Source organism: Tachyglossus aculeatus, chromosome 21 (assembly GCF_015852505.1).
Source record: "Tachyglossus aculeatus isolate mTacAcu1 chromosome 21, mTacAcu1.pri, whole genome shotgun sequence".
Taxonomy (NCBI): Eukaryota; Metazoa; Chordata; class Mammalia; order Monotremata; family Tachyglossidae; genus Tachyglossus; species Tachyglossus aculeatus.
Window position 1 is genome coordinate 5647142 of NC_052086.1, and position 288358 is coordinate 5935499.

General features: G+C 47.3%; 1 protein-coding gene across 1 annotated transcript; it reads right to left on the reverse strand.

Moving 5' to 3' along the window:
* Window positions 1–74270: 74270 nt before the first annotated feature.
* Window positions 74271–205004, reverse strand: LOC119941870. The gene is made up of 9 exons (XM_038762392.1): window positions 204895–205004; window positions 196298–196409; window positions 145790–145887; window positions 145594–145689; window positions 111750–111861; window positions 102825–102884; window positions 99862–99900; window positions 74458–74565; window positions 74271–74375 (listed from the first exon to the last, which is right to left on the reverse strand). The coding sequence occupies exons 2-9, from the start codon at window positions 196331–196333 to the stop codon at window positions 74271–74273; spliced, it is 654 nt and encodes a 217-aa protein (XP_038618320.1). The 5' UTR covers window positions 196334–196409; window positions 204895–205004.
* Between the last annotated feature and the right edge of the window lie 83354 nt (window positions 205005–288358).

The following is a 288358-nucleotide window of genomic DNA, read 5'->3' on the forward strand; positions in this document are numbered from 1 at the left end:
CGGTTATGATCATGGCTGTTGGTCGTTGTTTTTGGAAGCTTGACTTGGCTTTGTCGGGGTGGGGAGAGGTGAGGGGGCCTGCGGGTCGCTGGGGAATCCTTCCTCTTAAGAACGAAGAAGAAATGCCACCTCTACGTCCCCCTCTTTTTTCCTCCCGGGCCGAGCCCAAAACGGTCCCCGGTTTTGCCCGCCGCTCGCCCTCTGTCCAGATGCGCTCGGGAAGGGGGTCGGGGAGAAATCAAAGTCTGCAAAGAGTTAAAACCCTGCTTTGCCAGACTGCAAATTCTCCCCGAGTCTCCCGCATGCAGCCAAACAACAGCTTGACATTTTCCATCCTTCACGAGAAAGACAAAGGCGTGAAGATATTCCCATGATCCCTTTCTGCATGCCTAACTATGAGCTCAGGTGCAGAAGCATTTGCCCCGGACTGGCCTCATCAACATGAAGGGCTAACGCATCGTCTCTGCATCTTTTCTCGCTGCTGCTTGATTAATTGGCTCACAGCTACACCGACAGAATACCTAATGCCGCCCCTGTCCCTATTCTTTCTTCGCAGCCTCTCGTTGCATTTACATATACTTTATATTCCATAATTTTCACTAAAAAAAAAAGAAAAAAAAAATGGGCGCCCGTCTCAGTAATTTGATGTAATGACGGCATGTCACCAAAAAGAGGAATTAGAAAAATCTGTAGGTATTTAATTTATTCTTGTTTTTTTCAAGTAGATATCTCTGAGAAAAGCATTAATATTCATGGGAAGGGCGCGGGGGAAGGGCCCTCGGTAGGAAAATTTCAGCATTTTTAGGCCAAATTAAATACATTTTTAAGAAACGTAATCTCACCGATAAGCGCCGAAGCGCCCCGATATTGGTAAATGCAGCCTTTCTTGGCGCGGCTTGGTGATTTTTCTAGTTCTGGGACCCTCACCCAGAGGGCTCCAGTGGGGAAATGATCCCGGGCTTTTCCCAGGCAGAATTCCGAGTCCCGAGGGGGTGGCCCATCGATCGCGGGGCCTTTTCGCCAGACTGAACCGCGGGCTTTCCCTGGCCTTTCCCCCGGAGACCAACAGTCGAGAGGGGCCTGGGGTTATAACCGTTTAGGTCATAAGAAAAATTAAAGTAAAAATCACTGTTGAGGGGTTCTTTTGGTTGTGTGTTGGTTCCCTGAGCCCTGAAGTGGACTGAGGAGAGCGAGGGCAGAACGGGAGGGACTGCGAGCAGAGAAAGCCAGGTGACAGGAGCTGTGTGCGGCTGGCTTCTTAGTGGGTCCATTCACTCTCAGAGCAGGGACAGGGAGATGGCTGAGCCCCCTCCCACCCTCCCCAGTTCGCCCCCTCCTCCAGCAGTGGCCAGCAGCCCCCCGGGAGGACGTTTGTTAAACTCCTGTCTCCCTCTCGCCCACATCCCATCTCTGGCCTGCATGGCCCTCCCTCCTCACATCTGACAGATCACCCGCTTTCCCCTATTCGCAGCCTTATTGAAGGCCCATCTCCTCCAAGAGGCCTTCCCTGACTTAAGCCCACCTTTCCTCTTCTCCCACTCGCACCCGTGTCACCCTGACTGGCTCTCTTCATTCATTCTCCCCCACTCCCAGCCCCACAGCATTTATGTTCCTATCTGTCCTTTATTTATTTCTATTAGTGTCTGCCTCCCCCTCTGTAAGCTTGTTGTGGGTGGGGAATGTGTCTATTTATTGTTATATTGTCCTCTCCTAAGCGTTTAGTACAGTGCTGCAGTGCTCTGCACATAGTAGGTGCTCAGGAGATACGACTGACTGACTGAACATTGCTCTGAGCCCCTTCCTTCCTCGCCCCCTCGTCCCCCTCTCCACCCCCCATCTTACCTCCTTCCCTTCCCCCCAGCACCTGTATATATGTATATACGTTTGTACATATTTATTACTCTATTTATTTATTTATTTACTTTACTTGTACATATCTATTCTATTTATTTTATTTTGTTAGTATGTTTGGTTTTGTTCTCTGTCTCCCCCTTTTAGACTGTGAGCCCACTGTTGGGTAGGGACTGTCTCAATATGTTGCCAACTTGTACTTCCCAAGCGCTTAGTACAGTGCTCTGCACACAGTAAGTGCTCAATAAATACGATTAATTGATTGATTGATTGCTCTGCATATCCTAGGTATACAACTTGTTCCGAAAGCAGGTTGCCGTTGGGAGCTATACCATGCTCATCATGCAGGGCTTGCAGTAATAATAATAATAATAATGATAATGGCATTTATTAAGTGCCTACTATGTGCAAAGCACTGTTCTAAGTGCTGGGGAGGTTACAAGGTGATCAGGTTGTCCCATGGGGGGCTCACAGTCTTAATCCTCACTTTACAGATGAGGTCACTGAGGCACAGAGAAGTTAAGTGACTTGCCCAAAGTCGCACAGCTGACAATTGGCGGAGCCGGAATTTGAACTCATGACCTCTGACTCCAAAGCCCGTGCTCTTTCCACTGAATCACGCTGCTTCTCCAGTGCGCACCTGGTGCTGTTTGCCTCTTCTCCCAGTTGACCCTAGGTCCATCTACTATTCAACCCATTTCCAAGATAATGATGATAATAACAATGATAATATGAATAATTGTGGTGTTTGTTAAGCATGTACTATGTGCCAGGCACTATAGTAAGTGCCGGGGCAGATACAAACAAATCAGATCGGACCCAATCCCTGGTCCACACCGGGCTCACAGTCTAAATCCCCGTTTTACAGCTGAGAGGTCTGAGACCCAAAGAAGTGAAGTGACTTGACCAAGGACACACAGCAGACAAGTAGCGGAGCCGGGATTAGAACCCAGGTCCTTCTGATACCCAGGCCCGGGCTCTATCATTTAGGCTACGCTGCTTCTCCCATGATGCCTGTGTGTGTTGAAAGGAAACAAAGAATCTGGGAGATCGATCAGGGGTGTGTACTGAGCAACTGTGCCTCAGTTACCTCAATTGTAAAATGGAGATGAAGACTGTGAGCCCCACGTGGGACAACCTGATCACCCTGTATCCCCCCCCCCCAGTGCTTAGAACACTGCTTCGCGCATAGTAAGCACTTAATAAATGCCATCATTATTATTAAGAGATTGAGCTTGTAGGGATGGAGGCAGCGTGCCTTAGTGGAAAGAACACAGAACTGGGAGTCGGGAAACCTGGCTTCTAATCCCAGGTTTGTCAATGCCTGCTGGGTGACTTTGGGTAAGTCACTAACCCTCTCTGGGCCCCAGTTTCCTCATCTGTAAAATGGGGGAAAAAATCCTTGTTCCCTCTCAGCCTGTGAGCCCTGTGTGGGACAGAGACTGTGTCCCATATGATTATCTTACATCTAAGCCAGTGCATAGCACATTGTAAGAACTTACTAAATGCCATTATTGCTGCAAAAGAAACAAGGCACAGGCTCCTCCCTCCATCAAAAGTGGGAGACAGATAAACACCATTATAGGCAGGGAATGTGTCTGTTTATTGTTCTACTGGACTCTCCCAAGCTCTTAGTACAGTGCTCTGCACACAGGAAGCGCTCAAGAAATACAACTGAATGAATCTATCAGAAAGAGTTATGAGGAAAAACAAAAGAATACAAAAGACCATCAGTGGGTGGGGACTGTGTCCACCAACTCTTCTTCTGTCCTCTACCAAGCACACAGTAAACGCTCAATAAATACCACTGATTGATAATAAACAAAATAAAAGTGATGGCATTTGTGAAGCACTTACTCTGTGTCAAGCACTGTTCTGAGCCCTGGAGCAGGCACAAGCTAATCAGATAGGACACAGACCCTGCCTCACAAGGGGCTCACCGTATTAGTCCCCATTTTACAGATGAGGTAACTGAGGCCCAGAAAAGTGACTTGCTCAAGGTCCCCCAGCAGACAAGTGGTCTCGAGAGCTGGGGTTAGAACAAAGGCCCTTGTAACTCCCAGACTAGGTTAATAATAATAATAATAATAATATTTGTTAAGTGCTTACTATGTGCAAAGCACTGTTCTAAGCACTGGGGGGGATACAAGGTGATCAGGTTGTCTCACGTGGGGCTCGCAGTCTTAATCACCATTTTGCAGATGAGGGAACTGAGACACAGAGAAGTTAAGCGACTTGCCCAAAGTCACACAGCTGAGAGTTGGCGGAGCCGGGATTTGAACCCCTGACCTCTGACTCCAAAGCCCGGGCTCTTTCCACTGAGCCACGCTGCTTCTTGTCCACTAGGCCATAAAACCCCACGATCGCTTGGTTCAGTTCTGGTGTGTTGATTTTTTTGGTTCACAGCCTCCCTCGGCCAAGTCCCATGGCTCAATGACTGATTGAAATAATAAATTACAAATATGTACATACGTGTTGTGGGGCTGGTATAAAGGGATAACCTGAATCTGAAACCAGCATATTCAATCTGTCACCAAATCCTGTCATATACGTATATATGTTTGTACTTATTTATTACTCTATTTATTTATTTATTTATTTATTTATTTATTTATTTATTTATTTTACCTGTACATATCTATTCTATTTATTTTATTTTGTTAGTATGTTTGGTTTTGTTCTCTGTCTCCCCCTTTTAGACTGTGAGCCCACTGTTGGGTAGGGACTGTCTCTATATGTTGCCAATTTGTACTTCCCAAGCGCTTAGTACAGTGCTCTGCACATAGTAAGCGCTCAATAAATACAATTGATGATGATGATGATGATGATGGGTAGGGACCATCTCTGTATGTTGCCAACTTGTACTTTCCCAAGTGCTTAGTACAGTGCTCTGCACACAGTAAGCGCTCAATAAATACGATTGATTGATTGATTGAATAATGGTCCCTGTGTTTACAGAGACCTCGGAGCCCTAATATTTGTTCCCCAAATTCTTTCTCACCCTTCTCTTCTCAACGAAACCCAAGGTAGGGGCTTTCAGGGTTCCCCTCCCCCAGAACCTGGCTCCAATTATGCCCTGCTGAGAGGAAGTGTGGTGAAGGGGAAAGAGCCTGGGCCTGGACGCTCTGCTATTGGCCTGCTGTGTGACTCTGGGCAAGCCACTTAACCTCTCTGGGCTTTTGGGATCCAGGAAAATAGGGAGGCCGACCCCTGTCTCCACACTTCACAGGTACGGTGAGAGGACAGAGATAAGTCACGGGAATGTGACTGCTATTCCTGTTGCACTGTACTCTCCTAAGCGCTTACTACAGCGTTCTGCACAAAGCAAGTGCTTAGAGAAGCAGTGTGGCTTAGTGGATACAGCAAGGGCCTGGACGGCAGAAGGTCCTGGGTTCTAATCCCAGCTCCGCCATGTCTGCTGTGTGAACTTGGGCAAGTCACTTCACTGCTCTGGGCCTCAGTCACCTCGTCTGTAAAAGGGGGACTGACAGTGTGAGCCCCAAGTGGGACAGAAACTGTGTCCAACCTGATTAACTCGTATCTACCCCAGTGATTAGACCAGTGCTCAGGACATAGTAAGTGCTTAAAACGTATCATAATTATAATACTATTCATTCATTCATCCAATTGTATTTATTGAGCACTTACTGCATGCACAGCACTGTACTAAGCACTTGGAAGAGTACAATACAATAAACAGACACATTCCCTGCCCACAAAGAGCGTACAGTCCAGAGATCTTGGTTTGCTATATCGCCTTTATTAGTAATAATAATAATGATGATGGCATTTGTTAAGCGCTTACTATGTGTGAAGTGCAGTTCCAAGTGCTGGGGAGGATACAAGGTGATCGGGTTGTCCCACATGGGGTTCACAGTCTTCATCCCCATTTTACAGATGAGGGAACTGAGGCCCAGAGAAGTTAAGTGAGCCCTCTAGACTGTGAGCCCACTGTTGGGTAGGGACTGTCCCTATATGTTGCCAACTTGTACTTCCCAAGCTCTTAGTAGAATGTTCTGCACACAGAAAGTGCTCAATACATACAGTTGAATGAATGAATGAAGTGACTTGCCCAAAGTCATACAGCTGACAAGTGGTGGAGCCGGGATTAGAACCCATGACCTCTGACTCCCAAGCCCGTGCTCTTTCCACTGAGCCATGCTGCTTCTCTATTACCAAAGCGCTCTCATATAATTAGTACATTTTAACCCTCACAACAACCCTGAAAGGTAGGGAGACAAGGCAGGTATTATTATCCCCATTTTACAGATGGGGAAACTGCAGTACAGGGATGCTAAATTACTTGCCCACGGTCACCCGGCAGGCTAACTGCATGGCTCACATTCGAACCTGGATCCTCTGGCTTCTAGACTGGCATCCTGCCACTTTGCCACACAGCTTCACTGATCAATCGACTGATTGATTGTGCTCTTGATAATAAGAGCGCTCCAGGAAATCAAGGTATCGTCCTTTTCTTTGCTGGACAGGTGGTCCCGGGAGTGAGTTGTGGGCCCAGGGCACAGAGGCCACGATTGTCTGATCATCATCATCATCATCATCATCAATCGTATTTATTGAGCCCTTACCATGTGCAGAGCACTGTACTAAGTGCTTGGGAAGTACAAATTGACAACATATAGAGACAGTCCCTACCCAACAGTGGGCTCACAGTCTAAAAGGGGGAGAATAGAGAACAAAACCAAACATACTAACAAAATAAAATAAATAGAATAGATATGTACAAGTAAAATAAATAAATAGAGTAATAAATATGTACAAACATATATACATATATGATGAAAGAGATGCCACCAAGCCCGTTCTAGGGCCAGAACGGGGTCACGGCCCGAGGAAGCCTGAGTTGCAGGAGATGCCCTGCCTCCACAGAAAGGGCTCGGGAGCCAGGTGGGAGCTGCTTCCTGGACACTCCGGCTTCCAGGGAGCTCATCCCAACTAAAATCTCTCCCTGATGTGCAATGGAAAGGGAGGAGGAAAGGGACAGGGGGAGGAGGAAGAGAAGGAGGAGAAGGAGGAGGAGAAGGAAGAGCATGCCGGGGAGGAGGAGGGTGGATGGGGAAGAATAGGATGGGGGGAGGATGGGGGAAGAGGAGGGGGGAAGGAGGAGATGCAGGAGGAGGGGTAGGATGGGGAGGAGAAGGAAGAGGAGGAGGTGGGGGGGAAGGAAGGGGGAGAAGGAGGGGGAGGACGGGGAGGACAGGAGGAGGAGGAGGAGGTGGGGGAAGGAAGGAGGAGAAGGAGGGGGAGGACAGGAGGAGGAGGATAAGAAGGAGGACAGGGGAGGAAAGGGGAGGAGAAGGAGGAGGAGGAGGAGAGCCAGGGTAGCTGATGCTTAAATATGGATTTGACTCCCTTGAGGGCAGAGGAGGGCTTCCTCCCCACCTCTCAAGTCATCTTCCTCTGGTCTCGAGGAAAGAGAAAAAAAAATTCCCATCTGTGTTCTGGAACATTACAGGAAGATTATCCCGTGGATTAAATAAAATTATAGGGTTTATTTCTCAAGTGTGAAAGGCTCAGATTGCTTGAGTCTCCAGAAGCACTCGCTGGATAAATGATAGGAGGAGGCGGAGAAAGCTGGAGAGCAGGGCCCGGCCGACTGACAGGCAGGTGATGGGGGTTGGGAAGGAGAGAAGAGGGAGGAAGAAAGGAGAGGTGGCCTAGTGGAGAGAGCACAGGCCCAAAAGCCAGGAGGACCGGGGTTCTAATCCTGGCTGCACCATTTGCCTGCTTGTGTGACCTTGGACAAATCATTTAACTTCATCTGTAAAATGGGGTTTAAGCCTGTGAGCCCCATGTGTGTCACGGACAGTGTCCAACCTGATTAGCGGGTACAGTACGGTGCCGGGCACATATCAAGTGCTTAACGGATACCTTAAACAAAAGAGAAAGGAGAGAACGAAGGAAGAAGGGAAAGAGAGGTGAAGAGAACAAAAGAAGGAGGGAAAAGGTAGAGGAGAAAGAAAAAGAGACAGAGAAGGCAGAGAAGAAAGAAGAGGCAGAAAGGAGAGAGAAAGAAGAGGCCGAGAGAAAAAAAGGAGAGAAGACAGAAGAACAAGGAGAAGGAAGGAGAAGAGATGGGCAGAGAGGAGAGTGAGAGATGGAATCAGGGAAGAGGAGGAAAGACAAGAGATTAGGCGAGAAAATGAGAGATAAAGGAGCAGAGAATCAGAAGGAGCCGGAGAGAGAAGGAGAGTCGGACTGAGACAGAGACCGACGGCAAAGAAGGGCTCGCTTTTAAAATTGGTCTCTTGATAGTTTATGAAACAATGTCCTTTTTTTTAAAGTGCTTCTTGATATTTTTATGTTTATATATTTTAACCTGGGCTTGGACTCATGGAAAATGCATGAGGTGTAAGTGGTTTCCGTAAATGTTTTCTCCGTGATTGGGGAGCGGAAAGGCTGCAGAGGCGGGAGAAGAAAGAGCTTGCTCCCTTCGCTGGCCTCACCCCAGCAGGGGAGAGCAAAGGTCAACAGCGAGCAGGTGGCACTTGTGATGGGGGGAAGGGGTGGAGACAGCAGATTAGTACAAGGAGACTGCTCCTCTTGGGCAGAATTCCCTCCCCATCCACACATTTGGCATTCCTTTTTTTTTAAAGGGCATTCATTAAGGCTTACTACGTGCCAGGCACTGTACTAAGCACTGGGGTAGATCCAAGCTAGTCAGGTTGGACACAGTCTTCGTCCCACTTGGGGCTCACAGTCTAAATTCCCATTTTCCGGATGAGGGAAAGAAAGACCGGAGAAGGACTTGCCCGAAGTCCACCCAGCAGATGAAAGGCGGAGCGGGATTTAGAACCCAGGTCTTTCTGACTCGCAGGCCCGGGCTCAATCCATTAGGCCACCCTGCTTCTCCTTCTGGTGGTCTTCCCTTGCTTCTAGTGGGCAGGGCCCAGACCACCGATTTGAACGATGGTTGTTTTCACAGATGCTCCAGGGGCGATGATTTTCTACCTCCCTTGGGGCTGGAAGCCAGGAAATGGACTTGACTTGCAGCAGGAGGGTTGCGAGTAAGAGATATTAGGAAGCATTTCCCGGCCCTAAAGGTGGGCACACGCTGGACTCGCAGAGAAGATGTGGAACCTCTGCCCTCAGGACCACCCACCTCTGGCTGGGCTGGTGAGGGGGGTGGGGGGATCTACAGGCAGGGGGATGGAAGAAGAGGTCACCAGGGGCCGTGTCAGGTCAGTCACCGAGATGACAAGCACACGGGAAACGTCCTCTGTCAGTTGGATATGGAATTGATTAACGGTTTGCCATTCAAACAGGGAAGCAGCATGCTGTGGTAGATAAAGCACAGGGCTGGGGGTCAGAAGATCATGAGTTCTAATCCCAGCTCCACCACTCATCTGCTGTGTGACATTGGCCAAGTGACTTCACTTCTCTGGGCCTCAGTTACCTCATCAGAAAAATGGGGATTGAGACCAGGACCCCCACATGGGACAGGGACGGCATCCAACCCGATTTGCCTGTATCCGCCCCATCTCTTACTGCAGCACCTGGAACCTAGTAAGTGCTTAGCAAATACCACAGTTATCATTATTATTATTATTCACGTCTGTCTCCCCGGCCAGATTGCAAGTTCCTGGAGGGACCATATCTTCTATCTTTGCATTTTCCCAAACACTTAGTACAGTGCTCTGCACACAGCAGGTTGTAAGCTCCTCACGTGCAGAGACTGGGTCTTCTCATTCTACTGCCCACCTCTAAGCACTTAGTCCTGTGCTCTGCACACAGTAGGCTGAACGCTTCTCGAGGGCAAGGACTCTGTCTGCTAATTCTATTAGGCTCTCCCAAGCACTCAGGCCAGTGCTCTAATAATAACTGTGGTATGTGATAAGTACTTACTAAGTACCAAGCACTGTACAAAGCGCTGGGGTAGATTCAAAGTAATTGGTTTGGACACAGTCCCTGTCCCACATGGGGCTCACAATCTTCATCCTCATTTTCCAAATGAGGGAACTGAGGCCTAGAAAAGAGAAGCGACTTGCCCAAGATTGCACAGCAGACAAGTGGCAGAGCCGGGATTAGAACCCACATCCTTCTGACTCTGATGCCCAGGCTCTAGCCACTAGGCCATGCTGTAAGCTCGTTATGGGCAGAGAACGTGCCTCCTAATTCTGTGGTATTGTACTCTCCCAAGTGCTTGGTACAGGGCTCGGCACATAGTAAGTGCTCAATAAATACCATTGACGAATTGATGGCACACAGTAGACTGTAACCGTCTTGCAGTCAGGGACCGTACCTTCTTTCTCTATTGCAAGCGTTCAGCCGGGTACGTGTGCCCAAACCTACTACTGATTGACTGCTCGGAAGTTAGTCCAAATTAGGGGAGAAGGGTGGCCTAATAGAAAGAGCAGGGGCCTACGAGCCAGAGGACCTGGGTTCTAATCCCTGCTCCATCGCCTGCCTGCTCTGTGACCTTGGACAAGTCACTTCTCTGGGCCCCAGTTTCCTTATCTGTAAAATGGGGATTTTCTCCCGCCTGTTCTCCCGCCTACGTAGACTGCGAGCCCTACATGGGACCTGATGATCTTGTACGTCCCCCAGAGCTTAGAGCTTAGAGAAGCAGCATGGCTCAGTGGCAAGAGCCTGGGCTTTGGAGTCAGAGGTCAGGGGTTCAAATCCCAACTCTTCAAATTGTCAGCTGTGTGACTTTGGGCAAGTCACTTAACTTCTCTGGGCCTCAGTGACCTCATCTGTAAAATGGGGATTAAGACTGTGAGCCTCCTGTGGGACAACCTGATCACCTTGTGACCTCCCCAGTGCTTAGAACAGTGCTTTGCACATAGTAAGCGCTTAATAAATGCCATCATTACATTACATTTACAACGCTTGGCACAGAGTAAGCACTTAACAAACACCACAAGAGTTATTATTAGTACAGATTAGATACGGTCCCTGTCCCCTGAGGAGCTTGTTAACAGAGAGGGAAGGAGTGCAAGTATTTAGCCCATTTCACGGATGAGGAACTGAAGACCTAGGGAGACCTCCGCGTAGGCAGGGAATGTGCCTTCCAACTCTGTGGCCTGCTCTCTCCCAGAGAAGTCAGCACGGCCTAGCGGAGAAGAGAAGGAGCCTGGGAGTCCGAAGATCCCGAGTTCTCATCCTGACTCCGCCACCTCTCTGCTGTGTGACCTAGGGCAAGTGCTGAGGGAGGGGTGAATAAAAGTTGCAAATCCAAGCATGAGGGTGACGCAGAAGGGAGTGGGAGAAGAGGAAAGGAGGGCTTAGTCAGGGAAGGCCTCTTGGAGGAGATGGGCCTTCGTTAAGGCTTTGAGCAGGGGAGAGTCATCGTCTGTCGGTTAGGAGGAGGGCGGGCGTTCCAGGCCAGAGGCAGGATGTGGGTGAGAGGTTGGAGGCGAGATAGACGAGATGGAGGCCCAGTGAGTAGATTGGCATTAGAGGAGCGAAGTATGTGGGCTGGGTTATAGCAGGGGAGTAGTAAGGTGAGGCAGGAGGGGGCAAGGGGATTGAGGGCCTTAATGCTGAGAAAGCAGAGCAGCAGAGAAGAGCAGAGAAGCAGCACAGACTAGGGCCTGGGGTTCAGAAGGACTAGGGGTCCAAACCAGACTCCACCCCTTTTCTGCATGTGACCTTGGGAAAGTCACTTCACTTCTCTGTGCCTCAGTTTCCTCATCTGCAAAATGGGGATTAAGGCGGTGAGCCCCATGTGGGACGTGGACTGCGTTCAACCTGATTATTTGAATCAACCTTATTCAAGAAGCAGCGTGGCTCAGTGGAAAGAGCACGGGCTTTGGAGTCAGAGGTCATGGGTTTGAATCCCAGCTCCGCCACATGTCTGCTGTGTGACATTGGGCAAGTCACTTAACTTCTCCGAGCCTCAGTTACCTCACCTGTAAAATGGGGATGAAGACTGTGAGCCTCACGTGGGACAACCTGATCACCTTGTATCCCCCCAGTGCTAAGAACAGTGTTTTGCACATAGTAAGCACTTAATAAATGCCATTATTATTATTATTATTATTTAAATATACCTGAGTGCTTTAGTTCACGGCCAGACACATTAGCAAGCCCTTCACTCATTCCTTCATTCAGTCATATTCACGGAGTCTTTACTGTGTGCAAAGCACTCTACTAAGATCTTGGGAGAGGGCAATCCAACAATAAACAGACATATTCCCTGCCCACAGCGAGCTTACAGTCTAGAGGGGGAGACAGACATTAGTAGAAATAAACATACTACACATATGGATGTAAGTGCTGTGGAGCTGGGAGTGGGGGACTGTGAGCCCTGTATAGGATGGGGACTGTGTCCAACCTGACTACCTGCTATCTACCCCAGTGCTTAGAACAATGCTTGGAACATATCAAGTGCCTAACAAATGCCATTATTATTATTAATGGGAGAAAGTCAGAGCAACACAGAGGGGAGTCGGAAAAGAGAGCTTAGTCAGGGAAGGCCTCTTGGAGGTGATGTGCCTTCAATAAGATGTTGAAGCGGGGGGAATATTTAATGGATACCAATAAAACTACAACAATGCTTGGAACATAGCAAGCGCTTAACAAATGCCATTATCATTATTAAAGGGAGCAAGTCAGGGCAACACAGAGGGGAGTTGGAAAAGAGGGCTTAGTCAGGGAAGGCCTCTTGGAGGCAATGTGCCTTCGATAAGATGTTGAAGCGGGGGGAATATTTAACGGATACCAATAAAACTATAACAATGCTTGGAACATAGCAAATGCTTAACAAATGCCATTATTATTATTAAAGGGAGCAAGTCAGGGCAACACAGAAGGGAGTGGGAAAAGAGGGCTTAGTCAGGGAAGGCCTCTTGGAGGTGATGTGCCTTCAATAAGATGTTGAAGCGGGGGGAATATTTAATGGATACCAATAAAACCACAACAATGCTTGGAACATAGCAAGCGCTTAACAAATGCCATTATCATTATTAAAGGGAGCAAGTCAGGGCAACACAGAGGGGAGTTGGAAAAGAGGGCTTAGTCAGGGAAGGCCTCTTGGAGGCAATGTGCCTTCGATAAGATGTTGAAGCGGGGGGAATATTTAACGGATACCAATAAAACTATAACAATGCTTGGAACATAGCAAATGCTTAACAAATGCCATTATTATTATTAAAGGGAGCAAGTCAGGGCAACACAGAAGGGAGTGGGAAAAGAGGGCTTAGTCAGGGAAGGCCTCTTGGAGGTGATGTGCCTTCAATAAGATGTTGAAGCGGGGGGAATATTTAATGGATACCAATAAAACTACAACAATGCTTGGAACATAGCAAGCGCTTAACAAATGCCATTATCATTATTAAAGGGAGCAAGTCAGGGCAACACAGAGGGGAGTTGGAAAAGAGGGCTTAGTCAGGGAAGGCCTCTTGGAGGCAATGTGCCTTCGATAAGATGTTGAAGCGGGGGGAATATTTAACGGATACCAATAAAACTATAACAATGCTTGGAACATAGCAAATGCTTAACAAATGCCATTATTATTATTAAAGGGAGCAAGTCAGGGCAACACAGAGGGGAGTGGGAAAAGAGAAGCAGCGTGGCTCAGTGGAAAAGAGCCCGGGCTCTGGAGTCAGAGGTCATGGGTTCAAATTCCGGCTCCGCCACATGTCTGCCATGTGACCTTGGGCAAGTCACTTAACTTCTCTGAGCCTCAGTTACCTCATCTGTAAAATGGGGATTAAGACTGTGAGCCCCACGTGGGACAACTTGATCACCTTGTATCCGCCCCCAGCGCTTAGAACAGTGCTCTGCACATAGTAAGCGCTTAACAAATGCCATTATTATTATTATTATTATTATTATTATTATTATTATTATTAAAAGAGGGCTTAGTCAGGGAAGGCCTCTTGGAGGCGATTTGCCTTCAATAAGATGTTGAAGCGGGGGGAATATTTAATGGATACCAATAAATCTACAACAATGCTTGGAACATAGCAAGTGCTTAACAAATGCCATTATTATTATTAAAGGGAGCAAGTCAGGGCAACACAGAGGGGAGTTGGAAAAGAGGGCTTAGTCAGGGAAGGCCTCTTGGAGGCAATGTGCCTTCAATAAGATGTTGAAGCGGGGGGAATATTTAACGGATACCAATAAAACTATAACAATGCTTGGAACATAGCAAATGCTTAACATATGTCATTATTATTATTAAAGGGAGCAAGTCAGGGCAACACAGAAGGGAGTGGGAAAAGAGGGCTTAGTCAGGGAAGGCCTCTTGGAGGCGATGTACCATTAATAAGATGTTGAAGCCGGGGGAATATTTAATGGATTCCAATAAAACTACAACAATGCTGGGAACATAGCAAGTGCTTAACAAATGCCATTATCATTATTAGAGGGAGCAAGTCAGGGCAATACAGAGGGGAGTGGGAAAAGAGGGCTTAGTCAGGGAAGGCCTCTTGGAGGCGATGTGCCTTCAATAAGATGTTGAAGCGGGGGGACTATTTAACGGATACCAATAAAACTAGAAAAAGAGAGGCCCGCAGTGGAACTCAGCCCTGGCAAACAGAACCCGGGAGATCCAGCGCGAACCCAGACGAGTGAGCAAGACAGCCGGGCACGATGGAGCCCTCGCCCAGCCTCGGCCACACCTCCGACGGGGCCCCGATCCGCTGCCAGGAGAGAGCCAGCCTCTCTAGGCCTTGGCACCGGCTCCGTGCCCGTTGGCCCTCGTCCGCGAGCGCGGAGGCGCCAGGCCCAGGGTGGAGCCAGCTGGCAGCTGGGCGGGAGCGAGCCGTCGGGCCGGCCAGCCAGCGACCCCATCTGCTCGCCACTGCCAGGTGCGGGACCGCGGGAAGCCGGGCTCGCGGCCTACCCGTCTGCCGGGAGGTGCCAGCCGCCGGGCTTCGGGTGCCAGCTGGCACGAGGACGCCAGCCGGCTCACCGGCCGGCCCGCCTGCGGGGCGGGGAGGGAGGTGGCTCTCAGATCCCAACACGACTGACATTTTGGGCCGGGAGCGTGTCTAACGAGTGTACCGTGTTCTCCCAAGCGCTTAGCACAGTGCTCGGTGCCCAGCAAGCACTCAATAAATCCCACTGAGTGATGGTTTTTTCATGCAAATTCCTGTATTATTGTTCCGCCCACCGTGAGCAGAAAGCTTTCTTTCCAACCTTGACACTCGTTGCTATTTTACTCTTCTTAAATACTGTACAGATGCAGAAATGTGACAGATTCCCCGACGCCAACTGGTCCTGCTGAGTGTGAGAGGCCATCCCCATCACACCCCACCCCACCCCCGGACATGTGGCAGTCTCTTCCAGTCATTCATTCCGTCGTATTTACTGAGCGCTTACTGTGTGCAGAGCACTGTACTAAGCTCTTGGGAGAGTGCGATATAACAATAAACAGACACGTTCCCCGTCCCCACTCGACTGGCGCTGACGCGTGGACTGTGTTGTACCCAAATGGTCTCGTGCTGTGGGGAGAACGCTACTTAATTCTTTCATTGTGTTCCACTCAAAGTGTGCAACAGAGACACGTTCTATAATAATAATAATAATAATAATGGCACTTATTAAGCGCTTACTATGTGCAAAGCACTGTTCTAAGTGCTGGAGTGGAAGCGGGTGTACTACTATGCATCAGCCCCCCTCAACCCCAACCCCGCAGGACAGCAGGAGCAGGTGATGGGATTTTTGATCACAAAGCGCAATAATTAGAATGGAGAGAGCCCTGCTCCGGCAGTCAAGAGGACCTGAGTTCTAATCCAGCAGCTGCATGGAGTGGTGGATAGATCACAGGCCTGGGGGTCAGAGGATCATGGGTTCTAATCGCGGCTCCGCCACTTCTCTGCTGTGTAACCTTAGGCAAGTCACTTTACTTCTCTGTGCCTCAGTTACCTCATCTGTAACAACGGGGATTGAGACTGTGAGCCCCACGTGGGACAGGGACTGTGTCCAACTCGAATTACTCTATCCACCCCAGCGCTTAATACCGTGCCTGGCATATAGGAAGCTCTTAACAAATACCATAATAATAATAATAAAAAAAACCATAATAATAATAATCCCAGATTTGCCACTACTCTGCAGTGTGACCTTGGGCAAGTCACTTCACTTCCCTGGGCCTAAATTCCCTCATCTGGAAAATGGGGATTAAGATTGGGAGTCCCGTGTGGGACAGGGGCTGTGTCCAACGTGATGACTGAGTATCCACCCCAGCACTTAATGCAGTTCAACAGTAAAGCGCTTCACAAATTCCTCAATTATTATTATAATAATGAGTGGAGGGCTTGACCCAGCGAACCACCTGGAGAGGAGGCTCTGCTCTGCACAGGGCTGGGAATCGGGAGACCTGGGTTTCTGGTCCTACATCCGCCACTGGCCTGCTGTGTGACCGAGGGCAAGCCAGTTAACCTCTCCGATCCTCAGTCTCCTCATCTGTAAAATGGGGAATAAATACCTGTTCCTCCTCCCGCTCCACGTGGGACAGGGGCTGTGCCCAACCAGATTATCTCGCGTCTACCTCGGCACTCGGCACGGTACCTGGCACAGAGTCTGGCTTAACAAGGACCGCCACGGTTATTATTATTAAGGCCGAGCGTTCCACTTCGCCACAGCGCTCCGGAGAACGTGAGACCCAGGTGCGCTCCCAAGGCTGACGGAACGCTGACGAAGAAGGTCTTAAAAGAAATTATGGCCTGTGTAAAAATATTCACTCCAGTGGAGGGCCTTTAAATATCCCCCAGAGGCCCCGGACGGGAGATGGAAAGTCTATTACGCCGTACTTAAGGGTACCGTTCTAATCCAAGGTCAAAGACTGCAGCATTTCAACCGGATGAAGACCGGCCCCGTTTAGCTTTGGGCCGAAAGGGTGACAGTCCTGAAAAACACGAAAGATTTCTTTCCCCGCTAGGTCCCATGCCTGGTTTCATCCGGCTTGGCAGAGTTGATTCTGCTTCTGAAGGTGCTACCTCTTAGAGAAGCAGCGTGGCAGGGTGGAAAGAGCATGGGCCAGAGGGTCTGGGTTCTGATTTTGATTCCACCACCCTGGTGCTTGAAGTCCTTGGGCAAGTCTAGATTTCAGTGTCCTCACTGGTAAAATGGGGAGTCAATCAGTCAATCATCAAGTATTTATGGAGCGCTTACTGCGTACAGAGCACTGTACTGAGCACCTGGGGGAGTATGATGCTCAATTCTGTGAGCTCGCCGTGGGGCAGCGAATGTCACCGTTTATTGCTGTACTGTATTTTCCCAAGCACTTACATGGCTCTGCACACAGTAAGCGCTTAATAAATACGACTGAATGACTGATACGAGAGAACTAGTGGGCTTCAGCCGATACTGATACAATCGGCCAGTAGTAGGGATTGAGCCCCTACTATGTCCAGAGCACTGTACTATGCTTGGGAGAGTACAAGAGATTTAGCGGATATGATCTCTGCCCTCAAGGCTCTTATAGTGTGTTGTGTGTAGAGCACTGTACTAAGTGGTTGGGAGGGTCCAGGAGAGTTAGTTGACATGATTTTTGCTCTCCAGAGGCTAATAATCTACTGGGGGAGAAGAGCCGTCCTAAGCATTTGAGAGAGTCCAACAGAGTTAGCAGACACAATCCCTGGCCTCAAAGAGTTTGCAATCTACCGTGTGAGGAGCACCGTAGTAAGCGCTTAGGTTAGAAGACACGCTTCCAGCCCTCAAGCAGCTTACAGTCCAAAGTTGGGGGCAGACCCAAAAGAGGAGAAAGACACGTGGCTCAGTGGAAAGAGCCCGGGCTTTGGAGTCAGAGGTCATGGGTTCAAATCCCGCCTCCGCCAATTGTCAGCTGTGTGACTTCGGGTGAGTCACTTCACTTCTCTGTGCTTCAGTTACCTCATCTGTAAAATGGGGATTAAGACTGTGAGCCCCACGTGGGACAACCTGATCACCTTGTATCTCCCTAGTGCTTAGAACAGTGCTTTGCACATAGTAACTGCTTAACAAATACCATTATTATTATTATATGCTCCAGTGGAAGAGCTTGAACATTACTCAGTGTGTTGAGCAGTTTTAGGAGCTGCTGGGTGACCTCTGACCGCCTCCACTGTCCCGCACCTGGGGCATTCTCTGCCCAGTTCCCCAAAAACACCCTGGCACGTCTGAGCTATGGGACTCACCTCAGTGGAGGGAGGCCGGACGTTGGGAATTACCAGATCAAAAAGGGGCCTGACTGGCTGGAAACTGAGCTGTCTGAGAATAATAATAATCATTAATAATAATAAATTATAATTATGGTATTTGTTAAGTGCTTACTATTTGCCAGGCACTGTACTAAGTGCTAGATACAAGGTAATCAGGTTGGACACAGTCCCGGTCCCACAAACGGCTCACAGTCTTAATCCGCATTTTATAACTTAGTTAACTGAGGCCCAGAGAAGTGAAGTGACTTGCCCAAGGTCACGCAATAGACAAGCGGTGGAGCCAGGGTTAGAACCCAGGTCCTTCTGATTCCCAAGCCTGGGCTCTATCCACTAGGTCACTGTTTCTTAAGCCAAGTCTGGCCGAGAAAGGTTGAGGCAAGGAGAGAAGGTTTTCCAGTTGTTTCCATGAAGGTGGGCTGGGGTGGGAATCAAACAAAGTGTGCCCTAATTAGACCATCAAGGCAGGGAATGTGTCTGCTCACTGTTTCATTGTCCTCTCCCTATTGCTTAGTACAGTGCACCACACATACTAAGTGCTCAATAAATATAACTGAACGAACGACTGAAAGTAGGTCTTTAATATTATTTGGGGTGACTTTATTTCAGATAAAAGCAAACCCAAATGAGCCACCTGGCCTCTAGATATTCATTTTTATTCAACTTCCCTTTCCTGAGTTAAGGGTAGAAATTCAACGCAAGTCAGTCTGAAAGTTTCTGGACTGAGGCTTGGTAGGATGGACGGGAACTATTTGGGACTAGCTATAATATGTGTGTGCGTATGTACGTGTTTGCGTGGGTGTTCCCTATGCAAAACATTGGTGTCTTTCCATTTACATTCTAAATTTATGTTTTATATTTTCACTACTTTATCTGCAGCTCTGCAGAGAGCACAGAAGGACGAAGAAGGGTCTGTTTGCTGTTGCTGCTGCTGCTCTGAAGGATCCCCAAAGGTCTCCTGTCCCCCGGCCCCAGCCTCGGCCGACCGTTTCCCGGTGCCCGTTGCCGACTGGCCAGGAGAGTGAGGATGGCTCTATGCAGGCCCTCACGACTCTCTTCCACCCTGCGAACCTCACAGTTGGGCAAGGAGGTAGCTCGGGACGGTGGCCTTTGGCTCGCCGACGAGGGCACGGCTTCAATTGGTCCACCCCGAAGTGGTGGAACCCCGAAGGGGGTTCCCCCTTTTAGACTGTGAGCCCACTGTTGGGTAGGGACTGTCTCTATATGTTGCCAACTTGTACTTCCCAAGCGCTTAGTACAGTGCTCTGCACACAGTAAGCGCTCAATAAATATGATTGATTGATTGATTGATTGGGGGAGGAAGGAGGGTCCAACCAGCCCCACGAATGGAGCATCAGTCCCCTTTTCCCTCTCCTCCTCCCCATCCCCCCCACCCTACCTCCTTCCCCTCCCCACAGCACCTGCATATATGTTTGTACAGATTTATCACTATTTATTTTACTTGTACATATTTACTATTCTATTTTGTTAAGGACGTGCATCTAGCTTTATTTCTATTTGTTCTGTTGACTTGCCACCTGTCCGCATGTTTTGTTTTGTTTACTGTCTTGCCCTTCTAGACTGTGAGCCCGTTGTTGGGTAGGGACCGTCTCTATGTGTTGCCGACTTGTACTTCCCAAGCGCTTAGTACGGTGTTCTGCATACAGTAAGTGCTCAATAAATATGATTGAATGAATGAATCAGCTCACCCCTGATGGGGGAGGGGATAAAGGAGGAAGCCCCTGTGCCTTGTCCGTCTCCCCAACCTCAAAGCTGGGGTGGGGGTGGGGGGGTGCTCACTGGAGCCTTCCTCTTGTCACCTGGATAAGGGCCTTACTGCCCAGAGGGCCAGCTCGGGAAAGCAAGCAAGGAGGGCTGCTGGGGGAAGTGTGACAGAGCTGGGGAATGTGAGCAGGTGAGCTAGGAGAGAGAGAGAGAGAGAGAGTGTGTGTGTGTGTGTGTGTGTGTGTGTATGTGTGTGTACTAGTATCCATGCGTGAGAGTGCATTTGAGAGAGCTGGTAAATGCGCATGTATGAGCTAGTGTGCGTGAGTGTGTGTGTTTGTGTGAGAGTGAACTGATGAGGGTGAGTAGGCAAGTGTGTGTGTGTGTGTCAGTTTGGGTGTGAGCATACGCTAGTGTGTGGGGTGTGTGTGTGTGTGTGTGTATGTATGAGAGAGAGACACAGAGAGAGAGAGAGTGTACACGTGAACAGGTGTGAGTGGGAAACAGTGGGCCTTCACATTTTCCCAACGTGTTTTCCACTTTCTTCTGGGATCCATCAGGCCCCAGTGGAATCCAATGAGAATGTATACCCCGCCCCAACCCCACTTAGAAAGTTCACAATTTCACCGCTCCCCAAGCCCTCCCTTTAACCGCGGCTAAATTGTCTCTTGCCAGGGGCTTGCCGCAATTTTATCTCCTGACATTTGATTTACATCTGATCTTTAAGCACTGGGGTCTGCTGTAATAGCTCTTTGGTTAATATTCAAATCACTCCGTGATGTCACATACCTTGATCGGTCATTTCACTGCGGCGGGTGCAAACTGCGCAGGAAAAATAAATGTCTACCTAGTGAAATAAACTGATTAAGGGGAGAAATCAATCGCTTTATGGCCGGAGAGAAGACCCCGCTCGTTAATTTTGGCTGGGTCTGTAAGGAGAGCCCTTAGTAGAAGAGGCTATCTCCTAATTGGGGAAAAGAGCCCGGGCCTCGGAGACAGAAGGTCAGGGTTCTGATCCTGGCTCCACCGTTTGTCTGCTGTGGGACCTTGGGTGAGTCACTTCACTTCTCTGGTCCTCAGTTCCCTCATCTGTCAAATGGGGATTGAGACTGTGAGCCCCACATGGGACCTGATCACCTTGTATCTCCCCCAGGTCTAAGTACAGTGACTGGCACACAGTAAGCACTTCACCAATACCACAATCATTATTACCATGAGTTTCAAGTTTCTTTCCCAGCTGCCTTGGAGGGCTTCATTCCAGCCTAGACAGATTTTAATAGTACAAGGAATAGTCAAAGTTTCTAGTAAGTGCCTCCTAGGTGCAAAACACTGTACAGAGCTTTGGGAAAAACTACATGAGGGACAGCCAGACCAGTTCCAATTGAGAAGCAGCACGGTCTAGTGAACAGAGCCCAGACAGTGAAAACTGTGAGCCCCGTGTGGGACAGGGACTGTGTCCAACCTGATTAGCTTGTACCTACCCAATTACTTAGTATAGTGCATGGCACATAGTAATCGCCTAACAAATACCATAACAAAATCGTCCCTGGCTGTTTGTTCAGCTCTACGCACAGTAAGTGCCCAATAAGTTTGATCAATCGATCAGTTGATAGCTAAGTGCCAATATAGGGGAGATGGTCATAAAGATATTAACAAACAGTGCCGCCAAGAAACGTTCAAGTAAATTAACGTCTTTACAGAAGTGTTTCTGTTACTCCTGGTACCCAGAAGGAAATCCATCAATTCTACTGGTGGATGGATTCACCTCGGTTTTCATCTTCGAGTCCCTTTCGAAGAAGGGAGATCCTGTCCACGCTCCGGGTTGCCTGATTTGAGAACAGAGACTTGCTTCCGTTTGACGAGGGAGGACGTGTCCACGGATGGGTAGTTAATCATAATAATTGTGGCTCTTGTTAAGTGTGTACTATGTGCCGAACACTGTACTAAGTACTGGGGCAGATACAAGCTAATTGGGTTCCGCATAGGTGTCAGAGCCTAAGTAAGAGGGAGAAGAGGTATTGATTAAATCCCCATTCTGCAGATGGGGAACTGAAGCCCAGAGAAGTGAAGTGACTTGCCCAAGGACACCCAGCAGACAAGTGGTGGAGTAGGAATGAGAGCCTAGGTCCTTCTGACTCCCATTCATTCATTCATTCATTCAATTGTTTTTATTGAGTGCTTACTGTCTGCAGAGCACTGTACTAAGTGCTTGGAAAGTACAATTCAGCAATAGAGAGAGACAATCCCTGTCCATCCCAGGCTTACAATCTAGAAGGGGGCAGACAGACATCAAATCAAGTAAGCAGGCATCAATACAAATAAATAGAATTAAAGATATATATATATACATAAGGTTTTTGTTAAGTGCTTACTATGTTCCAAGCATTGTTCCAAGCGCTGGGGTAGATACAAGGTAATCAGGTTGTCCCATGCGTGGCTCACAGTCTTAATCTCCATTTTACAGATGAGGTAACTCAGGCCCAGGGAAGTTAAGTGGCTTGCCCAAGGTCACACAGCAGATAAGTGGCAGAGCCGAGATTAGAACCCAGGTCGGTCCTTTGACTCCCAAGCCCATGCTCTTTCTACTAAGCTCCGCACAGAGTGAGTGCTCGATAAATACCATCGATGGATTGACTGAAGAGGCCTTCCCTGACTAAACCGTCATTCCCCCATCTTATTTCCCCTCCCTTCTATATAACCTTTGCACTGGGCTCTGTTCCCCTTCCCGTTGTTGGGTAAGGACTGTCTCTATATGTTGCCAAATTGTACTTTCCAAGAACACAGTAAGCACTCAATAAATACAACTGAATGAATGAGTGAATGAATGAATTATAATAATAATAATAATAATAATGAGGGCATTTGTTAAGCGCTTACTATGTGCAAAGCACCGTTCTAAGTGCTGGGGAGGTTACAAGGTGACCAGGTTGTCCCACGGGGGGCTCACAGTTTTCATCCCCATTTTACAGATGAGGGAACCGGGGCCCAGAGAAGTGAAGTGACTTGCCCAAAGTCACATAGCTGACAGTTGGCGGAGTCAGGATTCGAACCCATGACCCCAGACTCCAAAGCCCGGGCTCTTTCCACTGAGCCACGAATTATGGACTTTGACAGTCACCCCACTGTTCCCCCACAGCACTTCAGTCCATATCACTCATTCATTCATTCATTCAGAGGTATTTATTGAGCGCTATTGCATGCAGAGCACTGTACTAAGCCCTTGGGAGAGGACAATACAGCAATAAACAGACACATTCCCTGCCCACAACGAGCTTACAGTCTAGAGAGTATATCCTCATACTCTGCCACTTCCCCTAACTGTCACTTATTTTCAGGTCTGCCCCCTCCTTCATATTTTAAATTCAAAGGCCAGGGATTGTATCTACCAAATATTACTAATTATGGTACTTGTTGAGCACTTACTTTGTGCCAAGCACCGTTCCGAGCCCCGGGGAAGATACGATTTCATCGGATCGGATATAGTCCCTGTCGCACAGGAATATCGCAGCCCAGACAGGAGGGAGAACGTGCAGTGAAACCCCATTTTACAGAGGAGGCAACTGAGGCCCAGAGAAGTTAAGGGACTTGCCCACGGAGAAGCGGCAGGCAGGATTAGAACTCAGCTCCTCCACCTCCCAGGCCTGTGCTCTTTCCACTAGACCAGGCTGCTCCTCCCAAGTGCCGAGTACAGTGCTCTGCACACAGTCAGCGCTCAATAAATACCTCGATCGATGAACAAATCCCATTATCATCATCATTAGTATCACTGTTCGTCTGTCCCGGCTCAGCTCACCTGGTTGCCCTCTGCTTCCCAAACTCTCTCCTGGTGCTTTTATTTTCTCTCCCCCACCCCCTTCATTCTTCTGTGGCTTCCGCCCGGGTAAACTTTACAAAGACTAGCAACAGCGATAGTAAATAATAGCACTCCAGAGGGCTGTGTTAATTTCCCAGACATTTAATCAACATCCTGCTGCCCGGTTCATTATGGCTGTCAAAAATATGCAAAAACCCCCATCTGCTCCTCCAGGTACGGTCTCCGAAATCTCCGATCTATAGAACGATCAGTTGCCTGACTAATTACCACACCCCATTTCCCCTAATTTAGGGGTCTTCCCATTAAGGATGAGTTACCAGATCAGGGAAAACAATAAATATTTGAAATATGCACACTGAGGTCCCGGCGGGGTTTGCTCGGGGTTGTTTGGTTTGGTGGAAACAGGTGGGAAAAAAGAACGAGGTTGAGCTGTCTGGGCAAACAGGTCTCATTCCCAAACTCATCCTGCGTCCGCCTCCCCCGCCTTCTCTCCCGTTACCCAGCCCGGCTCTGTCCCTAAAATATGTAGCGCTATTAAAGAACAAAACCAAAAAAAAATAGGGAAAAATGATCTATATCAAAGCTTTGCATAAAAAAGTGATCAATGCAAATTCCTCTGAGAAAATTGCATCAACAGATGGGATCAAGCCCATTTCCAGCAAATGCCTCTGGCTCTGCAGATGGTAATTATAGAATGTATGTAAATAAGCGAGCACCAGGAAGCGGCGCAAAAAAAGCCTCGCCGAACTGAGGCATCGTCTACGGTGGCCACCCTGGCCCTGGCCCCAAGCAGCTTGACCTAGTGGAAAGACCACGGCCCTGGGAGGCGGAGGAGCTGAGTTCTAATCCTGACTTCCCAAGAGCTTAGGACAGTGCTCGGCACACAGTAAGCGCTCAATAAATACGACTGAATGAGTGAATCCTGCCTGCCGCTTCTCTGTGGGCAGGTCTCTCAGCTTCTCTGGGCCTCAGTTGCCTCCTCTGTAAAATGGGGCTTCACTGCACGTTCTCCCTCCTATCTGGGCTGCGATGTTCCTGTGCGACAGGGACTGTATCTGATCTGATGAAATCGTATCTTCCCCGGGCCCTGGAATAGTGCTTGGCACAAAGTAAGTGCTCAACAAGTACCATAATTACTAATATTCGGTAGGTACAATCCCTGGTCTTAAAGTTTAAAATCTGATGGAGGCGACAGACCTGAAAATAAATGACAGTTAGGGGAAGCGGCAAAGTCTGAGGTTATACTCTCTAGACTGTAAGCTCATTGAGGGCAGGGAATGTGTCTGTATATCACTGTATTTTCCTCTCCCAAGGGCTTAGTTCATTCATTTAATCGTATTTACTGAGCACTTACCGCGTGCAGAGCACTGTACTAAGCCCTTGGGAAGTACAAGTTGGCAACATATAGAGACGGTCCCTACCCTAGTTCAGTGCCCTACACGCAGTAAGCGCTCAATAAATGCGACTGAATGAATGAATGAGTGTGGGAGATCCCGGTTCTGTCCGCACGGTCGGATAGGGGAAGGGGGTCGCAAGTGAAGCGCGGGACATGCACTCCGCTTTGGGTCTACGGAGGAGCAGTGCAGCCTAGTGGAGAAAGCCCAGGCCTGGGCATCAGGGGATCTTGGGTTCTCATCCTGGCTTTAAAAAAAAAAAATGTTATTTGTTAAGCACTTACTATGTGCCAGGCACTGTACTAAGCGCTGGGATAGATACAAGCTAATCAGGTCGGACAGAGTCCCACCTGGGGCTTATGGTCTTAATCCCCATTTTACAGATGAGGTAACTGAAGTCCAGAGAAGTGACGTGACTTGCCCAAGGTCACCCAGCAGACAGATGACAGGGCCAGGATCATCTGATTCCTAGGCCCAGGCTCTATCCGCTAAGCCACACTGCCGCTCCTTCCCCAGGCACCCTATTTTTCCCTCCCAAGGCAACCTCCAGACTGTATCCCACTCTCGATTCTCTGAGCTCTTCTTCAAACTGTACCCCGAATCGGCCAGACCACAACTCTCCCCAACGTCACAGCTTTCCGAAGAAATCCAACCTTCTCTGGGAATCCTTCCTCTGTTGATTTAACTCACCACGAATCACATCAACCCAACAGCTACCCTTAGGATGTCTATTCTGTTACTCGGAGAAGAGTCCGGAGCAGTGAGAAGCAGCCTGGCCTGGTGGCTAGAGCCCGAGCTTGGGAGTCAGAAGGTCACGGGTTCTAATCCTGGCTCCGCCACTTGTCTGCTGTGTGACATCGCGCCAGTCAACATCACTTCTCTGTGCCTCAGTTACCTCATCTGCAAAGTGGGGATTGAAACCGTGAGCCCCACTTGGGACAACTCGATTTGCTTGTATCCACCTCAGCAGTCAGTACAGTGTCTATCGCAAGATAAACGCTTAACAAATACCATAATCAATTCATTACTCCAGACATATGTGCACTACCGCCTATTGTATTCTTATTTTTCCTCCTGTTCCCAAAGATGAAGATATTTTGTGACAGTCTGTCTCTCCCATCAGTCAACCAATCATATTTATTGAGCGCTACCTGTGTGCAGAGCACTATACTAAGCACTTGGGAGAGGACAGTACAACAGTTGACAGACATGCACCCTGACCACAATGAGCTTACAGTCTAGAAGGCAAGACAGACATTAATATAAATAAAATAAATGACAGACTGGTACACAAGTGCTGAGGAGCTGAGTATGGATTCAAGTGCATAGGTGACACAGAGGGAGAGGGATTTGGGGGCAAGAGGGCTTAATCAGGGAAGGCCTCTGTATATATGTATATATGTTTGTGCATATTTATTACTCCATTTATTTTACTTGTACATATCTATTCTATTTATTTTATTTTGTTAGTATGTTTGGTTTTGTTTTCTGTCTCCCCCTTTTAGACTGTAAGCCCACTGTTGGGTAGGGACTGTCTCTATATGTTGCCAATTTGTACTTCCCAAGCGCTTAGTACAGTGCTCTGCACATAGTAAGCGCTCAATAAATACGATTGATGATGATGAAGATTCATTCATTCAATCATCTTTACTGAGCACTTACTCTGTGCAAAGCGCTTGGGAGAGTACAATATGTCAATAAACAGACACATTCCTGCCCACAACCAAGCTCACAGTCTAGAGGGGGAGACAGACATTAATATAAATACATAAATAAATGAATAAATGACAGATATATATATATATATATATATATATATACATATGTGCTGTGGGGATAGGAGGGAGGATAAATGAAGGAGCAAGTAAGAACGGCGCAGAAGGAAGTGGGAGAAGAAGCGAGGAGGGCTTAGTCAGGGAAGGCTTCTTGGAGGAGATAATAATAATGATGATGGTATTTGTTAAGCACTTACTATGTGCAAAGCACTGTTCTAAGCGCTGGGGAGGTTACAAGGTGATCAGGTTGTCCCACTGGGGGCTCACAGTTTTAATCCCCATTTTACAGATGAGGTAACTGAGGCACAGAGAAGTGAAGTGACTTGCCCAAAGTCACAGAGCTAACAGTTGGCAGAGCCTAGAATTGAACCCATGACCTCTGACTCCAAAGCCTGTGCTCTTTCCACTGAGCCACGCCGTTACCTGATTACGAATATTACTACTATTACCACCACCATCATTCACTCATTCATATTTACTGAGCACTTACTATGTGCACAGCACTATACTAGACTATACACAGCACTATACTAAGCACTTAGGAGATTACGGGAGAACAATAAACAGACACATTCCCTGCCTACGAGCTATTATTACTGTACCATTACCACCATTATGATTACTACTCCTACTACCATATTATTAGTACTCTAAAAATGTTTAACAGAATGAGTATGAGAAGTCAAGACTCTCCAAGCAGATTTTCAGTGCATCTGTCCTGGATCAATCCACGATATGTATTGAACACCTACTGGGTGCAGAACTGCCCACTGTTAGGTAGGGACCGTCTCTATATGTTGCCAACTTGTACTTCCCAAGCGCTTAGTACAGTGCTCTGCACACAGTAAGCGTTCAATAAATATGATTGAATGAATGAACTCTGTTCTGAGCTCAGGTTTTACCTTGTTTCACTAAGGCTGTGAGGAAAACAGAATGTCTTCCGCTGTGATTTCTCGAAGATCCCCTCATATTATTGATCTTGGGGGCTTTACGACAGTGACCATGTCATCTTTTAATCGCGCGACTACATTTTTATGTCCTTTTCATTGAATATGTGTCTGACATTGGCTTGCTCGGACCAAATTTATATGTTAAATTGAAACATTTCTTTGTGAGGCATCAATACCGAGGTATATCGTTATCACTGCTCTTGTCCTCAGAGCAGAGAGAATTCATCTGACAGGCCGGATATATAAAAACACTCATGAGAGAAGGAGCAAGGCCTAATGGATAGAGCCCGGGCCTGGAAGTTGGAAGGACCTGGGTTCTAATCCCAACTCTGCCACTTGTGTGCCGGGTGATTTTAGGTAAATCGCTTAATTTCTCTGTGCCTCAGTTCCCTCATCTATAAAATGGGGATTAAGACTTTGAGCCCTACGTGGGACAGGGACTGTATCCAATGGTGGTTAGTTCAGTGCCTGGTACACTCTAAGTGCTTTACAAATACCATTAAAAATTTTTTTTAAAAAAAGATTTGTTCCAAGATGCTTCTGAACTTGGATTCCCGTTCTGCAGCAGAAGACCTCGAGCCTTGGCCTGAGGAAACCATTCCAAACCTTGTTGTTGTTTTTTTTTTAATGACATTTGTTAAGCACTTACTATGTGCAAAGCACTGTTCTAAGCGCTGGGGGTATACAAGGTCATCAGGTTGTCCCACGTGGGGCTCACAATCTTCATCCCCATTTTACAGATGAGGTAACTGAGGCTCAGAGAAGTGAAGTGACTTGAAGTTATGAATAACTGCTATTTGTTAAGCATTTATGAGAGGCAGCATAGCTTAGTGGAAAGGGTTTGGGAGTCAGAGGACGTGGGTTCTAATCCTCCCTCTGCCACTTAGCAGCTGTGTGACTTTGGGAAAATCACTTTACTTCACTGTGCCTCAGTTACCTCATCTGTAAAATAGGGATTAAGTCTGTGAGCCCCAAGTGGGACAACCTGAATACCTTGTATCTGCTCCAGCACTTAGAACAGTGGTTGGCACATAGTAAGAGCTTAATAAATACCATTATTATTATTATTTACTACGTGCCAAACCCTGAACTAAAAGCTGAGCAGAGAAAAACTTCCCTGAAGCCATTGCTCACCTTGCTTCCTAAGGCGCGCCTTGCCCACAGGATGGAAGACCATGTGACCAGTGAGATCTTTGGTCTTGCCTACAGATTCTTATTTTGTTTCTGTTCTTTTACCGTTCCTGCTGTTTCAGGTTCTCATTTGTTTAAAGCCCAAGAGCGGTTTTCCGTTGTGTGTTTTCTTTTTTCCGCATGAATAAGCAAAGTCCTGTCTCGAAATAGACTCTCCGAAGGAAATCCAGTTGCAAAGGGCGCTGCAATAGGATTGACGGATCACAGAGGGAATCCATCATTCCTATTTATTGAACGCTTACTGCGGGCAGAGCATGACACTAAGTGCCAGGGAGCGCATACTATAACAAAATTGGAAGACACAATCCCTGCCTGTTTGATCACAGCAGACTAACAACAATAATTCTGATATTTCTTAAGTGCTTTAATATCCTCACCTTCAAAGCCCTCCGAAAATCTCATCTCTTTCAGGAAGCACTTTTTTAATGGTATTTATTGAGCGTTCACTAAGTGCCAGGCACTGTACTCATTTCCTCTTCTCCTCCCCTCCTGCATCACCCTGATTTGTATCTTAATTCACCCCCAACCCCAGCACCACAGCACGTATGCCCATATCCATAATTTATTTATGTTTATTAATGTCTGCCTCCCCCTCTGGACCATAAGCTCATTGTGGGCAGGGACGATTCTGCTGTCCTCTCCCAAGTGCTTAGTACAATGCTCTGAACACAGTAAGCCCTCAATAAATATGACTGAATGAAAGATATTCAATCCCCATCTTCCAGATGAGGAAACAGAAGTAAAGGGAAGTTAAGTGAGTGGCCCAAGATCACACACAGGTGAGTAGAGGAGACGGGATTCGAATCCAGGTCCTCTGACGCCCAGGCTTGGGCTCTTCTGCTAGGCCATGCTGCTTCTTCCTGAAACAGACTGCAGAATTTAGAGGGGAATAATCTCAGGGGTGACACCGACATCAAACTGTGAGAGAGCTCACAGCCCCTAAAAGACAGCAGGGATAGGCATTAATCATCTTTTTAAACACTCTAGTTAAAAAGTCAGTCAGTCGGTCAGTCAATCAATTGTATCCATTGAGTGCTCACTGCATGCAGAGCACTGTACTGAGCTCTCGGGAGAGTTCAATTTAACAAAATAACGGCCTAATTCGCTGCTCACAATGAGCTTACAGTTTAGAAGGGGAGATAGACATTAATATTAATAAATAAAATGACAGATATGTTCCTAAGTGCTGTGGGGCTGGGAGGGGGGATGAATAAAGGGAGCAAATCAAGGCGACGCAGAAGAAAGTGGGAGAAGAGGAAAGGAGGGCTTAGTCTGGGAAGGCCTCTTGGAGGAATTGTGTCTTCAATAAAGCTTTGAACAGGGGAGAGTCTTTGTAGGATATAAAGAAGGAGCGCAATCCAGGCCAGAGGAAAGACGTGGGTTGTGTATTTTACACAATCGGCTCTTTTTTTTTTTCATTTAGTGTTTACGTTTGGGACATATCTTTCTACTTTTGGCCACACCTCAAATGTCCCAAAAGATCACCTCCAACTAGCAGGCAAAGAAAAAAAAATACTTTCACCATGGGAGAAGGTGAGGAGCAGGTAGCCTGGTGGAAGAGCATAGGCCTGGGAATCACAGGCACTGGGTTCTAATCCTGACTCTGTCATTTGCCAGCTGCATGACCTTGGGTAAGTCACTCAACTTCTCTGTGCCTCAGTTTCCTCATCCATAGTGAGGATTCAGTGTGTGTTCTCCCTCGTACTTACACTGTGAGCTTCACGTGGGGCAGGGACTGTGTCCAACTTGATTAACTTGGATTTATCCCAGTGCTTAGAAAAGTGCTTGACACAAAGTAAGCGCTTAACAAACACAATAAAAATATTAGCTATTAATGATAATGATAAAAATAATAATACCAATACATTATAATATAACCCTGGATACTCTTCTCAGCTTCTCCAAAATAAAAATATTAGCTATTAATAATAATGATAAAAATAATAATACCAATAAATTACAATATAACCCTGGATACTCTTCCCAGCTTCTCTACTTGTACTCTCCCAAGTGCTTAGGACTGTGCCCTAATCAATGTGAGTGACTGATCGATTGGTCTGCTGTGTGACCTTGGGCCAGTCATTTCACTTCTCTGTGCCTCAGTACCCTCATCTGCAGAATGGGGATTCAATCTCTGTTCTCCCTCCTACTTAGACTGTGAGCCCCCATGCACGACTGTTGATCTTGGTTCTATCCCAGTGCTTACAACAGTGCTTGGCACCTAGTAAGCACTTAACAAATACCATATTACTAACTAAAGATTTCTGCACAGAAAAAGAGAAACTCTGGCCTTTCCCGAGCCGCAGTGACTCATCTGATGTTGGATTCTTTCCCTTTGGAAACCACGAATGAGCATCAGACCAGTCATCCAGACTTGGAGAGCGAGAAAGAACATGGAGGAACTCCTACTGACTACAGCCCGGGCATGAGAGTCACAGGACCTGGGTTCTAATCTTGACTCCGCCACTTGTCTGCTGTGTGACCATGGGCAAGTCACTCAACTTCTCTGGGCCCCTGTGACCTCATCTGCAAAATGAGAATTAAGACTGGGTGCCCCGCGTGGGACATGGACTGTTTTCAACCTGATTGGCTTTTCTTTCCAGTGCTTAGAATAGTGCCCAGCACATAGAAATACTATTTAAAAAAAAAGAAAAAAGGATTGGTGAGAGCACCAGTGGTCTACATAGTCCACCATGTACACTTTCTAGTCTTGCCAGTCGCGTTCCCTCTAAGGCACGAGTGCAATGAGTGAGTCGGAGAAGCAAGGAGACAGCACTTTTTTTTTAATGGTATTTAGAAAGCATGCACTATGCGTCAAACACTGTTCTACGCACTGGGGTAGGGACAAGTCAACTAGGTCAAACAGAGTCCCTGCCCCGCCTGGGGCTCGCAGTCTAAGCAGGAGGGAGAACAGGGATTTAATTTTACAGTTGAGGAAAACAAGGCCCAGAGGAGTTAAGTGACTCTCCCAAGGTCACGCAGCAAGCAACTGGCAGAAATCCACGGAGAATATCACCAACGAAACCTACAATGATGGACCCGGTGACCCCCAGCCCAGCCCCGACGTGGGCCGCAGCCCAAAAGCCACGGCGGTCTTCACCGCGCCTGGGAGCCAGCAGCCTGTCAGCATTCCCCAAGGACCTGGCAGACAGAAGATCTGGGTTTGAATCCAAACTTTGTCAGTTACCCACTGTGTGACCTTGGGTAAGTCACTTTAACTTCTCTGGGACTCAGTTGCCTCATCGGTAAGATGGGTTTTCCATACCTGTTCTTCCTCCTACATGGAGACTGTGAGTCCCATGTGGGACAAGGACTGTGTCCAACCCGATTAACTTGTCTCTACCCCAGTGCTTAGAACAGGGCTTGACACATAGTGAAAGCTTAATAAATGTCATAATGATAATAATAACAATACTACACAATTATTAATGAAAGCTTTCGCCATCTATGGCAGAGCCCAAACAGGTATTTCCTGAATCTTCTGGTTGCGATTTTCCCATAGATTTAAGACCAAATCTATAAAAATCACCCAACAACGAGCCAAACATCAATTGGGAATTTGGGAATACAACAGAATCTAGGTAAATTTCAACTGATTTTGCATCCTAAAACTGACACGACCCCATTCCCAAGAGGAGGGGAAACAAAACCAACAATAAAAACAGTTTGCCTAGTTAAAGCTTTTTTGGGTGTAACATTTTCACTTGGACTCAAAACCCCAGTGACATTTTTTTTCTCTCTTTTGTGATAATTGCTTGAAGAAGAAGAAGGGATCTGTGGTAAAATGTTAATTGATGCCAACTAATTAAACAAAGATAGTTAGTGGTCTCGCCAAAGTAATAAGCTTTTGGGGCTTCGTTTTAGTGCTATAATAATTACTGTCATTCTACAAAATGCCTCAGCCTTTGACAAGAAGAATCCACATGGGGCTGGGCCTTCCTGGGGGGGAAATCACTCACAGGATGGGCGGAGAGGGGACGGGAGGGATGCCAGCTTCCAAGCAGTGTGATCTAGTGGAAAGAGCCTGGGCCTATTAATAATAATAACTGTGGTACTTGTTAAGCACTTATTATGTGCCAGACACTGTTCTGAGCGCTGGGGTGGATCCAAGAAAATCGGATTGGATACAGTCCCTGCCCCACATGGGGCTCACAGTCCTCATCCCCTTTTGACAGAAGGGATAACTGAGGTCCAGAGAAGTGAAGCGACTTGCCCACATCCACGTAGCAGACGAGTGGCAAAATTGGGATTAGAACCCATGACCTTCTTTCTCCCAGGCCCGGGCTCTAGCCACTATGACATTTTTTTTTATCGATCGCATTTATTGAGCACTTACTGTGTGCAGAGCACTGTACTAAGCGCCTGGAAAGGACAATTTGGCAACAGATAGAGACAATCCCTACCCAACAACGGGCCCACAGTCTAGAAGATGGTCTCACAGTCTACAAGATTAAGACATGCTGCTTCAGAGCTTGGGAGTCAGAAGACCTGGGTTCTGATTCTGGCTCCGCTGCTTGCCTGCTGCGGGCCTTGGTTTCCTCATCTGCAAAATGGGGATTCTCTCTCAGTCTCCGACCGTTAGCCCTGTGTGGCAACGTGTCCAACCTGATTATCCTGCATCTATCACAGTGCGAATACCATGGACTGCCCAAAAAAACAAACAAATGGATTGAGCCACAGTCGTCTTTGGAAGGCCAAATGACGTGACTTAGATTGGCATATTTTGGACACCTAATCAGGAGGACTAATTCTCTGGAGAAGACACTGATGCTAGGAAAAGTCCAGGGAAAACACGGAAGAGGCAGACCAGCAGCTAGATGGATAGAGACCATAACCACGATGACTGAAGAACCGTTAGAAAGGGTACGGATTATAGCAGAAGACAGGCGTTCTGGAGAAAATAGATCCACAGAGTCGCTAAAAATCAGAAATGAGTCGACGGCACTTGATAATAATAATAATACCACAGTGCCCAGCACAGAGTGAGCACTTAACATACACCACCATCACTCATTACCCTATAGACCGTAAGCCTCTTGTGGACAGGAATCACATCTACTGACTCTGTTGTACAGCCTTTTCCCAAGCGCTTAGTACAGTGCTTTGCACCCAGTAAATGTTCAATAAATACCACTGACAGATTGATTGATTACCCTAGGGCTTTATTATTAGAGGCTAGAAGTCTATTCCTTGACTAATAACTAAGACTGTGCCCATTGTTGGATAGGGATTGTCTCTTATTTGTTGCTGAATTGTACTTTCCAAGCACTGTACTAAGCGGGGGCCATTTTGCAGTAGCAGCGTGGCTCAGTGGAAAGAGCCAGGGCTTGGGAGTCAGAGGACGTGGGTTCTAATCCCGGCTCGCTGTGTGACCTTGGGCAAGTCACTTCACTTCTCTGTGCCGCAGTTCTCTCATCTGTCAAATGGGGATTAAGACTGTAAGCCCCACGTGGTAAAGGGACTGTGTCCAACCTGATTAGCTTGGATCTGCCTCAACGCTTGTAATAATGATGATGGTTTTTGTTAAGCGCTCACGGCGACTTGCCCAAGGTACCACAGCAAACAAGTGGTGGAGCTGGGATTAGAACCCAGGTCCTTCTGACTCCCAGCCCCGGCTCTTTCCATTAAGTCACGCTGCTTCCTCCGCGGAGGAACGAATCCAGAGGCCCTCGATATCAAGGCCGATTTTCAGCCCTGGATCCCAAAGCGCCTCCTTCATCCCTGTTCCCAGCTCTGCCGCCACGTTAACCTCCATCAAAGAAATAATCCCGGATTTTCCCCGGTACCAAGATACATCATCACATCGGAATTCGGCAGCTTGGTAATGAAGAAAATTCCAAACGTTACTTTGGCAGAGAATGGATTTTGTGCAGGAATTCATCTGAGGACTCTTTCTTGCTCCATGGTAATTGCCTTCACTCTCTCCCTTTCCATTAGGATTCCGAAGGAGAAGGAAGGTCCCTGCAGTCTCATTATGCAAATATAACAAGTTCCATACAAGCTGCATATAGAATATGTAAATTTATGATTGTGGCAAGGAACCTGGTTAAGACAGAAGATTTCTCAATGATGAAATGAGATTTTCTGGAAGGAGGAGTTGAGAGGCCTGTCTCCATTTCCTCTCCTTTTGTACCGTTCCAGGAGCCAAAGTGGTGCTTGGGGATATTGTAATCTGAATTACTGGTTCGAGCCTATTAAAAATACCTGAAATGGAGCATATTTCATGATCACACAATAGTTTCACACTTCACCACGGGCTCTAGGGGCTGAGGAGCGGGCTGAGGGAGATATGAGGGCAGAGATTTCAAGGCCCCTGTTTGGGTCAAGCTTGATAGCTGATATTAATGATGACGCTGGTGGTAATCATTATTATTATTAGTAATATAGTTAGATTTGCTAAGCACTTACTATATGCCAAGCGCTGTGCTAAAGCACTGGAGCAGATACAAGATGATGGTATTCGTCAAGCAATTACTATGGTAGATACGAGATAATCAGGTTGGACACAGTCCCTGTCTTATATGGCACTCACAGTCTTCATCCCCATTTTATAGATGAGGAAACTGAGGCTGGGAGAAATGAAGTGACTTGCCCAAGGTCACAGAGGGGACAAGTGGAGAAGCTGGGATTAGAACCAATTCCTAACTCCTCTGACTGCTCGCCCCGTGCTCTAACCACTAGGTCAAGTGGCTTCCCAGGGCTTCTCTTATACAAGATACAAGGTCCCTATCCCACCAAATGTTCATGGTCTAAGCGCTTAATGCAGTGCTTTGTACAAAGTAAGTGCTCAATAAATATGACAATGAATAAGTGGAGGAAGAACAAGTACTGGATGGTCATTTTACAGAATAGGGAATTGAGGTCCAGAGAAATTAAGGGACTTTCTCCCAAATTCCACAAGAGACAAGCAGAAGAGGTGGGAATAGAACCCAGATCTTCTGACTCCTAGTCCCGGGAGCATTCAGATGGGAAAATAAATTTATTTTACCTTAATCTGTAATATGTTTTAATGTCTGTCTTCCCCTCTAGATGATCAACCCATGACCTTCTGACTCCTAGGCGCCTTCTCTTTCCACTAGGCTACTGTAATACTACTACTAATAATGATGGAATTTATTAAGCGCTTACTATGTGCCAAGCACTGTTCTAAGCATTGGGGAGGATACAAGGTAATCAGGTTGTCTCACGTGGGGCTCACAGACTTCATCCTCATTTTACTGATGAGGTAACTGAGGCACAGAGAAGTTAACTGACTTGCCCAAAGTCACACAGCTGACAAGTGACGGAGCCAGGACTAGAACCCATGACCTCTGACTCCCAAGCCGGGGCTCTTTCCACTGAGCCAGGCTGCTTCTCGTGAAGTGGTGAGAAGCTGCTGTACAGAGAGCAATGTACTCTCCCAAGCACTTAGTACAGTGCTCTGCACATAGTAAGCCCTTAATAAATACCATTGATGGATTGATTGAATAAATACTTTTGATTATTGATCGGTTAAGTTTAGAGGATGAATAAAAATAAGTGGACCCGGGCTCCAATCCCCAGAGCCCCCCAGCTCTCCCTGACAACTTATTATTTTTTTAAAACTATTTATTAAGCTCTTACTATGTGGCAGGCCCTGTACTAAACGCTGGAGTAGATACAAGCAAATCAGGTTGGACACAGTCTCTGTCCCACATGGGGCTCGCAGTCTTAATCCCCATTTTACAGATGAGATAACTGAGGCCCAGACAACAATAATAATAATAATGGTACTTGTTAAACACTTACTAGGTGCCAAGCGCCATTCTAAGCACTGGGGTAGATACTGGCTAATCAGGTTGAAAACAGTCCCTGTCCCATGTGGGGCTCACGGTCTTAATCCCCATTTTACAGATGAGGCATTTGAGGCCCAGAGAAGTAAAGTGACTCACCCAAGGCACACAGCAGACAATGGTGGAGCCGAAATTAGAACCCAGGTCCTTCTTACTCCCAGGACCAGGCTCCGGCCACCAGGCCGCACTGCTGCCGCTTCGTTCCATGATCTCCATCACCCAAAGCAGCGTTCCATTTAAATTATTAAAAAAGTCATTAAACCATCTATAATTTCCACGTAACTGATATTGCCAAATGGAAACACGGAACAATATTGTGTATAGCAGCTGGTAGTGGAGCTGTGTAGGGGTTATTGTACAGCAGAAGCACAAAGAGAAGTTTCCTTGTACGGATGGCCTAATGTTTAATACATTAGCTCCCTATCTTTTCATCAGCAATCGCAGACAGATTTTCTCAGCATGAAAACTGCCATGAAAATCAGAGGACTGTACAGCAAACATTTTTTCGATGTTGCCCTAATTGTACTCACTTTCATTTCTGTAATCTGTTTTTATTAATGTCCTGAAGGCAAAAATGCTTTTGTAATTTTCCCTTAATGGCTGGTGGAACTTTTTTGTTTCCAATTTTATTAATGACTTCCATATATACTTACATATGGAGACAGAGGATTCTTCTTGGATACTTCCCAGTTTCTTCATCCCTGCCCCTTACTCACAAGGCCTCCAGCTCAAGGCAACTGGTGACTTTCCCTCTCCCAGTGAGGCTTAGTGGATAGAGCCCAGCTCTGGGAGTCAGAGGACCTGGGTTCTAATCCCGGCACTGCCGCTTGTCTGCTGTGTGACCTTGGGAAAGTCACATAATGTCTTTGGGGCTCAGTTTCCACATCTGTAAAAATGGGAATTAAATCCTACTCCCTCCTACCTAGGCTGTGAATCCTATGGGAGACAGGGAGTGTGTCCAAAACGATAACCTTGCATCCTCCCCAGTGCTTAGACCAGTGGTTGGAACATAATAAGCACCTAATAATTACCATTATTCTGGATATTATTATTGCTAAATATATATTCTTTTTCTTTCTATACACATACACACACACACATACTTGCCTCCTATGTGACCTTGGGCAAATCACTTCACTTCTCTGGGCCTCAGCTACCTCATCTGGAAAATGAAAACTTTGACTGTGAGCCCCATGTGGGACATGGGCTGTGTCCAATCTGATTAGCCTGTCCCTACCCCAGCGCTTAGTACAGTGCCTGGTACCTAGTAAGCGCTTAACCAATGCCTTAAACAAAAGCATTGTTCCAAGTGCTGGGGTAGATACAAGTTTATAGGTTTGAGCATCCACTGTTGCTCGAGAGAGTTTGCGGCTGCGAATGTCAGCTTCACAGGTGTGAGGGCTGTGAATTGTACTTTTCAAGCGCTTAGTACAGTGCTCTGCACACCACAATAAGAGCTCAATAAATACGATTGGATGAACGAATAAATGAATGAGAGGCCTACTATGTTCTCCTCTAACTGTAACCCCCCATGGGTCCAAAGCCGTGAATTTCTAAAATGTTCTAGAGCGCTTCACGGACACGAGAAACCAAGTTGCCCCTCTCCCTGAGAGCTCAGTCAGTCAGTCAATCGTATTTACTGAGCACTTACTGCGGGCAGAGCGCAATACAACAATAAACCCACACATTCCCTGCCCACAGCGAGCTTACAGCCTACAAGTCGAATGCTCTGGGGGCCTGAGGGCCCATCAGATCTCTTGTCTGTCCTCATCAGCTTGTAACTACCCCAGCGCTTACAACAGTGCTTGACCTGAAGTAAGCACTTACAAAATACAATATTAATAAGACCGGTATTAATGATTGATAACAACACTTCTCCTGGCTCCTTTCCCACTATATCCCAGGTCACACACCTCACTCTTCTCAAGCTGCCCGACTCAAAGCGCCCCATTTTCAATTCAGTTGTATTTGCTCAGCGCTTACTGTGTGCAAAGCATTGGGCTAAGAGCTTGGGAGAGGACAATACAACAATAAACAGACAGCGTTCCCTGCCCGCAACAAGCTTAGGGTCTAGAGGATCTTGTCTTTCTTGCTGCCTACCCTTTCCTCCCCTCTGCCTGGCATTCCCTCCCCCTTCACAACTGGTAGACTACCGCTCTCCCCGACTTCAAAGTCCTTCTGAAAGCATGCCTCCTCTGGGAGGCCTTCCCTGATTGATGTCTCACTCCCCCTGCCCCCTAGTTCACGACAACTACAAAATGGGTTTCTGCCACCTACTTCAACTGAGGAACCTGATTATCCTGTATCTACCCCAGTGCTTAGTACAGTCCTTGGCCCATAGGAAGCGCTTAACACATAGCTCTATCATTACCCAGTGCACTTCCTTTCCTTGGCATTTATGTATGTTTTATGTATATTATATGGAGATCGGCTATACATATTTTATGCATCTATATATTCACGCACTCAATTATTTATTCGGTATGTCATCCTGCCGCATCTGAATTTGCTCTTTGTACTCTAGCCCAATTCTTCCTCCGGCTGCTACTACTGGCAGATCCTCTCCGTCTGCCTTCCTCATCAGTTTGTAAGCTCTCTGAGGCCCTTGAGGGGGTCCCATGTCCCACTCCAACTGACCAGGCCACAGCGTGACTTAGTGGAAAGAGCCCAGGCTTGGGAGTCAGAGCACGTGGGTTTCTGATCTTGGCTCCGCCACTTATCCGCTGCGTGACCTTGGGCAAGCCACTTCACTTCTCGGTGCCTCAGTTACCTCATCTGTGAAATGGGGATTGAGACTGTGAGCTCCAAGTGGGACAACCAGATTACTATGGTCTTTATTCAGCACTCTTGATGGGTCAAGCGCAGGGAAAACAGACAGGACTGTCAAGCTGGAAAGCGTACAACATGCGACACCCAATCGAAGCAGTACAGCAAGCAGTTGCCTTACCCCCATTTCACAGATGAGAAGACTGAGGCCCAGAGAGGTTGAGCAACTTAACCAAGGTCGCACAGCAGGCCTGTGGCCAAGCCGGGATTAGAGGTTGGGGTCTGCTGACTCAGTCTTGTGCTCTATCCACCAAAGCACACCGCCTCCTCACGAATTTCGTCAAAAACTCAGCTTGAAAGGGGCTAATCCTCTTTTCTACATGACTTTGTAAAACTTCCTATTTTCGGTATGTCCCCAATTTACCTGCACTAGCTTTGAAACATCGATAGCAAGAAATACCATGACCAAGGAAAATCGTTACTGAATGGCGAGGGAGTGTGGCAATTATCCACGCTGACCACCCACAAGTCAGTTCGGCATTGGTAAATGGAAGATGTAATTTGTCGTTCGCACATAACTTGTCATACAAATAAAATAGGGTCACATCTTCCCACGTTTTAATTTCAATCCTCTCCTAGATCAATTGCTTAGTGAAAATCAGCTAGCAAGGGACATTTTTTTGAATATGAATTGCTCAGCTTCCTCAGAAGGCCTGACTTAGATATTCAAGATCAGTGGCATTATCTGTTTTCCTACATTTGCACTCCTTTCTGTCTCACTCTATCTTCCCTTTTCCTCTTCCCCTCTCTTCTCCCCCTCTCCTTTCTCCTCTCTTCCTCTAGACTGTAAGCTCAGTATGGGCAGGGAATGTATCCACCAACGGTGTTGTAGTATATACTCCCAAGCACTTACTACAGTGCTCTGCACACAGTAAGTGCTCAATAAATACCACTGACTGTTTCTTTTCCCCCCCCTCCTCTCTCCTGTCTCCTCTCTCCCCATCTCCTCTCCCTCTTGCCTTCCTCTCCTTTCTCAAATACTCTTCCGCCTGAGCCCTCTCTTTCCCAAATAAAAATCAACTCAGTCCCTTCCCCTTTCTCTTTCTCCTCAGAGAGACAGACTGGAGTTTAATCAGCAGAAGACGGCGAATGGCATTTAGCAGGCGATTGAAAAATCAGAAAGTTCCCAGCACCGATAATCTTTTCCCTCTGTTCTTCGAAGGTGAGACCGAAGCACGGCTGTCTCTTAATCTGCCTGAAGAAGTAAGAGACGTGAAGTGCTAACACTTCGAGAAAAACTTGGAAATGAAGATGGAAGGGCAGCAAATGCAGAGAACTCTAGGCATTCAATAGTGGGAGGCTTCCAGCGGCGTAAAACTACAGTTTTGATGCTAGTCAACGCTAGGATGGCCTTTGATCCTGTTTCATATTGAAAAGTCTGACCTCCAAGATTGGACAGTTTTCTGTCCCGCAATTTCTTTCTCCACCTCCTTCTTCCCGATACCAGGTTCTGGAGACTTGGAAGCGGTTCCCATGTCTAGAGATATCCAGGAAGGGAAACACCAAAATCCACTGTATTTACTGAGCGCCTATTGTGTGCAGAGAGAGCACTGTCCTAAGCTTTTGGGAGAGTACAAAGACAACAGACTTAGTAGACATGATCCCTGCCTTCAAGAATCTTACTCTGTAATGTCTCTCCAGTCTAGCATCTATCAATCAATGGCATTTATTGAGCGCTTACTGTGTGCAGAGCACTGTGCTAAGCATTCATTCATTCAATGGTATTTATTAAGCACTTACTGTGTGCACAGCACTGTACTAAGCACTTGGGAGAGTACAACACACACACATATGTACTTAGAACATTCAACCATTGATATGTATAAATATAGTCATAACGCATATATGGCCCTTGGGAGGGTGCAACACAATAGAATGGGTAGATATGATCCCCACCTTCAGTAATATTACAGTGTAATGTTTCTCCAGTCTAGTGTCTCAGTCAATCAACGGTATTTATTGAACGCTTACCGTGTGCAGGGCACTGGACTAAGCACATGGGAGAATATACTATAACAGCATTGGTAGACACATTCCCTGTCCACAATGAGTTTACAGTCTAAAGGGGGTCTAGACTGTAAAAATGGTGGTAGAAGGGACAGGGGATGTGGGGTTGAAGAAACTATGTGGGTTTGGGCAGCCTGCCACACAACACTCCACAAATGTATGACACCATCATACACTGGCTTAGTGCATAGAGCACAGGTCTTGGAGACAGAAGAACTTGGGCTTTAATCCCGGCTCTGCCACGTATCTGCTGTATGACCTCGGGCAACTCACTTCCCTTCTCTGGCCCTCAGTTGCCTCACCTGTAAAATGGGGATTGAGACTGTGAGCCCCACATGGGACAGGGACAGTGACCAAACTGATTTGCTTGGATCTACCCCAGCGCTTAGTAAGGTGCCCGGCACATAGTAAGCACTTATGAAATAACCTAATTACTACTATTATTAAGCCTCACACCAGTCAGGATCACCATTCAGGTGCCCTGCCATCCTCCCAAGGATGCTAGCTTTTGATTTTGAGCTAGAGGAATGAAAAGGTGGACGGGATTTCACAGCGGGTGGGGATGGGGAGAGGCCAGGCTCCAGAGAGCAAACAGGCCAGAAAGGTGTCATTTTACATCTTTCTAATAATAATAATAATAATAATAATAATAATGATAATAATAATAGCATTCATTAAGCGCTTACTGCGTGCAAAGCACTGTTCTAAGCGCAGGGGGGGTTACAAGGTGATCAGGTTGTCCCATGGGGGGCTCACAGTTTTAATCCCTATTTTACAGATGAGGTAACTGAGGCACAGAGAAGTTAAGTGATTTGCCCAAAGTCACACAGCTGACAAGTGGCAGAGCCGGGATTTAAACATCTGACTCCAAAGCCCGGACTCTTTCCACTGAGTCACGCTGCTTCTCCATGCTGCTTTCTGACTGGGAGCTCCCAGACCTGGTCAGGAGGCTGAGGTGAGCGAGGCCCAGTGCCCGTCTCAGATAGCCGTGGACCGGCCAACTTGGCCTTCGGCTCTCTCTGAAATTCTGCTCCACCGACCTTTGAGGAAAAGAAGTGCTTCCTAGAGAGAGATGACTCAACTCTCAAGATCCCTTCCCTTATAGGTAAACCTCATTGAAGAGGAAAAAACAAAATAGTGCGGCCTACTTGGAGAGAGCCCAGGATTGGGAGTCAGCTGAACTGAGTTCTAATCCCGGCTCCGCCACTTACCAGCTGGGTGACCTTGACTTCTCTGTGCCTCAGTGTCCTCATCTGGGATTTGAATACCTGTTCTCTCTCCCCCGAGACTGTGAGTCCCAAGTGGGACAGGGACTGTGTCCAACCTGATAATCCTGAATCTCCCCAGCACTTAATAGAGGGCTTGGCACATACTAAGTGACTAACAAATACCATAGCCATTACTATTACTACCAGAAGGTGTCATTTTCCAACTCAGCCATTAAAGTCTCAGCTGAATCCAAGCTAGAATATATTCAGTGTGAGGAATCCAGTCTTACCACAGAAGGTTGCTGTTAAAAGAAAAAAAAAAAGTCGGGGGAGTGGGAGGGAGTGGAAAGGAATCTGCCAGGTGGGAGTTTTTTTAATTATGAAATTTTTATTGTTGTCCTATTGATTTTTGATAGTTCTTGCTTGTAAAACCCAGCACCGTGCCATAGTGCTTGAAGATTAGGTTGTTTGATTTTTTCTCACATTATTGAACATTGCCTTAAATTCAGTCCCATGCCCTCTTAGTAGTGTGATAGCACTGACACTTTAGGATTCTAATTGCAAAAACAAGAGGAAGCAGCCAAGACTGAAATAATAACAATAATGGCATTTGTTAAGCACGTACTATGTGCAAAGCACTGTTCTAAGCGCTGGAAGGAAACATTTCTCTGTTTAACTGGTGGGAAAGGAAAGGACAGAAAGATAATTGAAAAAGGGAGGTGTGTGGATGGATGAGGGATTAGAGACAGAGAGAGATGGGGGAAGAAAGAGAAAGGGAGGGGTGACAGAGAGAAAGCAGGAGAGAGAAGCAAGAAACAGAGACAGAGAAATGGAGGGAGAGAGAAAGAGGGAAAGAGAGGTGTGCACGTGTATGCAAAGATTCACAAAGATACGCAAAGTTCATTGTAGCTTTGAGTCTCAACGGAGCATCTTCAGTTGAAAAGCATCAAGAAAACATTTCCTTTACATTTGGACCTAGTCTATTAACCCAAAACTTGGGGTTTAAAACAAAAGGAGCCAAACTAGGCCCGTTACTTTTTCGACCACAGTGGCAAGATCTAGTGGCTCTGTACTGACTGACACTTCTCAGTAATCTATGATTTGGGGAGTCAAAGGGCTTGGAAGAGACTCCAGAGAAGGTTCCCAAATGCCCATTTAGTCAGGAATATCAACTGGCCCTGGTAGCGACCATAATTGGGTACTCCTAGCAAGGGGGAAAAAGGAAAGATTTGCATTTGTCCTTCTCTCCCTGTCTTGGCACAACCTTTCGAGGAGAAGCAAATAGCAGAGTATGGGAAATAAGGGGAAGCAGCCACCACCACACCGTAACAATAATAATCATGATAATAATAATATTTGTTAAGTGCTTACTATATGCCAGGCACTGTATGATGGGGTAGATACAAGTTAACCCTGCTGCAAACACTCTCTGTCCCACATGGGGCTCGCAGGCTAAGTAGGAGGGAGTAGGATTTAATCCCCAATTTGCAGATGAGGTAACTGAACCCCGGAGAAGTGAACCGACTTGCCCAAGGTTACAAAGCAGGCAAGTGGCAGAAGCTGGATTAGAACCCAGGACTGGGCTCTTTTTTACTGAGCTGCTCTGCTTTCCTAAAACAGCCAGTTTGGGAGACCATACTTGGCTGTAGCTTGCTGGTGAGAATCAATAGTTAGGAACTCACAACATGGTGTTATTGAGAGGCAGCACAAAGAGCATAGGTCTGGGGCCCAGATCACCTCCTCCAAGAGGCCTTCGCTGATTAAGCCTCCTTTTCCCGGTTCTCTCTGCCTTCTGCATTGTCTATAAACTCAGATCTGTGACTTTTGGGTAATATATGTTTCCCCCACCCTCAACCCCATGGCACTTAAGTACATTTGAATAATTATATATAGTAAATGATTTATTTATAATAATGTCCGTCTCCCCCTCTAGGCAGTAAAGCTTGTTGTGGGCAGGGAATATATCTACCAACTTCTGTTGGAATTTTCCCTCTCAAGTGCTCAGTACAGATACCACAAATGATGACGATGGTCATGATGGTGAGTCTCTGCTTCCAGCCTCAGACTTCCAAACTATCACCTTGGGTAAGTCACTTAACCTCTCTAAGCCTCCATTTCCTCACCTGTAAAGTGCTCACTACCTCTTAAGCTGTGCATCCCACGTGGGGAAGGGACTGCGTCCGTCATGAAGACTTTATTACATGGCACAGTTGAACTGAATGACTACCATCAATCAATAGTATTTATTATTAATAATAATTATTAACATTATGGCATTTGTTAATAATAATAATAATAACGATGGTATTTGTTAAGCACTTACTATGTGCAAAGCACTGTTCTAAGCTCTGGGGGGGGGGGTTACAAGGTGATCAGGTTGTCCCACGTGGGGCTCACAATTTTAATCCCCATTTTTTACAGATGAGGTCACTGAGGCCCAGAGAAGTTAAGTGCCTTGCCCAAAGTCACACAGCTGACAGTCGGCGGAGCCGGGATTTGAACCCATGACCTCTGACTCCAAAGCCCGGGCTCTTTCCACTGAGCCACACTGCTTCTCTAAGCAGTTAAGCACTATGTGCCAAGCGCTGATAATAATGACGGCATTTGTTAGTGCTTCCTATATGCCAAGCACGCTTCAAAGCGCTAATTAAGGTACTTACTTAAGTGCTTACTATTTGTAGAGCACTGTTCTAAGTGCTAGGGTAGATACAAGCTAACCAGACTGGACACAATCCCTGTCCTATATCATCATCAATCATATTTATTGAGCGCTTACTATGTGCAGAGCACTGTACTAAGCGCTTGGGAAGTACAAATTGGCAACATATAGAGACAGTCCCTACCCAACAGTGGGCTCACAGTCCAAATGGGGCTAACAGTCTTAATCTCCATTTTACAGACGAGGTAACTGAGGCCGAGAAGTGAAGTGACTTGCCCGAGGTCACCAGCAGGCATGTCGCAGTGCTGAGATTAGAACCCAGGTCCTCCTGACTCCCAAATCTGTCCACTACACCACAATTTATTGAACGCTTACTAGGTGCAGAGCACTGTACGAAGCGCTTGGCAGAGTACAATATAACAGACACATTCCCCGCCCAACCCGACTCTCAGACCAAAACCTGGAAAGTATTTTGGAAGCTCTTGTTGATGACAGGACTTGAAACGACCCCCCGCCGCCCCCGCTTATCAGCCACCCCTATGTCAGAAAGCGCACCAAAAACAAACAACTGCTTTCTTTCTGTCACCGTGTGATTTAAGGGGTTGCGGGTTTGCTGCTCTAGATCATCGGGCTGACATTTCCCTAATGCAGTCCTCAGAACTGCGGCTCCTCACAACTGGCTGTCGGAACAATCCGGAGGCAGAGGGATGAGTTGTTGGAGCAGCGTGGACCCTTGGAAGGGACGGAAGGCCGAGGCTTCTCTTCCGGACCTGAGATCCGCTAGCCCTGAAGGGAAACCCCAGGCAGAGGTTGAGTTTGGTCCAGCCCTGGTTTATGGCTGACCCCATTGGGGGCAGAGGGTGGAAGGTGGGGGGCTTGGGAGAGAGTCAGGGGGTACAGCCGCTGACCTATTGCCCACTTCCTACCTCTGGCCTGGAACACCCTTCCTCCTCCGCCTCCTATCTGACAGACAAGGACTCTCTCCTCCTTCAAAGCCTTACTGAAGGCCCACTTTCTCCAAGAAGCTTTCCCTGACTTTCCCTCCTTTCCTCGTCTCCCACTCCCTTCTGATTCACCCTGACTTGCTTCCTTCATTCATCCCAGCCCCTCTCAACACCACGGCACATATGTCCATATCTGGCATTTATTTATATTCACGTTTGTCTCCCCTTCTAGTCTATAAGCTCATGTGGGCAGGGAATGTGTCTATTGTTATGCTGTTCTCGCCCAAGCGCTTAGTCCAGTGCTCTGCACACTGTAAGAACGCAATAAATACGATTGAATGAAGAGCCACAGATTCTCCTTGGGAGCGAGGGATGGACAGAGACCTGCCTAAGGACACTGAGATCTCCCCGCTGAGAGACCACAAACCAGAGCACAACATCCAACATTGCTGGGGACAGATACCTACCGGAGGACACTGAGATCTCCCCGCCGAGAGACCACAAACCAACACGGACCATCGTCTCGTTGTGGGCAGGGAATGTCACTGTTTATTGCTGTACTGGACTTTCCCATGTGCTTAGTACAGTGCTTTGCACACAGTAAGTGCTCAACAAATACAACTGAATGAATGAATGACAACTGCCCGGGACACAGACCTGCCCAAGGACACTGAGATCCCTCCACGAACCGACACGGACCACTGACCACCTCCCGGAGTAGAGACCTGCCCGCCGACGCCGAGATCTCCCTGCTGAGAGGCCCCAAAGAGGCACAGACCATTGAGTGCTACCTACCGTCCATGTGTCGGTCCGTCCTCCTGCCAGGACTTTGACGTTTTCTTCCCAAACTGCCATGGCCGTGAGGCCCCTTCCCCTTCTCCTTTCTGCCCGGCATCTGAATCCCTAGTGGAGAACACAAAACAGGTGTGGCTATCAGTCACCCAGGTGATCGATCCAGATTTTTACCTATCTGACACTCTCACTTTTAAGGATCTGCAACAATTTATTCCAGAAACCCCCTGAGATTAAGCAGTTATTGCTGCAAATAACCTCACCTATGCTTAAATTTCCCTAAACACAGGGTAACTCCCTCAATTCCCGCTCTCCAGTCAGCCCAACCTGGTCCCCCCACTTCCCAGAACCACCCTCCTCCATTCAATTCCTCCCCACCCCTTGCACTGCCCCCACCCCATCCCTGTTCATTCACTCATTCAATCATATTTATTGAGCACTTATTGGGTGCAGAGCACTGTACTACGCGCTTGGGGAGAGGACAACACAACAATAAACAGACCCAATCCCTGCCCATGAGTTTACAGTCTAGAGGGGACTGTCCCAGCGCTGACACTCATCCCTGCCCCGCCCCTCGAGAGCTGGTCCCTGTCAATTCACTCCCATCCAACCCCTCCCCAGCCCTCTTGCCGCCCCCTCCCAGAATCTCGTTCCCCCACTGCCCCCAGCCTAGCCAAGTGCGGCCTGTGGGACCCCTGCTCCATCATGGGGAAGCTTCCCTTCATCCCTGATCAGTTCTTGACACAGTCCCTGCTCCTCCTTGCCATCACTGAAACCTGGATCTCTCCAGATGACACAGTCTCCCCCGCTGTTCTCTCTAGAGGGGGCCTTAACTTGAACCACTCCCCAAGACTCACTGGGAACAGGGGGAGGAATTGGCTTCCTTCTTGCTCCCTAATGTCATTTTGCCTGATTCCACCTCCTCCCATCTCTCGGTTTCCCTTCCTTTGAAACCCCTGTCACCCGTCTCTACCACCCAATCCAGATACTATCATCTACAGCCCCTCAGGTCTCACCTCCAACTTTCTGAACCATTTTGATCCCTTTCTCACAATCCTTCTCTCTTTCTTCATCCCCATATTGATCCTTGGGGACTTCAGTAACCACACAGATGTTCTCGATGACCCTGCAAGTCACTTAACTTCTCTGTGCCTCAGTTCCCTCATCTGTAAAATAGGGATTAAGACTGTGAGCCCCCCGTGGGACAACCTGATCACCTTGCAACCTCCCCAGCAATTAGAACAGTGCTTTGCACATAGTAAGCGCTTAATAAATGCCATTATTATTATTATTATTATTATTTTATCCACTTTCTATTACTCCTCCACTACACCTACGTTCGGCTCCACCCTAGCTCTCCCTCTCACCAACTTGGACACACACTTGATCTCATCCTCTCTAGTCACTGTGCAATCTCTATCAACTCTAAAATCCCTCTATCTACCCACAACCTTCTCTCCCGCACACTTCCTCCCCGCAAATCTGTACTGTTCCCCCAGAGAGACCTCTGATCTTTTGATCTGATCTTTCGCTTGGAGAACTTATTTGCTCCCATTGCTTCAACTGCCCCCTCTATGCACATGATTCTGAAATCTCCACCTCCAGCCCTGACCTCCCTACCTCTCTGCAGTCTCGCATTTCCTCCTGCCTTCAGGACATCTCTACTTGGATGTCCTGTCATCACCTCAAATTTAACGTGTCCAAAAGAGAGCTCCTTATCATTCCACCCAAATCCTGTCCTCCCCCTGACTTTCCCATCACTGCAGACAGCACTGCAGCACGACCATCCTTCCTGTCTCACAAGCCCGTAACCTGGCTTGAATCCTCCTTCTCATTCAACACACATAGTCAATCTACCCCTAAAATCTTGTCGGTTCAACCTTCACAACGCTGCTAAAATCGATCCCCTCCTCTCTATCCAAACTGCTACCACATTAATCCAAGCACTTATCCTATCCTGCCTTGATAACTGTATCAGCCTCCTTGCTGTCCTCCCTGCCTCCTGTCTCTCCCCACTCTAGACCATACTTTGCTCTGCTGCCCGGATCATTTTTCTACAAAAACATTCAGTCCACATTTCCCCACTCCTCGAGAACCTCCAGTGGTTGCCCATCCACCTCCACATCAAACAGAAAGTCCTCACCTTCGGCTTTGAAGCCCTCAATCACCTTGTCCCCTCTCCCAAGCACTTAGTGCAGTGCCATGCACATAGTAAGCACTCAAAAAAATTGACTAAATGATTGATTGATTGATTGATTGATAGGGACTTTTAAGGGCAGGGACTGGGAAGGGTAGACTTTGAAGCAGGCCGGAAGGCCACCATTTTACATCTTTTTAGCCCTGACTGGAAACTCGCTGCTGTTGTCAGGGGGCAGGTCTGGGCTTCTACCCCCCAAAGCAGAGGGGGAACTGCACTAACCATACTAACAGAGTGGACTTTAGTGACCAGAAAGATGGAGGAGCTCAAATCAAGGCTTCCCCACCGGGATCAGGAACATCAAAATTCAGGCCGGATGGGCTGGCTTAAAGCCTCCCCGGCAAACTTGATGAGGTCTAGCACACACTCCGTTCTCCCATCCTCTTCCTCAGCGTTTTTGCAACAGCTTGGCGATATCTGCCCGTGTATGGCCAAATTATTGCGTGGGAATCAATATTAGACAGTGAAGTCTTTCTCTACCGTTCGAATTTGCATTTGAATTTCCATCTGGGAATGAGTCACCGTATATCTCCCCAGCCTCAAGGTCAAAAGAAGCTTCTCAGTAACTGCCTGTTCTACAGCCAGGGCTGATCTAGTGAGCAATTCTGGATGTAAAGTTTGTTATGGGCAAGGAACGTCTTTCCTAATTCTGTTGTTTTGTACACTCCCGAGTTCTCGGTTCACTGCTCTGCACATAGTAAGTGGTCAGTAAATACCACCGAATGATTGATTGATTGATTGATTTACAGAGCTGCCTGTTTACCTGTCTCTCCCATTAGACTGTAAGCTCCTGGAAGACAAAGCCACCTCTAATTTTCTATCACCCTGTTTGGGATGGAGACTGTGCCCGATCTGACTGCAACTACCACAGCACTTAGCACAGTGCTTGGCCCATAGTAAGAGCTTAACAAGTACCATGTTATTATTATCGATCCATCAATTGTATTTATTGAATGCTACTGCGTGCAGAGCACTGGACTGAGCGCTTGGCAGAGCATGGTATAATGGAGTTGGTAAACTTGATCTTTGACTTCAAAAAGCTGACATCTATTTTATACTCCTGTTATTATGGTATCATTATTATTAGTATTAGTGGGTGCTCAGTGAACACTAGAGCTGAAAAGGGGTGTTCAAATGAACCAGAGAACGGTAACAGGCCAAGGAAGCCTCCAATCTGCCTGTCCACTGTCATCCCCTAGTGAGGATAGTGATAAAAACTGTAGTACTTGTTAGGAGCTTACTGCATTCCAGACACTGTACTAAGCGCTGGGGTGGGTACAAGCAAATCAGGTTGGGCCCAGTCCCTGCTCACAGATCTTCATCCCCAGTTTATAGATGAGGGAACTGCAGCCAAGAGAAATGAGGCGAATTGCCCAAGATCACACAGTCGCCATGTGGTGGAGTCGGGATTGGAAGGCAGATCCTTCAGTGCCCTCTCTCAGAGAGGGAGAAGTTGCTTTTCATCTTGGTAAAATGCCTCTTCATTCAATCGTATTTATTGAGTGGGATCACATCTACGTGGTGGAAATGCCCCAGAGGATTCAGGCCGTCTGACTAGTAGCAGTAGTAACAATAGTATTTCCCAAGGGCCTACTCCCTGTGGATCACTATACTGAAGGCTGGAGGAGAACACGCAGGTGGGAATTAGATGCAGTTCTTCTCTCTCATGGGCTCGCATTCTAAGTGGGGCTTACAATCACAATAATAATAATAATAATAATAATGGTATTTGTTAAGCGCTTACTGTGTGTCAAGCACTGTTCTAAGTGCTGGGGTAGAGACACACTAATCAGTCCCTGTCCCACATGGGGCTCACGATCTTAATCCCCATTTTACAGAGGAGGTAACTGAGGCACAGAGAATAATAATAGTAACAATAATAATAATAATAACGGTATTTGTTAAGTGCTTACTACGTGCCAGGCACTGTTCTAGGCACTGGGGTGGATACAAGCAAATCAGGTTGCACACAGAGCTGGGATTTGAACCCATGAACTCTGACTCCCAAGCCTGTGCGCTTTATCAACTTGTACTTCCCAAGCGCTTAGTACAGTGCTCTGCACAAAGTGCTCCATAAATACGATTGATTGATTGATTGATTTCTACTGAGCCACGCTGCTTCCCTAAGAACTTCAGTGACTTGCCCAAGGTCACACAGGAGACATGTGGCAGAGGCGGGATTAGAACCCCTGACCTTCTGGCTCCCAGGCTGTTGTTCTATCCACTAGGCCACACTGCTTCTCTTCACTCAGAGAAGTGAAGAGAATGGCCCTAGGTCACAGAGCAGACCTGCGGCAGAGCCACATCCTCTGACTCCCAAGCCTGCGTGTACATACCCACCCCTCCAGTGGTCGCGTGAACCCCAGTTCGCCAGTGGGCATGCTGCCCCCATCACCATCCAAAGGGCAGGCACGCCCCTGCCAATTGTCTCTGGATGGGTTTGTGTGTGGAGAAAAATCAATTTTAGTTCATTTTAGGCCAGGGAGCCAATAAGATAATAATAATGCTTACTATGTGCGAAGCACTGTTTTAAACGCTGGGAGGGATACAAGGTGATCAGGTTGTCCCACGTGGGGCTCACAGTCTTTAATCCCCATTTTACAGATGAGGTAACTGAGGCTCAGAGAAGTGAAGTGACTTGCCCAAGGTCACACAACAGACATGATCTTTTAGACTGTGAGCCCACTGTTGGGTAGGGACTCTATATGTTGCCAACTTGTACTTCCCTAGCGCTTAGTACAGTGCTCTGCACACAGTAAGCACTCAATAAATACAATTGATTGATTGATCTGAGTTCTAATCCCACTCTTCCCCTGGCCTGCTGCTGGGCCCTGGGTAAGTTACTTAGTCTCTCTAAGCCTCAGTTTCCTCAACTGTAAAATGGGGGCTGACACTCCGTTGTCCCTCCGCGCTTAGACAGGGAACCCTACATGGGACAAGGAGTGAGTCTGCTTATCGTTTTTTTCATGGTATTTGTTAAGCGCGTAGTTGGTGCCGGGCACTGGACTAAGTGATGGGGGGTAGATGTAAGGATCAACAGACCCAATCTATGTCACCACACAGCTTACCATCTACTGTGTGCACAGTGCTGTTTTAAGCATTCAGTAGGCTCCAATAAAATTAGTAGACAGGATCCTGGTTTTCAAGGAGCTTTCAGCTCACTGTATGCAGAGCACTGTACTAAGCCCTTGGGGGAGTCCAGTAATAATAATAATAATAATAATGATGGCATTTGTTAAGCGCTTACTATGTGCAAAGCACTGTTCTAAGCGCTGGGCACTGATGATCCCTCCCTTGAGGAGCGACAATCTTGCACTTCCACTGCCCAGAAGAAGCTCCCTGATCCGAGGACAGCAATCTCCCTTCCCACCGCCCCTCTCCATTTCTTTAATAATAAAATAATAGTAATAATAATGTGGGTACTTGTTCAGCATGTATTATGTGCCAAACACCGTTCTAAGCTCTGGGATAGATACAGGTTAATCAGGTCGGACACAGTCCCTGTCCCACATGGGGCTCACACTCTTAATCCCTGTTTGACAGATGAGGTACCTGAGGCCCAGTGAAGAGACTTGCCTAAGGTGACAAAGCGAATGTGTGGTGGAGCCAGGATTAGAACCCAGATCCTTTTGGCTCCCAGGCCTGTGCTCTGTCCTTGTTGTTGTCTGTCTCCCGTTTCTAGATGGTGAGCCCGTTGTTGGGCAGGGAGCGTCTCTATATGTTGCCAATTTGTACTTCCCAAGCACTTAGTACAGTGCTCTGCACACAGTAAGCGCTTAATAGAATTGAATAATAATAATGGCGTTTGTTAAGTGCTTACTATGTGCAACACACTGTTCTAAGCACTAGGGAGGATACAAGGTGATCAGGTTGTCCCACGTGGGGCTCACAGTCTTCATCCCCATTTACAGACGAGGTAACTGAGGCCCAGAGAAGTTAAGTGACTTGCCCAAAGTCACACAGCTGACAATTGGCGGAAGCAGGATTTGAACCCATGACCCCTGACTCCCAAGCCCGTGCTCTTTCCATTGAGCCACGCTGCTTCTCTATATCTTGAATGAAAGATGAACTCTGGTCTCCCCAGCCGACAACTGTTCCAAGTCCACTCATATTTTTCTTGGAATCACCTGCTGAACGGCAGGGAAAATGAGCAATCGACAATCCTTCAGTCAGCGGGATTTATTGAGCGCTTCCTGTGTGCAGAACACTGAACTAAGCGCTTGGGTGAGTCCAATACAAAAGAGTCGGTAGACATGTTCCCTGCCCACAACACAACCTAAGCCAGCCTTTCTTCTCTTTTCTTTAAAGACCTTTGGCCAGTTTGAGAAGGAGCATGGCTTAGCGGACACAGCACAGACCTGGGAGCCAAAAGGACCTGGGTTCTAATCCCGCTCTTCCACTTGCCTGCTGTGTGACCTTGGGCAAGTCATTTAATTTCTCTGGGCCTCAGTTCCCTCATCTGGAAAATGGGGGCTAAGAATGTGAGCCCCATGGGGGACAGGGACTGTGTAAAACCTGATTAACTTGCATTTACCCCAGCGCTTAGCACATAGTAACCACTTAACAGATACTATAACTATTATTCATTCATTCAATCATATTTATTGAGCGCTTACTGTGCGCAGAGCACTGTACTAAGCACTTGGGAGAGCACCATGCAGCAATAAACAGACACTGTTAGTGAAAAATAATTCCAGACTTTTTTTGTTGTGGCTTTTCCCAGATCCCGACGGAACACTCCGGTTCCGGAGAAGAGCTGGGAGTGAGTTTCTCTTCCTCCTCCTCTGGCCTGGACCTCTGACCAAGGTCCTGACTATCGACAGATGAAAAATAGAAGCTATTGACCGGGCCGGGATAGAGTCTCGGCACGGAGGCGTCGGCATTTCAATGAGGTCGTGAAATCTGCACTGATCAATACTGCAGGTAGCCCAGGGAGAGGGGGCCAACTGTCCCATGCATAATGCAGAGGAAAATGAATGAGTTTAGCCTGAGCAAAAAGCTCTGCTCCACGTGGCCACAGTCCTCATCCCCACTCCGAGTGATGCTCAAGGTTATATAACAAATATCGTTGAAGATTACGATAATAAATCATAATTATGGTACTTGTTAAGCGCTAACTGTAGGCCAAGTACTGTTCTAAGGGCTGGGATAGATACAAGTTTATTCAGTAGTTCACTCAATCGTATTTATTGAGCGCTTACTGTGTGCAGGGCACTGTACTAGAGAAGCAGCATGGCTCAGTGGAAAGAGCACAGGCTTGGGAGTCTGAGCTCATGGGTTTGAATCCCGGCTTCGCCAATTGTCAGCTGTGTGACTTTGGGCAAGTCAATTAACTTCTCTGTGCCTCAGTTACCTCATCTGTAAAATGGGGATTAAGACTGTGAGCCCCATGTGGGACAACCTGATCACCTTATATCCTCCCCAGTGCTTAGTACAGTGCTTTGCACATAGTAAGTGCTTAACAAATGCCATTATTATTATTATTATTATTACTAAGCACTTGAGAGAGGACAAATTAACAATAAACGGACACATTCCCTGCCCGCAACGAGATAACTGTCTAGACGGGGGGAGACAGACATGAACAGAAATAAATAAATGACAGATACGTATATAAGTGCTTTGGGGCTGGGACGAGGGAAGAACCAAGGAAGCCAGTCAGGGCAACACAGAATCACATTGGACATAGTCCCTCTCCCACTTGGGGCTCACACTCTTAATCTCCACTTTACAGATACGGAAACTGAGGCCCAGAACAGTGAAGTGACTTGCCCGAGGTCACACAGCAGATGTGTGCCGGGGTCAGGATTAGAACCCAAGTCCTTCTGATTCCCAGGCCAGTGTTCTATCCACTACGCCACGCTGTTTCTCCGAATATTGTGATTCATTCATTCAATTGTAATTATTGAGTTCTAACTGTGGGCAAAGAACTGTACTAAGCACTTGGGAGAGTCTTATCTTGTTTTATGCTGTCAAGTCGTCTCCAATCCGTAGCAACCCCATGGATACAGCTCCCCCAGAATGCCCCACCTCCATCTGCAATCATTCTGGTAGGGTAGTCACTGAATCTTCTTGGTAAAAGAAGTGGCTTACCATTGCCTTCTTAAGTGCAATTAAATTAAGTCTCCACCCTCGACTCTCTCTCAGGCCGCTGTTGCCCAGCACAGGGGAGTTTTGACTAGTAGCAGATGGCCTGCCACTCACTAGCCACTGGCCAAGCTAGGAATGGAATGGGTAGGCCTCTGATTGACTCTTGCTCCCATAGCCGAGACTGGTAGAGGACTGGAAATTCTCCAGGTACACCCTGAGAGGGGCTCGGGAGCAGACAATATAATAACAGACACACTCTTTACAGTATAAAGGGGGAGACGGACATTAATAGAAATAAATAAATAAATTATAGATATGGACATCGGTTCTGTGAAGTACTTACTAAGCGTTATTTACTGAACTCTCCTCTCCTTCAAAACCTTATTGAAGGAACAACTCCTCCAAGGAGCCTTCCCTGACTAAGTTCCACCTTTCCTCTTCATTCAGTCATTCAATCTTATTTATTGAGTGCTTACTGTGTGCACAGCACTGTACTAAGCGCTTGGGAAATACAAGTTGGCAACATATAGAGACGGTCCCTACCCAACAACAGGCAAACAGTCTATCTCCCATTCCCTTCTCCGTCACCCTGACTAGCTCCCTTTATTCATCCTCCACCTCCCAGCCCCACAGAACTTACGTCCAGATCTGTCATTTCTTTATATTAATGTCTGTCTCTCCCTCTAGATTGCAAGCACATTGGGGTCAGAGAATGTGCCTATTATTATATTGCACTCTCCCAAGAGCTAAGAACGGCACTCTGCACACAGTAAGTGCTCAATAAATACGACTGACTGAACTAAGCTCTGGGGTAGACACAACACAAGAAGATCAAACACAGTCCCTGCCCCACAGTCTGAGGGGGAGTAAGAACAGGTATTTCACCCCCTCTTCATTGTTATTACTAAAAATAATAATCATAACAATAGTGGCATTTGTTATGCACTTATTCTGTGCCAAGCATGGTTAAATATACCCAGGCAGAGAGGACACATTCTTTCTCGCACCCACATTCTGCTCACAACCTCAGGGAGGGGAAAAAGGTTCTTTATCCCTATTTTTAATAATAATAATAATAATAATGATGGTATTTGTTAAGCGCTTACTATGTGCAAAGCACTGTTCTAAGCTCTGGGAGGGATACAAGGTGAACAGGTTGTCCCACTTGGGGCTCACAGTCTTAATCCCCATTTTACAAATGAGGTAACTGAGGCCCAGAGAAGATAAGTGACTTGCCAAAAGTCACACAGGTGATAAGCGGCGAAGCCAGGATTAGAACCCATGACCTCCAACTCTCAAGCCCGTGCTCTTTCCACTGAGCCACGTCACAGATGAGGAAACTGAGGCACAGGGAAACTGAGTGACTTGCACATAGCAGGTGGGGGGAGGAGTCACGATTAGAACCCAGGTCCCCTGACTCGCAGGGCCAGGTTCTTTCCAACTGGCCACTGAGGGATCAAATACGAGAGGGGTCCGAACTCCTTCCAAATAATCCAAATTTTTTATGGTATTTGTTAAGCGCTTACTATGTGCCAGGCACTGTACAAAACGCTGGGGTTGATACCAGCTAATCAAGTTGAGCACGGTCTGTGTCCCAAATGGGACTCACAATCTTTATCTCCACTTTACAGATGAGGTTGTTGAGGAAGAGAGAAGTGAAGTGACTTGCCCCAGTTCACACAGCAGACAAGTGGCAGACTTAGAAACCAGGTCCTTCTATTCCAAATGAGCTGTTTTTGTTCAACTGAAGCATGGAACCACAATCCCTAACCATGAGTCTTAATTTTCTCTAGGCATCAAGCACCTTGCCATCCCCAAAGGGAGATACAGAATTTTCAATGTCTCACTAAAATTACATCTCCTCCAATAAGCCTTCAATGGCTAACCTCTGATCCATGCATAGAAAAAATGCTCAATAAACTCCCCTGAGTCGAAAGGACCTGAGTTCTAATCCCGGCTCCACCACATGTTTGCTGGGTGACCTTGGGTGAGTCACTTCACTTCTCTGAGCCTCAGTTACCTCATTATTTTACTTTATTTTATTTTTATTTTATTTTGTTAGTATGTTTGGTTTTGTTCTCTGTCTCCCGCTTCTAGAATGTGAGCCCACTGTTGGGTAGGGACTGTTTCTATATGTTGCCAACTTGTACTTCCCAAGCACTTAGTACAGTGCTCTGCACACAGTAAGCGCTCAATAAATATGATTGATTGATTGATTGATCTGTAAACTGGGGATTAAGGCTGTGAGCCCCATGTGGGACAGGCCTTGTGTCCAACCTGATTTGCTTGTAATTATAATAATAATAATAATGATGGCATTTGTTAAGCACATACTATGTGCCAAGCACTGTTCTAAGCGCGAGGGTGGATACAAGGTAATCAGGTTGTCCCACGTGGGGCTCACGGTCTTAATCCCCATTTTACAAATGAGGTAACCGAGGCACAGAGAAATTAAGTAACTTGCCCAAAGTCACATAGCTGACAGGTGGCAGCGATGGGATTAGAACCCATGACCTCTGACTCCCAAGCCCATGTTCTTTCCACTGAGCCATGCTGCTTGTATCCACCTCAGTGTTTAGAAGAGTGCTTAGTATATAGTAAAAGCTTAAGAAATATCACAATTATTATTAATAATAATAATACTAATAAGCACTTTGATAGTTGCCCCAGCACTTATGTCCATATCCTTACACTCTGCTTCTTTCTCTGGTTGTCATTTAGTTTATTGTCTGTCCTTCTAACAGACTGTAAGCTCATATATGGGCGGGTGTAATGTTTACCCATTCTGTTATACTTTCTGAAGTGCTCAGATCACTGTACACAGTAACCATTCAATAAATACCACTGATTGATAGACCTTTCCCCCTCGTCCCCCTCTCCATTCCCCCCCATCTTACCTCCTTCCCTTCCCCACAGCACCTGTATATATGTATATGTTTGTACATATTTGTTACTCTATTTATCTTACTTGTACATATCTATTCTATTTATTTTATTTTGTTAGTATGTTTGGTTTTGTTCTCCGTCTCCCCCTTTTAGACTGTGAGCCCACTGTTGGGTAGGGACTGTCTCTATATGTTGCCAACTTGTACTTCCCAAGCACTTAGTACAGTGCTCTGCACACAGTAAGCGCTCAATAAATACGATTGATGATGATGATGTCTGTCTCCCCCAGTCGACTGTAAGCTCCTTGCATGCACAGATCGCATCTACCATCACTGAGGTATTGTACTCTCCCAAGCACTTAGGACAGTGCCCTGCACACAATAGGCATTCAAAAAATACCACTGATTGATTGATGACTGATGTCTGTCTCCTCCTGTGGACTGCAAGCTCCCTGTGAGGAGAGATCACATCTACCAACTCCACAGTATTGTGCTCTCCCAAGCGCTCAGTACAGTCCTCTAGATTGGTCTATCTGATGAGTCAGTCGTGGTTGACCTGCCCTTGGCCATGAGTTTTGGATCTACAGCCTTAGGGGCGATCAAAGATTCACAGAACACCGACCTCTCCAAGTTCGAAATCGTGGAGAGGCGGGTCGGGGGGAAGCAACAGCAGAGAGTTGTTGGGCAGAGAGTTGGGCGGAGAGTTGGCTCCTGGGAAGTCCTGGGGAACTCCTCTCCCTGCTCCCCCACAGAGGGAACCCCAAAACAGGCCCAGACCCACTTTAATCTTCTTCCCCAGACCCCCACTATAGGATGTAGAATACCCCAGTGCCTAATACAGTGTTTGGTACAAAGTAAGCGCTTAACGAAAACCATTATCATTATTATTATTATTACCATGACCAGGATTGCTACTCCTACTCCTACTAGAGAAGCAGCGTGGCTCAGTGGAAAAGAGCACGGGCTTTGGAGTCAGAGGTCGTGGGTTCAAATCGCAGCTCCGCCACTTGTCAGCTGTGTGACTTTGGGCAAGTCACTTAACTTCTCTGGGCCTCAGCTACCTCATCTGTAAAATGGGGATGAAGACTGGGAGCCCCACGTAAGACAACCTGATCACCTTGTTTCCCCCCCCAGCGCTTAGAACAGTGCTTTGCACATAGTAAGCGCTCAACAAATGCCATCATCATCATTATTATTATTATTCTCTGGGCCTCAGCTACCTCATCTGTAAAATGGGGATTAAGACTGTGAGCCTGATCGGCTTGTACCGTCCCCAGTGCTTAGAACAGTGCTTTGCACATAGTAAGTGCTCAATAAATGCCATTATTATTATTATTACTAGGTGTTGAATCCTTCTTCATGTTGCTCTCAAGATTTGTGGACATTCTGCTTGTCACTCTACCCCATCAGATAGTCAGCCGGTTGAGGACGGAGAATTTGTTTCCTCCCACACTCTCCCAAGCGCTCAGCTGGGTTCGGCTCACTCTCCAGGCGCTCAACAAATCCCATTAGACAGTGGACTGAGCGATTCTTGTGTCTGGGCCACCAGCCTCGAAACCTTATTGTCGGGAAAAAGAACAATCCCCTTTTTATTCAGAAGAGCCCCCACCCGAGGCTGGATCCAGAGTGCCCCTCTAGCTCCTTGATTCCAGAGATCCTGTCGCTCCCCCTCCGCCCCTCTCAGAAACGACCTGTGGGGGAGGGGGCAGATTGTGAGGCTGGCATCAGATGGGCACAGATGGTACCGTCTGCTGTGAGCTCTTGTTAGCTCTGAGACAAGAGCTCTTGGTCCCCGTCCAGGAGACTGGCTGCCAGGAACACTACTGGTCCACCCATGTCGGCTGCCGGGGGTGAATTTTGGGGGTCTGCTCTGGGAGGCCGGATAGGGGGTGCGGTAGGGCCAGCCTCCGTGCCCACGTCCAACCCAGCTGCCTGGGTACAGCTGGGAATGGTAATAATGACTGTGGTATTTGTAAGCGCTTACTATATGCTGAGCGCTGCATCACTACTACTAATAACAGTATTTGTTAGGCGCTTACCATGTGTCAGGCACTGTACTAAGCGCTGGGGTGGATACGAGCAAATTGGGTGGGGCACAGTCCCTGCCCTACGTGCTGCTTGCTTTCGTAATCTCTATTTTACAGATGAGGGAACTGAGGCGAGGAGAAGTGAAATGACTTGCCTAAGGTCACAGAGCAGGCAAGAGGCAGAATTGGGATTAGAACCCATGACCTGTGGTCAATCCACCATGCCATGCTGCTTCTAGGAATAATAATAGAAATAATAATAATAATAATAATAATAGTAATAATAATGATAACAACAGTATTTGGTAAGCGCTTACTATATGCCAACCACTGTACTAAGTGCTGGGGAAACATAAGATCATCAGCTCCCAAATAGGGCCCACAGTCTAAGTAGGAAGGACAACAGGTATTGAATCCCCATTCTGCAGATGAGGGAACTGAGGCCCAGAGAAGTGAAGTCACTCACCCAAGGTCACACAGCAGACAAGTGGCAGAGTCGGGTTTGAAACCCAGGTCCTCTGACTCCCGGGCCCAGGCTCTATCCCATAAGCAACACTGCTTCTTAAAAGGGAGACTTGAATATACAGCTGCCTCTCAATTACTGTGAGATTAATGTGCCGTTCCTGCTGCCTTTCTACACCACTATCTGTTAATAATGTTCTGTCCGCCAGCCCCCTCATTCATTCATTCATTCATTCAATCGTATTTATTGAGCGCTTGCTGTGTGCAGAGCACTGGACTACGTGCTTGGGAAAGTACAAGTTGGCGACATATAGAGACGGTCCCTACCCAACAACGGGCTCACAGTCTAGAACGGGGAGACACATAACAAAACAAAACATGTGGATAGGTGTCAAGTCGTCAGAAAAAACAGAATTAAAGCTAACTGCACATCATAAATGCACATCCATTTGACTGGAAACTCCTTGAGGGCAGGGAGCAGAGGGCATGCTTCTGCCACATTCTCCCAATAAATCAGGGCTATTTACTGAGCACTTACTTTTTTTTAAAAGACATCTGTTAAGCGCTTTACTATGTGCCAAGTGCTGTACTCCATCCAAACTGCTCCCGTGCCCATCCAAGCACTTATCCTAGCCCAGCTTGTCTACTGTTTCTGCCTCCTTGCTGAGCTCCTGGCCTCCTGTCTCTCTCCCATTCAGTCCATATTTCACTCTGCTGCACGCATCATTCACCGACAAAAACATTCAGTGCATGTCTCCCCACTCCTCAAGACCCTCCAGTGGTTGGCCATCCACCTCCACATCAGACAGAAACTCCTTATCCTCGTCTTTAAAGCAGTCACTCAGCTCACCCCTCCTACCACTGATTCTCCTATTCCGGCCCAGCCCGCACACTCTGCTCCTCTAGTTCCAGCTTCCTCGCTGGGACCCGATCTCGTCCGTCTCGCTGCCAATCCCTTTCCCATGTCCTCCCCCTAGTCTGGAACTCCCTCCTTAAATGCCAGACCACCACTCTCTCCACCTTCAAAGCCTTATTGAGGTCACATCTCCTCCAAGAGGCCTCCCTTCTGGGTCACCTATGCACTTGGATCTGTGACCTCTGGACGCGTGATGTTCACCCCAACCCTACAACGCTTAGGTACATATCATTAAATTACATATCACGAATTATTTCCTCATATTAAAGTCTGTTTCTCCCCCTCTAGACTGTACGCTTGTTATGGGCAGGGAATGTGTCTTCTAATGGTCTTGCATTGTCCTCTCCCAAACACTTAGTACAGTGCTCTGCACAGAAATACAACTGATTGATAGTACTAAGCACCAGGGTACATTCGAGGTAATCAGATCAGACATAATCCATGCCCCACAAGGAGCTCACTGCCTTCACCCCCATTTTACAGATAAAGTAACTGAGGCCAGAGAAGTGAAGTGACTTGCCCATGGTCACACAGCAGCCAACAGGGGGAACCGAGATTAGAACCCAGGTCCTCTGACTCCCAGGCCTGTGCTCTTCCTATGAGACCACGTTGCTTCCTTATAAATGATAAAGCCCTACTGAGAGCTCACCTCCTCCAGGAGGTCTTCCCAGACTGAGCCCCCTTTTTCCTCTCCTCCTCCCCATCCCCCCGCCCTACCTCCTTCCCCTCCCCACAGCACCTGTATATATATTTGTACAGATTTATTACTCTATGTATTTTACTTGTACAGATTTACTATTCTATTTATTTTGTTAATGATGTGCATCTAGCTTTAATTCTATTTGTTCTGACGACTTGACACCTGTCCACGTTTTGTTTTGTCGTCTGTCTCCCCCTTCTACACTGCGAGACCGTTGTTGTGTAGGGACCGTCTCTATATGTTGCCGACTTGTACTTCCCAAGCGCTTAGTACAGTGCTCTGCACACAGTAAGCGCTCAATAAATACGACTGAATGAATGAATGAATGAATAAAACCAACACTCGACAACTTCCTTAGGGAAGCAGCGTGGCCTAATGGGTAGAACCTGGACCTAGGAGTCAGAAGGACCTGTGTTCTAATCCCGCTCTGCAACATGTCCCCTGTGTGACTCTGGGCAAGTTACTTCACTTCTCTGTGCCTCAGTTACCTCATCTGTAAAGCGGTGATTAAGACTGTGATCCTCATGTGGGACATGGGCTGTGCCTAGCCTGATTGCTTTGTATAATGATAAATGATAATTGCGGTATTTGTTAAGCACTTACTAAGTGCCAGGCACTGTACTACGCCCTGAGGTGGACACAAGCAAATCAAGTATCTTGTATCTACCGGAGTTTAGAACAGTGCCTGGTACATAGTAAGTGCTTAACAAATACGATTTAAAAAAATAATCTTCTCCTCTTTATCCTTATCAGCCTCCTTGGTCCACCTATGTAATGGTCCCTACAATCTATCGATTTAATGAACACCTGAAAAAATTAACAATAGTATTTTTGTAATGATAATAATAATAATAATAACAATAATAATGGCATTTATTAAGCACTTACTATGTGCCAAGCACTGTTCTCAGCGCTGGGGTAGATACAAGGTAATCAGGTTGTCCCACGTGGGGCTCACAGTCTTCATCCCCATTTTACAGATGAGGTCACTGAGAAGTAAAGTGATCTGCCCCAAGTCACATAGCCGATAAGTGGCGGAGCCGGGATTAGAACCCATGACCTCTGACTCCCAAGCCCGGGCTCTTTCCACTAAGCCATGCTGCTTCTCAATATGTAATGACTTTCATATGTCAACTTTGCCCAGTGTTGTCCAAGCGTCATCTATGATAGATGAAAAGTAAACTCCAGAATTGCCATTTACAACATATATTGCCGAGCTGATGATGTATGCTGCCCAGTGGTTCAGTAACACTTCACATGAGAAAGGAAAGGGAGGGAGGGAGTGGGAGAGAGGGAGGGAGGGGGAGAGGGGGAGGGGGGAGAGAGGGGGAGAGAGAGAGAGAGAGAGAGAGAGAGAGAGAGAGAGAGAGAGAGAGAGAGAGAGAGAGAGAGAGAGAGAGAGAGAGAGAGAGAGAGAGAGAGAGAGAGAGAGAGAGAGAGAGAGAGGGAGGGAGAGAGGTCCTGTATGTTGATTATCAGTCAGCATTAATATTCCAATTAATAATATTGCTTAGGGAAGCAGCATGCCATAGTGGATAGAGCACAGGCCTGGGTGTCAGAAGGCATGGGTTCTACTCTCGGCTCTGCCACTTCCCTGTGGTGTGACCTTAGGAAAGTCACTTCACTTCTTGGTACCTCAGTTCCCTCATCTATAAAATGGGGAATAATAATATGAGCTCTATGTGGGGCAGGGACTGTGTCCAGCCCGATGTGCTTGTGTCCACCCTGGCGCTCAGTACAGAGCCTGGCACAAAATGAGCACTTCACAAATACCATAATTATTAATTATTATTAGTGTACAGGAAATAAGAATTTCTGCAGGGCCCCTCGGCAGTCAGGGCCAGAGTGACTTCCTGCTCTGCTGGGGTGATTCTCCCTCCTCCTTACTCCTCTCCTTTGGCCATCCTGATTTGGAGAACCAGTTCCTTTTTTTTTGAAATTGTCTGTAAGCACGTTATGGGCAGGGAATGTGTCTGCTAATTTTTCTGTATTGTACTCAACCAAGCGCTTAGTACAGTGTTCTGCACATAGTAAGCGTTCAAAAATTACCACTGATTGATTGACTGAGCATTTACTATATGTCAGGCACTGTACCGAGTGCTAGGATAGATATAAGATAATCAGGTTGGACACAGTCCCTGTCCCACGTGAGGCTCACAGTCTTAATGCCCATTTTTACAGATGAGGTAACTGAGGCCCAGAGAAGTGAAGCGACTTGCCCAAATTCATAGAGCTGATAAGTGGCAGAGCCAGGATTAGAACCCACGACCTCTGGCTCCCAAGCCCACGCTCCTACCACTAAGCCACGACTTGCCCAAGGCCACACAGCAGACAAGTGGCAGAGCTGGGATTAGAACGCATGACCTTGTGACTCCCAAGCCACTTGGCCAAAGTGCTCTGCATCCGCCAGCAATCAGCCAAGGACCGTACTCGCCAATGCGTGCGCCTACAGTGTGCAATGATCCTAATGCCGGAGCACTTTACATCCTCCGAGCACTTCGCAAGCATGCGAGAAGGCAAAAGCCCTGGCGTCTTGTGAAGGGAATGTGTTCCCTGGGCTAATTCCCGCGACACCCCAAATTCTAAGCACCAACCCAGGGGCCAAGGGCCTGAAAGGGGATAAAACGGTAAGCGGTTAAAAAATACAATTACCAGTAAGAGAAATCATGCAGCGTGCTCATTATTATTATTGTTAGTTATTATTGTTAAAAATAATGGCAATAATAATGGCAGTTTCTGTGAAGTACTCGCATAAAGCACTTGAAGCGCTGGGGAGGGACGCTTTTGGAGGGGAAGTGTCTCTTTTGGTGACACTAATCCAATTGATTATTGATTCTCTAACTCTCACCATCCCTGTGCTCCACCTGCTTCCGTGTGACCCAGGAGTCTGCCCTGGAGTTTGTTCCTATTCGGGAAGGGATCACCTCCGCTTGCTCCCCAGTAACCCAAGAAACCCACCCCAGGGTTTGCCCCCACCCCTGGAGGGGCGATTTTCACCCACTCCCATGTAACTTTCATTCATTTGATCATATTTATTGAGTGCTTACTGTGGGCAAAGCACTGTACTAAGCACTGGGGAGAGGACAATATAACAACATACAGATACATTCCCAGACCACAGTGAACTCACAGTCTAGAGGGAGAGACAGACATTAATATAAATAAATTAATAACTAACACATTTACAGATATATTGCCCTCACCCACAGGGGGCTATTTCCAGCCATTCCCATGTGATTCAAGGAGTCCATCCCAGAGTTTAACCCCACTCACAGGGCTATTTCCACCCAGGCGAGGGTCACCTAACTTCTCTGTGCCTCAGTTCCCTCATCTGTAAAATGGGGATTAAAACTGTTAATCCCACATGGGACAATCTGATTCCCTTGTATCTACCCCAGCGCCTAGAACAGTGGTTGGCACATAGTAAGCGCTTAACGAATACCGTCACTATTATTCCAGCAGCAGACCAGCGGCAGACCGGGCAGCAGAAGCCTGGCGCCCCAACTCGTAGTCCCTCGTCCAACAGGGCCACGCTCTCCCCTCCACCCCTCGTGGCGTGTGAGCAGGGCAAGTGCTCACAGGGGGTCACAAATGCCAGTGATGTTCTCCCAAGCCTCCCCCAGAGTGCCTGTGGCCAATGGGGGTGGAGGGAATTGAACTCAGGACCTTCACGGAAGACAACTCGCCGTTAATCTGAGCCCAGGTTATTTTTTTAATGGTTTTTTTATGGTATTTGTTAAGCGCTTACTATGTGCAAAGCACTGTTCTAAGCACTGGGGGGGATACAAGGCGATCAGGTTGTCTCACGTGGGGCTTACAGTCTTCATCCCCATTTGTTAAGTGCTTACTATGTGCCAGGCACGGTTCTAAGCACTGGGGTAGATACAGGGTAATCAGGTTGGATGCATGTCCCACAGGGGGCTCACCATCCCCATTTTCCAGATGAGGTAACTGAGGCCCAGAGAATAATAATAATAATAATATAATAATAATAATAATAATAATAATAATAATGGTATTTAAGTGCTTACTGTGTGCCAGGCACTGTACTAAGCACTGGGGTGGATACAAGCAAATCGGGCTGGACACAGTCCTTGTCCTACATGGGGCTCACAGTCTTAATCCCCATTTTACAGATGATGGAAGTGACCTGCCTGAAGTCCCACAGCAGACAAGTGGCGGAGGCAGGATTAGAATCCAAGTCCTTCTGGCTCCCAGGCCTGAGCTGAAGTGAGCCAATTGATTCTATCGTGTCCATAAAAGCTGCCAGCCTGTTTCCCTTCCCGGCCTGGTCTGACCCCCACTAAATCTCATAAACAGAGCCAATTCTTTGGGGCCCTCTGCCCCTTATAAAGCCATTTCAGCTGCCAGTAAAGCTCCTTCCTAGTCTCCACGAACTCCAGCCTCACCATAAAACTCTAATTGAACAAAGCCTGGAGACCAACAATCTTTACGGAGTGAGGCCATAAAGAGATTTATAAAGCCCGGGACGGGGTGGGGTCGGGGAAGAGGATCCTTTTAACTCAGAGCGTGGTTCCAGAGCTTGACATGGTGGATAGAGCCCACGCCTGGGAGTCAGGGGAACCTGGGTTCTAATCCCACCTCCACCACTTTGCTGTGTGACCGTGGGCAAGTCGCTTCACTTCTCTGGGCCTCGGTTCCGTCCACTGGAAAATGGGGAATGAGACTGTGAGCCCCATGTGGGACAGGGACAGTGCCCAACCTGATTAGTTGGTATCTGACCCAGGCTTAGAAAGCCCACAAATATTATTATAATTATCATTATTATCATCATCATTATTAGACCATATGCCTGTCCTGGCCCTGGGGGGGTTCTTCCAGTGAGCTCTTCCTGGTGAGAGCTTGTGGGGGCTTTGAGGACAAATGCTTCTCTCTCTGCTTTAATGTCGGTCTTCCCCTGTAGACGGTGAGGTCCTTCAAGGCGTCTACCCACTCTGTCATAATGGACTTTTCCAAGCATTTAGTACAGTGGCCTCATAAGTGCTCAATAAATGCCCTTGGCGATTGGTTGAATTTTTTCTCTGGCTTTCTCTCTGTTCCTCTGTCTTTTTTTCCTTTAATATGGCACGCAGCGTGGCCTAGTGCGTACAGCGCCAGCCTGGGAACTGGAGGACCTGGGTTCTAATCCCAGCTCTGCCACTTGTCTGCTGCATGTCCTTAGGCACGTCAAGTAACTTCCATGGGCCTCTGTTACCACATCTGTAAAATGGATATTAAGACTGTGAGCCGTATATGGGACAGAGCCTATGTCTGATCCAATTATCTTAAATCTATCCCAGAGCTTAGGACAGTACCTAGCACATAGTAAGCACTTAACAAATACCATCATTATTATTACAAAGCACTGCAGGGGTAATCAATCTTGAGCATTTATTGAGTACCCTCTATGTGCAGCGCCCATGCTAAGAGGAAGGGTAGGCTAGCATCATCATCAATCGTATTTATTGAGCACTTACCGTGTGTGGAGCACTGCTCTAGGCGCTGGGACATAGACAATCGTTTCTTAATTTCTCTGGGCCTCAGTTCCCTCATCTGGAAAATGGGGATTAAGACCGTGAGCCCTATGTTGGGATAGGGACTGTGTTCAGCCCAATTACCTTGTATCTACCCCAATGCTTAGTACAGTTCCTGGCACATAGTAAGTGCTTAACTAATACCACAATTGTTATTATTATTATTATTATTATTATTAAGGCTATCCATTGTATTTATTGACCGTGAACTGTGGCCACAGCACTTGGGAGAATGAAATAGAATAAGCAGACATCCCAGTCCTCATTTCTGGCTGCAACTACTATTCATTCATTCATTCAATCGTATTTATTACGCACTTACGGTGTGCAGAATACTGTACTGAGCACTTGGGAAAGTTCAATACAACAATAAACAGTGACATTTCCTTCCCACAATGAGCTTACAGTCTAGAGGGCTACTACTAGGGGACTACAACTACTACTACCACTACTAGGTTTTGAGGTGCTATTTTTGCTTACCAAAAACCGACAGCATCAACCGTGGTACTTGAGCACTTACTAAGTGCTCAACACTGCATTGAGTAAGCCCTGAGGAGAAGCCGGAAGATAATTAGGTTGGACGCAGCCCCTCTCTAAGCTCTCAACTTTGCGATCCAGTAGGTACTGACCGAAGGGACCCGACTCCATTTAACGACTACGTTAGGAGGTTTTAGATTCCTCTTTGAGGCCGTTTATTACTTGGAGTTCATCTTCCATTTTATCTGTTATCTCTGCGGTAATCTGTCCTTAATTCTGCTCAGAGCACCTCTGGATTCAGGTCTTCTGCCTCACGACCACTGTTCAAGTGTGACTTTTACGAGGTTTCGCGTTCCACGCAGATGTATCTGGAAAAGCAACCTTTTTGGTGTTCTTTTCCCGTACACCTGACAGGCTCCCCAGCTTGTTGTGGGCAGGGAACCGGTCGACCAACTCTGCCCTAGCAGATCTCCCAAGCACTTAGTACAGTGCTCTGCGCTCTGTAAGCGCTCAATAAATCCCATTGATTGACTGAGTGATTACAGGACTGGAAGAATGCCTTTCTGTCACACGCAAGGCTGTCAGGTTGGACACCAAATAAGGTCCACTCCTTCCTCTCAGTGTGCTCTATTTTGATTGAGTCCACCTTTTTTTGTTGTATCTTTAAGCCCAAAGAGGCTTTAAGTAGCACTAGAGACTCCTCTGTCTGGAAACATGCATTAAGAAGAAGAATCCAGACAAGAGAAGCAGCATGGCCCAGTGGGTAGAGCCCAGGCCTAAGAGTCAGAGGGACCTAGGTCCTAATCCCAGCTCCTCCATCTTGTCAGCTGTGGGACCTTGGACAAGTCACTTCACTTCTCTGTGAGTCAGTTACCTCATCTGGAAAACAGGGATTAAGACTATGAGCTCCATGGGGGACAACCTGAATATCCTGTATCTACCTCAGTGCTGAGAATAGTGCTTGGCTCTTAGTAAGGGCTTAACAAATACCATCATTGTTATTATCTTTATTATTATTACAAGTTAATCAGGCCAGACACCGTCCCTGTCCCACATGGGACTCACTGTCTCAGTAGGGCCAAGTACCTAGCTGAGAATGGAGACTAGAGAAATAATAATAATAATAGTAGTAGTATTTATTAAGTGTATTTTAGGTGCTTAGTTAATCGCTGGGGTAGGTTCAATCCAATCCAATTGGACTCAGCCCCTTTTCTACATGGGGCTCATAATATTCATTTATTCAATCTTATCTATTAAGCACTTACTGTGTGCAGAGCACAGTACTAAGAGCTTGGGAAAGTACAATATAACAATAAACAGTGACATTCCCCACCCAGAATGAGCTCACAGTCTAGAATAACAATAATAATTACAGTTACGGTACTTGTTAAGCACTTACTATGCACCAAGCACTGTTCTAAGTGCTGGGGTAGATATGAGTCAATCAGATTGGACACGGTCCATGTCTCTCATGGCTCTCACGCTCTTAAGGGTCAAAGAGGGAAGGAGAGCAAGCATTTTAGCTCCAATGTACAGATGAGGGAAGTGGGAGCCAGGGCAGTCAAGTGATTCACCCAAGGTCACAGAGCAGGCAGGGCAGGGGGCGGGAGGCGGGAACGGCCCCTCCGGCCTCCTGACGCCCAACCTCGTCTTTCCACTAGTGGTCGAACCTCCCGACGCCGCTCCCAACACTCTCCCTGGCTCCCGTCAGCATTAATGACCCTCGTGTTCCTCTCCAGTGCTGTCACTTACACCAATATGGCCCAGATTGCTCATTAATACACTGTAAATTGAAGCAGGGGATGGTTTTTTTCTTTCAGCTGCTGCGTAGCATTATGTACCTCTGGTCCTCATACCGGGAGGGGGATCCAAGGGCGTGACTCCAAAGCTCCGGGTCTTTCACGGAAGCAGGGAAGACCCTCACTCCGGGGCGGGTGGAGAGGGCCCCTTGGACCTTCCACCGGTTCCCACCTCATGGCCCGACTCTTCTTTGGAGTCAGGTTCTCGGCCCCCTCCCTATCCCCCCACCGGGTCCCCTCTCCCGGTGAGCAGATGGGCCGAGCTAAGCCTTCTCGGATTGATGATGAAATGGTGTCAAGCGTTGGTGCCTGCCTCTGAGAGGAACAGTTCTCTAATGAATTCTGGGGCTCTCGCTCCATCTGCAGGCTGCCAATCATGGGTTTCCGGACCCCCGGAACTCACTGGGATTCGCTAACCGCTCTTCAGTTCAGACGGATGCCCCCCGACTCGCTCGATACGGCTGGCGTTTCCAAAGGAACGCCGCGGCCTGGTCGTCTTCTGGAAGGCCACAGCGGAGGCAGGAGTGTGGACAAGATGACCCTTCCTGGTTTCTTTCTTTTTTTTTTTTTTACAGTATTTGTTAAGCCCTTACTATGTGCCGGGCACTGTTCTAAGCGCCAGGGTAGATACAAGGTAAGCAGGATGGACACAGTCCATTGTCCCTCATGGGGCTCACAGTCATAATCCTCATTTTACAGGAGAGGGATCTGAGGCCCAGAGAAGTGAAATGACATGCCCAAGATCACACAGCAGACAAGTGGCAGACCCAGGATTAGAATCCAGAGGACTTCTGACTCCCATGCCCAGGCACTATCCTCTAGGCCACACTGCTCCTGAAAACTTCTGTAAGCTCCCTGAGGGCACGGATCGTGTTGGCCAACCTTGGTGCGCTTTAGTTTCCCAAGCACTTAGCAGTGTTCTGCACACAAAGCTCTCAATAAATACGGCTGATTGATTAATTCTTCTAGCCCCAAGGATCCTACAGGGGCTTGAGATGAAACTAACTCCACGAGAAGGAAACAGTACATCTTACTCCGTGACGCTCCCAACACAAACGGTGATTAGGCCGAAGATAACAGGATCATTTGGGCCGGTTCAATCAACTTGAATGTGTCTACCAACTCTGTTATACTGTCATATTGTCCTCCCCCAAGCTCTCTGCGAAGTGCTCTGCAAACAGTAAATGCTCAATAAATGTAACTGATCGATACTGTGTGCAGAGCACTGGACTGAGAGCTCAGGAAAGAGGTTTGCCTCAGGTTTCTGAGGTGATTTCTTGATCATGTCTGGGCAGAGGAACAAGTCTTCAGCTTCCAGAGAAGCGTTCATTTGCCTCCGTTAACTTTCCTTCTTAACTATTTTTTTTATGGTATGTGTTCAACACTCACTATGTGGCAGTCACTGTACTAAGTGGGGTGGTAGTTACAACCTAATTAAAGGGCTTCAATTAATCGATCATATTTATTGAGCGCTTACCGTGTGCAGAGCACTGTACTAAGCGCTTGGGAGAGTACAACACAACAATATAACAGACCAATTCCCTGCCCACGATAAGCTTGAAGTCTAAACGGGGACAGATGTTAATATATACAACTAAATTGTGGGTACGTATATAAACGCTGGGGTAGTGGATAAATGGAGCAAGTCAGGGTGACGCAGAAGAGAGTGGGCGAAAAGGAAAAGAAGGCTTAGTCAGGGAAGGCCACTTGGAGGAGATGGGCCTTCAATAAGGCATCAGGTGGCTAAACTGATTTACTTACTGAGCAGCAACATTTCTCATAAAAGTGCTTAATTTCCCAGCAATCTTGACTTCATTCATTCAATTGTATTTGTTGATTGCTTAGTGTGTGCAAAGCACTGTACTAAGTGCGTGAGCCTCTGTGAGAGGTCCTACCCATTGCTCAATCAATGGTATTTAGCGAGCACCCATTCTAGGCAGAACACTTTTCTCAGCACAAAACACCAGAGGTGGTCAACATGGTCCGGGCCCTTAGGGAGCTTACAGTCCTAGCAAGGGACAGGGAGAGCCAAGTATTCGGCTATGGAATCCCCGTTTGGTGGCTTTTGGACCTTGCTGGCTCCTGACCCTCACATCCTTCAGTTTCTACATCCACTCAACAGAAATTACATCCGGAATGATCCCCAAGCGAGCACATTTACTGGGTTGAACGTGGCCAGAGAGCGTGGAAACAGAATATGCTAGCACAGTACTGAATGGTGATAGTCTCCCAAAGCTGAAATCAGTGTGCGGTCAGACAGACAACAGTTTCCTAACAATCAGGAAACCCTCAGGCCAAATAAATCCCTTTAAATCAAAAATAATCATAATAACCGTGGCATTTGTTAGGCACGTATTGTGTGCCAGGCCCTGTACTAAGCACTGGGGGAGACAGATGGTAACTGGGTTGGACATAGTCCCTGATCCACAATGGGCACATGGTCATAATCCCCATTTGACAGATGAGGGAACCGAGGCACAAAGAAGTGAAGTGGCTTACCCAAGGTCACACAGCAGACAGGTGGCAGAGCCGGGATTAGTATCCGGATCCTCCTGACTTCTGGGCCTAGGTTCTGTGCGCTAGGCCCCACTGCTCTTGACCACGAGATAATCACTTCCAAGTCCAAAGACCTTGTCTTATTCTTTTTTTATTATTATTGTATTTGTTGAGCGCTTATTATGTGCCAGGCACTGTACTAAGTGCTGGGGTGGGTACAAGTAAATCGGCTTGGACACAGATCCTGTCCCACACATGGGGCTCACAGTTTACATCCTCTTTTTACAGAGGAGGTAACTGAGGCCCAGAGAAGTGACTTGCCCAAGGTCACATAGCAGAGAAGTGGTGGAGCTGGATTAGAACCCACAACCTTCAGACTCCCAAGCCCGTGCTCTATCCACTACACCATGCCGCTTCACACTACACCATGCTGCTTCTTGTTATATTATTAGAATGCACTTTCCCGAGCGGAGTGTAGTATGATACTTCTGCCTCCCGTAAGCGCTCAACTGACTGATTGATTGATTGGGAGCCAGGATTTCCAAGCCTAGCTCCACTGTTGGCCTACTGGGCTTCTGCAGCCCTTGGGCAAGTCATTTAACCTCTCTGGCCCTCAGTGTCCTCCTCTGTACAATGGTGATAAGATTGTGAGCCCCCATCTGGGTCAGAGATTGGGTCCCATCGCATAACCTTGCATTCCCCACAGTGCTTAGTGCGTATTAAGCGCTTAATAAATGTCATAATTACTGTAACAACAACAACAATCATAATAAAGTGGCTTAGACTTCGGAGGGTGAAAAGCACTTACTGACATCAGTGATAAAGGGGCGCATCTTCGAATATTCTTGGTTCATTTGCAGCTTGTGACGTGTCGGGAAGAACGTCAGCAGGAAAGCTGGGAAGATTCTTCCAATAATACACCTCTGTCTGGAGAGAATACAAAATCCATGCTGTACATCATAAGAATGGTAAGTGGGATACTTGTTAAGTGCTTACTATGTGCCAAATACTTGACCAAGTGCTGGGGGAGATAGGAGGTGATCAAACCCCACATGAGGCTCACCATCTAAGTAGGAGGGAAAACAGGGATTGAATCCCCCTTTTGCAGATGAGGGGACTGAGGCCCAGAGAAGTCAAGAGACTTGCCTAAGTCACGCAGCAGGCATGTGGCAGAGGTAGGATTAGAACCCAAGTCTCCTTAGACTGTGTGCCCCACGTGGGACAGGGACTGTGTCCAGCTTGATGAATCTGTATCTACAGCCTTGACCCACAGTGTCTGACAAATACCATAATAATAATACTAATAATAACTCTTCCTCCCGGGCCCACGCTCTTTCCCCTAGACCACACGGTTTTCATTGTCCGATGAAAACACGTATTACAGCAGACCTGGGATCACATCATTTCCCCTTCCCCAAACCCCACAAGGTGCTGGAACCACAATGCTGTTCTTTCCCGCTGTTTCTTTGTGGCTTTATGGTTGTGCATAATGGGGCCCAATTAAACGTTCCACAGTATACGACATTTTCTGTACTAAACAGAATTTTATTATCAGTTAACATATTGATGAAAGACTCTGGGCAAGTCAATTGAAAACGGAGTAAGTAGCGACACATACTTGAACTATTGATTCATTTACTCGCCTGCTTGGAGTATCGATAAGCAAAATGCCGTTTGGCGCTCAGATTGTTAAATCGCTCTGTACCAGATTCTTTTTCAAGGGAGCTACAGTGAGACTGAAAGGTGGAAAGATGTCCGAAGCCGGGAGGTCGTTCCCCTCTACGCCCCCGCCGACCTCCCCACCCTGGCCCAGAGTACATCCTGCTGGGAGATGTAGGGATGAAAGGGGGCGTGGGGGCTGTCGTAGTAGTAGTGACGACAGCATTTATTGAACGCCCACTTGGTGCGGTGTAATGTACTGGAAGCCTGGGAAGTATGGAATAAAGAAGTGACATGTTCCCTCCCTACAAGAGGCTTCCAAACCAATGGCAACAGAACACACACACACACACACACACACACACACACACACACACACACACACACAATCACTCAGTATATCCTGCCTTGATTACTGTCTCCACCTCCTTGCCAACCTCTCAGCCTCCCGTCTCTCCCCACACCAGTCCATACGTCACTTCTCTGGCAGGATCATTTTTTTTACAAAAAAAGTTCTGTCCATGTTCCCCCACTCCTCAAGAACCTCCGGTAGTTGCCCATCCACCTCTGCATCAAACAGAAACTCCTCACCATTGGCTTTAAAGCCCTCTAGCCCCTTGTCCCCTCCTACCACACCTTGCTACTCTCCTTCTACAACCCAGCCCACACGCTCCTCTAACGGTAACCTCCTCACTGTACCGTGATCTCGTCTAACTCGTCGCCAACCTCTTGCCCATGTCCTGCCTCAGGCCTGGAACGCCCTCCCTCCTCATATCTGACAGACAATGACTCTTCCCTGCTTCAAAGCCTTATTGAAGGGCCATCTCCTCCAAGAGGCTTTCCACACGACTAAGCCCTCCTTTCCTCTTCTTCCACTCCCTTCTGCGTCACTCGGTCTTGCTCTCTTTATTCATCCCCCCTCCCAGCCCCACAGTACTTACGTCCGTATCTGTCATTTATTTATTTCTGTTAATGTCTGTACCCCCCTCTAGACTGTGAGGTTGTTGGGGTCTCTCTACTGCCGTATTGAACTCTCCCTAGTGCTTAATACAGTGACCTGTCCACAATAAACGCTCAATAAATCCCACTTATTGACTGAGAAGGCCTGACACGGTAAAGGTTTACCAGCAGAAGAAGGGGACTGCCCAGCTGAAAGGCGGATCATTGGTGACCTTGATCAGATGCCCCACTAACGGTCTGGAGCGCAAAAAGCCTGTCACTCTAGCACTGGACAGGAAGCGTCCTGCCGTCTCTCAAATCAGGCTCTGACAGGTCTGTGGCTCCCTGAGGGGATTTTTCATACAGCGAGATGAAGGGGGAGGCAAGAAATGCGGACACCCCCTCATTCTGTTTCCTGCCTCCTGGATTTTGGGGGGTTTTGTATGGTATCTGTTAAGCGCCTAATAAGTGCCAAGCACTGGGGTAGATAAAAGCGAATCAGGTTGGACAGAGTCCCCTGTCCCATATGGGGCTCACCGTCTCAATCCCCCTTCGACAGATGAGGGGCCTGAGGCCCAGAGAAGTGAAGTGACTTGCCCAAGGTCACCCAGCAGATAAGTGGCTCTACCCACTAGATCATGCTGCTTCTGTGGAAACGACAAGGCAAGTTTGGGCTGCAGAAATTGAGCAGAGAAGGAGAGGGAGGGTCTGGTCTCATCTTATGCAGCCGACCGCAAAGCAGACAGACCAAGGATCCCACTCTCTCTCCCGGCTACAAGGGACTATTTGTTTGGATTCCGTGTCACAGATACATCTGGAGCTTATGTCCCTTAAACGCCCAGTGCCTGCTTCGGGGGGTGGGAAGGGGGGCATGCCTTGGTTCACTGGAATGGAAACATCTATGACTTCATTCAGATCGTATACAGATGATCGCAGGCCATGGCGGGGAATAGAGCAGATGTTCGTGTGTTTATTTTACCATGCTCTTTGGACCCTCCTCCTCCTCCTCCCTGATTCACCACCCCCCAACCTCCAAAAACCTCCCTTGGATTCGGATCCAGACTTGTTTCTTAGCGTCAGTCTGTCGATGGGAAGTTTGACCGCCAAAGTCGTGTCTTGAGTTTATTACTGTGCTGTATCTCCAACCAACACATTTAACAGGCCAACTTTAAGATCAACCCTCCCAGCAATGTGTGCTTAAGTGCACACGCACAAACACACACTCACATCAGCATGGTTTAGTGGACAGCATAGGCGTGGGAGTCAGAAGGTCATGGGTTCCAAACCCAGGGCTACCACTTGTCTGCTGTGTGACTCTGGGCAAGTCACTTCATTTCTCTGTGCCTCGGTCCCCTCACCTGTAAAATGGGGATTGAGACTGTGAGCCCCACCTGGGAAAGGGACTGTATCCAATCCGATTTGCCTGTACCCACCCCAGCACTTAGTACAGTGCCTGGCACAGAGTAAGTGCTTAACAAATACCAGAATCATTATTACTACCTTCTCCACCCACCCAAAGGGCAGATAAACATTTCTATCACTGGCACACAATCAATCAATTAAAGGGAGTGCTTTACTCTGTGCAGAACACTGTACTAAGACTGTGAGCCCTGTGTGGGTCATGGATTGTGTCCAACCTGATTCGTCTGTATCTACCCCAGCGCTTAGTACAGTGTCTGCCACACAGCAAGAGCTTAACAAATGCCCTAAAAAGAGAAAATAAATAAATAAATGAAAAAGAAGCAGCTTCAGAATCTTGAATGAACTTTTACAGCAGCCAAAATTCACTTAGCAGCCTCCAGATCTGATGAGCGTACTAAAAGTAGTAAGAGTCGGAGTAGTGCTGTCAATCGCACAGTTACTTTGGGTGGAGTGCTGTACTAAGCGCTGGGAAAAAATAAACAGGTGGAAATGAGGCCCAGCCCCATGCCCTCCAGGATTTTTTAAATCTGAGGATAAGGGTACAGTGTTCTGCACACAGTCAGTGTTCAATAAATGATAATAGAAATAATGACGGTACTTTGTGAAGCGCTTACTATGTGCCAAGCACAGTTCTAAATACGGGGTGAGATGCAAGTTACCCAGGTTGGACACAGTCCCTGTCCCCATTTTCCGAGGGAACTGGGGCCCAGAGAGGTAAAGTGACTTGCCCAAGGCCCCACAGTGGATGTAGCAGAGCCAGGATTAGAACCCAGGTCCTTCTGATTCCCAGGACCGGGCTCTAGCCACCAAGCCATTTTGCTTCTCAATATGAGTGACAGACAAGGGAGAGGAAAGTGGCCGGGGAGGGGGGCGGGGAGTCCTGGTGATGTGAAGGACACCTACATCAACTAACTGCTAGTATTTATTGAATGCTTACTTTGTGCAGGGTGCTGTACCAAGAGCATGGGAGTCAGAGAACCTGGGTTCTAATCCCAACTCTGTGGTGAGACCTTGAGGAAATCACTTCACTTCTCCAGGCCTTAGTTTCCTCATTCACAATACCTGTTCTCCCTCCTATTTAGAGTTAGAGTCCACATGGGACCTATCTTCGATCCATCCCACGCTTAGGACAGGGCTTGGCACTTAGTAAGCGCTTAACAATCAATCAATCAATCATATTTATTGAGCGCTTACTGTGTGCAGAGCACTGTACTAAGCTCTTGGGAAGTACAAGTTGGCAACATATAGAGACGGTCCCTACCCAACAGTGGGCTCACAGTTTAGAAGGGGGAGACAGAGAACAAAACAAAACACATTAACAAAATAAAATAAATAGAATAGATATGTACAAGTAAAATAAATAAATAAATAGAGTAATACCACAAATACCACAATTAGTATTATTATTATAATTGAACAAGTCTACACATTCCTGTCCAGCCACCCCAGGGGTGCAAAAAAGCTATCCAGGGGGGAGGGAAATCCCACTCCCCACCTCACCCCCACTCTCCTGGAAGAGACCCCAAAAGAGAAGCCTGCACATAGGATAGACGGCAAGCTAATAAGAAGAAAAATTATGGTATTTGTTAAGCCAAGCGCTGTTCCAAGCTCTGCGGTAAATACAAGGTAATCAGGTTGGACACAGTCCCTGTCCCAGATGGGGCTCACAGTTGTAATCAGATGAGGCACAGTCTCTGTTCCACAAGGTATTTCATCCCAGTTTAAATGACTGAAGAAATGCAGGGCCAGAGAAGTGATTTCAGTCAATCAATCGCATGCCCAGAGAAGCATGGCCTAGTAGATAGACCCCTGGCCTGAGAGTCAGAAGGTCATGAGTTCTAATTCTGGCTCTGCCGCTTTGCTGTGTGACCTTGGAGAAGTCGCTTCACTTCTCTGGGCCTCAGTTCCCTCATCTGTAAAATGGGGACTAAGACTGTGAGCCCCATGCACGACAGGGACTGTGTCCAATCCGATTTGCTTGCAATCCTCTCAGCGATTAGTTGAGTGCTTGGCGCTTCACAAATGCCACAGTTACTTACTGAGCGCTTACTGTGGTCAGAGCACGGTGCTTCACACATAGTAAATGCTTAACAAATGCCATCATTATTATTATTACTGAGCGCTTGGGAGAGTACAGTATAACAGACGCATTTCCTGCCCGCAACGAGTTTACAGTCTAAAGGGCCAAGGTCTCATGGTAGACAAGTGGCGGGACTGGGATTAGACCCCAGGTCTCCCGCCTCCCAGCTCCTTACTCTTTCCACTAGGCTACACTACTTCTCATTTTCAGAAAAAGGTACACAGAAATATTAGTGCCTTGTGCCTCTTTCCTATCAAACATCCAATTAACTCTAGAGCACAGATGTCAAAGACTAGACTTCCAGCTTCTAATAATTAAGCCCCAGGGTAATCAATTAATTAGCCAATCGATGGTAATTACTGAGGGCTTACTATGTGCAGAGCATTTGGCTAAGCACCTGCAAGAATACAAAACAGTCTTTCTGTGCTTCCATTACCTCATCTGTGAAGTGGGATTAAGACTGTGAGTACTATGTGGGACAGGGGCTATGTCCAAACTGATTACCTTGTCTCTATTTCAGGGCTTAGTACAGTGCTTGGCACATAGTAAGTGTTGAACAAATACCATTAAAAAAAACCCTCAAAACAATCGAATTGGCAGGTACATTCCCTGCCCACAATAATAATAATAATAATAATTATGGTATTTGTTAAGTGCTTATTATGTGTCAAGCACTGTTTTAAGCACTGGGGTAGATAAAGGGTAATCGGGTTGTCCCATTTTACAGATGAGGTAATTGAGGCAGACAGAAGTTAAATGACTTGCCCGAGGCCACCCAGCAGACAAGTGGCGGAGCTGGTATTAGAACCCATGTCCTTTGACTTCCAATCCCATGCTCTTTCAAGGAGCTTACAGTCTAAAATTGTCAAATGGGCCACAGTTCCTGCTTCAAACAGGATTTTTCTCCATCCCCGTCTTTCAAATGGGGAAACTGAGGCCCAGAGAAATCACGTGACTTGCCTTCGTCACACATTAGGCAGTGGTGGAAAACTCAAGGACTCCTGACTCCCAGTCCTGTGCACTTTTCACTAGGCCACCCTGCCCCTCACGGTGCCATCTATGATGGCGAAAAGCCATCTCTAGGCTGTCAGCTCATTGTGGGCAGGGAATGTGTCTATTGTATTGTTGTGTTGTCCTCTCCCAATTGCTCAGTCTAATGCTCTGCACACAGCGAGCACTCAATAAATATCACTGTCTATCTGACTGACTGAATGACTGACCATCATGGGAGCTAAAGGGACATTCCACCCCCGAATCCTAGTCCTGGAGCTGTAGTTGCCCCTCTTCTTAAATTATTCCCATGGCTCCACTCCACCCTTCTCCCTGCCCACACTCGATTATCTTCTCCCGCTCCATGACTCGGAAGCAGGAGGGAGATCATTTTCATCTTCCCATAATACCTTCACTGACCCAGGATCTTTCAACGGACGCAACGTGATCCCAAGACCAGGCCTCTCTCCCCCACCCTGCCTTCACGATTCCCTGACTCTCCCTTCGTTCGAGAAAGTCTCTTTTTAAGCAGCTTTTCCTCTGAACAAGCCCCAATATAAATGCCGACGGCCCTCAAAAACCCTGCCCAACTGGGAGCGAGTGCCTATCAGACCTTCAAAACATTACTAAGGTCGCATCTCCTCCATGAGGCCTTCCCCGACTAAGTCCTCTTTTCCCCAGCTCCCGCTCCCTTCTGCGTCATCAATGCACTTCAATCCGTGACCTTCGGACACTAGATACTCACCCCAGCCCTAACCCCATAGCACTCATGTACATACCTTTAAATTATATTACAAATTACTTATTTTTTCATATTAATAACTGTCAGTCAGTCAATTGAATTTATCGAGCACTTATTCTGTGCAGAACACTGTACTGAGTGCTTGGGAGAGAAAAATAGAACATTAAACAGACATTCTCTGCCCACAATAAGCTGCCTTCCAGACTGTAAGCGCATTATGGGCAGGGTAGATGTGTGTTAATTCTGCTGTATCGTACTCTCCCAAGTGCTTAATTTAATGCTCGGCATGGAAACCAGCATGGTGTAGAGGATAGGGAACGGGCCTGAGAGTTAGAAGGTTATGGGTTCTAGTCCCAGATCCTCCACTTGCCTGCTGTGTGGCCTTGGCAAGTCATTTCACTTTTCTGGGCCTCAATTACCTCATCTGTACAATGGGGATTGAGACTTACGAGCTCCATGTGGGACAGGGACTGTGTCCAACCCAATTTGCTTGTATCCACCTGAGCGCTTAGAACAATGCCTGGCACAAAGTAAGCACGTAACAAATACCATAATCATTATTAATTATTATTGTACAGTAAGCCCCCAATAAATATGACTGATTGACTGGTTGGTTGGTTCGAAGAAACCGCTTTCTCCCAAGTGAGAGAGTCATGTTGGGTTGTTCTTGGTCCACGAGGTGCAGTTTAAGAGGAAGCAGAGAGGCAAGAGAACCAGGAGAGAGCTGAGTCAGTCAGTCAATCACATTTACTCAGTCCTTACTTTGTGCAGAGCACTGTACTAAGTGCTTGGGAGTGGACAATATCACAATATAACAAACATATTCCCTACCCACAACAAGCTTAGAATCTGGAGGGGGAGGCAGACAGGAAAATAAATAAATTAAATTACAGATATGGACAGAAGTGCTGTGGGGCTGGGAGGGGAGGATGAATACAGGGAGCATGTCAAGGCAACGCAGAAGGGAGCGGGAGAAGAGGAAAGGAGGGCTTAGTCAGGGAAGCCTTCTAGGAGGAGATGTGCCTTCAATAAGGCTTTGAAAGAGGGGAGAGTCATTGTCCGTAGGAAATGAAGAGGGAGGACATTCCAGGCCAAAGGCAGGAGGTGGGCGAGATGCTGGCGGTGAGATAGACAAGGAGGTGGTACAGAGAGTAGGCTGGCACCAGAGGAGTGAACTGTGTGGTCTGGATTGAGGTAAGGACAGCGGCGAGGTGAGGTAGGAGGGAGCAAGGTGATTGAGAGCTTTAAAGCCGAAGGTAAGGAGCTTCTCTTTGATGCACAGGAGGATGGGCAACCACTGAAGTTTTTTGAGGAGTAGGGAAATGTGGCCTGATCATCTTTGTAGAAAAATGATCCCCTTTGCTCATGGCCCGGGAAACAGCCGACTGAGGGGTGGGGAGAGGAGGAAGCAGGGGGGGCTGCGTCCTCTTCTTGTCAGGATTTCAGGAAAGTGTCACTGCCACAGAAAATCCACCCGGAAGGTGGTGGTGAGGTGAGCAGACCACGCGTGGGGACAGCCCAGTGGCTGGGACACCTCACCTGAGCCCCCGATGCCCAGAAGCAGTGGGGACAGCGAAGATGAGCCCCAAGGAGCTTCTGGGGAAAGGGGTCCGGGGTCAAGAGCTTCTGGCAGGGTGCAGTGCACAAAATGGGTGCTCTCTGCCTCAGGCCCGGCAGGTTCATTCAATCGTATTTACTGAGTGCTTACTGTGCACAGAGCACTGTACTACGCACTTGGGAAAGTACAATATCATAACAGAAACTCCTCATCATCAGCTTTAAAGCACTCAATCACCTGGCCCTCTCCTTTACTTCACCGACTAAACCCCAGCCTGGAAGCATAGTTCCCCTAAAGCCAACCTTCTCACTGTACCTCGATCTCATCTATCTCAAGATCCAGTCCTTTGGCCTGAAACACCCTCCCTCTTCACATTCATTCAATCATATTTATTGAGCACTTACTGTGTTCAGAACACTGTACTAAGCGCTTGGGAAGTACATCTGACAGACAGTGGCTCTCCCCACCTTCAAAGCCTGATTGAAGGCCCATCTCCTCCAAAAGGCCTTACCAGACCAAGCCCTCCTTTCCTTTTCTCCCACTCCCTTCTGCGTCACCAAAGCTTAGTAGTCATTAGTCATTATCACACTTGGATTATTAGTGATTATTTCATTTGGATTTTCACCCTTCATTTACTCCCCCCATCAGCCCCACAACACTTATATTCATATCTGCAATTCATTTATTTATATTCACGGCTGTCTCCCCAGGGACTACCAACTCTGAACAGTTCTGTAGAAAAATGAGATGGGCAGCAGAATGAAGTATGGGCTGGTGTGGGGAAAGACAGGGGGGCAGGGAAGTCAGTGAAGAGCTCCGTGAGGATAAGTGCTTCAATCACCGTATCAGCATGGTAGCAGTTTGGATGGAGAGGAGAGGGTGGATTCTGGCGATGATGTGAGGGCTGAACCGACAGGATTTGGTGACAGATCAAATATGAGGATTGAATGAGAGAAAGGAATTGAGAATAATTCATTCATTCAATCATATTTATTGAGCGCTTACTGTGTGCAGAGCACTGTACAATGCTCTTGGGAAGTACAAGTTTGCAACATATAGAGACGGTCCCTAGCCAACAGCGGGCTCACAGTCTAGAAGGGGGAGACAGACAACAAAACAAAACTTATTAACAAAATAAAATAAATAGAATAAATATGTACAAATAAAATAAATAAATAGAGTAATAAATACCTACAAACATATATACACATATACAGGTGCTGTGGGGAGGGGAAGGAGGTAAGGCTGGGGGGATGGGGAGGGGAAGCAGGGGGAGAGGAAGGAGGGGGCTCAGTGTGGGAAGGCCTCCTGGAGGAGGTGAGCTCTCAGTAGGGCTCTGAAGGGAGGAAGAGAGCTAGCCTGGCGGATGTGCAGAGGGAGGGCATTCCGGGCCAGGGGGAGAATGTGGGCCGGGGGTCGACGGCGGGACAGGCAGGAACGAGGCACGGTGAGGAGATTAGCGGCAGAGGAGCGGAGGGTGCGGGCTGGGCTGGAGAAGAAGAGAAGGGAGGTGAGGTAGGAGGGGGCAAGGTGATGGACAGCCTTGAAGCCGAGGGTGAGGAGGAGGGTGAGGAGAATAATGCCAAGGTTTTGAGCTTGTGAGGCAGGGAGGTCAGTGGGATTGTCCACAGTCAAGGCCAAGACAGGGAGAGGATGCAATACCTGCTTGTCCTCTGACTTAGACTGTGAGCCCCACCTGGGACAGGGACTGGATCCAACCGGATTTCCTGGTACCTACCCTGGGGCTTAGCACAGTGCTTTTTGCAAAATGCTATGGTATTTGTTAAACCCTTACTATGTGCCAGGCACTGCACTAAGCACCGGGGAATATACAAACTAATCAGGATAGACACAGTCCTTGTCCCAAATGGGGCTCACAGTCTCAATTCCCATTTTGTAGATGAGTTAACTGAGGCACAGAGAATCAAAGTGACTTGCCCAAGGTCACAAAGCAGACAAGTGGTGGAGCCAGGATTAGAACCCAGGTCCTTCTTTTAGGCCTGTGCTCTATCCACTAGGCCACACTGCTTCTCGTGGCACACAGTAAGTGCTTAACAAATACCGCAAACATTATTATCCTAGTTAAAGGAAAATATCATGTTTTTGATGCCCTCCAAAAGCAACTCTCCTATCCCTCCCAGTCACCAAACCCAGGGTTAGATAGTTCAGATTGGCAGGAAATTCTGACATTTAACTTAACACTTTTGGGCAGCGGGAAGCAGCACAGCCTAGTGGTTAGAGCATATGCCTGGGAGTCAAAAGGACCTAGATTCTAATCCCGACTCCACCACTTGTCTGCTGTGTGACCTTTGCCAAGTCACTTAACTTCTCTGTACCTCAATTACCTCACCCATAAAATGGGGATTAAGACTGTGAGCCCCCTGGGGAACAGGGACTGGGCCCAACCCAATTACCTTGTATCTACCCCAGTGCTTAATATAGTGCCTGGCACTTAGGAAGCGTGTAACAAATACCACAATTATTATTATTATTAGTATGCTGCCGCATATAAATAAAAAGAATGATTACTATCTTTATTGATCACTCTCTATGCACCAAGCACTAGGGTCGGTACGTGATAATCAGATCAGACCCTGTCCGTATCTCACCCAGGGGCTCCCGGCCTTACCCTCAATTTCCATAAGTGTAAACTTAGGCCCTGAGAGGTTGAGTGACTTGCCCATCGTCACAGAGCAGGTCCAAGGCAGGGCTGGGAATATAACCCAGGTCTCCTTGACTCCCAGTCCCCCACTCTTCCCACTTAGCCACACTGCCTTTTCTCTCTCTAGTGGGGTAAAACTCTCAGAGTACACTAGACTAACTCATTACAGGCAGGGAACGTGTCCACTAATTCTGTTGTATTATACTCTTTCAAGTGCTTAGTACATGTGCTTTGCACACAGTAGGCACTCACTCTGTTGTTGGGTAGGGACTGTCTCAATCTGTTGCCAAATTATACTTCCCAAGCACTTAGTACAGTGCTCTGCACACAGTAAGCGCTCAATAAATACAATTGAATGAATGAATGAAATAGCATTGATTGACTACGCTATGTAAAATACCCTCTGATTCTATGATCATTCTTTTATTTGTACATTCTTTCTTTCAGGGTGGGAGAGAGACGGGTCTGAGTCCAACCCCATTTGCTTGTATCCACCCCAGCGCTTAGTACAGTGCCTGGCACATAGTAAGTGCTTAATAAATACCACAATTATCATTATTATTGTCATCAGCAAAGAAAGGATCTAACCTAATTTGTACCCAAAGAGGACCAGAGTTTCAGCCACATTTAACATTTTGGCCCCTCGCTGCCGACGATGTTGTCTCTGAAAATGGAAGACATTTCTCTCTGTAGACATTTCTGACTGCAGAACATTTTGTTCACAATAAATGCCTGTCAGAGCCCTATGTGGGACAGGGGCTGTGCCCAACCCGACTGGCTTGTATCCACCCCAGCACTTAGTACGGCACCTTGCACACAGTAAGCACTTAACAAACACCACAATTATTATTATTATAATTCCCATTTCTCCACAATTTTTTAGAAGGAATGCTGCGATTAAGCATGAAAATTTAGTCATCAAAATGCGGACGACCTCTTTGAATTTACCCTTGATTAGCAACGTGAGGCCTGCTGCCAGCCCTCAGTCCAGAGACGGCAGGACCAGGGACCGGTGGTCAGGGAATTGATGATAGGGGGGCAGCTTCCACCCTCCTTTGTCTCTGCCACTCATTTTCAGCCAGAGCCCGGGGTGCCAGGAGTGAGCGAACGGGCAAGAGTGTGGCAGATGGCATAGCACAGCTGCTGTCTTCCCCAACTTTAGCTGACTTCAATCAATTAGTCGTATTTATTGAGCACTTACTGTGTGCAGACCACTGTACTGAGCACTTGGGAGAGCTTGATCTAAAGGAGCTTGTTTTTTTCATGGTATTTGTTAAGGGCTCACTCTGTGCCGGGCACTGTACTAAGCACTGTATACAAGCTAATCAGGTTGGCCACAGTCCATATCCCATCTGGGGCTCAGAGTCTTCATCCCCGATTTACAGATGAGGGAACGGAGGCACAGAGAAGCAGCATGGCTCAGTGGAAAGAGCAGGAGCTTTGGAGTCAGAGGTCATGGGTTCAAAACCCAGCTCCACCAATTGTCAGCTGTGTGACTTTGGGCATGTCACTTAACTTCTCTGTGCCTCAGTTACCTCATCTGTAAAATGGGGACTGAGACTGTCAGCCCCCGTAGGTCAACCTGATCACCTTGTAACCACCCCAGAGCTTAGAACAGTGCTTTGCACATAGTAAGCGCTTAATAAATGCCATCAAAAAAAAAATGACTGGTCCAAGGTCACCCAGCAGTCACATGGCAGAGCTGCGATTTGGTCGCAGGTCCTTCTGACGCCCAGGCCGGGCTCTATCCACTAGGCAACGGTGGTCCTCCATGCCTTTAGTTACACCTGTTACCTGCCCACAAGGAGCTTATCGTCCAGACAGAGCTGGGGGAAGAACCCAGGTGTCCCCAGTCCCACTGGGCCACCAGCAGGATCCACGCAAAATGGACAGAGTCACTCATGGGAGCTTGATCCCAGCTAGGAACCGAGCTGGGAACAAACCCTGGGTGGATTGGAGATTTTCTTCCACCCGAAGAAACTGCACCTACTTTCATCTCTATTCTCCTGTTCCAGGATACCACAATTAAGTCATTTACTAGAAGAACCTGGAGATGGCAGTAACATATAATCACAAACATAAGCAGTTTTACATGGTAATTATAGATTCTATTTTTTTTTATCAGTACCGCCCAGATAGAAGATTATTTTCTGCTTGATATCATTCTAATTTTTGATCCACTTTCTCCCCCACCTGAAAAAGGATTAAGATTGGGCTGCTGGTAATTTGGATATGTGGACTTCGTTAAGTAGGAGGTTAGTATTGTACTACACCAATTATTCACTCGTTTTTTACATTGTTCACCGTGTTTTCTGTTGGGAGGTAAATATCTGACATGCACAAACTCAGGGGTCTTGGGAGGTCAGAGACATCTTCCTCTTCAGAAAAACAAAGTTTTAAAAGACAGTCTGAGGATGTTCCTTTTTCCCTTGGTGGTACGGTGATTCTGAGCAGCGAGTCTGGACTGTGTCCAACCTGATTAACTGGTATCTACCCCAGCACTTAGAACAGTTCTCCCTCCTACTTATTAGACTGTGAGCTCTATGTGAGCTCTAATTAACCTCATTATTCATTCATTCAATCGTATTTATTGAGCGCTTACTGTGTGCACAGCACTGTACTAAGCACTTGGGAAGTACAAGTCAGCAACATATAGAAATGGTCCCTACCCAACAATGGGCTCACAGTCTAGAAGGGGGAGACAGACAACAAAACAAAACAAAACACAGAACAGGGTTTGAGATACAGAAAGTGCTTAACAAATACTATTAAAAAAAAAAAAGGTGTCAGGACCTCTCTTCCCTGTGGAAACACTAAAAAAAATCCAAAGCAGGTAGCTTCCTTTGGGGGAGAGAAAAGGTCTAGAAACAGGAATCAATTTTACCCGATATCTTTATCACCAAGCAAGTTGCAGGAATGGATTCAGTTTTGGAAATGATCAAAGCCCACACGTGGTAGTTTCTGTCCTCAGTAATAATAATGATGGTACTTGTTAAGCCCTTACTTTGTGCCAAGCACTGTTCTAATAGCAGTTAATCAGGTTGGACACAGTCCAAACTCGCTGCTCACAACCACCGTACCACCAAGGGAAAAAGGAACATCCCCAGACTGTCTTTTTTAAAAACTTTGTTTTTCTAAAGAGGAAGATTTCTCTGACCTCCCAAGACCCCTGAGATTGTGCATGTCAGATATTTACCTCCCAACAGAAAACACGGTGCACAATGTAAAAAACAAGTGAATAATTGGTGTAGTACATTACTAACCTCCTACTTAACGAAGTCCACATATCCGAATTACCAGCAGCCCAATCTTAATCCTTCTTTAGGTGGGGGAGAAAGTGGATCAAAAATTAGAATGATATCAAGCAGAATATAATCTTCTATCTGGGCGGTACTGATAAAAAAAAGTAGAACAGTATCCCCACTTTACAGTTGAGGAAATGGAGGCACAGAGAATTTAAGTGATTTGCCCGAGGTCACGCAGCAAGCAATGAGCAGAGCTGGGATTAGAACCCGGGTCCTCCTGACTCCTAGGCCTGTGGTTTATCCATGAGGCCCGGCTGCTTCACAATTTTCATCTGAATGGCAGTAAGTCTGCACTCTTCTGGGACAATCACACTGATGATGGTGCTTGGGTCACCATGTGACCTGTTGAAATCAGTGAGAAGTGATAAATGTAACACCATTCATTCATTCAATTGTATCTATTGAGAGCTTACTGTGTGCAGAGCACTGTACTAAGTGCTTGGGAAGTACAAGTTGGCAACATATAGAGACAGTCCCTACCCAACAGCGGGCTCACAGTCTAGAAGGGGGAGACAGAAAACAAAATAAACTCCAGTGGGAGTTACACCCCAAATTGAGGAGAGCTCAAGAGTTGGGGACCATCCTGTCTCACATGAACCGATCACTCATTCAGTGATATTTACTGACCGTTCACTATGTGTAGAGCCCTGTACTAAGTGATGGGAAGAGTAAAGGGAATGTGACCGTTTATTGTCATGTTGTATTCTCCCAAGTACTTAGTACAGTGCTCTGCACACTGTAAGTGCTCAATAAATATGACTGAATGAATGGCCCTAAATACGGTTAGATCGATGCAGTCATGGGTATTAAGAACAGTGCTCTGCACATAGCAAGAACTCACTAATGTGGAAACTGACTGACTGACAATAAAACAAAAGTGGCAGACCGGTTCCCTGCCCATCCTTATGGTCCCACTGAAGGATTCCCTGAGGGAATCAATCAGTCAGTCCAGCAGTGGTAGTTTTTGAGCACTTATTGTGTGCAGAGCTCTGTACAAAGCACTTGAGGGAATATGCTAGAGAGTTGGTAGACATGTTCCCTGCCCACAGTGAGCTTACACTAGGGGATGTACTAGAAGACAAGATTTTTGTCAAAAATAGAAGCCCGAATGGTGACACATATTTATTACTCTATTTATTTATTTATTTATTTATTTTACTTGTACATTTCTATCCTATTTATTTTATTTTGTTGGTATGTTTGGTTCTGTTCTCTGTCTCCCCCTTTTAGACTGTGAGCCCACTGTTGGGTAGGGACTGTCTCTATGTGTTGCCAATTTGTACTTCCCAAGCGCTTAGTACAGTGCTCTGCACATAGTAAGCGCTCAATAAATACGATTGATTGATTGATTGATTGACCTGGAAGAGGGTTATTCTAGAACTTAATCTATCTCTCCAGAAAAAGGAACGTCATCAATTTCTAGTAACTTATGTGATGCTTCAGACTAAATCCCGGTGTGCTTTGATCTGCTCCTTGTTCAGCTTTGTGCCAAAGAGAGGGCCCTCTTGAGCACTTACTGTGTGCAGAGCATTATATTAAGCACTGGGGAGAGTATACTATAACAATATAATAGACGTATTCCCTGCCCATGACGAGTTTACAGTCTAGAAGGGGGGCAGACATTAAAAGAAATAAATAAAATTACAGAAGGTACATAAGTGCTGTGGGGCTGGGGGTGAGGGGATGAATGAAGGGAGCAAATCAAGGTGGTGCAGAAGGGAGTGGGAGCAGAGGAAAGGAGGGCTTAATCAGGGAAGGCTTCTCGGAGGAGATGGGCCCTTTGCTTGGGAGGTTGTGTAACTAGTTCCAATGTCCCAGTTTCACTGCTTAAAAAGTTTCCTCTGCCCTCCTCAGTTTTGGTTTGCCAGTTTCAACTCTCCACAGGGCAGCTGCTCCGGTCTCCTGCTGTCCTTCATTCTCCTCCCACCTAGTACTCAGTGCCATGTAAAGGGAAGTTTGACTGTGAGCCCCATGTGAGACAGGGACTACGTCCAACAGGATTTGTTGGTATCCACCCCAGGGCTTAGTTCAGTGCTTGGCACATAGTAAGGGCATAACAAATACCACTATTATTATCTTGTACATATTTACTATTCTATTTATTGTGTTAATGATGTGCACCTAGCTTCATTTCTATTTATTCTGATGACTTGACACCTGTCAGTATGTTTTGTCTTGTTGTCTGTCTCCCCCTTCTAGACTGAGCCCGTTGTTGGGTAGGGACCCTCTCTATATGTTGCCAACTTGTACTTCCCAAGTGCTTAGTACAATGCTCTGCGCACACTAAGCGCTCAATAAATACGACTGAATGAATGAACGAATGAATAGTAGACGGACAATGGTACCGTTTACTAAGCTCCGCCATGGGACGAGGCACCATTCTAACACTCGGGCAAGGGCAAGACAGAGAAGTGACACATTCCCTTCCCACAAGGAGCTCACGCTTTGCTTGTTCCAAGATGATTTCCACGGAAGTCTTTCCAACCCGGCCAGCTGGCCTTAAATACATTTATCGACTGCATTTTTTTTACAGTTCGACTTAAAGCTGTAGGTGGCTTTCACGTTTTAAAGCCTGTGTTAAGAACTCTATTAACAGATGACATAATAATAATAACAATAATGGCATTTATTAAGTGCTTACTATGTGAAAAGCAATCAATCAATCGTATTTATTGAGCGCTTACTGTGTGAAGAGCACTGTTCTAAGTGCTGGGGAAGTTACAAGGTGATCAGGTAGTCTCACGGGGGGCTCACAGTCTTAATCCCCATTTTACAGATGAGGTAACTGAGGCACAGAGAAGTCAAGTGACTTGCCCAAAGTCACACATCTGACAAGTGGCGGAGCCGGGATTTGAACCCATGACCTCTGCCTCCAAAGCCCGTGCTCCTTTCACTGAGCCACGCTGCTTCTCTAATTTTCCTTATCTGAAGGGAGGAAAACCAAAACTTTTCATTTGAAAGAGATTACAGCCCAGACTTCCATGGGAATTTCTTGTTGGGAAATGAACGTGGTGTAGGCATGGTCTAAGGCAAGGCCAGACCCTTCTCCTCTTGGGAAAAAAAAATCCAGTGGATCGGTACCACGGACGGATTTGGAGTTGGTAGCCTGTCTTATCCCCGAGACCTGTTACTGGATTATAATTAGGAAGGGTCTTACTGAGGTTTCCCATCTCTCGGCGGAGGGAAGAAAGCAAACGAGCCGACCGTCATTAAAAATGGATGCATGAAAGATTATTTACACTTTGAGAACGGCATCCTTAAAGAAACTTTCCATCATCTCTTCAAAGGCCCTTAGTCAAATTCCCTCCATTATTAATGCCTGTTGCCTTTATTTAGCCTACGACTACAATTATATATTTATGAGGTAATCAGCAATTGGAAAATTTCCCTGTAATGGTAACCGGAGGTTGGCATCCAAATAAAATGAACACCATTAAGAAAGTATTGTGGTCATTGGGGTGGATCAAGTCTGTTAATAGCCCAACTAACAGCAATTAAGTCAATTAACCATTCAGACATATGCTGCTCAATTTCCTTGCTTAAGCCGCCTGGTGCATCTGTGAAATTTGTGGAACTTATTTATGGTGTAAGCTGCTGGTAGTCATTATTAACCAGGGGAAACTGTGAAAGTCAGAGAGGCTTGTAAAAAACGAAGTACTGCAGCAAAAAGTCTCCGCGGAAGGCGTTCTCTTCCCCGACTCACTGGCAACTGGACCAGATAAAAGTCACTGTTCTGATCCTCATCTTTATGGATCTGCTTGAGTATACCATGGTCCATCTGGGGATAAAACTCGGTGGTATAACAATCACGATGATTAGAAATTGCTGTGTTTGTATAGTACTTATTCTGTGCCAGGCCCCACACTGAACACTGGGATGGATACGAGACGATCGGGTCAGAAATGGTCCTTGCCCCAGATGGGCCTTAGAGTCTGAGGGAGAGGGAGAGGGAGAAAGGGTACTGAATCCCCATTATACAGATGGGGAAACTGAGGCACAGAGCCGGTAAGGGGCAGAGCCAGGAGGGGGAAGGAGGATTCAGTATCTGTTCTTCAGGAGGTTTGCAGAAGACAGTAGAAGGAGCAGTAGAAGCAATGGTATTTACTGAGTGCCCACTGGGGGTGGGGGTGTAATGCTCTGTGCTAAGTGCTTGGGGAAGCAGTTTGGCCTAGTAGAAAGAACATGGGCTTAGCAATTAGAGGACCTGGGTTCTAATCCCAGCTCTGCTATTTATCATCGATGGTATTTATTGAGTGCTTACTGCGTGCAGAGCACTGTATGGAGAAGCAGCGTAGCTCAGTGGAAAGAGCACGGGCTTTGGAGTCAGAGGTCATGGGTTCAAATCCCGGCTTCACAAACTGTCAGCTGTGTAACTTTGGGCAAGTCACTTAACTTCTCTGGGCCTCAGTTACCTCATCTATAAAATGGGGATTAAGACTGTGAGCACCCCCGTGGGACAACCTGATCACCTTGTAACCTCCCCAGCGCTTATAACAGAGCTTTGCACATAGTAAGCATTTAACAAATGCCATCATTATTATTATTATTTACTAGGACCTGGGGAGAGTACAATACAACAGATTTGGTAGGTGCATTCCCTGCCCACAATGAGCTTACAGTCTAGGCTACTTGCCTTCTAGGTGACCTTAAGCAAGTTTACATACTTCTCTGGGCCTCAGTTTTCCATCTGTAAAATGAGGATTTAAGATCTGATCTCCCCTCCTCCTGCCTTAGACTTGGAGTCCTATGTGGAATAATAGCAATAGTATTTGTTAAGAGCTTACTATGTGCCAGGCATTGTAGTAAGTGCTCAGGTGGATAGAAGCAAATCGGTTGGACACAGTCCCTGACCCAAGTGGGGCTCACTGTCTTAATCCCCATTTTACAGATGAGGTAGCTGAGGCATGGAGAAGTGAAGTGACTTGTCCAAGGTCACGCAGCAGACAAGTGGTGGACCAGGATTAGAACCCGGGTCCTCTGACTCCCAGGCTATGCTGTTTCTCCAAGTGCTTTGGAGAATACCACAGATTTAGAAGGCATGATCCCTGCCCTCAAGTACCTTAGAGTCTAGTTTACAGCCTCGCTTACAGTTTAGTTGACTTTTCAGTCTAGCTGACAGTCTAGCCTCGTTTATAATCATAATTGCTAATGAAGGTTGATATAGAAGTGAAGCCTGAAGATGGGTGGAAATACAAACAGCTAAGAATGGCTAGGGATGACACCCCTTGGAGCAATGGGAATTAATCAGGGAAGACTTCTTGTAGGAGATAGGGCAGAGCTGTCATCTGGTGTGTTTCAGTGGAAAGAGCATGAGTCTGGAAGTCAGAGGACCTGGATTCCACTTTCAGTTCTGCCACTTGTCTGCTGTGAGACCTCGGGCAAGTCACTGAACCTCTCTAGGCCTGTTTCCTCATTTGCAGAGTGGGAGAGTCAATACTTGCTCTCAGTCCTATTTAGACCGTCAGCCCCTTGTGGGACAAGGACTGTGTCCAATTCGATTATCTTGTTTCCCTCTCAGCTCGACAAATAGTACGACACGACAGATAGTAAGGGCTTAACAAACTTATTCGGTCAGTCAATTGCTGTTGAACTGTTTCCGATTCACAGCGACACCCTGGACCCACTTTTCCCAGAATGGCCCACCTCTGCCTCTTTCTGGTATGCGTCTCCATAGAGGTCTTGGTAAAAAAAAAAATACAGAAATGGTTTGCCACTGCCGTTATTATTAGTGGTAATTACTATTATTATTATCTGGTGCCGGATGAATACACAGCATAAACGAAAGGGGTGGAAGTTTGAAAAATGAAGGTGACTCTGAGGGTCCCCGCCTCAACGATAACTCCCAAAAAGGAAGTTAACAGGTGTTTTGATGGGTCGCTTACTACTGAAAATCATGCATCAGCCTTGGCTGCATGCATCAGCCTTGGCCGTCCACTTTCAACAGTCCGACTGGCTAATCTTGAGGCCCAAAGACCCAGGAGAGGGCTGGGTTATCGTGACAACCGCGTCCCGACAGAATTCGGAGTCTCGCCAACCCTGGACCGAGGTGCCTCTCTGCTGACCATCTAAGCGACACGCCCCAAAAAAGGTGCGCCTCCCCACAGCCGGCAGGACCCAAACCCTCCAAATCCAAAACCCTTTTTCACTTCTCCACCCCGAGACACCCTCTGAGGAGACAACGGTGCATTCTCCAGATTCCAGTCTTTTTTTTAGACCCGGATAAATTTCAGTAGGTCCCTTTTATCATCATCATCATCATCATCAATCGTTTTTATTGAGCGCTTACTATGTGCACAGCACTGTACTAAGCGCTTGGGAAGTACAAATTGGCAACATACAGAGACAGTCCCTACCCAACAGTGGGCTCACAGTCTAAAAGGGGGAGACAGAGAACAAAACCAAACATACTAACAAAATAAAATAAATAGATATGTACAAGTAAAATAAATAGAGTAATAAATATGTACAAACATATATACATATATACAGGTGCTGTGGGGAAGGGAAGGAGGTAAGATGGGGGATGGAGAGGGGGACGAGGGGGAGAGGAAGGAAGGGGCACAGTCTGGGAAGGCCTCCTGGAGGAGGTGAGCTCTTAGTAGGGCCTTGAAGGGAGGAAGAGAGCTAGCTTTTATTTATTTTTCTTCCAAATTTCACTCCAGAAGTTATCATTATTAGTAGTATTATTAGTATTATTATTTTCAAATCACAGGCTTCGCAAGGAGAAAGGCAGATTCCCAGAGGAGATGTCAACTACATCTGGATTCTTTACCAACGTTTCTCCCCTGCGGGTCAAGGAAAAGGCACCTCCCTCCTCCCCCTTCTCTTAATCCTCCTGTTGCTCCTCTTCCTCCTTCTCCTCTTCCTCCATTTGTTAGGGGAATGTCTCCCCACCCCAAGGGGGCAGTGGCATCTCTCTCTTCCTCAGGGAAGCCTTGATTGCTCAAGTCAAGTATGTAAAGCAGATGTTGAACTTGTAAATGATCCGAGGACAAAAATAAATTCCTCCGAAAAAGTGACAGTCGCTAATGAATGTTTAGGTGGCGGCAAACGTAGCTCTTGTCAAGTTTGGGGCTGACGGGTCTCCGTGCCGGGGACACGCAACTGGATTTTTGGAAGGATTTTTTGCGGTCCTGGAGTCCCCCTGCCCTGGCTTGACATTGGCACCTTTGGGGCTCTGAGGCCTAGAGAAGCAGTGAGCAGGACTAGAGAAGGACCTGTGTTCTAATCCCGGCTCTGCCACTAGTCTGCTGTGTGACCTTGAACAATTCGCTCCACTTGTCTGGGCCTCCATTTCCTCATCTGCAAAATGGGGATCCATGGTTCTCCCTCCTGCCTAGTCTGTGAACGCTTCGTGCGACAGGGAATGCATCCAACCTGACTCCTATCTACCACAGTGCAAACATAGAGGTTGTCACATAGTAAGTGCTTAACAAATACCGTAGTTATTATTGTAAAGGGAATTCTCAGATCTCCTGTTGAGAACAGCGTGGCTCAGTGGAAAGAGCCTGGGCTTTGGAGTCAGACGTCATTGGTTCAAATCCCGGCTCCGCCAATTGTCAGCTGTGTGACTTTGGGCAAGTCACTTCACTTCTCTGTGCCTCAGTTCCCTCATCTGTAAAATGGGGATTAAGACTGCGAGCCCCACATGGGACAACCTGATTACCTTGTAACCTCCCCAGCGCTTAGAACAGTGCTTTGCACATAGTAAGCGCTTAAATGCCATCATTATTGTAATTATGATGCCCCGAAATTGTAGAGGCTTTTTATGTTCTCGGGGCATGCTGCTTGCAAATATGTTCAGATGTTCATGTTCACAGGTTCATGTCTCCTTCATGAGAGGGGAAGCTTCCTGTGGGCAGGGGCCATGTCTAGCGCTTCTGTTATCCTTTCCCAAGCGCTTAGTCTAGTGGGCTGCACTCATTAAATACTATTACTGTGGCTTGTACTATAATTACCATATCAATAGTAATAATAAGAGGGAGAGAAGATGTCATTTATACCTTTCATTCATTCATTCAATCGTATTTATTGAGAGCTTACTGTGTGCAGAACACTGTACCAAACGCTTGGAAAGTATGATTCGGCAACAAATAGAAACCATCCCTACACAACAAAAGGCTCACAGTCTTGAAGGGGGCGGCGGCGGCGGGGGGCGGGGGGGAGAGTCACAGTCTAGAAAACAAGGAAAGTGAAGCCCAGAAAGCTTATAAACAATTATGAAATTGAGTCAGCCTTCCCTGACTAAATTCTCCCACTCTCTTCTGCCCCACTCTTACTTGCTCTTTCATTCATCCTCCCTCCCATCCCCACAGCACACGTATCCCATGTATATATCTGTAATTTATCCATTTATTTCTATTAATGTCTGTCTCCCCTCTGGACTGTGAGATCATTGTGCGCAGGGAATGAGTCTGTTATTTTTTTTACACTGTCCTCTGCTAAGTACTCAGTAGAGTGCTTTGCACACAGTGAGTGCTCAATAAATAAATCAATAAATTTATATATCAATCAATAAGGGCCTTCCCAAACTGAGCCCCTTCCTTCCTCTCCCCCTCGTCCCTCTCCATCCCCCCCATCTTAACTCCTTCCCTTCCCCACTGTACCTGTATATATGCATATATGTTTGTACATATGTGTTACTCTATTTATTTATTTATTTATTTTGCTTGTACATATCTATTCTATTTTATTTTGTTAGTATGTTTGGCTTTGTTCTCTGTCTCCCCCTTTTAGACTGTGAGCCCACTGTTGGGTAGGGACTGTCTCTATATGTTGCCAATTTGTACTTCCCAAGCGCTTAGTACAGTGCTCTGCACACAGTAAGCGCTCAATAAATTGATTGATGATGATGATGAATAAATACAATTGAATGAATTTGTTAAGCGCTTACTACGTGTCCGGGACTGTACTAAAATGTTGGGGTGGAGACAAGTTAATCAGGTCAGTGCTGTCCTATATGGGGCTCACAGTCTAAGTAGGAGGGAACACGGGGATTGAATCCCCAGTTTACAGTTTATGGGATCATTTAGCCTTCTCCTCCTCCTCATCAAGGAGGTGTTCCATAACAGTGATTATTATGATATTTATGAAGTACTTGTTATGCTTCAGGCACGGTGTTAAATGTTGAGGTAAATACAATATATTCAGATTTGACGCAGTCTCTGTGCGTGAAACTCCTAATCCTAGACTTTAAAGCACTCACTCCCCTTGCCCCCTCCTGCCTCACTTCACTACTCCCCTACTACAACCCAGCCCTCACACTTGGCTCCTCTAAATGCCAACCACCTCACTGCCCTTAGTGCACATAGTAAGCGCTCAATAAATACGATTGTGTGTGTGTGTGTGTGCCCTTCGATCTCACCTATCTCGCCGCCGACCTCTCGCCCACGTCCTGCCTCTAGCCTGGAACGCCCTCCCTCTTCACAACCGACAGACGATCGATCACTCTCCCCACCTTCAAAGCCTTATTACAAGCACTTCTCCTCCAAGAGGCCTTCCCTGACTAAGCCCCCAATTCCTCTGCTCCCCCTCCCTCTGCGTCCCCCCCTGCACTTGGATTTGCACCCTTTACTCACCCCTCGCTCAGCCTCCCAGCTCTTATGTCTATACCTGTAATTTATTTATTTCTATTAAGGGCCTTCTCCCCCTCTAGACTGTAAGATCACGTGGGCAGGGAACGTGTCTACCAACTCTATTCTCCTGCACTATCCCAAGCGCGTAATACAGCGCTCTGCACTCAGTAAGTGCTCAATAAATAGGATTATTTGGTTGACTCAATTTGCCTCTTACCAAAAAAACTCTACAGATACACACACCAGAACGAGAAAAGGGGACATTCTAAAGGGGGTGTTTCCATGGAGTCGCTATGGGTTGGAAGTGACACGCCGGCATTTGAAGAAGAAGCTGGTCTCTAGACTGGAAGCCTGAGGTGGGCAGGGAACAATAACTATGGCTATTGTTATTTTGTATCTACCAAGCGCTTAGTACAGTGCTCTGCACCCAATAAGTGCACATTTCCTGCCCACAATGAGCTAGCTGAAGTCTTAATTCCCATTTTCCAGATGAGGTCCCTGAGACCCAGAGAAGTGAAGTGACTTGCCCAGGGTCACACAGCAGACAAGTGGCGGAGCCGGCATTAGAACCCAGGTCCCCTGACTCTCAAGCCCGAGCTCTTTCTACTAGGCCAGGCTGCTTCTTTTAAGACCCAGGAGGGCAGGGACTGTGTCGATTAAACCTACTGTACTCTTCCAAATGCTCAGAACAGTGGGCACTCAGTAAATAACATTGTTTGATTGACATAATGTCACCAGATCAACTGTCATGGGCTCGACTGCAACTAGAGTTTCTGCAAAACTGACATACGAGCCTTGCCCTCATGGTGTGGTTATTTCTCTAATGCTAATTTAATTTACTAATCTGTGCTTTTATTTGATCTTATTTTTGCATTCATTCTTGTCCTCTCATGTTGATTACACACTCTACAGCTTTCTCCGTCCCTCATCTATTTTAATTCTGTTGGTGTCCACTAACTCTCTTGTTTCATACTCTCCCAAGTGCTTAAAACAGTGCTCTGCACACTGTAAGTGCTCAATAAATACCACTGATGGATTCATTGGTTAAGCTCCTTGTGGGCAGGGAATGTGTCTATGAACTCTGTGTTTCAAACTCTCCCAAGCACCTAAAACAGTGCTCTGCACACCGGAAGCGCTCAAAAAATTTCAATGCTTTTTTATGGTATTTCTTAAGCGGTTACTATGTAACAGGCACTATGTTGAGTACTGGGGCGGATACCAGAGAATCGGGCTAGATGCAGTCCATGTTCCGCATGGGGTTCACCCTCTTAATCCCCATTTTACAGATGAGGTAACTGAGGCACAGAGAAGGTAACTTGCCCGAGGTCACACAGCACATAAATGGCTGAGGCAGAATTAGAACCCAGGTCCTTCTGACTCCCGGGCCTGGGCTCTTTCCACAAGGTCAAGCTGCTTCTCATTGTCTGAATGACTTCAACCTTCTCCTCAGCACCTGTCAATCAATGGTATTTACTGAGCACTTACTGCGTGAGAGAGCACTGTACTAAGCGCATGGCAAGGAGTGCTACAACAGAGTTGGTAGAAGCAATCCCAGCCCTCAAGAGCAACGCAGAAGTGTTTTGGAGTGGATAGATCCCCAGCCTGGGAGTCAGAAGGTCATGGGTTCTAATCGTGGCCCTGCAACTTGTCTGTTGTGTGACCTTGGGCAAGTCACTTCACTACTCTGGACCTCAATTCCTTCATCTGTAAAATGGGGATTAAGACTATGAGCTCTCCGTGGGATAGGGACTGTGTCCAACCCTATTAGCTTATACCTACCCCAGTGCTTAGAACAGTATCTGGCACATAGTAAGTGCTTAACAAATACCATTATTATAATTATTATAATTATTATTATTATTATGGGATGGGATAGAAAAGGGGGATGAGAATCTAAGGAAGGGTTTTCATGGTTCACGACCCTGTGAGCTCGTTGTGGGCAGGGAAGGTCACAGTTTATTGTTGTACCGTACTTTCCCAAGCGCTTAGTACAGTGCCCTGCACAAAGTAAGCGCTTAATCAGTACGACTGAGTGAATGAAGGAAGGACTGACCCTGGCCGACTGGACACGAGAGGACGGACTAAACTCTTGTTCGGGCCCTGCTTCGCCACTTCCCGGTTCGAGTTCACTCAGCCCGATAATATACGGGAGAAATCTGCCATAAATAGAGGTAAATAGAGATTGTAAAGATAAATAACAATACTGGTGGGCGAGAAGTGATAATGCACTCTACTTACTGCATGCTCATAAAAAAGAGCGGTAAAAGATACGGCCCCTTTAATGACTCACTTTCTCCTGGGCAGCAGGATTGCACTGCCCGTTACTGAGCTAAAGATGCAGTGACACAAAAAGCTTACAGATAATTAAATATTGATTTTTGTTTTCTAATCCTATATAAAAATTGTCCTGGGTCTCCCAATGGTAGTTTCATCTCACTAGGACACAGGGGAGGCTTTTAACCCTGTTTGGCTCCCGACTGCTGTGAAACAAATGAAAATGGAAGACGGCGGAGGGGGGGAAAAGCGAGGACATTCGCCCCCTCACAGCCCCCCGCCGCCATTCTCTTCCAGTCTCTGCCCACAGTTCTGAGCAGGGAAAGGAACTGGGATTAAAACTTTCCTTGAAATGAAATAAAAAAAAGAAAAACAAAAGCCAAGCAGCATGGCCTGGGAGAGAGCGCCCGGGCCTAGGAATCAGAAGACGTAGGTTGTAAGTCCGGCTCCACCACCCTGTCCGCTTCTGTGTGACTTTGGGTGACTTACTTCACTTCTCTGGGTCTCGGTTATCTCATCGTTAAAATGGGGATTAACAATGTGAGCCCCACGTGGGACACGGATTATGTCCAACCTAATAATAATCATAGTGATAATTGTGGTATGTGTTAAGCACTTACTACTACTACTAATAATAATAATGGCATTTACTAAGCGCTTACTATGTGCAAAGCACTGTTCTAAGTGCTGGGGAGGTTACAAGGTGATCAGGTTGTCCCACGGGGGGCTCACAGTCTTAATCCCCATTTCACAGATGAGGGAACTGAGGCATAGAGAAGTTAAGTGACTTGCCCAAAGTCACCCAGCTGACAGTTGGCAGAGCTAGGATTCGAACCCATGACCTCTGACTCCAAAGCCCAAGCTCTCAGTCCAAGCACTGAGCCACGCTGCTTCTCTACGCGGCAGGCACTGGGGTGGATATAAAGTAATCGCGCTGGACACAGTCCCTGTCCTACAAAGAGCTCACAGTCTTCATCCGCATTTTCCAGAAGAGGGAACTGAGGCCCAGAGAAGGGAAGTGATTTGCCCAAGGTCACACAGCGGACAAGCGGCAGAGCTGGGATTAGAGCCCAGGGCCTCCAGACTCCCAGTCCCACCTGTACCATGTGCCAAGCACTGTGCTGAGTGTTGGGATGGATGGGAGATCACCAGATTAGATGTGGTGCCTATCTCACAGTCTAAGGTTAGGCGTGAGGGGAACAGGCACAAGCAGCACTGAGAATAAATGCTCGCGACAAGAGGAGTTGCTTAGGGTAAATTCAATAGTCAATATTAACAACATTACAATAAGTAGCTAAAACAGTACTTTGAAGGGACAGTTATTAGGATCTTAACAGCGTGGCATAGCGGAAAGAGCAGGGGACTGGGAGTCAGCAGGACCTGGGTTCTAATCCCAGCTTCGCCACTGGTCTGCTGTGTGACTTTGACTAAATCTCTTTGCTTCTCTGGGCCTCAGTTCCCTCATCTGGAAAATGGGGATGAAGACCGTGAGCCCCAAGAGGAAAAGGGATAGTGTCCGAACCCATTTTCTTATATCCACTATGGGGCTTAGTACAGTGCCTGGCACATAGTAAGCAGTTAACAAATACCACAATTATTATTATTATTATTGTTAATTAGGCCACAGCCTCGTGACAAAATGTGCCTGGGGTCTTTATTCCTAAAACAAAAACTCTAACTCAAGAAAGACAGGGGAGGCCTAGAAGAAAGAGCACAGGCCCGCGAGTCAGGAGACCTGGGTTCTAATCCCAGCTCCACCACTGCCCGCGCTGTGACCTTGGGCAAGTCATTTCACTTCTCTATGGGCCTTAGTGTCCTCAATCTGAGGAGAGGCTAGATTGTGAGCCCTGTTTGAGACAGGGACTGTGTCCCATCTCAAAGCACTGTACTCTCAGTCAGTGCTGAGCACAGAGGCCTGTACTAAGTTAAAATACACACAATCCCTGCCCTTATGGAGTTTACATAATATAGTGTGCATACAGAGCCCTGTCCTGAATGTTTGGGAGAGTAGGAGACACAATTCCTGCCCTCGAAGAAATGAGTCTAGACTAAGCACTTGGAAATGTCTGATATAGTCCGGTCAGCACATAGCGCTTAGGGGAGGGAATGTGTCTGTTATAGTTTTATGTGTATTCTCCCAAGCACCTGAACAATGCTCTGCATGCAGTAAGCACTCACTATATACCTTGATTCAAGCCATAATTATTCTTATTCTTAGATCAGACACAGGCCTAATCTCATTCCAGAGGAGGTGCCGTTTGTATAGATGAGTTCAGCGGACAGCAAAACGCACCTCAAATCCCAATCTCTCTGTTTTTTTTCCTTTTGTTTTGTTTTTTGGTATTTGTTGAATGCTTACTAGATGCCAGGCACTGTGCTAAGCGCTGGGGAAGATACAAACAAATGCAGTGAGACACAGTCGCTGTCCCACCAGGGGCTCACGGTCTTAATCCCCATTTTACAAATGAGGGAACTGAGGCCCAGAGAAGTGAAGTGACATTCCCAAAGCCCCCCCAAAAAACAAGTGGCAGAGCCAGGATTAGAACCTGGGTCCTTCTGACTCCCAAGCCTGTGCCCTTTCCACATGGGCATGATGTTTCTCTTAAGTTTTAAGACTATTCCAGTCCTCCAAGACCTAACAATTTACTGAGCACAGAGGCCTGTACTAAAGTAAAATACACACAATCCCTGCCCTTATGGAGTTTACATTATATAGTGTGCGTACAGAGCCCTGTCCTGAATGTTTGGGAGAGTAGGAGACACAATTCCTGCCCTCGAAGAAATGAGTCTATACTAAGCACTTGGAAGCGTCTGAAAAAGTCCGTTGACCTCAGGGAGCTCACTCTCTAATCAGGGAGACAAGCAAAATGAGCTGACATACAATGGGAGCCGGGGAAAAAACAAGGATGGACTAGGTATTAGTATTAACATGTCTGGATGAAATAACTGACAAAATAATGGACTATACAAATGAATTACACCCGTGTCCTCGGGGCCGAGAATGGGGATAAACTCGAAGGCTAAGAATGGCTTGATGGGCTGAAGGGAAGCAGCATGGTCTATTGGACAGAGCAGGAGCCTGGAAGTCAGAAGGACCTGGGTTCTAATCCAATCTTGTCTGCTTTGTGACTTAGGGCAGGCCACTTCACTTCTCTAGGCCTCAGTTCCCTCATGTGTAAACTGAGGATTAAGACTGTGAGCCCCATATGGGACAGGGATTGTGTCCAACCTGACTAGCTTGTATCTACCCCAGTGCCTAGTAAGCAACAAATACCATTTTAAAAAAAAAAGATGCTTTCTCTTTCTCTCGATTGCCACTCCCCAAATCTTCCTCTTTCCTCCAAAACCCTTCTACTCCTGCCGTTCGGTTGGATTTGTAGATCCTAATTTCTGGTTCCTGGGCTGAAAATTCAGACTAGGTAAGGGGTGGAGGGTTTCTTCCCACTCCGTCCCTCAGCTAGTTAAAAACAGCCAGGCGACAGCAAAGACACGCTATCCCTTTCGCTATCTTTAACGAGGAATTAAAATGATAACCTCTCCAAATCTTACACTCGTGGCTATTTTTTTCTATCGCTATTGAGACAGAAACAGCCTCTAGCAAAGATCTATTTTCTAAGTCACCCATTTACAAACATCCAGTAAGTACTGTGTACACAGAATGAAATGGAAAAATCTCCAACGTACCCGCTATCTTAACTCATTCACAAAATGAAGGCAAGTGTCTTCCTTTCAGTTACCTTTTCAGAAGCTCCCTACAACAAAACGCACACTGTTTAGACTGGAGGTGCTGGGTAAATAACAGCTTCATGTCATTCTTTCCTTTTGGTAAATTGTGCCTTTTATGAACGATATTCATTCCCACACTTTTCTGTTTCTGTATGAAGATGAGGCATTTTCTCTACCGCACCAGGTGGGCCTGACGGTAGAGGAACCGCAAAACCCTTTTTTTCCCGAAACCTGCCTGCCCCATTCATTTGGAAATGTTCAATGCCTCGTGTTGAGGAAAGCAGGTCTGTAAAATATGCGGGGTTCCCCCCCGCCCCCCAGCTATGGTGAGTCCCCCGTGACATCGGCCTCCTCAGTCATCTCCTGATGCAAAAGCTTGTGAAAAAACTGAGAATAAAATTGTGACACGACTTTATGCTAATGTATGTAAAGAAAGTGATGATGGAGCAGTAAATAACACAATGAACCTAACTTTTTTTTTTTCATTTTTTAAACTGAATTATAATCACTAGCTTCCACAGCGATTACCGCCTCACCTTGTACATTCCTGGGAAAATCTGTTGCACTATTTTCCCAGTCATTCTTGTAATCGTTTCCTCCTTTTCTTCACCAAGTTTCAGGGCAAAATGTAGGCTCTCCCCATTTGGAAGGGCCCCGATCAGTCGACCGAGGCCATTTGCTGAGGGCTTCCTGTATGCGGAGCACTGGTCTAAGCACTTGGGAGAGTGCAATAAGAACAGTCGGTAGACAGGTTCCCTACCCACAATGAACTTACAGTCTAATGGGGGACACTAATATAAATAAATTTTCGATACGGATGTAAGCGCTTTGGGGCTGAGCGGGGGGATAAAAATGCAAATCCAAGTGCAAGGGAGATGCTGAGGGGAGTGGGAGAAGAGAGAATGAGGGCTTAGTTGGGGAAGGCCTCTTGGAGGACATGTGCCTTGGATGGTGGCGAGAGTGAGCCTTTAATAAGGCTTTGATGGTGGCGAGAGTGATTGTCCGATGTGAAGAGGAAGGGCAGGCAAGGATTGTCTCTATTACGGAATTGTACGTTCCAAGCGCTCAGTACAGAGGTCTGCACACAGTACACGCTCAATAAATACGACTGAATGAATGAGGGCGTTCCAGGACAGGGGCAGGATATGGGCTAGAGGTTTGTGGCAAGATAGGAGAGAGAGAAGGTGAGGGAGGAGGCGGTAAGGTGATTGAGTGCTTTAAAGCCAATGGTAAGGAGTTGATAGACACACTCTCCGCCCTGGAGGAGCTTACCCAGGGAGACAGGCATTAAAATTAATAAGAGAAAAGAGAAATGGCAGACTATGAGGTATGGATAGAAGAGCTGTGGGGCTGGGGATGGGGTGAGTATCAGTGCTTAAAGGGATCAGATAATAATAATAATAATAATATGGTATTTGTTAAGCGCTATGTGCCAAGCACTATTCTAAGTGCTGGGATCTATGTTCATGGGTGACACAGTTGGGAAGGCAAGTGGGGAAATGACGGATTAGTCAGAGTAGGCCTCTTGGAGCTGATGTGATTTTTAGGAGGGCTTTGAAGGCGGGGAGAGCGGTGGTCTGTCGGATATGAGAGGGGAGAGAGTTCGACTGCCAGAGGGAGGATATGGGCAAGGGGTCAGTGGTGAGAGAGCTGAGACTGAGGCACAAAAACAACAGTTTTGTAAATATCCTTATACTGTACTATTTTCTCTATCTGAAATTTATTTTAATGTCTGCCTCCCCAAGTAGAGTGTAAGCTCTTTATGGGCAGGGATGGCATCTAACAACTCTATCACACTGTGGAACGAGCACAGGCTTGGGAGTCAGAAGAGCTGGGTTCTATTCCTGGCTTCGCCATGTATCTGCTGTGTGAACTTGAGCAAGTCGCCTCTTTCTCTGGGCCTCAGATACTTCATCTGAAAAATGGGGATTATATTCGAACTCCTTCCTACTTTGACTATGAGTACCCATGTGGGACAGGAACTGTGTCCAACCTGATTATCACGTACCTATTCCTGCGCTCAGTACAGTGCCTGACGTATAGAATGTGCTTAACAAGTACCATTTAAAAAAAGTAAGCGCTCAAATACATATAACTGTAACCAAAACCCAAAAAAGTCCTGTTAGAATCACATAAACTAACCATATTAGTAAAAGTGTTGGTATTCATTAAGTTCTTCTTAAATGCCAAAGCACTGTGTTAAGTATTAGGGGGAGAGCACGGGCTTGGGAGTTAGAAAGTCATGGGTTCTAAGCCCAACTCTACCACTTTTCTGCTGCGTGACCTTGGGTAAGTCACTTTGCTTCTCTGGGCCTCAGTTCCCTCATCTGTAAAATGGAGATTGAGAATGTGATCCCCACATGGCGCAGGGACTGTATCCAATTCCATTTTCTTCTATCCACCCCAGTGCTTAGTACAGTGCCTGGCACATAGTAAACACTTAACAAATACCACAATTATTATATTATTTTTATTACTATGATTATGAATGGGGCAATCAGATTGGGCACAGTCCCTCTCCCACATGGGGCTCAGAGGTCTAGAAGATGTGGAGAGCAGAATGCTTATTCCCACGTGACTGTTCAGGAAACTGAGGCTCAGGGCGATGAAGTGACTAGCTCAAGGTCTTGCAGCGGACCAGGGGAAGAGCCGGGATGAGGACCTCAAAAAGCTAAACAGTGGGTAGATCATGGGCTTGGAAGTCGGAGGACCTGGGTTCTATTCCGGGCTCCTCCACTTGTCTGCTGTGTGACCTTGAGCAAGTCACTTCACTTCACTGGACCTCACTTTCCTCATCTGTCAAACGGGGATTAAGACCGTAAGCTCCATATGGGACACGAACTGTGTCCAACCTGATTCCCTTGGATTTACCTCAGTGCTTCTAACAGTGCCTGGCAAAAAGTAAGTGCTTAACAAATACCATTAAAAAAAAATAGTACATGGGGAACACATGCCTGGGACCTGAGAGCCCTGAGACCCTGCTGGCTCCCGATTCCCCGAGTCCAGATGATTTTCCTGCCTCCTCCTCTGCACCGCCACTTCCGTCTCTGATGGAGACCGACTTGGCAGTTGGGTTTTTCAGGTTAAATGAATATGGAAATAGTTCAGCCCACTGTAATTACAGATGCAGCAGTAAAATGCAAAGGTAGTTGGACTGATTCATTTCCAAGGAGAGGAGCCTCTTGACATTGCTCTAAACGCCCCCCCACAATCTCTCGTCAGGGAATGATCAACTACGAGATGCTGAGGAATCAAACGCACTAAGTGGAGCTCAAAAGGAGCCGGTTACTGAATATCTCCATTTCAGTGAAGGAGGTGGGCGATCCTGTCCGAAACGGGACCGCTTTTTTTGTGAGTTTGTCTTTCGTCCGAAATGAGCCCGCAGTGGAAAAAGCTTGGGGTGTCTTGCCCGCCCCTTTCCTAGGTGACCCCTCTCCTAGATGCCACCTGCCTGACTCTCCACACACGGCCCACCCCGAGAGGAGGGACCGAGAGCGTTAGAGCAGGGTCCGGAGTTGTAAAAGCAGCGTCTGGCGAGGCTGTGGAAGCTGGGCCCGGTAATGGCACATTCCCTGTTTTCTGAGCAGTCGGGGTGGAACAGTCTCTCGAGGCGAGAGGCGGATTCTGGGGGAAGACAGAGGAAGGAAAGCGGCGGGGGGAGACTTCAGTCAAAACAGAGTGATGGCTTCGTTTGCTTCTCCAGTGCATCAAGCTGCGAACAGAGGGGACCAAGCTGGGCAGCTGATTGCCCCTGGCGGGGTGGGAGCCATGAGGTGGAAAACAAACACACACACACACACACACACACACAATGCCCCTTGAAAGAGAGGGTGAGCTGGTTTGATGAATGGGTCACCTCTGAACTTTGGGAAAGGCCATCTGACTTGATGGAGGGGGTGGGTTGGGAGGCTGGGTTTCACTCCTCCGCGATGTGGAGCGGTTGGAACTGCCCCTCAGCGTCATGGCTTAGGGAAAAGAGCCCGGGCTTTGGAGTCAGAGGTCAGGGGTTCGAATCTCAGCTCTGCCACTTGCCAGCTGGGTGACTTTGGGCAAATCACTTAACTTGTCTGTGCCTCAGTTACCTCATCTGCAAAATGGGGACTGTGAGCCCCATGTGGGACAACCTGATAACCTTGTATCTACCCCAGCGCTTAGAACAGTGCTTTGCGCATAGTAAGCGCTTAACAAAGACCATCATCATTATTATTATTATTATTATTCTCATGGAAAAGAAAGGCTTTGGGTCCCAGGTTCCATCGGGGGACCCTCCTTCCACGGTGTCACCCGTCATTTCTCGCAACCCTGTTTCCCCCTCTGCTCCCTCCTGCCTGGGACCCCCTCTTCAAATCCGGCAGACCCCTAGCTCTCCCCATCCACAAAGCCCTACTAAAATCTCATCGCCTCCAGGAAGCCCTCCCTGACTCACCTCTCATCTCCCCACCCAACTTCCCCTCCCAGCGCTGTCATCTTTGCACCCAGCACTCATGTACGTCATAATAACAATGATAAAACAACGATGATCATGGTACGTGTTAAGCGCTTACTATATGCTAAGCATTGTACTAAGCACTGGGTAGATTCAAGATCAACGAGGGGGAGAGGAAGGAAGGGGCTCAGTCTGGGAAGGCCTTACTGAGCGCTTACTGCGCGCAGGGCACTGCACTAAGCGCTCTTGCCCCCCAGCCGCGCTGCTCCTTCATTCATTCATTCAATCGCATTTATTCATCATCATCATCATAAATCGTATTTATTGAGCGCTTACTGTGTGCAGAGCACTGGACTAAGCGCTTGGGAAGTCCTATTTTACTTGTACATATCTATTCTATTTATTTTATTTTGTTAGTATGTTTGGTTTTGTTGTCCGTCTCCCCCTTCTAGACTGTGAGCCCACTGTTGGGTAGGGACTGTCTCTAGATGTTGCCAATTTGTACTTCCCAAGCGCTTAGTACAGTGCTCTGCACATAGTAAGCGCTCAATAAATACGATTGATTGATTGATTGATTGATCAACAGGTCCCACATGAGGCTCACAGTCTAAGCAGGAGGGAGAGCAGGTATTGAAGCCCCATTTTGTGGATGAGGCAAATGAGGCACAGAGACTTGAAGTGACTTGCCCACAGTCACATGGCAGGCCTGTGGCAGAGGTGGGATTAGAACCCAGATCCTCTGGCTCCAAAGCCCGTGCTCTTTCCACTAGGCCATGCTCCAACGCACATCTCTAAGCGCTTAATAGAGTGCTTTGCACACAGTAAGCGGTCAATAAATACAAATGAATGAATGAATGAATCTCTACACTCGCTTGCTTTCGCTCCCTGCCAATTATTTTAGGGTCTGCTTCCCCTGGTAGATTACAAGCACCCTGAGGACAGGGATCATGTCGACTAACCCAAACACCCCGTTCAGCGCTACTGCACCAAGTAAGCGCTCAATAAACAGGCTGATTTGATGACTGCATCTAGAGACGCTAGTCTGTGCTCTACTTTATTGTAAGCCCCCTGAGGGTAGCTCTAGACTGTAAGCTCCCGGTGGGCTGGGAATGGATCTGTTATACTGTCCTCTCCCAAGCACTGAGTACAGCGCTCTGCACCCAGTGAGTGCTCAATAAATACGATCGATCTACTAAATAAGACTGACTGCATCTCTTACCGATCCTCCCGCAAGCATTTAGTCCTGTGCTCAGCACACAGTGAGTGCTCAATAGGTACAACGGATGGATTGATTTGAGAATACTCTCCCTACTTCCTGACTTGGCAGGAGTGCGAACTGGAAGGCCCTACTCTGAAATCCCGCCCTGTCCCAGATCCGCAGACAATGGAGACAGCCTAGGGCTTCGATCACATTCCCCACACCAGTCCCTTAGCATTAGCAGCATGAGAAGGAGTCAGTTTCCAGCGTTTCATAAAGTGCCTGGCACACAGTAAGCGCTTAACAAATGCCGTAATTATTATTATTCTTCACAGGCAGCAAAATGGGAAGAATGAGCCCCACGCTTCTCATTAAGAGCAGCAGCTCCTGCTGCTATTTGTATTATGGTATTTGTTACGTGCTTACTATGTGCTAGGCACTGTACTAAGCACTGGGGTAGATACAAGCTAATGGGGTTGACCTCCCTCCCTGTTCCGCGTGGGGCTCCCAGTCTTCATCCCCATTTCACAGATCTCAGCTGATACAAGAGCACCATCAGACCGATCCCTCCGGGAAGCGCTGCTGGGGGAAATCTCGGCAATAGGACCACTTCAACGATATCATAATCGGGATCGTCTCTGGATGTTGCCGACTTGGACTTCCCCAGCGCTTGGTACGGTGCTCTGCGCACAGTAGGCGCTCAGTGAGTATGATTGAATGAATGAGCCCCCCATCCCCCCCGCCTCACCTCCTTCCCCTCCCCACAGCACCTGTATGTATATATATACGTGTTCGAATGTATTTGTTACTCAATTTATTTATTTACTTTATTTCTACATATTCTATTTATTTTATCTTGTTAATATGTTTTGTTTTGTTGTCTGTCTCCCCCTTCTAGAATGTGAGCCCGCTGTTGGGTAGGGATCGTCTCTATCTGTTGCCAACTTGGACTTCCCAAGCGCTTAGTACAGTGCTCTGCACACAGTAAGCGCTCAATAAATACGAATGAATGAATGAATGAATAAGGGAACCGAAGCATGAAGAAGTGAAGCGGCTTGCTGTAAAGCCACCCAGCAGACGAGTGGAGGAGCTAGGATTAGAACTCAGGTCCTCCTGTCTCCCAAGCCCGGGCTCTAGCCACTTGGGCACACTGCTTCACTGCTTCTGAGCTGCCGAGCAGAGTCTTCCCTCACCTTTTTGAGACCCCAGGGAGTTTCTCTGGGCTTTCCATGGAGACCTCTTACCCCCTTCACCTCCTCTGTCCTGCCTCCCTCCAGGAGGCCTGCTTTCCTCAGGGAGAGGCTAACTCCACTTACACTGGACAACCACACTTACCAACCCAAGTGCTTAGTACAGTGCCGTGCACCCAGTAAGTGATCGATAAATATGACAATGAAAGAATGCCGAGGGCAACTATCATTCTGGGAGCGGTCACCGGAAGGCTCCATGGCAGAACTCTCCGCCCACCCCATCCAGGACTTCCCGTTTGCCAGCCAATGTGTAGGCCCACCTGGAAGTGATAAATCAATTAATCAATCAATCAATGGTATTTATTGAGCACTTAGTGTGCATGGAGCACTGTACTAAGCACTTGGGAGGGTACGATTCAGCAGAGTGGGCAGGTATGCTCCCTACCTATAACATGCTTACAATCTGGAGGGGGAGATGATAGGTTTGGAATCTCCTTTCCCCTGCTATTCATTCATTCAATCGTATTTATTGAGCGCTTACTGTGTGCAGAGCGCTGTACTAAGTGCTTGGGAAGTACAAGTTGGCAACATATAGAGACGGGCCCTACCCAACAGTGGGCTCACAGTCTAGAAGAGGGAGACAGACAACTAAACACAACATATTAACAAAATAAAATGAATGGAATAAATATGCTACTATTCTGAGAAGGACCGTGGCCAAATGGAAAGAGCCCAGACTTGGGAGTCAAAGGACCTGGGTTTTAATCCTGGCTCTGCCACTTGTCTGCTGTGGGTCCTTGGGGAAGTCACTTCACTTCTCTCTGCCTTAGTTTCCTCATCTGTAAAATGGGGATTAAGAGTGAGAGTCCCAGGTGGGACAGGGACTGTGTCCAACCTAATTACGATATATCTACCTCAGTGCTTAGAACAGTGCTTGGCACATAGTAAATGTGTAATGAGTACCATAATAATAATTATTATTAGAAGGGAGCGGATGAGAAAGACGGGGAGAGCGAAGACACGCCCTCCCTTTTTGTTTCTTCTTCGGACTGCCGACTGGAGAACAACCGTCACCTTGGAGTCGGGCCTGGGAGTCAGAAGGTCATGGGTTCAAATCCCAGCTCCACCGCTTGTCTGCTGTGTGACTTTGGGCAAGCCACTTCACTTCTCATGCCTCCAAAAATGGGGATTGAGACTGTGAGCCACCGAGGGACGGTGACCGTGTCCGCCCCGATTTGCTTGGATTCACCCCAGCCCTTAGAACAGTGCCCGGCACGTAGTAAGCGCTTACCGAGTATCATAATCATTATTATTATTATATTCTGTCTCCAATCAGAGCCCGGATGCGGGAACCAAAGACTCACCTTTGCCTTGGTGGGCAGGTCAATGGGTTGGTGGCAGTAACAAGTCAATGAGGCGTCGGTTGCTTGCCTTCTCCCTTTTCCTCTGGCCAGCGTGGGAGCCGTGCTGGAGAGACTGGAGGAGAAAGGGAGGGAAATGGCCATTCTTTAAAAAGTTAATGGAATAATGAACACAAACCACAAAAACACTTTTTAAATAAGGTTAATGGAGCTGAGTCTATTTCATTTGTTCCACGCTTTACTACTCCGGGATTATTACTCGCTCCACTTTTATTTATGCCTCTCTGAAGGCGATATGTATGCGGATAATGTGAGGTGGAAGCTTTTGTTTTTCTCTTCTGACTCTATTGAGGGATGTGGCACAGAACGGCTAGTGCCCGCGGGGCTCTAGTGGAGTTCGCACTCTTGGCTCGACCCGGCACGCATCCGCTACTGCTACAAGCGATCGAGGCCCAGAGAGGTGGAGTGACTCGCCCGAGATCACACAGCAGCGGCCCAGTGGCAGAGCTGGGACTCGCTCCCGGGACTCCTCCAAGAAGCCTTCCATAAGCCCTCCAGCTCCTCTTCTCCCACTCCCTTCTGCGCCACCCTGTCTTATTTCCTTCATTCACCCTTCCACCCATCCCCATGGCACATACGTTTATATTTCTAATTTATTTATTTATATATATTAATAATTGCAACATCTGTTAAGCACATACTATGTATCAGGCATTGTACTAAGCGCTGGGGTGGATACAAGAAAATTCATTCATTCATTCAATCGTACTTATTGAGTGCTTACTGTGTGCAGAGCACTGGACTAAGTGCTTGGGAAGTACAAGTTGGCAACATCTAGAGACGGTCCCTACCCAACAGTGGGCTCACAGTCTAGAAGGGGGAGACAGAGAACAAAACCAAACATACTAACAAAATAAAATAAATAGAATAAATATGTACAAGTAAAATAGAGTAATAAATATGTACAAACATATATACATATACACAGGTGCTGTGGGGAGGGGAAGGAGGTAAGGCAGGGGGGATGGGGGGGGGCTCAGTCTGGGAAGTCCTCCTGGAGGAGGTGAGCTCTCAGTAGGGCTTTGAAGGGAGGAAGAGAGCTAGCTTGGCCAATGAAGTGGCTTGGCCAAAGTCACTCGGCAGACATGTGGCAGAGCCAGGATTAGAACCCATGACCTTCTGACTCTCACTAGCCACTCTGCCATGCCCAGGCCCCCGCTCCCCCTCAGACCATGACCCTGGGTGGGACTGGAACCATGGCCGATCCGGTGCCTCCCTCAGTTCTTGGCCCACGGGTAGCACTTCATAAGCGCTTCATTTTGATGCCCCTGCTCTTTTTCCCTCCAGACATTCCCGTTCTTTTGGAAAACCGTGCCCAAGGAGCCTGGGCCGGATCCTGGCTGCCCGAGCACTAGGCCTAGAACCGTGCTTGGCACATAGTAAGCGCTTAACAACTACCTCATCATCATCATCATCATTATTATTATTATTCATTCATTCACTCATATTTACTGAATGCTTACTGTGTGCAGAGCACTGTACTAAGCACTTGGGAGAGAACCACACAACAATAAACGGACGCATTCTCTGCCCGCAACGAGCTTGCAGTCTAGAGGGACAGACTTCAGACGGGCGGAGATGGCTCTCCGGGGATGTCCGTGTCCCACCCATGAGGGGACTGATCTTGCCCCACTCATTTTTCAAACGTGGCATCACTCAGAGCCTTTGTGGAGATGCGCTTAGAGAACACAGTGCCCGGGTTAAAAAACAAAATAAAACAAAAAGAAACACAGGATTCAGATACAGTGATAACTGAATATTCCTGGGGTGGAAGCAGGAGGAGATTAAAGAATCAAGCTGTTCCATGACAGCCAGGAGCAGAGGTGAGTTTGTGGTCAGGGAGAGAGCAGCATGGCTTAGTGGGTAGAGCCCGGGCCTGGGAATCAGAAGGACCTGAGTTCTAATCCCGGCCCCGCCACTTGTCTGCTGCGTGACCTTGGGCGAGTCACATCACTTCTCTGCACCTCGGTTCCCTCGTCTGTAAAATGAGGATGAAGAGTGTGAGCCCCACATGAAACAGGGACTGCGTCCAGTCTGATTAACTTGTATCTACCCTGGCGCTTAGAACAGTGCTTGGCATATAGTAAGCGCTTAACTTACAGGGAGAGGAGCAGCGTGGCTCAGTGGAAAGAGCCTGGGCTTGGGAGTCAGAGGTCATGGGTTCTAATCCTGGCTCCGCCACATGTCTGCTGTGTGACCTTGGGCAAGTCACTTAGCCTCTCTGAGCCTCAGTTACCTTATCTGTAAAATGGGGATTAAGACTGTGAGCCCCACATGGGACAACCTGATCACCTTGTATCCCCCCAGCGCTTAGAACACTACTTTGCACATAGTAAGCACTTAACAAATGCCATTATTATTATTATTATTAACAAATACCATCAGTATTATTACTGTTATTAGAGAGGGGGTGGGAGGGGGCAGCCTTATCAGAATCGCTCCTCAGTTCAACTCCGAAACCCACAGCGTCCAAGAGCCGCCCATCCAAGACACGGATTTGACTCATGGCTCCCTTTATTGCGATCTATTGGGGACCGCACACTTTCTTCCCCTCTAGGTTTATTCATGGTTTAGGTGTTAATCCCGGGGTGTGGGTTAAGTAGCACAGCGGAAGCCATAGAGCCACTAATTACTCTATTATAGGCTTAGTTTACAGTGATATTAACGCCCCAACATACTGTAGATCAGGAAAATGGCATTGTGTATCATAAAAGTCAGAGTAATAGCAGCCTATTAAGAAAGGAAATGGGAAAAAGCAGGCAGCGTGGTGTGAGAGGTTACAAGCCCTGGAGAGTTGACTCTTTGTGCTGAAGGAGGGAAGTCTCAGAGAGGAGGGGCTTCCCCCAGACCCTTCTCCCTCCCCACCAAGGCTCCTCAGGTCTACTCCGATCCTCAATCACCCCAACAGAGAGAGGGGGAGCACAGGGAAATCTCCCTCCCCGCCTACGGTCAAAGAGCCACACTCAAGCCTTCCACCGTTGAGAAGAAGCAGCGTAACCTAATGGATACAGCCTTGGGCTGGGAGTCAGAGAGACCCGGGTTCTAATCCCGACCCCGCCACTTCTCTGCTGTGTGACCCTGGGCAAGCCACTTAACTTCTCTGTGCCTCAGTGGCCTCATCTGTTAAATGGGGATTGAGACCGTGAGCCCCATATGGGAGAATCTAAGTACCATGTGTCAACCCCGGCACTTAGAACAATCAATCAATCAATCAATCGTATTTATTGAGCGCTTACTGTGTGCAGAGCACTGTAGTAAGTGCTTGGGAAGTACAAGTTGGCAACATATAGAGACAGTCCCTACCCAACAGTGGGCTCACAGTCTAAAACAGCGCTTGGCACATAGTAAGCACTTAACGAATACCACTGAAAAAAGCAAAAAGCTAAAACAAATGGAATCCACATCCTACAAAGGAGGTCCAGAGAAGTGAGGTGACTTGTCCAAGGTCACGCAGCAGGCACAGCCAGGATTAGAACCCAGGTTCCCTGACCGGGAACCACTCTATCTCCCAGGCCATGTGGCTTCTCACTCTCACAGACATGTTGGTATGTGCCTGTAAGCCTGTAAACTCAGGGAAGGCAAGAATCCTTTCCTCTAGCTGACCTCTCTCAAATTCTCAGCAAGGAACTAGACACCCGGAAGGCCCGTTGCTGATCGACTGAAATCAATGGCATTTATGGAGCACTAACAGTGTGCAAAGCACTGTACTAAGTGCTTGGAGGGGTCTGATATCAGTCAGTGCTATTTACTAAACACTTACTGTAAGCTCAGCAACGTACTAAGTGCGTGGGAGTGATTGACTGCCAATCAGTCAGTGGTACTCACGGAACACTTTACTGTATGCAGAGCACTGCGCTTCAAGTGCTTGGGGTGGGGTTCAATATCAATCGATCAATGGTATTTATTGAATGTTTACTGAGTGCAGAGCACTGTACTAAACACTTGGGACACAACGTGGAATTGGCAGATCCGATCCCATCCCACAAAGGAGCTCAAAGTCTATGTGGGGAAGGCACATATTAAAATGTTTATTGAAAAGAGAAAGAGTAATTCAATACCCTACAGTTGGTAGATGTGATAATAATAAAAATAATGATAATAATGATAATACTTGTGGTATTTAAGTGCTTACTATGTGCCCAGCACTGTACTAGATAATCTAGACTGTAAACTGATTATGGGCGGGGAACTGTCTACCAATTCTCCTGTATTGTAATAATGATAGTAATAATTATGGTACTTGTTAAGCGCTTCCTATGTGCCAAGCACTGTTCTAAGTGCTGGTATCTACCCCAGTGCTTAGTACAGTGCCTGGCACAAAATAACACTTAACAAATACCATAAAATCAAAAAAGCAAATGAGAGATTACCATCTGAACTAAGAACCCCAGTAATCATAATTCTGGTATTTGTTAAGCACTTACTAAGTGCCAAGCACTGTTCTAAGCACTGGGGTAGATACAAGGTAATCAAGTCGGCCCATGTAGGGCTCACAGTCTTAATCCCCATTTTATAGATGACGTAACAGGGACACAGAGAAGTTAAGTGATTTGCCCAAGATGGCACAGCAGACAAGCGGCGGAGGCGGGATACCCTTCGAGGGGAGTGATTCTTTGGTAGCCGAGCGTCTGAATCCCTGTCAAGTGACTCAAAAGTGACTCATGAAGGCAGTCCCTGGAGGCTTCTTCTCCTGCTCCCTTCTGTGTCGCCCTTGCACTTGGATTTGCAGCCTTTATTCACCCCTCCCTCAGCCCCACAGCACTAATATTCACATCCGTAATTGATTTATTCACATTACTATCAGTCTCCCCATCGAGAATGTAAGCCCATTATGGGCAGGGTACATAACTGCTGATTCTGTTGCATTGTACTCTCCCAGGAGCATACTACAGTTCTCTGCACACCATACGTGCTCAATAAATACGACTGACTGATTGACTGGTGAGCCGAGGCGATTTATTTTCCTCCACAAGTTTCCCCCAGTTCCGGTGGGGAGGACAAAGGGAAACTCCCCTTCATCCAGACCCAGAATCAATCAATCAATCCATCAATCAATCAATCGTATTTATTGAGCGCTTACTGTGTGCAGAACACTGTACTAAGCGCTTGGGAAGTACAAGTTGGCAACATATAGAGACAGTCCCTACCCAACAGTGGGCTCACAGTCTAAAAGGGGGAGACAGACAACAAAACCAAACATCTTAACAAAATAAAATAAATAGAATAGATATGTACTGAGCCCTTACTATTCGTTCAATAGTATTTATCGAGCGCTTACTGCGTGCAGAGCACTGTACTATGTGCAGAGCACGGTACTAAGTGCTTGGGAGAGTACAACGGAATGAGCACCGTACTTGGGAGAGTACGATACCATGGAATCAGCAGTAACTTTCCCGGCCCGTGCCTTTCCCACTCTAAGCATCCGGGACATATTTATTTGCCGGCGTTTTCCTCTTTCTGCAAATGGCTCCAACCTCCTTCACGAGAGCTTAACTGTGCCAGGCTTTTTACTGGAATCTACAGAACAATCTCCAAGTTTCCTCGGGGGACTTCCCAAGGCCCATTCATTTTGATTCAGCCAAGAGTCTGGTTAAAGTGCGTGTGTGGGGTGGGGGGAGGCGGGGAGGAAAAGAGGGAAAAGGAATTTCAAGGTCATGAGGGTGACCGGCCCAGGGCCTGATTCCAGAAGACGGCGCTCAAAAAGAGCTAACACCTAGCCGGGCCATCCCACAGTGCACCAAATGCCTTCCGCTGATAAGACTGGGAGCCATGTAACCTCCAGAGCACGTGACAGGAATGGAGAAAGAACGTTTTTATTCTCGAGAACTGTGAAAGGAAGCGGCTCGCAAGGAAGATGAAGTCGGCTTCGGGAGGGGGGAAGACAGATAAGAGGTGGGAGCAGTGCGGCCACCTGGCAGATTCGCCCCCCCTCTTCTCTGTGTAGAGAGAAGGTTGTGTCCACTTGAGATGGCTGGGATAGGGCTTTGGACTTTTCAAAGGTTACGGCTGAGATAGTAAATGCGATTCTGGGTTCAGATGAATGACTTGACTTATCTCTCAGGCCTTTCGGTGACCGGCGAGAACTTGAAAATCTCTCAGAGGGACGGCTCTGGATTTTTCGGAGCACATCTGGGGGTGACGACACGGTGGGGACGCGGGGCAGAGGGACTCCTAGGTTACCTCAAACAGGGACCCTCGTCGGGGTCTGACAGGGTAGCAGCCTCCCTCTTCTGGGAGGGGGACACCATGATGATGATGATGGTATCTGTTAAGTGTTTACTATGTTCCAGGTGCTGTTCTAAGTGCCAGAGAGGACACAAGCAAACCAGAACGGCGAGGAAGGCCCAAAAGCTCCAAAGAAATGCTCTATGTTTTGGTGGGTTGGGGCTGGATAGAGCTGGCTTTCTCAGAACGGTGGCTGGAGACAGCTAGACTGTAAGGTCGTTATGGGTGGGGAACGTATCTGCTGAGTCTATTGGACTGTACTCTCCCCAGCACTTAGTACAGTGCTCTGCACGTAGTAACAATAATGGTATCTGTTAAGAACTTCCCATCTGCCAGGCACTGTACTAAGCACTGGGGAAGACAGAAGACAATCCACACAGTTCCTGTCCCACCTAGGGTTGACAGTCTTCATCCCCACTTACAGATGAGGGAACTGTGGCCCAAAGAAGTGAAGTGACTTGCTCAGAGTCTCACAGCTGACAATTGGAGGAGCCGGCATTCGAACCCATGACCTCTGACTCCAAAGCCCGGGCTCTTTCCACTGAGCCACGCTGCTTCTCAAAGAAGACACCCAGACGCCCCCCAGCCTCAGAAGCAGCACGGCATAGTGGAAAGTCTCTATCTCTATAAGATCTATCTCTATATCTCTATAAGACTGTCTCTATATGTTGCCAGCTTGTACTTCCCAAGCACTTAGTACAGTGCTCTGCACACAGTAAGTGCTCAATAAATACGATTGATTGATTGACTGATTGATTGAAAGTGCTGTGTAATCTTGGGCTAGTAACTTAACTTCTCTGTGTCTCGGTTACCTCAACTGTAAAAATGGAGATTGAGACTGTAAGCCCCACAGGGGACAGGGACTGTGTCCAATCCAACTTGCTTGCATCCACCCCAGGGCTTAGTACAGTGCCTGGCATATAGTAAGCGCTTATGTACCAGAATTATTATTATTACAATAATTATCATTATAATCATTAGAGGTATAATGCAGCCATCCTGGGGCAAGACCAACAACGGGATATAAACTTCCCGCAGAAATCTACTTTGCATTTCCAATCGGCGCACAGAGAGGTAAGTCTAGTTGCATATAAAAAGTGGCAAGGCTGGATGGAAAAAGCCTGTGGCTGGGAGTCAGATGATGTGGGTTCTAATCCTGGTTCTGCTACGTGCTGCTGAGTGACCTTGGGCAAGTCACTTCAGTTCTCTGGGCCTCGGTTACCTCATCTAGAAAATGGGGATGAATACTGTGATCCCCTTGTGGGACAGGAACTGTGTCCAACCTGATTACCCTGTATCTACCCCCGCGCTTAGAACAGTGCTTGGCACATAGTAAACCCTTAACAAATATCACAATTATTATTATTATTGTTATCATTATCATTCATAAGGTTTTCAAGGGCTGTACTCTCTCAAAAGCTCTTTTACGTGCTTTACGTGGTAAACTCTTAGCTCCTTGAAGGCCAGGTCAGGATGACGATGATGGTAATTGTTAAGCACTTACTATGTGCCAAGCACTATTCTAAGCACTGGATCATGTCAATTAGCTCTATTGTACTCTCCCGGGTGCTTAGTACAGCCTTCTGCACACAGAAGATTGTAAGTTATTTGAGAGCAGGGATAATGTCCCCTTGAACTCTCCCAAGCGCTTAGTACAGTGCTCTGCTCCTTGAGGGCGGGGATGACGTAAACTAATCCAAGGGTTTAATAGTGTTCTGCACAGGGGAAGCCCTCGACAAATACGACTGACTGATTGACAGTTTGGGAGAATTTTTTTGTGTGTCTGTGGAAGTAGCCAGATTGCCTTCCTGGCTGAAAGATCCTATTATAATTTCCTGTGCACGGAACAGCAGCTTAAGAGGCAGATTTCTTGGCAACAATTAGTGAGAGTCATCACCATCACTAAGATGTAATAGAAAGTGAAGGGCAAGATTTATAAAATATTATCATCAGAAAGGACGAGGCACCATCGACCTCCCGGATTCCACGCATTTATCAGTGCCGGGGAATTCCAGCGGAGAGCCACAGGGCGGAAAGGAGCCGGCAATTCCGCAGCTTAAATGGGGTTTGAGAATTAGAAGGCCGGTGCCTCTTCTAGTGGGGAGGTGCAGAAGGGGAGAAAGAGGCCAGAAGAGTCCACGGCGATGTGTGAATTCTTACAATTTTCTGCGTTGTGCAGGTTGAGAGGCCTCTGGCTTGGTTAACATGCCACCCCCATAGATCGACTGATCATCGGACTAGTCTGGGCTCTGCTGCTTCCCTGCTGTGTGACCTTGTGACCCCACCTCCAGTCTCTTTGGACCCCGCTTTCACATGTGTAAAACGGGGGTGGGACTGAGGGTCCGGGTGGGCTGGGGGCTGCGTTTTTCGTTTCATCACGTATCTGATCCATCACTGAATCCTGTCAGTTCCACCTTCATGACATCGTTAAATTCACTTCCCTCTTCAAACCGCTACCATGTTAATACAGTCACTTATCCTATCCCCTCTTGATTACTGCATCAGCCTCCTTGCTGACCTCCCAGCCTCCTGCCTCTCCTCACTCCAGCCTATACATCACTCTGCTACCCGGATCATTTTTCTACAAAAATGTTCAGGACACGTTTCTCACTCCTCAAGGAAGTCTAATGGTTACCCATTCATCCATTCATTCAATCGTATTTATTGAGCTCTTACTGTGTGCAGAGCACTGTACTAAGTGCTTGAGAGCAGCCAACTCCGCTTCAAACGAAAACTCCTCACAGTTCACTTTAAAGCAGTCCATCACTTTGCCCCCTCCTACAACCCAGCCCACACACTTTGTTCCTCTAACACCAACCTTCTCACTGTGCCTCCATCCCATCTATTTCGCCGCTGACTCCTCTCCCGTGTCCTGCCTCTGGCCTGGAAATGCTCTCCCTCATCACATCCAACAATGATCTGCCCACCTTCAAAGCCTAATTGAAGGCATATCTCCTCAAGAGGCCTTCCCTGGCTAAGCCCTCCTTTCCTCTTCTCCCACTCCCTTCTGTGTCACCCTTACTTGCTCCCTTTGTTCATCCCCCTTCCCAGCTCCACAGCACTTAAGTCCAGATCGGTCATTTATTTATTTCTCTTAACGTCTGTCTCCTCCTCTAGACTGTAAGCTCATTGTGAGCATGGAATGTGTCTGTTAGTTTTCTGTTGTACCCTCCCAAGCACTTAGTACAGTGCTCTGCACACAGTAAGCGCTCAATAAATGCAATTTAATGAATAAGTGCAATAACCTCTCTTTCCCCTCCCTCACAGACTGCACTGCGCCCACCCCGATGATTTTACGTCTACCTTAGCGCTTAGTACAGTGCTGAGTAGCCCAGGGCAACAGACTCCCTGCCAGATTTCACCAGATTTCATTTTAACATCTCCCCCCCTAAACTTTCAGCTCCTGCAGGTAGGGATCATATCTACCTACTCTATTGGGTTGTCTTCTTCCCAGTGCTTACATTCTCCCGGGGGAGACAGGCATTACTAGAAATAAATGAATTACAGATATGGACATAAGTGCTGTGGAGCTGGGAGGGGAGACGAATAAAGGGAATGAATTGGGGCGACACAGAAGGGAGTGGGAGAAGAGGAAAGGAGGACGTAGTCAGGGAAGGCCTCTTGGAGGAGATGGGCCTTCAATAAGGCTTTGAAGGGAGGGAGAGAGGCTGTCTGTCGGGTAAGAGGAGGGAAGGCGTTCCAGGCCAGAGGCAGGATGTGGGCGAGAGGTCAGCAGCGAGACAAACAAGAACGAGGTACAGTGAGAAGGTTGGCATTAGAGGAGCGCAGTGTGAAGGGGTAATGGCATTGTCTGAGCGTCCACTGAAGGCATTGCCCTCTACCAAGCACTGGGGAAGGTCAACAGAATCGTAAGACAAAGGCTCTGCCCAGCAGGAGCTTGTAGGAGCATTCTCTGCTAGGCAGGTCCGATTCGACCTAAGGAAATGGCATGGACAGGAAAGATGAAATGCGTGGAAAGAGGTGGGGAGAGCTCACCCAGGAGGCTTACTCACTTTGGAGCACAACACTTCCATCGGGAAGGACTTTCGTCGGTGTAGCCGACTTTGCCGGGGTAACTCAAGAAACTCTCTCGCACCTCAGAAAAGTGGCAGGGAGCACAGACGGCACCTCAACAATCCACTCCATCCTCTCCATCAAACTGCTACCCCACTGATCCAAACGCTTGCCCTTCCCCAACTCGACTCCTGCACCTGCTTCCTGTCTCTCCCCTCTTCAGTCCAATCTTCACTCTGCTGCCCGGATGCTTTCTCTAAAACTCAAAAAAATCTTTCGGCACGCGTCTCCCCACTTCTGCCAAACCTCCAACGGTTGCCCATCCACCTCTGGATCAAAAAGAAATGGATCGAACAGGACGCTGGGCAAGAGAAGCAGCCCAGAGGATGGATCCTGAACCTAGCAGTCAGAAGGACCTGGGTTCTATTCCCAGCCCCGCTACTTGTCTGCTGAGTGACCCTGGGCAAGTTACTTCACTTCTCTGAGCCCATCATCTGTAAAACGGTGAAAATGACTGTGAGCCCCATGGCGAGACATGGACTGTGTCCAAGCCAATTCTCTTGAATCTACCCCAGTGTTTAGTACGGTGCCTGGCACAGAGTAATCGCTTAACAGATGCCAATAAAAAAAAAAGACAGTTTCCCAATGACCCTTATTTTAATTGATCTTATTGTATTTCTGTGTTCATCTTACCCTATTTCTCTTATCATTCTTATCGACGTCCCCGTCTTTCATGTTGTTTTTGTGATTTTCTGGTTTCATCTTCCCTTCATGTGCCTCCTCCCCTTCCCTCACCCTTCAGGGGCAGGGGCCTGTGTCTGATCCTACCCACGGTCCTTCCGTAGCGCTTAGCACAATGCTTTAGATGCAATAGGTATTTAATAAATGCCACTACTAGTTGTAGGACACTCACGCTCTTCAATACAGTCAAATTTTTGGCAGCAACGACTTTGAGCTGAAGGACAGAATCTCTCGCTACAGATGGCTTATCCCCTTCCAAAATACACATGAATCCAAGCGAGGGAAGAATGATTATGGGTCCCCCTTATCAATTCATAACGCCAAGTGATTTGACCCAAAACACCCCTTGGCCCATGCATATTTCCTTCCTTTCCTCAGCCCTTAGGGCCGTAGCTAGATCTGTATCTCTCTCCACCCTTATATTCCATTTCTGACTGGCAATTTCACCCTGGAGCATTCACATCAGGATAAAAGCTCCTCAAAGGCAGAGAACAAGTATGTCTTGCTACAGGGCTATTCCCCCAAGCGCTCACTACAGTATCTGGCACTCATTAGGGACTTGATCAATCGATCAATGGTATTTCTTGAGTGCTTACTATTTGCAGAGCATGGAACTAGGCATTTTGGAGAGGACAGAACAGAGCTGGTAGGCCTATCCCCCCACCCTATGACGAGTCTAGAGAATAAATAGATTGATTGAGTCGTGTCTGGTCCCACTCAACAAGCAAGCGAGGGCGGGGAACGTCCAAACTGGATTCCAGTTGCAGGATCGATCAATCAATCATCAATTAATGGTATTTATTGAGGTCTTACTGTGTGCAGAGCACTGTTCTATATACTTAGGAAAATATGGTAAAGCAGAGTTGGCAGAGAGGTTCCTGGTCCACAACAAGCTTCAGAGGTTGTTTATGTCTCTCCCGAGCGCTTAGTACAGTGCTCTGCACACCAGGAGTGCTCAATAAATACCACTGATTGATTAATTGATTTGGCACCCCAGGACTCTGGCTCCAGCAGAATTCCCTCTAGACTATCAGCTCACTGTGGGCAAGAAATAGTGTCTGTTATATGGTACTGGTGTGCTTTCTGAAGTGCTCGGTACAGTGCTCTGCACATAGTAAGCGCTCAATAAATACAACCGATTGACTGAATGAGTGACAGGGCAGCCTCCCATCCCACTCCGCATCCCCAGGGCCCCGCTTCCCCTGACCTGACCCTCTCTCTCCAATTCCTGGGGATTCCTGAGAGCAGGAGAGGGAACGAAAGAACGAGTTCTTTGGGGGAATTTCACTTCCCCTCTCTCTCACGACTAACCCAGGCAGAGGCCTGCTTCAGGGCTATTCTTGCAGATCTCCAGGAAATGACATCCCATACCCCGCTCAGAAAACTCTCACCTAGTGAGGCGGCTATTTCTCTGTCTGACCTAAAGCCCTCTACCTGTGTTTCTGCCGTTTGCCGAGGGACGGGAAAGTCCGCAGGTAGGTTGGGCAGTGAAAAGACAGAGACACTGGGTCCCGCGGACTCTGGATTGGCACTTACAGAAGATCTATTTTACTACCCTAGAGGAGCAGCGTGGCCTAGAGGACCTGGATTATTACTGTGATTATTATTATAATGGTTTTCGTTAAGCCCCGGTCCCACTTGAGGCTCACAGTTTCAATCCCCATTTTACAGACGAGGTTACTGAGGCTCAGAGAAGTAAAGTGACTTGCCCAAGGTCACACAGCAGACAAGTGGCAGAATCGGGATTAGAACCCATGACTTTCTAACTTCCAGTCCACCCATGCTCTATCCACTAGGCCATGCGCTTCTAATTCCACCTCATTCTTTCTCCCTGGAGGCTAGTTCTAATTCCGCCTCCACCATGGGCCTGCTGTGTGACCTTGGACAAGTCATTTCTCTTCTCTGGGTCTCGGCTACCTCACCTATGAAATGGGGATGTAATATCTGCCCCCACTGCCCCCGACAACCTACTTACACTATAAGCCCTGCGTGGGACAAAAGGGACTGAGTCTGACCTAATTATAACAGTAATAACGACAGCTCAGTGGAAAGAGCCCGGGCTTTGGAGTCAGTGGTCATGGGTTCAAATCCCAGCTCTGCCAATTGTCAGCTGTGTGACTTTGGGCAAGTCACTTAGCTTTTCTGTGCCTCAGTTACCTCATCTGTAAAATGGTGATCAAGACTTTGAGCCCCCCATGGGACAACCTGATTATCCCGGCTCTGCCAATTGTCAGCTGTGTGACTTTGGCAAGTCACTTCACTCCTCTGGGCCTCAGTTACCTCATCTGTAAAATGGGGATTAAGACTGTGAGCCCCCCGTGGGACAACCTCATCACCTTGTAACCTCCCCAGAGCTTAGAACAGTGCTTTGCACATAGTAAGTGCTTAATAAATGCCATTATTATTATTATTATTATTATTTACTACATGCCAATCACTCTTTTAAGTGCTGGAGTTGATATAAGGTTATCAGGATGGACTCAGTCCCTGTTCCACGTGGGGCTCACAGTCTTAATCCTCATTTTACAGATGAGGGAACTGAGACCCAGAGAAGTGAAGTGACTTGCCCAAGGTCACACAGCAGACAAGTGACAGAGCTGGAATTAGAACCCAGGTCCTTCTTATTCCTAGGCCTGTGCTCTATCCCCTAGGCCATGCTGGCTTGATGAGCTTGTACCTTTCCCAGCGCTTAGTACAGTGCCCGGCCCATAGTAAGTGTATAACAAATACCACATTTAAGATGGTTATTGTCCAAAGCATGACTTGATGTGTTTGCAAGTCATTTCACACCCCCTGAGCACGGTGCTGAATTCATTCATTCATTCATTCATTCATTCATTCAACTGTGTTTATTCATTCATTCAATCGTATTTGTTGAGCGCTTACTGAATGCAGAGCACTGTACTAGCGTTTATTGAGAGGTTACTGTTTGCAGCACGCTGTACTGAGGACTAGGGAGAATGCAATACGACAATAAGAAGCCAAGAAGTGGGCAGCCGCCTACGAGTCTTTTCCCGGTTCTGTCTCGCAATTCCACTCTCTGGAAATCCTTGTTCGTTCCCTCCCCCGTCTTGGTCACAAGTAGGAAATCTGGATCTCGCTACCGCTGTACTCTCCCAAACATTCAGTACAGTGCTCAGCCCTCAGGGAAAAGTGCAGAAATACCCCTAAATGCCTCCTACTTACTACTACTATTAATGGTCTGTGTTAGGCACTTACCGTGTTATATGTTTGTACATATTTATTACTCTATTTATTTTACTTGTACATATCTATTCTATTTATTTTATTCTGTTAGTATGTTTGGTTTTGTTCTCTGTTTCCCCCTTCTAGACTGTGAGCCTGCTGTTGGGTAGGGACTGTCTTTATGTTTCCAACTTGTACTTCCCAAGCGCTTAGTACAGTGCTCTGCACACAGTAAGCGCTCAATAAATACGATTGATGATGATGATGATGTACTGAGCACCGGGGAAGATGCAAGATCATCGGGTTGGATGGAGTCCCTTTCCCACTCGGAGCTTACCAGGCCAATGGGGCAGGGGAAGAAGAGGCATTTGAGCCCCATTTTACAGAGGAAGAAAGTAAGGCACAGAGAGGATAAGTGACTTGTCCATGATAACACAGCAGGTCACGAGGCGGAGGCCGGATTATAACCTCGTAGGTAGAGCCTGGTCGTAGGAGTCAGAGGGTCACGGGTTCTAATCATGTCTCCACCACTTGTCTACTGTGTGGCCTTAGGCAGTTCACTTCACTTCTCTCGGCCTCAGTCTCCGCATCTGTAAAATGGGGATTGAAACGGTGAGCCCCACGTGGGACAGGGACTGTGTCCGTCCTGATAGGCTTGTATCAACCCCAGCTCTAAGAACAGTGCTTGGCACAGTAAGTGCTTAACAAATGCCATTATTATTGTTAGAACCCAAATCTCCTGAGGCCCAGGCCCAGACTCTTTCCTGGATGACTACGACTACTATGGTATGACCACTTGACCGGGAGTGAGGGCGATCTAGCTCTGCCACTGGCCTGCTCTGTGACCCAGGGCTAGTCACTTAACCGCTCTGGATGTCAATTTCCTCATCTGCAAAATGGAATAAGCTAGATTGGGATCCCTATATGGGAAAGGGACTGGATCTACTTGTGCAGTCTTAAACCTCCTTACGCCTCCTCCTCACAAATCTGTCCTGTTCCCCCACAGAGACCTCCCATCTTTTGACCCCATCAGATTTTCTCGTCAGCATATCCCAATTAGTCTTCCAACAAAAACTCCTTGATAACCAAACTGACATCCTCAACCCCAGCCTCTCCCCGATCCCTTCGTCGCTCATCAAAGCCTCATTGAAGGCCCATCTCCTCCAAGAGGCCTCCCCTGATTAAACCTTCATTTCCTCTTCACCCGCTCCCTTTTCTGTCACCCCTGCACTTGGATTTGGTCCCTTTATTCACCTCTCCCTCAGCCCCACAGCATTTACGTTCATAAATGGGTTGACTGTGAGCCCCCCATGGGACAACCTGATCACCTTGTAACCCCCCAGCGCTTAGAACAATGCTTTGCACATAGTAAGCGCTTAATAAATGCCATCATTATTATTATTATATATCCGTAATTTTTTTAAAGAAAATCCATTAACGACTGTCTCCCTCTCTAGACTGCAAGCTCATCATGGGCACGGACCGTGTCAACCAACTTTGTTATCCTGTACTCTCCCAAGCGCTTAGTACAGTGCTCTGCCCACAGTGAGCGCTCAACAAATACGATTGATTGATTATATCTACCTCACGCTCAGCACATCGTCGGCGCTTCTTAAGTGCCACAATCGTTGTCACCTACTACAGCTACTACTACAAATTCCCGAGTGAATAACTACTTCACTGCCACATTCGGGAATTCCTCACCCCGGCAGACACCCGGAAGCTAAGTTTATCAGCGAGAGCGTTCCTCGTTGTTTTGGCGTGTGCTTGTCGTTCACACCTCCTCCCCCCGGCAACGGCGGACCGTCGGAAGCCATCTGCCCCGCGAGATACGGGAGGGTTCTCCGGGACATCTGGCTCCCGTTTGGACTTTCTGAATCCCACTCGAGGCCCCCTCTGTCACGGACCGACCTCACCCCGGACAGAAGCACGAGGCGGGATGGCGGGGAGCGGAGGGCGCGCCAATCCCAAAAGATCGGGAGCCACTCTGACGACCATGTGCGGCGGGGCCTACTTCCAACGCACCACGAATTCTCGGGTTGTCTTCTCCAGCCTGGGCCCCATCTATTGGTGTCTTTTGATTACAAGGGTGCCTTGAAGAGACACTAATTACACCTCCCTTACAATGGTGGTAATTATGCCTATTACATTTTGATTCATTTCCATATGTCAACACTGCAGGGATGGTGGGGGGGGGAAGGGGACCGCACTTTTTAGAATCTGTTATTGTCTGCGGGGGGAAAAAAAAGAAGAAAAAAAAATCTGCGCGGAACATGAGTGAAGTGTTCTTTGTTGAGGTGGAAAATAAGATTATAAATAAAAGTCTTCTTCTGACATCCGGAAAATGGACAGTTTAAAATAAATTGCCACTGTTGATCACGAAGATTGCTAGCTCTCTTCTCCCTTTTACATTAATGAGGCAAATACTTTTCAAGCCCTTAATAGCAATATGTTTGAGTGTGTCATTTCAATAGCTTCTTTTTTTTTTTTTTCTTCATAAAGGGTGACCCCAAGGCTGCCTGGGCTGGGGAAGACGTTTTGTCCCTCCCAGACGTGTTTGTGATTTTAGACACCGGGTGAAAAAAGGGGATTGGGGTAGGGGGAGGAGGGCGAGGGGGTTGGCGGAGACTGGGATGAAGAAAACCCAGTGGTAATGAAGAACCGGGAAATGGAACGGAAACCTCAGAACTTCTGCCTCCAGACCTCTGGTTTCGGGACAAAAACATCATTTCCACTGCCATAGCATTCATTCATTCACTCATTCAATCGCATTTATTGAGCATTTAATGTGTGCAAAGCACTGTACTAAGCGCTTGGGAGAGTCCAATATGTCAACAGACACTCACATTCCTGCCCACAACCAAGCTCACAGCCTAGAGGGGGAGACGGGCATTAATATAAATAAATAGACAAATAAATGAATAAATGACAGGTATATACATATGTGCTGTGGAGATGGGAGAGAGGATGAATGAAGGGAGCAAGTCAGAGCGGCGCAGAAGGGAGTGGGAGAAGAGGAGAGGAGGGCTTAGTCAGGGAAGGATACTGGGAGGAGGTAAAGCTTTTTGGAGGAGTTAATCTCCTTAATCAATCAATTGTATTTATTGAGCACTTAATGTGCGCAAAGCACTGTACGAAGCACTTGGGAGAACACAATATAACCTGTTCCCTGCCTACAATGAGCTCCTTAGAGACTGTTCCCGAGACCACGGGACAGTGGTCCGAAAACCTGGGTTCTAATCCCGGCTCCGCCACTTGTCTGCTGCATGACCTTGGGTGAGTCCCTTCACTTCCTCCTCTGTCAAATGAGGTGCAAATCCCTGTTCTCCTTCCCATTTAGACTGTGAACCCCGTGTGGGACAGGGACTGATGACCTTGTATCTACCCCAGCGCTTAGCACATAGTAAGCACTTAAACACCACAATGATTATGATTATCATCCTTATCAGCCAGGCAAAATAGAGATCTAAGCCAGGGAGTTTAGGAAGGGGGCAGGAGTTAGGGTGAGATTTTTTTTCTCACTGGTCTTCATCTGGAAGATCCCCATGAAGCTGAAGGCCTAGAGTGGACTTTCTAGCTTTACTTATTATTATTATTATGCTATCGTATTTATTGAGCGCTTACTGTGTGCAGAGCACTGTAGTAAGTGCTTGGAAAGTACAATTCGGCAACAGAGAGAGACAATCCCTACCCAACAGCGGGCTCACAGTCTAGAAGGGGGAGAAAGACAACAAAACAAGTAGACAAGTGTCAATATATAAACATAAGCCACAGGTATGGCCAATTTTAGTGAGGGTTAGTATGGAATACAACACATAATGATAATGATGATAACTATTATGATATTTGTTAAGCGCTTACTGTGTGCCAGGCACTCTACTAAGCACTGGGGTGGGTACCAGCAAATCGGGTAGGACACGGTTCCCGTCCCTCAAGGGGCTCAACGTCTTACTATGTGCCACATGAGGTTTCTAACCTAAGAAGGAGGGAGAGCAGGTATCAAAGCTCCATTTGACAGATGGGAAAACTGAGGCCCCGAGAGGTAAAGTGGCTTACCGAAAGGCTGCCCAGTGGCAGAGCCGGAGCTAAAGCCTGGGTTTCAAGGCTCGTTGGGCGATGTGCTTGCCCACGCGACCACACTGCCTTCCATCGAAGAAACTCCTGGGTCATCTCGAGCCTGGGCTTTCAGAGCAGTTAACGACTGTGGAATTCGTTCTCTGGGCCTCCGTTCTCTCACCTGAAAAATCTGTTCAGTCCCAGTGCCGGGGTAGATACAAGGCCATCGGACCAGACACGGGGCTCTCCATGTCCATATCTGTAATTCATTTATTTCCATTAATGTCTGTCTCCTCCTCGAGACTGTGAGCTCATTGCGGGCAGAGAATGTGCCTCTTACATAGTTCTACTGCACTCTCCCAAGTGTTTAGTACAGTCTTCTGCAACCAGTAAGCGCTCAATAAATACGACTTTCTGACTGACTGACACATGGGGCGCCCCGGCTAAGGGGGAGGGTGGAAACTGGTATTTAATCTCCATTTTATGGCTGAGGCCCAGAGAAACCAAGTGGCTTTTCCAAGGTTACGAGGCAAGCAAGTGGCGGAGCTGGGAGGAGAACCCAAGTCTCCTGGCTCCCAGAACTGCCACTGGGCCACACACAAGCACAGACACACACACACACACACACACACACACACACACACAAACACAGAGTAATTCTACCAACTAATTACACTAGTTGAGAAAGTCGGAGCAAGCTTCCTTTTTAGCGGTCAATCAATACAAGTTAAAAGGGCATCCTGTTTGTTTGAGTCATAAAGGCTCTTTAGAAAATTGGGTCCTTCTCCATTTCTGGACTGACACGCCATCCGTCATAAAGCGTATGAGCCCCACCGCGGCATACTGTGGGTCGTTGGCTACGCCGAAGGGAACGAGGCATCGGGAGGTTTTGGGAAGGGGTGGTCCATTCGGTGGTCCACGGGAGGCTAGAGAGTGAAGGGCAGACAGGGGTCCCGGGCCAACGTTGAGCAGCGATGTGGCCTAGTGGCTAGAGCACAGGCCTGGGCATCGGAAGGACCTGGGTTCTAATCCCGACCCTGCCACGTGTCGGCCGTGCGACCTTCGGCAAGTCGCGCCCTTCTCCGGGCCTCAGTTCCCTCACCTGTGAAATGGGGATGAAGACTGGGAGCCCCAAGTTGGACAGGGATTGTGTCCAACCTGATTAGCTTGTATCTACCCCAGCGCTTAGTTCAGGGCCTGGCACATAGTAAGCGCTTAATAGATACCATTAAAAAAAAGTTAAGGAGAACAATCTCTAAAGGGTGCCAAAGAGGAGACCGGAGTGGCCCTTAATTGGAAATTAGCCGGAGGCCCTAGTGGCTGGAGCATGGGCTCGAGAGCCAAGTTCTAATCTCAGCCCTGCTACGGGCCGCCGTGTGATCTTGGGTGGGTCCCTTCACTTCTGTGGACCTTTGTTTCCTCATCTGTAAAATGGGAATAAAATCCCTGCCTTCCCTCCCTCTTATTCCCCTGCCTTCCTCTCCCCCTCGTCCCCCTCTCGATCCCCCCATCTTACCTCCTTCCCTTCCCCGCAGCACCTGTATATATGTATATATGTTTGTACATATTTGTTACTCTATTTATTTATTTATTTTACTTGTACATATCTATTCTATTTATTTTATTTTGTTAGTATGTTTGGTTTTGTTCTCTCCCCCTTTTAGACTGTCAGCACACTGTTGGGTAGGGACTGTCTCTATATGTTGCCAACTTGTACTTCCCAAGCACTTAGTACAGTGCTCTGCACACAGTAAGCGCTCAATAAATACGATTGATTGATTGATTGATTGATTATTTTTATGTCCGTATCTTCTATTAGAGTGTCACCTGTTTGTGGTCAGGCAATATTTCCCGTCTTCACTCCGTATTTCCCAAGCGCCTAGTACACTGGTGTTCTACTACGCAGACCATACGCCTGATATGTGACAAGGGCAGGGTCTCACCCGAACATTCGGATCTGCCCCAGGACTTAGCAAAGAGGAAGCCCTAAGGGAAAAGGAAAAAGGATCGTCTTTCAGCTTCCAGCCTACAGAGAAGCAGTGTGGTCTAATGGATAGAGCCTGGGCCTGGGATTCAGAAGGGGCTGGGTTCTAATCCCAGCTCCACCACTGGTCAGCTGTGTGACTTCGGGCAAGTCACTTTACTTCTCTGTGCCTCAGTTACCTCATCTGCAAACGGCGGTTGAGACTTTCAGCCAGGGACTGTGTCCAAGTCAATTTCTTGTAACCGCCCCAGCGCTCACTTCAGTGTCTGGCACATAGTAAGCACGTAAATACCCCAATTATTATTATTATCCTGGGCAAGTCACTTCACTTCTCTGGGCCTCAGTTCTGTGAGCCCCATGTGGGACAGGGACTGAGTCCAACCCAATTTATCCTGTATCCACCCCAGAGGGGTTAGAACAGTGCCTGACACATAGAGCTCTTAAATACAGTTATCATCATTATTATTCCAGTCTGTGCTTTATAGTAGCGGCATTCATTTATTCCATCGTATTTATTGAGCGCTTACTGCGTGCAGAGCACTGTACTTGGCGCTTAGAAAGTACAATTCAGCAACAGAGACAATCCCTACCAAACAACGGGCTCACAGTCTAGGGACAACAGGCTGACAGGCATCTTCCTGCACAGCAGCCTGGGGCTGTCAGATGGGATTTCCCTCATCCTCCTCACTGAAAGGAATTCCCCAAAGGAGACGCGGCTGTTTCGGGGGGAGAGATCAGGGAGATGATTCTTTCTGTCTCCCTGAAAGGACGGTCCTAATCTCAGCCCCACCATTTATCTGCTGTGTGCCTCTGGACAAGTCGCTTAACTTCTCTGTGCCTCATCCTCATCTGTAAAATGGGGATGGAGACTGTGAGCCCTTCGTGGGTCAGAGGGTGATTCCAATGTGATTAGCGTGTATCTACCCCAATGCTTAGTGCAGTGCCTGGCACAGAGTGAGTGGTTAACAAATACCTTAAAAAAAATTGCGCTTTGCAGAGAACCGATTGGATGCTTCAGTATGCTGCCTGGATTATCTTTCTACAGAAACGTGCTGGGCACGTCACGCCTCTCATCAAAAATCTCCAGTGGCTGCTCATCAACCTCCGTATCAAACACAAACTTCTCACTCTTGGCTTTCAAAGCTCTCCATCCCCTCGCCCCCTCCTACCTCACCTCCCTTCTCTCCTTCTACAGCCCAGCGCGCACCCTCCGCTCCTCTGCTGCTAACCTTGTCAACTGTCCCACCGTCAACCCCAGACCCACATCCTGCCTCTGGCCTGGAATGCCCTCCCTCCTCAAATCCACCAAACAATCACACTTTCCCCCTTCAAAACCCTACAGAAGGCTCACTTCCTCCAAGAGGCCTTCCCAGACTGAGCCCCCCTTTTCCTCAGCTCCCTCTCCCCTCCGCGTCACCCCTCCCTTTGTTCTACCCCCCTCTTCCCACCCCACAGCACTTGTGTATATACGTACATATCTATAATTCTATTTATTTATATTGATGCCTGTCTGCTTTGATGTGTACAGATCTATAATTCTATTTATTGATATTGATGCCTGTTTACTTGTTTTAATATTTGTCTCCCCGCTTCTAGACTTTGAGCCCGCTGTGGGCAGGGATCATCTCTATTGCTGAACTGTACTTTCCAAAAGCTTGGTACAGTGTTCTGCACACAGTAAGCGCTCAATAAATACGACTGACTGAATGAATGATACTCTCCTAAGAAGCATCTTGCTAAAGAAACATTTGGTAGACTCCTGTCAATTTTTCAGGAAGCCTTTGTATCTGTAAGACCCTCTAAGGGAGTGTGTCTTTTGCTTCTATTGTACTAACCCCCCCACCCCAGCACTTCATACGGCGCTCAGCACACTCTCCCAAATCATCATCATCATCAATCATATTTATTGAGCGCTTACTGTGTGCAGAGCACTGTACTAAGCGCTTGGGAAGTACAAGTTGGCAACCCAACCCTACCCAACAGTGGGCTCACAGTCTAAAAGGGGGAGACAGAGAACAAAACCAAACATACTCACAAAATAAAATAAATAGAATAGATATGTTCTATCTATAAATGCTTAGTATCGGTAGTAATAGCACTTACTGAACGCTCCCATGGCTCAAAACGCTAATCCCGGCTCCGCCACTTCTCTACTGTGTGACCTTAGGCAAGTCCCTTCTCTTCCCTGTGCCTCAGTTCCCCCATTTTTAAAATGGGGATTGAGACTGTGAGCCCCACATGCGACAGGGACTGTGTCCAACCTGATTAGCTTGTATCTATCCCAGTGCTTAGTACACTGCCTGGAACACAGTAAGCACTTAAAAAATACCACAATTATTATTATTCCCTGTGCCCCCGTTACCTCACCAGTAATATGGGGATGAAGATCGTGAGCCCCATGTGGGACAGTGACGTGTCCAACCTCATTACCAGGTATCTACTCTTTAGAACAGTGCCTGGCACATATTAAGCGCTTAACAAACACCATGGAAAAAAAAAAGATTGAGGGAGTACAAAACAGAAAAGGGATGTGTTCCCTGATTCCTATAGAGTTGGTAGACAAGATCCCTGGCCCCAAGGAGCTTCGATCTAAACACCTACTCATTGCCCTCTCCTCTTTGCCTTCTCTTTTTCTCCTATCTGCGCATGAAATTCTGTCGGCCTCCCCTTCTACCTCCTCAGCTCCTTGAGGGCAGGCACAGTGTCTCTGACTTCCCTTACTTTCTCCGGCGCACAATGAACTCTGCTAGGATCACAATAGCTGCTCAATCAACATGATTAATTGCTGGAGATGAACAGCTGCATTTGACTTGGATGGATGCTTAAGCTGTGTTTATATACTCCAAGTGGATTGTCCCATTTTTCTCGCTAGATGAATTTTCTCCACTCTGATTGTCTCCAAAATAGAAATAATACCTGGAATCGGTGTAGTTTGTTGATTTATTTAAAGCCCTGTTGCATTTGTTTTCTCACTCTAGTAGCAGAATACCAATTCGGTCGTGCGGTGCTTTATCAAGCGTTTAGTACGATGCCCCACACGGAGTAAGGGTTCGATAAATACCATCGATTGATTGAAGCAGCAATGTCTGTGGACTGTCCATTGGGTGGTTTGCCTGAGGTCAGACGGCAGACAAGCACATCTTAGTGGCAAGAGCGCGGGCTGGGAGTCAGAACGTCCTGGGTTCTAATCCCGGCTCTGCCACTTGTCTGCTGTGTGACCTCTGGCAAGTCACTTCTTCTTTGGGCCTCGGTTCCCTCATCTGTCAAATGGGGATTGAGATCGTGAGCCCCACATGAGACAGGGACTGTGTCCAACCTGATTTGCTGGTAACCATACGAGTGCTTAGTACAGTGCCTGGCACACAGTAGGCGCTTAACAAATACCATAATTATTATTATTGATTGATTGATTTTCCCAACACTCTGATCCTAAGACGAAATCAGACTTCACCCAGCAGGCTACTGGGCTCTGAGCTCCCAGGCGCTAGACCGGACCCCCCTCTTTCAACTTCCATGAAGCTAGGACAGCATCAAGCGCTTAGTACAGTGCTCTGCACATAGTAAGCGCTCAATAAATACGATTGATGATCATGCAGACTCACAATCTGCCCTCCCCTTGTGCATTTCCCTGCTACCAGGAGAGTGGCCTGGGGGTCCTGGGAGTCAGGAGACCTGGGTCCTAATGCCGGCTGGGCCACTGGGCAGCGGTAAAACTGTGGGCAAGCCACCGGACTTCTTCCGCCTCAGTCTCCTTGTCTGAAAAATGATGGTCGAAGACTTGCTCTCCCTCCCTCCTGGTCCCTTAGGGCAGGGCTTAGGTCAATCAATCAATTAATTCATCATGGTTAGTGAGCGCTTACTGTGGGCAGCGTACTCTTGGGAGAGTACAATGCCACAATATAACAGACATGTTCCCTGTCCACGTCAAGCGCACAGTCAAGAGGGGGAGACAGATATTAAAATGAATAAATGACGGATATGAACATGATTTACAGTGCTCTGCACATAATCAGCGCTTAACAAATACCGTCATTATTATTATATGAGTTCTGAGGGTCTGAGGTGGGGATGAATGAAGGGGGCAAGTTATTCATTCATTCAATCATATTTATTGAGCACTTACTGTGTGCAGAGCACTGTACTAAGCACTTGGGAAGTACAAGTTGGCAACATATAGCAACGGTCCCTACCCAACAACGGGCTCACAGTCTAGAAGGGGGAGACAGAGAACAAAACAAAACATATTAACACAATAAAATAAGTAGAATAACTATGTACAAATAAAATGGGGTAATAAATATGTACAAACATATATACATATATACAGGTGCTGTGGGGAGGGGAAGGAGGTAAGGTGGGGGGATGGGGAGGAAGGGGAGAGGAAGGAGGGGGCTCAGTCTGGGAAGGCCTCCTGGAGGAGGTGAACTCTCAGTAGGGCTTTGAAGGGAGGAAGAGAGTGAGCTTGGTGGATGTGCGGAGGGAGGGCATTCCGGGCCGGGGGGGAGGACGTGGGCTGGGGGTCGACGGCGGGACGGGCGAGAACGAGGCACGGTGAGGAGGTTAGCGGCAGAGGAGCGGAGGGTGCGGGCTGGGCTGGAGAAGGAGAGAAGGGAGGTGAGGTAGGAAGGGGCGAGGTGATGGAGAACCTTGAAGCTGAGGGTGAGGAGTTTTTGCCTGAAGTCAGGGTGAGGGAGGAGGGAGCGGGAGAAAAGGGCAAGAGGACATAGTAGGGGAAGGCCTTTTGGAGCAGATGGGCCTTCGATAAGGCTTTGAAGTTAGGGAGAGTCATTGGAGGGCGGTCCGGGCCAGAGGCGGGACGTGGGTGAGGGGTGGGCTGGCGGGAGGGGGGATAGACACCATGGAGGCCCAGGGAGAACACTGGCATCAGAGGAGTGAACTGTGCGGACTGGGTTGGCGTAGGAGAGCAGCGAGGTGAGATGAGATAGGTGATAGGAATTGCCAACTTGTACTTCCCAAGCGCTTAGTACAGTGCTCTGCACACAGTAAGCGCTCAATAAATATGATTGATTGATTGATAGGAGCAGGCAAGGAGACTGAGGGCTTTAAAGCCGACGGTGAGGCATTTCTGTTTGATGCCGAGGTTGACGGGCAGTCGCTGGAGGTTCTGGAGGAGTGGGGAGACACGGACCTTCTAGACCATGAGCCTGTTGCTGGGGAGGGATTATTGTCTCTATCTGCTACCGAACTGTACTTTCCAAGTGCTTAGTACACTGCTCTGCACACAGTAAGCGCTCAATAAATGACTGAATGTTAATGATGTGCATTTAGCTTTAATTCTGTTTGTTCTGACGACTTGACACCTGTCCACAGGTTTTGTTTTGTTGTCTATCTCCCCATTCTAGACTGTGAGCCTGTTGCTGGGTAGGGACCGTCCCTATATGTTGCCGACTTGTACTTCCCAAGCGCTTAGTACAGTGCTCTGCACACAGTAAGCGCTCAATATGAATGAATGAATGAACGTTTTTGTAGAGAAAGGATCCCAGCAGCAGAGTAAACTATGGATTGGAGGAGGGAGACACAGGAGGCAGGGAGATCATAATGATTCAAGCGCTGAGTACAGTTCTCGACGCACAGTAAGCTCTCAATAAATACGACTGAATGAAAGGGAGGTCAGAGAGGAGGCTGATAGTGTCATTAAGGCAGGAGATGATGAGTGACAGGATTAACACGGTAGCACTTTAGAAGGGCTCATTGGCTAATAATAATTACGTTATTTGTTAGGCGCCTACTATGTGCCAAGCACTGTTCTAATCCTGTCTGTTCTCCGCAGCGTGGCTTAGTGAAAAGAGCCAAGAAGCAGTGTGGCTCAGTAAGAAGCAGCGTGGCTCAGTGGAAAGAGCATGGGCTTTGGAGTCAGTGGTCATGGGTTCAAATCCCGTCTCCGCCAATAGTCAGCTATGTGACTTTGGGCAAGTCACTTAACTTCTCTGGGCCTCAGTTACCCCATCTGTAAAACAGGGATTGACTGTGAGCCCTCCGTGGGACAACCTGATCACCTTGTAGCCTCCCCGTTGCTTAGAACAGTGCTTCGCACATAGTAAGCGCTTAATAAATGCCATCATTATTATTATTATTATTATTTGTGTGACTTTGGGTAAGTCACTTCACCGGGCCTCAGTTCCCTCATCTGTCAAATGGGGATGAAGACTGTGAGACCCACGTGGGACAACCTGATCACCTTGTATTTACCCCAGCGCTTGGAACAGTGCTTAACAAATACCAACATTATTATTATTATTATTATTATTGTTATGTGAAGTGACTTGCCCAGGGTCACACAGCGGACATGTGGCAGAGCTGGGATTAGAACCTAAATACTCTGATTTCCAGACCCACGCTCTTTCCCCCGAGGCCACACTGCTACGTGGTGCAGATGTGACTGCAATAGGGTTTTGAAGATGGGGAGGGCGGTGATCGGTTGGGAGAAACAGCGAGGCTCAGTGGAAAGAGCCCGGGCTTTGGAGTCAGAGGTCATGGGTTCAAATCCCAGCTCCGCCAACTGTCAGCTGGGTGCCTTTGGGCAAGTCGCTTCACTTCTCTGGGCCTCAGTTTCCTCATCTGTAAAATGGGGATGAAGACTGTGAGCCCCCCGTGGGACAACCTGATCACCCTGTAACCTCCTCAGTGCTTAATAAATGCCATCATTATTATTAAATACGATTGAATGAATGAATGAACAAACGCCATCATTATTCTCTGGGGTTGGGCTGACAGCAGCCCCAATTTAGAGATGAGGAAAGTGAAGGCCGGCGGGCTGGGGGAGAACCCGGGCTTCTGCCCCCCCAGCCAATCCCGGGCGCTCAGTCCAGTGCTCTGCACACAGTAGGCGCTCAATAAATAAGATTGAATGAATGAAGATAGTGGACGCTCTTCTTACCTGCAGCTGTGTCCTGCTGAGCTGGGCCTCGGGGTGACCCGGAGGGGTCCGCGGTGACCCCGGGGGGGGGGCGGGACGTATTGATTACTACTTTATTTATTCATTTTACTTGTACATATTCTATTTATTTTATTTTGTTAATATGTTTGGTTTTGTTGTCTTGTGTCCCCCTTCTAGGCTGTGAGCCCGCTGTTGGGTAGGGACCGTCGCTAGATGTTGCCCACTTGGACTTCCCAAGCGCTTAGTACAGTGCTCTGCACACAGTAAGCGCTCAGTACATAGTATTAATGAATGAATGGAGGGAAGGGGCGGGGCCTGCGGGCGGGACCAATGGGCAGGCAGGATGGGGGCCGGGGGGCCACATGCAAATGAAGGAAAGGGGGCGGAGCCTGCGGGCGTGGACCAATGGGCAGGCAGGATGGGGGCCGAGGGGGGGGTCCACGTGCACCTGGGGGGGAAAGAGGAGGGGCCTGCGGGCGGGACCACGTGCAGGCTGTGGGGGGGGGAAGGGGCGGGGCCAAGTGCAGGTTGTGGGGGGGGAAGGGGCGAGGTTTCTAGACTGTGAGCCCGCTGTTGGGTGGGGACCGTCTCTGTATGTTGCCAACTTGTATTTCCCAACCGATTAGTACAGTGCTCTGCACACTGTACACAGTAAGCGCTCAAAAAATACGATTCTGTCTCCCCCTTCTAGACTGTGAGCCCACTGTTGGGTAGGGACTGTCTCTAGATGTTGCCAGCTTGTATTTCCCAAGCGCTTAGTCCAGTGCTCTGCACACAGTAAGCGCTCAATAAATACGACTGATTGATTGATTGATTGAATGAATGAATGAGACCTGCGGGCGAGACCAAGTGCAGGTGGTGGGGGGAAGGGGCGGAGCCTCTGGGCGGGACCAAGTGCAGGCTGTGGGGGGGGAAGGGGCGAGGGTTTTAGACTGTGAACCCGCTGTTGGGTGGGGACCGTCTCTATATGTTGCCAACTTATACTTCCCAAGAGCTCAGTACAGTGCTCTGCACACATGAAGTGCTCAAGAAATACGATTGAATGAATGAATGAGGCCTGAGGGCGGGACCAAGTGCAGGTTGTGGGGGGGAAGGGGCGGAGCCTCTGGGCGGGACCAAGTGCAGGATGTAGGGGGGAATGGGCGGGGCCTGTGGAGGGGGGCGGGGCTGGGGAAGCAGCGGCAAGAATCGGGGCCTGGGACTCACAGGTCTTGGGTTCGAATTCCGCCTCCGCCTCATAATAATAATAATGATGGCATTTATTAATAACAACAATAATAATAATGATGGCATTTGTTAAGCTCTTACTATGTTCTAAGCACTGTTCTAAGCGCTGGGGGTGTGTGCAAGGTGATCAGGTTGTCCCACGTGGGACTCACAATCTTAATCCCCATTTGACAGATGAGGGAACTGATGCGCAGAGAATAATAATAATAATAATAATAATAATAATAATAATAATAATAACATTTATTAAGCACTTACTATGTGCAAAGCACTGTTCTAAGCACTTGGGAGGTTACAAGGTGATCAGGTTGTCCCACTAGAGGCTCTCACAGTCTTCATCCCAATTTTTTTTTAATGGCATTTGTTAAGCGCTTATGTGCAAAGCACTGTTCTAAGCACTGCGGAGGTTACAAGGTGATCAGGTTGTCCCACGGGAGGCTCACAGTCTTCATCCCCATTTGACAGATGAGGTAACTGAGGCACAGAGAAGTGAAGTGACTTGCCCAAAGTCACACAGCTGACAATTGCCAGAGCTGGGATTTGAACCCATGACCTCTGAATCCAAAGCCCACGCTCTTTCCACTGAGCCATGCTGGACACAAGGTGATCAGGCTGTCCCACTTGGGACTCACAGTCTTAATCCCCATTTCACAGATGAGGGAACTGAGGCCCAGAGAATAATAATAATAATAATTCCATTTATTAAGCACTTACTATGTGCAAAGCACTGTTCTAAGCACTGGGGAGGTTACAAGGTCATCAGGTTGTCCCACGGGGGGGCTCACAGTCTTCACCCCCATTTTACAGATGAGGGAACTGAGGCCCAGAGAAGTTAAGTGACTTGCCCATAGTCACACAGCTGACAAGTGGTGGAGCCGGTATTCGAACCCGTGACCCCTGACTCCAAAGCCCAGGCTCTTTCCACTGAGCCACTCTGCTTCTCTTACTATGTGCACTTAAGCACTTACTATGTGCAAAGCACTGTTCTCTTGTCAGCTGGGTGACTTTGGGCTTTCGACTAGGCCATGCTGCTTCTCTAGCTGATCATCCGGTATCTATCCCCGTGTCTGGCACATTGAAAACATTTTTAAAATATTATTATTATTAATAATAATAATAATAGTCAATCATATTTACTGAGCACTTCCTGCAGGCAGGGTACAAAACAACAATATAAAGTTACATTTCCTGCCCACACCGAGCTTGCAGTCTTGTCTGCTGTGTGACCCTGGGCAAGTCACTTCACTTCTCTGGGCCTCAGTTATCTCATCTGTAAAATGGGGATTGAGACTGTGAGCCCCACATGGGACAGGGACTGCGCCCAACCTGGTTTTCTCGTATTTGCCCGTGTGCTTAGTAAAGTGCACGGAACACAGTAAGCGCTTAACAAATACCACAATCATTATTATTATTATTAGAGGGGGAGACTTTTATAATAAAAGAACCCCAGGTGGATTGTTTTCTCCCATTTCCCAGCTCTAGGGGCCATAGACTTGGTCCCCAACCTAACATTGACCATCCGAGGGACCCCCCCCTCCTAGAGCCGGGCCTGAAAGGCGAAATGTTTGCTCTTCATCCGCTACACAGGAACTGGCCTGCCACCTCAAACTCCGCACCAAATCACAAGCAACAGAGCAGAAAACCAAATTATTCTCAGCTGTTACACTGCTTAATTTAATATTTCCAATGAGCTCCTTCTCCTGCTCTTCAAGAATGAAATGCATATTTGTGCTGTGTCACAAAACATTAGATTTTGTCAAGGCAATCATTTTTCAATGGTAATTTGTAAGTGTTCCCCACACCACACACGGTCTAGGGGGTTTTATGGCTTCTTCCAGGAGCTCAGAAAATAAGCAGCTCTCAGCCTGTGATGGGAAGGCGGGAGCGCGGCGGGGGGAGAAAACTGAAAAGAGGAAACAATAGCAGAACGAGCATTCATCTTTTTCAGTCCCACCAGCTGAAGGAGGAAGGACTACCTGGAAAGGAAACTGACCCCCCTGACTGTCTTCCCCTAAAACAGACACCCCCGCCCTGTCTGCTGCGGACAGACCGGCGCTTAGCACAGTGCCCTGCATACAGGAAGCGCTCAATCGATAGCGTGGATTAACTGATTGACAACGGGGCCCGTCCGCTGTGCGGCATCGTAGGTTTCGTCAGAATGTTGATGGCTGATTTAATGGCGCATTAAAACAGCTACATCAGATCATCAGCTCAATAAACGACATGAAAGTCCGTCTCTTTGGAGATATTTTTCCTCAGATCTTCCGCAGGGCACGGTAAGAGCACGCTCTGATCCGTTCGCCCACCTTTCGCCAGGTTCCTCAACTTACTTCTGTTCCCTCCTCTCCTCCTCACTGAGTCTGCCTGTTCCTGTCCTTAATCGTGGCATTTCTTTAAGTGCATACTTTGTGCCAAGCGTTGGAACAGCTCTTGATCAATCAGTGGTATTTATTGAGCATTTTCTGCGTGTCGAATACGGTACGGAGTGCTTGGGAACTTACACCAGATTTGGGAGACTATTCCCACCCACGAGGAGCTTAAAGGTTAAGAGATTGGACACGGTCCCTGTCCCACCCGGGGCTCAATATCTATTTTGTCTCCGTTTTACAGGTGAGGAAAGTGAAGACCAGAGAGGAGAAGCGACTTGCCCGGGGTCACACAGCGGACTGGCGGCAGAGCCGGTATCTTGGCCTTCTCATCCCGCCTCACTCCTACATGCTCTCCACCACCTCAATGTCCTCATGCAGAAGGGGGGTCTCTTTGGCGTCGTGTGGCCTAGAAGAAAGAGCCCAGACTTGGGAGGCAGAGGATCTGGGTTCTAAACCTGGTTCTGCCACCTGCCTGCTGTAGTGTGGAGCATGAACAGTGCTTTGCACATAGTAAGTGCTTAACAAATGCCATTATTATTATTATTATTATTATTATTATTATTATTATTATCATCTACCCCGGTGCTTGGCAGGGAGGAGGTGCTAAATGAACCACAAATTATAAATTATTCATTCACACTCATGTCCGTCTCTCCCTTTAGAATGGAAGCTCACTGTGGGCATGTCTACCAACTCTGTTGTTCTCTCCCACGCACTTAGTACAGTGAGTTACTTCACTTCTTTGTGCCTCGCCTTACCTCATCTGTATAATGTGGATTAAATCCTACTCCCTCTTACCCAGACTGGGGGCCCGAAATTGGACAATCAACCAATCAATCAATCGTATTTATTGAGCGCTTACTGTGTGCAGAGCACTGTACTAAGCGCTTGGGAAGTCCAAGTTGGCAACATATAGAGACAGTCCCTACCCAACAGTGGGCTCACAGTCTAAAAGGGGGAGACAGAGAACAAAACCAAACATACTAACAAAATAAAATAAATAGAATAGATAATGTACAAATTAAATAGAGTAATAAATATGTACAAACATATATACATATATACAGGAGCTGTGGGGAAGGGAAGGAGGTAAGATGGGGGGGATGGAGAGGGGGACAGGGACCGTATCCGGCCTGATGATGTGCACAGTGCTTGGCACAAAATTGGTGTTAAACACAATAATTACTATTATGATTGTCGAAAGCAAGGAGTTCGGATCAAACCTTTGGGCTTTATACCTGCTTTGTGTGCCTCCTTGAAAAACACTGACCCAGAGGTCCATCCCCCTCTGGACTGTAAGCTCCTTGTGGGCAGGGAATATTCCCCAATTAGATGTATGTGTTTGGGCTGGAACTGGAAGGAAAGCGCTCCAGTGATCAATAAGGAAGAACTTCTCATGAAAACAGCATGGCCTAACGGAAAGAGCTCGAGCCTGGGCGTCAGAAGGACCTGGGTTCTAATCCCGGCTCTGCCACTTGTCTGCTGTGTCACCTCGGGCAAGTCATTTCACTTCTCTGGGCCTCAGTCCCCCATTTGTAAAACGGAGATTAAGACGGCGAGCCCCAAGTGAGACAGGGACTGTTTCCAACCTGATTAGCTCGCATCTACCCTACAGCTTAGAACAGTACTTGACGCATCGTAAGCGCTTAACACATCATTATTATTACTGTTATCATTATTATTGTTACTACTGGACACAGTCCCCATCCCAACTTGGGCTCAAAAGGAAGGAGGACGGGTGTTTAATTCCCATTTCACAGGTGAGGAAACTGAGGCCGAGGGAGGGTCCCACAGCAGGTAAGAGGGGGAGCCGCGATGAGACTCCTCAGTGCTGTGCTCTTTCCACTAGGCCGCGCTGCTTCTCAAGGATTGATGCAAGATTCACACCTAGAAATCAATCGTATTTATTGGGCGCTTACTGTGTGCAGAGCACTGTACTAAGCGCTTGGGAAGTCCAAGTTGGCAACATCTAGAGACGGTCCCTACCCAACAGTGGGCTCACAGTCTAAAAGGGGGAGACAGAGAACAAAACCAAACATACTAACAAAATAAAATGGATTAGATATGTACAAGTAAACTAAATAGAGTAGTAAATATGTACAAACATAGGTAGAAATCATCCCAACCCCACGGGGGACATGGTAAGAAAACCCAAAAGGACTGGAAGAGTTTGGAGAATGGCACTCCCCGCTGAGAGAGGAAAGGGGCCGCCTCTGATCAGGCTATGAATCTCCCTCAAGTGCTCAGCACAGTGCTTGGCAGAGAGTAGGAGTTTAATACATGAATCACCTATTATAAACCATTCGTTCATATTCATGTCTGTCTCCCCCTCTAGAATGTAAGCTCACTGTGGGCAGGGAGCATGTCTACAAACTCTGCCCTACTCTCCCACACGCTTAGTACAGGGCTCCACGCCCACCATAAGCACTCGGTAAATACCACTTACATTGACTGAGTGCTTACCGTGTGGGGAGCCCTGTACTAAGCGCTTAGGGGAATAAAATACAGAAGTGTAGACACATTCCCTGCCCCTAATGAGTTTACAGTCTGGAAGAGACAACTTTCATTGATGATGATACCCTCCATCGCCCACCTGACTCCTCTGTGCTGGCCGGGGGCAGGGACACCGGCCACGTTTCAGTGGTCCGCGGAAGAGCAAAATGTTGCATGCCCCTTCCCCACCCCCCTGCCTCAGAAGCAAGGGAACCGGGGGCCTGCCTCAACAGTGCTTCACAAATAATAAGCGCTTAACAAATACCATGATTGTTATTATTATTATTACCATTATCATTATTATTAATGGGGAAGCAATGTGGCCTAGTGGATAGAGCCCAGGCCCAGAGTCACAAGGATATGAGGTCTAATTCCAGCTCTGCCACTTGACCGCTGTGGGACTTCAGGCAAGTTATTTTACTTCTCTGGGTCTCAGTTCCCTCATCTGTAAAATGGGAATGTGAGCCCCGTGTGGGACAGGGACCGTGTCCAACGTGATTACCTTGTGTCTACGCCAGTGCTTGGAGGAGTGCCTGGCACAGAGTGAGTGCTGAACAAATACCATAAAAAAGAAAACTGTAAAAATCAATTTACCGTGTTTCGAGGGCTGATTCTTCATCCAGTGGGACTGTGAGCCAGGTGACAGCCTGCTCCAACCGGTCCATGCCGCTTCCTGATCGACATCTGCCCCTAGGGAGCGTAGAACAACAAGAAAATGGAATTTCCATATGTCTCAGCAGCCTCCCTGACTATCCCATTCACACTCTCCTTCTTTCTCACATGTGGCTACCTGGGATGTTTGCATCCAAGAAGCATTTTAGCTTGCCCACTTTGCTCCCGAAGCTCACATCTTCCTCTCTTGTGGTCAGACTGGCCTCTGGGAGCCCGCTGTGAAATAACAAAGGGATTGTCAGTCAAGCCTGGAGCAGCCCGGCTCTGCAGAAAAGCCAAAGAACCCCTGGATTTTTGCCGTGAAACAGGAAGGGAGAGGCAGGATGGAGGGGCCTACAAGGAGCCTTCAACTTGCTATCTTGCTGGTTTCCTCAGGATTTGTCCACTGTGCTTCAGGTCTCCTAAATCATCAACTCCTTCTCTCCACGTCAGCCCTTCAGTGTGCCCCGATGTCCATCTGATCATAGCCTGGAAGAATCCAGAACCACTAGACTACCTCATTACAGGCAGGGAACGGGTTTGCTAGTTCCGTTGTATTGTGCTCTCCCAAGCGCTTAGAACAATGCTCTGCACACAGGGAATGCTCAATAAATACCATTGATTGATTGATTAGAAGGACAGATCAGGCACCGATAAGAGAACATCAGCCAAACACAGGGTAGAGGATTTTTTTTTTTTAATGGATGTTAAGCACTTACAACATGCCAGCCACTGTACTAAGCTAATCAAGTGGGACGCAGTCCATGGGGGTCACAGTCTTAATCCCCATTTTACAGATGAGGGAGCTGAGGCCCAGAGAAGTGAAGTGACTTGCCCAAGGTCAGAAAGCAGACAGGTGGAGGAGCTGGAATTAGAATCCAGGTCCTTCTGACTCCCTGGACCATGCTCTGTCCACTAAGCCATGCTACTTCAATTTCTGACAAATTGCAGGGATGCAGAAAACCAAAAACCCAGGTAGAGAAGTGGAAGATGAAGAAGAGGAGGAGGAGGAGTTAGAAGAGGGAGAGGAAGACGAGGAAAAGGGTGTGGAAGAGAAAATGGAGGAAGAGGACGACCATTTTGGGCCGGAAACTCATCTGCCAATCCTGTTGTATTGTCTTCTCCCAAAGTGCTCAGTACAGTGCTCTGGCCATAGTAAGTGTTTAATAAATGCCACTGTTTGACTGAAGAGAATGAGAAAGGGATGCTGAGGAGTGAGAGGAAGAGGAGGAGAATGAAGAGGAGGAGAATGGGGAGGAAGATGTGGAGGAGGAGAATGAAGAGGAGGAGAATGGGGAGGAAGAGGTGGAGGAGGAGAATGAAGAGGAAGAGAATGAAGAGAAGGAGAAGAGGAAGAACAGGAGAATGAAAAGGAAGAAGAGAATGAATGAAAAGAGGAAGAGAATGAAGAGGAGGAGAAGAAGAGGAGAATGAAGAGAAAGAAGAAGAGGAGGAAGAAGAGGAGGTGAATGAAGAGGAGGAGGAGACTGAAGAGGAGGAGGTGGAGAAGAAAAATGAAGAGGAGGATGAGGAGGAGAATGAAGAGGAAAAGCTAGAAGAGGAACAAGAAAAGGAGGAGGAGGAGGAGATGAACGAGGAGAAGGAGGAGGAGGAGGAAAAAAAGGAGGAAGAGGAGGTGCACAAAAAGGGGGATAAGGAGGTGGGGATCCTGAAGACCAAACTTTGGCCAAGTTTCTTTCCCTCCCTTGCAATCAGAAAGATTTCCATCCAGAACTCATGAAGAAGTGACATTCAGGAATGATCCAGTCTCAGGAACGAGCGGAACCTTGGACACCAGGGTCCTGCCAGTTAGTAGCTCCATCAAAGAACACCGGTTATCACGAAGATCATGAACCCGAAAGGACAAATACAACGAGAAAGATGTGCCGAAGACGCATCGATGCATGGAGGTCCGAGTCAGCCCCAAACCTCCCTCTGCCGAAAGAGGATTGGATTATCGTACAGGACGTGGGCCGCAGAACGTAAATGAGACCTCCAGTCTGAGAACCGCTGCATTTTGTGTTCAGGTGCATTGAGGGTCAAATGTTTCTTTGGTTTCCTCATTATTTGCTCTGATTCTCGCCTGTCATTAGCTGCAGCAGTGCTGAAGAAAGCTACATAACAAAGGCTCACATCAATGGAGCTAATTAATTGGATTAATGGAAGGGCAGGACAAATGAGCTCCTGGCTTGGATAATTTCAATGAAAACCCCGATACCAACCCCCAAAGTCATTGGAATATGGATGAGGCAAATTGAGTTAAAATAGAGGAGATTTGCTGCATTCATTAGCCCGCCCACCCTCTGAAGTAGTTGTTTAATATGCAAACTATTAATATGCAAATCGGCACAAATGAAAAAGTGTGATTTTTTTTTTTTTTGTTAAACTCCGTTACACTGCCAGCTGCCTGGTGTGAAAGGGAATGCACTTGCGTGTGGGCGCAGGAAAAAAGGAGAAGGGCCTGAGATCGTGTATGTCAGAAATTAATTAAAAATCGTGCCGGGGACGGATCAAACCTCTATCGGTCAGGCCCCGGGAATTCAAGCGGGAGGGCGACGCAGAGGCTCCAAGGGAAATGGATGTTTTCCACGGCGCTGAGGAGCGGCTGGGTGAGACGGCCCAGAGGGCCGCTTTCTTCTTCACTCGCGCCTTCCGCCGTTTCGGACTTTGAGTCTCAGTTCCAGGCTGCCGGATGGGCTGCGGGGGGTCTCTAGACGGTTGGCTCGTTGCGGGCAGGGAACGCGTCTACCAATTCTGTTCTGTCGTCCTCTCCCAAGCACTTCATACAGTGCTCTTTTAGACTGTGAGCCCACTGTTGGGTAGGGACTGTCTCTGTATGTTGCCAACTTGTACTTCCCAAGCGCTTAGTACAGTGCTCTGCACACAGTAAGCGCTTAATAAATACGATTGATGATGATGATGATTGATTGCTCTGCACAGAACACTTAGTATGGTGTGCCACGCCGCACATACTATAGTGCTCCGCATGCTAAGGAGCAGCGTGGCCTAGAGAATAGAACCGGGATTGGGAGTCAGAAGGGCACGTGATAAACTCACAAACAATTTTCTGCGGTTACCCTATCCAGAGGACGTTCCTCCGTGGGGTACACCTGACCTCCACCCCGACTTTCTCGCTCTCCCTTCTGCCCCGTCTCTGCACTTGGACCTGGGACCTTTGGACATCTGATATTCTCCCTAGGGACTGTCCGACTTCAATATGTTGTTATCTACCCTAGCACTTAGAACAGTGCTTGGTTCTTACTAAGCGCTCGACAATTATAGCATCATTGTTATCACTATTATTATCATTATTATCATCGTAATACCTTACAACGGGATCGGTCACAGTCCCTCTCCCGTCCGGCGAATCGGCTCACAATACCACAGATGGGGGCACCGATGCTCAGAGAGGTCGAGTGACTGGCCCAAGGTCACACATTGACAAGCGACTGGCCCAAGGTTGCTGGCTCCAACTAGCCCCAACTCCACAGCACTCGTGTACACACCTTTATGTTATATATTGTAAATGGCTTATTTATTCATATTAACGTCTGTCTCCCCCCTAAACCATTAGCTCGTTCCGGGCAGGGTACGGGTCTGCTACTTTTGTTGTATTGTCTTCTCCCAAGTGCTTAGTACAGAGCTCCGCAAGTAGTAAGCGTTCAATAAATAACATTGATTGATTGATTGAATAAGCTGCAAGACCCTTTCCGGAAGGCCAGCAGTACTTGGAAAGTTGATCCGGACCCAGGAGAGTCCAAGACACCTCACACTGCTCAGTGAATAGATTTCTCTGTTGGGTGGTTCACCTTTGCTGAGAAATAATAATGATAATGATAATGATGTTACTTGTTAAGTGCTTAGTAGGTGCCGAGCACTGTTCCAAGTGCTGGGATAGATGCAAGCTGATCACGTTGGACACAGTCCCTGTCCTACATGGGGCTCACACTTTTCATCCCCATTTCACAGTTGAGGTAAATGAGGTCCAGAGAAGTGAAGCGACTTCCCCAAGGTCACACAGCAAGCAACTGGCAGAGAGGGGGATTGGAACCCAGGTCCTCTGACTCCCAGGCTCGGATTTTTTTCCTCTAGGCCACGATGTTTCCCTGGCTGTGCCTTGGCTAAAGGCAAATGGGGCTGTTGCCCATCCCCACTCCTCCCTTCCCCCCAACCCCTACCAATCAATCAATCAATCAATCAATAGTATCTATTGACACAGGGCGTTGGCAACCTAAGAACCGGAGAACAGGTCGGCCTGAATCTGGGGGCCAGCTGGGTTTGCCATCTGCTGGGGAGTTGCACCCCGTGCCTCAGTCTCCCCCCGCTAGGACCACAAGATGTGGAAGGGGACAGTGGCAAGGAGATGAGACCGGGAGACAGACCTGAAGCCCCATCCCACCTCTGCCGCTGGCCTGCTGTGTGACCCTGGGCCAGTCACTTGACCTCTCGGAGCATCGGTGCTCCCATCTGTGGTACTGCGAAACGATTCGCCGTATAGGAGAGGGACTGTGACTGACTCATTGTAAGGTATTATGATGATAATACTGATAATAATAACGGTAATAATAATGCTATAAGTGCTTAGCAAGTACCAAGCTGTTCTAAGTGCTAGGGTAGATGATGATAATAATAATAATAATAATAATAATAATAATAATAATGGGACTGGTTGAGCGCTATGTCCCAAGCACTGTTCTAAGCGCTGGGGGGGATACAAGGTAATCAGGTTGTCCCACGTGGGGCTCACCATATAGGAGAGGGACTGTGACTGATCTCATTATAAGGTATTATGATGATAATACTGATCATAATAATGGTAATAATAATGCTATAATTGGTAAGTGCTTAGCAAGTACCAAGCTGTTCTAAGTGCTAGGGTAGATGATAATAATAATAATAATAATAACAATAATGGTGGGACTGGTTGAGCGCCATGTCCCAAGCACTGTTCTAAGCGCTGGGGGGGATACAAGGTAATCAGGTTGTCCCACGTGGGGCTCACCATATAGGAGAGGGACTGTGACTGATCTCATTGTAAGGTATTATGATGATAATGCTGATAATAATAACGGTAATAATAATGCTATAATTGGTAAGTGCTTAGCAAGTACCAAGCTGTTCTAAGTGCTAGGGTAGATGATAATAATAATAATAATAATGGTGAGACTTGTTGAGTGCTATGTGCCAAGCACTGTTCTAAGCGCTGGGGGGATTCAAGGTAATCAGGTTGTCCCGCATGGGGCTCATAGTCTTAATCCCCATTTTCCAGATGAGGCAACTGAGGCATAAAGAAGTGAAGTGACTTGCCCAAAGTCACACAGCTGGCAAGGGGCGGATTAGAACCCATGACCTCTGATTCCCAAGCCTGTGATCTTTCCACTGAGCCATGCTGCTTCTCTGAGCCACGCTGCTTCTCAAGAAACAAGATAATGGGGTCGGATAGTCCCTGTCCTACATGTGGCTTACGGTCTAAGGTGGAAGGTGAACAGATATTTAATCCCCATTGTACGGATGAGGAAACGAAGGCAAGGGGGAGTGACTTGGCAGAGCCGGGATTAGTACCCAGGTCCTCTGACTCCCAAGCCCACAGTTGGTACGCAGTAAGTGCTTCACAAATGCCACGATTATTATTTGGGGGGGCAAGGACTGGATCGGATCTGCTAGTATCTGACAAGCCACACCCAGGATTATTATTATTTAGAAAGGAAATTCCTAGGGCCTCACTCATTCAGGCAGGCAATCCCGCCTTGGCCGAGAAGCCTAGCCCCCACGCTGTCTACAGATGTTTTCAGGAACCTATACATTTCCAGATTCAGCCAACCTTTTCACGCAGGAATGAAACGGCCCCCTCACTCCCTCCTCCCACCCCCCGCCGCCCCGGCCGCGGCCAAGCCAAATGGTTTCTCCCAGAGATCAGGGGTCACCCAGCCATCAGACCAGCCCACCCCCATCTCGAGGGGTGTGGGGTTGTGTGTGTTTGTTTTCCACAGCATGGCTCCAGCCCCGCCAGGGGCAATCAGCTGCCCAGCTTGGTCCCCTCTGATCGCAGCTTGATGCACTGGAGAAGCAAACGAAGCCATCACTCTGTTTTGACTGAAGTCTCCCCCCGCTGCTTCCCTTCCTCTGTCTTCCCCCAGAATCCGCCTCTCACCTTGAGAGACTGTTCCACTCCAACCCCTCAGAACACCCGGAATGTGCCATTACCGGGCCCGGCTTCCAAAGCCTCGCCAGACGCTTCTTTTACAACTCCGGCCCCTGCTCCCTGACGCTCTCGGTTGGCGCTCGCGACGCTCCCCGCACGGGCTTTTCACCGCCGGCTCATTTCGGACGAAAGACGAACACCCAAAAAACTGCGCTCCCGTTTCCGATAGGATCGCCAGCCTTCCTCGCTGAAATGGGGATCTTCATTAACCGGCTCCTTGAGAGGAAAGCGCGTGGGGAGTTAGATCCTTCGGGATCTCCCGCTTCATCTTTTGTGGCTTGAATAAAGCCAAAGGGATGAACTTCTGGCGAAGCGACTTTGCTGAAGGTTTTAGAGACGCGGCATGGCCTAGGGGATACAGCTCGGGCCTGGGTTCTAACCCCAGCTCCGCCACTTGTCTGCTGCGTGACTTCGGGCAAGTCACTTCATTTCTCCGGGCCTCAGTTCTCTCATCTGTAAAATGGGGATTGAGACTATGAGCCCTGTGTGGGACAAGAACTATATCCAACCCTACGAACTTGATATTCTACTCCGGAGCTTAGTACAGTGCCGCACATAGTAGGCGCTTAACAAATACTACAATTATTATTAGTAGTAGGAGTAGTAGCCAGAGCAGTAGCAGCAGCAGCAATGATGGAGGTCAAAGGAGCAACGGCGGCCAGTACTGATAGTAGCAATAGCAGCCACGGGAGCGAATGTTCCACCAGCAGCAGTAGCCCTAGAGGTAGCAGGAGCAGTAGTGGTAGTAGTAGTAGCAGCAGTAATAATAATAAGAAGAAAGGCATTTTTCAAGCACTTACTATGTGCCAAGCACCGCTCTAAGCGCTGGGGTAGACACAAGGTATCAGGTTGTCCCACGTGGGGCTCAAAGTCTTCATCCCCATTTTCCACATGAGGTCACTGAGGCCCAGAGAAGCGAGGCGGCTTGCCCGAGGTCACACACAGCAGACAATAATAATAATGGTAGTTTTCAAGCACTTACTATGTGCCAAGCACCATTCAAAACGCTGGGGTAGATACAAGGTAATCGGGTTATCCCACGTGGGGCTCACAGGCTTCATCCCCATTTTCCACATGAGATCACTGAGGTCCAGAGAAGCGAGGCGGCTTGCCCGAGGTCACACACAGCAGACAATAATAATAATGGTAGTTTTCAAGCGCTTACTATGTGCCAAGCACCGTTCTAAGCGTTGGGGTAGACACAAGGCAAATCGGGTTGTCCCACGTGGGGCTCACAGTCTTCATCCCCATTTTCCACATGAGGTCACTGAGGCCCAGAGAAGCGAGGCGACTTGCCCAAGGTCACACACAGCAGACAATAATAATAATGGTAGTTTTCAAGCGCTTACTATGTGCCAAGCACCGTTCTAAGCACCGGGGTAGACATGAGGTAAATCGGGTTGTCCCACGTGGGGCTCACAGTCTTCATCCCCATTTTCCACATGAGGTCACTGAGGCCCAGAGAAGCGAGGCGACTTGCCCAAGGTCACACACAGCAGACAATAATAATAATGGTAGTTTTCAAGCGCTTACTATGTGCCAAGCACCGTTCTGAGCTCTGGGGTAGACACGAGGTAAATAGGGTTGTCCCACGTGGGGCTCACAGTCTTCATCCCCATTTTCCACATGAGGTCACTGAGGCCCAGAGAAGCGAGGCGGCTTGCCCGAGGTCACACGCAGCAGACAAGTGGCAGAGCCGGGATTAGAACCCGCGTCCCCTGACTCCCAAGCCCGGACTCCTGCCACTGAGCCACGCTGCTTCACAATAATAATAATAATAGCAGCAGCGTCGAAGGCAGTTGTAGCAGTTGCTACAGCGGCATTTGCAGAAGCAGCGGTAGTAGCAAAAGCAGTGGCGCTAATAGCGTGGCTCAGTGGAAAGAGCGCGGGTTTGGGAGTCAGAGGTCATGGGTTCGAATCCTGCCTCAGCCACTTCTCAGCTGTGTGACCTTGGGCAAGTCGCTTAACTTCTCTGTGCCTCAGTTGCCTCATCTGTAAAATGGGGATTAAGACTGTGAGCCCCACGTGGGACAACCTGATCGCCTTGTATCCCCCCCCGTGCTTAGAACAGTGCTTTGCACATAGTAAGTGCTTAACAAATGCCACCATTATTATTATTATTATTAATAGCGGGAACAGCAGCAAAAATAGTGGCAGGGGTAGCAGCTGCAGGAATAGCCTAGCGCTAGTAGTAATAATAATACAGAGGAAATGTGTTCTACTTGTTCCGAGGCTCCTACAGTGTGATGCTGCCATTATCTGCTCTAGCCTTCCACACCCTCCACTGTCCCTGTCACTTCGGAACTGCTTCCTGGATTAATGGCTCTATGAAGGACTAATTCTTAAGAGGGCGATGTCTTTTGCCGGCGAGTATTGATCTTTGTCAACCTTACCCTGAAAGAAAGAAAATATTGGCTTATTTACAGGAGGGAGTTCCAGCAGCTGGCAAGTCAGCCCCAAGATTCACGGCGGCTCCGGGCCCCGAGAAATTCGGGAGACCGAGGGCGGATCTTTTTCCTCTGTCAAAATTAAGGTCCCTCCAAGGCCAAGGCCGAGGGAAAGATTCGGACGGGTGCGGGTGCAGAGTTTTCCACAGGCTGACGGAGCCTCGTGGACGGGACCGGATCTGGATCAAGGAAGGAAGCTGGGGCGAAGGGAGGCCACGGAATCCCCAGAAATGCGCCTGTGCTCTTGGAGCTTCCTCCTCTGCACCTCTTGGAATAATAAATAATAATGTTGGTATTTGTTAAGCGCTTACTATGTGCCAAGTACTGTTCTAAGCGCTGGGGTAGATGCAAGGTAATCAGGTTGTCCCACGTGGGGCTCACAGTCTTAATCCCCATTTTACAGATGAGGGAACTGAGGCCCAGAGAAGTGAAGCGACTTGCCCTAAGTCACACAGCTGACAAGTGGAGGAGCCGGGATTTGAACCCCTGACCTCGGACTCCAAAGCCCGTGCTTAATTCAGACACTTCTGGGGGACAGCGGGACACAATGGCTAGAACCCGGGCTTGGGAGTCTGTAGGATCTGGGTTCTGATGCCGGCTCTGCCACTTGTCACTTCACTTCTCTGTGCCTCAGTTCCCTCATCTGGAAAATGGGGATTAAAGACGGTGAGCCCCATGTCGGGTAGGGACGTTATTCAACCCGATGACCTTGTATCTACCCCGGTGCTTAGTACGGTGTCTGGCACACAGTAAGCGCTTAACAAATACCATGATTATTATTGTCATTATTACTGGGTGAGCTTGGGCAAGTCACTGACCCTCTCAGGGCCTCCATTTTCTTTCTGTGAAATGGGGATAAAATAGTTATCCCTCCCTTAGACTGTGAATCCTGCATAGCCAGAGATGGAACCTTTTCCAAAGATCTTGCTTCTAGCCCAGCTCTTGGCAGCATGGTCTAGTGGAAAGAGCCTGGATCTAGGAGTCGGAGGCCCTGGGTTCTAATCCCGGCTCTGCCACTTGTCTGCCGCGTGACCTCAGGCAACTCACTTAACTCCTCTGTGCCTCGGTTCCCTCATCTGCAAAATCGGGATTCAGCCCCTGTTCTCCCGCCAATTTGGACTGTGAGCCCCGTGTGGGACCTGATTATCTTGTATTACACCTCAGCGCTTAGTACAGTGCTTGGCAGGCAATAAACGGTTGACAAATATCACAGTTATTAAAAACCCTTCACCACGTGACACCGGTGCTTACTATGTGCCAGGCACTGTACTAAGGGCTGGGATAGATACGAGGTGATTGGGTTGGACACAGTCCCTGCCCAACATGGGGCTCGCAGTTTCAATACCCATTTTAAAGATGACATAGCTGAGGTCCAGAGAAGTGAAGTGACTAGCCGAAGATCACCGAGCAGACAAGTAGCGGAGCCGGGATTAGAACCCAGGGCCATCTGACTCCCAGGCTGTTGCTCTATCCTCTAGGCCACACTGCTTCCCGATTAAAGATACATTTCCTATCCATCAGTCAAAAGTATTTTTCAAGCATCTACTGTGTGCAGGGCAGTGCCCTAGGCTCTCGGGGGAGGCCTTACAGAATAATAATGATGGCATTTATTAAGCACTTACTATGTGCAAAGCACTGTTCTAAGCGCTGGGTAGGTTACAAGGTGATCAGGTTGTCCCACGGGGGGCTCAGTCTTAATCCCCATTTTACAGATGAGGTAACTGAGGCACAGAGAAGTTAAGTGACTTGCCCAAAGTCACACAGCTGACAATTAGCGGAGCAGGGATTTGAACCCATGACCTCTGGCTCCAAAGCCCGTGCTCTTTCCACTGAGACACACTGCTTCTCAACAGCTTCTCTCCAGAAGCACAATCAATCAGTGGTATATATTGAACGCTTACTGTGTGAAGAGAATGCAGTTGCCGACTTGTACTTCCCAAGCACTTAGTACAGTGCTCTGCACACAGTAAGCGCTCAATAAAAACGATTGAATGAATGAATGAATTGCTCCCTGGCATCAAGGATCTTAGAATCTGTTCTGGGAAGACGGACAGGCACAAACGATTCCCAGCTGGGGGGAAGGAAAGGGGGGGTAAAATTCTCATCTCCCCATTCTTCAGTCCCCCACTTCTGGATCACCTACGTGGCTCAGTGGAAAAGAGCAGGGGCTTTGGAGTCAGAGGTCATGGGTTCAAACCCCAGCTCCTCCAATGGTCAGCTGTGTGACTTTGGGCAAGTCACTTAACTTCTCTGTGCCTCAGTTACCTCACCTGTAAAATGGGGATTAAGACTGTGAGCCCCACGTGGGATGACCTGATCACCTTGCAACCTCCCCAGTGCTTAGAACAGTGCTTTGCACATAGTAAGCGCTTAATAAATGCCAGCATTATTATTATTATTATTATTATTCAGTCCCTCACACCTAAGCCCTGCTGCTCTTGCTTCCCCTCTTACCCTTATAACACTTATATACCCCGACTTATACTTGGTTGTTTCTCCCTACCTGCAACTTATTTTAGGGTCCGTCTCTCCCTCTAAGCTGTAAACCCCTAATCCCCAAGGTCACCCAGCAGACAAGGGCAGGCACTGTGTCTCCTATTATCCGACAGATGCTTACTCTCCGCATCCTCAACGCCTTATTGAAGGCATGTCTCCTCCAAGAGGTCTTCCCAGACTAAGCCCTCATTTCCTCCTCTCCCACTTCCTTCTGCATCGCCTTTGCATTTGGATTTGCTCCATTTAATTCGCCACCCCCGACTCAACCCCACAGCACTTGATGTTCGTATCCGTCATTTACTTGTTTATATCATTGCCTATCTCCCCATTTAGACTGAGCTCACTGCAGGCAGGGAGTGTGTCTACCAACTGTGCCATTTTAAACTCTCCCAAGGGCTTAGAACAGCGCTCTGCACACGTTAAGTGCTCAATCAATACGCTAAAAGTGACTGACTGATTATTATTTCTATCGCACTCTCTCCCAAGGACTCTGTCCAGACGAAGCACTCAGTTAATACTAATCAATCAATCAGTCGATTGTATTTATTGAGTTCTTACTGTGTGCAGAGCACTGTACTAAGCACTTGGGAAGTAAAAGATGTAATGACTGATTGAAAAAGGCTACAACTGATGGTAGCAAAAACATGGAGATAACTACATGGGTGGATAAATGGACTAATAACAGTAGCATCTGGAGATAAATAGATAGTCCAAATCTATAGTGATAGATGGTTTCAGTGTTCAGGATGAATGTACACACACACACACATACACACACACACACACACAAACGTGTGCAGGGGATTGATAGGACAAGAGGAGGTGGGGATTAATCAGGGAACGCTCCTTGAGGGTGGTGGGCACCCTCCATTGATCAATCAATTGATTGATTGATTGATTGGTGGGATTTGAGGAGTGCTCAGTCACTGACTCTTGGGTCTCTGGGCCCTGCCAGCGTTTCTTATGCCAAGCCTCAACCACTTTCATGACTAGGACATCATCATCATCATCATCATCAGTCGTATTTACTGAGCACTTCCTGTGTGCAGAGCACTGTACTAAGCGCTTGGGAAGTACAAGTTGGCAACATATAGAGACAGTCCCCACCCAACAAACTGCCAGGTGAAAATAAAACAAAACAAAATCACTGGTTCTTCCCCTCTAACGATCTCTAAATCCAACAGCACACTAGTCCAACTGGGTTCCGATTCCACCCCGTAAACTGAAAATCTCTGAGTTGAAATTGTGAGCAGAGGATTTTTTCCCCCCTGGGGTTGGGGGTGGGGGGGGAAGCAAGGCTCTGATTGGCCCACAGCCTGTGTGATTGACAGCTGCCGCCCTAGAGCGCTGGCAGAGCTTCACTTCCCTCCTAGCTGCCCCTTTCCCTCTGGAGAAAAGTACCACTGCCAAACGGCAGCCACGTTGGTTCGGCGTTTTCTATATTCAGAAGATCACTCTTTTGTTGCGCTGAGACTCGGAGCCATCTGTTGTATTAATTGCTACCCAATCACGGAACATATCGTCTCGTTTCCTGGGGTACTGACTTTGGCTCGCGTTCATCCACATAAATGCCCCCCTCTTCCCACCTGTCCCGGGAGCGGGCCGGGGTTGGGAGGGGACACCGCCACGGCCCCCCTTCTCTGTCCCCGTCTCTGTTCTCCCAGAACTCCAGCGGGGCTCCGGGGCCCGGGGGCAGTGTAGCCACTGTGACTAATTGACCGCCTGTCTCTCTTGGGCACGAAGTTCATCCTTTCCTCGGCCCTGCCACTGGCCGCACCGAAAAGGCCATTGTTGGCCCCGGGGCCAGGAGCCAGAACGGCAAGGGCCCTTAGGGAGTAATGGGCGGCGGCAGGAAGGGAATGAGAACCCAAATCCTCTGATTCCCGGGCCCCGGCTCTTCCCACAAGGCCACGCTGCTTCTGGATTTGGCGGTTGTTTCCAGAATCCCTCCCTTTTCATTAGCGAAGCAGCGTGGGAGTCAGAGGACTTGGGTTCTAATCCCAGCTCCATCACTCGTCTGCTGCGTGGTCTTCGGAAAGTCACTTCACGTCTCTGGGTCTCAATAATAACTGCGGTATCTGTGAGCCCACTGTTGGGTAGGGACTGTCTCTATATGTTGCCGACTTGTACTTCCCAAGCGCTTAGTACAGTGTTCTGCACACAGGAAGCGCTCAGTAAATACGATTGATTGATTGATAAGCGCTTACTATGTGCGAGGCACTGTACTAAGCACTGGGGTAGATATAAGATAATCAGGTTGGACACAGTCCCTGTTGCACTCGGAACTCACAGTCTGTGGGAGAAATAGAACAGAGATTTCATCCACTTGGGAAAAAAGCCAGGCCCAGAGAAGTTAGGTTCATTCGTTCTATCATATTCATGGAGCGCTTACTGGGTGCAGAGCACTGTGCTATGCAATTGGGAGAGTACTGTAGTACAAGTGGCTCTGCCACTTGTCTGCTATGTGACCTTGGACAAGTCACTTCTCAGTGCCTCAGTGACCTCATCTGTAAAATGGGAATTATGACTGTGAGCCCCATGTGGGACAAACTGTTTACCTTGTATCCCCCCAGCACGTAGAACAGTGCTTGGCACATAGTAAGCGCTTAACAAATACCATTATTATTATTATTATTAAACAGACACACTCCATGCTCACATTGAGCTTCCAGTCTAGAAGGGAAGACTTGCCCTGGGTCACCTGGAAGGCAGGGGACAAAGGTAGGATTAGAATCCACATCTCCCGACTCTCAGTCCCATGCTCTTCCCTCACGCTGCAGTAGAAGGATCCTTACCGTGCACCTTCAAGCACACAATTTGTATCATTCATTTGTATACCCAGTGACTTACCTGAACGACAAACTACTTCAACCCTGATACACTGCTTTGACATTTTGTTATATACTAGTTTTTACCCCTGGTCCCACTGACTGTGAACTGGTTGTTGGGTAGGGACAGTCTCTATAGGTTGCCAATGTGTACTTCCCAAGCGCTTAGTACAGTGTTCTGTTCACAGTAAGAGCTCAATAAATATGAATGAATGAATGAATGTCTCTATCACCCCCTTTACACTATGAACCCCCAACAGGCAAGGACTGTGCTGATCAGAAGCGGAATGACCTAGTGGCTACAGACCGGGCGCTGAAGTCAGAAGGACCTGGGTTCTAATCCCAGCGTTGCCCCTTGCCTGCCGTGTGACTTCGGGCAAGTCACTTCACTTCTCTGTGCCTCAGTTACCTCACCTGGCAAATGGGGATTGAGACTGTAAGCCAAATGTGGGACAGGGACTGTGTCCAACCCAATTTGCTTGTATCCACCCCAGCACTTAGTATGGCACATTGGCACATAGTAAGCACTTCTGAAGGTACACTAACAGCACATCTTATTGAAAACACATCTCCTCCAAGAAGCCTTCCCTGACTAAGCCCTCCTCTCCTTTTTTCCCACTCCCTTCTGCTTCACTCTGACTTGCTCCTTCATTCATCCTCCCTCCCAGCCCCAAGGCACATACGGATATATCTGTGATTTATTTATTTATACATATATTAATGTCTGTCTTCCCCTCTAGTCTGTGAGCTCACTACGGGCAGGGAATGGGTCTGTTGTGCACACAGTAAGTGCTCAATAAATACGACTGATTGATTGTTGTATCGTACTCTCCCAAGTGCTTAGCACAGTGCTTTGCACACAGTGAGCTCTCAATAAATACAACTGAATGAAAAGCACTTAACAAATGCCACGATTATTATTATTATCCGGCTGCCATTGTGCGTTCCAAAGCACTGAAGACGTGGTGCTCTGTAGACGCTCAATAAATAGCACCGACTGATTGACCTCCAGCTCTATCCATCCCAAAGCGGGGGTTCCTTCCTGCTGCTTAGCTCTCCCTCTGCCTCCTCTGGGCTTCAACTAAGCCCTCTCCTCCTTGCTCGTAATTGTGTTCTCTAAACTACTTCACCTGGGGCCTCTTTCCATCTGATTACACAGCAAGAAATCACTGGGATGTGGAATGCAATTAAATACCTTTCAGTTTTATAAGGTGACACGTTAACACCCGATGGGGACAAATCAGGATTTTGTTTCTCCCAGGCTGCTCAGCACCCACCGTCAAAAGGGAAGGCAAGGGCCTGCTTTGGGGAGGGGGTCTATATGGCGGGCCGGTTGGACTTTAGACTTTTAATGGTGAGCAACCTGGTCATTCATTCAACCATATTTATTGAGCACTTATTTGGGAAGCACTGTACTAGGCGCTTGGTAAGAGTACAATATAACAATAAATAGATGCATTCCCTGCCCACATGAGCTTACGGCTTAGATGGGGAGACCTAGTGAGTAGAGTCCGGGCCCGGGAGTCAGGTCATGGGTTCTGATCCCAGCCTGGCCACTTATCTGCTGTGTGATCTTGGGCAAGTTATTTCATTTCTCTGTGCCTCAGTTACCTCATCTGCAAAATGGGGATTGAGATCCATGAGTCCCAACTGGGACAGAGACTGTGCGCAACCCACCCCAGTGCTTAGTACAGTGCCCGGCACGTAGTAGGCATTTAACAAATAACATAATTATTATTATTAACATAAATAAATAAATTACAGATATGGACATAAGTGCTTTGGAGCTGGGAGGGGGATGAATAAAGGGAGTAAGTCAGGGCGATGCAGAAGGGAGAAGTGGGAGAAGAGGAAAGGAGGGCTTAGTCAGGGAAGGCCTCTTGGAGGAGATGCGTCTTCAGTGAGGCTTTGAAGTGGGGCTCTTCGTCTAAGCAGTACTGCTGGAGGGGTGGGAGGAAGCGCTTTCCTTGGAAGCTTCTAAATCACACAACGAGGGCCTCTCCTCCTCACCCGGAGCAATTAGGCTTGCGGTGCCAGGGAGAGGAAGGAGGGTAGACAAAGAGATGAAGGTGGTGACGATCAAAACCCACTTTGATCAGGTGCCACTGCGACTGGTTGAGAGACTAAATTACCCAGCGTTCAGAGGAGACTAAGGAAAATCCACCCGCTTCCGTTCCTCATTTTCTCCAGTCAACAAATGGCTTTCATCTGGCGAATGAATTGGAAATCCAGGGGCACCACTGCAGTGAACTCCCCGGTTTGAAATTCATTATGGACAGATGAGCCCCTTTAAAAGGCCAAAAAAAAAAAAGCTTCAATTTTTCTTTTTTTGTTGGGGGGTGTTTCAATATTATTAAACAACACTCCAGAAGCACAAGGCATGTGATAAGAGACTGACATTTTGTCAAGAGCACTTTCCCAATTTTCTCTCTCCTCTCCTTAGCAGGTGAAGATGTCATCTCTTCAGCAGCTGGGGTTCTTCAGGTAAAACTATGCAAAGCGATTCAAGGGGAAAACTTGATCCCGAACATATGAAACATTTTGGAATTAAAGGGAAAGGAGGCTTCCCAATCTTCAGGGAGGAAAATAATAATGATCATAATGCTAATAATGACTATGGTATTTGTTCAGCACTTACTATGTGCCGGGCACTGTACTGAGCACTGGGGTGGAGACCAGAAAACAGAGTTGGACACAGTCCCTGTCCAACATGGGATTAACAGTCTTAATCCCCATTTGAAAGATGAGTAAACTGTGACACAGAGAAGTGAAATGACTTGCCCAAGGACACCCAGCAGGCAGGTGGCGGGCCCAGTATTAGAACACAGGTCCTTCTGATTCCCAGGCCCAGGATCTATCCTCTAGACCACGCTGCTTCTCTAAAGGCAAATAACAAACTAGAGAAGCAAAACTGGCCAAAATCGAGCAAATTGTTCCATTCTTAACGTAGCTCCTCAAAAATAAAGTTGAAGGAAAAGAGTCACAAAAAAGTGCAATTAGGAAGGGATTAACCCTGATAATGTTCTGTTCCCTCCCAAGGGAAAAGAGATACCTGGCTTGTCTTATGCTATCGAGTCGTCTCCGACCCACGGCTATGTCATGGACATACTTATCCCAGAACGCCCCACTTCCATCTTTAAACACTCCGGTAGTGTACCCAAAGAGTTTTCTTAGTCAAAATAGCGAAGTGGTTTACCATTGCCTCTTTCCACGCAGTCAACTTGAGTCTCCTCCCTCGACTCTCTCCCAGGCCGCTGCTGCCCAGCATGGGTGAGGTTTGACTGGTAGCAGATTGCCTTCCACTCGCTAACCAGTGGCCAAACCAGGGGTGGAATGGACAGGCCTCTTCTTGACTCTCCATCCCTGGTAGAGACTGGTAGAGGACTGAAAATTCTCCCAATGCAACCCTGACAGGGGTAGAAAAGGTACTAAACTCCCTCAATTAGCAGTAGACAGTAAGTACCCAAGGGCAGGGACTGGGTATTTTGCTCAATGAGAAGCAACTCGACCTAGTGGATAGAACAGGGGCCTGGGAATCAGAAGGACCTGGGTTCTAATGCCGGCTCCCTGATTTGTCTATTGTGTGACCCTGAGCAAGTCACTTTACTTCTCTGGACCTCAGTTATCTCATCTGTAAAACGGGGGTGAAGATTGTGAGCCCCAGGTGGGACAGGGTCAGTGTCCCATCTGAGTAGCCTGCATCTGCCCAGTGCTTAGTCCGGTGCCTGGCACCTACAAGTACGTAACAAATACCAAAAAATTGCCCTCTCCCAAGGGCTTAGACTGGTGCATGACACAAAGGAAGTGCTCCGTAAATGCTATGAGTTTATTGGTTTAATTGACTGATGGTGAACCTAGATGTACAGAAAACGAGACTGAGTGTTTGAGGGAATACCAGAAAAGCTGATAGTCGCTGCCCCCAAGGAACTAATCTTCTGAGAAAGAAACGAACAAAAGGCTTGCTCAAGATCAAACTGGTAGCAGGCATTGGAGCAAGTTTTTTTTTCCCCCTCTATTTTCTTCTTCCTGGAAATTCTCAATCTCCCCCCAAATAAGCCCTCGATAGCCATAGGGCCACCTGGTGTAGACGGAGAACCCTGCTTGAACTCTGGCCACCTGATGGTACTACAGGCCTGAGTCAAACTAGTTGAATGTCCACAATAATGAACCTCGGTCTGGGGGACCCAAGGACCCGAGGCCGCAAAACCGTCGTGTTTCAGCATCGAGAAAGAGCAAAACAAACACGGCGTTATTGCAGATTTCCCTTTCCTAAAGAGGAAAGGCGGGACCAGAAGAGCCGGCCAGCGATGTCATCCAGGGAGGCCCGTAGGATGAAAAGTCCCTCCCTGAAAAGAACCATGTCCGAATTCCCCCAAAGAAAGAGCCTTCGGCCAATCCTTATAAATGGAAACCAAATCTCTTGGAATTCTTTCCCTGCTGGGGTTCTACCTTCACAACATCCCTAAAATCCTTCATTTCCTCTCCATTTAAACTGCTACCATGTTGATCCAAGTACTTATCCTATTCCACCTTGATTACTGCAACAGACTCCTCACTGACCTCCCTTGCCTCCCGTACTTCACTCTGCTGCCTGGATCATTTTCCTGAAATAAACATTCAATTCACATCTCCCCTCTCCTCAAGACTCTGCTGCAGTTGCCCAGATGCCTCCACAACAGAGAGAGACCCCTTCCACCGACTTTCAGGCACTCAACCAGCTCTCCCCCTCCTATCTTAACCTACTCGGGTCCATCTCCCTTCTTCATCGCCTATGAACTTGGATCTGTGTTCTTCAAGCCCCTGACATTCAACCTCAGCCCCACAGAACTTGCGTCCACCATTTATCTGCCTATGTTAATGTCTGCTTCCCTTTCTAGACTGTAAACTCCTCGTAGGCAAGAATATGTCCGCCCATTCTGTGGCTTCGTACTCTCCCAAGCACTTCTTACAGTGTTCTGTACACAGTAAGTGCTCGGTAATTACCACTGATTGATTGATCGACTGAAACAGGACTGTTTCTGAGCAAAAGCGCAACTGGATATTGTCTTCAAATAGATCTTGGGGCCAATTCCAGGAGGCCCAGAGGCTTATCCAAATGGCCACCCCAGCAGGAAAGAGATGGAGGCAGTCGAAAGTAGCATTTGAGCCCCCGACCTTTGACCCCCACCCCCCTGCTCACCTCACCAAGCCCTCGGTTACCTTCAGAGCAGGCTAGTTTTGGACAGTCTGGCTTCGATTAGGACGCCAGGTTTACACGGGAATATGGGCCTGTAGACCCAACTATTTTTTTTTCTTTTTTTAAACAGATTTTCTTCCTTTGCAAACAATAGGAAAGACGATACATCTGGCCCTGGTTATGGAAAAAACAAGGGGAATCCTGCTGTACAGAAAACATACCTCAAGATGTTTTTTCTAAAAGGGGAGCTCTCATATGGGAGGTAGGGAGGGTGTCCGTTTACTGAAAGTCTAAGGTGACACCCGGTGTCCCAAGGGCTTATCAGCCGGTGGAATATGTGAGATTTTTCAGAGAAAAAGTGTGGGAAAACAACAGCCAGAAAACAAGCCAAGCAAGGCCAAAACTGCAGGAAACCCTCAAATTGCCACAGATGATCCCGGGAGACCATAGGTTCGCCATGGACAGGGACTATGTCTCCCGACTCACTTCCTTTTCCAAGCGCTTAGTACCGTGCTCTGCGCATAGTAAGCGCTCAAAGAATAACATTGATTGATTGACTGCTCTGAGCCACACTAAGACTGGGATAGTGGGTAGAGAATGTGCCTGTTTATTGTTGTACTGTCCTCTCCCACGTGCTTAGTACAGTGCTCTACACATAGTAAGTGCTCAATCAATACGATCTGACTGACTGACTGACCTGAAGGCCTGCCTGATGCTGCTATCAAAAAAAAAAAGGAAAAAAAAAAGGGGGAAGAAGCAGGCCTGTCTCCATGTTCCCCTCCCAGCTTTGCCTCAATAAGAAGGCCTTAGAGCACAGGACAGGGACTCAATAGGTCATGAGTTCTAATCCCAGATCCTCCACGAGTCTGCTGTGTGACCTGGGACAAGTCACTTCACTTCTATGTGCCTCAGTTCCCTCATCTGTAAACCGGGGATTGAGACTGTGAGCCCCACATGGGACAGGGACTGCGTCCAACCCAATTTGTTTGTACCCACCCCAGTGCTTAGTACAGTGCCTGGAGCATAGTAAGTGGTTAACAAATACCACACTTATTACCATCAGCAGGCCCGGCCCCTGTCCAGGGACAAAACAGAACCGGACACTCTCGTGTCGGGCTTCGATGTCCTCCACCCTATGCAGTCGTCTGGACCTAGGAGAAGAGAGCAGAGGCTCCGGAGGGAGGGTAGGAGGGGCTGCAGAGACAGTAGCTATGACCACGGGCAATTCCCCTGCTCCTGTGAGGTGGAGCCCATGACATAACGATGTCCCACAGGGGACATCCCATGTGACTTCCTGTCCGTTGAGCGGGCGGTCCGGAAGCGGCCACCGTATGCTTCGTCCCAGCCCCTGGATGTGGGTGATGATAACAGTAATTATGGTATTTGTTAAGCACTTACTCCAGTGGCTACCAATCAACCTACGCATCAGGCAGAAACTCCTCACCCTGGGCTTCAGGACTCTCCATCACCTCGCCCCCTCCTACCTCACCTCCCTTCTCTCCTTCTACAGCCCACCCCGCACCCTCCGCTCCTTTGCCGCTAATCTCCTCACTGTGCCTCATTCTCACCTGTCCCGCCGTCAACCCCCGGCCCACATCATCCCCTGGGCCTGGAATGCCCTCCCTCCGTACATCTGCCAAGCTAGCTCTCTTCCTCCCTTCAAGGCCCTACTGAGAGCTCACCTCCTCCAGGAGGCCTTCCCACACTGAGCACCCACCTTCCTCTCCCCCTCCTCCCCCTCCCCATCCCCCCGCCTTACCTCCTTCCCTTCCCCACAGCACCTGTATATATGTATATATGTTTGTACGTATTTATTACTCTATTTATTTTATTTGTACATTTATTTTATTTTGTTAATACGTTTTGTTCTCTGTCTCACCCTTCTAGACTGTGAGCCCACAGTTGGGTAGGGACTGTCTCTATATGTTGCCAACTTGTACTTCCCAAGCACTTAGTACAGTGCTCTGCACACAGTAAGCGCTCAGTAAATACGACTGAATTGAATGAATGAATGCTGGGGTGGATGCAAGAAAATCAGGTTGGACACAGTCCCTGACCCACATGGGGCTCACAGTTTCAATCCCCATTTTACAGATGAAGGGACCAAGGCACAGAGAAGTGATGGCACAGCAGCCAAGTGGCCAAGCCAGGACTAGATCAGAGCATCTCACAGGGGACAGTCTGCGTGACTTCCTGCCCAGAGGCCAGGTGGACCAGCAGTGCTCCCTGCACGCTTTGCCCTGGCCTCCAGATGTGAGGGATAATAATAATAATAACTGCGGTATTCATTAAGCACTTACTATGTGCCGGGCACTTTACTAACTGCTGGGGTGAATAGGAGCAAATCGGGTTGGACACGGTCCCTGTCCCAGTCCCAGTCTCAATCCCCATTTTCCAGATGAGGTAACTGAGGCAAAGTGACTTGCCCAAGGTCACACAGCAGACGAGTGGAGAAGCCGGGATTAGAACCCAGGTCCTCCTGACTCTCAGGCCCGGGCTCTATCCACTGCGTCAAGCTGACCCAGCTGCGCTTTGAGGTCTCTGAGGGGCTGGCCCAGAGATGCGGCATTTAGCTGCGCGCTCAACAAATATTACCCAGTGAAGAAAAAAACACACAGACACACAACAAGGAAAAAATCCCGCCTCAGAAGCCATTACAGCGGCTCGCTCCCGCTGAGCCCGAGGTGCCAAATCAGATTACGTTGCACAGTTGCCACATTATACTGTCTCGACTTCACTAACGCTCATTAAGCTTCTAAAATCCTTTTTATGGTGTTTATAACACCTCCAGAGGAGTTTACTGTGTAAATATTATTCTACCATTAAATCCTGCAACAAGGCAACCGTCAACAAGTGGAATTTGTAATGGGCCTGTGGAGAGGGGGTTTTTGCTCGTGGGCTCCAGAGCCTGTGAAGTGAGGCCAAAGACAGCAGCCAAGAACACAGTACGGAGTGATAAAGCACTTCATTTCGAATCTTAAATCTCCTACCACTTGGGCCTGCTTAATGTAACAGGCCCACTGAGACATTAGATTTGGGCCTAGAGTCAAATGAGCTACAGGGAACCACTTACTGAAAGAAGCCTGCCATAGTGAGCCGGCATTAGCGGTTTAACCCAGTTAATCTAGCGCTGAATCTTGGTGGGTTTAAAGCGCTCATCGCGGAGCCGAGGGCTGGGCCCGGCCGGACGGCCGACCACGCGGTTCAGCGTGCGGGCGCAGTCCCTGCAGCTCCAGAGGGTGGACGGTTTCTCGGCCTGCGGCTACTAAGCAGGGTGGCCCGGTGCCTACAGCCCAGCCCCGGGCGTCAGAAGGACCTGGGTTCCAATCCTGGCTCCGCCACTTGTCTGCTGGGTGACTTTGGGCAAGTCACTTCATTTCTCCGGGCCTCAGTTCCCTCATCTGGAAAATGGGGATTCAAGACCATGAGCCCCAAGTGGAACTGGGGCCAACCAGACTGTGCCCAACCTGATTAGCTTATATCTACACCAGCGTTTAGAACGGTGCCTGGCACGTAATAAGTGCTTAACAAATACCATTATTATTATTATTCTCTGGATCTCAGTTCCCTCACCTGTTAAATGGGGATTAAGACTGTGAGCCCCATGTGGGTTAGTCTGTGTGCCACCTGATTATCTTGTATCTGCCTCAGAGCTTAGAACAGTGCCTGGCACATAGTAAGCACTTCACAAACACCATTAAAAAAACCCTAGTGCTTAGAACAGTGCCTGGCACACAGTAAGTGCTTAACAAATACTGTTAAAAAAACAGTGCTTAGAACAGTGCCTGGCACATAATGAATGCTTACCAAATAAAGTCTCTAGACTGTAAGCTCATTTTGGGCAGGGAATGTCTTTGCTAATTCTGTTCTATAGTGCTCTCCCAAGCGCTCAGTGCAGTGTTCTGCACACAAAGTGCTCGGCAAATACCACTCATTGATCAGAATCCCTGATCTTAATTTCCTGGCCTTGGTGGAGGCTCTGGGTATGGTGGATGTGACAGATCAATAGGCAGTAGTATTCTCTGTTTGGCCAAGGGGTTCCAACAGATTCTTCGAGATGAAAGCGAGCCGAAGGAAAAGTACGACACGGACCCACAAGGAGGCTTGATTTCCCTTCGACCAGATGTTTTGCTGGGATCTGCCAGCTTCCAAAGCCATTTTGGCGTTCAAGCCCAGTTCATTCTGGTCTTTCAGATGGGAAAGAGAGAGCTGGAGAGAGTGAAGAAGAGAAGGGGAGTGGGAGAGGGAGAAAGAAGGGAAGAGGTAAGGGGGAAGAAGAGAGGGAGAAAGAAGGAGGAAGAAGAAGGAAGGTAATGGATAAAGGAGAATGTGAGAAAGAGAGTAAGGATGAGAGTTTATGATGATGGTATTTATTAAGTGCTTACTATGTGCCAAGGACAGTACTAAACTCTGAGGTAGGTACAAGATAATTCGGTTGGACACAGTGTCTGTCCCACACTGGGCTCACAGTCTAAATAGGAGGGAGGAGGATTTAATCCCCATTTGGCAGATGAGGGACCTGAGGCCTAAAGAAGTGAAGTGAGTTGCTAAAGGTCAAACAGCAGACAAGTGGCAGAGACAAGAATAGAATCAGGGTCCTTCTGATTCCCAGGCCCAAGCTCTTTCCACTAGGCCAAGCTGCTAGAGATTAAGAGAGAGAGAGAGAGAGAGAGGGTGGGGGCAGGGGGAGAGAGAGATGGAGGAGGAAGTAGACAGGAGGAAGAAATGGGAGAGAGAAAGGATGAGAAAGAAAGAGGGAGGGTGGGGATGGGGTAAAGGAGAGGGACGGAGGGAGAAGCAGAGAGAAGAGAAAAGAATAACATCCCAAACCAAGCGCTTACTATATGCCAAGCACTGTTCTAAGTGCTGGGGTAGGTACGAGATAATCAGGTTGTCCCACCTGGGGCTTACAGTATTAATCCCCATCTTACAGATGAGGTAACTGAGGCACAGAGGAGTTAAGTGGCTTGTCCCAGTTCACACAGCAGACAAGTCGGGGAGTAAGGATTAGAACCCACATCGTCGGACTCCCAAGCCTGTGCTCTTTCCTCTGAGCGACGCTGCTTCTCTGATCCAACCTGATCAGCTTGTACCTACTCGAGTGCTTAGTACAGTACCTTGTACTTAGTAAGCGCTTTTACAAATCACCATAGTCAAAGATTAGAAAGAAACCAGAAGAGAGAATCTCTGAATTGAATGACAAGGACTCTCACTCCCCACAGTTACGGCAGATTTGGCAAGTGTGAAACTGTCAGCAGCTCTGCACAGAGGAGAAAATCAACAAATATAACCTGCATGTTATTTACCTCATTAAGAACCTTGGGTCATTCCCCAAACTCCACTGGAAGCACTTCCGTTATGGCAAAGCCAAACAACTGGAGCAGACTCTGAGAAAGTGGCTTTGGGTTCAAAAATAACATTTGAAGACCATCTTAATAATAATAATAGTATTTGTTAAGCACTTACCACGTACCTGACACTGTTCTAAACACTGGGACTGATAGAAGATAATCAGGTTGGAACAGTCCATGCCGCAAATGGGACTCAAGGTCTTAATCCGCTTTCTACAGATGAGGTAATTGAGAGGCAGAAAAGTTGGGTGACTTGCCCAAGGTCACATAGTAGACACGTGGTAGAGCTGGGATTAGAACCTATATCCTTCTGACTCTCAGGCTTGGGCCCTACCCATTAGGCCACACTGCTTCTCCCGTCAGACCTCGTAGCTCTGGGGGTCCTGGTCTCTGTGGTAAGGGCTGACGTTAACCTGATGGTCACGGGGTGAACAATAATAATAATAATGCTAGCATTTGCTCAACCCTTACTATGTGCCAAACCCTACCAAGTGCTGGGGTAGACACAAGATAATCAGGCTTATTACAGGTATTAGAATCACCATTTTACAGATGAGGAAACAGGCTCAGAGAAGTGAAGTGACTTTCCCAAGGTTCCACAGCAGGTAAGTGGCAGAGGGAAATCACTCTGGTTCTGGCAAACGTGCAACTTTATCTCCTCAACTCACAGGCTGTTTATCTTCACCACATTAAAATCGGGGACCAGGGTCTGAAGAAAAAGGTCAAAGAAGTGATCTGACCATTAGACACTGGGAGGGAGTAGGTGGGAATAGCAGATCAAGGGGCTCAAGATATCTTTTTTTTTTTTTTAATGGTATTTGTTTAGCATTTACTACGTGCCAGGCTTTGTACTTTGGGACAGATACAAGCTAATCAGGTTGGACACAGTCCCTGTTCCACAGGGCGCTCACAGCTTAATCCCCATTTTACAGATGAGGGAACTGAGGCCCAGAAAAGTGAAGTGATTTACCCAAAGCCCCACAGCAGATAAGTGGCAAAGTCAGGACTAGCAACAGGGTCCTCCTGATTCCCAAACCCGGATTCAGTCCACTAGTCCACACTGCTTCACCCTTGCCTTTGCTGGTGGATAGTTAGGGATCTGATCATCCAGGCTGTGATCCAGGCCGGGATCTAGGTCTTGGCAAATCCCAGAAACATGAAGGCAGAGTGATGACCAAGTTTGGAAATTTGTCTGTACTGTTTTCGCGGTGTGTGTGTGTGTGTTTGGCGGGGGTGTGTGGAGGATATGTGTATCTGTGTGTGTGTGTGTAGGCTCATGATTTCTGGAGGACACTAACCGTGTCCTCTAAAAGGCAAGATAACTGATTGCAGAAACTCTTGGGAAATTGCTCATTTAACAATAATAATAATAATAGTAATAATAACTAACTGCAACATTTGTCAAGGGCTTACTATGCACCAGGCACGGTACAAAACAGCCACAAGATAATCAGTTCGGACGAGGTCCCTGCTCCCATATGGGGCTCACAGTCTATGGGGGAGGCAAAACAGGTACTGGCCCTCCATTTTACAGATGCAGTAACCGAGTCCCGGAGGTCTCGCTGCAGGCCAGGGGAAGAGCCTGGGCTAGAATCCAAGTCCCCCAGCGCCCCGGCCTGGGCTCCTTCTGCTTGGCCACATTGTGTCTTTAAAATACCCCGGGTTTTTAAAACATTAATTGGGCCTTCCTTGTTTTCTGTCCCTCACACTTCAGGCAATCGTTGCCCTGACACTTTTGCAACAGACAGAAACTCCTTACCATCGACTCTAAGGCACTCAATCGACTTTAAGGCAGTCAGTCGGCTCGCTGCCTCCTCCCTTAACGCCCCGATTTCCTTCTACAACCCGCACACTTCCCTCCTCTGATGCCAATTTGCTCACTTTACCTCGATCTTGCCTATCCCGCCGCCGACCCCTGGCTTGGAACTCCCTCCAAGGTCAGAGGTCATGGGTTCAAATCCCGGCTCCATCGCTTGTCAGCTGTGTGACTTTGGGCATGATACTTAACTTCTCAGTGCCTCAGTTCCCTCGTCTGTAAAATGGGGATTAAGACTGTGAGCCCCACGTGGGACAACCTGATCACTTTGAATCCTCCCCAGCGCTTAGAACAGTGCTTTGCACATAGTAAGCGCTTAACAAATGCCATCATCATCATCATCATCATCAAGTCACTTCACTTCTCTGTGCCTCAGCTACCTCATCTGGAAAAATGGGGATGAAAACTTGTGAGCTCCATGTGGGACAGGGACTGTGTCCAGCCCAATTTTTTTTATCCACCCTAGCGCTTAATACAGTGTCTGGCACACAGTAAGCACATAACAACACTTATAACCATAATTTATTTTAATGTCCATCTCCCCGTTTATACTGGCAAGCTCGTTGTGGGCAGCGAACGTGTCTACCATTAGTGGAAAACGGCACGAGCTTGGGAGTCAGAGGACATGGGTTCTAATCCCGGCCCCGCCACTTGTCTGTTGTGTGACCTTGGGCAAGTCGCTTAACTTCTCTGTGCCTCAGTTACCTCATCTGTAAAATGGGGATTCGCTGCCAGTTCTCTCTCTCCCTCAGACTGGCGAGCCCCATGTGGGACAGGGTCTGTGTCCGACCTGATTAATTTATATCTTCCCCAGGGCTTAGCATAGTGCTTCGTTCACAGTAAGCACTTTACAATGAAGGAATTAATAATAGGAAGTATTTATTAATAATAAGGAGCAACTTCGAGTCAAAAGCATCGACATCCAACCCCAAAGGATAGCTCTATACAGCTGAGGAAATGAAATAGGTTGAAGTGCTATTTCTCCAAGGGAAATTCTGACTACAAGCTACTAAAGTCAGAGAAAATAGACGTAGCATGAAACGAACAGAGTTTAAGCAAACTCGTTTGATTTGTGGAGGAAGGCAGAAACAGACGTCCAGTGACTAAATAGCAGCATTCAGAGATGCAGGTGAACTTCATGTACTTATGATTTATAGAAGGACATTTATACAGGACCAAATCACCAGTAAACGGGATGAAAGTCTATCCCTCAGTTCTGCTTCATTCCATGAGTTAATTCCTGGAATTTAAGGATTGGAAAGCAATGTGGCCTAGTGGAAAGAGCCCGGGTTTGGAGTCAGAGCACCTGGGTTCTAATCCTGCCTTCGTCACTTGCCTGCCATTTGATATCGGACAAGTCACCTAATTTATCCGTGCCTCACTTCCCTCTTCCACAAAGTGGGGATTCCTCTTCCTACTTAGACCGTGAACCCAGTCTGGGACAGGGACTGTGTCCAACCTCATTATCTTGTATCTATCCCAGTGCTTATTCCAGAGATCAGCACACGGGAAATGCTTAACAATTACCATTGCTATCATTACTAAGCTTCTTTGAAACTTCAGTACGTGTCTCGTCACAGACAACTTCTTCGGCGATTTGCCAAACAGCTATCAAAATCAGTGAAAATGTTGGCGGTACAAAAAGGATAAATCTGAAAGTTAGATGAAGCTTTTACAAAAATAATATATAACACCCGCATGTAGTGAGCACTGCTCGATAGAGTTGAGACAAACAGGTATTTCACAGCCATCCTGTAGTACAGAGGAGATATTTTGACCAATCTTTCCCTCCCCTTTGAGTTTCCATCAGGATACCTCAGACTCATATGAAGGGTTTCCAAGAACGCTAGACTTGGCTCTGATTAATCTGTCAAGGAAAAACAGGAATAATCTCCTAGGAGATTCAGCCATGGCACAGGCCATCCAAAGACTTTCATCTCCTCAGCGGTGGGCATCCTCCAAGCAAGGATTATTATAACTTGCCTATCAAAACATCAAAGAATTCCACCAAGATATGTCTGCTCACAGCAAGCATCAGGTCACTTCTTTATTCTTCACTTGCCAACGGAACATGTCTACTGAGTCTGTTATATTGTACTTTCCCAAGCGCTTAGTACAGTACTCTGCACACAGTAAGCGCTTAAGTGATTGATTCTCATACTAACTGGGCGGTCAATCAACATAACATCTATTATTACTACTTCTAAGACTGCTTCCGCAACCATTACCACTAATATTCAAGCAGAGGAAAGAGCCGGGGCTTGGGTGTCAGAGTACTGGGTTCTAATCCCGGCTCCGCTACTTGTCAGCTGAGTGACTTTGTGCAAGTCACTTAACTTCTCTGTGCCTCAGTTCCTTCATCTGTAAAATGGGGATTAAGACTCTGAGCCCCATGTGGGACAACCTGATAACCTTGTATCTACCTCTACCCCAGCGCTTAGAACAGTGCTTGACACATCGTAAGCGCTTATCAAATACCATCATCAGCACCAACATCATTCCTTCTCCCCACTAAAGATCAGAGTGTATTAATCAGTCCTATTCATTGAGCACTTACTGCTGTGCTAAGTACTTAAAGTGCATGTACCCTAAAGCTTGTGTACCTGAAATTACATAGGTTTCCTAGGTCTGCGATAAGCGTAAAAGTTTCTTCTTTTTGGCGAGTTTAATTACTGAATTTAATCACGGTATCTATTAAACTCTTACTATTAAACTCTTACTATGTGCCAAGCACTGAGGTAGATATAGGATAATCAGGTGGGAAACAGGGTCTGCCCAACATGGGACTCACAGCCTAAGTAGGAGTCAGTCAGTCACTCAATTGTATTTATTGAGCGCTTGTTGTGTATAGCACTGTACTTGGGAGAGTATACTATTACAATATAACAGACACATCCCTACCAACAACAAGCTTCAGACTAGAGGAGGAAGAACAGGTATCAAATCCCCATTTTACAGTTGAGGGACTTGAGGCCCAGAGAAGTGAATTGACTTGCCCAAGGTCACACAGCAGACAAGGATTAGAACCCAGGTCCACGGTCTTTCCACTAGGCCACTCTGCTTCAAGAAGAGTCTCCCCTTCGCCTAATGGCAACGGGGAAAACGAACTCAGTGACCTTGGCACTAGATGAGAAGGAACGTGGCTTAGTCGATAGAGCCCCGGGTTTGGGAGTCAGAAGGTCTTAAATTCTAATCCAGGCTCCACCACATGTCTACTGTGTGACCGTGGGCAAGTCGCTTCACTTCTGTGTGCCTCAGTTACCTCATCTGTAAAATGGGGATTGAGACCGTGAGCCCCACATGGGACAGTGACTGTGTCCAACCTGATTAGCTTGTGACTACCCCAGCGCTTAGTATGGTGCCTGGAACATAGTATTAATGACAATAATAACAATAATAGTAATAATAATGGTATTTGTTAAGCACTTACTATGTGCCAGGCACTATACTAAGCGCTGTATTAAACACTTTTCTAGTATGTGATTTTCTTGCCTTATGCTGTCGAGTCGTCTCCGAACCATGGCAACACCATGGACACATCTCTCTCAGAACGCCCCACCTCCATCTGCAATCATTCTGGTGACGGATCCAGAGAATTTTCTTGGTAAAAATATGAAAGCGGTTTATCACTGCCTCCTTCTGCAGTCAGTCTGAGTCTCCGCCCTCGACTCCCCCTTTTAGACTGTGAGCCCACTGTTGGGTAGGGACTGTCTCTATATGTTGCCAATTTGTACTTCCCAAGCGCTTAGTACAGTGCTCTGCACATAGTAAGTGCTCAATAAATACGATTGATGATGATGATGATGACTCTCTCCTGTGCCACTGCTGCCCAGCACAGGTGAGTTTGGACTAGTCGCAGATTGCCTGCCACTTGCTAGCCACTGGCCAAGCTAGAAATGGAATAGGTAGGCCTCTGTTTGACTCTCCCTCCTGTAGTCGAGACTGGCAGAGGACTGGAAACTCTCTAGCTGCGACCCTGAGAGGATAGTAAGTGCTAACAAATACTATTGTTATTGTTATTAGATGGAAACCCTCCCCTCCGAGTCCCAGCTCACACCTGTGGTCCTTAGGCTGCCCCTAGTTTGACTTCCGTGGGCCAGTTGGGTCAATCCTGAGCCTGACTGATGGCAGTGTGGCCTAGTGGATAGTCAACAGGACCTGGGTTCTAACCCTGGCTCCGCCACTTGTCTGTTTTGTGACCTCGGGCAAGTCGCTTCACTCCTCTGTGCCTCAGTTCCCTCATCTGGAAAATGGGGATTAAGACTTTGAGCCCCACCAGAATGCTTAAATTCTCTGTACCTCATTTCCCTCCCTTGTAAAGTGGGGATTGAGGCCATAAGCCCCATGTGGGTCAGGGACTGTATCCAACCTGATTAGCTTGGATCTGCCCCATGGCTTTGAACGGTGCTTGGCACAGACAAGGCACTTAACAGATACCATCATTATTATTGGCTAATGATGCTTCTCCTCACCTGTGGCCTGGACCTTCCCCGGCCAGGACGTGCAAGGACTGGGAAGTTTCTGAGAAACTGAGCACGCGCAAAAAGTGTTCTGCCCCGGAGCAGGTTAAGAGAAGCAGCGTGGCTCAGTAGGAAAGAGCCCGGGCTTTGGAGTCAGAGGTCATGGGTTCAAATCCCGGCTCCGCGAATTGTCAGCTGTGTGACTTTGGGCATGTCACTTCACTTCTCTGTGCCTCAGTTACCTCATCTGGAAAATGGGGATTAAATCTGTAAGCCCCACGAGGGACAACCTGATCACCTTGTAACCTCCCCAGCGCTTAGAATAGTGCTTTGCACATAGTAAGCGCTTAATAAACGCCATTAAAAAAAAAAAAAGAGGGAGTCCAGAGGGAGGAAGAGGAGGAAATGGAGTGGTTCTTCATTCCGTCATCACCGATGCCAACCACCGCCTCCCCCCCGGCGCCCCCATCTGTGCCAGTGAAAATGCCCATGATCCGCTCTGCCCCTCCCTGCCCTCACCTCAACACCACCCAGAGTCGGGGGGCCGGGGGAGAAGGCGGGTAATCGAGCTTAATATGTTGTCACGAATCTATTTCTAGCAAAGAGAAACGTTACCATCCGTAATGACTGATGTGATCAAAGTGACACTATTCTCATCAAACTCATTAGCGCTTCCCTTTCGAGATAAGCGCTTTCTTAGGAAGAGTCTGGATTTGAGATGAAATCTGAACCTTAGAAAGGGAACAGCCCCAGGTTTCACAGCCCAGCCGGCCTCCATGTCCTGTGTGTATGAGTCAAGGTCAGAGGGAGGCGGCCAATGGGGCAGGTAAGGCTAATGTCCCCCGTGACCCCACGCCTCCCTCCAATTATCGCCCCATCTCCCTCCTACCCTTCCTCTCTAGTGAGTCATCTACACCCGCTGTAGCCTCTTCCTCTCCTCCAGTTCTCTCCTTGACCCTCTCCATACTGGCTTCCGCCCCATAAATCTTCAGAAACCGCCCTAAGGTCACCAGTGACCCCCTCTTTGGCTAAATCCAAAGGTCTCTACTCCATCCTAATCCTCCTTGACCTCTCAGCTGCCTTCAACACTGTTGACCCTCCCCTTCTCCTGGAAAAATTATCCAACCTCGGCTTCACAGACACCATCCTCTCCTGGTTCTCCTGTCTCTCTGGCCGCTCCTTCTCAGGCTCCTCCTCTGCTTCCCAACCCCTAACTTTGGGGGTCCCTCATAGCTCAGTTCTGGGTCCCTTTCAATTCTCCATCTACACCCACTCCCTTGGAAAACTCATTCGCTCCCATGGGTTGAACTACCACCTCTACGTGGATGATTCCCAAATCTACCTCTCCAGCCATGACCTCTCTCTTTCTCTGCAGTCTTGCACTTCCTCCAACTTCAGGATATCTCTATTTGGATGTCCCACCACCACCTCAAACCGTACATGCCCAAAACAGAATTCCTAATTTTCCCAGCCAAATCCTCTCCTTCCCATGTCTGTCCCATCACTGTGGACAACACCAACATCCTCCCTTTCTCACAACCCCGGAAGCTTGGTGTAATCCCTGACATCTCTCTAATTTAACACACATATTCAATTTGTCACCAAGTCCTGTCCACTCCCAACTCCATGTTACAGATGCGGTAACTGAGGCCCAGAGAAGTGAAGTGACTTGCCTAAGGCCACACAGCAGACAAGTGGCAGAGCTGAGATTCAAACCCATGACCTTCTGATTTCCAGAGCTGGGCTCTATCCACTACACCATGCTGCTTCTCCCCACTCCACCCCACCTTCATCTCCACACCCTTATATTAATGTCTCTCCCTCTACACTGTATTGTACTTTCCCAAGCACTTACTACAGTGTTCTGCCCACAGTAAATGCCCAATAAATACCACTGACTGATTGATTGATTAGGCAGTCTCCTGAGTTTTCAATTTCTTTTTTCAATTTCAATCGTATTTATCCAACGCTAACTGCATGCAAAGCACTGTACTAAGTTCCCTCCTTCTACACTGTAAACTACACTATATTGTACTTTCCCAAGCACTTACTACAGTGTTCTGCCCACAGTAAGTGCCCAATAAGTATCACTGATTGATTGACTGATTAGGCAGTCACCTGAGTTTTCTATTTCTTTTTTCAGTTTCAATCATATTTATCCAATGCTAACTGCATGCAAAGCATTGTACTAAGCTCCCTCCCTCTACACCGTAAACTCCACTGTATTGTCCTATCCCAGGCACTTACTACAGTGTTCTGCCCACAGTAAGTGCTCAATAAATACCATTGATTGATTAGGCAGTCTCCTGAGTTTTCAATTTCTTTTTTCAATTTCAATCGTATTTATCCAACGCTTACTGCGTGCAAAGCACTGTACCAAGCTCCTTCCCTCTACACCGTAAACTACACTGTATTGTCCTTTCCCAAGCACTTACTACAGTGTTCTGCCCACAGTAAATGCTCAATAAATACCACGGATTGATTAGGCAGTCTCCTGAGTTTTCAATTTCTTTTTTCAATTTCAATCGTATTTATCCAACGCTAACTGCATGCAAAGCACTGTACCAAGCTCCTTCCCTCTACACCGTAAACTCCACTGTATTGTCCTATCCCAGGCACTTACTACAGTGTTCTGCCCACAGTAAGTGCTCAATAAATACCACTGATTGATTAGGCAGTCTCCTGAGTTTTCAATTTCTTTTTTCAATTTCTATCATATTTATCCAACGCTTACTGCGTGCAAAGCACTGTACCAAGCTCCCTCCCTCTACACCGTAAACTCCACTGTATTGTCCTATCCCAGGCACTTACTACAGTGTTCTGCCCACCGTAAGTGCTCAATAAATACCATTGATTGATTGACTGATTAGGCAGACTCCGGAGTTTTCAATTTCTTTTTTCAATTTCAATCGTATTTATCCAACGCTTACTGCGTGCAAAGCATTGTACTAAGTGCTTGGAAGAGTACACTATAACAACAAGCAGACACATCACCTGCCCACAACGAACTTACAGTCTAGAGGGGGAGACAGACGTTAGTAGAAATCAATCAATCAGTGACAGAGTTACTGGGAGGAGGTGGCAGAGATGGCAGAGGTGCGGGCCACAGATCCCTGTGCCCTTCTCTAAGGTGGCAGCCACGGGGTTGTGCATCTGGTGGGGTGCCAGCATGCAACTCAGCAAAAGCCACCAGGAGACTTGGGCAAAGGGAGGCTGTAGAAACGCAAAACAGGGCAAGTGATGTCGCTACCTAATGGAAAGGAAGCTGGGCAGGGGGCGGGGGGAGGAAGGGGCGTTAATATCCTTCATTCATTCAGTCATTCAAATCATATTTATTCAGCGCTTACTGTATGCTTGTAATAATAATAACGATGGCATTTATTAAGCGCCTACTATGTGCAAAGCACTGTTCAAAGCACTGGGAGGTGATCAGATTGTCCCACGGGGCACTCCCAGTCTTCATCCCCATTTTACAGATGAGGGAACTGAGGACCAGAGAAGTGAAGTGACTTGCCCAAAGTCACACAGCTGACAATTGGCGGAGCCAGGATTTGAACCCATGACCTCTGACTCCAAAGCCCGGGCTCTTTTTCCACTGAGCCCGGCTGCTAAGTACTTACCTCCCCACCTCCCCTCAACGTGCCCAAATGTCTGAAGTTGATCCTGAAAAAAGCAGCTTCTGTCTCTGATTGGAAGGTCGGGGTGACCCACCAAATAATCATTATGTTTTTGTAACAAGTTTCCTGTGTGCCAAGCCCTGTACTAAGCGCTGGGGTAGAGGCAAGACAATTCAATCGTATTTATTGTGCGCTTACTGTGTGCACAGCACTGTACTACGAGCTTGGGAGAGTATGGCAGAACAATAAACAGACACGTTCTCTGACCACAACAAGCCTGCGGTCTAGAGGGAGCTTACAGTAGCTCGGTCTCTGCCTTCCACGTGACCTTGTGCAAGTCACTTAACTCGTCTGGGCCTCAGTTCCTTCCCCTGTAACCAGACCGGACATGGTCCCCGTCTCTCCTGGGGCTCACTAAGTAGGAAGCGGTTGCATTTAATCCCCATTTTACAGATGAGGAAACTGAGGCACCGAGAAGTGAAGTGACTTGCCATGGGTCACAGAGCAGACACGTGGAAGAGCCAGGATTAGAACCCAGGGCCTCTGACTCCAGGGCCCCAGCCCTTTCCACTTCCGGAAAGAAAAGGGAATCTCTCCCTCCCGGGTCACTACAGAGCTTGAGATGACCACCTAAAGAAACAGGCGCATTCCATCCTAATAATAATAGTGTTTGCTAAGCGCTTACTATGCGCCAGGCACCGGTCTAAGCGTTGGGGTACATACAAGATAATCAGGTGGGACAGTCACCAGCAAGGCAGGTGTGCACAGGTTCTTTGGAATGTTATGTTACCAACTTGTACTTCCCAAGCGCTTAGTACAGTGCTCTGCACACAGTAAGCGCTCAATAAATACGATTGATGATGATGATGATGATGATGGAATAAAAAGGTCAAGAGGCGAAACAGTTCAAATCTGGGTCGACTTTGGACTTGAAAGGATGATGACACTACCCCGGTGTCCCTAAAAGTGACATCTTGGAAGGTCTACAACACCTGACTCCAAGAGAAGGGCCGTCTCTTTCTGCCACTAAGCAGTTCTCCATCGCCCCTACTCCCTCCTTCTCTCTAACCCCCTCCACGCCCCACAGCACTTGTGTATATGCAAATAGTTATCCTATTTATTTTATTAATGAGGTGTATACATCATCATCACCATCATCATCATCAATCGTATTTATTGAGCACTTACTGTGTGCAGAGCACTGTACTAAGCGCTTGGGAAGTCCAAGTTGGCAACATATAGAGACAGTCCCTACCCAACAGTGGGCTCACAGTCTAAAAGGGGGAGACAGAGAACAAAACCAAACATACTAACAAAATAAAATAAATAGAATAGATATGTACAAGTAAAATAAATAAATAAATAAATAAATAGAGTAACAAATATGTAGAAACATATATACAGGTGCTGTGGGGAAGGGAAGGAGGTAAGATGTGGGGGTGGAGAGGGGGACGAGGTACATTATCTACAACTCTATTTATTTATTGAGATGCCATTGATGCTACTTGTTTTGTTTTGTTTTGTTGTCTGTCTCCCCCCTTCTAGACTGTGAGCCTGTTGTTGGGTAGGGATTGTCTCTATTTGTTGCTGAATTGTACTTTCCAAGCATTTAGTATAGTGCTCTGCACACAGTAAGCGCTCAGTAAATACCGACTGAATGAATGAATGAAAGGGAAATCCAGCAACTCAGTCTGCTTAACCCATTAGTCTCCCTCCCCGGAGAACATCTGTGGGACACCGCCTGCTTCATCCTAACCCGGCTCTGCCAGTTGTCTGCCTTGTGGCCTTGGGCACATCACTTCACTTCTCTGGGCCTCAGTTCCCTCATCTGTAAAATGGGGATTGAGACTGTGAGCCCCATGTGGGACAGGGACTGTGTCCAACCCAATTTACTTGTAAAATTAAAAAAATAAATAAATAATGGCATTTATTAAGCACTTACTATGTGATCAGGTTGTCCCACTGGGGGCTCACAGTCTTAATCCCCATTTTACAGATGAGGTAACTGAGGCCCAGAGAAGTTAAGTGACTTGTCCAAAGTCACACAGCTGACAAGTGGCGGAGCCAGGATTTGTACCCACCCAGGCACTTAGTACAGTGCCTGGCACCTAGCAAGCATTTAACAGATACCACAATTTCTATCGTTTTCTCCACCTATCCAATCCCTGAAGCTGCTGGCCTCTTCTCCTTGGCTTCCATACTGAAAAACGCCAATAAACGAAGATTTCTTTTTACCCAAGGAGCCTGTAGGAGAACCGTGTGAGGGGCAACGGGATTCCAAGTTGGTCAACCTTGCTGTTTTTTTCAGATATTATAAGGTGAGGTCTCCTTAAATACCCATAAAGATCAAAAGGGCCCCAGTAGTGTGGACACATTAACTCCTCCTCCTCCTCCTCCCCTTCCTCCTCCTCCTCTTCTGCAGCAGCTCTTTAACATGAAAATCTGAAAAGGGCCCTGGCCTTCACAATGGGAATTTAGCTTTGAATACTTAAAACCACAATGGCCGATGTGTGAGAAAACAAATGGAGCTTAGGGTATTACTAAGCTTATGGGACTCTAATTAAAAGGGTTTCCATCAAAGACAGTCTCAGATAAGGCTCCCAATTATGCTGACAGGGATACAGAGTTTTAATGGGCATCAACACTTTGAACAAAGATTTTTCCATGCCTCTGCTCCTGCTGCAGGATTCCATTCATGGCACTTTTCTAAGGCTGCCGGGGAGCCGGGCTTGAGAAAAAGCCCACGGATGGCAGTGGCAGGGAAGAGCGGCATTAATCGCCTGGGAGATGTGTGAAGGAGGGACTTTCTGACCATTCTTTAACCCCCAAGGGGAGGCAGTCCTCCCCTAAATAATAATAATAATAATAATAATGTTAACATGGGAAGCGGCACGGCAGTGAATAGCATGGGAATGGGAGTTAGAAGGTCATGGGTTCTAATCCCGGCTCTGCCATTTGTCTGCTGGGTGAACTCAGGCACGTCACTTCACCTCTCTGACTCAGTTATTTTATCTGTAAAATGGGAATTGAGACTGCCAACTTGTACTTCCCAAGTGCTTAGTACAGTGCTCTGCACACAGTAAGTGCTCAATAAATACGATTCATTGATTGATTGCGAGGCCCACTTGGGGCAGGGATGGTGTCCAACTCGATTACCTTGTATCTGCCATAGCGCTTAGGGCAAAACTGGTGATGTAGTAAGCAGGTGGTCGGTCCAGGCCCCCTCCCCACTCCCCCTGGGATACCGACATCCAGCAGCTCCACCCCCAAGATGTGCCTCCCACCTGGAGAACCTTCACCGACTTTCCATGTGACCTGCCTTGCCCTGCCCTGGCTCCATCCCGGCTTGAAGGACAGAGCAAGGGGCACCAAATGGAGGGCTGTAAGAAGTAAAAATCCTCAAAAATCTCCAGTGGCTACCAGTCAACCTAAGCATCAGGCAAAAACTCCTAACTCTCGGCTTCAGGGCTGTCCATCACCTCGCCCCCTCCTACCTCACCTCCCTTCTCTCCTTCTCCAGCCCAGCCCGCACCCTCCGCTCCTCTGCTGCTCACCTCCTCACTGTCCTTCGTTCTCGCCTGTCCCGCCGTCGACCCCCGGCCCACGTCCTCCCCCCGGCCTGGAATGCCCTCCCTCCCCACATCCACCAAGCTAGCTCTCTTCCTCCCTTCAAAGCCCTACTGAGAGCTCACCTCCTCCAGGAGGCCTTCCCAGACTGAGCCCCCTCCTTCCTCTCCCCTTCCTCCCCCTCCCCATCCCCCCCGCCTTACCTACTTCCCCTCCCCACAGCACCTGTATATATGTTTGTACATATTATTCTATTTATTTTATTTGTACATATTTACTATTCTATTTATTTTATTTTGTTAACATGTTTTAGTTTGTTGTCTGTCTTCCCCTTCTAGACTGTGAGCCCGCTGTTGGGTAGGGACCGTCTCTATATGTTGCCAACTTGTACTTTCCAAGCGCTTAGTACAGTGCTCTGCACACAGTAAGCGCTCAATAAATACAATTGAATGAATGAATGAATGAAAATAGCGGGACCTAGTGGATACAGCCTGGGGCCTTGGAGTCAGAAGGACCTGGGTTCTAATCCCAGTTCCACTCCTTGTCCATTGTGGGACTTGGTCAAGTCGCTTCACTTCTCTGAGCCTCAATTCCCTCATCTGTAAAATAATAATAATAATAATAATAATAATAATAATAATAGCATTTGTTAAGCGCTTATATGTGCCAAGCACTGTTCTAAGGGCTGGGGGGACACAAGGTAATCAGGTTGTCCCACATGGGGCTCACAGTGTTAATCCCCACTTTAATAATAATAATAATAATAATAATAATAATAATAATAATAATAATAATAATGGCATTTGTTAAGCGCTTACACTGTTCTACGCGCTGGGGGGGATACAAGATGATCAGGTTGTCCCACGCGGGGTTCACAGTCTTAATCCCCATTTTACAGATGAGGGAACTGAGGCTCAGAGAAGTGAAGTGACTTGCCCAAAATCACAAAGCAGACATGTGGCGGAGCTGGGATTCGAACCCATGACCACTGACTCCAAAGCCCGTGCTCTTTCCACTGAGCCACGGTGCTTCTCTATGTAAAATGGGATTAGGACTTTGAGGGACTGTGTCCAACCTGATTAGCTTGTATTGACCCCAGCGCTTAGAATAGTATATGACACATAGTAAGCATTTAACAAATTCCAACATATCTATTATTATTATCATCATTGAGGCCAGAGGAGCGCTTGGTGGTCCCAGGGACCATGGCCGTGGCCGATGAAATCCACACACTGAGGCGCCCAACCCTTTGCTCACCCTGCCGGAGCAGCCTACCGCTTTTACTTTAGTTCTGTCATCCTTGCTATCAATCAATCAATCAATGGTATTTACTGAGCATTTACTGGGTGCAAAGCACTGGACTAAGCACTTGGGAGAGGGCAATACAAGAGAATTGGTAGACCCGTCCCTTGCCCCCAACGAGTTTACAGTCTAGTAGGGAAGCAGCGTGGCTCAGTGGAAAGAGACCGGGCTTTGGAGTCAGAGGTCATGGGTTCAAATCCCGGCTCCGCCACTTGTCAGCTGTGTGACCTTGGGCAAGTCACTTAACTTCTCTGTGCCTCAGTTACCTCACCTGTAAAATGGGGATTAAGACTGTGAGCCCCCCGTGGGACAACCTGATCACCTTGTAATCTCCCCTGCGCTTAGAACAGTGCTTTGCACATAGTGAGCACTTAAGTGCCATTATTATTAGTAGTAGTAGTAGAGGAGGGGCTTTCCTGCCCTCTTCTTTTATGGGGCTTTTATGTTCTCATTGTTTTCTCTTTTTCTTACTTTGTCAGTCCCCTTTGCCCCCTTTATTCTTCAACTGCAAGCCCCTAGAGGCCCAGTGACCCTGTTGAATTTTTTCCTAGAGCGTCTGACATGTAGTAAGTCTTTTTTTTTTCTTACCAGTACTTGTTAAGCGCTTACTATGTGCCAGGCACTGTACTACAGCCACAGTAGTTATGAGTTTACCAGGTTAGACACAATCCCTTTCCCATATAGGGCTCACAATCTTAATCCCCATTTTACAGATGAGGAACTTGAGGCACAGAGAAGTGAAGTGACTTGCCCAGGGTCACACAGCAGCCAAGCGGTGGAACCAGTGTTAGAATCCAAGTCCTTGTGACTCCCAGCCCTCCATCAGGCCACACTGCTTAATAACTACCAGCCCTACTATTCCTACTACTAGTAATAATAATAATAATTATGGCATTTGTTAAGCGCTTACTATGTCCCAAGCACTGTTGTAAGCGCTGGGGTAGATACAAGGTAATCAGGCTGTCCCACATGGGGCTCACAGTCTTAATCCCCATTTTGCAGATGAGGTAACTGAGGCCCAAAGAAGTGAAGTGGCTTGCCCAAGGTCACTCAGCAGACAAGCGGCGGAGCCGGGATTAGAACCCAGGTCCTATGACTCCCAAGCCTGGGCTCTTTCTACTAAGCCATGCTGCTTCTCTCAAGCAGAAGTAGTACTCTTACTACTAACTCCTTGTGGGCAGATATGTGTCTGTTGTTATACTGTACTCTCCCAAGTGCTTAGTAACGTGCTTTGCACACAGTAAGCACTCAATAAATACGATCGAATGAATAATAATAATAATAATAATAATAGCATTACTATGTACAAATCACTGTTCTAAGTACTGGGGAGGTTACAAGGTGATCAGGTTGTCCCACGGGGGGCTCACGGTCTTCATCCCCATTTTACAGATGAGGTAACTGAGGCCCAGAGGAGTGACTTGCCCAAAGTCACCCAGCTGACAATTGGCGGAGCCGGGATTTGAACCCATGACCTCTGACTCCAAAGCCCGGGCTCTTTTCCACTGAGCCACGCTGCTTCTCATGAATGAACGAATGACTATTATTACTATTTCTACTACTACTACTATTACTGCTACTACAGAGCGGCGGTCAAGGGGCAGCCTCTGGGTAGAATTTGATTTTTGAATTGCTTTGCTGCTCTTGGCCCTTTCTGGGGATGCTCCTCTCCGGGAGCCGGGTCACGGAACACCGCCACGTGTCTGCTGTGTGACCTTGGGCAAGTCACTTAACTTCTCTGAGCCTCAGTTATCTCATCTGTAAAATGGGGATTGAGACTGTGAGCCCCACGTGGGACAACTTGATCACCTTGTATTCCCCCCCAGCGCTTAGAACAGTGCTCTGCACATAGTAAGCGCTTAACAAGTGCCATTATTATTATTATTAAGAGCTTTGACCCCCGACGGGCAAGGCAACAGAGAAGAGGGGCAATGCTCCCCGCCCCCCACCCCAAGCTGGGCCAAAGCAGCCCCCCACAAAACACTGTATCTTTCTCCACTCCTGTCCCTTTAAACGCTCAGACAGCAGAATCGGGCTCCAGTGAGTCATTCCCCAGGAATGTGGGAGTTCTCCCATTACTCGGGCTTTAAAAGCCTTTTAATTCCAGTTTGGTGATGAATGGACAGGGACCGGAGAAATGAAATGTTCTGAGGCTCAGTGTACCAGTCCTCCCGCTTGTAATTATTTCTGTACAGAATATGTCAAGTGTCGTGTGCTTCACAAGAACTCGTTTAGGATGCAAACATTTTGTGATTAAGTGAGGCTTACTTAATTAAGCACTTTGTAATGACTCTTAAACCAAAGAGTAGTGGATTAGTGCGGCCTATTTGTGTCTATCATGTTAAAGGCCCCGGTTGCGGCAGACAATTAGGGTTAGAATACAAAGTGGGTGTTGGAAAAGGCGAACCCTGGGAGAGCTCAGGGACTTACAAGTGTCCCGAAATGGGGCCTGCGACTGCCGCGACGCCCCAAACAACCTGCCCGGATTTGGGAAGGGAACAAGCGAGTAGTGGCAGTATTAGCGACAAGAGTATAATGCCGGTGGTAGTAGCAGTAGTTGGAGGGTGGTAGCAGCAGTGGTGGTAGGAGTAATGACAGTAGTGACAGCAAGACTCGTAGAGGTAGCACCAGTCATAGTAGTAATGATACCTATAAGATCCATAATTCTATTTATACGTCTTATAAAATCATTTGAGAAGCGGCGTGGCTCAGTGGAAAGAGCACGGGCTTGGGAGTCAGAGGACACGGGTTCTAATTCTGACTCTGCCACTTTGCTGTGTGACCTTGGGCAAGTCACTTCACTTCTCCGTGCCTCAGTCACCTCATTTGTATAATGGGGATTAAGACTGAGAGCCCCACGTGCGACAACCTGATTGCCTTGTATCTACCCCAGCGCTAAAAACAGTGCTTGGCACAGAGTAAGCGCTTAACAAATACCATTATTATTATTAGAACAGTGCTTCTCACCTAGTAAGCGCTGAACAAGTACCATAATTATTATTATTAAGTCACTTCACTTCTCCGTGCCTCAGTTACCTCATTTGTATAATGGGGATTAAGACTGAGAGCCCCACGTGCGCCAACTTGATTGCCTTGTATCTACCCCAGCGCTAAGAACAGTGCTTGGCACAGAGTAAGCGCTTAACAAATACCATTATTATTATTAGAACAGTGCTTCTCACCTAGTAAGTGCTGAACAAGTACCATAATTATTATTATTAAGTCACTTCACTTCTTTGTGCCTCAGTTCCCTCATCCGTAAAATGCGGATCAAGAGTATGAGCCCCATGTGGGACCGGGCCTGTGTCCAACCTGATTAGGTTGTATCTACTCCAGAACAGTGCTTGACACATAGTAAGCGCTTAACAAATACTATTATTAATATTATTATCATCAACCCCTGCCCACTGCCCTCCTTGCCGCCAACCTACGTAGTTCTATCGATAACCAAACCAAGGAGGAAGCCGGGTCAGATCTCAAGTCGGAAGGAAAGCAGGGAACGGCGTGACGGGTCTGAAGGCTGGTTGCTGGGGAGAACTCATTGCCATGGAAACCAAGCTGTCAACAGGCTCAACACAGGCAGCATCTGCCCGGGCACCAAGGCCATTTTGGAAAGCGAGGGCAGAGGCCGACGGAGAGGATGGCATTGCAGTTGGCCGCTCTCCTCAGAGGCGATATGGGAATCTCGGGGTCCCCTCCACTTCAGTTCTGCCCCCCACCCAGGCCCAGGGTCTCTCCAGAGCACCTAGGGTGCTCTGGGGTCAACTGATCAATCAATCAGTCATGTTTATTGAACCCTTTCCATATGAAGGGCACTATACTAAGTGCTCGGGAGAGGACAACACAGCAATACAAAAGACACATTTATTTATATCAACATCTGTCTCCGCCTTTAGGCTGAGAGCTCGTTGTGGGCAGGGAATGTGTCTGTTTGTTGTTAGGCTGTACTCTCCCAAGCGCTTAGTACGGTGCTTTACACGCCATAAGCGCTCGATGAATCTGATTGAACACATTACCTGCCCACAACTAGCTTACAGTCTAGAAGGGAAGACAGATATTAATAGAAATAAATTATAGCTATAGACATAAGTGCTGTTGGGTGGGGGGGGGTTAACTGAACAAATACCATCATCATATATGATGGTGTATATGTATATATGTTTGTACATATTTATTACTCTATTTATTTATTTTACTTGTACATATCTATTCTATTTATTTTATTTTGTTAGTATGTTTGGTTTTGTCTCCCCCTTTTAGACTGTGAGCCCACTGTTGGGTAGGGACTGTCTCTATATGTTGCCAATTTGTACTTCCCAAGCGCTTAGTACAGTGCTCTGCACACAGTAAGCGCTCAATAAATACGATTGATGATGACGATCATCATCATCATCCTTATCAACACCGAGTCTTCTAATGCTACCAGAGTCTCTCGAGCACTACATATAGTGCTCCACAGAGAGCAGATTGTAAACTCCTTGAGGACAGGGATCATGTCTACCTTATCCACTGTACTCTTCCAAGCTCTTAGTACAGTGCTCTGCACACAATCATCATGCAGTTGAAACTACTGATTGACCTGGTATATACTGAGCACTCACTGGGTGCTGAGAACTGAACTAAGCCCTTGGGAAACCTCAACAGAGCCCAAAGCTGGAAAACAAGAGAGGGGAGGGGAAGGAGAGCACCAACTAAAAACAACAATAATAATGATAATGACAATAAACTGTGGTATTTGTTTAGTGATTACTATGTGCCAGGCACCGTACTAAGCTCTGGGGTAGATGTAAGATAGTCGGGTTGGACACAGAAACCAAGAAAAAAAACCACGTCTTCAGCCAGATCAGAGGCTGAGGAAAGTGGGGATTTGGGGAATTAGTATCGGCGATTAGAACTCTCTAGGCTGTAAGCTCGTTGTGGGGCGGGAAGGTGTCTACCTACTCTGGTATATTGGACTCTCCCCAGGGCTTAGGAAATTGCTCTGCCCATGGTAAGTGATCAATAAATATGACTGATTGATCGATTGGAGCGAGAAAGGAGAAGGGGGAGTCGAGAGCGGGAGAAGGGAGGAGAGACGGGAAAGAGAAGGAGGCTGGAGAAGGAAGAGAGGGAGAGAACAGAACAAAATGACTGGATTGGCAGCCGTTGGCCTTTTGCGAGAACGTAATCACCGATGAGGATCGGTTAAGGTTTGGATCCAAGCCCTCTTTGCTCTCTCAGTCGGCTTCGAATGAAGCCTGAGTTCCTTGTCCAACATCTGTTCAGCCTACGAGGCGGAGTCCTAACCCATCCGAGCTGGAAAAATCACTGCGGCGGTGTAGCACCTCTCTGCCAGTTAGGGCGGTTTGCCTTTAAAGCACGGCGTTAATCAGAAACACATTGTCCACACTGTCAACACTTTGTTTAACCGCTTCTCTGAATTCAGGATTTGCCTTAAAAAGATTCTGATTTGACGGATGAAACAGTCCACGTCCAGTCAGCGGGTCCAATGAAACCAGCCGAATAATTCCCGGAAGTAAGTCAGGAGATAGTTGAAAGTTGGCAGAAAAGAGGGGCACTCGGCTATTTTGCTTCTGGTTTTCGGAGAATGACCAATGAAAGGGAGCAGTCAATCCGTTAGTAAAAATAATAATAATAATGATGGTATTTAAGAGCTTACTATGTGGCAAACACTGTTCTAAGCGCTGGGATAGATACAAGGTTGGTAGGATGTCCCACGTGGGGCTCACAGTCTTAATCAGATGAGTTAACTGAGGCACAGAGAAGTTAAGTGGCTTGCCCAAGGTCACACAGCAGAAAAGTGGAGGAGTCAGGATTAGAACATATGTCCTCTGACTTCCAAGCCTGTGTTCTTTCCCAGTTGTGTTATTTGTTAAGCACTTACTATGTGCCAGACACTGTACTAAGCACTGGGGTAGATATAAAATAATCCAGTTGGACACAGCCGTTGTCCCATATAGGCCTCCTGGTCTCCATCTCCATTTTAAAAATGAGGAAACTGAGGCCCAGAGAAGTGAAGTAACTTGCCCAAGGTCATGCAGCAGACAAGTGGCAGAGCCGGGATTAGAACCCATTCCTTCTGATTCCCAGGCCTGGGCTTTATTTACTATAATACTAATTATAGTATTTATTAAATGCTTACTTTGTGCGAGGCACTGTACTAAGCACTGGGGTGGATACAAGCAAATTGGGTTCGACACAATCCCCGTCCCACATGGGGCTAAAAGCCTCAATCCCCATTTTACAGATCAGGTGACTGAGGCCCAGAAAAGTGAAATAATAATAATGGCATTTGTTAAACATTTACCATTGTGCCAAATACTGTTCAAAGTACTGGGGAAGATACAAGGTAATCAGGTTGTCCCACATGGGGCTCACAGTCTTAATCCCCATTTTCCAGATGAGGTAACTGAGGCACAGAGAAGTGAAGTGACTTACCCAAAGTCACACAGCTGACAAGTAGCGGAGATGGGATTAGAACCCACGACCTCTGACTCTCAAGCCCATGCACTTACCACTAAGCCACGACTTACCCCCAGCCCAAGTCATCCCCTGGGCCTGGAATGCCCTCCCTCTGCCCATCCGCCAAGCTAGCTCTCTTTCTCCCTTCAAGGCCCTACTGAGAGCTCACCTCCTCCAGGAGGCCTTTCCAGACTGAGCCCCTTCCTTCCTCTGCCCCTCGTCCCCCTCTCCATCCCCCCCGGCCTTACCTCCTTCCCTTCCCCACAGCACCTGTATATATGTATATATGTTTGTACATATTTATTACTCTATTTATTTATTTTACTTGTACACATCTATTCTATTTATTTTATTTTGTTAGTATGTTTGCTTTTGTTCTCTGTCTCCCCCTTTTAGACTGTGAGCCCACTGTTGGGTAGGGACTGTCTCTATATGTTGCCAACTTGTACTTCCCAAGTGCTTAGTACAGTGCTCTGCACACAGTAAGTGTTCAATAAATATGATTGATTGATTGATTGACTTGCCCAAGGCCACACAGCGGACAAATGGTGGAGCCGGAATTAGAAGGCATGACCTTCTGACTCTCAGGCCTGGGCTCTAGCCACTAGGCCAGGCTGTAATGTAGTTTAGTGTCAGTATTCCAGACTAAAGTCATTTTGGGCAGGGAATGTGTCTGTTATATTGTTGTATCGTCCTCTCCCAAGTGCTTAGTACACTGCCTTGCACACAGTAAGCACTTGATAAATATGACTGATTGATTGACTGGCTCAAACTCCCTGAGGGCGAAGATCACTTCCACCCAATCTATTGTCCTCTCTCAAGTGTTTAGAACAGTGCTCAGTAGATTTTAAGCAGCATGGCCTTGTAGAAAGAGCACTGGCCTGAGTATCAGAGGACCTGGGTTCTAAACTGCTCCACCACTTATCTGCTGGGTGACCTTGGGCAAGTCACTTTGCTTCTCTGGGCCTCAGTTCCCTCATCTGTAAAACAGGGATGAAGACTGTGAGCCTCATGAGGGACATGGACTGTGTCCAACCTGGTTAGTTTGTATCTACCCCAGTCTGGAACATAGAATGTCCTTCACCTCCTCCAGGAGGCCTTCCCAGACTGAGCCCCTTCCTTCCTCTCCCCCTCATCCCCCTATCCATCCCCCCATCTTACCTCCTTCCCTTCCCCACAGCACCTGTATATATGTATATATGTTTGTACATATTTATTACTCTATTTATTTATTTATTTATTTTACTTGTACACATCTATTCTATTTATTTTATTTTGTTAGTATGTTTGGTTTTGTTCTCTGTCTCCCCCTTTTAGACTGTGAGCCCACTGTTGGGTAGGGACTTCTCTATATGTTGCCAACTTGTACTTCCCAAGCGCTTAGTACAGTGCTCTGCACACAGTAAGTGCTCAATAAATACGATTGATTGATTAAAAAAAATCAATTGTAAGGTCCTTGCAGGCAGAAGTAGGTCTCTATTGTGCTCTCCCAAGTGCCTAGTACAGTGCTCTGCACAGAGTAATCGTTCAATAAATAGTTTCCTCAACTGTGAAATAGGGATTCAATTTCGGTTCTCCCTTCCCCTTAGACTGCGAACCACCCGAGAGACCAAGTGTCTAACATGATTTCATTGTATCTGTTCCGGTGCTTAGCACATAGTACGTGCTTAACATACACCACTTTTACCGTGATCACAACTTTCTCAGGGGCTCCCGAGTGCAATGTGGCTTCTGTCCACGGGTTCCTGCTGGGTCATTTTGTGTTGTTGCTACTGTTGATTTTAGGGTATTTGATTTGACGGTATTTGCTTACTATGTGTCGATCTCCATAGCAAGCAAAAACTCCTCACTACTGGCTTCAAAGCTTCTCCATCCCCTTGCCCCTTCTTAACTCACCTCCCTTCTCTCCTCACCTTCCTTCTCTCCTTCTACAGCCCAGCCCGCACACTCCGCTCCTCTGGTGCTAACCTTCTCACCTGTCCCACCGTCAACCCTCGACCCAAGTCCTGCCTCTGGCCTGGAACGCCCTCCCACCTCCTCCTCATCATCAATCGTATTAATTGAGCGCTTACTGTGTGCAGAGCACTGTACTAAGCGCTTGGGAAGTACAAATTGGCAACATATAGAGACAGTCCCTACCCAACAGTGGGCTCACAGTCTAAAAGGGGGAGACAGAGAACAAAACCAAACATACTAACAAAATAAAATAAATAGAATAGATATGTACAAGTAAAATAGAGTAATAAATATGTACAAACATATATACATATCCTCACATCCGCTAATCACACTTCCCCCCTTCAAAGCCCTACTGAAAGCTCACCTCCTCCAGGAGGCCTTCCCAGACTAAGCCCCCTTTTTCCTCAGCTCCCCATCTCCTCCCCATCACCCCAACTCGCTCCCTTTGTTCTACCCGCCTTCGCACCCCACAGCGCTTATGTATACACTATACAATATATACTGTATATTCTAGATTCTACATATATTCTAGACTAGAGATAGTCTAGACTATGAGCCCGTTGTTGGGTAGGGACCGTCTCTATATGTTGCCGACTTGTACTTCCCAAGCGCTTAGTACAGTGCTCTGCACATAGTGCTCGATAAATACGACTGAATGAATGAATGAATGAATATACGGCCATATCTGTAATTCTATAGAGTCTATAATGCCTGTTTACCTGTTTTGATGTGTATATATCTATAATTCTATTTATTTATATTGAAGCCTGTTTACTTGTTTTGATGTCTGTCTCCCCCCTTCAAGAATGTGAGCCCGTTGAGGGCAGGGATTGTCTCTCTTTGTTGCTGAACTGTACTTTCCAAGTGCTCAGTACAGTGCTCTGCACATAATAAGTGCTCAATAAATACAGTTAAATGAATGAAACACTATTCTAAGCTCTGGGGTAGGTACAAGTTCATTGGGTCAGGCACACTCCCTGTCCCGCATGGGGCTGCTGGTCTAAGTAGGAGGGAGAGCAGGTACTTAATCCTCATTTTACAGTTGAGGGAACTGAGGCCCAGAGAAGTGAAGCAACTTGTCCGAGATCACACAGCAACTAACTGTCAGAGACGGGATTAGAACCCAGGTCCTTCTGACTCACAGGCCCAGGCTCTACCCACTACGTTGCGCTGCCTGTCTTGTCGGAATGTGTTGGAATGTTTCGGGAATGTCTGATCCCCTCGGCTGGATCCATCCTTGAATCTCTGCCACACCTGTTGGCTGGGAGTGACTTATTTACCTAGGGTGAGCTCACTGGGCACAATGCTCCATTTTCAACGCGCCCTTCTGAAAACTCTCCCACGGACGGATACCCGGCTCCAGATTCCCCATCTCATTGTGGAGAATGAGGGGCTTTTCAACGCTCTCTAGTTTCCACTTGGAATTCTGTTCTTCTGCGTGAAAGAGTTGCGAGATGTTGTTTTCATAGCAATGTGAGTACAGAAAAATAGCTTCGCTCCCTGAACTTTGAATCCATCGAATAGTAACCCAAACGACACAAGCTTTCTTGGCAAACCCTTTGGAGAATTCCGCTGCCCTTGGGCAAGTCAAGATCTTGTTGGTTAAAACAATATATTTGAAGGAGTAAAGCGGTTTTGCAGCCCGGTGTATAATATCAGAGTAACACGCACCTTTCTGTCGCTATGGAGAGTCAGGCTACTCAACTTCAGAAGCTCAATGGAGTTTCACCAAGTTGTAATTTCCCAAGTTCTTATTCCAATTCATTGCACCCCGGGGACATTTGGAAAATATCACTAGTGCTGTAATATACTATGGCTGATAGGTGTATTTAAATAGCCTAGAATCATCAATAGTATTTACGGTGTGCAGAGCTCTGTACTACCAGTCAGTCTGCAGGCAGAGTGCTCACTCTGTAAGCAGCATGGTGTAGTCGATAGAGATGGGCCCGGGAGTCAGATCAATCAATCAATCATATTTATTGAGCGCTTACTGTGTGCAGAGCACTGTACTAAGCGCTTGGGAAGTACAAGTTGGCAACACATAGAGACAGTCCCTACCCAACAGTGGGCTCACAGTCTAGAATGGTCATGGGGTCTAATCCCAGCTCTCCCACTTATCTGCTGTGTGACCTTGGGCAAGTCACTTTACTTCTCTGTGCCTCAGTTACCTCACCCGCAAAATGGGGGTTCAGACCCATAAGCCCCACATGGGACAGAGACTGTGTTCGACCCGATTTGCTTGTATCCACTCCAGCGCTTGACACATAGTAAGCGCTTACCAAATGATGCAATTATTATTATTATTACTGAGAGCTGGGGAGAGTACAATCCGGTGAGTGGTCCTGATCCCTGCCCTCAAGGAGCTTTTGGGGAGACAATCACTAAAATCATTTATAGGCAGGAGGAATGAGGAGAAACGATTCTGTATATGGGCTTGAACTTCAAAGTAGTAATATAAATTAATGTTGTGGTATTCGTTAAGCATTTATTAGCCCCAAGCACAATACTAAGTGCCAGGGTAGATCCAAGACCATCAGGTTGGACACCACTCCCCATTCCACAAGAAATTCACAGTTTAGGAGGGAAGACAGGTAACAAAGCCCCATTTTAAAGACGAGGAGACTGAGGCCCAGAGAAGTTGAGTGACTTGCCCAAGGTCACACAGCAGACAAGTGGTGGAGCTGGGATCATCATCATCATCATCAATTGTATTTATTGAGCGCTTACTGTGTGCAGAGCACTGTACTAAGCACTTGGGAAGTACAAGTTGGCAACACATAGAACCCATGACCTTCTTACTCCCAGGCCTGTGCTCTATCCAGTATACCATGTTGCTTCTCACTTGGTGCGGTGCACTGGACTTGTCACTGTGCTGCGAAACAATAATACTAATAATGATAATACTAATAAATAGCTGTGAGGCAGTGTAGGCACTCTCTCAGTAGCCCACACGTTAGGACTCACCATGTCTGACGCCACCTGTGTATGTATTAATCGCATCTTCCACCCCTGTGGTACGCTGGATCTTCTTGGGTTGATGTTCCTGGGCAAAAGTCTCCAACTTTCCAACAGTATCCTAGCCAAAGAAGAAAGGGAGAATCATTTTCCAACAGAACTTAATACATCCATCCATCAATCAATCAATCAGGAAGACTGAAAGATCCTAAAGGGCTTGGATCATGTTTGCCACCTTTACAGTAGTCTCCCAAATATTTGGTACAAGTGTTCTGCACACAATAAGCATTCAATGGATAATAATAATTGTGATATTTGTTAAATGCTTACTATGTGCCAGGCACTGTACTAAGTGCTGGAGTGGTTACAAGCAAATCGGGATGGACACAGTCCCTGCCCACCCTGTGGCTCACAGTCTCAATCTCCATTTTACAGATGATGTAACTGAGGCACAGAGGGGCAAAGTTACTTACCCAAGGTGACACAGCAGACAAGTGGCAGAGCCAGGATTAGAACCCAGTTCCTTTGCCTTCCAGGCCTGGACTTTTTCCAGTAGGCCTCTTTTTTTCATGTACTTGTTTAGTGCCTACTATGTGCCAGCCGTGACCAAAACCGGCCGGTCTCAGCTCCACAACATTGCCAAGATCCGCCCTTTCCTCTCCATCCCAACCGCTACCCTGCTCATTCAAGCTCTCATCCTATCCCGTCTGGACTACTGCATCAGCCTTCTCTCTGATCTCCCATCCTCGTGTCTCTCTCCACTTCAATCCATACTTCATGCTGCTGCCCGGATTGTCTTTGTCCAGAAACGCTCTGGGCATATCACTCCCCTCCTCAAAAATCTCCAGTGGCTACCAATCAATCTGCGCATCAGGCAGAAACTCCTCACCCTGGGCTTCAAGGCTGTCCATCACTTCGCCCCCTCCTACCTCACCTCCCTTCTCTCCTTCTACAGCCCAGCCCGCACCCTCCGCTCCTCCACCGCTGATCTCCTCACCGTACCTCGCTCTCGCCTGTCCCGCCATCGACCCCCGGCCCACGTCATCCCCCGGGCCTGGAATGCCCTCCCTCTGCCCATCCGCCAAGCTAGCTCTCTTCCTCCCTTCAAGGCCCTGCTGAGAGCTCTCCTCCTCCAGGAGGCCTTCCCAGACTGAGCCCCTTCCTTCCTCTCCCCCTCGTCCCCCTCTCCATCCCCCCACATCTTACCTCCTTCCCTTCCCCACAGCACCTGTATATATGTATGTTTGTACATATTTTTTACTCTATTTATTTATTTATTTATTTTATTTGTACATATCTATTCTATTTATTTTATTTTGTTAGTATGTTTGGTTTTGTTCTCTGTCTCCCCCTTTTAGACTGTGAGCCCACTGTTGGGTAGGGACTGTCTCTATATGTTGCCAATTTGTACTTCCCAAGCGCTTAGTACAGTGCTCTGCACATAGTAAGCACTCAATAAATACAATTGATGATGATGATGATGATGTGCCAGGCAGTGTACTAAGAGCTGGGGTGGTTACAAGCAAATCGGGATGGACACAGTCCCTGTCCATCCTGTGGCTCACAGTCTCAATCTCCACTTTACAGATGATGTAACTGAGGCACAGAGGGGCAAAATTACTTACCCAAGGTAACACAGCAGACAAGTGGCAGAGCCAGGATTAGAACCCAGCTCCTTTGCTTTCCAAGCCTGGACTTTCTCCAGTAGGCCTCTTTTTTTGGTGTACTTGTTTAGCACTTACTAGGTGCCAGGCCCTGTATTAAGCGCTGGGGTGGACATAAGCTAATCAGGTTGGACACAGTCCATGTCCCACATGGGGCTCACAGTCTTAATCCCCATTTTACAGATGAGGGAACTGAGGCACACAGAAGTTATGTGACTTGCCCAAGGTCACTTTTCAGCAAATGTTCCTCTCCTTCCAGGAGCTGATCACGGCCCAAGGCTCTGTTTCCCTAACCTCTCTTGCCAATCCTTTCCCACACCAGTTCTCCTATTCACGCTCTTCTCCAGCTGTGGCAGAGAGTTCTATTTTTAACTTCCAATTATGGTAACGACCAAGTGCTTACTATGTCCTAAGCATTGTGCCAAGAACTGGGGCAGTGATCAAATAGTCAGAGTAGGCACAGCCTCTGTCCCACACAAGGCTCTTGAGGAAGTGTGTGAAGTATGTGGGTAGGGGGGAAGCGGATATTTACCCCCATTTTCCTGATGAGGAAACTGAGGCATCTAGAAATTGACTTGTCCAAAGTTACCCAGCAGGCAAAGGGTTTAGCTGGGATTAGAATTCAGGTCTCCTGACTTCCAGTTTCACAAGCGCGGCCCACAGACTCACGTGCACTTCTCCACCTTCGGCGGTGCCATTTCTTCAAGCTCCAGAGAACTTAGTCATCAGTACGACAACAATCTCGGCTCTAATTTCCCTCAAACAAACCTTCCTTGCCCTTTGCAAATGCAGTAGTTAATCTGCCAATAAATGTCTCAGATTTACTGTATGAATAATAAGGACTCTAGTTAAACATTTCTTTTATTGCCTGAGGAATATGGCTAGATTGAACTGAATGTTAACTGCTTCAGGCTTGGCAACGCTCATTCACACTCCAACGTTCTCCAGGTTGGAGATTTACAACCCTCTTGTGTTCAAACTTTGGGGCTAAATCCACACGGACTCTAGATCGGTTTTAGCAAGGAGGCTGTGGTGCTTCATGGGGAGCTCGTGGTGATTAGTTCTCCACTGGAAAGGACTGGTGAACTGTTAGATTGTAAGGGCAGGGATTGTATTTCTTTCCTCTAGTGGACTCTCCTAAGCGCTTAGTACAGTGCCCTGCTTAAAGTCCTCAGTAAATACCACTGTTTCCCTGAGGGTACAGATCCCAGAGAATAAAACATCCCAATCAATCAACCTTATTGACTGAGCACTTACTGTGTGCTGAGCACTGCACTAAGCATTTGGGAGAGTACCGTATAAGAGAGTTGGCAGATATGTTCCCCGCCAACAACGAGATTACAATCTCCTCATACTCTCCTCCTCTAGACTGTAAACTCGTCCTTCTAGACTGTATGCTTGCTGCAATAATAATAATAATAATAATGATGGCATTTATTAAGCGCTTACTATGTGCAAAGCACTGTTCAAAGCGCTGGGGAGGATACAAGGTGATCAGGTTGTCCCACATGGGGCTCACAGTCTTTATCCCCATTTTGCAGATGAGGTAACTGAGGCACAGAGAAGTTAAGTGACTTGCCCAAAGTCACACAGCTGACAATTGGCAGAGCCGGGATTTGAACCCGTGACCTCTGACTCCAAAGCCCGGGCTCTTTTCCACTGAGCCACGCTGCTTCTCTGAGCCACGCTGCTTCTCTGTATATATGTATATATGTTTGTACATATTTGTTACTCTATTTATTTATTTATTTATTTATTTTACTTGTACACATCTATTCTATTTATTTTATTTTGTTAGTATATTTGGTATTGTTCTCTGTCTCCCCCTTTTAGACTGTGAGCCCACTGTTGGGTAGGGACTGTCTCTACATGTTGCCAAGTTGTACTTCCCAAGCGCTTAGTACAGTGCTCTGCACACAGTAAGCGCTCAATAAATACGAATGATGATGATGATGATGATGATGATGTGGGCAGGGAATGTGTCTGCCAACCCTAAGGCCCAAGGTCACACAGCAGACAAGTGGCAGAGCGGGGATTACAATCCAGGTTCTCTGACCCCCCAGGCCTATGGGCTATCCAATAGGCCACGCTGTTTCTCAAGGGATTTGGGGGAAGCCCACTGCATACCCCCAAAACTCAACCTATCACTCAATCACTGGTACTTATCAAATGCTTGCTGTATGTAGAGCACGGTGTTAAGCGTTTGGGAGAGGACAGGGAGTATTGGTAGACTTCACTTCTCTAAGCCTACGTTACCTCATCTGTAAAACGGGGATGAAGATTGTGATGCCTACATGGGACATGGGCTGTGTTCAGCCTGATTAGCTTGTATCTACCCCAGCGCTTAGTACAGTGCCTGCCACACAGTAAGCACTTAACCAATACCATTTAAACAACAACAAAAAATCTTACCCAGGACATTATTCCATGACTATGTGGGCCTAATGTGTTAGTCTGGGTGGCCACCCTAGAAAGCAAGTTGGTTATTTTCCCCACCTCGGGGGTGGCTAATCATCTGAAACGGCTCTTGCCCTTGGAACAAGGTAACAGAAGTCAAATGTCCAGTTCCATGTCCCCAAGGCCATTACACTCTCATGGGGGAGACAGACAGTCAAAATCCATTTACAAACTGGGGGAGCAGGAGGAAGGACAAGGGTAGAGCGGGAAATTGGATAAATATGTCCAATTACCTTGTATCTACCCCAGCAGTTAGAACAGTGCCTGGCACATCGTAAGCGCTTAACAAATAACATAATAAAAATAATAATGATAATAATAATTAATATTATATTGTCTCTCCCAAGCACTTAGTACATTGCAATGCACACAGTAAGTGCTCAATAGATACCATTGTTGATAATGATGATACTACCACGACTTCTATTCCTAGAGAAGCAGCGTAGCTCAGAGGAAAAGAGCACGGGCTTTGGAGTGAGAGGTCATGGGTTCAAATTCCAACTCCACCAATGGTCAGCTGTGTGACTTTGGGCAAGTCACTTCACTTCTCTGGGCCTCAGTTCCCTCATCTGTAAAATGGGGAGTAAGACTGTGAGCCCTATGTGGGACAACCTGATCTCCTTGTATCCCTCCAGCGCTTAGAACAGTGCTTTGCACATAGTAAGCGCTTAACAAATACCATCATTATTATTATTATTACTACTACAACAACTAATATTATTATTCCTATTATTGTTACTCTTGCTACAACTACTACTACTAGATGATATCCCCCAAAGGGTGGTTTCTGTGGAGGCAAAAAATCATCGATGAGAAACTGATTCAAAGTCAGCCTAGGTTCTCTTCACTGGGGCAGATCTACTTTACGTCTTTGACTGACCTTCACTATAGACTCTTACTGTGAGGTTATTTTGGTATCCTTGGTTAAGGGATTTTTTTTAAAGCAACAGATTAGTGGAAGACAAGAGCACACAAAGCATTATGCAAACGAGTGAATCCTGTAGCTGCACAAACTCTAGTTCTATGTCATTGCCAAAAAGAGGGGAAAAAAGAGGGTGATGAAAAGCTCTTTATACACTCCAGCCACTGGCAATGAAATTCATACATACTTATATATATATATATATATATATATACACACACACACACACCTATATATATATATACACCTATATATATATACACCTATATATATACACCTATACACACACACACACACACACATATATATATATATATATACACCTATATAGTTGTCCTTCATATTCAAAGACACAACAAGCAGTGAAATTCACCTGCTGTGTATGAGGGTGTGAGGGTTTGTGTCATCGGTATGTGTTCTGGCTACAGTTGGTGCACAAAAAGGTGCCCTTGTGTGGAAAGACAGAGACATGTGTATTTTTTGGGGGGTGGGGGGAGAGGGAGAGAGGAAGAGAGAGAGAGTGTGTGTGTGTTCATTCCCAGTTAAAAAAAAAAAACCCAGCCTAGAAAATTCCAAATGATCTTGAAACTAAAATTCCAAACTTGAGATGTTAAAACTCTCCCAATCTGGTGTTTGAACGAATATTATGACAGGAGATCATGGTTTCTAAGCACCTGGACACTGGATTCATGTCAAAGGGTTTTATAAGTTCTGGTATTTGTTAAGCACTTACTATGTGCCAAGCACTGTTCTAAGCACTGGGGTAGATACAAGGTAATCAGGTTATCCCACATGGGGCTCACAGTCTGAATCCCCATTTTACAGATGAGGTAACTGAGGCCCAGAGAAGTTAAATGACTTGCCCAAGGTCACACAACTGATAGGTGGCAGAGCAGGGATTAGAACCCACAATGTCTGACTCCCAATCCCGGGCTCTTTCCATTAAACCAGAAGCAGTGTGGCCTAGCAGAGAGAGCACAGGCCTGGGCGTCAGAAGGACCTGAGTTCTAACCCCAGCTCTGCCAATTCATCATCATCATCATCATCATCAATCGTATTTATTGAGCACTTACTATGTGCAGAGCACTGTACTAAGCCCTTGGGAAGTACAAATTGGCAACATATAGAGACAGTCCCTACCCAACAGTGGGCTCACAGTCTAAAAGGGGGAGACAGAGAACAAAACCAAACATACTAACAAAATAAAATAAATGGAATAGATATGTACAAGTAAAATAAATAAATAAATAAATAGAGTAATAAATATGTACAAACATATATACATATATACAGGTGCTGTGGGGAAGGGAAGGAGGTAAGATGGGGGGGATGGAGAGGGGGACGAGGGGGAGAGGAGCCAAGAGGAGCAAGCCAATTGCTTGCTGTGTGACCTTGGGCAAGTCACTTCACTTCTCTGTGCCTCAGTTCCCCCTTCTGCAAAATGGGGACTCAATAACTGTTCTCCCTCTTAGACTGTGAACTTCATTGAGATCTGATGCTCTTATATCTACCTCAACATTTAGTACAGTGCTTTGCTCAATAAATACCAATGATCGACTGATATTTAGTAGTATCAGTAGTAGTTGCAGCAATAATGGTATTTGGTAATAATGTTTAGTAGATGTAGTAATAGACTGTGAGCCCACTGTCTTTTAGACTGTGAGCCCACTGTTGGGTAGGGACTATATATGTTGCCAACTTGTACTTCCCAAGTGCTTAGTACAGTGCTCTGCACACAGTAAGCGCTCAATAAATACGACTGATTGACTGAAAGATTAACAGTGGTAATTGGTAATCACAGGAGTTGAAATATTGAGTAATAATAGTAATGTACTTAATAGTAATAGCAGTAGTATTTGTAGTTATAATAGTGGTAATGGTATTTAATAGTAGCAGGAGAAGTAGTATTTGTAGTTATAATAGTGGTAATGGTATTTAATAGTAGCAGGAGAAGTAGTATTTGTAATAAGAATAATAAATAATCATGGTATTTGTTAAGCACTTACCAAGTGTCAAGCACTGTTTTAAGCACTGGGGTAGATACAAGCTAATAGGGTTGGACACAGTCCCCAACCCAAGGGGGACTCACAGTCTTAATCCCATTTTACAGATGAGGTAACTAAGGCCTAGAGAAGTGAAGTGACTTGCCCAAGGTCACACAGCGGACAAGTGGCTGAGCCGGGATTAGAACCCAGGTCCTTCTGACTTCCAGGCCTGTGCTCTGTCCAGTAAGCCTTGATGCTACGCTATTAGTGGTAATAGTAATGATAATAATTATGGTATTTGTTAAGCACTTACTATGTGCCAGACACTCTACTAAGCCCTGGGGTGGGTACAGACAAATTGAGTTGGACACAGTCCCTGTGCGGCTCACAATCTCAGTCCCCGTTTTATAGATGAAGAACTGATGCCCAAAGAAGTGAAGAGACCTGCCCAAGGTGGCAGAGTCTGGATTAGAACCCAGGACCTTCTGACTCCTAGTCCTGGGCTCTATCCACTAAGCACGCTGCTTCTCTAGTCATCATCATCATCATCAATCGTATTTATTGAGTGCTTACTATGTGCAGAGCACTGTACTAAGCGCTTGGGAAGCACAAATTAGCAATATATACAGACAGTCCCTACCCAACAGTGGGCTCACAGTCTAAAAGGAGAGACAGAGAACAAAACCAAACATACTAACAAAATAAAATAAATAGGATAGATATGTACAAGTAAAATAAATAAATAGAGTAATAAATATGTACAAACATATATACATATAATACAAACATACTATAGTCTCTAGTAGTAGTAGTAGAGGAGCAGCGCGGCTTAGTGGATAGAGCCCAGGCCTGGGAATCTGAGGACGTGGGTTCTAATCCCAGCTCCACCACTGGTCTGCTGTGTGACCTTGGGCAAGTCACTTCACTTCTCTGGGCCTCAGTTCCCTCATTTGGAAAATGGGGATTAAGACTGTGAGCCCCACAAGGGGCAACCTAATTACCCTGCATCTACCCCAGCGCTTAGAACAGTACTTGGCACACGGTAAGCGCTTAACAAATACCATCATTATTAATCGAAGTAGTAATGGTGATGGTAGTAGTAATACTAGTAGTAGTTCCTACTAGGTACAGTCCTTTGCACTGAACTCTGGGGAAAATACAACAGTAGCACAAGATTGAATTTCCTGCCACCGAGAAGCTTACACTCAAATAGACGCAACAGACAAAAATATTTTCAACGGGTGAAATGAGAAGAAATAACTGAACATGTAACTGAAAATCCACGTATCCACAAGCGCTAAGGATGGGGTTTCAACACAGTCTGAAGCGTCGGACCAAGAGGAAGGGAGGAAGAGAGAGCGGGAGGGATGAAGGGAAGGAGGGAGAAAGGGAGAGAGGGAAGGAAGAAGGAAAGGAGGGAGGGAGGGAGAGAGGGAGGGGAGGAGGAAGAGAGGGAGAGCGCTGTTGATCGTTTCTTCTCCTAAGAAATGCCCAGCTGCCCTCATCAAGAAAACCACCAGAACAAACACCTACACTGTTTCCGCAAGAACACATCCTCGTTTAGAGAGGCGGACTTACTCATCTGTAATAATTATCCGGCATCGCTCCCCCTTGGTACAGTCGAGAGCCCAAACTTTTCCACTTGTCTGAAATGCTGGAGATTTCTCTGACTCCAGCTCGGGTTTGCAGTTGAAAGTCTTGGCGAGTTTTCTGTTTTGCCTTCAGATCGAGTTCCTCGCTGTCCTCCCAACGCAAAGGCTTGGCGTCGGAGAGGGAGATCTTCTGCCTTGGCAGCAGTGTGTGGAGGGAATGGAAATCTGAAGGCTTTGTGAAAAGCTATACGGCACGGTCGTCATTTGGGTGACGGCCTCTTTTGGGTTTTTATTTTAAAGAAAACAGGTTTAAGAATAAACCCCTTTACCAACTCGGTTTCTGGGAGTTCCATCAATACCAGGAACACCACTGGGGAGCCAGTCAGTCAAATATATTTACTGAGCACTTACTATGTGCAGAGCACTGTACTAAGCACTTGGGAGAGGACAATATAACATTATAACAAGTACAATCCCTGCCCAAAATGAGCTTACAGTCTGGAGCGGGGGTTTCAGGTCAGAGAAAGACCTCTTTTACTGCTCATTATGGTCATTATGGTCAGGGAATGTGTCTGCTGATTCTGTCGTATTGTACTTTCCCAAGCGCTTAGTACAGTGCTCGGCACATAGTAAGAGCTCAATAAATACGATTGATTGATCGAATGATTGCCCCGGACAGCTCTTTATGTTGACCTCCAGACTGAAAGTTTGTTGTGGGCAGGAATCAGGTCCGCCAGCTCTGTTGTACTGGACTCGCCCAGGAAGTTAGTACAGAGCTCCACATGCAGTAAGCACTCAATAAATACCATTGATGGATTGAGCATGTGGGGAAAGAGAGATGATTCCATGTGCAGCATTCCCGCAGTCAGAACATGAACACCCTTTGGAAATCCCTAGGAGAAGCAGCATGGCGTAGTGGATAGATCCCAGACTTGAGAGTCAGAAGGTCATGTGTTCTAATCCCGACTCCCCCAACGGCCTGCTGTATGACCTCGGGCAAGCCACTTCACTTCTATGGGCCTCAGTTACCTCATCTGTAAAATGGGGATTGAGACTATGAGCCCCACGTGGGACAGGGACTGTGTCCAACCCGATTTGCTTGTATTCACCCCAGGGCTTAGGAAAGTGCTTGGCATACAGTAAACACCTAACAAATACCACCATTATTAAATCAACGTAGGAGTCATAACAAGGAAGCTCAGAGGAGCAGTTTAGACCACCCAAGCCAGTTTGGGGGACTGGCGTCGTAATTTGGGGTCTCCTTTTTTCAGTGAATGCCCAGAACTCAAAGGCTAAGAAAAACTGGGTGCTCACTTGGGAGAAAGGCAATTGGAAAGGAGGGAGACCTTCTTTCATGAACCTTTTAAAAGGAGGTTTTATTTTCTTCACTTTAGCAAAAACAGTTTCGAACCATGGCTGAGTTTCATGGCTGAAATATAATCCTGTCAAGGGAAAATTGGATTTAGCACTTAGAGAAGTGAAGGCACAAAACTCCTCTTAGCGGCCATGGGTGTGAGTGTGTGTGTGCATATGTACACGTGTGTGGGGATGTGTGTGTGGACGGTGCACATTTGGGCATGTGTGTGTGTATGTGTGTGCGTGTGTGCGTGAGAGAGAGAGAGAGAGAGAGAGAGCTAGAGGCCTTCCTCTATCCAACTCGAAAATCAAAGAGGCAGAAGAACGGGGAGAGCAAGCCAAGAAATAAGGACAATGATATTCCAGTAATTACAGATGAAGACAGCCAGCGAACCTGCCAGGAAGTCTGAGGAAATAAAAATACAGGCAGCCAAAAGTTAACCAAGTCGAAGCCCTGTTTGTCTCTCCAAGCCTTGGTCGACTGAGAACTGCTCACTTCCCACAGGATGAAGAGGCTGAACTGACCGTAGGGCAGGGTGGCTCAGTGGATCCAGCCTGAGCCTGGAAGCCAGGAGATCTGGGCTCCCAGCCAAGCTCTGCCTCTGGCTTGCTGCAGGACCTTGGGTAAGTCACTGAGCCTCCTTGGGCCTTGGCTTCCTCATCTCTGAAATGGGGAAGTAGACTAGACTGTAAGCCCAAAATAATGGTATTTGTTAAGCGCTATGTGCCAGGCACCGTTCTAAATGCTAGAGTAGATATGAGGCAATCAGGTTGGACACAGTCCGTGTCCCACAGGGAGCTCACAATCTTCACCCCCATTTTACAGATGAGGGAACAGAGGCACAGAGAAATGAAGTGACTTGCCTGAGGTCACACAGCAGAGAAGTGGCCGAGCTGGGACTAGAACCCAGGTCCTTCTGACTCCTAGGCCTGGGATCTATCCACTAGACCACGCTGATTCTCACTGTGGGCAGGGAATGTGTCTATCAATTCTGTTATACTGTACTCTCCCAAGCGCTTAGTACAAGCGCTTGTACAAGTACAAGTACAAGAGCTCCCAAGTGCTCCGCACACAGTAAGCACTCAGGAAATACCAGTGACTGACTGGGGTGAAAATACTTGATTTCTCCGTACTTCTTAGATGGTGAGCTCCATGTGGGACAGGAATTCTGTCCAACATGATGATTCTGTGTCCCCAAATAAGAGCTTAGTCAAGACAGTGATAAGAATAACCCTAGGCATAATTTTGAGGATGAACCTCTGAAGCAGTGTCTTGAAAAATGAGTGTAAGTGACAAAGTTCACTCCACACTCCAGAAGAACACATATTTTGGAGAAGTGAGCAGATCCTCAGTAGTTGAGTCAGAGAGGGAGAGGAATCCCAAGCTTGCGGAATCCAAATTCGAAGCTCGGTAGTAGGCATTTGGGTCTATTTGCTCACCGAGAGAGAGCATTAGGAGGGAAGGCCTGGAGGCAGAGAAACAAATGAGCTGGAAAAGCATTAGAGACATCAGTTGGTGTAAGCCATCTACCAACGTGTCTCGTGGGAGAGAGGTGGAGAGGAAAAAGGCCAATCAAGAAGAGGAGGCAGGTCAAGTATATTTCCTCTAGCTCTGGGATTAGACAATTCACCAACAAGGGTTTCCAAATCCAGGTACATTTTGCTCATCAAAAAATAATCAAATCCATTAGAATGTAAGCTTCTCGAGGGCAGGGATGGGTCTGCTTACTCTTCCAAGTGCTGAGTATAGTGTCCAGCCCACAGCAAGCGCACGATAAATACCATTCCTTGATAGATTAGACTGTAAACTCCATAAGGGGAGGGAATGTGTGTTCTGCTTCTGTTGTTTTAATAATAATAATAATAATAATAAATTCATGGTATTTGTTAGTGCTTACTATGTGTCAGGCACAGTTATAACCACTGGGGTAGAAACAAGTTAATCAGGTGGGACCCGGTCCCTGTCCTGGAGCTAGAGAAAGTGGAATGGGCTAGTGGAAAGACCTGGGTTCCAATCCCAGCTCTTCCACTTGTCTGCTGTGTATCCTGGGGTGAGTCACTTCACTTCTCTGTGCCTCAGTTGCCTCATCTATAAAATGGAGATTCAATCCTAGGCCCTCCTACTTAGACTGTGAGTCCCATGTGGGATGGGGACTGTGTCTGTCCTGACTAACTTGTACCTACCCCGGAGCTTAGAAGAGTGTTTGGCACACCATAAGCACTTAACAAATACTACAATTACTATGGCACTCACAGCCTGGGAAGGGAGGGCTTTAATACAGAGCCATGCACTCGGTCGGAGCTCATTCAGTTTTGCCCACTGCCCCTGGACAAATTAATGTCAAAACCACCCTGGCCTCCTGACTTCATTTCTCTCAAAACAATCGATCCTGCTGGGCAGAAACTGAAAACAAGGCGGAATTAACACACTTGAGAAAAGCAGTCCAGCAGCCTAGTGGAAAGAGCCTGAGCTTGGAAGTCAGCAGACCTGGGTTCTAATTCCGGTTCAGCCGCGAGTCTGCTGTGTGACCTTGGGCAAATCACTCCCCTTCTCAGTACCTCAGTTCCCTCATCTGCAAAATGGGTATTCAGTATCTGTGCTCCCTCCTTCTTTCTGAGTCCCATATCGGGCAGGGACTGTGTCCAACCTGATCATCTCATATCTCCTCAGAGCTTATTACAGTGCTTGGCACATAGTAGGTGCTGAACAAAAAACCCGATTATTAGAAAAGGGCACTGGGTTGGGGCGGGGGGGGAATCGCATGACACCTCTTACACTGTGGACAGGGAATGTATCTGTTTATTGTTATATTATAGTCTCCTAAGTGCTTAGTACAGTGCTCTGCACACCATAAGCACTCAATAAATACAATTGAATAATGAATGGAAGAGGCAACCAAAGATGATGGGTTATGTGCTTTGCACATAGTAAGCGCTTAATAAATGCCATCATTATTATTATTAGAGAAGCAGCGTGGCTCAGTGGAAAAGAGCACGGGCTTTGGAGTCAGAGGTCATGGGTTCAAATCCTAGCTCTGCCAATTGTCAGCTGTGTGACTTTAGGCAAGTCACTTAACTTCTCTGTGCCTCAGTTACCTCATCTGGAAAATGGGGATGAAGACTGTGAAACCCACGCGGGACAACCGGATCACCTTGTATCCTCCCCAGCGCTTAGAACAGTGCTTTGCACATAATAAGCGCTTAATAAATGCCATCATTATTATTAGGGGCAGGGAAGGTGTCTTGGACTTCAGAAAGCAGAGACTAAAGAGTGTTGGGGAACAGGGTTCCTGCTCTAAGCGGAACTGAAGGGAGCATCAGGTGTGAGGAGTCTGCGTGGGTTGCTTCTCCGACTGCTGGAAACCAGAGAGGGAGAAGGAGGCTCCCTTCCTGCCCCGGACGCATTTGGCTGATGATCCGAGAGCTGCAGACTGGCTCTCTGAAAATCAATTTGCTGCCGCGCCGCCTCTAAAGGGCCCCCATGCAATTGAAATGGCCATCTTCAGCTTTTTCAACAAGGGAAAAAGCATCCCCGCAGTTGGTTTGGAGGCAGGGGCAGATGGCTAGGCAGGCTCCATTAGGAAAGTTTGATGCCTGGGAGAGCCACGGAGAAAGCGTCTCTGCCTGAGGGCTGCAAATTTCACACTGGCTGTCTGTGGATTTACACACACACATGGACGCACGCACGCACACTCCCTCCCACACCCCAAACAACTCCTCCAAAATCTCACTGTGGAGGAATCTGGCTTTCACACCCACAGTCATTCAAATCCATTCCCCACCACCCAAAAATCCCCCTCCGAAACCCCTGCCCAATCCTTTTCTGGAGGATATTTGCTCATAGACACAGACACACACAGTCACACACATAAACACAGAACGGACCCCCTACCATTCATCTTATATAATTGTTGAGGTACAGGTGTAGGGGTGAGCTCTTTCTCCTTGTTTTCTAGTGATTCATTCCCAGAGTAATGGCCAAAATGTTCCTTTCCCTTCCTCCTTAATGGAGGGAGACCCATCTGATCCCCCAACCTCCTGGCCCAACCTCCACTTCTGCCAATATAAGGTTCATTTCTCACCCACCCCCTGTGAAAAGGTGAATGATACTGGGCCCTTTTTTATAAAATCTCCAAAGAATATGGTGTATTCTTGAAGTACCTTTCTTTCCCCAGTAATTTGACATGAAAATTCCATTTGGACCTCACAAGGTCCTTAAGGGGTTAGGAAAAGGCTTGCGCTGTTACTCTTATTTTACAGATGGGGAAACTACGGCCCAGAGAGGTTAAGTGAGTGGCCCAAGGTCACCCAGGGAGTTGGAGGTGGAGGCAGAATGAGAACAGTTTTCCGACTCCCTGCCCCATGGGCTCTTTTCCGCTAGACCGGGCTGCCTCCCTACCGGAGTGGCCCAACTCCTAACTCAAAAAAACAAAACAAAACCGAAAACTCTGTGGATTTGTAAGCAAGCACGATAACTCCGGTGATAATGTACAGCCATCAGAGCTGATTGGTATCTGACACTGACTCTGAGCACTGTCTTCAGTCTCTCGAAGCTTAGAAGAAAAAGGAGTTTGAGCCTCAGAGCTTTAGAGCCTGCAGGAAATAAAGCCCCTGGTAGAATAAGAGGATCAGATAAGCTGAGATGAAAATGGAATTGCATAAAGCAAAAATATCTAACCACTTTTTTTGGTTTGTCTTTTTTTTTTAAACCCGCACTGAAAAAGAAAAAAAGCTGGTCAGGCCAGCTGCCCTAGTAATCAATGGCTTCTTCCATTCTTCCATCAGCCCAGATTTTTGTGGCTCATGACAATGGGCAGAATGGGGAGAGATTTGTGAGGGTCAGACCTCGACTTTGCACAGGAAAATATTCCCGGAAGAGTCCCTGGACTGCGCCAGATCCCCACAGGAGCCTCTCAAACGCGGACGTTTCCGCGATTCGATTTTAATCTCCGTCTTTCTGCAAGACCGTTTCCTCCAGCTCAGGAAAAACAAGCCACGGTTTAGCGGGAGACTGTTCCTCCCAGCTCCTGATCTGACTCAGTCTGCCCCGTCAGCTCAAGACGCGTTGCTTTTCCAAGGCCCCAGCGTTGAGCCGGGGCCCCTCGGCCCGTTGTCGAGAAGGAAATTCGGTTTGCAGAAAGCTCTCTTAAAAAATAGAGCAGGACGTTCTCTCTTTATCAACCTCTATTTGCTAACGACCGGGGCTAAGTGATCTGAAAAGGTTATTTTGAAACCAGGTCACGGTCCATGCCACCGGTCTAATAAAACAAAACTAAAGCCAAATTAGGAACATATTTCATCTAATAAGGGAAAATATATGTCATGAATCTGCCTAGTGCTGGCTTGACCTGCTGCATTTATGCTAAATGAATGTTTAAATACATCACATTGTGGCTAAGCACGGTGATAGATGGGGCCTTCCCATGGGTCTCTGGAGACAAGGATTCCCTCCTCTCGGGGCACCAGAATCCGCCATGATCCCAGGTGAGTCTGACCCAGTTGTAAGGGAAATTCGGCCCTGAGGAGAAAAATGCGGGTCGGAGGCTTCTGGCTTTGGGAAGGAGCGGACCTCCCCAAGCCGGATCCTCCCAGATGAAAATCCCACAGGTAAACCATGAAAAGGCACAAGATGAAGAGCCTGCAGAGAGAACGGATTCTGTGGGCCCGGTCCCCAGCTCTGGATGACGGCCAACGGTAATGGGTCAGCAGGGCGGGGACGTTGGCGGCTGAGGAGGTTTCGATCTCGGCTCTGTGGGAGAGGCTTGTCGGCGTGGCTCTCCGTCGCTCCTCGGCAACCTCCGGTGGCTGCCTGCTCCTCACACCCAAAACAGAATCTCCTCGCCAGTGGTTTCCAGACACTCAGTCGGCTCTCCCCTCTACCTGACCCCACCACTGCCTTATTACAACCCAGCCCACACACTTTGCTCTCTGACGCCAACTTACTTTACCTCCATCTCGTCTATCACACAACCAAACCCCTGCTCATGTCCTTTCTCCTGTCTGAAACTCCTATAAGGCAGATCACTGTCCTCCCTACCTTCAACACCTTAATAAAAACACGTTTCCTCTGGAAGCCTTCCCTGCCGATGTCACTCATCTTCCCATCCTAGTTCCTCACCTAATGCATCACCTATACACTTGAATCTGTAACCCCTAAGCCGTCAAATGCTCAGCTCGCTCCTCTTCCCCTCAGGACTTACTTTCCCACCCTAAAACCCAGTTGCCCCCCATATTTGTAATTGATTTTAGCTTCTTTCTGCCTCTGCACACAGTAAGCACTCACTAAATACAACTGAATGAATGAATGAATGAATGAATTACATTGCATGCTCTTTGAGGGCAGGGATCTTAACCATTATCCCTATTGCCCTCTCCAAAATGCTGAGTGTAGTGTTGGTCATAATGATGGTTTTTGTTCAACGCTTACTGTGTGCCAAGCACCAAGCTAATCACTCGGGTAGATCCAAGATAATCAGCTCAGACCCAGGCCCTCTCCCTCCTTCCCTCATCGGGACTCACAGTCTAAGTGGGAGGGGGGAAAACCTACCGAACTCCCATTTTACAGATGAGGAAACTGAGGCATCAGTTGGGACACAAGGTCACACAGCGGACTAGTGGCAGAGCTGGGATTAAGATCCAGGTCCTCTGGCTCCCAGGCCCCCGATCTTTCCACCAGGAATGCTGATTCCTTAAACAAAGTAAGCGTTCAATACATACTACTGATTGATCTATTAATTAATCCATCTTTGAACAGGGGCCTTTCACTCCCCTAAAAGAGGCAATGTGGTTTAATGGGGCAGGGGCAGCGTATCAGGAAACCCGAGTTCTATTCCCAGCTCTGTCCCTGGCCTGCTTAGGTGAGCTACTTAGCCTCTTTGAGCCTCGGTTTCCTCAACTGTAAAATAAGGATTAAATTGCCATTCTCCCTCCTCCTCCAGCTGAGATCCCCATGTGGGACAGGGACTGTTTGATTTCGTTGTATCCTATCTACCCCAGCGCCTTCCACATATTAAGTACTTAACAGATAACATAATTCACTCACATTATTAATATTATTATTATTATTACTATTACAATTATCATCATCATATCTTCCAATCGGACCTACGGCAGAGCAAAATACCACACGGTCAGCTCCGATCCGCAAGAAGTTGGCCCCAAAACTGGGATGCTCCTGACAGCCTGGTACAGGGGAGAAGGAACCTAATTGACTCCCTTGGCAGAACATACTTAGTCTGTCTTGCAGAGGCTGATGGGATTTGGCCAAAGGCCAACTGCCAGATAGGTCTGCATTCAGCAAGAAACGAAAGAAAAGCATTGATTTAGGATCCTGGTGGATGGGCGGTTGACAGGCTCTGGGCTGTTTCAACCTTGAAGGAGACACGATAAGAAAGGCCAAGATGGCGCTCTTGAATTCCTCGAGGATTGGGTCATGGATTCCTCGGGTGTGCGGTGCGCCTCGCCATATGTTCATTTTGGGACTTCAAGAGCGCACAGTCTTGCCTTGAGTCTTGCCTGCCTCAGTGATCTCCGCCCCTCCCTTCAGGTGGAAGAGGCTCAAAAGCGAGCAGTGGTGTTCATTAAACCCTTACTGAGGACGTAGCGGGTGGTAAACCCTGCGGTAAATAAATTACCATCCGAAGCAGTGCGGCTTAATGGACAGATCCCGGGCCTGTGGGACGGGAGGACTTGGGTTCTAATCCCGGCTCTGCCACTTGCCTGCTGTGTGACCTTGGGGAAGTCACTTCCCTTCTCTGGGCCTCGGTGACCTCATCTGTAAAATGGGGATGAAGACTGTGAGTCCCATATGGGACGGGGACTGTGTCCAATCTGGTGATATCTGATGATCTTGTCTCTACCCCAGAGCTTAGTACGGTGCCTGGCACAGAGTACGCACTTAATATATTCCAAGAAAAAAATGAGATCAGTCACAAACCCTGAACCACAAGGGACTCATACTCTACCAAACATGGCGACCTGGGGGTGAGGGAGGAAGGAGGAGGAAGAGGAGGAGGAGCTGAGGTATTTATTAAGAGCTATGTGAAAAACATTGTGCTACATGCTGGTAAATTCAAGGTAAACAGATGGGACCCAGATGGATGGCAGGAGAAGAGAAGTCATCACCAAAATTGGGGAGAGAGACAGACATACCCTTGAATTGCCTCAGGACAGTGCTCTGCACCCGGCAGGCGCTTAATACATACCACTGCTACCTGTGAATGTCTCATCGGGGTGGGAGATCAGTTGGGGGCTCCCTGGAGAAGCAGCATGCCCTAGTGGATAGAGCAGAGGCCTGGGAGTCAGAAGGGCCTGGGTTCTAATCTGGCTCCCCCACGTGTCAGCTGGGTGACCTTGAGCAAGTCTCTTAACTTCTCTGTGCCTCAGTTACTTCATCTGTAAAATGGGGATTAAGACTGTGAGCCCAATGTGGGACAGGGCCTGTGTCGGATCCAATTACCTTGTATCTACTCCAGTGCTTAGTACAGTGTCCGGCACATAGCAAGAATTTAACAGATACCACAACTATTATTATTATTATCATTACCCCACCCTCCTGTTCCCTATTCTGTCAGAAGCCTTTCCTAAGGAGCACATCAAGAGAGGGGAATCAGAGCGGCTTCAGACAGCGAATTAATCAATCCAACGATCGACTGCAGTAACTGAGTGCCTGTGTCCAGAGCATCTGGGAGAGTAAAATGGAATTAGAAGCCATGATCCCTGCCCTCAAGGAGTTTACAGACTAGTAGAGGGAACCAGAACTGGATTCTCCCAGTGTTAAATATGCTAGCATCAGCCCTCTGTATCTGGTGCTTTGGCAGAGCAAACCTGGATTTGACTGTAACCTCCACGTGGGCAGGGATCATATCTACCATCTCTAGAATGTGAGCTCATTGTGGGCAGGGAATGTGTCTTTTTATTGTTCTACTGGACTCTCCCAAGTGCTTTGCACACACTAAGCGCTCAATAAATACAACTGAATGAAAGAACACCGACTCTATTTTACAATACTTTTACCAAGCACAGACAGAAAATGCTCCATAAATACCATGGACTGATCGACTGAATGGGAGTTCAACTTCTTCCAAAGCAGACCGTGATTTTCTCCACATTTTACCTCACTGTGAGGTCATTTGTTAAATTCTTACTACGTGCCATGCATTGTTCTAAGCGCTGGGGTGGACATAAGCAAATAGGATTGGACACAGTCGTTGTCCCACATGGGGCGCAGAGTCTCAACTTCATTTTACAGATAACTGAGGCCCAGGTAATAATAATAATAATGATGGCATTTATTAAGCACTCACTACGTGCAAAGCAATGTTCTAAGCCCTGGGGAGATTACAAGATGATCAGGTTGTCCCATGGGGTGCTCATAGCCTTAACCCCCATTTTACAGATGAGGTAACTGAGGCACAGAGAAGTGAAGTGACGTGCCCAAAGTCACACAGCTGACAATTGGTGGAGCCGGGATTTGAACCCATGACCTCTGACTCCAAAGCCCGTGCTCTTCCCACTGAGCCACGCTGCGGAGCCGGGATTAGAACCCAGGTCCTGCTGATTCCCAGATCCATATTCTATCCATGTTGCTTCTCTACTAATGGAAGATGGTGTGATGATAGTAGTGATGGTGATGTTTATTAATTGCCTAAAAGATGACGAAGCTCTGAAGTAAAAACAAGATAATCCAATGGTACCCAGGAACCTTTTCACCTGGGACTCCCACGTTTTGATGGAAATAGAAACCTCAAGTGGCTCCTGTAATTGTCGCTGGTTCGCCCTTGTGGCTTCAGAGGAGCTTAGGGTTTTCAGTCATCGAAAAAGCGTCGGATAAAAAGACACAAAACCCTGCATGACAGAGCCTTGTCTACGCAGTCATGGCCTAAAGAGCCCAGGCCTGGGAGTCAGAGGACCTGGGTTCAAATCGGGACCCCGCCACTTGTCTCCCATGTGACCTGGGGCAAAGAAGAGAAGCACGCAGAGAAGCAGCGTGGCTCAGTGGAAAGAGCCCGGGCTTTGGAGTCAGACGTTATTGGCCCAAATCCCGGCTCTGCCAATTGCCAGCTGTGTGACTTTGGGCAAGTCACTTCACTTCTCTGTGCCTCAGTTCCCTCCTCTGAAAAATGGGGATGAAGACTGTGAGCTCCCCGTGAGACAACTTGATCACCTTGTAACCTCCCTGGCGCTTAGAACAGTGCTGTGCACATAGTAAGCGCTTAATAAATGCAATTATTATTATTATTATTATTCTCTGTGCCTCAATTACCTCATCTGGAAAATGGGGATTAAGATTGTGAGCCCCACGTGGGACAACCTGGTCACCTTGTAACCTCCCTGGCGCTTAGAACAGTGCTGTGCACATAGTAAGCGCTTAATAAATGCAATTATTATTATTATTATTATTCTCTGTGCCTCAATTACCTCATCTGGAAAATGGGGATTAAGATTGTGAGCCCCACGTGGGACAACCTGGTCACCTTGTAACCTCCCCAGCGCTTTGAACAGCGCTTTACACATAATAAGCGCTTAATAAATGCCATTATTATTATTATTATTAAATCACTTGACTTCCCTGGATCTCACGTCCCGCATCTGCCAAATGGGGATTCAATACCTATTCTACCTCTTACTAGGACTGTGAGCCCCATGAAGGATCCTGATGATCTCGTATCTACCCCAGCGGTTAAAATGGCGCTTGGCCCATTTCAAGCGCTTAACAGATACCCTCATTTTATTTATATTTTCTAGGGCCCGGCCTACAACCTGCTGCCCTTCAAATACGCTGCTTCTTCCCTCCACCTCATCAGCCAGCCCTGCCCTGCCTAAAGGCAGAAGGCGCATTCACGGGGCAGGAAGAGGCCGTGTGGTCCGAACGGGGTGTCTCCGCTCATCGTAGATGGCAATGGAATACTGAGCCGGCTCAGCTGGGATTTGCTCCGAAAAGCCGGTTTTCCTGAAAGACTATCTCCCCTCATTATCCCCGCTACCTCTCCCAGATGGTTCGCATTTGTGGCTTCAGCCCTCACTGGCCGCTGCACACATGCTCGGGCGTTTTGCGGTCTCCGCTCTTTAGTGAGGAGGGTCGCTCGAACTCCGAGGTGATGGCTGAAGTTGGGAAGCGGGAGGTCAGGACCTGAAGGTGGGGGAGCTTAGCCGAGAGCGGCTGTGGACGATCCTCCCTGGTTGCAATAAGGTTCACTTAATACTAATGATTGTGGTCTCTGTTAGTCTTTTAGACTGTGAGCCCACTGTTGGGTAGGGACTGTCTCTATATGTTGCCAATCTGTACTTCCCAAGCACTTAGTACAGTGCTCTGCACATAGTAAGAGCTCAATAAATACGATTGATGATGATGATGTTAAGCGCCTTCTAGGTGCTAAGAACTGTATGAAATGCTTCCTGCCCTACATGGGAGGATTATTTATTTATTTATTTATTTCCCTATTTATTTTACTTGTACATATTTACTACTTTATTTATTTTGTTAATGATGTGCATCTAGCTTACTTCTATTTATTCTAATGACTTGACACCTGTCCACATGTTTTGTTTTACTGTCTGCCTCCCCCTTCTAGACTGTGAGCCCGTTGTGAGAGAAGCAGCGTGGCTCACTGGAAAGAGCTCGGGCTTTCGACTCAGAGGTCATGGGTTCAAATCCCGGCTCCACCAACTGTCAGCTGTGTGACTTTGGGCAAGTCACTTCACTTCTCTGGGCCTCAGTTCCCTCATCTGTAAAATGGGGATTAAGACTGTGAGCACTCCCATGGGACAACCTGATCACCTTGTAACCTCCCCAGTGCTTAGTACAGTGCTTTGCACATAGTACGTGCTTAATAAATGCCATTATTATTATTGTTGTTATTATATGTTGCCGACTTGTCCTTCCCAAATGCTTAGTACTATGCTCTGCACACAGTAAGTGCTCAATAAATGTGACTGAATAGAACAGAATGGGAGGGAGGGAGAACAGTTACTGGAATCCTGTTTTACCGATAAGGAAACTGAGGCGCAGAGAACTTGAGTAGCTAAGAAGCCCAAGGTTGCATGGCAGGCATGTGACTGAGTCAGGATTAGAACCCAGGTCCACTGACTCACAGTTCTTGTCCCATGTGGGGCTCACAGTCTAGGTGGGAAGGAGACTAGGGACTGGATTCCCATTTTACAGATAAGGAAACAGATGCAGAGAAGTTGAGTTGTTGAGAAGCCCAAGGACACACGACAGGCACGTGACAGAGTCAGGATTAGAACCCAGGTCTACCAACTCCCAGTTCCTGACCCATGAGGGGCTCACAGTCTAAGTGGGACATGTGGCCCATAAGTCCCGTATGGGACAGGGACTGTGTCCAACCTGATTAGCTGGTATCTATCCCAGCGTTTAGACTCCGGCACCTTCAGACAAGATCAGCTGGGGAAAAACAAAGCAAGATCGCTTGGAACTCTCCTAACAAAGAGGGACGGGGAAATTGAATCACGGTTCTGTCTCTGTTCTCTCTAGCAGCTGGCCTCATTGGCTGGCAAACCAGAGAAGAACAAAAATGTCTCGGAGGGGATGCTGTGAGCTCGGGAGGGAGAGAGAGACGGAGGGAGGGGAGAGATTGAGAGAGAAAGAGTGAGCATCTGTGCCCGCCCAAACCTGCGACTGCCTGCCTGTCTCCCTCTTAGAGTCAAGCTCATCGAGGGCAGGGATGATTGTCGCTTTAGCTGACGTCCAACCAGAATCTGGAAATGGACACAAAAACCACAGTGACTGACCATGTCTCACCCAATGAGGGAGGCTGCCTTGTGCTCTAGCCACTATCAATCAATCAATCAATCGATGGTATTTACTGAGCGCTTACTGCATGCAGAGCACTGTAGTGAGCGCTTGGGAGAGTCCAATATAACAGAGGCGGTAGCCACGTTCCCTGCCCACGACGCGCTTCCAGTCTAGGCCACACTGTTCCTCACGTTGCTTCTGCAGAGGAATTCAGTCAGTCAGTCAGTCAATGGCCTCTACTGAGAGCTTACTGCGTGCAGAGCACTGTACTAAGCACTTGGAAGAGTACAATATAAGAGACATATTCCCTGCCCACAACGAACTTAGAGTTTAAAAGGGGAGATAGAACTGAGGGTGGGCCTCTCAATGGCTTCTCATCTGAGAGGAAGCCAATCACTCTCCCTCCCTCCTCCCTTCCCCCTCAGATTTCAGAGCCTCTGAGGGTCAGGTGGAGGAGGGTGGCAGAAGTGGGGGGGAAGGGCGTGTCCCTTCTCCTTTCCTAAGCCCACCATCCACATGTCACCGGCTTCTGACTGGGACGGCTCAAGGCCGGTCTGGGTTGTGGGAATCCCCTCTGCCCATTTCCGGGGCGGGCTGGCGGCTCTCTGGGGCCTGACCGGAGCCCTAAAGGGGATCATTGGCCGGGCGGCCGGTGAACCAGAACGTGAGGTTTGCCTTTTCCCACGAGGCCCCTGGTGGAAACTGCTCCTTCAGCACTTTATCTTCTCTGCTGGGGCTGGGGCTGGCAGACTCTCCTTAACCCCTTCCTGCCGGTGGAGGGGAGGTGGCCTGGGAGGGCCAGCTGATGAGACCCAGGAGCTCGGAGCCCGTTTTGGGGCCGGGACTGGGATCTACTCGCTATTCCAATTTACCGTCCACTCTCGCCTTTTTCCCAGACACCCCTCCAGGTGCTGCCTAGCTCACTGTTGGGTAGGGACTGTATCTATATGTTGCCAACTTGTACTTCCCAAGTGCTTAGTACAGTGCTCTGCACACAGTAAGTGCTCAACAAATACGATTGATTGATTGATTGATTGATCATGGCCAATGGGGCTGCGATAGAAGCCATTTCCCTTTCAATTGTAATAACTGGTTACAACCCCCTCTCTGTTCCCTGGGGATCTAGACGTTTATTCTGGTCATTTTTTCCATGGATCTGCTAAATGTTTAGCCTCACACACTGAAGCGGTATGGCCCGGTGGAAAGAGCACGGGCCTGGGACTCCGAGGGCTTGACTTCTAATCCTGGTTCTGCCATTCGCCCACTCTGTGACCTGGGGCAAGTCACTTCACTTCTCTGGGCCTCAGTTCTCCCTCCTATCTAGACTGAGAACTCCAAGTGGGACAGGGACCTCTGTCCAATCTAGTTCACCCATATCTACCCCAGAGCTTTGACCGGTATTTGACACAGAATAAGCACGTAACCAACACCATAAACGCAAAACAAAATATACTGGGAACCAAAATATCACAGCAGGGTGGAGCCTAATCTCCCTCAATCAATGAATTAATCAATCGTGTTTATGGAGTGCTACTGTTTCACTGTACTTAGTGCTTGGGAGACTACAATGTAAGAGTGGGTGGACACGTTCCCAGGCCACTGCGAGCTCACAGTCTAGAGGGAGAGACAGACGTTAATAGAAATAAATAAATTACTGATATGGACAGAAGTGCTGAGGGGCTGAGGGAGGGGTGAATAAAAGATGCAAAGGTGGCATAAAAGAGTGGGAGAAGAGAAAATTAGTACTGGGTCAGGGAAGGCCTCTAGGAGATGTACTTTTAATAGGGCTTTTTCGGTGAGGAGAGTGATGGTCAGTAGGTTTGGAAAAGGAAGGGCGTCAGGTCGGAGGCCTATCCCTCAAAGGAAAGGCCCAGAAGCAGTGACCAACATAATAATGATGATATTTGTTGAGTGCTTACTATGTGCCAAATACTGTTCTTAGACTGGGGTAGATGCCAGCTAATCAGCTGGGACACAGACCTTAACCTTCATGAGGCTTACGCTATTGATCCCCATTTTACAGATGAGGTAATTGAGGATAGAGCACAGGCCTGAGAGCCAAAGTCTGAAAAATGGTCAAGTGTCTACCCCACCTACTAGATTGTAAACTCCTTGAGAGCAGAGATCAGGTCTAATTTCACTGGACTCTCCCAAGAGTTTGGTGCAGGGTTTAGGACTCAAGAGGAGTTCAATAACTACTCTTGAGTTGAAGTATCTGTTTTTAATGGCATTCGTTAAATGCTTACTATGTGCCAGGGACCGTCCTAAGCGCTGGGGAGATACAAGTTAATCAGATTGGACACATTCCCTGTCCTACATGGGGCTCACAGTCTTAATCCCCATTTTACAGATGAGGGAACTGAGGCCCAGAAAAGTAAAGTGACTTGCCTAAGGTCACACAGCAGACAAATGGTGGAGCCACGATTAGAACCCAGGTCCCTCTGACTCCCAGGTTTGGGCTCTACTCACTAAGCAGGTGGCATTCTTTGAGATGTCTACAAGCAACGAGGCAGCTAATGCCCATATATCTGTATGAACTCTTTCTCCACATAGGAATCAATCAATCAATAAATCAATAGCATATTTGATTGATGGATTGAATGGAAGAGGAAGATAAGAGGACATTTGAGACTTACTTCTACTGCACTCTCTGTCAAGGCCACGGACAATATGCACTCAGTGAATTATGGTAACCACTTCCTCATCACTGCTCACAAATATAATTTTTTATTTCTTCCTCAAAAGTCAGGAGTGGTAGTGAGTTGTGTGGCAAAGACAACTATGTGAGAAAATACGGTATTTACTGAGCACCTTCCCGGTTCTAAGCATTTGGGAGAGTTCAACACAGCACAATTAGCATACATTCCCTACCACAATGAGCTTCCAGCCTAGAGGAACACACATTCCCTGCCCTCATGAAGTTGTTAATCTAATGCCCAGACAAGCAATATTATTCAGAGAGAAGCAGCATGGCTTAGTGAAAAGAGCATGGGCTTGGGAATCAGAGGATGTGGGTTCTAATTCTGGCTCCACCACTCGTCTGCTGTGTGACTTTGGGCAAGCCACTTAACTTCTCTGTGCCTCAGTTACCTCATCTGTAAAATGGCGATTAAGACTGTGAGCCCCATGTGGGACAACCTGATTGGCTTGTATCTATTTCAGTGCTTAGAACAGTGCTTGGCACATAGTAAGCACTTAAAAAATACCATAATTATTATTATTAACATCAAGGTTGGGAGCAGGAGGAAGGGACTTGGACTACAACGTGGCCACCGATCATCATCATCAGTGGTGTTCATTGAGCACTTATTGTATGCAGAGCACTGTACTAAGTACTTGGGGGAGTACAGTTCCAACAGAGTTGGTTGACCCGTTCCCTGCCCACAAGGAGCTGACAGTCTAGCAGGGGAGGCAGACGTTCATATAAATGAACAAAATTACTGACTCGTACACAAGTGCTTCACATATCCATACCATCGTACCCTCATGCGAGAGGGCTGACTGGGAAGTTTGCCGGGGTGGGGGTGGTTTCCTCAAGGCTGTCGGGGTGATTCCCTTCCAGAGGGGACGGCGGGCTGGGGTTTAGAGAGGCGGGGGTCAGGCTGGGACCTGATCTGTCATCTGAAGCAATGGTGCACAGAAAAATGGCGGCCTTGCGGGGGCCCAAAAGATGGGCGGCCGGTTCACTGGCGGGCCAGTACGAGGCAGGGAGAGCAAGCCAACGGGCACTACAGGGGGCTTTTCTGCCCTCTGAGAGGAATCTGGGAAATTCAGGTCCAGAGCATCTACGTTCTGGCTTACCCAAGGATCACCTCAGTAAGGGACTTCTAGGTCAACCCTGAATCTCAAATGATTTTCCTCATATTCTCTTTTAATTCTCTCTCTTCCTCCCTCGCCCTGTCTTCCTCTCTTTCTCCTCTCTCTATCTCCCTCTCTCCCTCAGTCTCTCTTGCACTCACTCTCTCTCTCTCTTTCCTTTCCTCTTGCTTTCACCCCTTCTCTCTCACCTCTGTGTATCTCTGTTTCATTGTCATGGTCTATCTGTCTCCCTGTTGCTGTATCACTGTCTGTGTACTTCGGTCTCTGCCTCACCGTGTCTGTGTCTGGCAAGTCATCTCTCTCTTTTCTGCCTCTCCCTGTGTGTCTCTGTCTCTTGTTCTCCCCGTTCCTTGGTGTGTGTGTGTGTGTATGTCTGCACCCAGCCGCCCCTGCTTACCAGGGTTAATGTTCCAAAGGGCACAGGGTCTCGCTTCTGCTGAGGCGTTTTCCTCTCTGACATCATGGTTGTGTTATGAGGCCCGGCAGGGGTTTGTGTTTCAGCGCTGGACCGCTGAGCCTTCTCGCTCGCTCGCTCGCTTGGGGTGTCGGGTAATTTGGGACAGGAGAGAACGGTAGCCTCTCTGGATGGAGGAGTTCCAGGTCCCGGAAAATTATCCCTGAGCAGGCCTCACCAGAGGGACCCCAGAGCACCCCAGAGACTCCTGAGTTTCACCTTAAGATCCAGGGCATTTCAATAAAAGCAAACCTGGGGGTAGGAATCTGCTTTAACCCACTCCCGCCTGCTTACCAGCATTCAACAGGTTGTATGTGTCTGTGTCTATGAGTTTGTGCATGCACATACGATCATGTTTGGCTGGTGAATGGGTGTGTCTTTGGGTGTGCTGGTGGAGATGGCTGTGTATATGTGTTCTACTGGGTATCTACATACATGCATATGAATGGGTATATGGTGGTGTGTGTCCGTGGAGGCCTGCATAGCCAGAGGAGCAACAGAGGCTGTTGTGAGGGCCAGCTTCACAGGACAGTGAGCAAGCCAGGCAGGGATCCCGGCAGCGGGTTGGCGGGGGGCGGGAGTGGGGGGGGGGGGGAGAGGCGATGGATTCGAATCCCGGCTCTACCACTTGTCGACAGTGTGACTTTGGGTTAAGTCGCTTCACTGCTCTGTGCCTCAGTTCCCCCTCTGTAAAATGGGGATTAAGGCTGTGACCCCCATGTGGGACAGTGTCCAACCTGATTATCTTGCATCTATCCCAATGCTTAGAACAGTGTCCGGCACACAGTAAGCCCTTAACAAATACCAAGTTATTATTATTGTTATTATGGGGCTGGGGAGAGTAGTGGCTGAGGTGGGACTGGAGCGGCAGGGCGGAGATTTTGGCAAATTGATGGATATGATGTGAAGACGACCCCCCAAGGTGCAACCCAATGACATCATAGGGGATGGTGGTGGGAAGGAGGTGGCGGGGAACTCTCTCCCCACCCCGGGGAGGCCAATGGCCTAGGCAGGCAGACTCTGGTCTGGCCAGAGGAGTCATGGCTGTGTTGCCAACTTGTACTTATGTTGCCAACTTGTACTTCCCAAATGCTTAGTACAGTGCTCTGCACACAGTAAGTGCTCAATAAATACGATTGAATGAATGAAATGAATGAAAAGAAGCGGCCTATGCTTATTTAGCTCTGACAGGGACAGAGGCCACTGGGCTCCATTGCTGCCTTTCCTGTTGGCCCCTGGACTGCAACCTTCCTTCTCCCCTCCCCTACAACCCCACCCCTCCGCCGGCACCCCCCACACCCAGACCTGGCCTGGGGTCAAGACATGCTTCTTTTGGGCTCCAGAGGACCTGGAGACCTCCTTCTCTCTGAAACTGCCACCATTACTTCCCTTACTGAGTACAGCATCATTCCCATCATCATATTCATATTTTCTAATGTCAGGTATTCACATCATCACCACAGTACGTATTAATAACGATGGCTTTAAGTGCATGTAGTGTCCTCTAGGCTGTAAGCTCATTGCAGGTAGGGAATGTGTCCACCAACTCCGCTATCTTGTTCTATTGTACTCTCCTAAGCACTTAGCACAGTGATCTGCACGCAGCAAGCATTCAATATACAGGATTGACTGATTGTTAGGTGCTGGGGTATGAGATAATCATATTAGACACAGTCCCTGTTCCACACGGGGTTCAAAAGTTTTAACAGGAGATAAGGTATTTACTTCCCATTTTACTGACGAAGAAATTGAGACTCCAGAGGAGTGAAGTGACTTGCCGATCACACAGCAGGCAAGTCCTGGAGATTCGAACCCAGGTCTTCTGACTCCTAGGCCCAGGCTATTTCCATTAAGCCAAGCCACATCCCACACTCTTTTGAGGCATTTTTTTTGTATTTTTCTAAGGGCTTAGTACTGTGTACCCAGGCCTAGAGCACATTTAATTGATCAATGAAATCAATTATAGCTATATATTGAGCACTTAATGTGTGCAGAGCAATGAACTAAGTGCTTGGAGAGTACATGAGATTAGGTGGACACAATCTCTCTCCTCGAGGAAGGTACAGTCAAGCAGACAATAAATACCTTTCCAACTCTGACTTAAGATCCCCCTCTAGTTTGTAAAGCTCATTATAGCCAGGGGATGTGTCTACTAATTCTGTTGTATTGTGCACTCCTAAGTGTTTAGTACAGTGCCCTGAACAGAGTAAGTGCTCAATAAATACCATTCACTGATGGACTGATTGATTATACAGTAACAAAAGTAGTAAGTAGTAGAGTTGGAATGGTATTTATTGTGTCTGCTCGATACTATAGTAGTTCTCTATAGGATACTGGCCTTAAAACTGCACACTCTTTGATCCACAATTAATAATAACAATATTATTTAATAATAATAATTATGGTATTTGTTAAGCACTTACTATATGCCAGGCACCGTACTAAGTGCTGTGACGGATACAAGCAAATGGGTGGACACAGTCCCTGTCCCACATGGGGCTCACAGTCTCGATCCCCATTTTACAGATGAGGTAACTGAGGCCCAGAGAAGTGAAGTGACTTGCCCAGGGGCACACAGCAGGCAAGCGGAGGAGCTGGAATTAGAACTGATGACCCTCTCACTCCCAGGCCCGTGCTCTAACCACTATCCCAGGCTGCTTCTCAAGAACCTGCCTAAACCCCTCTCTGTAAACACCTGGCTTTCCCTCTCCCCACACCGCAGCCCAGGGACTGATTCTGGGACTCCTCTCTCTCACATTCATGCTTTTCAGACATTTGTCGCCTGCCTCCATGCCCCTACTTAATTGTTGTCAAGCCAAGCTGTTAGGTGTAAAGACCTTTAATCTTCCCTCCATAACCAATCCCTCAACTCTCCTTAATCACTGTTGCTTTTCCTCTCTGGACACTTTCCAACTCATCCACATCTCCCCGGACCCGAGATGCCCAGAGGTGACACAGAATTAAAAGTCGTCTCTCCCCATTCACAGCCGGGGGGAAAGGAGCCGATCACCTCTCTTTTCTGGGACAAATTCCCCCTCCCTAGGGAAGCCAAGATAGCACAGACCTTTATTTATTGTTCGGGAGACAGGGATTTAATTTAGCGTGAACTCTCATTCATACATCTTTTGCGACTTCTGCTGTCTATGCAGGTTGCTTTTGACCCAAACTGAGTTTCGGATTACTTCACCCCAAGTATGAAAGGCTCTGAGTTTTAAATTTTCAGTAAAAGAGAAAAAAATCTTTCACCCTCTAGACTGTAAGCTCGTTGTGGGCCGGGAATGTGTCTACCAGCTCTGTTGTATTAGAGTCTCCCAAGTGCTTAGTACTGTAAGCTATAAGCAGCATGGGCTAATGGAAAGAGCAAGGGCCACAGAATCACAGGACCCGGGTTCTAATCCCGCTTCTGCCATTTATCTACTATGTGATCTTGGGCAAGTCGCTTATCAAAGCTGTGAGCCCCATGTGGGACACGGACTGTGTCCAACCTGATTAGCCTGTATCTACCCCAGTGCTTAGTACAGTGCCTGGAATATAGTACGTGCTTAAGAAACACCATTAAAAAAAAAAAAAAGAATTATCCTTAATCCTCTTCTTTCCTATGGATGAGGATCCACAGCCAGTGAACTAGATAATTTCAAGAAAATTCTGGTTCCTTTCTGAGTTTTGATTCCAAAGAGTTGAGGCACTAATTCAGATATGATTGAATGAATGAATGAATGAGTATAACTCAATCAAATTCAGTTACCCCGATCACACTAGTGAAAGTGGATTTTGTTGGGGCTGGAGGGATCTGATTTATCCAGGGAAGCAGTATGGCCTAGTGGATAGAGCGTGGGCCTAGGAGTCTGAAGGGCCTGGGTTCTAATCCTGGCTCTGACACTTCTCAGCTGTGTGATCCTGGGCAAGTCACTTCACTTCTCCGTGCCTCAGTCATCTCATCTGTAAAATGGGGATTAAGACGGTCAAGCCCCATGCAGGTCAGGGACTGTGTCCAAGTCCGTTTCCTTGTATCCACCCCAGGGCTTAGTACAGTGCCTGGCACATAGTAAGTGCTTGACAAGTACCACAATTATTATTATTAATTGCTTCCCCCTCCTATTTCCGTTTGCTCGTGGGGACCAGGCCACTTCCTTTCTGAAATGAAAGCCACAGATGGCAAAACCAGCCCGGCACAGGACCTGAAGCCCCTCCCCTCCCTTTTATTTTTATGTTATTTGTTCCCATCCCCATCCCCCTCCTCCTTCACCCCCCACTCCCCACTGCTACCCAGCCACTACACATTGATTCCCTGGTATTTATGGCTCCTAGCCTACCCTTGGTCCACGCAATGATGCAAGTTGTTTGGAATTTGCTTTCTGGACCAATTCCATGAGCCCCCCTCCACTCCCCATCCCCCCAGCACTGGGTGCTTCAGCGACTTCCAATAGGGAATATTTATTACAATCCTGCCTTCTACTGATTTGGTCCTTTCCTCCCTGAAATTATTCTGTTACTCTGAATGGCTCGGGCTTTTTCAACAGCAAAGGGCTCTATTTCCTGTGGGGTTCACGGTCCTGGGGGCTATTTACAGATTGGTTTTTTTTTTTTCTGAATGGATTGTCTAATTAATAAAAATGAGCGTGTAAGACAATTATGCCATTTTACTGGACTGGGTAAATGTTGAGTAATAACGGGGTTTTTCTGCTGTTGTTTTTGTTGGTAGTGGCATTAAGTTTACTGGATGATTGTTTCTAGGTTTTTTCCCCATTTTCTGATAGCTCCAGTCCCTAAGATGGGTGGGAGCTGTTACTGCATGTTGATTGGTTAATGTCAGAGACTCCCCATAATAACTGGGGTGGGGTCCAGGGGTTCTTAATATCAGTAAAAAGAATAATAGTGACATTTTTCAAGCACTCACTCTGCGTGAGACATTGAACTAAGCGCTGGGGTGAATACAAGAAAATTGGGTTGGGCACAGTTCCTGTTCCAGATGAGGCTCACGGTCTCAATCCCCATTTTACAGGTGAGGTAACAGGCCCAGAGATCTTAAGTGACTTGCCCAAGGTCACAAGAAGACAAGTGGCCGAGCTGGGATTCGAACCCATGACCTTCTGACTCTCAGGCCCATGCTCTATCCACTGTCCCATGCTGCTTCTCATTATTTCTTCTTCTTCTTCATATTATTATTATTTTACCCTAAAATCTTAGCTGAATCTGAAATGGGAAGGCCATGAACATAACACCAAGAAAACAGAGATGATACCAGAGTAGAATCACACTCTACCAACTTCTGCAGTGAATGATATGTTGCCAATTTGTACTTCCCAAGCGCTTAGTACAGTGCTCTGCACATAGTAAGCACTCAATAAATACGATTGATGATGATAAACAACGATAATTGTGGCACGTAAGTGCTTACTATGTGCTAAGCACTGGGGTCTAGACAAGATCATCAGGTCAGTCACAGTCCCAAATGAGGCCTGCCATCTAAGGGGGAGGGAGAACAGGTAGGCAATCCCCATTTTACAAATTAGGAAACTGAAGCATGGAGAAGCTAAGTCTCCTGCCCAAAGTCACACCGGAAGCAAATGAGGGAGTTGGGATTAGGATCCACATTTCTTGACTCCCAGTCTGGGCTCTTGCCACTAGGCCACACCGCTTCTCTTAAATACAGGTAAAGACAGAGGTACACAAACAGAGAGGTGACCAGAAAATTGGGAGGAAAGAGGAAGGAGGAAAGTGGGGAAGGAAGGAGTGAAATGCACACAATGAACAGCAGATAGCCTAGAAAATAAATAGATTCTTGATGACATCAGCAGTAAAATGGAAAAAAAAAATCCTGAGTTCTGAATCAATTTGGTTGAAAAATCTAGCCCTTTTCGGGATTGAGGGAGATTTAAAAATACCTCCTCCAGGGGCCTCCAGCTTGGATGGTGGGCAGGGAGTAGGAAGGGGAGGGAGTGTGACAAGAACGCTGATGGCTGGGGTTCAGTTCTCAGGGAGCGGCGGGCTCTGATTGCATATCTGGGTAAAATGTTTCTTCTTCAGGCAAAAATCCTCTCCTACAACTTTAAGGTCCTCAAACGTCTCGCTCCCCCTACTACCAACCCTCCAGTCTAAAAGCTCGTTTAGGGCAGGGAACGTGTCTGTTGCTGTTTTGTCCTCTCCCAAGCACTTTGTACAGTGCTCTGCATACAGTAATTGCTCAATACACCCGACTGACTACCTTGTTCCTCTCCCACTATGCCCCAGTTTGCACGCTTGTCTGCTCTCAAGCCAAGCTACCCGTCGTGTGCCTCTTTCTCATTTCTCTTGCCTGGAACTGCCTTCCTTTTCATCTCTAGTGGAGTCTCTCTAGACTGTAAGCTCGCTGTGGGCAGGGAACGGGTCTGTTTATTGTTATATTGTACCCTCCCAAGAGCTTAGTTCAGTGCTCTGCTCACAGTAAGTGCTCAATAAATACAACTGAACGAATGAATGAATGGCCACTGCTCTTCCCATTTTCCACGCCCTTCTGAAATGCTACCTCCTTCTGGAGGCTTCCCTGATTAATCTGGCATCTCCCCACGTCCCACATGGGGCTCACAGTCTTATTCCCCATTTTATAGAAGAGGTAACTGAGGCAAAGAGAAGTGAAATGATTCACCCAAGTGGCAGAGCCGGGATTAGAACCCAGGTCCTTCTGATTCCCAGGCCCGGGCTCTATCCACTAGACCACACTGCTTCCAAAGGGCCATCTCTGGGGCAGTTCACGGTTATTGTTTGGGCCCTCGAGTCAACAGAGATTTCCCCAGGCATCCACAGGCGGGTTTGATATTCTTCACCTCATTCTTTACCTCAGGAGTAGGAATGAAACACCGCCTCTTTGGTCCACCGTGGAATCCCTTCAGGGAGCATAAAATAAAGGCGGGTTGCCTCTAACTTATTTTAGCAGTTTTCAGTAATCTAATTTTCAGTTCATTTGGTTATCAAAAACACGGATCATTTTCGCGCCGCACAGGAGAGAGCGGATTTTGGCCCGTTGAGCGGAATGGCTGTGCTTCTCCGGTAGGTTTTTGATATCCACTAATTTCTCCATGCTGAGGAGAATTTGTCACACGCCCGGGTCTGTTTGATTTCATTAAACAGAATATTTAAGCATAAAAATTGTTTAATCGCCTTGTGTCATTATGAGATGAATTTCATTTTGCATACATTTGCATATTTCAGCAAAATTAAGGCTGCTAATATGCAAATGAGAGACAGGTTGCGGCTGAGGTGTTTATTGTAATAGCTGCAGGATGTTCCACTCGAAAAATTTTCTAGGTGGCGGGGAGGGAGAGAGCAGGGAGGGGGTTGGGGGTGGCAGGGAGATGACGGGGCTGGGGGGAAGGGAGAGGAGAAGTTTGACTTCCAGGGAAACACTGAAGGAACCAGAAACATTTTCTTCCCATTTCTAGCCTAGATATTAATCTGGGAAGATGTTGAGGGAGATCAAGCGATCAATTGATCAATCCTATTTACTGAGCACTTACTCTGGGCAGAGCCCTGTACTGAGCACTTAGAAGGGTACATTATAAGAGAGTTGGTAGACACATTCCCTGCTCACAAGGAGTGTGGCTTAGTGGGATGAGCATGGGTTTGGGAGTCAGAAGTCATGGGTTCTAATTCCGGTTCCACCACTTATCAGCTGTGTGATTTCGGGCAAGTCACTTCACTTCTCTGGACCTCGGTTACCTCATCTGTAAAATGGGGATTAAGACTGTGAGCCCCACGTGGGACAACCTGATTACCTTATATACGCCCCAGTGCTTAGAACAGTGCTTGGCACATAGTAAACGCTTAACAAATACCATAATAATGATAATAAAGGAGCCTACAGTCCAGAGGAGACCAATCAATCATTCAATCCATGGCACTTACTGAGCGCTTACTGTGTAACAGCACTATACTAAGCACTTGCAAGAGTACACCGTAACAGAGTTGGCAGACAACATTCTCACGAGTGGGCAGCCTAGAGGAGAGCAATCAGTCCCTGGTATTTATTGAATGCTTACTGCATGCAAAGCACTGTGCTAAGCATTTGGGACAGTTTAACATATTGCAGCTGGTAAACATGCTCCTTGCCCATAAGGAGCTTACAGTCTAGAGTGCATTCTATGCTTTGTCCTTCCTTTGCCAATTTGCCAGTTTGGATTTCACTGGAGGTTAATCCCCAGGGATGTGCTAAAATTTGTCCTTTCCTCTCAAGAATAATAATAATAATAATAATAATATTAATAATAATGGCATTTGTTAAGCGCTTACTATGTGCAAAGCACTGTTCAAAGTGCTGGGGAGGATACAAGGTGATCAGGTTGTCCCACATGGGGCTCACAGTCTTAATCCCCATTTTACAGATGAGGTAACTGAGGCCCAGAGAAGTTAAGTGACTTGCCCAAAGTCACACAGCTGACAAGCTGCTGAGCCAGGATTTGAACCCATGACCTCGGACTCCCAAGCCCGTGCTCTTTCCACTGAGCCACACTGCTTCTCTAATATTCCATATCAGTCCATCAGTCGGTCAATCGATAGCATTTGTGGAGTGCTTATTCAGCTCGGCGCCTTGTATTAAATGGCTGGGATAGCATAATGGAGTTAGTAGACATCATTTCTGTCCACAAGGATCTTACATCCTATTTGGGTAGCTAGGTACTAAGGTACATTTCAGGTAGGGGATGTCAGCCACTGATTTTAAAGATGTCTACACAAGTGCTTCAGGGTGAGTGGGGCTACCAGGCGTATGCTAGCCCACCTTCCCTGTTACTGGCCTGATAGCACTCAGTCCCACCTCCCTACACACACGTATGAATCTCCTCAGGCCTCCATCTAAACTACCACCACGTTAATCCAAGCATTTATCCTATCGCGCCTTGATTACTGCATCAGCCTCCTTGCCAACCTTCCTGCCTCCTGTCTCACCCCTCTCCATACTTCATACTTCACTCTGCTGCCCAGATTATTTTTCTACCAAAACATAAAGTCCACGTTTCCCCACTCCTCAAGAACCTCCAGTGGTTTCCCATCCCCTTCCGCATCAAATAGTCAATCAGTCGGTTAATCGTAGTCACTGAGTGCCTACTGTGTGAAGAGCACTGTACTATGCGCTTGGAAGAATACAATATAACAATATATATGCAAACAGAAATCCTTACTATTAGCTTTAAAGCAGTCAATCACCTTGCCCCCTCCTACCACACTTTCGCTCCTCTAATGCTAACCTCCTCACTGCACCCCCATCTCCTCTATCTTGCCACTGACCTCCCAGCCACATCCTTCCTCTAGCCTGGAACGTCCTTCCTCTTCATATCTGACGATTACTCCCCAGCCCTTCAAAGCCTTATTGAAGACACATCTCCACCAAGAGGCTTTCCCTGACTAAATCCTCATTTCCTCTTTCCCCAATCCCTTCTGAGTCACCCTGTCTTGCTCCCTTTATTCACCATCCCTTCTTCAGCCCCACAGCATTTACATTCATATATGTAATTTCCTTATTTATATTGATTCTGTCTCTCCCTCTTGACTGTAAGCTCATTGTGGGCAGGGAATGTGTCTGTTATATTGTTGTTTGTACTCTCTCAAGAGCTTAGTACGGTGTCCTGCACACAGTAAGCGCTCAATAAATACAAGTAAGTGATAGACTGACTGATTGACTGGAGAGGCAGTTATCCGCCACTGAAGCATTATATCTATCAATCAATCATCGCAAAGTATTGAGAGCCTTCTCTGTGAAGAACACTTCACTAAGTTCTTGGGAAAATAAAATAGAGTTAATAGACAAGCTCTTTGCCTTCAAGGAACTTAGCAGGGAAGCAGGGAAAACAGACGCTAAAATCAATTATGGAAAGAGAAGCAGGGTGGCTTAGTAGATAGAGCAGGGGCCTCTAGACTGTCAGCTCATTGTGGACAGGAAATGTGTCTGTTTATTGTTCTACTGTCCTCTCCCAAATGATTACTACTCAGCACACAGTAAGTGCTGAATAAAATCCACTGACTGACTGACATCAGGCAAAGGGTGGGACTGAAGTGTTTTGGGTCCACAATGGAATCACAAAACTTGTGTTGGATCCATGGGCCATCCAAGCTTCGCAACGCACCGTGCCCTCCTTATTCACTGCTGGCACCTTGTTCTACTGACCTACCGGTGGCTGCCATCCCAGGATGAATTGCAGGGGGGCCATGTGGCAATACAGAAAATTCAACCTAAGACTGAATGATCAATTTGGGGATTGAGGAAAGGGAAGAAATGGGGACCTTGTAGTTTTTGGCTGATCAGGCTCGTGAGGTATTATACTTGACCCAAAGAAGAACCCTTCTGGGTTTCTGTGTAGTGTTAAGAATCAATCAATCAATCAGTGGTACTTATTGAGAGCTTACTGTGTGCCGAGCACTAAACTAAGTGCTTCTTGGCCTAGTGGATAGATCCTGGGCCTGAGAGTCAAAAAGACTTGGGTTCTACTCCCTGCTCTGCCACTTGTCTGCTTTTAGACTGTGAGCCCACTTTTTAGACTGTGAGCCCACTGTTGGGTAGGGACTGTCTCTATATGTTGCCAACTTGTACTTCCCAAGCGCTTAGTACAATGCTCTGCACACAGTAAGCACTCAATAAATACGATTGATTGTGACCTTGAGCAAGTCACTTCACTTCTCTGTGGCTCAGTTTCCTTATCTGTAAAATAAGGATTAAGACTTATTGAACCCCACATGGGACAAGGACTGTGTCCAATCTGATTGTCTTGTATCTAGCCCAGTGCTCTGTACAGTGCCTGGCACACAGTAAGCAATTAACAAAAGCCATAAAAAATTGAAAAAAACACAAAAGACTTGGGAAAGTATGCTACAAGAAAACTGGTAGACGTGCTTCCTGAATCAGACCTGTTAGCTATTTACTATACATATACTGTGGGTTGTGTATTCGTATACATATATACATATACACATGTATCTTATACACACAATATATATGCACATATACCCACAGAAATGGATAGAAATTATTACCAGAGATTGGGTATGCGGGGGGAAAGAGGGCGTGATTTCTGTCTTTTACTTTTGAAGATAACTCTACTGCCCATAATTATTGCTACTAATAATAATGATGATGGTATTTGCTAAGCACTTACTATGTGCCAAGCACTGTGAGCCTCCTGTGGATCATGGACTGAGTCTGACCTGATTAACCTGTATCTACCCCAGTGCTTAGTACAGTACTCGACCCATAGTGACTGCTTAACGAACACCATAATCATCATCATTATTATACCATGTCATCGTTATTGTTACAGTATCATTATAATTTCACAAGTGTTGCCAAAAAGATCTCAGGGTATCTGCCTCCACCCCACAGCATCTTGAGATTTGCAAAGTCTTTGCACAAGAAGAGAAACCCTCCTACCAGCAAAGCTGCTCTGCAGGGTGGTCTTCCCCTGACAGAGGTCTCAACCTACCCACTGCTCTCCCGCAATTATTGAGCCCGACTCTGCATTCCAATGGCTTATTCAGTCCTCCTGACTTGCATGTACCCACTTGGAAGTCACCACCCAAGAGGGCTTGGTTTCCAGTTAGGCACTCTCCTCATGTGCCCAGGGAAACTGGGTTCCTCAGAGCACTACCTCCATGCTAGTGAAAACTGCTCAGGGAATTGACTGGCGGTCTATATTAGTCCTGGTCTCACATCATTCCAAAACTGGGAACCGAAACAGTTTTTTGAAAACTTCAACTTGATGTGGAGCGAAATGCCCCAACACACTCACCTTTGTCAACTTGCTGGTGTTTTTGATTCTGTTGCCTACATCTTTGTTCACCAGGGCATCGCTTTGTAGCAAACCGCCTAGGTAGCAGAGTTAAGAGAGGGTATCAAGTTCAGCACCGCAGATGAAAATCCTTGGCTGGCATACGCTGGGATACATCGTTCACCAAACGTACCCACATCTTCCTCCTGAAAAGAGAGAAACAAACACTCACAATGCACGTGCTGTGGGTATGAGGGAGGAAGAAGAATGTTTAGCCCTCCCTTTCCCTTCTCCCCAAACCTGGGTGCAGTGGGGCCCCAAAGCCTCAACCTGTTCTATTGTCTTCTCCCAAGTGCTTAGTACAGTGCTCTGCATGCCGTAGCACTCAGTAAATACGAATGAACGAATGAATAATCCCCGGCATGACGTTCTGTTCCAGTTGGTGTTCAAAGAGTGGAACCAGAAGTAGCCACAGCTGAAAATTCACTTAGTCACACAGAGAATCATGTTTCCTGCCTTGTAATTGAGGTTGGGCAGAATATCTGCAATGTCAACAACTCCCAGGATGTAACTCTCCTTGAACTGGGCACAAAGCAAGGTTAAACATGTTACTTTGAAAGGTAACAGATCACTGAGGTGATGGTACAGCTGTGCTGCCCAGTGGAAAAAGTGGGGCCAGGTGACCTGGCCACTTGCCAGCTGTGTGACCTTGGGCAGTTCACATAACTTAGTTTCCTCTTCCATAAAATGGGGATTCAATACCTGCTCTTCCTTCTCAAGACCATGTGGGAGCGGGACTCTGCCCAACCTGATGACCCTAGCGTGGCTCAGAGGAAAGAGCAGGGGCTTTGGAGAGGTCCTGGGTTCAAATCCCGGCTTCGCCAACCGTCAGCTGTGTGACTTTGGGCAAGTCACTTAACTTCTCTGTGCCTCAGTTACCTCATCTGTAAAATGGGGATTAAAACTGTGAGCCCCCTGTGGGACAACCTCATCACCTTGTTATCTCCCCAGTGCTTAGAACAGTGTTTTGCACATAGTAAGCACTTAACAAATACCCATTATTATCATTATTATTATTATTATTATTATCCTGTATCTAGCTCAGCACTTAGTACAGTGCTTGGCACAAAGTAAATTCTTAACCAACACCACAATTATTACCACCCCCATCATCGTCATTACTCTCATTACGTTATCAGAACATACTTAGGGTGGGTGGCTTGACGCTGAATCTGTGTACGCTATTCAGTTGGATGACAGTATCGTTCATCATTTGTTTCCATAAAGAAATCAAAGCCACCGACACAGTCAGCCCGACTCTTTCATGGATTTGCCTTGGCAGTAATGTTCCTTCATCCGTCCGTTTCCTGAAATTCCGTTCACGGCGAAATCTCTTGCTTGGTGCTTCATCTAGAGGTGGGGAAATGACAGTCTGTCACACCTACCCTTCTCGAAAAACATCAAGGAAGCCCGGTCTACATGGTTTCAGAGCAAAGGCAGCAGCAGCTGCAGTGCCCAAACTCGTTCTTCAAGACTAGCTGCTTTGACTCCTGTTCTAGTGCCTTAGTAATTAAAGCAAAATTAATTAGAGAAGGGGGCAGGGTTTTCCTGTTCTGAGTAGGCATCATCTCTCTCTGCTGACTCGGCACAGAGCAGACAATGGACATGCACATGTCTATGTACAAACGTACATTTATATATACACACAAATATATATATATGGAGAGAGAGAGAGAGAGGGAGAGAGACTGAATGGCGTAAATCCAAGGGGAGCTGATGAAAATTAAAAACCCACCTACACAGTTCTCTCTTTGAGCCTGGAGGTGTGGGATTGGCGGAAAGTGGGCATTAGTTATCTGTGAATAAGCTCCTCTGGTGATTTGAACTTGGAAGCTCAGAAAACAGGAAAGAAAAAAAAACTGCATGCAAATGACCTGTTTTTGAGAGAAATGTCTTAACCTTTTAATACCTTGGGTCTGAAGCTGGACTCCTCCTCCCCCTCCCCATCCCACTTACCCACTGCCAGGCTCCTCTATCCCCACTGTCTTCTAAAGAAAATGACCATTCACTCATTCATTTAATAAATTCAATATCAATTTTGCGCTTACCGTGTGCACAACACTGTACTAAGTGCTTGGGAGAGAACAAGGCAACAATAAACAAATACAGTCCCTGCCCACAACATGCTTAATAGAGACTGTAAATCCACAGAGCCTAAAGGATAGAGCAGGGGCCTGAGTTCGACCTAGAAGACCTAGTTTCTCATTCCGGCTCCGCTACTTGCCTGCTGGGTGACCTTGGGCAAGTCACTTCACCGCTCTGGGCCTCAGTGTCCTCAACTGTAAAATGAGGATACATACATTTTACCTTTTCTCCCTTCCACTCAGACTATGAAACCCATGTGAGGTGAGGGATGAGTCCAACCAGGTTATCCTGCACCCATCCCAGGGCTTAACCCAGTGTTTAGCACCTAGTAAGCATTTTACAAATACCACAATTATTCTCATTATTATTATTATCATTATTATTGGGTATCAGGCCTCCCGAATCCTCTATAAAGCTTCGCCTTTGTGCAAGCAAGGAAACCAGTCCACCTTAAGTTTCCTGGGAAGCCTAACGCTTGAAGGTATGTATTTATTTAAAAAAAAAGTGTGGTGATTGTAGAGAAAAGAGTAACCTGAGAGTTTATTCTTGAACAGTCAGACAGGGTCACCGAAACCAGACTAAATAGTCTGACTGCAGGGCTCAGGTCTGGGGTTGTCTGAAAAACGATCTTCTGGATGGAGGGAATAACAAGGAAAAGGCTGGGCCGAGTGGGGGGGAAGGGGAGGGAATGAAAAGCTACCAGAAACGGAGTAAAAATAGCAGTCGGTATCAGGAGCTATCACTCACTGGATTTAATCTCCGGCCTCTCGGAGCGTCCCTTGGTGTTGTTGGTCCCGGGGGATTTAACATAAACATGAAATAGGCGGCATTTTTATTTTTCGTTTAGATTTCTTCTCTAATAGAAGGTAAAGATTTACTAACAGTGAAAGGTAAAACCCTGTACTTCTCTCCCGCCTCCCGGCCGACGGGAAACGCTAAGTCCCGCTGACAATCTCCGTGCTTCAGCCTCCAGCCTGCTGGCACGTCCCCACCCCATCGGGCCCTCCTTCCCTCCCTTTTTCCCTCTCTCCCGCCCCCCGCCTTGCCCCGGGACCATCTGCAGCTGGGATTGCAGGTTTACGGGGTCCTCCCCCACCCGAACAAGAAGCCTGCCGAGGCCTGGCGTGGCTTCTGGGGTTCATTTCTGAAATGGCTGGGGCACGGCGGAGGTGGTAATAATTACGGTGCTAATAATGATGGTATTGTTAAGCGCTTACTATGTGTCAGGCAATGTTCTAAAAGCTTGGGTAGGTACAAGGCAATCAGGTTGGAAGCAGTTCTTGACCCGCATAGGGCTCGCAGTCTTAATCCCCATTTTCCAGATGAGGAAACTGAGGCACAGAGAAGTGAAATAATAATAATAATGATGGCATTTGTTAAGTGCTTTCTATGTGCAAAGCACTGTGCTAAGTGCTGGGGGGATACAAGGTGATCAGGTTGAGGGAATTGAGGCTTAGAGAAGGTAAGTGACTTGCCCAAGGTCACACAGCAGACATGTGGCGGAGACGGGATTCGAACCGAAGACCTCGCACTCCAAAGCCCGTGCTCTTTCCACTGAGCCATGCTGCTTCTCCAAACCGGGGACCACAGACAAGTGGTGGAGTCAGGATTAGAACCCATGACTTTCCGATTTCCAGGCCTGGGCTGTAGCCACTAGGCATGCTGCTTCTCCATTGTGCCTGGTGGTATCCTAACCTCTCTTGGAGAGAACTGGGAGGACCAGATGCTGGGCTCTCAAGGCCAGGTAAGGCAGCCCAATCAATCCAAACATTCACTGACATGAAAATAATAATAACGATAGTAACATTTGTTAAGCACTTACTATGTGCCATGCACTATGACGGACCAGCTCATCAGATTGAACACGGTCCCTATCCCACATGCGGCTCCCAGTCTTAATCCCCATTTTACAGATTAGATAGGTAACTGAGACATAGAAAAGTAAAAAGACTTGCCCAAGGTCACACAGCAGACACGAGGTGGAGCTAGAATTAGGACCCAGATCCTTCTGATTCCCAAACTGGGTTCTAATTCCAACATCGCCACCTGTCTGCTGTGCTACTTTGGGCAGTCATTTCATTCTGGGCCTCAGTCTCCTCATCTGTAAAATGGGGACTAAAGCTGTGCGTCCCACCTGATTAGCTTGCAAGTAACCCAGCACTTGGAACATAATAAGAACTTGACAAATCCCACAGTGATTTTTGTTATCGGATAAATCCCTGTACGAGTCCTCATCTTCCCTGACGTTTTTGTTTTCTAATTGTTTGAATTTTTTCCTCAAGTGTCTGTCACCAGTCTCCTTTCCCCCCTTATTCCTTGACTGTGATCCCCTTGAGGCAATTAATAAACACATTTTTTACTACAACCAGTATCATTTGGGACTCATAATCTAAGAGGTAAGGGCAGCCGGAATCTTAGCCCCATTTTTCAGGTGAGGAAACTGGAGCCCAGAGAGTTTAAGTGATCCGCTGAGGATCACACAACAGGCCGGCGGCTGAGCTGGGATTAGAACCTGGGTCTCCCAGTCTCATGCTCTTTCCGTTAGGTCACCTTCTCTCCCAAGAAGCGAGATCCCCACTCCCAGTGGCTTCTGATCAACCTCAGCCCGCCCTCTGGCTTTCTCCTGGCTGGACGGGATCCTGCTCTTGGTTTCCCCAGAATGAAAATGAAGACTCTCCCTTGGTTTCCCTGGTTTTCTGGCCGGGCCCCTGAGGGCTCTCTAAGTCTCATTTTAGGGGTCCTGGGCTGTGGGAGTCAAAAGGAAGAGGCAGAGAGGTCCAGCGCTTCTCTTGGAAGCCAGAACATCGAGACCAGGGTGTCCGGTCTTCTGGTTTCCCAACGGACAGTTCTGTTTCCAGCTGGCCCGTCCTCTGGGTGGGACCGAAACAGAACCGGATGATTTGAGGTCCACTTAAAATATTTCCAGCGCCCAGGTTCCCTTGGCAGAGTTCTGTGGCTCGGAAGCGGTGCCTATGTTTGCAAGGCCCTGGAGGGATCTGCGGCTGGGTGGAGGGGAAAAGGGTGTCACAACCATTCTGGGGCAGGTGAAGGGGGTTGGGGGGGGACCCCTGGGAGAAACGATCTAGAATTGGGCTAAATCAATCCCCAAAATGGCATCTGGCACCTCAAAAGTCTCTCTCTTTCCGGCTGCCACGAGAAGCAATGTGGCAAACTGGATAGAACCGAGGCATGGGAGTCAGAAGGTCATGGGTTCTAAGCCCGGATCTGCCAACTGTCTGCTGTGGGACCATGGGCAAGTCACTTCACTTCCCCGGGCCTCAGTTACCTCATCTGTAAAATGGGGATTAAGACTGTGAGACTGTATCCGACCTGATTAGCTTGTATCTATGCCGGCACTTAGCACAGTGCTTGACTCATAGTAAGCGCTAAACAAACATCATTATTATTTCCATCATTATTATTATTATTATTTATCATTATTGTTGTTGTTGGCCTCAACAGGAGAGAGGCCCGCTGAAAGCAGGGCAGGATGGCCCCCTCAAATTTAGGGAGGGTCACTGGCCCCGGCTGTATGTAGTAACCCCAGTCTCCCCAGTCCTGCCCTCTTTCCTGCTCAACAACATCATTTGCGGGTAGGTGAGACACCCCCCCAGTCAATAACCAGACCCACTCAGTGGCCCCCGGCAACTTTGCCACGGTCCATTCTCCTCCGGTGCTTAGAACAGTGCTTGGCACAAAGTAAGAGCTTAACAAATACCATCAGCATCCTAATGCTAGGCTAATTATTATTATGATTACTATTATTATTGTTAATGGCATTTGTTAAGCACTATCACTGGATCAAACCCTGGTGTGGACACATACAAGCAGATTCATTTGATCATATTTACTGAGAACTCACTGTGTGCAAAGCACTATACTAAGTGTTTGGGAGAGTACAACATAACAGTAAACTGACCCACTCCCTGCCCTCGACAAGCTTACAGTCAAATCAGATGAGGGGGGAGACAGACACATCCGATGAGACACAGGCCCTTTCTCACATGGGACGCTAAGTCCCAGGGTGGGGAGAACAGGTATTCATTCATTCATTCATTCATTCATATTTATTGAGCGCTTTCTGTGTGCAGAGCACTGGACTAAGCGCTTGGAAAGTACAATTCAGCAACAGATAGAAACAATCCCTACCCAACAAGGGGCTCACAGTCTAGAAGGGGGAGACAGACAACAAAACAAAACAAGTAGACAGACATCAATAGCGTCAAAGTATTTCATGTATTTCACCCCAACTTTACAGGTGAGGAAGCCAAGGCCCAGAGAGGTGAAGTGACCTGTTCTAGGTCCCACAGGAGCACGGGGGGGTGTAGCTAGACTCAGAACTCATGTCTCCTGGTTGTCCGGCCCGTGTTCTCCCCACTAGGCTGCCCTGCCACGTATATGCCCTACAGGTCTCTGGGAAACGAGAGGTCCTGCAAGGCGAGGCGGGTGGGGAGATAGATATTATTACTCTAATCCAAGGGCCGTGAGCATACACAGCTCAGAAAGTTTTTATTTATTGGATTTGGAGAAATTTACAACTCAACAAAATCATCCTAGGGCAGAAATCTCCAGCGTCAACTCTTCCAGCATTCGGAGAAGTGGGAATGCCTTGAAAGTTCTGTCCTTTTAAGTGACAACTGCACTTAATTACTGCTTTTTCCTCTACTCATAAACCACATCTGGGATTAATAGCAGCAGCATCAAACCAGATCGGCCCTGCTTTATTCGCCAGAAACAACGAGACACTGAAAACGAAGCGGGGAGAGAGCCCGGTACAGGCTTATGACAAGTTTCTACGTGGGATTCCTTTTTATTTATTTAATTTTTTTTTTAATTCTATTGGATCCTGGCCTTTGCAGATTTGGTTACACTGTGTGATTTCAGTTTATGATTCAATAAGCTATTTGAAAGCTTGTAAATAACACGGTTCCACTATCTGCTTTCCCCCTCAAGGGGGTTGACGATGAATGAAGACGAGATTTCCCTCTTATGCTTAGGCTGTGATTGAAAAGCTGCTCTTGTTGGAGACTCTGGGAGAGAGGCGGTCTCGTTTCCCGAGCTTCCGATCCCTGGGGATCAATGGGCTCCTTGGGGGAGTGGTCTTTGGGAATGGCGGTGGGAGGGGGCGGGGGGGGACTATGCTGAATCAATCGATCCGACAATTGGCAGGATTTTAATTGAGTAGCTACTCTGTGCAGAGAACAGTTGGGAGTGTACCGCAGAGTTCATAGATGTGATCCCTACCCTCGGGGAGTTTACAGTCAACTGTGTGCAAAGCACTGTACTAACAATAATAATAATGGTATTAGTTAAGCGCTTATTATGTGCCAGGCACTGTACTAAGTGATTGGGAGACTACAAAGGAATTAGTAGACATGATCTCTGCCCTCGAGGAGCTTAGTTTTAGAGTCTACTGTGTGCAGAGCACTGTACTCAGAATTTGGGAGGTAATAATCCAGTTAAATAGATACGATGCCTACCCTCCGGTGTGGAAAACACTTACTGAAAAATTGGCAGAGAATGACAGTTAGGAGAAAAGACCTCTGTCCTCAAAGAGTTTACGATCTGTGCACAGAGCTTGAGAGAGTACAATAGATTTACTGGGTATGATAATAATAATGAGAAAGATAGTATTTGTTTAGCACTTACTATGTGCCAGACACTGTACTGAGTGCTGAGGTGGATACAAGCAAATCAGCTTGGATACAGTCCCTGGCCTGGTCCATTGAGTATTGACTCCCATTTTACAGTTGAGATAACTGAGGCCCAGAGAAGTGAAGGGACTTGCCCAAGGTCACACAGCAGACAAATGGCAGCGCCAGGATTGGAACCCATGACTTTCAGGCCCGGGCTTTATCCACTAGGCCATCCCTGCCCTCAGGAACCCTACAGTCTACTGTGCTTGTGAGAGTGCGGTAGAGTTAGAAGACCTCATGCCTGCCTTCAAGGAGCTTACAGTGTAGCAGGCATGAGTGCTCTGTGGCAGTTGAGGGGGAAAAGGGGGGTGATGAGCTTGAGGGCCCAGAGGACAGAGCACAAACCTGGGAGTCAGAAGGACCTGAGTTCTAATCCTGGCTCTACCGCTTGTCCGCTGAGTGACCTTGGGCAAGTCACTTTGCTTCTCTGGGCTTCAGTTCTCTCATCTGTAAAATGGGGATTCAGACTGTATGCCCCATGTGGGACACAGACTGTCCAACCTGATCGATTTTTATCCACCCCAGCGCTTAGTAGAGTGCCTGGCACATAACAGGCACTAAGAAATACCATTAAAAAAATTAAGTAGTTGCGGAAATAGCACGGGGAGATGAGAGATTATTCAGGGAAGGCCTCCTGGAGAAGGTGCGATTTCAGAAAGGCTGAACTGAAGGATCCATGAACCCCACCCAATATGCGCGAGGTGCTCCAGCTTACAGGTCAGCTAGTCAAAGCCCCCCTCTTCCAACAAGTCTTCCCTGATTAAGTCCCAGTGCCTGAAGTGGTGTAGACTCTACCACCACCTCCAGCACCTCGCCTCCTCAGCAATTGCGTACATTTCTTGGGTGAACTGCGGGAGTGAAGTTTCAGAGCAGGAGTAACGACAAGTATCAACTAAATGCTGACCGTATGCAAAGCACTGTACTAAGTAGTGGGAATCTGTGTGTGAGAATCAATCGATCAATTGATGGTATTTTTTGAGTGCTCACGGTGGGCAGAGCACTGTTCTAAGCACTTGGAAGAGTAGCTTATAATAGAGTTGGTAGACACATTCCCTGCCCACAACGAGCTTTCGGTTTTGAGGTGGCACGGCTAAGTGGATGGAGCCCTGGCCTGAGAGTCAAAAGGACCTGGGTTCTAATGACGGCTTTGCCGCTTGTCTGCTGTGTGACCTTGGGCAAGACACGTCACTTCTGTGTGTCTCAGTTCCCTCATCTGTAAAATGGGGATTAAGACTATGAGCCCCATGTCTCCAACCTGATTAACTTGCATCTACCCCAGTGTTTAGTACAGGGTCTGGCACCTCGTAAATGCTTAACAAATACCATAAAAAAGTAGTTCCCGCATTTATTCCATCCGGTGACTCCCTTTCAGGAAACTCATGAAACCTGAACAGAGAATGCCTGCAAAGTCTACACCATCTGTGCTGAACACCCGGGGCTTGTCGCTTGACAGACAGGCCCAATAAGCATCCAGAAAATAGCTGGCCGAAGCAGGGGATGAGGACCACGGTGGTTATCGGGGCAACGACCCTGGCGACCGGCCACCATTCTCTGGTGCCAAGGTGCTGCCACAGCCTTGCTTCCTAACGTAATATACATCGCATGTGCACGTGGATCTCACAACGCGCTGCCCGCCTCACTGCCCCAGTGGGAACTAGAATGGCAGAGGCACAAGGGAGAGAGTCAGTCCATCTACACTGAACCAAACCACCGGATTAAACATTTGGGAGGGTACTACGGAAGGCCTCAGTGAACTCCTGAGGAGCAGTCTGCTCTAGCGGATAGAGTCCAGGCTTGGGAGTCAGAAGCACCTGGGTCGATAATAATCATTACGGTATTTGTTAAGCGCTTATTATGTGCCAGCTCCGGGGTGAATACACAGAAGTCGGGTTGTATGTAGTCCCTGTCCCACGTGGGTCTCACGATCTCAATCCCCATTTTACTGATGAGGGAACTGAGGCCCAGAGAAGTAAAGAGATTTGCCCAAGGCCACACAGCAGACAAGTGGCGGAGCCGGGATTAGAAGGCATGAACTTCCAACTCCCAGCCCCAGGCTCTAGCCATGACTATGCCATGTCACTAGTCTGCTATGTGACCTTAGGAAAATCGTTTCACTTCTCTGGGCCTCAGTTTCCTCATCTGTAAATGGGGGTTAATACTTTGAGCCCAATGTGGGACATGGACTGTGTCCACCCTGGTTAACTTGTTTCCACCCCAGCTCTTAGAACAGTGCTTTGCACATAGTAAATGCTTAGCAAGTACCATTATTATTATTATTATTAAGCACTTGGGAGAGTACAATAAACAATACATGTACATACAATATACAATATATACACATATATACAATATGCCTACACACATACACATATATACATATACCAAATACACACATACACTATACAATCAGACTCAGCTCCCTTTCCTCTTCACCCACTCCCTTCTCCATTACCCTGACTTGCTCCCTTGGCTTATATCCTCCCCACGCCCCAACCCCACAGCATTATGTCCATATCTGTAACCGATTTATTTATATTAATGTCTCTTTCTCCCGCTATAGACTGTAAGCTCATTGTGGGCAGGGACTGTGCCTTTTTATTGTTGAATTGTACTCTCCCAAGCACTTAGTGCAGTGCTCTGCAAACTCTAAGCGCTTAATAAATATGATTGAATGAAGCAGCATGGCTCAGTAGAAAGAGCCCGGGCTTGGGAGTCAGAGGTCATGGGTTCAAATCCTGCCTCCGCCACTCGTCAGCTGTGTGACTTTGGACAAGTCACTTAACTTCTCTGTGCCTCAGTTACCTCATCTGTAAAATGGGGATTAAGATTGTGAGCCCCACATGGGACAACCTGATTACCTTGTATCCTTCCCAGTGCTTAGAACGGTGCTTTGCACATAGTAAGTGCTTAACAAATGCCATCATTATTATTATTACTGGGGGTGAAAATTGCTGGATGAATTATGAATTAATCTAATAATCTAACAATTGCAGTCTGGAGGTTTATGCCAGGCCTGCATTACCATCAGTGGGGCTGGAGCAGACGGTCTACTTCCTGTTGTCACCTCACCGCTCACCTTCCCAAAGCTCCGCGTCCAGAGGGAACGTCATTCATGTCCACCCGGCCGCTGGCCCTTGTCCAGCTTTGGGGTGGCCCACACTGAATGTTTTACCTGGGTCTGTTGGAGCCCCCCTGAATTCTCCGGCTGAATCGGAAGGGACAGGTTTAATGGTGAAGAGGAAAGCCATACGGTCAGAAACAGAAGTCCTCACGCGCTTAAACGAGCCTCAGGCTGATACTGCTTCTAGTCCACTTTTTTTCTTAACATGGCATTTGTTAAGCATATACTAGGTGCCAAGCACTGGGACAGATACAAGCTAATCAGGTTGGACACAGTCCCAGTTCCACGTGGGGCTCACAGTCTTAATCCCCATTTAATAGATGAGATGACTGAGGCACAGAGAAGTGAAAGAACTTGCCCAAAGTCACACAACAGACAAGTGGCAGCCCTTCTGGCACCCAGGCTGGAACTCTATCCACCTGCCATATCTGCAGACACTTGCAAGCTTCAACCTCATGAAGCTGGAGCAATGGTATTTACTGAGCGCCCGAGGGCTGTGACAGACTGTACTAAGTGCAGGGGAGTTCTGGTGATGGACTTGACCGTTTGTCAATGACACCCTTTGTCCAGTGACATCTTCTTGAGTGGGTTGGGACTGGTTGACCAGCTGGTTGTCCAGATAGGATGACCCCCTCCCCCTAGCCAAATGCATCTTTGGGGAGGAGCAAAAGACTACAGTTCTCTTCAGTTGCTTTCTATCTTTCAATCATCAGTGATTTCCCCTAAGATCCTGGCTCCTTCTCAGTGTATCTGGAGGGAAAAATCACCCCCACAGTTAAATTCCAAACTAAACTCCTCATCTTTCTTCATAAAGCCTTTCTCCGCCTCACTTTCCCAGCACTGGGGTCACCACCACTATCCTCTTTGAAGCCCACAACCTCTGAAGTCGTTTCTTCACTGGCAAAATCTCCAGAATCCGCCCCCTCCCCACCATTCAAACTGCTACCATGTCGGTCCAAGCACTTATCCTAACCAACCTCAACTTCTGCATCAGCGTCCTCACTGATCCCCCTGTCTTCCTCTCTCCCAACTCCAGTTCATACTTCACTCTGCTGCCTGAATCATTTAAAAAAAAATGTTCAGTCCACATCTTCCCACTCCTCAAGAACCTCCAGTGGTTGCCCATCCACCTTCGCATCAAACAGAAACTCCTCATCGGCTTTAAAGCACTCAATCAGCTCTCTCCTATATTTATCCTCCCTCCTCTTCCACTACACCCCGGCTCACGCACTTTGCTCCTCTGGCACCAATCTACTCGCTCCTGCTCTTCTCTTTCCACCAACCTCTCGCTCACGCTTTCCCACCTGCCTGTAACTTCCTCTGCTTCAGCCCACCACTCTCCCCATCTTCCACGGCCTTCTGAAATCACATTTTTTTTCCTGATGGGGGTGGCGGGGGTTGGGGGGTCTTCCCTGATTAATCTCTCACCTCTTCGGCCACCGCTACTTCAGCACTTCTGCAACACCTCAGCACTTGGAACCCTCCCCAACCCAAGGTAACAATTTAGGTACATGTTTGTTTCTTGTTCTTCTGTACTCTCCCAAGCACTTAGTACAGTGCTCGGCACACAGTAAGTGCTCAATAAATGTGACTGAATTAATTAATCTCTGTCTTTGGTTTCTTCCTCTTAATTTTTTTTAAGTGTCTGTCTCCCCATCTAGACTGTACACTCATTACGGGCAGAGAACCTGCCTGCTAATTCTACTGCATTGTACTCAACCAAGCACTTAGTACAGGGCTTTGAACAGAGCAAGCGTTCAATAAACACAATTGTTTGATTGATTAATGGTACCGGTTAAGAGCTTACTATGTTTCAAGCATTGTACTAAGTGCTGGGGTAGATACAAGGTAATCAGGCTGGACACCGTCCCTGTCCCACATGGGACCCACAGTTAAAAGGGGAGAGAGAATTACTTACAATTTGGTTGATTATCTATTTCCCCGCTTAGACTGTAAGCTCCCTGAATGCAGGGATCGTGTCTCCCAGTCTACCACACTCTCCTACTCACCAAGTTCATTGCCTTGTGCACAGCTGATCATTACTCTGACTCTATCACACTCTCCCAAATATCGACCAGGGACGCAATTAATCCAAACGATCGATCGATGGCTTGACATGTTGAAATAAACTATTGAAACCGCAGTCTCTTTCCTCTCTCCCCGCAAAATATGGTATTCATTGATTCATTCATATTTATTGAGCACTTACTGTGTGCAAAGCACTGTACTAAGCGCTGGGGAGAGTATAATATTACACCAAACAGACACATTCCTGCCCACAACGAGGTATTTGTTAAACCCTTGCAGACACAATAGTAAGTGCTAGGGTCCACTAGGATACAAGCAAACCGGATTGGACACGGTGCCTGCCCAACGTGGGACTCACGGTCTCAATTCTCATTTTTACAGATGAGGTCACTTGAGGGCCAGAAAAGTGAAGTGACTTTTCCAAGGTCACACAACGGACAAATGGCAGAGCCGGGTTTAGAACCTGTAAATTTCTGACTCTCTAGCCCCTTTGGCTTCTCCTTCGGTCCCTCCCCACGGGGTGGGGAGTCTCCTCTTGGGGTCAGAGAAGGGCAGGCCTCCGCTTTCTGTCCCACTGCTAGTCAGAGGGACAATCCAGCTTGATTTGTCTGTCAGGCTGCAGACACCAAATCAAACCCCAGAGACCCGCTCAGCTTCCTCTGACCCAAAACATGAGCTTTTCCGCTGCCTGGAAGTTGGGAAGCGCCAGAGGAGACAAGAGAAGTAGTGTTCCTCCCTCGGGTGAAGCCCCTTTCCCCCCTTCCCCTCCACTCAGCCGACACCGTCTGCCAGAGCAGCCGGAAGGTAGGGCAATTCAGCGGGAAAGAGGAGAAATGGAATGACACAGATTATTGTCCGCAGAAGCAGAGCTCTTTCTCCACCAATCCATCAACACATCGATAACATTTCCTGAGCTTCCTTGGGGTGCAGGGTACTGTACTAAACTCTGGAGAGAGACAACTAGACTACCTTGATTTTCTACCGTTCCATTATTTCCAAAGCATTTTCACATGATTTACCTCATTTTAGTTCTCCTCACAACCTAGTGAGGTAGAAAAAAGCAGGGCAGCAGAGTGGAAAAAAGCCCAGGCCTAAGAGTCAGAAGACTTACGTTCTAATCCTAGTTCTGCTACTTGCCCCCAGTGTGAATTTGGGCAAGCCACTTAATTTCTCTGTACCTCAGTTTCCTCAACTGTAAAATGGGGATTCAGTACCTCTTCTCCCTCCCACTTAGACTGTGAGCTCCATGTGGGGCAGGGACTGATAAACTAACCCCAGCGCTTAGAACAGTACTTGACATATAGTATGCGCTTAAACAACAACCAAAATAAATTAAAATGGTGGCATTCTCCCTATTTCAAAGATGAGGAAACTAAAGTTCAGAGAGCCTGAAGTTCAGATATCCAGGGTCACACAGCAAACTCCCTGTCATACCTGTCTTCGAGAAACTTACAAGCTCCCAAATATACATAAGAACTTTTCACACCCATCCTCAGGACTCTGATATATGTGCAAGAATGCTAATATAATGCTAATAATAAGCAATAATGATAATAATGGTATTTCTGAAGTACTAGTTAGCGCTGTTACATACAAGATAATAGGTCGGACGGTCAGTCAAGCAATCGTATTTATTGAGCACTTACTGTGTGCAGAGTACTGTACTAAAGTGCTTGGGTGAGTACAATATAACACAGCCCCTGCTCCCCATGAGGCTCACAGGCTAAGGGGGAGGGAGAAGACGTATCGAATCCCCATTTTACAGATGAGGAGACTGAGGCCCAGAGAAGTTGAGTGACTTGGCCGAGGTCATTCATTCATTCATTCAATCGTATTTATTGAGCGCTTACTGTGTGCAGAGCACTGGACTAAGCGCTTGGGAAGTACAAGCTGGCCACATATAGAGATGGTCCCTACCTAACAGCGGGCTCACAGTTTAGAAGGGGGAGATGACAGACAACAAAACATATTAACAAAATAAAATAAACAGAATAAATATGTACAAGTAAAATAAATAGAGTAATAAATATGTACAAACATATACACAGGTGCTGTGGGGAGGGGATGGAGGTAAGGCGGGGGGGAGGGGGAGGGGGAGGTGGGGGAGATGAAGGAGGGGGCTCAGTCTGGGAAGGCCTCCTAGAGGAGGTGAGCTCTCAGTAGGACCTTGAAGGGAGGAAGACAGCTAGCTTGGTGGATGTGCGGAGGGAGGGCATTATGGGCCAGGGGGAGGACGTGGGCCGGGGGTCGATGGCGGGACAGGCGAGAACGAGGCCCAGTGAGGAGATTAGTGGCAGAGGAGCAGAGGGTGTGGGCTGGGCTGGAGAAGGAGAGAAGGGAGGTGAGGTAGGAGGGGGCGAGGGGATGGACAGCCTTGAAGCCCAGGGTGAGGAGTTTTTACATGGCAGGCAAGCGGCAGAGTCCAAATTAGAACCCAGGTGTGCTGATTCCCAGGTCAGTGCTCTTTCTGCTTGGCCAGACTGCTTCAGCTGAACATTCAATCGTTTATTTTGGTTGCTCTAGATTAATAATAATAATAATAATAATGGCATTTGTTAAGCACTTACTATGTGCAAAGCACTGTTCTAAGCGCTAGGGAGGTTACAAGGTGATCGGGTTGTCCCACGGGGGGCTCACAGTCTTCATCCCCATTTGACAGATGAGGTAACTGAGGCACAGAGAAGTTAAGTGACTTGCCCAAAGTCATACGGCTGACAGTTGGCGGAGCTGGGATTTGAACCCATGACCTCTGACTCCAAAGCCCGGGCTCTTTCCACTGAGCCACGCTGACTGGCAGCTCCTTGTGGGCTGGGATAGTAATTTCCTTATTTCGTCCTTGCCAAGTTGCCCGTCGCATGGCTCATCTATTCCCACATCTCGTCTCCCAATGCCCCATGGGCTTCCCGTGTCACTCCATGTCAAATAAAAACTCCTCACCATCGCCTTCGAGGCTTTCCACCTATTGCCTCAGTTTGCCTCTTCTGCTATTCTCCAAACCACTGCCTTTGTTTCCCCCAAGCCAACCATCTCGCTGTCCTTCACTCTCGATTCTCCTGTCCCCATCCTCTCGTCCAAGCTGTTCCCCGGCTTGGACCTCCCTGCATCTGCACAGCAGGCAGACTCCAGCTCCCGCCACATTCAGAGCCCTCCTAAAATCCCGCCTCTTCCAACCAGCTTTCCCCGATTTAATCTCCCAGCCCCCTGAGTCACCTCCTCCCCTAAGCCAACCCTAGCCCTTAAAAGCTGATTTCCTCAGCACTTGTCTAGGTATGAATACTCGATTACTTATTTCATTGCTCGAGTCGCAAACCACGTGTCTCCCCCAGTTAAAGTGGAAGCTACTCGTGGTCAGGGAATAGGTCGCTTTTTCATTCTGTACTTCTCAAGCATCTAATATGGTGCAATGCACCAAGAGCACACTCGATAATGCAGCTAATTACTACCACTAATCAGTCAGGCAGTCCGTTGTATCTTATTGGGCACTTACTGTATGCAGAACACTGTATTAACTGCTTGGGAGGGGACGATATAACAATAAACAGGCACATTCCCTGCCCAAAATGAACTTACAGTCTAGAGGGGGAGGCAGACATTGATATAAATAAATAGTTTATACAGTTATGGACATAAGTGTTGTGGGGTTGGGAAGAGGGATGAATAAAAAGCGCAAGTCAGGGCAATGCAGAAGGGAGTGGGAGAAGTGGAAAGGAAGGCCTAGTCAGGGAAGGCCTCTTGGAGGAGGGGTATTTGTTAAGCGCTTACTATGTGACAGGCATTGTACTAAGCACTGGGGTAGATACAAGGTAATCAGGTTGGACACAGTCCCTGTCCCACATGATGATGATGATTATGATGATGGCATTTGTTAAGCACGTACTATGTGCCAAGCACTGTTCTAAGCACTGGGGTAGATACATGGTAATCAGGTTGTCCCATGTGGGGCTCACAGTCTTAATCCCCATTTTTTACAGATGAGGCAACTGAGGCACAGAGAAGTTAAGTGACTTGCCCAAAATCACACAGTTGATAAGTGGAGGAGCGGAGATTAGAACCCACGACCTCTGACTCCCAAGCCCGGGCTTTTTCCACTAAGCCTCGCTGCTCACACTCTTAATCCCTATTTTACAGATGAGGGAACTGAGGCACAGGGAAGTGAAGTGCTTAGTATTGTGCCTGGCACATAGTAAGTGCTTAACAGATACCACAATTAATTGATTTGCCCAGTCACACTGCAGACAGGTGGCAGAGTAGGAATTGGAACCCGGGTCCTTCTGACTCCCAGGCTTGGGCTCTATCAATCAATCAATCATATTTATTGAGCGCTTACTGTGTGCAGAGCACTGTATTAAGCGCTTGGGAAGTACAAGTTGGCATCATATAGAGACGGTCCCTACCCAACAGTGGGCTCACAGTCTAGAAGGGGGAGACAGAGAACAAAACCAAACATATTAACAAAATAAAATAAATAGAATAGATATGTACAAGTAAAATAAATGAATAGAGTAATAAATATGTACAAACATATATGCATATATACAGGTGCTGTGGGGAAGGGAAGGAGGTAAGGCGGGGGGGATGGAGAGGGAGAGGAGGGGGAGAGGAAGGAGGGGGCTCAGTCTGGGAAGGCCTCCTGGAGGAGGTGAGCTCTCAGTAGGGCCTTGAATGGAGGAAGAGAGCTATCCACTAGACCACACTGCTTCGACTTCAACTACTTCTACAACTATTACTACAACTACCACTACAATCACTACTAGCACTACTACTACTACTGCCCCCGGCTGGAGCCAATTTGGGACCCAGATTGACGGATCTGTCCGAAGCCTTGGGATGATCTGCCCGCGATTTTCTGATCGTGAAGGTGAGGACAATGGAACAATACGACAGGCACGTTCCCTGACCGCAACAAGCTTATGGTCTAGAGGGGGAGGCAATCGCTAAGGGAAAGAAACAAAATCACAAGTATGGTGTAAGTGCTGTGGAGCTGGGAGAGGGGATGAGTCAAGGGACGGTGGGAATGTCGCATAGAGAACGCGGGTGGGGGAACCGATGCCCTTACCGACGGTTTGCAAGCTTCATTCATTCATTCAATTGTATTTATTGAGTGCAGAGCACTGTACTAAGCGCTTGGGAAGCACAAGTTGGCAACACATAGAGACGGTCCCTACCCAACAGTGATGCCACTCGCTCTCGCCCTGCCAGCCGTGTTCACACTGGGGGCCCGAGTATGGCAAAATATATACAGCTGTATTTTTAATGGTATTTGTTAAGCGCTGCCTATGTGCCAGGCGCTGTACTTAGCGCTGGAATAGACATAAGTTCATCAAGGTGGACACAGTCTCTGTCCCACATGGGGCTCACAGTCTTAATCTCCATTTTCCAGATGAGGGGACTGAGGCCCAGAGAGGTGAAGCAAATGTCCAAAGTCACACAACAGACAAGTGGAGGAGCAGGGATGAGAACTCAGGTGCTTCTGAATCCCAGGCCTGGACTTTATCCATTAGGCCATGCTGTTTCTTTAGGAAGGAGCACTATAAAGGAGCTCTCCAGGTACTCCCCCAGTTTCCTTCTCCCCCACCCCTTCACCGATGCTAGCGCGCTCAACCTCAGTTCCCTTCCCAGTTCCCACCCAGGGGCAACCGGCTCGGAAACGCATCTCCGCTCTCCCGTCCACGGGTGACCTCCTATCATCTCTCAGCCCCGGTTAAACCTTCCGGTTCCTCCTCGGGTGCTTCCGAGGGCCGGGGACGACACGTGTATTTTTGGAGGTGTGCGCGGTGTGATGCTTTAAAGAAATGAGAAAGAAGTGTTAAATTTGTTCTGGGCTACTTTTCCTCGCAACTCCCAAAGGCACCAGTTACAAACTGAATCAGTTATCAGCTAGTTAGGCTGGCAGTTCCCGGAGGTACTGCATGAATACAGATAGGACCATGCATTATTCAGTGCGAAGAGCAGAAGAAAATGAGCAACACGTCCAAAACAAGAACAGCAGTGGCAGTAAGGGAATAATTAGCAAGCTGTCACTTGTCCCTGTCAGTGTTCCTTTCCTTAACACATGAGGGAAAATAAAAAAAAGGGGGGGGGGTTGAAGGTTGGGGGGTGGGGAGGGAGTAAAATCATCTTGCAAAGCTCTGCTCTTAAATATTCAGACGGTAGATTAAAACACAATGATGAAGGGGAGCGGGAGTGGGGAGAGCTGTGATATGCTTCTCCAAAGATATGGTCTTGATTCCCATGGAGGCTATGTGTTTGAAATCCCATCGGCTTTGGGTTATAGACTCATCTTCCACTACCGTCCCTGACTTAAATACGGATTCCGGAAGGATTTCCGAGGTGTTTGGAAAATGAATTTTTCCCTCGCCGTGTGGGAAAGGGGATGGGGAAGGATTCCAAACGGAACATCCGGAGTGGATTCGAGGTGACCTTTCGGGAGACGGCGGGGTTTCCTCCCTTGGATGCGAAGGTCTCAATCCCTCCTGTCTCCCTGCTTCCTCTCCTAGCCCGCCGCCCGCCGCATAAATAAATTGAATTTTTTCTCTGAAGCCGAGATCACCAATTTGTCGCCTGATGCAGATCATTAGCAAACGTGGCGTGCCCTTCCAGAACGACAAAGGTAACACACTAGCTGAGAAGACGGAGCTCGGACTGCTGCAGGCCTCGTTGGCTACACCCGGGCTCGATCTCTTGATGCGACTGGAGGGCTGAAAAATTGGGTGGGACTAAGGAAGAGTGGTTCAACTCATTTTTGGACGCCTTGACCTTCCAGTGGAAAGGCTGCTGCATGTCTGCTGTGTGACCTTGGGCCAATCACTTAACTTCTCAAGGCCTCAGTTCCCTCATCTGTAAAATAGGGATGGAGACTGTGAGCCCCATGTGGGACAGGGGCTGTGTCCAACCTGATTAACTTGTACCTACCCCAGTGCTTAAAACAGTGGTTGGCACATAGTAAGCGTTTAACAAATGCCACAGTTATTGTTATCTTAGTACACTGCTTAGTACAGTGCTCTGCACACAGTAAGCGCTCAATAAATATGATTGATTGATTGATTGATATCATTATTATTCTTGGGCCTGGTTGGTCAACAGCCATGCTCTATCTCCTGAACTGAATAGTGGGCTGAAAGAACTGGCCGGGACTAAGGGAGAGTAGTTCATCTTGGCTTTGGACACCTTGACTGGCTAGTTGGGTTGGTGGCTTCCCGTTTCTGACTTGCTTACTGGATGGCTTCGGGGACACGGCTATTGCCTAGCCATTTGAGCTTCCCTTTGTTCCACTTCAGTGAAAAAGTACAGAAGCAGAGTGGCCTTACGGCTGGAGCCCAGGTTTGGTGGTCAAAAAGACCTGGGTTCTAATTCTGGCTCCTCCCACCTGTCTGCTGTGTGACCTTGGGCAAGTCGCTTCACTTCTCTGGGCCTCGGTTACCTCATCTATAAAGATGGGGATTACTACTGTGAGCTCCATTTGGGACACGGACTGTGTCCAACATGATTATCTTGTATGTACCCTAGCACTTAGTACAGTGCCTGGCACATAGTAAATGTTTAACAAGTGTAATAACAGCAGCGACAAAATAAAAAATCCTCTAAACAGTAAGCTTGTGGGCAGGGAACATATCTACCAACTCTGTCGGATTGAACAGTGCTCTGCACACAGTAAGCACTCAAATAAATACCATTGATTGATTAACCCAGTAAGCGCCATCTACCAAAAGTGGATGATTATTCAGAATGAGGTGTCACTGGGGCAAAAGAGGGTTTGGAGTAAGTGCTCAATAAATAGAAGAGAATTTTTAGTGCAGTAGGTCACACCCTTCTCTCAGCCCATCAGTCAGTCAGGCAATCCTATTTATTGAGCACTTACAGTGAGCAGGGCACTGTACTAAGCGCTTGGGAGAGTACAATAAAACAACATAACAGACACATTCCCCACCCACAACAAGCTTGCAGTCTAGAACAGATTTGTACAGATTTATTACTCTATTTATTTTACTTGTACATATTTACTATTCTATTTATTTTGTTAATGATGTGCATCTAGCTTTACTTCTATTTATTCTGATGACTTGACACCTGTCCACATGTTTTGTTTTGTTGTCTGTCTTCCCCTTCTAGACTGTCAGCCCGTTGTTGGGTAGGGACCGTCTCTATATGTTGTCAACTCGTACGTCCCAAGCGCTCAGTACAGTGCTCTGCACACAGTAAGCACTCAATAAATACGATTGAATGTATGAATGAATAGAAGAGGAGAAGGACGTTAAAATAATAAATAAATTACAGATATGGACAGAAAGTGCTGTGGGGCTGGGAACAGGGATGAATAAGGCAAGCAAGCCAGGGCAACGGAGAAGGGAGTGGCAGTAGAAGAAAGGAGGGTTTAGTCAGGGAAGGCCTTTTGGAGAAGATGGGCCTTTAATAAGGCTTTGAAAGGTGTGGAGTGTCTTTGTCGGTCAGAGAATGGGGCTGGGGTCCGGGGCGTTTCAGGCCAGAGTCAGGGTGTGGATGAGAGGTCGGTGGCTAGATAGACAAGATCAATGTACTGTGAGAAGGTTGGCATTAGAGGGGCAAAGTGGGCGGGCTGGGATGGAGTGTGAGAGCAGTGAGGTAGGAGGGGACAAGGTGACTGAGTGCTTTAAAGACAAAGGTGAGGAGATTCTGTTTGATGAGGAGGTGGATGGGCAATCACTGGAGTTTTGGGGAAGTGGGCCTGAACATTATCAGAAAGCTAGCAGCACATATCTATTTCCTAAAAGGCATACAACAATGTCCCCAAGGAGAGTTGGTGCCTTCAAATGACTGACAAAAACTCACTCCAGGGAGTGGCAATCAATCAATCATCTATATACTGAATATCTACTGTGAGCAGAGCACTATACTAAACACGTGGGAGAGTGCAATGATGTTGGTGGGTATAATCCCTGCCCTCAGGTAGCTTACAATCCATCTGGGAGATAGTTGATACAATGAATTACGGATAGGAGGAAGTGTTAGTGTATAAAGACATGGACAAAAATGCTACAGCGGGTTGTGAGTATTTAGCTTTGGGGGCTTGAAAGAGTTGAAGTGTCACTTGGGGGGTATAATGGGGGAGAAATGGAAAAATAATAATAATAATAATAATGGTGGTATTTGTTAAGCGCTTACTATGTGCAAAGCACTGTTCTAAGCGCTGGGAGGAACACAAGGAGATGAGGTTGTCCCATGTGGGGCTCACAGTCTTAATCCCCATTTTACAGATGAGGGAACTCAGGCACAGAGAAGTGAAGTGACTTGCCCAAGGTCACACAGCAGACATGTGGGGGAGGCAGGATTCGAACCCATGACCTCTGACTCCGAAGCCCGCGCTCTTTCCACTGAGCCACCCTGCTTCTCTAGTCATCAGTCAATCAATCATTCATATTTACTGAGCACATGCTGGGTGTAGGGCACTGTTTTAAGTACTCGGGGGAGTACAATATAGCAGTTTTATTGCATTATATTGTTATATTATACTACATTGGATTATATTATGTTATATTGAATATATTGTATATTCTGAGAACTTAAGGGGCCTAGTGGAGTCATAAATGGGACCTAGGAGTCAGATGGATCTGGATTCTAATCTCAGATGGACCACTTGTCTGCTGTGTAACTTGACTTCTCTGTGCTTCGGTTACCTCATCTGTAAAATGGGGATGGAGCTGGGAGTCCTCAGTGGGACATGGATTGTGTCCAACTTGATTAGCTCATATCAACGCCAGTGCTTGGTACAGTGCCTGACACATAGTAAGCGCTTAACAAATACCGTAGGAAAAAAAGAATAGGTAAAGCACTTAGTATGTGCAGAACACTGCACAAAGCGGTTGGGAGAGTACAATATACAAGAGTTGATAGGCATGATCCCTGCCCACAATGAGCTTCAAGCCTAGACCAGTTGGGTACACAAGAATGTTGAGTTAATGACAAACTGAAGTAACAGTAAAGGATGAGAAAAAAGGATAAGACATACAAAAAAGCTTAGCAGAGATTCAGAACTAAGATCACACAAAGGATTCCCACATCACAAAATAGCATTGACAAAGGAAATCCTCTCCATGGAAAGCTGCACAAGCAGCAAATATCAGTGAGATCAAAACATATTTATCAATCAATCAATCATATTTGAGTGCTTACTGTGTGCAGAGCACTGTATTAAGTGCCTAGGAGAGTACAATAGAACAGAGTTGGTAGACACTAGGAGCTTACAATCTGGAGGGAGAGACAGAAATTAATATAAATTATGGATCTAGGTATAAGTGCTGTGGGGCTGAGGGTAGGGTGAATAAAGGATACAAGTCTGCGTCTGCATCAAAATGAAACTCTTTACCACTGGCTTTAAAGCACTCAATCACCTTGCCCCCTTCTCCCTTACCCTGGTGCTTTCCTACTCCAACCCAGCTCACATACTTTGCTCCTCTAATGCCAACCTTCTCACTCTACGTCATTCTCATCTATCTCAATCAATCAATCAATCATATTTATTGAGCGCTTACTGTGTGCAGAGCACTCGCCATTGACCTCTCACCCATGCCTTACCCCTGGCCTGGAATGCCTTCCCTCCTCATATCTGACAGACAATTGCTCTCCCCTGACTTCAAAGCCTTACTGAAGGCACATCTCCTCCAAGAGGCCTTCCCTGACAAAGCTCTCTTTTTTTTCCTTTTCTTCAACTCCCTTCTGCATTGCCCTGGAACTTGGATTTATACCCTTTATTCACCACTCCCTCAGCCCACAGCCCTTCTATCCATAGCCATAATTTATTTATTTACATTAATGTCTGCCTCCCCCTCTAGACTGTAAGCTGGTTGTGGGCAGTGAATGTGTCTACTAACTCTGTTCTATTGTCTTCTCCCAAACGTTTAGTACAGTGCTCTGCACCCAGTAAGTGCTCAATAAATACGACTGATTTACAGATTGAAATCCAAGAGGGAGAGGGAGTAGGGAAAATGACAGCTTGGTTGGGGAAGGTCTCGTAGAGGAGAAGGCCTTCTTTAGAAGCAGCATGGCATAGTGGATAGAGCCCGGGCCTGGGAATCAGAAAGTCATGGGTTCTATTCCTGGCTCTGTCGCTTGTCTGCTGTGGGACCTTGGGCAAGTCGCTTCCCTTTTCTGTACCTCAGTCAGCTCATCTGTAAAACGGGATTGAGACTGTGAGCCCAATATGGGACAGGGACTATGTCCAACTCGATTTGCTGTATCCACGCTGGCACTTGGTATAAGGCCAGGCACATAGTAAGAACTTAACACCATCATTATTATTAGAAGGCCTCTAGACTGTAAGCTTGTTGTGGGCAAGGAACGTGTCTACCAACTCTATTCTACTGTCCTCTCCCAAGCCCTTAGTACATTGCTCCGCACAGTAAGCACTCAATAAAGACCACTGATTGATTGATGTGGCTAGGAATAAGCAATCACTGGCGGTTTGGATGAGCAGGGAGACTGATAGTCGGCCAAGCCGAATACGACAAATCCCTGGACGAGTGCGGTGGAGGTTTGGATGGAGAGGAAAGGGCGGATTCCGGAAATAGTCTCGGGGAAGAACCCACAGGATTGGGTGCCAGACGGAGTAGGAGGGTTGAAAGAGAGGGCGAAGTCACAGATCCTGCCAAGGTTATGGGCTTGAAAGATGTGGGAGGATGGTGCTGTTGTCAACTGTGAAGGGGAAGTTAAGGGGAAGGGAAGATCTGGGAGGGAGGATGAGGAGTTTGCTTTGGGACAGGTACTAAGCTCTTGGGGGAGGAGGTAGAGTGCCGTGCTTGGCAAACAGTAAGCCCTTAATACACACTATAAAGAACCTAATTAATAGTGTTAGTGACCCAATTCCTGCCCTCAAAGAGCTTATGGTCCACTGTGTGCAGCATTCTCTATACTGTAATCTAATTAATAGAGTCAGTAGACCTGATTCCAGCCCTCAAAGAGCTTACTGTGTGCAGCGCTCTCTAGACTATAAGCTCCTCGTGGGCAGGGATTACCCCCAACATTTATTATAGCGCTCTGCCAAAAGCACGCACTCCAAAAGTGCCACTGACTGACTAATAATAATAACGACGATGATGATGGTATTTGTTAAGCGCTATGTGCCAAGCACTGTTCTAAGCACTGAGGTAGAAACAAGGTTAGCAGGTTGTCCCACGTGGGGCTCACAGTCTTAATCCCCATTTAAAAGATGAGGTAGCTGAGGCACAGAGAAGTTAAGTGACTTGCCCAAAGTCACACAGTTGACAAGTGGTGGAGCTGGATTAGAACCCATGCCTTCTGACTTCCAAGCCCAGGCTCTTTCCACTAATCAACACTGCTTCTCTGATTGCAGAGCACTGTACTGAGTGCTACAGAGAGTACAATGGGGTGAGTAGTCCATGATCCCAATCCTCAAAGAATTTACAGTCAACCATATTTCTTGAATGCTTACTTTGTGCAGGGTACTGTACTAAGTGTTTGAGAGAGTATAATATAATAATAAACAGACACATTCCCTGCCCACATGAGCTTACAGTCTAGACAGGGAGACAGACACTAACTTAAATAAATTACAGATATGTTCAGAAGTGCTGTGGGGCTGGGAGAGAGAATGAATAAAGGCAGCAGATCAGGGTGATGCAGAAGGGAGTGGAAGAAAGGAAAATAGGGCTCAGTTAGGGAAGGCCTCTTGGAGACGTGCCTTCGATAAGGCTTTGAAGACGGGGAGGGTAACTGCCTGTCAGATATGGGGAGGGAGAGCATCCTAGGCCAGAGGCAGCGTGGGGGTGAGAGGTCGGTGGGGAGATAGATGAGATCAAGGTACGGTGAAAAGGGCAGCATTAGAGGTGTGCAAGTTAAGTTGCAGTGGGAGAGTTGAGGTAGGAGGGGGCAAGACGATTGAGGGCTTTAAAGTCAATGGTAAGGAGTTTCTGTTTGATGCAGAAATGTACGGGAAACCACTGGAGGTTCTTGAGGAGAGGGGAAACATTCATTCAATCGTATTTATTGAGCGCTTACTGTGTGCAGAGCACTGTACTAAGCGCTTGGGAAGTACAAGTTGGCAACATGGCCTGAAAGTTTTTGCTGAAAAATAATCTGGGTGGCAGAGTGAAGTATGGATGGAAGATGGGAAGCAGGGAGGTCAGCAAGGAGGCTGATACAGTAATCAAGGCACTTGGGAGAGTCCAACAGTCCAACATGATCCATGCCCTCGTGGAGCTTGGGAGAGAAAGATGCTAAAACAATTTCCAGCTACGAAGAAGGAAAGTAGATATTTTGATAAGCGCTTAAGTAGTAGGGTATGTAAAAGGAGCTGCAGTTGGTCAGGAGTCCAGAAGGCCATGGCTGCCCCAAATAATAATAATAACAATGGCATTTATTAAGCGCTTACAATGTGCAAAGCACTGTTCTAAGTGCTGGCACTGTTCTTTAAGCGCTGAAGGGCCTACTATATTGATAATTATTATTATAGTATTTGTTAAGTGTTTACTATGTGACAGGTAATTATTATTATAGTATTTGTTAAGTGCTTACTATGTGACAGGTAATTATTATTATAGTATTTGTTAAGTGCTTACTATGTGCCAGGCACTTTACTAAGTGCTGGGGTGGATACAAGCAAATTGGGTAGGACACATGGGGTTCACAGTCTCAATCCCCAATTTGCAGATGAGGTAACTGAGGCCCAGAGAAATGAAGTGACTTGCCCAAGATCAGCCAGCAGACAAGTGGCAGAGATGGAAGGAGAACCCATGTTCTAACAGCTGTGCCATGCTGTGGTGGCAGTGGGGAGGCAGAAAGAGATAGCAGGAGGGGGACGACCCCACTTCTGGCTTCCTGGAATAGAAAGCGTGTGGGACCCAACAGACCTACATTCGTGCCCGGCAAGGCAAACGACTGTGGGGGCAATACTGAGAGAGTTAATGCGAACCGATTCTTTCTGGCTTGAATGATGGCGATTGGCTGCCCCCATTGATCAGCTTCGCTAGACGATTGCTCAACCCTCGCCCTCACGTTGACTGGGTGGGCGTCGCTGCCGGGTTCGGTGATGGAGGGACCTTCATTTGAAAAGCCCAGCATGGGGCCCAAATGAAACACATCGAAGAATGGCCCAAAGAGAGTGCCAGCACTGGGGAGATTGTAATTGTTAATAAGATTGATGGATCAATAGCCTGGGTGGTAATGAGAAAGAGAGAAAGAAAGAAAGCAGGAGAAAGAGAGGGGAGAGGAGAGGAAGAAGGGGAGAGGAAAAGGAAAAGAGGGAGATGGAGCGGAAAGAGGGGGAACGATAAATGGGGGAAATAGAGAGGAAGAGGAAAGAGGTAAAAGGGGGGAGAAAAAGGGGGGAAAGAGAGATAGGAGAGAAGAAAAAGAAGGGGAGAGGAAGAGGAAAAGGAAAGAGGGAGAGGGAAAGAGTGAGCTTGTTATGGCAAGGGGACATGTCTGCTAATTCATTTGTACTGTACTCTCCCAAGTGCTTATTATAATGTTGTGTCCATAGTAAGCACTCAATAAATATGAGTGATTGACTGACTGATTGATAAATGGGGAAAAGAGAGGGGAAGCAAGAGAGAAAAAGAGAAGAGGGGAAAGAGAGAGGAAAGGAAGGAGCAAAGATCTAAAGAGAGAGAGAGAGAGTGAGAGAAAGAGAGACAGAGAGAAGGGTAGGACAGAAAAGAAAGCAGGACATGCAATTGGGTTGTTTGCCTGGTAGTCGTGTTGGTTTGCACAGAGACATCCACATTCTCTCTCATTACTACCCGGGCTAGCCCTCCATCCACTTCCTACTATCGTCATTACTATCATTATTATTATTATCATATTTGCGAAGCACTCACTATGTGTCCAATACTTTTCTAAGCACTGGGATGGATACAAGTTAATCAGGTCGGACATAGGGGGCTACTTCCTCCACCACAGCCCAGCCTTTTCTACCTGTTTTGGCAGCCTTCCCCCACCCCCGATAGCCCCTCAAAACCTGCAAGGCCACCCTTGTCCTTGGGCAAACAGGCTCTTCCGGAGGAGGCCGAGGCCGCCGCTGCTGTTGGCCACCGTGGGAAGAGGAATCATTTAACTCATAGCAAATTGAAACGTTCAGCCCAAGGTAGATGGGCCAGCTCTGAAAGGGAGGACTATGTCCAAGGGGGGCAGGGCTAACAATTACGATCAACATCAACAGGAAAAGCCCAAGGCGGCCTATCCAGGCAAAGAGCACAGGCTTTGGAGTCAGAAGTCACGGGTTCAAATCCTGCTCCACCAATTGTCAGCTGTGTGACAAGTCACTTCACTTCTCTGTGCCTCAGTTACCTCATCTGTAAAATGGGGATTAAGACTGTGAGTCCCCCGTGGGACAACCTGATCACCTTGTAATTTCCCCAGCGCTTAGAACAGTGCTTTGCACATAGTAAGTGCTTAATAAATGTCATTATTATATTATTTTTATTATTATAAGTTCCCCCGGAGTTCTGCCGTGTGATGGGTAGGAAGTGCCCAACTCCCAGCTATTCACATCAAAATCACGGCCCAGTATTGAAAACATCAATCTGTCAGTTGTACTTATTGAGAACTTACTTTATGCAGAGCACTGTACTAAGCACTTCGGGGAGGCCAGTATAACAATAATAATAATGGCATTTAAGTGTCTACTATGTGCAAAGCACTGTTCTAAACACTGAGGAGGTTACAAGGTGATCAGGTTGCCCCACGGGGGGCTCACAGTCTTCATTCCCATTTGACAGATGAGGTCCCTGAGGCACAGAGAAGTTAAGTGACTTGCCCAAAGTCTCACAGCTGACAATTGGCGGAGCTGGGATTTGAACCCATGACCTCTAACTCCAAAGCCCGGGCTGCTTCTCTATATAACAATATAACAGACACATTCCTGCCCACAATGGTGGTCCAGAGGGGGAGATAGACTTTAATAGAAATAAATACATTACGGATATGGACATAAGTGTTGTGGGGCTGAGGGCAAGGTGGTGAGTAAAGGGAAGAGATCAGGATTCATTCATTCAAGCGGAAAGGAGGGTTTAGTCAGGGAAGGCCTCTCGGAGGAGGCACGTCCTCAATTGGTGCTCCCCGTTGGAACCGCTTCAGCTCAGCCCCACCTCAGGTGCCAGTGGGGCGAGGTGAGGGGGGCTTGAGAAGGATGGTCGGTGCCCTCTGACAGGCACAGACGGGGTTGTTGTCTCTCGCTGCTGTCATACTGTACCCTCCCAGGACACTGAATTAAACAGCCCATCTTTTCATGTTTCTGAATTAAGGAATGCATTAATTACCCAGAGGATGCACCTATGCACCTTTCAAAATGAAATAGGTGAGCCTCCCCGGGGCCCAATCTAAATTTGATTCTTCCAATCTCTCTCCCCTTCAGGAGAAAATAAAAAGTCAGCCCAGATAGGAAGGAGATGCCTTGCCCAGAAGTGTGGCCTAGAGGATAGGGCACGGGCCTGGGAGACAGAAGGACCTGAGTTCTAATCCCGGCTCGGTCACGTGTCTGCTGTGTGACCTTGGACAAATCGTTCACTTTTTTTTATGGCATTTGTGAAGAGCGTACCTCGTGCCGGGCATTCTGCTAAGCGCCGGGGTAGATACAAGCTAATCAAGTTAGGCACGACCCATGTCCCATGAGGAGATCACAGTATTAATCTCCATTTTACAGATGAGGTGACTAAGGCACAAAGAAATTAAGTGACTTCCCCAAGGTCACACAGCAGACAAGTGGCAGAGCCGGGATTAGAACCCAGGCCTTCGGACTTGCAGACCCGTGCTCTATCAACTAGACCACACTGGTTCTCAGATTCTCTGGACCTCAATTCCCTCATCTGTAAAATGGGGATTAAGACTGAGAACCCCCTGTGGGACAGGGAGTGTGTCCAACCCGATTTGCTTGGATCCACCCCCGTGCTTTAGTACAGTGCTCAGCACATAGTAAGTGCTTAACAAATGCCACAGTTCTCATTATTTTTTCCAGTTATGGAATTCACCTTTAGGACCTCAGAGTGTTGTCAACAAGGTTAGCTTTGAGATAATGTTTACTACAAACACCAAATGCTAATTCATTCCCTTCCTGGGCAGATGTCAGGGAAGGGAGAAGGAAAAAAAACAAAACAGAACAAAAAACAAAAGCCACCTCCCTGCTGCTCTGTGTTCTCTGGGTCAGGAACACAGACATCTCCTGGAGCTGACAGGGAGAGAAACTTCGCCAACAGAATTGCTACTTAATCAATTAATTAATAGCATCTATTAGGCATTGCTGGGGCCAGATCACCAAATTAAGTGCCTGGGAGACTACCGTAACTTCAGCAAACATGATCCCTGCCCTCGAGGAACTGACAATCTACTGTCTGCAGAACGCTGTACTATCAATCAATCAATCGTATTTATTGAGCGCTTACTGTGTGCAGAGCCATGTACTAAGCACTTGGGAAGTACAAGTTGGCAAGTACTAAGTTGGAAGTACTAAGCCCTCGGGAGAGTACAGTAGAGTATGGGAAGCATAATGGCCTAGTGGCAAGTCACTTAACTTCTCTGTGCCTCAGTTCCCTCATCTATAAAATGGGAATTGACTGTGAGCCCCCCGGGGGACAACCTGATCACCCTGTAACCTCCCCAGTGCTTAGAATATTATTTTGCACATAGTAAGCGCTTAATAAATGCCATCATTATTATTATTAGTGGCAAGAACACGGGCTTGGGAGTCAGAAGGACGTGAGTTCTGATACCGGCTCGGCCACTTGTCTGCTGTGTGACACTGGGCAAGTCACTTTACTTCTCTGTGCCTCATTTACCTCATCTGTAAAATGGGGATTAAGGCTGAGAGCACCAAGTGCCACAGAGGCTGGGTCCAACCTGATTAGCTTGTGTTTACCCCAGTGCCTAGAACAGAGCTTGGCACACAGTAAGTACTTAATAAATACCATAATAATATTAATAATTAATTCTAATAATAATAATAAGTGGTCATCACCCCTCTCTCGAGAAGTTTATTCATTCAGTCAAATTTATCAAGCACTTACTGTGTGCAGAGCACTGTACTAAGTGCTTGGGAGAGTACAATATAACAATAAAGAGACGCATTCCCTTCCCACAATGAGCTTACACTCTAGAGTAAGTTTATCATCTCCTGTGTAAAGAGTAAGTGGTCACACTCTCGCCCGCGGGAAGTTTATCATCTACTGTGTACAGAGCTCTATACTAAGCGTTGGGGAGAATGAAATAGCATTATTATTATACTCGATCCCTACCCTCGAGGACCTGACAATCTACATTGTGCAGAACACCATACTAAAGGCCTGGGGAGAGTTCAGAGCAGCACCGTGTAATTGATAGAGCCCGGGCTTAGGAGTCAGAAGATCATGGGTTCTAATTCTGCCTCCACCCCGGCTGCGTGATCTTGGGCAAGTCACTTCACCTCTCTGTGCCTCCGTTACTTCCTCTATAAAATGGGGATTTGAGACTGTGAGCCCCATGTGGGACAAATTCATTTTGCTTGTATTCACCCAGTGCTTAGTACAGTACATGACCCAAAGTAAACTAACAAATACCCTAATTATCATTATCATGATTATTATGTTCCCTGCCCTTGAGGGGCTGACGATCTACAATGTGCACAGCACTGAACTAAATGCCTGGGACAGTACACTGACATTTAGTAGACTTGATCCCTGCATTCAAGGGACAAAAAAATTATTGATAGGAGGAAGAAGGATAAGTGGATATATAAATGAATGAGTGTGGAAGTAATTAGGGACATAAGAGGAAGAGCCCTGGAGTGCTAAAAGTGGTTGTGCATACACAAGTGTGTCGCTGGCACACAAGTGGGAACGTGTGAGTTTTCTAACTAAGGGAGAAGAGAAAATTGATTCTATTAGAACGGCTTTTTTCCTTCCTGATTTGTGTCTGTTTATTGTTCTATTGTACCCTCCCAAGGGCTTAGTACAGTGCTCTGCACAAAGTAAGTGCTCAATATATACGACTGAATGAACGAACAAAGCTATTTACTAGGCAATTACTATGTGCCCAAGCCCTAGGGTACATTAAAGATAAGTCAGGTAGGACACAGTTCTGATCCCACTTGGGGCTCACGGTCTTAGGGGAAAGGAGAACATGAATGCGGTCACTTCAATAATCGCCCCAGCCCCACAGTACTTAGGTACACCTCCCTACGCTCTTCTATTTCCCTTCAGCTGTAATTTATTTTAATGTCTGTCTCCTCCTGTAGACTCTGAGCTCCTCGTGGGCAGGGATTGCATCTACCAACTCTTTTGTACTGTAATAATAATAACGATGGTATTTTGTTAAGCGCTTACTATGTGCCAAGCACTGTTCTAAGCACTGTACTGTCCCAAGCCCATAGTAGAGGGTTCTGCACACAGTAAGGGTCCCAGAAATCCCAGTGATTGATTGTTATTAGTTGCCTAGGTTTGGAGGTTCCCACCATCCCAGGTAAAGGTGGAATTCTAGGGACCATCTCTATATGTTGCCAACTTGTACTTTCCAAGCGCTTAGTACAGTGCTCAGCACACAGTAAGCGCTCAATAAATACGATTGAATGAATGAATGAATAGGATCTCCATTTCACAGCTGAGTAAACCGAGGCCCTGAGTGGTGAAGTGACTTCCCCAGGGTCCCAGGGCAGGCAAGCGGCGGAGCAGGGGTCGGCCCCCGTGTTCTGTGACCCCCAGGCCTGGTCTCTATCCTCTAGACTCTCAGCTCGTTGTAGGCAGAGAATGTGTCAACTAACTTGGTTGTATTTTGCTCTCCCAAGCGCTTAGTACAGTGCTCTGCACACAGTAAGTACTCAATAAATACCATTGATTGATTAATCGATATCCACTAAGCCACCCGGCTTCTCTCGTAATGCCGGACGGCGGCCGAGAGGAGAAGCTCAAAGAATCAACTAAGCCCTTCGCACCGATTTTTCTATCCCATCCATGCCGATGAATTGCACATGCTCTGCTCCCGATTGGACAAGACAAGCAGCACTTCCAGGAGGAAAAGAGAGTGGGAGGCTACCTGCAAGGTTCTGGAATTGCCTACATTTTGCCAGTCCATTTGCCTCCCCCAACCCCCCCGTACCACTGAAACGATTCCCTGCCCGAAACACGTTAGGGAAGGGGGAAGCTAAATCAAAGAAGGCTTCAGTGAGCTGTGTGAGGTGGAAGGGAAAGCTTCGATTCTGAAGGTGGATAAACCTTGGATGAAGTTGTACGAATTAGCCCGCCCTTCCCTAGCCCAGTGGCTGCTTTGTAAATAAACACAGAGATAGAGACATGGGGGGTTATAAATCAGCAGAAAATCAAATGCACACATGTAAATAAATTGCAAATCAGCTGAGAAATTGGTTTCATTTGGAGACGATAAAGTGTATTTCTCCCGGACCGATTTTATAAGGGGCCCCTTAAGAATTGTAATATTTCTGTGTGGTAATGATAAACATTAGTGAGTTGCTTTAGAAATGAAAAAAAATGGAAACCCTCTGGGGATTTGAAAAACATATGCACTTCAAATTTGAAAATCCAATTTAACTGTCCATTATAAGGAGAATAAAAAAGGTAAGGAGAGGATAATTTTGCAGTTACACAGCATTTGACTAAATCTGATTCAGGGATGACAGCTACACTTTCAAAGCTACATGTCTGAATGTAAGGAGACAGCAAATCATTTATTTATGATTGTAATCTAGCTCCTGTCTAACAAGTTAACAACTGTGCAGCTTGCTCCCTGAGAGGAAGACAGCGTGTGTAGGCTTGTCAGTTAACACTTTTAAAAACACTTTGCATGGAATTTCTGTTAAAAAAAAATGGGTGGGGGGAGGGAGAAGACAAAAGAGATCCTTGTCAAATTTACCAAATTTACCAAAACAAGCAGACGCTAAAATTGCAAAAAAAAAAGTTTATGAAGAAACAAATCTTTTCCTTAATCCACCAGAAAGTACTCTTAGAAAATGTGTATGTGTGTGTGTGTGTATGTGTGTGTCTGCGCTTACATCTTTGGAAATATTATATTCAACACAAATACATCTCCTTCGTTTGCAGCTGGAAAAGTTCACTTTAAGAGCTCCAACTGTGAAGTTGCCTTTCCTATTGAAGGCTGACTCCTCTTCAATCCCGCAGTCAACATCTTTTTGGTGGCAGTTTCTGATTTGCTCCCTCCCACCTGCCTTGTTCATGCGGTTTGCTTACAAACGTGTTCTATAAAAATATTCCAGTGTTTTGTTTTGTTTTTTCCCCCCCAAAGACAATTGGGAACATGCTGTAAACAACAAAGCCAAGAGAGGGTAGCTAAGGAGGCAATTGGAGGGGACACCGGAGTCTCGGTGATGGGAAAGGTGTGCGCTTTAGAATCTGAAGAGACAGGCTTGGAGGGGCCCCGACTCACAATTGCCAAAGTATGATTTTCATAAGCAAAACGATAATAGTAATAGTGGTATTTGTTAAGTGTTTAGTATGTGCCAGGCACTTTACTGAACAGTGTGGTGGATACAAGCAAATCAAGTTGGACAGAGATCCCTGTCCCACACGGGGCTTATAGCCTGAATCCCCATTTTACAGATGAGGGAATTGCCGCACAGAGAAGTGAAGTGACTTGCCCAGGGTCACCGCAGACAAGTGGTAGAGCCGGGATTAGAACCCAAGTTCTTCTGTCTCCCAGGTCCGGGCAATGCTGCTTCTCAGTGGCCACGCTGCTTTTTGCTGTGGTTATAGTACTCACAGTACTCTGCACACAGTAAGATCTCCCTGAATACCAGTGACCGATTGACCGATGAACCCCACCTGAGTCAGAGAAACCGAACGCCAAAAGGAGCTAAAAGCTTCCTTGGAAAATAAAGCCAGGGTAAATTACTGGTGATCTTCCTAATGAGATACTGAAAGATCAGTCCTTTGCCTATGTCCAACCTGATTTGCTTATATCCACCCCAGCACTTGGTACAGTGTCTGGCACATAGTAAGCGCTTAACAAATACCACAAATTATTCTTTGAAGTCTCCAAGGCTAAATACGAGGTCCAGGTGTTAAAAAGAGGGAGAAAAGGCCTTGGTTTAAGGACAGCCATGAAATTGGGAACGCCCAGGATGTGATCTCTTAACCGTGTTTTGAAAATATACATCAAGCACAAAACTTTGGCACCACTGAATCTTTCTGAGGCTGTAAAGGAATGAAATTTATGTGTCAAGCACCGTTATGCCTCTCGTTCAAAGCTTTGCAAAACTTGCCTTTAAAAGAAAAAAAAACCCCACAAACTTTGCAACCTCCTCCAAGATTCGGCTTTAAACATTCAGTACAGTTGTTGAAAACATCTGGGCCGCTCAGTCGTTTGCAAAATGTCATCTTCTAACGAGCACGACCGACCTTAAACATACTTGGGCAATTCTAGCGTCGGTTAAAGTTCTGGCCGTCTACGAGAGGCTTGATCAGAATTTCACAGAACTCGGCTGGGCCTGTGTGGGGCTGTCAGATGATGCGATCCGTCAGGGATGATTGTGTGAATTCGTAAATATTTATGAATTCACAAGTTATAAATGCGCAGCTTTAAGGAATGAGGGATTCTGTGGCTCACCAAATCACAGATTACAATGAATATTTACAGAAATCCAAATCTGTTAATGGCAGTGCTTTGTGCCTATGAAAGGGCCCTTCTCGGGGTTTTCCACCTTTAAGACCGGGGGATTGAAAGCCTTTTTAGAGAGAAAAGCAAGCAAATGAAATGCACAATCCGCCCAATCAGGGGATAAGGAACCACATTCTAAAGTCACCACTCCTGTGCACATTTTTAGAGGCCGAGATGATAAGGAGGGTCAAAATCCAGCTGGTGACCAAAAAAAGAAGGAAAAAAGGAAATCAAATACTCTTGCACAATCTTTCCAGCTTACAATATGTAAGAGAAGCATGATGGCCTAGTGGTCTGAAGGACCAGGATTCTCACTGTGGCTCTGCCACTTGCCTGCTGTGTCACCTTGGGAAAAAAAGACCCGTTCAGCTTCAAAACCCTGAGGCAGCCCTGTATGCGGAGGGGAGACACATCACAGTCTCTGGCTTACAAATGGTGCGGGACCCTGCCCTTTAAAAAATAAAAACCTCACTAAATCCTCTTCCTGGCTTGAGAGTTCCTCATTACATTTCAAAGGGACTGGACACAATGCTGATTTTCATTGTGCATCTTCCCGGGTCTATTTCCTTCCCCGTTCTTAGACTTTGAGCCCCATGTGGGACAGGGACCCTGTCCAACCTGAAGAACCTTAATCCACCCCAGTGCTTAGAACAGTGCTTGACACAAAAGTAAGCACTTCTCAAATTTAATACTAATACTACTGATATTACTGCTATTTCATATTATTATCTGTCGCCCCGCTGTAGACTGTAAGCTCATTATGGGCAGGGAATGTGTCTGCTAATTCTGTTGTATCATATTCTCCCAAGCGCTTACTAAAGTTCTCTGCACATAGAAGGGCTTAATAACTACCACTGATTGATTGATTGACTGATATTACTACTACTTCGGTTATGACTACTACTACTTTTACTATTACTACTTCTACTAATATTTAATTTGATTTTTAAAACAAACTTAAATCATCCACCCCTCTGAAGTCTTCTCTCTCCTTGTGGAAGTGAGTCCCCATTTTTTAAAATTATTGCTACTAATTTTATTACTACTACTTAATTTGGTTTTTAAAACAAACTCAAATTGCCTACCCCTAGAAGACTCCTAAGAGTGGGATTCCACATTTTTTCCTTTTTAATTTTTTTTGGGGGGTGATGTTTAGCTATGCCCATCAAACTTTCCCTTTCTGTCTTCTCAAAGGATGTTGTTCAAAATGCTCCTGCCTTGCCCGACACCACAGCCTCACTTGTGAAAGAAAATGCTACTATATCTGGTAAGCAAAAGAAAGCACAGGCTTGCAAATCCTGAAAGGCACTGGAGTGCTAATTGTTGTGCTTTTAAGATCCTAGGCAAACTCCCCCAAAGTAAGAAAGTCTGAGAAGCTAGTTGTCAAATAGTATCACCTACAAACACTTAAATGCCTGTAGCAAACACTAGCTCAGCTCACTTGATTGGTCTCAGAAAATAATAATAATAATAATAATAATAATGGTGGTTTTTAAGCACTTACTATGTGTCAAGCACCGTTCTAAGATTATTTCCCAGATTTGAATCGCACAGTTTCACTTTGGAAGGGAAAATGACCCCTCTCCTGGTGGGAAATACCTTTCTGGCCATTTCTTTTTGTGGGGAAGAAATAACCCCACATAATTCAGATGTGCAGAAAGAAACATCAACTGAGTGTTAAATGGCAAGAGTGAGAAAAGAGGGCATTTTGTATCCATAGCCCAGCTTTGGAAATCAACCACACACTGGGGCTTTTCAGGACTGACTCGCCATATAACAATAATTATAATGATGATGATGGTATTTGTTAAGCACTTACTATGTACCAAGCACTGGGGGAGATACAAGGTTTTCAGGATGTCCCAGGTGGGGATCAGAGTCTTAATCCCCATCTTACAGACAAGGTAACTGAGGCACAGAGAAGTTAAGTGACTTGCCCAAAGTTACACAGCAGACAGGTGGTGGAGGTGGGATTAGAACACACATCCTCTGACTGCTAAGCCCGGGCTCTTTCCACTAAGCCATGCTGCTTCCCTTTGGAGGCACAGGCCTCTTCTGCTCCAGTGTCGTCCACTTAAAAGGATGATACCTATGTTTAAAGGCGAGGCCTCTAATGCTGATTAGATAACAATAATAACTGGTATTTGTTAAGCTCTTACTAGGAGCCAGGAACTGTTCTAAGCGCTGGGGTCGGTACAAAGTAATTAGCTCCCACATGGAGCTCACTGTTTAAGTCGGAGGGAGTAAGATTGAGGCTCGGGACTTGGTAGGAGGGAGGGAGAATCTTAGTAGATAAGATTAAGGCTCAGGAATAGAGGGCTAGGAGAATCCTTCTAAACACCAAGAACCTTTGTTCCTAAGGGGGAAGAAAAAAGGATTGTCGGGAATATCTTTTTCCCCCGTGAATTCGGATGATCGATCTTCTAGAAATTGAGCACCGTCCTCCTCCCTGTACGTACCTTAGATCCCCAGAGATAATTTTATATTTTAAATTGAGATCATTACGGGGCCAATTGAAATATCCCCTCCCTACAAGTCGTCCTTGCGTAATGAGGACGCTCTGGTAATTTCACACTGATGAAATTGGAAGGTAGCTAACGGCGTGATTGACAGTTCCGACTAAGTAAACAGAATCCTTGTAAAATCGCTTCCAGTGGGGAAGGAGGCTGGACTTGGCGGCGTTAGCCAGGAGGCCGAGGAAAATGGCACCGTTAAAAACCAGTCAACAACCTGTGGGGTTCTCGGAGTCTCCTCATCCGTGCGAGTCAACAACTGTGCTAAATTGAAATTGTGGAGTTGATTAAATGATGTATTTAAGCCCTCATAAAAGAAAGAAAGCCCAGGAGGGAGAGGGACAGAGGCACAGAGTGAGAGAGAGAGAGAGAGAGAGAGAGAGAGAGAAAAAGAGAGAGAGAAAGAGAGAGGGAAAGGGGAGGGAGACAGGGCAGCATAATCTCTTTGCTTACCACCTCCTTCCCTTTCTCCTCCCTCTCTCTCACTCCCTCCCTCTCTCTCTCTCCCCTGTAATGCTGGGAGGGTTTATCTCGCCATGAGCAGCAGGCTCAGCCACTGATCTAATCAAATTATTCAGCATTAAAAACCGCCAAGGCATTCCAGTATTTCAGCTTGCAGGGGCCCAGCTGGGATCAAATGCTAATCAACATCTCCACGATATTTATTCCCACTGTCAGTCGGCTACGTGTTTGTTTTCCGAGAACTGCATACTAAAACCGAAGGATCAAGATGAATCGGTCGAGATGGGGAGATGAGGAGCCGCCGGGCTGGAAGGACGGAGAGCATCTCGGCTATGCGGGAGAAGGGGGAGGGCCGAGATGAGGGTGAACATTTTGGGGGCAGGGGGAGAAGGGCGGGGGGCTTACAGAGATGGAGGTGTTGCCGTAACGCTGATCGCTGGAGTGTGGGGTCATCAGAGCTAGTGCTGCTTTGCCCCGAAAGGTTTTAAAATAAGTGCCGCTTGTCTGCTGGGTGACCTCGGGCAAGTCACTTAACTTCTCTGTGCCTCAGTGACCTCATTTGTAAAATGGGGATTAAGACTGCGAGCCCCATGTGGGACGGGGATTGTGTCCAACCTGATTAGCCTGTCTCTACCTCCGCACCTAGTAGAGTACCTTCCATGTGGTAAGCGCTTAACAAATAACATTGAAAAAAAAAAAAAGCGGGGACATGGTCCAGATAGGTTAGGGTGAGCACCATAACCTTGAGCAATGGCTTGCAGATCTACTCAGGTGGTGACTACCATTCATTCATTCATTCAATCACATTTATTGAGTGCCTCCTGTGTGTAGAGCACTGTACTAAGGTCTGGGGAAAGTATAATACAATAATAAACAGTGACATTCCCTGCCTACAACAAGCTTCCCTTCTGGGAGTTGGGGAGGGACAGACACCAATATAAATAAATCAATTACAGCTATGTACAGCCACACCAAGAAATGGGGGAAGCACACACTCACCCAAGGCGTGATGGCGTAGTGGACACAGCACGGATCCAGGAGTCAGAAGGTCATGGGTTCCCAGCTCCACAGCCTGTCTGCTCTGTGATCTTGGGCAAGTCACTTTACTTCGCTGTGCCTCAGTTGCCTCATCTGTAAAATAGGGATTGAGACTGTAAGCCCGACGTGGGACAGGGGCTGTGTCCAACCCACACAAGTACAAGTTGGGAACATATAGAGACGGTCCCTACCCAACAGCGGGCTCACAGTCTAGAAGGGGGAGACAGAGAACAAAACAAAACATATTAACAAAATAAAATAAATAGAATAAATATGTACAAATAAAATAAATAAATAAATATGTATAAACATATATACATATATACAGGTGCTGTGGGGAGGGGAAGGAGGTAAGGCGAGGGGGGATAAGGAAGGGGAGGAGGGGGAGAGGAAGGAGGGGGCTCAGTCTGGGAAGGCCTCCTGGAGGAGGTAAGCTCTCAGCAGGGCCTTGAAGGGAGGAAGAGAGCTAGCTTGGCGGATGTGCGGAGGGAGGGCATTCCAGGCCAGGGGGATGATGTGGGCCGGGGGTCGACGGCGGGACAGGTGAGACGGCGGGACAGGAGAGAAGGCAGGACAGGCGAGTAGAACTTGTAGAATTTAAATGGGCTAATAATGAGCAGTGGTGCTGTTGGGTCATGTGAGATGATGATGGTGGATTACTGTGACCCTGGCTTCAGTTCGAGACCCGGGCTGGGGAACAGGAGGAGGAGGAGTAGGAGGAGGAGGACAAGGAGAAGGAGGAGGAGGAAGACAAGGAGAAGGAGGACAAGGAGTAGGTAAAGGAAGAGAAGGAGGATGAGGAGTAGGAAGACCAGAAATAGAAAGAGAAAAAAAGCTTAAGATTCATAATTCATAACAAAATTACCCCCATCCCATTTCTAATATGATCTGCCGATTCGACAGTCGGCTTCGTCCTCCGATGATAGCCATCTGAACGGTGGAAGCCTAATTAATTTCCCTTTGTTTTTCAGAGTTTCATTTTTAAATTACAGTCTTCCCCTCCTCTCTAATAAATACTCAACAATTAAAGCTTTTTTTTCCCGAAGTGTGATTCTAACATCTCAATGTCCCTCCCTCCTGACACCTCCCTTGCCATAAACAAATGCGAAAAAACTGCTTTTGAAGCCCCAGATGCCATTAGCCACTTAAAATCCCATAATTATCATCCTATCATGGGCCTGTTAACGAGCAGTAAAAATAAGGCCATTGAATATGGTAATTTATTCGTAAATTAGCCTAATGAGAATAGGTTTCAGACACTGTTTACTTTCTGGCTGCCTGTTCCCATTGCCAAGCTGGCTGTGCTGGGAGGGGGCGAGCAGCCTGTCAGGTATATACATGCAGAACTTCTTCCTGGGGGCTCACACAGCTTCCAGCTTGAATGGAGGAGATTTGTTAAATTAATAAGTGATTCTGCATTTTCCACTACACTAGGGTTTGGGGCTCCAGGACGGGTTTTCATTTTTCGTGTTCTTGTTCCCGGCTTTTGGCCAACACCCCCACCCCCCACCGCACCCTTTTTTTCCTTTATACTGAAATCTCGTTTTTGTCCTTCCGTATCTCCTGACGGAATGATGGGGAGCTCCGGAATGACAAACATCCTCTGATGTCTCTCCACCGCTCCCGTTTACACAGCGCTCCGCTACTTTGGCTGCTAAACACTGCAGTGGGAGGATGAGCGGGGCAGGCCGGGATAAAACTCCATGTGGGAGGGCAAGTGGGGGGGAAGCTGGGAGGCTGGGATAGAACTCCATTTGGGAAGGAGCAGAGTAGGCTGGGATAGATCTCCTTGTGAGAGGGCAAGCAGAGCAGGCTGGGAGAGAACTCCATGGGAGAGAGGGAACAGAATTGACCGGGATTGAACTCCACATGGGAAGGAGCAGAGCAGGCCGGGATAGACCTCCATTCAGGAGGGTGCAGAGGGGGCTGTGAGCCCACTGTTGGGTAGGGACTGTCTCTATATGTTGCCAACTTGTACTTCCCAAGCGCTTAGTACAGTGCTCTTCACAGAGTAAGCGCTCAATAAATACGACTGATTGATTGATTGATTGATTGACTCAACGTGGGAGGGAGCAGAGCAAGCTGGGGAAGAATTTCACTTCGGAGAGACAGCAGGGCAGGTTGGGATAGAACTCCCTGCTGCTGTTTCCTAAGCCAGACTTCTTTCTCTTTCCTAGAGACTGCTGGTGGTGGATTTTTGCCATTTTTCTTCCCTCCTAAGACACTGATCTCCAGTGCAGCTCCTCAAGATGTGCTACGCAGAGCACTCGTATTCCTGCTCTGAATGACCAACAACCAGCATTTCTTGAGTGCTTTATGTGTGTAGAGCAGTACACTGAGTTTTAGCACCTGGGAGAGTCTGATACTTTCCAAGCGCTTAGTACAGTGCTCTGCACACAGTAAGCGCTCAGTAAATACGATTGACTGAATGAATGAATGATACAATAGAATTCCCTGCCCACAAGGAGCTTACAGTCTACTGTATACAGAGCACTGTACTAAGCCTATGGGAGAGTACGAAAGAGTTGATAGACAGGATCCCTACCCTCAAGCAGCTTACAGTCTAATCTGTGCAGAGTGCTATACTAAGCACATTGGAGAAGACTAAAGAATTGGAAGACATGATCCCTAGTCTCAAAGCTTACAGTCTACAGTTTCCTGTGTGCGGAGCACTGTACTGAGCCTTGGGAGACTGTAAGCTTGTTGTTAAGTGCTTACTAAGAGAAGCAGTGTGGCTCAGTGGAAAGAGTTTGGCTTTGCAGTCAGAGGTCATGGGTTCAAATCCCGGCTCCACCAATTGTCAGCTGTACGACTTCGGGCAAGTCATTTAACTTCTCTGTGCCTCCATTACCTCATCTGTAAAATGGGGATTAAGACTGTGAGCCCCAAGTGGGACAACCTGATCACCTTGTATCCCCCGCAAGCACTTAGAACAGTGCTTTGCACTTAGTAAGCGCTTAACAAATACCATTATTATTATTATTATTATATTACTATTATATTATACTATATGATTATATATTATATTATAATATATAATGTATAATAATATAATATAATAATATAATAGGTTAATGATATAATATTATATCATTATTATATATTGCATATTATATGATATTATTATTCTATTCTTATTATATTATAATTATTATTATGTACAGTGCTCCACGCACAGTACATGGTAAGTTCCATGAGAGCAGAGGTCTTGGAGGCGCTCAGTCTGGGCATAAAACATGGGGCTGTGAGTCAGCAGGACCTGGGTTCTAATCCCAGCTCTGCCGTGTGTCTGCTGTGTGTGCTTGGGCAAGTCTCTGTGCCTCAGTTTCCTCAGGTGAAAAGGGTATTCGATCCTACTCCCTCCTATTTAGTCTGTGAGCCCCATGTGGCTCTGCGCATGCTGAATAATGTGTACCTACCCCAGCACTTACTCTCTCAGGGTTGCACATGGAGAGTTTTCAGTCCTCTACAAGTCTCGGCTGTGGGACAGAGTCAAGCAGAAGCCTACCCATTCCACTCGTGGCTTGGCCAGTGGGTAGCGATTGGAAAGCCATCTACTACAAGTCAAAACTCTCCCATACTCGGCAGCAGTGGCATGGGAGAGAGTTGAGGGCGGAGACTCAAACTGACTGCGCGGAAGGCGGCAGTGGTAAACCACTTCCATATTTTTACCAAGAAAACTCTCTGGATCTGCTAAAGGAACAATTGCAGATGGAGAGCGGGACGTTCTGGGAGAAATGTGTCCTTGGTGTCACTATGGGTCGGAAATGACTCACCAGTATAAGACAAGACCCCAGTGCTTACAAGAGGCTTGATACAAAGTAAGTGCTTAACAAGTATTCATTCGTTCATTCAATTGTATTTATTGAGCACTTACTGTGTACAGAGCACAGTACTAAGCACTTGGGAAGTACAAGCTGGCAACATATAGAGACGGTCCCTACCCAATAGCAGGCTCACAGGCTAGAAGGGGGTGACAGACAACAAAACAAAACATGTTAACAAAATAAAATAAATAGAAAATATGTACAAGTAAAATAGAATAATAAATCTGTACAAACATACCTACAGGTGCTGTGGGGAGGGGAAGGAGGTAGGGCGGGGGGGGGTGGGGAGGGGGAGAGGAGAAAGGGGGCTCATAATAATAATAATGATGATTGATCACTGATTGCCCCATGAACCCACCCCACGGCTGGCGACTTGATGCAGGGATGGGTTACTATCAACGACTCAGGACTCCCCCAGTTCATTGAAAGCTCACTGAAGGCAGGGAGCAGGACTCTCCCAGTTGCTTAGTACAGTGCTGAGCATTGAGTAGGCATGCAATAAGTACCACTGATGAACTGACTCACTAAATGCCACCCAAATCAGGGGGCAAATCCGTTGCCAATTATGAGATCAGGGCCTTCGCTCGCCTCACTAGGAGATAAAATGCCAATGCAAGTTCCCTCCCCAAAGCCGCTGGATCTGGCAGTGACGACACTTGGAGATGCGTGGCCTAATGGAAAAAACATGGGCTTGGGAGTCTGTCAGTCAATGGTATTTATTGAGTGCTTACTGTATGCAGAGCACTGTACTAAGCATTTGGGAGAGGATGATAGAACAATAAACAGACACATTCCCTGCCCATGACAAACTCACAGCCTAGATGGGGGGCAGGCAGAGGATGATAGAACAATAAACAGACACATTCCCTGCCCATGACAAGCTCACAGTCTAGATGGTGGGGAGGCAGACATTAATAGAAATAAATGAATTATGCACGTAAGGGAGTCAGGAGACCTGAGTTCTACTCCTGTTCTGCCACCAGCCTGCTGTGTGACTTTAGGCCAGGAGCTTTAACCTGTCTTTGCCTCAGTTTCCTCATCTGTAAAGTGGGGATTAAGAATGTGACCCTCCCCTTTAGATTGCGATCCCCGTATAGGATGGAGACTGTGTCCAGTCTGATTATGTTGGATTCATTCCAGAGCTCAGGTTCAGCGCCTCGGGATAGAGGAAGAGCTTAATAAAGACAGCGCTAATAATTATTACTCATTAATTGAGGCCCATCCAGTGGTGGAGACCAAATCCACTCCCTCAGCGGAGGCTGGGGACCCCAGCTCAGGGACAGAGAGTCAGACTGGGGGAAAAATCCTTTCCTATAGATGAAAGAGAAAGCAATCTGGGAGATTTCTCGCCCACGGATGCAATCTCTTGCACGATTTGACTTCTCCCGGTACTTAGATTCTGTCAGACTTACATCTTTGGGGGCATTTGTCCCCTCAATCCCTTCGCTCCCTCCTTGTGTCACGAGCAGTGGCTTTTTGAGGATAATGGAGTTGAGGTTTCCGACCCAGTCCCGACCAAAACGCAGTTCGCAGTGCACTTGAAAAGGAAAACGTCTTCCAAATCTACTAAAGAATGAAAAATGACTTGAGCGAGTTTATAACTGTTGATTTAGCAACCAGGGTCTCCCATGCTCAGACGCCGGTTCTCTGGAGATTTTCCTCAGGCATTAATTCACTCCCTCTCTCAGCGCGCAAAGAAATATGCCCTTCCAAATCTATTCGGCAGTGCATTAGCTTAGAGGCCTGTAGGAAAAAGGATAGTGTCTGCTCCCAATCTACATTCTTCTGTTCCAAGGAGGGTTTGCAGGGGGTGAGGGGCTAGATTAGAATCACTGGACTGAACATCAACTGTCAGAGAACGCCATCCTGAGAAATCAAACAATCTCCTGGCCTCAGGAGACTCAGAGTCAATGGTCAGCAGCTCTCAGGCGGGTGTCCCAGAACACATCTTATAATAATTACCATGGTATTTGTTAAGTGCTTACTATGTGCCAGGCACTGCACTAAGCGCTGGGGTGGATACAAGCAAATCTGGTTAGACACAATCCCTGTCCTACATGGGGCTCACAGAAGAGGGAACTGAGGCCCGGAAAGAGAAGTGACTTGCCCAGGATCACTCATCAGATGAGTTGAGGAGACGGGATGAGAACCCAGGTCTTTCTGATGCCCAGGCCTGTGCTCTATCCAGTAGGCAACACTGTTTCTGGGTTCATTTGAACCCCAGGGGAACCGGGGAGAGCTGGGTGGAGGGGGAGCTAGAGGTAAAATGGACAAATCCATCCACCTCGCCTCCCCTCAAAATCTACCCAGTCTACCCGTGCTTCTAACCCCATCCCTTCATACCTTTATTAAAACTTTCCCTCTCCTTTCTTCCCTCCTTTACTGCCAACTTCAAACACTTGCTTTCCAATGACTTCTTCCCCGCTGCTTTGAAACATGTTTGAAAAACCCCTCCCTTGACCCCACAACTCCCTCTGGTTTTCACCCCAACTCCCTCCTATCACTCTTCCAAAAACTCCTTGGTTGTCCACAACCACCGCCTCCACTGCCTCTTCTCCAATTCTCTTCTCGATTCCTCCAACTGGTTTACGTCCCATTCACTCCCCGAAAACAGCCCTCTCTAAAATGACCAATGACCTTCTCGTCATCAAATCCGACGGCCTCTACTCCATCCTAATCCTCCTTGCCCTCTCAGCTGACTTTGACACTGGAACTTTATCCAACCTTGGGTTCATTGATACAGTCCTCTCCTGGTTCTCCTCCTATCACTCTGCCCACTCCTTCTCATTCTCTTTCACGGGCTCCTCCTCTGCCTCCCTTCCTCTGACATTGGGGGTCCCTCAGGGCTCAGTTCTTTGTCCCCCTCTATTCTCCATGTACACCCACTCTCTTGGAGAGCTCAGTGACAGCAGACTTCTTTGCAGATGATTCCCACATCTTCATCTCCAACTCCAACCTCTCTCCTTCTCTGCAGTCTAGCATTTCCTCCTGCCTTCAGGACATCTCTGTCTGGATATCCCGCAGACACCCAAACTAAACATGTCCAAAACAGAACTTATCTTCCCACCCAAACCCTGTCCACCCCATCTTTCCCATCACCGTAGACGGCACCACTATCCTCCCTAACTCAGAAGCCTGTAACTTTGGCGTGGTCCTCGACTACTCTCTCATGCAGCCCAAATATTCAGTCTGCCACCAAATCCTGTTGTATCTACCTAAACGGCATCGCTTAAATCCACCCTTTTGTCTCCACCCCAACTTCTAACACACTAATCCAAGAACTTATCCCATCTTGCCTTGATTACTGCATCCACCTCTTCACTGACCTCACCGCCTCCTGTCTCTCCCCACTCCAGTTCACACTTCGCTCTGTTGCCCAGATCATTTTTCTAAAAAAAATTCAGTCCATATCTCCCCACTCCTTAAGAATGTCCATCGATTGCCCATCCACCTTCACATCAAAGAGAAACTCCCTACCATCAGTTTTAAAGCACTCAATCAGGTCACCCCATCCTACCTTACCTCCCTGATTTCTTACTACAGCCCAGCCCACACACTTCACTCCTCTAATGCCAGTTTGCTGACCATGCCCCAATATCGTCAATCACACTGCCCACCCCTTTCCCACGTCCTCCTTCTGACCTGGAACTCCCTCCCTTTCCATATATGCCAGATCACCACTCTCTCCACCATCAAAGCTTTATTAAAATCACATCTTCTCCAAGAGGCCTTCCCTGCTTAAATCCTCTTTTCCCCAACTTCCTTTTCATTCTGCATTGCCCACGCATTTGGATCTGTACCCTTTGGGCATTTAGTATTCATCTCACCCTCAGTCCCACCTCATTTATGCATATATCTGCAAATTATTCATATTTATGTCTGCCTCCCTGCTAGAATGTAAGCTCACTGTGGCCAGGGACTATGTCTACAAACTTTGTTGTACTACTACGGTGCTCTGCACACAGTATGCACTCAATAAATACAACTGATTGACTGATTGATTGAATGATTAACCCATTCATTAGTTGAATTTACTGAGCTCTTCCTGGGTACAAAGCCCTATACAAAGTGCTTGTGCCATGGAAGAATCAAAAGATACAGTCTCTGCCATCAAGTGGCTTACAACTAAATGGTGTGGGGGAAGGAGGAGACAAGAAGGTACAAAGTTTTGCAAACACCGGGGGTGAAAGGAAGAACAAGGGTTTAACAGGTAATAATGATGTTAATTATGGTCCTTCTTAAGTGCTCACTATGTGCCCAGCACTGTGCTGAACACTAGGATAGACACGGGAAATCAGATGGGACACAGTCCCTGTCCCATAATGTCTAAGATGCAAGGGAGAACAACCAATTATTTCCCATTTTGCATACGGGGAAACTGAGGCCCAGGAAAGCTAAATGACTTGCCCAAGGTCACACAGAAGGCAATTGAAAGGACTCAGGTCTCCTGACTCCTAATCTTGTACTATATTCACTAAGTCAGGAAGAAATGGCTGAAAAAACATTTGAATATTCAGTATGTGAATGTCATGAGTACATTCTACTTGTCAGCTGTATGACCTTGGGCAAGCCACTTAACTTCTCTGTGCCTCAGTTACCTCATCTGTAAAATGGGGATTAAGATTGTGAGCCCCACGGGAGAAAACCTGATCACCTTGTATCCCCCCCAGCACTTAGAACAGTGCTTTGCATATAGTAAGCACTTAACAAATACCATCATTATTATTATTATTATTATTCTATGAATGTATACTTGTGATATATGACATACATGACAGAGTACATTTACTATATTTTGTAAGCCCTATGAGGGCAGGAATCATGTCCATTAATCTATTATTTCTACTGTACTCTCCCAAATACTTAATACAGTGCTCTGTACATAGTAGATGCCCAAATAAATTTGATTGATTATCAACTGCCTCTGTAACTGCGGAGGATGACGAATGGCTTGAGCCCTATAGAAATGTACGCACGCCCACTGCTATATAGATAACTAGGAAATACAGTAACGTCCGTCTTCCCCTCTAGACTGTAAGCTTATTGTGGGCAGAGAATGTGTCTGTTTTACTGATATGTTATAGTCATTAAGTCAGTCAATCATATTTTTTGAGCATTTACTGTGTGTGCAGAGCACTGTACTAAGAGCTAGGGAGAGTATAATATAACAGAGTTGGTAGACACAGTCCCTGCCTGCAACAAGCTTACAGTCTAGAGGGGGAGACAGGTATTAATTTAAATAAATAAATTACAGATATGTACATAAGTGCTTTGGGGCTAAAGGAGAAGATGAATAAATGGAGCAAGTCAGTTACGCAGAAAGGAGTGGGAGAAGAGGAAAGGAGGGTTTGGTCAGGGAAGGCCTCTTAGAGGTTAGCAGCCTTAAATAAGGGTTTGAAGGGTGGGAGGGTAATTGTCTGTCAGATATGAGGAGGCAGGGTGTTCCAGGCCAGAGGCAGGACAAAGGCGGGGGACTGGTGGTGAGATAGACCAGATCGAGGTACAGTGAGAAGGTTAGCATTAGAGAAAGGAAGTGTGAGGGCTGGATTGTATACAGTAGGAGAGCAGCCAGGTGAGGTAGGGAGGTAGGAGGGGCAAGATGATTTGGAGTTTAAAGCCGATGATTAGGAGTTTCTATTTGATTCTGAGGTGGAGGGGCAACTGCTGGAAATCCTTGAGGAGTGGGGAAAAATGGCCTTATTCCTCAAGTTGTACTCTCCCAAGTGCTTAGTATAGTGTTCTGCACACAGTTCGGGCTCAAGAAATACAACTGATTGATCGATTAATAAATACCATCATAATAACAGGATCCCTGCCCTCAAGGAGTATATAAATCAACCATGTTCAGAGCATTGTAATAAGCTCTTGGGAGAGGGAAACAGAGTGAGCAGACAAAATTCCTCCTCTCACAATCTACTGTGTGTAGAACACTGTACTAAACACTTGGGAGAGTCTTAAAGAGTTATTAGAAATGACCAACCCCTCAAGGAGCTTACAATCAGGTTGGGGGGGACGGGGGGACTCAGAGGAGAAGGCAACTCACCTACCTCAGTACCATTTCGTGAAATAGAAAAATCAGTGAATATATCTCCCGCTCCAAACGGCCTGCCTTCTAAAGGTCAGCCTTTCCACACCTCCCACAGATAGAAAAAACTCTATCAAATGGAAGCCTACCCCTTCCCCATATTCAAGTCCCTGAAATCTTCTTCAATCCTCATTATCTCCACTTGGTTCATTTGAGACCTTCACAGTTTTCTAGAAGACCCAGGATGTTGGATGATGTGCATTGTTTTACCTGCTCAGGCCAAAGGAGTCATAACTAGAATGGAGTAACCAATGGCAGTTGCATTACAACACCTTTGAATATTTGGGAGCTGACCCTACTAAAATCGCTCATCTAGGAGAATGGGGCTACCAACTTCAGCCTTTAAGTCAGCAGTAATTATTTGGAGGCAGTTAATCATTTTCAAAATTTAGTGAGTGCTGAGAATAAGCACGATCTCATGGATAAACCCAGGACCTGGGTTCTAATCCCAGCTATGCCACTTGTCACTGTGTGACCTTGTCACACTTCACTTAGCAGGGCCTCAGTTACCTCATCTGTAAAATGCAGATGCAATGCAGATGCAGGCTGTGAGCCCCACATGGGACATGGACTGTGTCCAGCCTGATTACCTTGTATCTACTCCCTGGCTTAGAACAGCACCTGGAACATAGCTAATGCCATCGAAGGAAAAAAAAAGGAAAAGTCCTGTGAGAAATGCATGCCTTCAGTTGGTAGCCATGATCCTTGCCCACGAAGAGCTTACAATCTGTTGTGTGCAAAGCACCGTATTAAGCACTTGGGAGAGGATAATAGTGTAAGTAGACCCGATTCATGCCTTCAAGGCGTTCACAATCTACTGTGAGCAAAACACTGTATAAAGCCCTTAGGAAAGTATAAAAGAGTTAGTATAGTAGGTCTGATCACTCCCCTCAAAGATCTGAGAGTTCAGAGGAGGAGACAAACCCAAAATAAATGCAGGTAAGTGGAAGAAGGCCAAATGGCTTTGGAGATGGTTTTCCTCAGGCCTTATTTTATAGGCAGTCAGCAACCCGTTTGCTGCCTTTAAACCGCTTCTCAAAATAATAACAATGCTATTTATCAACCAATTACCATGAGCCAAAGCACCGGGCTTAGCGCTGGAGTAGGAGCAGTGTCACCCAATCAGAGCCCATCCCTGTCTCAACCATGGGCTTCCCATCTAAGATGGGGGGAGAAGCAGATATCTTATTCCCACAACACCTGAGGAAATAAAATGATCGGGGATCAAAGGCAGAGCCCTTGATTCCCAATCTAAAGAAACGGAAAAAGACTTCAGAGCAAGAAGCCAACCATTTCATCTCTAAAATCGCAGCCGGATTGGCCCATCTCCAGTTCGTTTCCCGAGGAGGAATTTGGCTTGGGGGAAATAGAGTGTCAAGACTCTCACTTGATTTGGGCCCTGACCCATTCCTTCTGCTCGGCTTGTTGTTCCCCTAATTCCTTGGAGGTGGTCTCGCTCCTCCATTTGTCTCTGAATCTTCCTAATTCAATTACCGCTGTCTTCCTTACCAGCGATCCCGGTCTCATCCGAGAACAGCTTAAGGCGCCCGGGAACCTCTGGGGCTCGGGGCCATCCTCTCTCCGCTAAAATGGTCCGCTCTACTATCGCTTCCTTGGGATGGAGATTCCAAAATGCTGTGTGTCAAACCACTTCCCAGCAGTCCCACAGTGTGAGAGCGATTGAGGTCAGGAGATGCGGACAACCTCCCTGTCAGCGCAAGTGTCTTCCTCAGGCTGGTGACCTGCAGTCTAGCAGCGGGGAGGTCACCTCTGTGGGAAACTCTCCCTCCAGCTGCTGAGCTGAGAACCAAATTGCAGCTTTAGAGGATAATCTTGTGGAACACATTGAAAATCGCTCCCTAGGTAATAAATGGTTAACAAAAGGAGCCGCTACCGTTCGGGATAAACAGGCATCTATTGACTGGAAATAAGGGCCCCTAATATGGCCAGGAATAAAGCGGGGGTTCTTCCGTCCTGGGGATTTGGCAAAAAGCATCAACTTGGGGGGAGGTGGAAGGTGGGGGGGGCTGGACTAAGCCTCCCCCCCTCCCAAAACATATCCAAGGCTCCACAGGGCAAGGTAGTGGATTCCACTCTGCCTGGTATAACTCCACCCCAAAGCAGCAGGTGTTTGCTGGGAGAGAAAACCACAGAGTCTTTTCCCAATATGAGGGTCCTCGCCTCCGTGACTTTGGTTTGAATTGAGATCGGATCGGCTCTGCTATCCTTTCCTCTTTCCCCTGTCTCTCTCGGGATCCTTGTCCATGTGCAGTTCAGTGGCCTAGCCCTGAGATTTGGGGATGGGGGGGAGGAAGAGAGAAGGAAGGACACATGGAGGGAGGGGAGCAGAAAAGGAAGGGGAGAGAGAATGGGAGGGAAGGGGGAGGAGAGAGAAAGCCCCTGTTGGAAGATTTTTTTTTTTCCACTGTGAGGGAAAAACAATGTTCTTTGTTATCAAAAGGCTTGAGTGACATTGGCAATGGAGTCCTTCCTTGCTCTCTCTCTCTCTCTCTCTCTCTCTCTCTCACACACACACACACACACACACACACACACACACATATACGCAAGCGCTCGCTGAACCACCCCCCCCCACCCCCAACCCCAACACAATTTTAAACTACAGAATAGACCTATCTAACAGATAGCAGAGCACGGTGAAATAGCAAACCAGGCGTTGTGAGGAGGAGAAGGAACTAGAGAAGGAGGAGGACAATGAGGCTGTGGAGGAGGAGGAGGAGGGAAGAAGGAAGAGAGGGAGGTGGGGAGGGAACAGAGAGGAGGAAGTGGAGGAGGAGGGGAATGGGCAAGTGAGGAAGGATACACACATTTGGAAAAAGCCTTTTAAAAATTTGATGGCCTACGGGGAGAGGGATGAGGTGAGAGGGGGTTTAGCTCTCGCTACTTAGAATCCTGCGTAGGCTTCGGATGCCTTTACCCTGGTTTAAACTTGCGGACCTCCTCATTTAATTCAAACCTGAAAGTACCTAGCCTTCGAGAAGGACATGTTTCCAGGGATGACAAGAATAGAGAAAGCATTACGACCAATTTCTTAGAAGGAAACGTCCTCATTTCACTCTCTCTTCCCCTATCCCTGACTTACGGGGTGGGCATTTAATGGGAATGAATAACGGATTAAAAAAAACCAAACCCTCCAGCTTTTGCTCTCTTCGACCCTGCTAGCTCCAATAATTTACCAGTTTTAACACATTTGAAGGCAACACGTTAGTTTGGATCAACTTTTCTTATGTACTCTGCAGGGCAAAAACATTTTCTTCCCCTCAGAGTTTCTGTTTGCCTATTAATATGCAGCCCATTTTCATATGCCTAATGACTGTTCAAATTTCTTTCTGCTCCTATAAAATGTTGTTGTTGTGATTAAGGGTGGCACAGTGCTTCCGAGGACAAATATACCCAAGCCATAAAAAGGACAATTAATTCTTTAAAAAAAAGGAGAATGGATCGGATGTTTACTGGAAGCGAGGGAATAAAATGGCTCTTACTGACATGCAGCTTGAAGGGCTGGCTGAGTGGAAGTCTCCTGTGTTGTCAGTTTCAAAGACAAGGAGTCACCCAGATTCAGGAATTCCTGTGGGGGTGATCTTGCACTGCAGATTCTGATGTTCCCCCACTTTCTGCCAGGACCCCAGAGCTGGGCAAGGGGGACATTTGTTTTCCTGTCAGTCAACTGTATTGATTGAGTGCTTACTGTGTGCAGAGCACTGTATTAAGCCCTTGGAAGAGATTTAATGTATCTCCCAAGTGCTTAATACAGTGCTCTGCACACATTAGGAGCTCGATAAATACCACTGACTGACTGACTGACTTCCTCTCCCCTTTGT

Excerpts from the sequence above, each read along its gene's own strand:
- LOC119941870 (XM_038762392.1), bottom strand. The coding sequence starts at position 196,333 with ATGCGATTAATACATACACAGGTGGCGTCAGACATG. Across the intron at positions 99,901-102,824 it reads TCGGCCCCGAGGACACGGGT|CTCAGTAACGGGCAGTGCAA; the intron begins GTAATTCATTTG and ends CTGCATCTTTAG. Across the intron at positions 74,566-99,861 it reads ATCCTGCTGCCCAGGAGAAA|GCTTCCAGTACATTACACCG; the intron begins GTGAGTCATTAA and ends CATACTTCCCAG.